Here is a 230,434-nt window from a genome sequence, read left to right on the forward strand (position 1 = left end):
CCCAGAAGGAGTGAGATCGGCTCGCGGATTGGTGCGGAGCGGAGAGTAACCATTCTATTACATTCTAAAGTTTAATACGAAGTGTTTTGTTTTTCATGAAACTATCGCAGGGGATAATTATCTAAAGCCTTTTACGTAAGCAAAACAGATAGTAGTATAAGTGCGTGAGTGAAACAACTGACTAGGCATCGATAATTTAATCTTACTGATCCCATAACACTTCATCTTTTCGATAGGTATACGATCTCCCCTAGTGCAGACCAAGATATACTTACGTACAATCGTCATAAGATAAGTGAAGAGAAAAACTAAGATGAAGTGATAACGTCAATCATTTATATGTAGATAATGTTGTGCTGAATGACATAAATGTTTCAAATTTAGTAGCTTGTCGAAGTTCAAACAGCTACTACAAAGGAGTGTTTCAAAAAAAAGTGAGTAGAACAAATTGTGATGTAACATAATATTACCTATATATTTTGTGTATTTTATTTATTTATTTATTTATTTAAAAAAGTACAACAACATCACACATATTGAGCTTATTCCATAACTTAACTAAGTATTCTGACTGATATGTGTAACAATAACGGTGTACATAGCACTCACAATGCATAAACTAATTTACAAATTTAACAGTAGCAGAAAGGTAATTAAACTTAATGAAACTAAACTAAATCAAAACATACAAATAAACTTTGGTGGTAGACTTAAAATATTAACTCAAAAAGTGTCGAATAATTTTAGACCTGAAACTGTGTAACTTGTCATGAAATATGTCCACATCAATTTATTTTGAAAACGAAGATGTTAATTTAATAAAAATATTTATAAACAACTCGTTGATCAATTGTTTTAATGTTTTACAATCATTAATTTTCATTTTTGTTCATTTTTCAAACAAGACATTAAATATAATACCGATTTTTATACCCCCATAGGTTGATTGAGGGGAGGCCTGTGCCCTGCAGTGGCTCGTATACAGGCTGTTTCTGTTACGTATTTTATAATTTATTTATTTCATCTTTCACAGACCAAAATATTATCATTACAGGCATCATTGTATCTTTCAATACAATAATATTCAAATGTCAATAAACAAAAAAAAAACTAGCTTATGTCAACTTAAGAATGAAAATAATATTCATAGCCCTTAACTTAAAATTTAAAGGAAAAGTTAAAACAATATAAAATAATTAATACTTACTTAACATGTCTACAAAATAAAAATTAAACGTTTAAAATAAAAATCAAAAATCATTAATAAATAACACATGTCCAAGAAACAAAATTAACCACTAATAAAAAATACAGATAATAATTTTTTTTAGACGTTACAAATTCTAATGCTGTTTTTGTGAATTTGGCCAAAGAACAATTAAAGACGTCAATTATTTTTGAGAGCTCGTTAAGCGTTGGTATCGGAGAATGTCGAAGTAAGTTTGTTCGACATGTCGGGACCACGAAAGTTTGCTTTCGCGGTTTGCGTCGCAACCGCGTATTTGCAACAAGACCAATTGACTCCAAGATCGATGGATTACTTACCCAGCCACGGAACACTTTGAAAGTGTAAATAATTGTGAATCATCGCGATACGGGATCAGCAGTATTTACACTACTTAATTAATTATTTATCTTAAGAGCATACACTTAAACACTGATATTATTATTGCATATTTACGACATTTTGTACATACTCTACAATGATTAGTCGGTAGGAGGTACAATATATATAACGAAGTATCGAGAAATTAACTTTAGACTTACTATATCAGCCCAAACGAATTTATAAAAATGTTAGATTATTTAGTAAAGAGATGGTACTTTATCTACTAGTAGATAAAATTGTTTTACTAGTACGAAATCTACCTGTAATAACTTAAAATAACTCAACAGCCTACTAAGTACACCAAAAAAATACTTATAAAAAAAGTTTGCAAATCCTTAAACAAACAGTACAGCAAAAACATAGATATAAGGAATAAGTATACTACGTATAGAACGGCAACTCTTCCACCAGGGGCTGAGTTACGTTTCCCCCAATCTTACTTTAGTCGTCAATCGTATGGACGTCAAATGTCACAGATTCAAATGCGCGTGTACGATAACATCAATATGTAATCTTTGTAAAACGAGGTGTTTTGTATGACGTGTCTGGGGTGTGGTATAACCAAATATTATATTTTGTGGGTGTTAGTTGTCCATGATAACGCTTCAAGGTTTCATTTTAGCACTATTCATACAACAATATCTATGAATACGAAGTCTAACCCATATTTTGTAAGGTTCTAAATTAATTTACTTAGGTATTTTAAAATATTAGTATACTTTATTTTATAAAAAAGCTTATTCTTATTTTATTATTCAGATTATATTGCATTAAGTAAATTTAAAAATCTGCTAGGATTACCTAAATTGGCAACATTAGAGTTGTTGAGTTTGAGAATTTAATCCAATTACATGATAGAAGTTATGTCGGACAAGATAGGAACTTCTTCTCTCTTGCTTGTTATGAGAGTTCATCAACCCTGGTGTTAGAGTTAAAAAGCCCTGATATGGTTCAAGTATTTCTTAAATAAATATTAGCCGGGACCGAATGCTTAACGTCCGCTCCTAAGCACGGATCATCTTACTTCCGGACGATCGGGTGATCAACCTGCAATGTCTTAACTAAAGAAGCGATCAAGAAGTGATTCTTGTGATTATGTCCCCACCGGAATTCCAACCAGGAACCTCCCAACGTTAAGTTACACGACCTCCCCCTTTTTCTATCGTATGAGTTATGAAGTGTCAGTGTCATTATTGAGCCGCCGAAGACCCCGTCATGGTTCATGTAACGACTACGTAATTTACATCATCCGCAGCACGGATCATCTTACTTTCAGACGATCGGTTGATCAACATGCAATGAGTAACCAAACAAGGGATCACAAAGGGATTTTTGTGATTGTGTTCCCACCGAGGTTCGGAGTAGAGACCTTCGTTGAGTCTAACGTTAGGTTAGACGAACACCCTACTGGTGATTGTCGATTCAGTGTACCCCAATGAGTGTTTTAAGCATAAGTCGTGGATGTAAACACAGGTGACGTAGATATGTCATCGTAGATACGTCGGTTCTACTCGTACCGTGTTGAGTAGTAGTTGAATGGCAGTGTCTTGAGTAGCTTCGCGGGTACAGGTTAGCGAGTAGATTTGTGACTATAATTTAGTCTACGTTTATATTCGAGTGCCTATACTGTGAACTGCGCAATACTTGGATGGACAAAACCAGCTAATTAGTAAGAATAAACAACAAAATAATACTTTAAACGATATTTATATTAATAAAAATAATATATATCAAAATATTTAAATATTATAATATATATTTATATGAACAAGACGCAACATCTTTCATACGAAGGGTTTATGTACCTTTATTAGAAAACTTATAAAAGTGGGAACAAATAGAAAAAAATTAAGTATATTTTTCATAACATATTATTATATTATATACAGGTTGTGAGAAGCTGCAGTAGTTTTAGGCGAATGAGACGTTCGTTATGTTAAAATTGACCATTCAAAGTGTAACTATGTTACCTACTGAATAAAGATATTTTTGAATTTGAATTTAATATAATAGAACTAATATTTTTGGGTTCCGAAGAGATATGTACAAACATGAAATTGCACTTTTACCCGACAGCGTTAAAGTTAGTTATAAAGAACTAAAATAAAAACATTGTTTGTTAATAAAATTACTCATAGGAAATTGCAAAACAGAAGTTACGATAATTGAGTGAATAACAAGCACCTAGTTGAAATTAACTCAAGGCAATGGTAGACTAAGGTTGCCTGGGAGAAATTGCAATTTAGCAATAGGGCCGTCGATTGTTCTTTTCCTCTCTAAATTGTCCTATTGGTTGTGTTTGTGTTCAATGAAGACTTTTGTATTGTACTGTATTGTAGTCGCCTGTCTTCGGTGACACGCAAAGTTAATAGATATCAAACGGAAACATCCTTATTACTGTGTTGCGTAGGCGTGTTACGTCAATCAACGAAGTTTCGAACTACCTTTAGCCATAGATTCTTTTGTTTTCTTGGCCCATTTGTATATAATAATTTACACAAAACTTTAAACACTCATTCGCTTACTAAACTAGAATATAAGTTAACCACACAAAAATGGCTTCAGAGTCTCTCTCACGATGACACTGAATCCCTTCTACACCAAATTGCTTAGATATGAACATCCACTGATAAACATCTATCACATACATCTCCTCTCTACCTGCCTAGTGACCTTAAAACCGATTTTTGTTCTAGGGCTAGCCAGAGAGCTGTTTCTACTTTACTTAGCACACACTCACTCACGCCTGACACACACACGCACCCACACACATACATACACTCACACACACATACACACACTCACTCACACACACATAATCTACCTTTCATATAAACCACTGGTCTCATATTATACTCATGTACACAAATATGTCATATTTATATTTTAATTTTAATTATGCTAAATTTCTGTTCTTTTATAAATTTTCTTTTCGCAGTCGAAATTTTGTCAAACATTAAGCTAAGCTTGTTTCACGAATCTGTGTCCACGATCTAATACTGTCTATATCTATAAAATATTGTAACACTAAGATGGTAGCTGATGCCTATAGCACAGGCTTGAGTCTATTTTAGACATCAGCTGAAATTATTATTCTGTAACTTGCTCCTTACTAATTTTGTAACTCTAAAATTGTTGTTAAATGGCTTTGTGTGGAAATAAATAAATTTTATTATTTATTATTATTATTATTTAATGAAAAACTTCCCAGGCTACGTTCCCTAAAAATATAGATGGCGCTGTTCATATTTAACGTCATAATTACTTTTTCGTCATAATTGCAAAGCTGAAGTGGCAGTGGGCAGGACACATAGCGAGGAGAACCGATGGCCGATGGGGCGGAAAGGTTCTGGAGTGGCGACCACGTGTCGGACGACGCTCAGTGGGTAGACTCGCTACAAGGTGGACCGACGATCTGGTGAAGGTCGCGGGAAGCCGCTGGATGCGGGCAGCGCAGGACCGATCGTCGTGGAGATCCTTGGGGGAGGCCTATGCCCAGCAGTGGGCGTCATACGGCTGATGATGATGAATTACTTTTTATCCCCGCACGCCACGGCACGTTAAGTCGTTGGTCCCGGTTACTTCTTACTGATGTAAGTGCGTAATCGTTACATGAGTCATGTCAGGGGCCTATGGCGGCTCAATAATAACCCTGACACCAGGGATGATGCGGTTAGTAATCACTTCACAACCCATACGATAGAAGAAGACCTTTTATCAAAAATATAATAATAATTACCTTTTTTCAGAAATATAATGTAATGGACGAGGCATATATAAAATTAATTGTTGCTTGGTATTTGGATCAGATACGAATAGAATTATGAATAGAATAGAATAGATGTTTATTGCAGTCACAATTTATACAAGGTGTTGTAGTAAATATGCGTACATGTGACGCTCTGCTAGGACACAGCAAACAATAGGGGCAACTACGTATAGTTGCCGATTACTTAAAAAAAAGGAATCTATAACTAACATATCTTAAACCTACTCTTTAGGAACTTTTACACTTAAATTAATAACCTTTAATACCTATTTATTTAGAGCTTTTGAAGCATAACTACCTACTACATCAGCCATACTCTCACGTTCATTTACACAAACACGCTAACTCACACACACATTCATACATACATATTCACGCACACATACATACACACAAATACGTTGAAATTTATTATTATACTTTCTTTAATTTTACTTTTTACTGTATTATTTACTAGTTACTCTGCAAATTTTTCATAATTGTAAATTTAACTGTTTAATATCTGGAGGTGGAGACCTGGTGGCCTATATGACAGGTTTTACCTAGTTTAGGCACCAGCCTCTTCTCAAAAATTGTATGCACAAACCAAATGTCTTTTGTTATGGATTCTTTTTTGTAGAGGAAATAAACTTTTTACTTACTTACTTACTTACATATATATTTATTTATATCATCATTAAAAAATCTGTTATATTGTAATAACATAATGAGGAATGTTTTTAGACTATTAGAGAATAAATAAACTTTTTCAGTACTTTTTATTTTATTCAGTAGATGGTTGTATATTTTTATTAGCGTGGGGACTATTAGATACTATTATGTTGCTACCTGCATTGCTTTAAGTACTTCATTTTAATCAGAATCTTGTTTTGTATCTTGTTATTGTATGAGCTATGGGCTTATCACAAGTCACCATACGACTCTTGGCAACAGGAAAATACTAATGATTAATATCTTCTGCATAATATCAAACGTGCCAAAAAATACGCAAAAATAAGAAGTTGTTAACAGGAAAAGTAGATTTTTTCTTTTAGAACATAAATTTTATAAAAACCCACACGTCACTACCTTCTCAACCAGTGATGTCATTATACGTTATGATAGTGGAATAAAACATTTTAATTTTTGTTTTTTTTTTCAATCCCGAAATGAAATTTAAAATCAGCATTAAAATAATGTGTTTGCTACCAGCTATAGACAGTTCGGTGAAGTGTGGGTACTTAGTTCATCATAATTCATAATTCATTTTCATTTTATTTTTTTTTAATCTTGGAATGGACGAACCTCTGACTACCCCAATTGGGATATGGTTAAGAGTTCACTACTAGCCCAGACAGCACTGGTTCCTTGCCGCACGCGTCGGGAATTATATCGAGGGTTTAGCCCAATAGACGCTGCGAGTACTAGACACAAATCCTGGAAATCACGTGATATCAAATATCTATGACCCAAACACGAATGAGAACTATCCCAATTAGGACATAGTCATGAGCTATATTCATATTCATAAAAATTTATTAATAATAGTTCGTATTACATGTCATATTTTTTTTTTTTTTGTGGTCACCCATCCTATGACCGGCCTCTGCGAAAGTTACTTTACTTCAACAATCGCAGATCGAGCGTGTTTTACCGCTGCGCCACCGAGCTCCTCACATGTGTCATATATCGTACATGTCATATATCGTATATAATCTAGGTTACATTCTACTAGTAGAACAGTTCATTAGGTATCATTACACATTAAAAAAAATATTATAAAATTAGTACAATCCAGTAATAAAGAAGTCATTCTAAAATATTAAAATAAAATTATGAAATAAATTCGTTATAACTATAGAACGTATGCTCAAGAAGCCACCAATCTAATGTTATGCCAACATAATTTTAAGTTACACGCCGTATTTCAAAAACACACAAAGAGATACAATGATGTAAATCACTGCCTTTTAAACGCTTATCACGAATTTTATTATTATTCGCTTCCAATTCAGTATAAACACTTTTTTAAACACAAACTATATAATAATTATAGCAAAACAATCAACTTCTCCGTCTATGTATTGTGACCTTACTCTAAGCGGAAGATAAGTCAATGAAAACTTCGTTGAAACACTTTTCCTGATTTACAATTAGTTACTTCGACACGGCACAAGCAGACAGTCTGTTCACAAAACAAATACCGATAATAAAAATGAAAAAATAACAAATATAAATATTTGTACAACAAAAGATTAAAATACAAAAGTTGTAAAGCTAATCAGTATAGTGTATACTTCAAATAACTTTATCAAGAGAAAACTACAAAAATGACAGTCAGTGAATTGGGATGGTAAAAAACTTATTTTTCCGAAATATTTTTTTGATCCGAAAATTTCAAATTAATATGACAATATTTCCTTTCACAAGTGTGGGTGGATTGTGGGACGAAGGATATGTGTGAGAAAAGTGTGAGTAAGGAGAATACGACTGACAGAGATGAATGGAAATGAGAATTTTTAGTTTTTCGAAATTGTAGATGTCGGCTTTCGCTGGAGATCAAATGAATCAATCATCTTATTGCCCTAAGGTGAAGAGATGATAAGGCTGTAGTGCCACATCTTTTGACACATTTGTAATTAATATTTCTTGGTGCTTTACGTGCAATAAAGACTATTGTATTAAGTAATAAGTGTTGTTTTTTGTTATAGGAATACAACAAACATGTTAACAGGATGGAGATTGGCACTCTCAAAATGTAAGTACCTGCATATTTTTTAAATCCAGAATTCACGGCTATATCCTATTTGAGTACATCCATCGCAAGATGACTAAGTACTCACGTCTCACCGAGCTATCTGTCTGACCAACATGATAGGTGGTGAGCCGTATTACCGTCCATAATGGTTGATCCCACTGCATTAGTGAAAACTCCACTTAAGATAAATTGAAAACTCATTTTTGCAAATCCGGTACCGAACCAGCACTTCCCGTTTGAGAAGCAAGCCGAAGAACCACAGGACGACAGTGTCCTAAGATATTTGACATTCTTAAACGAATTCTCACTAATGTTAAATAATTGGACGTTTTCTATGTCATAGGTAAATTATAAAATTCTGAATACTAAATAAAGACAGTACAGTATGAAGGTGACAAAAAACGTGTTCTTTTTTTTATATAACTTATTTATGAATTTCAATAAAAGAAAAATGTAATAATAAGTGCGACATTTTGTCACATCGTTTTTCTATGACGTCACATGTTGCTTTTTCGTACAAATTCCATAGTAATTTCGTGTTCTGACGTTTAGTAAAAAGTAACTGATTTGACTAGTTGGAAACTACCCTATTGCGCTAATGCGACAGAGTCTATTTTTAAACGTACCTATAATAACCATAAACGAATCTGTTCCAAATATTCATCTGTTCTCCGCAGACTATTTGAATTTGAATAGCGTATTGTAGGTCGTAATAATGAAACAAAAGAACGGTACAATTTCTATTACAAATTTTATTGAAACATTTCGTGGTCTGGCGACAAAGCTTAACCTTTTAACTGTACAGCATAAACAATTCGTTCAAACTACTCAAATAATACAATGCTTGTATAACTTAACTGAACTAGTAACTAAGTAATGGAATGTTTTAAGGTCGACATGGAACTTATCATAATTATTATTACATACATACACTAGTTAACACAAAACTTTTCCTGAAAGAAACGTGGTGACTGGCTTCAACCTATATATCGATATATCTATGATATATAATAATCATCAACATCATCACCAGCCCATTAACGTCCCCACTGCTGGGGCACGGGCCTTCTCTATGGATGGATAGGGAGATCGGCCTTAAACCACCACGTGGGCCCAGTGCGGATTGGTGGTTATTAACGACTGCTAATGCAGCCGGGACCAACGGCTTAACGTGCCTTCCGAAGCACGGAGGAGCTCAAGATGGAAACTTTTTTTTTTCTGTGGTCACCCATCCTGTGACCGGTCTTTGCGAAAGTTGCTTAACTTCAACAATCGCAGACCGAGCGAATTTACCGCTGCGCCACCGAGCTCCTCATATATAATATATGATATAACATTTGCAACCAGAAATTTCCAGCAGAGGATCATATTCTGTAGAACTCTCTATCGCATTGACATACTAATGACATTTAACGTGACTTTGTTTATTTTTTCAAATAAGCGACATGGTTCAAAAGTAATTTTTCATAGGGCAACACGGGCTTCCGACGACATTTGAAGACAAGACCGAATATTTTATTCTTTGGTTTCAGTATTCATAATACCACAGCGCTATGTCATGGCGACGATGGCGCTGTTCGCCATAGCCAACGCCTACACCATGAGGGTATGCCTCAACCTGGCAATCACCCAGATGGTGAGGAAGACCACAGCGTCGGAGGGTGACCCACATTATGATCCGGATGCGTGTCCAGACCTCTCACAACGATCCTTCGGGAATTCTTCTTTGAAAGCAGACCTTGATGATGACGTGAGTATTGGCAGACGTATTATTTTTAAATGTACGATAAGGTGCAAACTCCAATCAGGTTCTTGCTAAGTAATAAATTAACTGGTTGCACTTAAGACCTCCTGGGAGTCAAAATGGCCACATCGAAGCAATTCATCTACGAAAGCAATATTGCTATTTGACATTTGTTTGCGTTGCGCACTTACTTTTATATGCGCAAATGTCAAATTGCAACATTGCTTTCTTAGATGAATTGCTTCGATGTGGCCTTATTAATCCTTTACATGTCGTTTCTGTAATAGACCAAAAACACCTACAAACACATAATTTTTACAATTATGACAACTAAAGGTTCATAATGTCACCACTGTTTACAATTAATTCGCTGAGCTCACTGACTGCACTTTTGCTCTTTGATTGTACCTACCAATAACATCATAAGGCCCCAATTTCTAGACACAATAGTTAAACAATGGGGTTTGCATTTTCACACATAAACTCTTGCCCATAATCCCTAATGGGGTGGGCAGAGCCACAAGTTATCAAAGACAACTTGCAGCCACTATTAATAAGAAGGCCTGAAATGAATATGATGAGCCTCATAAGGTTGAGGAAAGATCAGCCTATCATCTAAACAATTGTGCACCATCTTAGGAAGGACACGATCCCTCTGTCGGATTTCTCGATATACTCGGGAAGACAAGCAGCAGAACGTAACCAATCGGAAATTACTTCACAAATTACCTGTGCTCAGCGCTCCCAATGTTGTTCAAATAAGTAATACATATCGTTCGAGCTACTGAAGTGTGAGCGAATAAATAACATTAGAAGATGTTTTTTGTTTTTTATAGCACTACTTACATCACTAAGTAGTAACCGGGACCAACGGCTTAACGTGCCTTCCGAAACACGGATCATCTTACTTTGGGACAATCAGGTGATCAGCCTGTAATATCCTAACCAAACAAGGGATTACAAAGTAATTTTTGTGATATTTTCCCACCGGGATTCGAACCCGGGACCTCCGGATCGTGAGCCTAACGCTCAACCACTGGACCACGGAGGCCGTTATAAAACCGGCCGCTAATAAAGTGCCTAATAATAATGTTTGTAATATGTTAACAATTTTTAAATTCATAAGTAATTAAAAGATCACAACAAATTTTGTACTAAAAGACAGCTAAGACATTGACCGTGAAATACTTCCTTTGTCCACATGATATGAAATTCAAGGCACATAAAGGAAATAACACCGTTTCAAATCTAAAAGGAAAATCTTAAATAAAATCTAAAGTTGGTCGACTTGTTAAACCATTCTTCGCAAACCTAAAGGTACAAATACAATAGGATAAATTCTGTTGTGCAAAAATGAAAGGCTTTTACAACACGACAGTGACTCTAGTCACTGCCACATTCCTGGCTTTAAGTGCATCAACCGGCATCAAGGCTTATTGTTCCTAATCTCTTCTTATTTCGTGTAGGTTTTATCAAAGAGTAACCTCAACAACTCTAATGTCAGGGTTATTCACACACTGATACAAAAATTGACGAATGAAAACTAACAGTGTATAAGACATAAATTGTTTGAAATCTTATTACTTTTGAAGAAATACATTATCACGTAACAATTATAATATATACGCAATTTTTTTTAACACATACATTATTACATAACAATATATATATATGCAAACTTGATGTAAATTTTAACTAGTCACTCTGAGAAGCATAATCATACCCGTGATAAACAGATATATAAACGTAATTATGTTTTATCTTAATTCTAGTTCAATAGAGTCTCTTGGGAGAGATACACTAGGTTAAAGTACAGTTTAATTCTGAAAGTAGATACAAATTCAGATAATTATCACAGAACAGATAAGGTCGAGTTTTGTTTAAAAGTATTCGGATACCACCCAGTGCGCGGTGTTCGACATAACGCGCTGATTTTTTTTTTTAAGAAAGCAATTTAAGTGAAAAGAGCAACATTAAAGCAATTCAGCCAAAAAAATATTATTCCTATTTGATATTTGTTTCCATTGCGCCCTTACTTTTATTATTGTAGTGGGCTGGTTTTCCCTTCGCGGGTTGGAAGGTCCGACAAACAGTCGCTTCTGTAAAAAACCGGACCTGTCAAATCTTTAGGTTAGGTAAGCGGATCCTGTTAAAAACGGGATATGAATTGCTTTGATCTGGTCTTTTAAACCCCCTGGGTGGAGTTCCAGGTCAACTATTGTTTCAAAAAATTTGGATTTCATCCAGTGTACGGAGTTTGACATATCGCTAAGTATTTTTTTTAAATAACGTACTTATCTGTTCTGTAATAGTGATATTAATTACATACAAAAACTAAAAATTCAGACAACGCTTAACGTACGGAAGAATCTTGATGCACCATAGTTTATCGCTCGTGTTTACCACACCCGACTTTTATCTTGGATAAATAGTTATGAAACAAAAAGAAACACTGAGGAATGTTTAATTTAAACAAACATACGCATACAAACTCACGCCTGAAATTACTAATGTAGTGGCCACATATTGTCAGAAGATAAAATATAGTAACTTTAGACAGAATGAATTTTATGTTGACATATAATGAACCTATTACCCGTAGATATATACGTACCTAATGGTTCATCAATGTAAAGTGCACTCAAGGCCTTTATCGGTATTACGACATTTACGACACGCACAAAGAAAGAAGAACATAAAAAAGAATAATATGAATACAGGGTGTCAGCGACATAACGAATACTGAGAGGGACGATTCAGGCCATGGTTCTGAGTTAATGTCAAGTGGAATTTTCCGTCGCAAAATTCATGGTCTTTTTAGATTTTTAAAAATATTTTCAGTTCCATACTTTTGCGACGGCAAATTCCACTTGAAATTAACTCAGAATAATAATTATGGTTTAAATCATCCCTCAAAGTTTTCGTTACGCTGTCACTAACACTCCGTATATAAATATTTGAATTCGAAACTTGAATAAATAATTTATACAGCCATTAGGATCAAATACTTATTTCATTAGCCGACTTCGGAAAGTAAATCAGGTTAAAGAAACCTTTATTCTCAAAAGAAATATACATTTCACTTCATGAGAACTTATAAAATAACTTAATGTACTTAAACAAAATATAAACGGTGAGCGTGCATGAGTTGTAATAGGTTACTTGACACTCAGTGAAACGATAAAAACACCTTGAGTAATTTAAATAAACTTATTTCGTAAATAAGTCAAATGTCGCACTTTGATACAAAGTAAGAAAACAAAGAGAAGAGGGCATTCACAAAAAACACTACAGTTCACACGTAATATGGAGGTGCATAGCAGTACGAATAGTGCGTAGCGTAATAAGTAGTTACTTCCTATATTTAACACTTTCACGGACATTGACTACGTTTCATTCTTAATAGTTACATATAACATAGCATTTTTTAAGTCATCTGTGGTAATAATTGACACTTGGATTCGGGACATCCGCTTGTAGACGTTGTCCTTGAAAGTGTTAATAACATAGAAGCATCCCATTGTTGCTTCTTTTAATCCAACATTAATTCTGTATAATATTTATATCTCTACACAATGAACGTTTAGTATACTCTGCTCATAATAAAACAGGGTGTTAGAAGATTTTATAGACCGAAGCGACCGTTCATTTAATATTTTCATATCACAGTGCCTACAGACTCGCTGGTAATGCCTAGATTGGAGGCAGAAAGCATATGTTGCGTCCGAAGGTCGAGTGAAATATAAAAAAAAAACGTAAATAGAAATTAGAGTACTCAAAAGTTCGTCTTTGAAAAGCTTGGCTTGAAAGCGGTTAAAGTTTCCGCTACCGGTACGAAATTACCGGTACCGATTTCCTATTAGTCCGTAGCGTAATTTTAACCGCTTTTATTTTATTTATTTTATTTTACATTGATTTTATTTATTTATTTGTTTCATCTTACACAGACCAAAATATTATCATTACAGGCATATCTCCCAATTCAATAATATTCAAATATCAATAAACAAAAACAAAAAAAAAACTAGCTTATTTCAACTTAAGAATAAAAATAACATTCATGGCCATTAACTTAAAATCTTAAGGAAAAGTTAAATTACATGGTACAATAAGTTAAATTACCTTAACTGCATTCAAGCCTTGCTGAAAAGTAATCCCATTACTTTTGACGTGACTTATTGTAGATTTGCTGCATATAGCATTGCTACTACTTGGCTGGACAAAGTATTTTCATTCCGTCCCATGTTTTCCTTCAAATAAGGTGTATCAATTCTCATCCATTCCATACCAATCTCTTCAGATGTGAATAGGTAACAGAATTATTATCATCATCATCAGCCCATTAACGTCCCCACTGCTGGAGCACGGGCCTTCCCTATGGATGGATAGGGAGATCGGGCCTTAAACCATCACGCGGGCCCAGTGCGGATTGAACAGAATTATTATAAATGATAATATTAGTATAGATTTAATTTGTTAGTTAGGGGCGGGCTTCTTAACAAGTGCAGTACGTAGAGAGCACAGTGTATGGAATCAGCTGTTTGGGAACTGATATTAGGCAGTAAAATTATTAAATTGTATAACAGTATTTTATGTTTTTTTTTTATTAGAGAGCGTCTAGGATGGATGGATGGATGTTTTTCTTGCAGCTACTTTTCCCCGGCTATACAGGTTGTGAAAAGCTGCTAGTTTTAGGCGGATGTAAAAAATGACGATTCAAAGTGTAAAAACTGAATCAAGATAATTTTGAATTTGAATTGAAAATATTTTCTCTTTAGCGACCTGTCATCATTAGTTACTGTTGACATATTATATTCATCAGCAAACAAGCAACATACGTTATTATATTTTTCTCTGTATTTCGCCTATTTACTTTTTAGTACAAATTAAAAAGATTATATTTATTATATCTATACTACATTATTACAGCGAAGGAACAGCTACTTTAATTTTGGCAATAATATCGCCCATAGTCCTTCCATTGTTCTATCTTGTAGATGCACTTTTTATTCAGTTCTTTATTTACTCCATAAAGAGTTATTGCAACACCAGTGGTGGCACTTCTCAAAAACTAGAAACTATCTCTGTCCACTCCACCTCAATATACGGAGCTTGGTGACAAGTGTACGTCGTTCACAAATTTTCTTACCTAAATTGATAATAAGTAATTTAGAATAGTTCGGCCTATGATGATAGTTCAAAATAGATACCTACTTATGTACCTATTCGTAACTTACTGACACAGTTGTTGTGAACGAAAATACAGTACTGTATTTTCAAGGTACCGAAGCAAATTTGAAGGAATGCTTACGTCGCCGTCGTCTACTTGTCTCTCACAGCTGGTTATACCAGCAAATAAAATCTACTTGAAATATATTTAAATAATGCTAGCAATTATTGAAGACTATAGAGAACCGGAGAGGAAATATGATTGGCCACCTGATACGACACGATTCATTTATAACAAACATTATAGAAGGAAAAATTGAAGGGAAGAGAGGAAGGGGTAGACCTAGGATAACATTTATGAAACAAATAAAAGAGAAGGTGCAGGTCGTGTCGTATCGGGAGGTGAAGGTTTTGGCGGGAAGAAGAGAGGAATGGCGATTACTCCACCGACAAGAGCGCAGCTCTTAAATAGAGAGAGAGAGAATGCTAGCAAATAAATTAGTTACTTTGTTACTCTATTGGTAACCACAAAATGGTTTTCGTGCTATTATGTTCGTTATACGTTTTTTAGTACAACATAACTTATTCTATTTTTATTCTATATATTACTTTTATTCTTCTCACGTTTTAGTCGTATTCCCATACAAAGTTGAGTAAAGTACTTGGCTACTTATTAATAAAGTACTTTTGACAAACTATAGTCAACAGAGGTAAATATTTCTGAACTTCAACAATTCTAAACAAACAAAAGAAGCAAATAATGCGTAAGGGTCTATCTGAATATGAATACAAAGACGTCACAAATACTCGTACCAATTAGTTACTTACCTAGTAAAAGTAGTAGTAGGTAAGTGTATAGTAATTTATTATAAGTAAATATACATCAATATTATTGCATCAATATATTTTTTTGACCCAGATAATCGAGTACAACACCTTGTATTGATCGTCCTATCTCGAGATAAGTCCTTGAATTTGATTTAAAATTTTCCTATAAGTTATCTTAAATTTTGATGAGTGTACATTTTTAATATTTTCGTGGACATAAATAAAAAATATATATTTGCTTTAAGTTACAATGACTCGTAAAAGGGTCAATAAAAAGCTTGTAAGCCTCTTATGAATCATAGTTTAGTATGTTAGGCTGCGGTGTACGGAAACACTTTTTGATTATTATTTTAACACTTTCACTGCTGTGACGTGCGTACGTAAATTCACACTATTTCCCAACGGGATAAGCAGATAATTCGGAATTCCTATACTTCGATGATATCAATTATATAAGATCGAAATATGAATTCAAATCCGGAATCGACCCCGTGACGCTACGATGTCAGTCACGCGTTTTGGGAATTAATTTTATTCTATTCTTTAGTTTACTTTTAGGTATTTATTTCTTGTTGCACCATCCCGCATCCAAGTTGTTTGTAAATGTTTGTTTCATGGTAGTGGTTGCCTGGAAGAAATTGCTCTAGGGCAATAAGGCAGCCCAAATTGTACTGTATTCATGTATTATGTATGATTATTGAAATTTAGTTCTGTACAATAAAGTACATTTGATTTGATTCTATTAACAATCGCACTCTCGTATACGTCCATTGAACGTTTATTAACCTCAACGACCATTCCTTACGTGTCTCCTGAACTGTCTTAAGAATAATAATAAATATCAAACATTGAGATTCTATTATTATTGGCTATTGTTGCTTTAATTTTGTTTTGATCTACGACCTGACGAATGTCTTTCTTAAACATCATCTGCTATTGTTATTTGGTATGGGAACAGTGGCGGATTTACAAATTTGCCGCCAGTAGGCTATTCAAATTTTGCCGCCCCTACTGACCTCTGAAATTCGATACTAATTATAGTCGAGTGCACAGCGCTACCAAAAACACGGCGCAAAGTTAGCAAAATATGTTCGGTTGAAGCCCGTACAAACGTAAGAATGTTCAGTATACTGTGCATTACTAAAATGTTATAACTCTTGTCACTTGTTTCTTTGTGTATAGGTATAATATCTATTATTTTACTTTTGTAAGACAAAAAAAAAATTTTGGGCCAAATTTGCCGCCCCCTAAAATCTGCCGCCCTAGGCTTCAGCCTACTCAGCCTACTGGTAAATCCGCCACTGTTGGGAAATACGCTTAGTCATAATGCATATAGGGCGTTTTGCCTTCCCAGAAGAATTGCCTTGTAATTCAAAGACTGCGGAACCGTAGGTTACCTGTTATAAAGCGACCTACTACAATATTAGGATTCTGATCAATATCACGAACGGGTCAAATGAAAACCTATTTTTTTGAAGTCATCAACTAAAACGCAATACCCCCTCCCGACCCGTGGTACAACTACGATGTCCAACTGGTTGTACTACGGAGAAGTAAATTACACATAGTTCAACTCTTTTTTTAATATTTATGATTATATGACCCGTGGTACAACGGTGGAATTATGTCCTACTGATTGAACCACGGGGATAAGATGATCATCGTGTAAAACAAATGAACATCTACAAAACAAGTGACTATCAAGCGATTGGTGCAATAAAGATGCAATATTTTTTTTAAGAAATATTATATAATCATCATCTTCATAGATATGTGCCTAACGCAATTAAAGAACAACCAGTTGAACTATGGGTAACTTTACTTCTCCGTAGTACAACCAGTTGGAAATCGCAGTTGTACCACGGGTCGGGAGGGGCAATACCTAATATTACCCACCGGAGTAGGCAGAGCAAGTAATCAGAAGACATCACAGTGCAAAGCAGGTGAAGTACTTTGCGTTTAACACATGTGTAAACATTTTATTGGTGGGGAAATAGTCACGCCACCATGATATCATAGTAAGATAAGGCCCTTTTGATGACAGGTAGTCAACCCCTCGCCCTTATAATGGCTCATCATATTCGAAAGGACGCAATCCCTCTATCAGGGTTAACGACAGAATTGTTCTTTTATTCGCCTCCAGTTCAGCGCAAAGTCAGGCTATAATTTACTACTATTTGTGTTTGACAGGGCTCGAACTGATGCAGATCGAATGGCCACTGCGACTTAGTGAGATCTATTGTGACCAAATCCCTACATACATTAAAAACTCCTCCTCTAGACCAATCCGTTCGATAAGATAGAGCTTCTTTTTGGGAGGAGGCTCCATGACCTCCTGGGGATCCATTATGTGGTCCCCGGTTATCGGCTTCTACTTTGTATGAGAGCCTCACAGCTGCATAGACACGCTATAATAAATTAATTACTAATTTTAATAATCTAATACCCGATTCTGTTAACACTGTGTTGGACGCTGAATATACCACCGGCCCTATTGACCTTTTGTTCAAAATAGTATGACATTTCTGGGATCAGGACTTTTGTATGTAAACGTAATGGGAGGTTAAAAAGTCCACATGGAAGCAATTCATCTAAAAAAGCAATATTGCAGTTTGACATTTGCGCATATACAAGTAAGTGCGCAATTCAAACAAATGTCAAATACCAATATTGCTTTTATTTTTTGATGAATTGCTTCGATTTTTCTTTTTTAAACCCCTAGGTTTTGAAAGTAATTTTTATGTAAGTTATTGTAGTATTGCCTCGGGTGTGTTAGCCGTTGGTCCCGGTTACTTCTTACTGATGTAAGTACGTAGTCGTTACATGAGTCATGTCAGGGGCCTATGGCGGCTCAATAATAACCCTGACACCAGGTTAGTAATCACCTCACAACCCATACGATAGAAGAAGATTGCCTCGGGTGGAATTCACTGCTAGTCCAGCTAAACGCGTGCTTGTATTTGTTCCAGACGGTATATTTCGAATGGAGCGAAGCAACGCAAGGGTTGCTTCTCAGTTCGTTCTACTACGGCTACGTCCTCACACATATCCCTGGTGGTATGTTATCGGAGCGGTATGGAGGCAAGTGGGTTGTAGGCCTCGGACTCCTGTCTACTGCCGTGTGTACCCTGGTGACACCTATGGTTGTGAGAGCCGGTGGTGCGCCAGCTTTGTTCGCCTTAAGAGTCATTGAAGGCTTGGGAGAGGTGAGTCTTTCAATCCAAACTACTATTATGAAGTCATCGCACACATATCTTCCTGCACGTGGTCTTATGTACCGAACCCAATGTATAAACAAAAAAGTATAAACAATGCATACATAAACTCACGCCTATTTCCCACCGGGGTAAGCAGAGACTATGGAAGTCCATATCCTTCGATTCTGACACACTTTTCTTGCTTCCCAATTAATCGTTTCGTACACCACCACGCCGGTTCAGAGTAGATCGTACTGAACCTTTTCTAAGGACATCTCAAATTTAGTCAATGTGGTCTTCCTCTGCCAGCTCTATCTTCTTGCCTGATTTCGTAATCCTATTATACTTCATCCGCTCTACGTCCTTGTTCTTGGTCCTTGTTAACTAATGTAAATATTCAACAATGTTTTCACACGAGAAATATTGTTACATAATTAAGTGGTGGGAAAATGGAAATTTTAATAACTATCTTCAGATAATTATTACGTTTCTCTAGTAAACAAAGGTTATCTTATCTTCAACACATAGGTAAATTACATAATTAAACTCACAACCGTAATTTTCTTTGGGACGGACCGACCTATAATTTTTTTTTTTCATTCATCATACGGAAAAAAAGGTTTTTTTTTATTAGGTACCTAGTTATATTTTTAAATAATTTACAGACAATGCCACACTGATATATTGACACTCAGAGTAACTAGTAACTACACTGTAGGTAAAAAAAATGCAAATATCTGTTGACTCATAGAGCCTTTTCTTTCCAGGGTCCCACAATGCCAGGTCTTATGACAATGGTGTCAAGGTGGGCACCAAAAACAGAAAGAGGAAGATTTGGTGCCATCGTGTTTGGAGGAGCACAAATAGGCAATATTGCTGGCACATACTTGTCTGGACTTGTCATGTATAATGGAATTTGGGACAACGTGTTCTACTTATTCGGTGGACTTGGTTTTGCCTGGTTCATAACTTGGGTACGTGCCATTGTTAAATCTTACTTCAAACACAGTATTAGGTGCACCTGAATCGAACGAAGTATAACAGCACTAAATTGGCGACGTTATTGTCACATCACTGCTTTTAATTTTGACAGTTCTGACGTTAGTTACGTTTAAGACGTTAGTAAATGCAATCATTAGATATAAATAAGTAACGCTGCAAGTTGCGAAACTGTGTTTTGTTTTATAATTATTTTGGTCGGTTGTCTTAATTTTTTTACCGGGACCCTCAGCGCTTTCCATTATCAGGCGAAGTAGTTAATGCCATTTGAGGTAAAACGAAGAACAACAATAATTTAGATCCAACCAATGTTATGTAGGTTTACAAAGTTACTAAAACTATCGTGCCATTCTAATAATAATTTTCTTTTCCAGTCGTTAATTTGCTACAGCACACCAAATACCCATCCATTCATATCTGACGCCGAGAAGAAGTTCTTGAATGAGAATGTCGACTCATTGATTCACGCTAGCAAACAAAAACTGGACCCCGTCCCTTGGAAGGCTCTGCTTCGCTCTGTTCCTCTGTGGGCTCTTATAATTGCTGCTGTAAGTAAAATTTTGTAGGATGAGGGCTTATCCACTGGGCACCCTCACGCCTGTTGTCTTAAATTTTGTACAGAGTGAGAGACCTCAGCACTCCCAATTTATCCGGCCAAGTAGTTAAAGCCATTTGCCGCAAATCTACAATAAGTTACGACAAAAAGAAAATAAGGCTGATTATGCAATAGATCTTGCTACTCCCGTATCGGACTATGCAGACACGCGGTCGAAATTACCTGGTCTGACGTTTGTGATCGACGATGAAGAGTCGTTTCCAATGTCAGTCAGCAGCTTAACTGGGTGCCTTCCACAAAATTTGATTTTAAAATTATTAAGTAACACCTCTAACTCTGACCTTGCCTTAACAACCTAAAAAATAAACATTTACGAAACTAACATACAACATGAAAACTTTACAAACTTCCAGGGTAGGTAATTTATTTCAGTCAATGTCTTTTTGCTTTGAAAACTTACTACAGAACTTTATTGCTCGGAGTTACCTAAATGTGGAACTACTCATAGACCCACAATAAGAAGAGCTATGCGCAAATACTGTGGCGAAATCAAAATCGACTTAATTACATTTGAAGAGTTCTGACCATACAGACTGACAATATTATTCATCTTCCAGATTGGTCACGATTGGGGTTACTTCACAATGGTGACAGACTTACCGAAGTACATGACTGACGTTCTCAAATTCAACATCAAATCTGCTGGTCTTCTCTCTGCCATGCCTTACGTCGCTATGTGGATCGCTTCGTTCTTCTTTGGTCTCCTCTGTGACTTCTGCATCAAGAAGGGCTACCACAACATCAAGAATGCTAGAAAGATTTATACTACTATTGGTATGTATTTATTACATTAATACACTACCTACCTATATGGCCGATTTAGAAAGTAGATAGGTGCCTAAACTGTAACTTGTAAAAAATCTAACTTGATTTCTTTGTCAATTTTTAATTTATGATGAAGCGCTATCAAAATAACTTAGATCTTTAGATATTTAAATGCACAATCTTGCATATATTTTTCTACGGTGTCATATTCAAATTCAAAAATATCTTTATTTAGTAGGTAACATAGTTACACTTTGAATCGTCAATTTTTACATAACGAACGTCTCATCCACCTAAAACTACTGCAGCTTCTTACAACCTGTATAGACGGGGAAAAGAAGCTGCAAGAAAAACCTGGGCACAGGGCCCTGGACGTTATAGCTCACAAGTTTCCTTGTTATATAAATTAATGGATTCAAATAATTATTTGCAGTTATATACAATTTAAACTCGATCAACATCTTCAATAGACATCATTATACTATATTGTGATATGTCACTTTAGGGTCAGAAACATCTAGTTTCAAATATATTTTTAACGTTCCAGCTGCAACGGGTCCTGGTATCTGCATCATATTGGCGTCCTACTCCGGTTGCGACACGACTCTCGCCGTCTTCTGGTTCATCGCAGCCATGACCCTCATGGGAGCCTACTATAGCGGCATGAAGATCAATGCCCTGGATATCACCCCCAACTATGCCGGCACCACCACCTCCCTAGTCAACGGTGTGGCTGCCATATCTGCCATCATCTCTCCGTATCTGATCGGTCTTCTTACTCCAGATGTAAGTACACGTAAACTTCAGATCACGTCTACTTCTAGTTGGGACGGTATCACGGAATTTCACTTAGGTACTGTACTTTGTAGTACACACACCATTTTTGCTTCTTCAACAAAGTTTATGCATTCTCGCCAGTTTTAAGTACTAACTCTTGACCTAGCATATCTTTTTTTATTTCTTCTTTTTTCAAAGGACAGCGTCCTAATATAAGTAACTACTTGCCCAATAAAATGTAAACAATGTCCTAATAAGTCGATTTACTTAAATATAAGTAAATCGACTTATTAGGACATTGTTGTTGTGCACTAATAAGTGCACTGACTGTCCACACCACCTCTTGTCAGCTCAATCATGAACGAAAATAATAGTAAGCAAATCAATCTGGATAAAACCGGAGAATCAACAAATTACTTTTGCCCACAGTCCACACTAAAACAATGGCGAATAGCGTTCTGGGTGTGCCTAGCCGTGTTGGTGATCACAAACATCATCTACATCATATTCGCACAAGGCGACCAGCTCTGGTGGGATGACGTCAAGAAACACGGGTACCCCAAGAACTGGCAACATGGACCTCTCAATCTCAGACCTGAAGATTCGGAATCACAAAACAAAACCGAAAAAACGAAAGAAAAGCAGTGAGAAGAAAAGACCTCAAAGTACTATGTATAGCCAAAGCTGTAAATAATGTATTTTAAGAATATTTTTAAGTTACCTAATAAATATTTATTTTAATAACCAATTTATTTGATCCTGTTATAAAATAATAAAAAAGTACTGACAAACTAAGAAATATTTTTATTCTATGCACATCAATAAGTACCTAATAATGAATCATAAACAAATAGGAAGTACTCGATCAACGTCTGTCTTTCCTTTGCTAGTCTCAAGAAGTATAAAACAAATTTCAAGTCGTTTTTCTGATAAAGATATGTCTTCAAATAGATGTGCTTGCTATCTTCCACTTACGTTTGATCCAATATTTACGGAAGTCGAAGGCATCGTGTAAATGCAATATGCGCCACTACCTGGGCAAAGGCTTCTAAATAATCAACTGGAGCAAGTAATCTAATATGCTATTATTTCCAAGCCATCTAAAATCTTAACGACTAATGACATGTATTGTGTCGATAGCTGGGAACGATGATTTTACTTACCAAGACACGGAGTAGCCTCAAATGAAGGTTTCTGATTGAGCATCACTCCAATGACTTACAACTGATATTTTTTTGCTTAATTTTGTTGATAGTCGGTAGTTGGCAATCAACAAGAGTCATATTATGTGACTTCCCTGAAATGAAACGTTAGATTATGCTTTTTAAAAAATAGTGACTACCTACACAGTTATGTGTTACTAATATCAAACAAACGGTTAAATTAAGAAGTAATAAACTTTAAAATATTACAAAAAGTTTTATGTTTATAGAAAGTTCAGTACCTAGTGGACAAAAATTTTGTTTAATAACATAAGATTATGTTGATTTTATATTTGATAACTTAAATCGAGAAAAGTCTGCCGCTTAAGCGGTCGCATGGATTACATCGTCTTATCCGTTAGAGCTATAAAGCGCAAAATTATATAAGAAATATTTTGTGTAAAATTATTATACCTTGATAATTTAGTCTACGAAATAGAAGAAAGAGATTAGAAAGGCCCTAAAGCGCTTTTGTATGGGAACCGCTATTACCTGTTCGACCCCACTCTCTTTTACTACTTCTGCAAACATATAACTAAACTACGATAGCTCTACTGCTTCTCAAATTCCATTGGCACTTTACCGGCAATATATATTTTATGTGACAGGCTGCAATTTTATCATTGCTTTAAGTAAGATACTGCAAAAAAAGTTTTTTTTATAAATAGCCGAACATACTAAGGTTTTAACTTTCCTGTGATAATTTTGCTTCATAGTCGATATTTGACTATTATTTCCCTAATAGGTTTTAATACACAAGACGACCTTTTAATATATTTTCGCGAAGCTCCGTGAGTCGTAAAGTTATACTAATAGGTATATTTGCTCATACATGTATGGCGCGCATTTCACGCTCTCTTGGCTCTTTCAATTTCTTTCTTTTATTCCTTGAATTTTTCCGTCTATCTCACCGGGTTTTATGCTATCGACTTGCAAGGTTCTCTCAACAGCAAGTTGACAAATTTGATATATAATTTCCTTGTTTTTTGAACCAACTTTTCAATAATTATAATAATTAATTGTATATTATGAAATAAATACTGTTATTAATATAAGGTAATTTAAGTCGCTGAGAAATTAGGCTCAACAAACTAGATGTTTTTTTTTTTTATGATGAATGTTGTGTTCACTTGTACTGTTCTACTTAGTTGAATTAGGCCTTAACTAAATGTTATAATGTACGGTTACGAGCACTAATATGTATACACTTTGGTACCATGTCACATTAACTTTTTTGACAAAATGAACTGTAAGTCTCACTAAATGTCAAATATGTTAGTGCGACAGAGTCCTAAAATGGGTACATTATATTGACTGTACATAGCTGTAAGTGATCGATTAAATAAATAAATATTTTATTGTTACCTAAGTTCATATATTCATATGTTCATATATTCTTATAGTTGCATTCTATTATATTTTTGCTATTGTGCGTCCTTTAAAATAAGCATTTCTTTTGTTATATAAATAAAAATGCTGAATTCCGATGGCACACGTCAGCTCAGTAATTTGCCATTATTTACTTATCTTAGGCATTGACAGGTGACAGTCGTTTTCATCACTTATCTCTTAGAGTGTAGATTCAGTTGTTATCACATTCAGACACGTTCAACTAGTGTTAAGATCAGATAATGTCATCTTTGTAATACAAAAACTCAATTGAACACTCTAACCTGTTTTGTTATTAGTGTTGGTGTGTTTGTAGGAAATAATGACGTTAACAGGATGGAGACGCTTTATGAACAGAAGTAAGTCAGTATATACACTACAGTAAGTTTATTGAGATGTGATATCGCTCGTCTATTTACTCAATGATAATCATAACGTTTGTTAGATAATTTTCGTGATAGTTTTTTTTTTAGTCCTTAGTCCATCTGTTGTCTTCCCATCTTGCCAAGTGGCCTGCCTATCTCCACTTAAGCCTAACCTAGCTTAAACCTCCCGATATACATAACATAAATAGCCTATACATATGTGTCCCACTACTGGGCACAGGCCTCCCTTCAATCAACTGAAGGGGATGTGGAGCATACTTCACCACGCTTCTCCATCACGCTAGTCCCTTCCGAAGTACGAAATCATCCTACTTTCCTAGCCAAACAAAGGTCTCACAACGTGATTTCGTTAATGTCCCCGTCGGGAATCGAACCCGAACCTGTAGATCGTGAGCTCAACGCTCTAACCTCTAGACTATAGAACTCCTGATCATCATCATTATCAGCCGTACGACGCCCACTGCTGGGCAAAGGCCTCCCCCAAGGATCTCCACGACGATCGGTCTTGCGCTGCCCGCATCCAGCGGCTTCCGCCCCAGCGGCTATCGGTCAACTCCTGATATAATAAGTCATATTTTTTTAGTTCTCTTCATACCGCAGCGCTATGTTCTGGGCGTCTTGGGCCTGTTTGCCCTGGGAAACTCCTTCACAATGCGGGTGTGCCTCAGTATGACGATCACGCAGATGGTGGTCCACAAGGCTAGCGAAGCACATATCGTTGGAGAAACATGCCCAGATCCAGCTGACATATCTACAGATACTACTTCTAATAATACAGTTGTTTATAATGTGAGTGTCTACAATCTTACTAATATTTACACCACAGCAAGTAAATGTGGTACGGTCACGAGCATTAATATGTATACACTTTGGTACCATGTCACATTAACTTTTTTGACAAATTGAACTGTAAGTCTCACTAAATGTCAAATATGTTAGTGCGACAGAGTCCTAAAGTGGGTACATTATATTGCTCATGACTGTACTGTGGTACAGCTGCTTGCTTCTCAAACAGGGAGCGCCGGTTCAAATCCCGATGCCGGACTTGCATCAAAGAGTGATTATTTTCACTGACACACTTAGCCCCACACACACAGGCCTCCCCTCAAACAACCGGAGAGGGTATTCTAAGCAAATGAGATTGTGTAATCGTATCTAGCTAGTTAAGGCGATATCGAGGACTATCACCCAAGAGTATGGTGTTGATTCCAGTACACATCATCTCATTTTATTTTACGTTATACTCGTCATTTTCTTATCCGCCGAAAAGGAAAGGGACTACGTAAAATAATAAAATAACATGAGGATGTGTCTGCAGGAATCGTGTAAGCTTAAAAATAACTAAAGTAACAATCTTAGTTCATAGTCCTTCAAAGTGTTTATTGTTCATAATATCATAAATAATCACATTTTAGGACTTAACGGATTTAAAACGTGTGCGGAAAACCCTGAAGTGGCATTTAGAAGAAGTGTTGATAATGGTGCTAATTCCTGTAAATACCATCTAATTTTATTTTAAGTTATATCTGTCATTTTCTTATCCGCCGAAAAGGAAAGGGACGGGTAATCGACAAGCATAAAATTTATGGAACACACGTCAATTTTAAGCACAAATCTAAACCAACCGTCTAAAAATTTTACATCAGTCAATAACCTGACACGTTCATTTACTCATTCTTCCTAAAATTAAGAGCTGTGAATCATCCGTCCCTTTCCTTTTCGACGGATATGAAAATGACGGATATAACTTAAAATAAAATTAGGCGGTGTCTGCAGGAATCGGGGCCAATGTCTTATCAACACTTCTTCTGTACTGTCGTGCAGCGCTAAGAAATCTTGTCGAGTATGTGAAGTCAGATAATAAAATATATGAGGGGATTGAGGGGGAGCTTATGCCCAGCAGACGATTGGACATTATATAGGCTATTTATGTATGTATGTTCTTTCCATTTTGTATTGTATTTTTTTCCATAAAGACACAAAATTACTTTTTAATTAATACAATACTGAAAATACTGTATTTATGGCATATTGTTTGCCATCAGTACAGGTGGGCCAGTTATAAATAGAATAACGATCGATTGAAGTAAGTTCTTATTATTATGTTTGACATTGACTTCACATTATTATTAATAGCCCTCAATGTCCCACTGCAGGGCAAAAGCCTCTGTTCCCTTCTTCTACTCCTCCCTGTCCCCAGCTTGTTCGTGCCACCGTTTCGAGAAGCGGTCTAACTCGTCGCGCCATCTTTTTCGTGGCCTTCCCCGACATCTGACAGCATTATTAAACTGCTCTAACCACCAGACCACGAAAGCAGTTACTTAGTTATTATATATATATATATATATATATATATATAGAACTTACTTCAATCGATCGTTATTCTATTTATAACTGGCCCACCTGTACTGATGGTAAACAATATGCCATAAATACAGTATTTTCAGTATTGTATTAATTAAAAAGTAATTTTGTGTCTTTATGGAAAAAAATACAATACAAAATGGAAAGAACATACATACATAAATAGCCTATATAATGTCCAATCGTCTGCTGGGCATAAGCTCCCCCTCAATCCCCTCAAAGTATGGAACATACTCCACCACGTTGCAATTGGGCCAGTAGCCCAGGACCAACGGCAAAACGTGCCATCCAAACTACGGAATCATCTTACTTTAGCGGACAACCAGGTGATTTAGTCTGCAATGTCCTTGCCAAGCAAATGACAGTCTCACGACGTGATTTTTGACGTCCCCATCGGGAGTCGAACCCGGACCTCTAGATCGTGAGCCCTAATGCTCTAACCACTAGACCATGGTGGCAGTTACTTACTTCATTATGAAAATAGCTCTGTGTGATTCTCTATTGTATTTCAACTATGTGTTTGAATTCGTGATAGGCCTGTTCAAGAACGCGTGACATAATAATATAGTCAGTAGTATATAGCTCGCGCCCCGCACGCTCGGCGTTCGGCAGCCAGCCAGCGCTAGCGTCGCGTCGCTGCAACATCGATGTCGCGTGGACGTTGCTCGAACGCTGACACAACGACGATCCTCGAAAGACGCTAGTGTGAGGGGTCACTAAACAAAACCACACATACTTATAAACGCACACATTCAATTGTACATTTTATTTTTCATGCACCTTTTAGGGTCACGAGCGATACGATTGGGATGAAGCGACGCAAGGACTACTCCTTAGTGCGTTCTACTACGGCTACGTTCTTACCCACTTGCCCGGTGGTCTACTGGCCGAGAGGTTTGGAGGAAAATGGACTTGTGGGTTAGGACTGCTTCTGACGTCAGTAGCTACCGCCTTGACTCCTTGGGCAGTGAGAGTTGGAGGAGCAGTAGGCTTATTTATCATCAGAGTTGTCGAAGGCATGGGAGAGGTTGGATTTGTTTTGTTTTTTTTTTTCAAAACTAACATATCTCAAGTTCCTATATTGCTATACGTAGACATCCGATGCCTTATAGTGCATAAAACGTAAGCGCCTTTTTTCAAAAATCACATTCTGTATAGGCATGAGCAATATCATGTACTCACTTTAGAACCCTGTCGCACTATCATATTTGACATTTAATGAGATGTGTATACACTCAGCGGGATCCCCTGTCTGGGAGACATAAGAGTGATGCAGAGAATTAGATCTGGATTTGTTCTACTGAATTATGCTGAAAACAGAATTTGTTCCGTTAAAAAAACGGAAATACAAAGTTTTCTAACCGACCTCCAGCCAGCGGGATATTTACCAAAGTTAAGTCTGATGAAGTATAAATTGGTATTAACTTTTAGATCTGTATTTATTCTGTTCAACAAAACAAAAAAAAATACTTCTGCCGTCCTTACTTCAGCTACAATCAAGCTGCAATGAAACCTCCAGTCAGCGGACCTTTTCTCTCAATGACATTCTTTTGTAACTTTTACACTAAAATAATAAAAATTAACCTATTTATTTAGACACATTCATTAAAGAGACTTACGGACTAATTTGTCAAAAAAGTTAATGTGACATGGTTTCAAAGAGTATACATATTAGTCGTGACCGTACCTAGTTGTTTTCTTCGAAATAAATATTTTTATACAGTAGTAAATATTAAAAAGGGTAATAATTTAGACCACATTTTTTGTGCGGAAACTATCTTGTCTATTCCAATGTATAGTTAACAAAAATCACATTCGGATGAGATGTTGTGATTAGATGAAAAGACGCACACGTGTTTTTTGCTTTAAGGGGCCTATATATAACATACATACACTGCCTATATACGTCCCACTGCTGGGCACAGGCCTCCCCTCAATCAACCGGAGGGGGTATGGAGCATACTCCACCACGCTGCTCCACTGCGGGTTGGTGGAGGTGTTTTTACGGCTAATAGCCGGGACCAACGGCTTAACGTGCCCTCCGAAGCACGGAATCATCTTACTTTTTCGGACAATCAGGTGATTCAAGCTTGAAACGTCCTTACCAAACAAAGGACAGTCTCACAAAGTGATTTCGACAATGTCCCCATCGGGAATTGAACCCGGACCTCCAGATTGTGAGCCTAACGCTCTAACCACTAGACCACGGAGGCTGTCGTGCCTATATATCTATTAAGCTTAATTTAACAGGTTTAGTTTAACACTTTTGATTTATTTATTTACAACATCAGTTAAGCTGGAACATTGCGAGGCATGTGCCCCGCTCGCCGTACGGGGCGCGCATTACTGTGTATTATTATTATACGTGCGCGTGCGTATGACATCCGTCGCCACGATTATGAAGGTACACACATTGCGAAGCGTGCGGCGTATGGCGTGTGAGGCACATGCCTCGCAATGTCTATAATTCGTCCCTTACAACTTCAACATACAAAAAGTCATATTTCGAAATAAACTTAAGTATGTGTATCTTCGCTTGTTTTTGTTCAATTTCTTTTTTTAACATTTCAGGGACCAGTTACTCCAGCTTTTGTGTTGCTACTGGCTCGTTGGGCACCTCCAACAGAACGCTCACGTTTTGGAGCTATGATATTCGGAGGGGCCCAAATAGGAAACATTTTTGGGCCCATTATTTCTGGGTACCTAATGGCAGATGGCGGTGATTGGGCCAATGTCTTCTATGTCTTTGGTATACTTGGAATCATTTGGTTTATATTTTGGGTAAGACAAAATTCCATTTTTGAAATAATACCAAGAAGTTGTAAGTTTGTATTAGTACCTGATATCAAATATCAGAGATATTATTTGGCGAGATCCTATTAGCTGCCTAGCAATAAGAAAAGAAGTTTATTATGTGAATTATGAATCCTAAAACTGAGTCGTTTCTTTTGTAGAGAATGGATGTATGCAAATAACTTGTCCTTCATTACATATAAAGAAAGAAAGAAACATCTATTACAAATGCTCGTATAAAGAATATTTATACGAAACACACAAAGGAAATGTGACATTAAATATTGAATTCGAATTCGTGTTTAGATCATAGATAATTGTGATATCACGTGATTTTTGTCTCCCATCAGCTGGCGAGGAGTGTTAGTAAAGAGTATTAGTAAAAAGTAAAGTTAGGTACTAACACATAAAGACATTATGTTTACATTCAGGATATATATAAATAATAAAAAAAATGTAAATGAATAATATAATACAGGGTGTTAGTGACATCGTAACGAATACTCAGGGGGATGATTCAGACCATGATTCTGAGTTAATATCAAGTGGAATTTTTCGTCGCAAAATGATTTTTTTAGTTTTTTTGAATTATTTTCAATTCTATACTTTTGCGATGGAAAATTTCACTTGATATCAACTCAGAATCATGGCCTCAATCACCCCTCAAAATTTTCGTTACGATGTCACTCACACCCTGTATATTACTATTTTCAGTCATTTTTGTGCTACAGCACACCGAATTGTCATCCATTTATTTCTGATGAGGAGAGAAACTTTTTGAACGCAAACGTGGCAGCGTCTGGTCTACACAAAAAGTTGGATCCTGTGCCCTTTAAAGCATTGCTGAGGTCTGGACCTCTGTGGGTGTTAATGTTAGCTGCTGTGAGTAACCTTTGAAATATTTAGCAGAATGATATAAAGTTTTAAATTCCTTACTTACTCAGAGCAAGTGAAGTATGTCAGAATCGAAGCAAATGGAATTCTATAGTATCTGTGTACTCCGGTGGGAAATAGGCGTGAGTTTATGTATGTGTGTACTAACTCAGATCTCGAAAACCTTATTCCTAAAAATAACCAGGGTGTAAATATATTCTGAGGATTGTCTTATGAATACCAGCATTTTTAACGTATATTTGCAATTTTGCATAATGTAATGTTATGTTACCTATACCGAATTACTTGTGGTAGCTTTTTATTAGCATTTGTTTGTATTTACAAGTATCCAAATAAGTTAAAATAAAAAAGTAAAATAATTAACAGGATACAAAATTATCATTCGTTTACTCTTGCTTTTTAATGATTTTTCTATATCACGTAAAGACCCGTTAAAAATTTAAGTAGATACCTGTATAAAATCTGCGCGAATCTTTAAAATCGACGCTTTATATTCAATATACAATTATAGCCATTAAGAAGACATTGACTACAAAAAATATAATATGATTTTTAATATCACTCTGAACCGGCGTGCGTGTATGGAACGATTGATGAATGTAGAGGAAGCCAGAGAAGTGTGTCAGGATCGTAGCAAATAGAATTGAATAGTCTCTGCTTATGTATGTGTAATATTTAAAATAATTACGTAAGTTTGTTCAATGTTTAAAAACGTAACGGAGGTAAATTTACATACACATAAATCAAAAAAAAGACATTAAAAACAAAAAAATATATTAATTTATTAAGACATTATGTATTATCCACAGGTTGGCCATGACACAGGGTACTTCGCGATGATTACAGACTTACCCAAGTACTTCTCTGACGTCCTCAAGTTTAACATTAAAGAGACTGGGTTGATCTCTGCCTTCCCATACATCGCTATGTATATCTTCTCCTTCGTATTCGCTGGACTATGTGACCTTTGCATCAGAAAGAAATGGCACAGCATCACGACGGGAAGGAAAATCTACACTACTTTATGTAAGTAGGTACATACATGATGGACCAGAGGTTCACGTTCAAAATGAAAAAAAATAGATAGAAGAGCTCATTAGCTATTAGAAACACCCCCATGTATGTTCTCTCAGAGATATGAACCATTTGTACCTTTTTCAAAATTTTGTACCTTTTGTATAAACTAGCGAAGCAACTGTTGGGCTATAAATCCTGTCTATAAAACTACTCTATGTCTTATCCCGTAGAAATTTAGAAAATACCGTTGTTTATGTCTTTATATAAATACAACTTTTCCTTAACACGCTCAACGTCACGCGGCCTTCGGGCGAGAAAGAATTTTCATTCAGGCTAAAGCAAAATCATGATTTCCGTATTTTTTTTTACAATTTGTATTATGGTCCTAATCGTTGAGAAATATGTTTATTTGCACAAATAATTAAAAAGTATGGTTTATTTGCGACAAAACAATCAAAATTGACAACATGGCACATGGGTATCCCCAATTTTAATTCAACAAAACATAGAGTTTAATTAAATTTGAATTTGGAACATTATAATTAATTAATTAATAGTATTTTATGCAACAGTTGTATAAGAAGGGTCAAAAAATGCGAGTGGCGTGAGTTGCGATGTGAGCCTTGGCGAACATCGCAATAAGAGACGCCACGAGCATTTTTTGACCTAGTTATACAACGTTGCATACAATACTTTTTCTACGACGACGTAATTTTAAACGAAACACAAAAATTTTCCAATTTACATATTTTCCATCGCGCGGGAAAATGGCGGCAAATGTATACTTTTTTTTATAGTATATCTATGGCACCAAACAAAGTAAAGGTGCCAGTTTCCAGGTCAAAAAAAAAAAAACAACAACAATGCTTTTTTGGCGACATTATAGTACAGTTACACTTTGTAAACAATGCTTTTATAGGCCATAGAGCGTACACTTTTTCAAAGAGTTTAATTATGTATGTACTTATATTAGACTTTTTGGTTATTTAAATGCCAGATTAAAGTAGAGGAGTAGAAAAAATTAATAATAGAGTAACAGCGATCCTGTGACACGCCGGCTTGCTTTTCAATAGGGGAGCGCCAGTACAAACCCCGGTACCAATCTTGCTCCAATGAGTTATCTAAATTATATAAAAGGAGAAACTGACTGACTGACATATCAACGCACAGCCTAAACGGCTAAACGTAGGCACTTGAAATTTGGAAGGGACGTAGCGTACGTACCGTAGAGGCGCACTAAGAAAGGAATTCCCGGAATTCCCATAGGAACGGGAATTAACGAGAAAATCCTTTTATATGAAAAATCTAAACCGCTTAAATTAGACGATTGAAATTTGGCATGCAGGTACCATAGTAAACTTAAATCTTAGCTGCAACAGGATATTGCAAAATTCCCACGGGAACGGAAGTAAGCGGGAAAAAACATTTGTATGAAAAAATCGAAACCGCGAAAGATATATGTTTTCAATCTAGCATGCATGCATACCTTAGTAAGTATAAAGTTAAGTTATGGCTGTATTTTGAAAAATGGGAGTTAGCGGGGAAAAAAAATTGTATGAAAAAATCTAAACTGCATAAGTTAGATGCTTGAAATTTAACATGCACTCCCCACACACACAAAGATCTCTCTTTTATAACACGCCACGCGGACGAAGTCGCGGGCAATAGCTAGTTAATTTATAAATCTGACTCGGCCATTGAAGACAACGTTACGGTTCACCTTATACGTTGGCCTATCTATCACGTTCGTCTAGCAGAAAGCTCGGTGAGGCGTGGGTACTTAGTTCATCTTAACTCTGACCACCCCAATTGGGACATAATCGTGAAATTAATAATTCAAAAGCTGCATTAGGTAAATCAATACGTATTTGAAATAACCTCATACTATATCTAAATAATACAGTCATCTATACTAATATTATAATTGTGAAAGTGTAAGTGTACGGCAAAACGGAGCGACGAATTGTGATTTAAGTGGAGATAGTTGACGTGATGGAGAGTGACATAAGCTACTTTTTGTCTCTTTCTTACTCCGCACTTCCCTAAAATGGAGTTGTAATTTAAGTTTGTATGGAGCATTCCGCAATTTTCAAGGTACAAAATTTGTAACTAACAAAGAAAATCGTGCATCATTTTTCTTCAAAGAGGGGGTGAATTCTTATATGGGAGTTTTCATTAGGAAACTTTTCATTAAGAAATAGGTACATTAAAAAAGGGAAACCGTGTTACATTGAATTTAACACGAGCGAAGCCGCGGGCATAAGCTAGTAGTTAGATAAACTGTAATTAGCATCCAATCGGAATAGCTACATTATTAACATTTAAGCTAGCCTGAATTTCAGTCTGCCTAATGCCTGAAACATTAATTGAGTTCTGATAGGTCGAACAGATTTTAGAAGCTGTTAGTAACATTAAAGAGATTCCTGTTGTTTTATTAGATTATTTTAAAAGCTTTTCTTTAAATAGAATTTCTTACATTTACTGTTTTACTACACATAAACTAATTTAAAATAGCGACGTTGTAACTTTGTCAAGTCTATACCTGTGCCCTATACATTGATAAATTAGATACAAGTACGTATGCTACATCATTCCCCTTATTTAAATCAGGAAGACACTGAACTTTAACAGGAAGAATCTGGAAAGATATTTATAACAAAGGCACGATATAGTGTTGTAGTATAACTATAAAAGTCACTTTCAATGGCCATATTACTGCCCCTTGCTAATGTTCATTAGATCTAGGTGACAGGCAACACTACACACAACGTACTTACCAAAATTATTTTACAATTGTAAAAAGTACTTTGTCTTCTAGAGGGCGCCACATTGAATTAAGCATGACGTCATACAGCTTATAAGCACCGAATAATCAAGACGCTTCTAGTGACACCTCATTTATTAAATTCTGAATTTCTGACATATAGTTTAGAAGTTAGGTTGGACGTGTTTACAAACCTACAGAGCGGTCAAACACTTAACACTTCAAATTAGTCTCCAAATCCTAATGTAGGTATATCTCTTTATGACATTCTCCCTCCTAATATTCCCCGCCCCGTGAACGTTAATTACCTCCTAAGTTTAGTCTATACCCCTTTTATTAATATATTATGCAAATTTATTAAACGTTATAACTTAAAATTATAAAAATGTAGGACAAGTAACCCTACTTTAAGTTTGCTTCTCCATAACCTCTTTACGTGTTACTAACCTATTTGTGACGTCATTTTAACATTGTGTTGTCCTACTTTTAGGTAACTTTTGCAACAGTGGACTACCCGCCGAGTATTCTCTTCGAAGAATCTATCTTACATAAAACAGGTTATTTACGTTTATAAACAGTTTTCTTCGGAACTTTGACATTGGCAGAATCATCGTTCAGTAATGATGCAGCCATAAACAACAAGAAAGAAGAAGTCTTCTAATCCACCAACACTATAAATACCTACGTTTTTTGTTTGCAGCGGCAACCATACCGGCGATACTCATCATTCTGGCTTCATATTCTGGATGCGATCGACTTGAAGCTGTTACCCTTTTCATAGTATCCATGGCATTTATGGCAGGATTCTACAGTAGCGTCAAGATAAACGCTATGGATATTGCTCCCAACTACGCTGGAACTTGTTCAGCGTTTGTGAATGGATTGGCTGCTGTTGCCGGGATCATAACGCCATATTTGATTGGTCTCTTGACGCCTGATGTAAGTTTACACATTACGTCCTTTCCGAATGCAAAAAGCAAAGATAGTAGCCCAGTTGGTAGAATGAATCCAGCACAAGCCTAAACCAATGATTGTCGAATTTGTTTTTGAATTCATGTTTAGATCATAAAAGATTATCACGTGCTCAGCGGTGAAGGAAAACATGGTGAGGAAACCCACATTTCCGAGAAATGCATTTTTGGAGGTGTGTGTTCTAACCTGTATTGGGCTGGTTTTCTCTTCGCGGTTTGGAAGGTCAAATAGTCGCTTCTGTCAAAAACCGGACCTGCCAAATGTTCAGGTTAGGTGAGCGGATCCTGTGAAAAACGAGATAATGCTAGGGAGATGGGTCTGTCCGAATGACGAGTAATTTAAGTACCTACTAAATTTATACATGATTTTTGCGAAGACGCCTTTATGGGTAAACCGCAAAGCATTTACTTTTTAAACATCATCTGAACAGCACGGGGGTAAAAAAGGCTAAATTGCAGAAATTCACCTCAGAAATCAATATTGCTATTTGACATTACAAAAGTGATAAGTGAGAATACCTACCTGGCGATAAGATGCATATTATATTTTTTTAAGTAATGTAGGCTCACGTTTGACCACAATCTCACCTGATGGTAAGTGACGATGTGATCTAGGTTAGATCACGCTTATCCAGCAAATGCCTATTCACTCTAGCCTTGAAGACTCCCAGATTATAACCAGTTGGAAAAACAGACCACGGTAGACAGTTCCAATCCTTCGCTGTTCGCATGAAATAGGAAGAGCCCACTGTTTAATGCGGATTGGTGGTATATCCACAACATAAGGATGAAACGCTGAGGCCTAGTCTATCGTAGATGGAATGGAGTGGGTATGGGATAATTAATTAAGCTCAAATAATAAAAGAACAGAATTTTTCTCTTCATTCACATTATATATCCGATCAAACAAACGTAACACGTTACGGTAAACAATGATCGGCTGATTAAACACTACAAAGAAGAAATCTAATTCCTACGCTCCAATGCACTTTTGACAAAAAGAACTAAGTATAAAAAACTCGACTGCCTTTAAAAGAAACTCGCACAAAAAGTTTTGGCACTTTTTGTAAAATCAGGCACTTTTTTGTAAGTAAAGAGGTATCGGATATTCAAGTAGAGCGGAGTTGCGATTAGTTGTGGTCAAAGGTTATAGAACTAAATATTGCAGATGCACTTCCTTTAGTTTCGTTCTGGTTGTTTTCGTCACTGTTTCGTCATTTATTTCCTGGACTGTCACTTGTTTTCTTTCAAGAAATAAAATTACTTTCCATACCGCGATTAGCTCCAGGATGTTATAAAGAAAGGTCAGGTCAAGAATACCCTTAACCGGCGAGCATGCATGTAGTCTTTGGTGAGAATGGAAGAAGCGAAAGTGGTGTGTCAGGATCATAGTAAGTGGAATTCTGTGGTCTCTGCCTGCTGCAATGGAAAATAGGCGAGATCTTATGTATATATGTAATTTATTTCCACTTCACGATCAAGATTATACAAATATTATGAAACAACCCAATGAATATTAGTTCATAATATCGAGCAATACAAAGCAATACGGGTTGCGCGAAATTCCGTGTTGGTCTAAGGTGAATAACGGTGCCGATTCTTGCGAACAAAACTTTTTAGAGTTGAGAGCTTTAAACATTGTGCTATCCTTTACATAAGTGCAAAACAGAGACAGATATACTTAATTTAAAAACTACATAAACATAAACAGCCTATATACGTCCCACTGCTGGGCACAGGCCTCCTCTCAATCAATTTAAAAACTGTTAAAGTAAATTAATATTAAGTTGACGTCTGCCAGAAAGTGTTACTCGAGTGACGTTTTCATATCAATGGAATCAGTACCCATATCAATATATCAATATTATTTTTATCTAGACAATCATAGTCTATACAACTATTTAGAATAATAAGGTTTCTTTTAAAAAGGTACTTAATGTAAGGCTTTTTTTTCGCAGCAAACCGTTCAACAGTGGCGTTATGCGTTCTGGTTTGTATTTGCGACTTTGGTCTTCACAAATTTACTCTACCTGATCTGGGGTTCGGGAGAGCAACAGTGGTGGGATGACGTCGACAAACATGGCTACCCTAAGGGCTGGAAACACGGTCCTTTCAAGAAAAACCAGCCAAATACTGAAAAGAAGGTCGTTTACCCAAAACATGACCACTCGCCCATTGCTGTTGATTTATAGAAATACGAGTAAAACGCTTTTTACTTGGAATTATTTCTTTTACTACTGTTGTTTGTTTAGCCGTGATAGCCCAGTTGCTAGAACGCTTGCCTTTCACTTTGGGATCGTAGGTTCGAATCCAGCACAGGCCTAAACCAATGATTGTCGAATTTGTTTTCGAAATCATATTTGGACCATAAATGATTATCACGTGCTCAGCGGTGAAGGAAAACATCGTGAGGAAACTCACATTCCATATACACAATGCATTTTCGGAGGATGTGACCTAACCTGTATTGTGCTGGTTTTCCCCTCGCGGGTTGGATGATCAGACAGGCAGTCGCTTCTGTAAAAACCGGACCTGTCAAATGTTCAGGTTTGGTATGCTCCATGCCCCCTCCGGATAATTGAAGGGAGGCCTGTGTCCAGCACGTATAGATATTATTTCTGATTCCTCTATTTATTATTACTGAGTACATACAAGGTGTTAGTGACATCGTAACAAATACTGAAGGGGATGATTCAGACCAAGATCCTGACTTAATCATCATCATCTCTCTATCATTATCCCGTTCCTCAAGGGTCCTATTAATAATATTAAGTGGAATTATCCGTCACAAAATTATGAAACTGAAAATATTTTTAAAACGACAATAAAATTTTCATGAATTTTCCGACAGCCAATTCCACTGGACATGAACTTCTTATCGTGTGGGTTGTGAGGTGGAACACCAGCCATTTCAAAATCATGGTCTAAATCGTCCACCTCAGCATTCGTTACGATGTCACTAACACCCTGTAGATAACCAGAATTTTACATGGGATTTTACTCGTGCTCAGTCTGACTTTCCGCTGCGTGATTATAAAAATGAGCGCTACATCTAACAAAGTATTCAGAGGAAATAAAACACAGTGATATTATGATAATAAGGTTTCTTGTTCGATTAATGCTAGTTTACAATAAGATTACTTTACCATTTCCTTACTTAATAAGTATATTAATTAGTTGTATGTTCACAATGTACAATATGTAAGTTTTGTCTTAGATTTAAATTCTGAGACCAGTCCGCCAGGCCGCCGGCCGCAAGGACACTTTGAAAACGACACTGTGGTGCAGTAAGTTACGAGCAGAAGAACAAGGAACTCAATGAACTTTCAATCCGAATCGAAATACATTTAGTAGACCAGTGGAAGTAACACCGCATCCGCATTTATCCACCAACAGGATTGATTAATCAACGTATAGCCCAAATAGAGTTGGTTTGACTACAGCCAAATTGCGTGAAAAGCTACAGCTCCGACACAAGATACATTCTGCTTGACGCGACAATTGTCCCCGGGCTTCGACCAATGTACACGTACACACGACATTTATCTACCTAGACTGAATTCACTGCGTCGTCTACTGGTCGAAGCCATACTGGCGGTATTTGTCGTCTGTCGCGCGATAGCGTAACCCATGCAACAGCTGTTTACACAAGGTACACATGGTAACAATTGAAATTAATTATCGTTTTTTAGTCTATTCAAAACTAATTCCTGGCGAAAATGATTAGATTTTCATTACAATCAAAATTGTTATTCCAATATAGATTCTCGATTATAACAGAATGAATTAAGTAGGAGGTGTAGAAGACAAAAATAATCAAATGTCTTCGACTCGAATTCACGATTTCAAAATTTAGATGCATGTGTGTAAAGTAAGATGTTTCTAAGTAAGTATAATAGTTTAGGTGAAGAAAACCTTCTATTGATACATGCTTTTCATATTATTATGCTGCATCTTATTGGTCAAAAAAGCCTGTGCTATTTGTCGCGCTACGTCAATATAGAGTTCTGTGCCGCAAATAATTTAAAATTATATTAGTATAAGGTTTTCTGAAATTAGAGTAATAAAAAAAACATTACACATGCATTTCAATAAGGAGTTCTTCTTCTTTCGTTAGAACGCAATCAAGGGCCAATAATTGATACATAACAACTGCACATTCACATAAGTACATAATAATACCTATATACTCCATTTAGCACAAACATTCTTAAAATTCAAAGGCAGTGATGATATTCACAAATTAAAAGCACATAAATCGCAATACGATGGATACACTGTCAAAAATTAACTAAACGGTATTCATCAATTAAATACTTAAATATTACATTTTTGTATTTATTGCTCTCTAATGGAATACGTTCATAAGAATGCTGAGGTAATCGTGTGTTTACTCACTGGGCAGTTATACCTCAAAGCTATATAGTAATCATTTATAACGTATTATTTTTAATAAATACAAGGACTATTTTAAAATACCAAAATATAAATATATTTCTTTTTTAAATAGAAAGGTTTTAGACAAAGAAACATTTAAATACCATAAAATGTGAATAAATTAAAAAATACAGTCATGATAAAAAAGATAATAATATAAAAAAATATGTGCCTACAGCCCTCGTAATCGTCACAGAAAGTATCCATCATCGCCCTAACCTGATTTGTAATAAAATAAATATATTCCTAACGATAAATGGTTATAGATATTTTACTAGCATATTATAAAATAACATATAAACCTACGCAGACTTCATCATATGACTATATAAATTGACAAAATCAAAATTCATTTATGTGATACTTAGAGATAAGAATTCGTTATAATTCTGTGAACATAATAGATGAAAATATCAAATGTATATATAACATGCTATTTACATATTTAGTAATATACTAAATTATGCATATTTTGACACTGTTTACGGGGCGCAGCGGATGCGACGATTTTAATGAAAGTGTTCCTTCACGACACTTCAACAAATTCAATACAAAACACAAACCGCCTTACCAATAAAAACTAAAGTAGCGTCGATCGTGTGCATAAGTATTTAACAGCCAAGCTAAATTGAATCCAATTATCAAAAAATTCGATTGAACTTGTGTTTACTATAATTTTTTATACGCGCATTCGTCGCTTGTTTAATTTTTATTGGTAAGGCGACAAGTAAGAAAGTTCTAAAAGGTATACTCGCCTTCAACAATACCTTACGCGAAAAGCATAGGAATGTATGTTACATATACAACAGTAGTATCGTGAAATGCCGACAACCCCGTAAATGTTGAAAGAACATAGTCACACGTAAACAAAGTTTGCTTACAACTATCTTATGTGTGTATATTTTACAGATATTTACATCAGCGTAGTCGCGACCGCGCGGGGAACCGCGGCTGGATATTTTATTATCACAATTAAAAGAATTCCCTTCCATTCATTGGCCAAAACAGCCAATAAATGAAAGCAACTCTACAACGTCGAATATGTCATAACTTGTTTGGAAACCATGACTTCTTTTACAAAATAATACACCAACGAACCTTAATACACAATAATAGGTCTATATTTAAACAAAGTCGATGAAGTTCGTATATATTTCGTAATAGTCTAGTCCGATTATAAATATTGATCGATCGCTTAGTTAGTACAAAACTAGAGCACGCCATTTCTTCAATATACACCACAATTTAAATTCCGTTTGAGCATCGACAGAGAGCAGCGACTGACTTTATGTTTTTTTTTTTATATAATACGATACAACACCATGTTTACCAGCAATACTAGAACGTCCGTTATGAACTCAATCGTAAGATCATAAACGTCAATCAAAAGGACTCGACGACTTAGTTCATAACACCCATATTTTAGGAAGTGAACTAAGTATACATAAAAAATAATTTTATAAGGTAAGGAAGGAAGTATAAGGAACATAAAAAAAGTTTTCCTATGATTTCCTATTACATTATAATCATAGCATTTCATCACTCAACCTTACTTTTCTATTGAACTGCATATTGTCTTAATTACATTATTCTTGTTGCGTTTCATGAGGTGTTTTCGAATCTCTATTTATTGTTTTGTGTCATTTTACTTTAGTGTAGTTCACTTCCTAAAATATCATGGTGGTACCATACTTGTAGAACAAAACAAGGTATACCGTTCCACTTTTGACGATTAAAAGATCCCTACATAATAACATTATGTAGGCAAATTCTGATTTGTCCAATACAGTATAAACTTCTGTGCACAAATACGACAAAATGTTTTTAAATACGCGGATCTTTGTAGCTTTTCAGGAGCCTTACTCAAGTTGCAAACGATTACAAAAAAAATAATAAATGTAAAACATTGACATGTCAATGATTACACTGCTTTTTTCGTAATTGTTTACAACTTGGTTAAGAACCCAAATAACTAAACAAAGATCCTAATATCTCCAAATATCTGCGCATACTTCCATTAAAGTCCAAGATATTTAAGTGTTTCTCAAGATGTTTTAGTACAATTAAAACCTTGACCAAACGCACAATTATGCTTATAAAACTTTCTTGAGATAAAAAAAAAACCATTATATCTCAATACCTTCCCATAAAGCAGGCTCTACCATCCCTACTTCAACTTCGGTTGATTCCATAAAACATTGCATCTGTTCTGTTCATGGGTTTTCATATAATTTGTGACTTTATATGACAGCGATGTATACCAATTGTAGTCCAAATGGCAGAAGGAAATAGAGTCGACTTTAAACATTTTGCCGTAAGTGTCCACAAGGTAGGGTATACTTTGTCCAGTCGTGTGTGCGGTATCGTGTGAGTATGTGCGCGGCAGCAGTGCGCGGCGGCGGCGGGGCGGGGACGCGGCGGCGGCGGGGGCGCCCGGGCCGCGCGCCGTCATACCCCGTCCAGCTGCCGCACGCGCACGTCCTGCGACGCACACATGTCCGGTGCGAACGGCAAACAAGTGAAATACGCACAAGCCGCACACTCGTACGCAGGCGCCGCGTAAAACAATGCCACCAACGCGCACAACATCCCGCCCGCCGACACTAAACACACCCACACTAGAACGATCTTGCGACGACGTTCGTACGGCCCGAATGTTATGAATGGCAACAACGCGTATGCTAGGAGGAATCCGAATACGAAACCGAATACGTGGGCAAAGTTGTCAATCCAGGGTAGAAGGCCCAGGAGGAAAAGGGCTACAGCGATGCCTATTAACTTGAGGATCGCGCGGCGAGGGTGTCGTAGGAGAGGCCACGCACCTATCACTTCCACTATCAGACACGCCAGTAAACCGAAGTGAGCTCCAGCCGGACCCACCTGTAATTAGAAATGATTTGATTAATGGGTGTGACCTAAGAGTATCTACTAGAAGCAGAAGGTAAATCTTTTTGCCACGCACTTTTATGGTTTATAATCACACACACAGCCGGCGCGACGGCAAGCACCCGTCGCGTGACGTTTCCCCTACATTTCAGCACATTACAGCAACTAACGCCAAGCTGGCTTCGTGCTAGCACCCTGTTACGCTGGTCGTGTGTCAAGAACTGCTATCATTTGTGTGTGCGTGGACTTTGTACGCGTTTTTATACGATTTTTTACGACCATAAATTAGCAATATCAACCTTCCAGGTATTATTGAAGCCTAATAGGTAATCGCAGAATACTAGTTCGTGAACGCCAGTCCAAACTACAATACCTAAACCGATCCACTCACCTCAGCTCTATACGGTTCAAAGATAGCCGATGCCATATTTCCCGCCACGCCACTGCCCAGGTATATAATAGCTATCCTCACAGGACCAGCCATTTTCTCAAGGTCCCTCATGAAGAGCCATTGCAATGCCAATGTCCCTGCCAGGTGTAGGAGACCAGCGTGTACAAATAACGACGTCCAAGCTCTATATAACTGGTCTGGTCGTCTTCGTCTCATGAAGGGCAACATCCCACAGACGTCGTCTAGACACGAAACCTGGAAATTGTGGAGAAACATTGGTTAATAATATAGATAAGGGTTTATATAGGTAAGTACAGAAACTAGTACTTAGCTAGAGCCTCAATACTGTTAGAAGACGTTGACCAATTCAGCTCAAAGCTTATCTTTTAGCTTTTCGGAACAGGTACCTACATTAAAAAAATACTTTAATGAAACTGTAATGTGACTACATACATAGAGTTTTGTGGATTACTACTCTGGAAGAAACAGCTTGTTAAACTTGGAAACTTCAAATGTATCAAATGCCATTTTCGGTACCTAATCTTAATTAAGATATTCATTTATTTCAGGGAACAAGACCCATGAGGACATGAGTCGATCCTAGGGCTAAACGCTCCCTGCATGACGCGGTTAAATCCAAAACTTCGTCTGAATCAAGATAAAAACTTTACCTGTGAGCATAACGACGCTTCTTCATGAAAGTAGCCTTTGACGAAGTCACAATGTTCTCTCGTGGTTATGACGCATTGTCCATGTACTCCTATGCAGCAGGGGTGGCCAATGACTTCACAGGCCATGTGTTCTGCCGCGTGCCCTGCTCTACCAGCTGCCGCAGATCCGTCTAGTACGGACTTCCGACATATCGGCCATTTCGTTATGTCATCTGGCCACTCGTGCGGCGCTATCGACCGAGGCGCTTCGCAAAACCTGGAATTCCGTAAGTGTTTTGTTGAGGAAAACAGAAAAGTCATGGAGTGCACTTTTGATATGTAGGTCTTAGATGGATATGATGAACAGTACAACAGAACCGTGAAACAGAAGTGATCAGACGATCATCATGGTTCACAGAAAACTACAACCACTCTGTCGGTTTTTACAACACGACCGGTAAAATCGCAGCTGAACGCGTTCTATGTTTGTTTTTATAATACGATAAAAATATATCCCTGTTCAGTATAAAATCTTAGTTTAGTGGTATTGTGATTATTTGGTATGGAGCATAACGAATGCCTGTCGGTGGTTTTTATAAGCAATCAACCCAGACAGAGTACCCCGGGGGGCGGAAGGCAAGATGGAAACCACTGCTCTATTTTTCCCTATGGAGGATGTTACACCGAAAATAACGTGGCTCTTAAACTTATGAATCAAGGCTGTAGTCAGAGTTTTCAAGCTGCTCAGACACTAGAAGACCTATATTTCCTTGCTAGTTGAGTGAAGGGAGGCCTGTACATAGAAGTAGGGTAGAGTATTAAGAATGTAATAGTCTATAAATAACAATAATATATGTACTCACTTGGGATCTAATCCGCAAACTGACCCTGATATCCGACCACCAGGCCCCGACTCGCCTGAAGACCACTTTTTCCACGTTGATATCGTATTCTGAAAGGCCCAAACATCGAACTTTTCAATGAGAGTGTCACGTTCTTTTCTGATAGGAATCAATTCAACACTAATTGAGATTAAATTTAAAGGTAGAAGCAAAGTAATGGAAACAGAATTACATGACTAGTGTGAACCGCATAATATCCCAGTGGTTCTGTTAACATAACTACTTCTTCTATCGTGTGGGTTGTGAGTTGGATGACCAACCTCATCAACCTTGGTGTCGGGGTTATTATTGAGTCGCCAAAGGCCGCTGACATGACTCATGTAACGACTACATACCTACATCATCAGTAAGTAGTGACCGGGACCAACGGCTTAACGTGCCTTCCGAATCACGGATCGTCTTACTTCAGACAATCAGGTGATCAGCCTGTAATGTCCTAACCAAACTAGGGATCACAAAGTGATTTTTGTGTCCACCGGAAATCGAGCCCGGGACCTCCGGATCGTGACCTCAACACTCAACCACTGGACCACGGAGGCCGTTAACATAACTACTGAACAACAGAAATAAAGGATATTATCAAAGTCCATAACAATAGAGAGAACATACCTATTATAATACTATTTAAGTAGGTACTAGTCTTTATTTATTAAATACTTACTTTTGGTAACAATCCTCTTATCTGTAGATTGCGTGTACAAAAATAATTGATTATGAGCAACATTAGTATAACATACACAAATAAATCACATGAAACATAGGGGTACATTATGTCACCTCAAAAAACATCCTAGAATGTTTTTGACTTTTTGCAAGTATACTTTTCAATGCCGAACTGACTTAAGATAACGAAATATAAAAATTGTATTGCAAAAAATAAAAACCTTTGAACTTTATATTTACAATAAAATACAATAGGTATTCTGGGATATTTTTCCGGTAATACGGATGAAGCCTGATGTCCATTAAGGTAACATTAGGGACGAGCAACATGGGTCCAACATTTATACCTAGAGACATCGTTTGACGACAAAAATTTCACTTGATATCAACTCAGAATCAAGGTCTGAATCATCCCTCAAAGTTTTCGTTACGATGTCACTAACACCTTGTATAAAGAAAGAAAGAAAGAAACATTTATTATGGACACCACAGACACAGACAGACAAGTACATTACATTCAACACAGGACAGAAACCACATGGAAATCAATACACAGAAAAAAAGGAAAAAACAAAACAAAAATAAAACCAAGATCAAAAATCATTAACAAAAAAAAGAAGCAAAATAAACCAAAATCATAAAAAAATAGTAATAATAAAACTAAGTAAGTACTTATTGTAAATGTAAGTAACGTAAGTATAAAGCCTCGACTCCATCCAAGTCTAAATAAATGAATAGATTAATTATATAATGAAATTAATTAAATAAATGAATAGATTAATTTATTAATTAGAATTAATTAGATACGCTACGCACCGAACAATCAGCCTTAGACGACTGTACACATCCCGAGTCATCGTTTCGTATGCAACATGCTGTGTCTCTTTCCCTCCTTGCCGATGCTGCGATAGCTCGTGCTATCCTTGCGTCCCTCCTCATGCAGGGCGCGAATTTTGCTCCTAAATGTATCAGGTCCGCCGCCCGAGGACCTAGCCAAAACGACGCTGGCTCCTCCCACTCCACCTGTAAATAAAAAAGACAACATTAATTGTGATTTTCAATGGAGATAGTATAAGTAATTATAAGGACATACTTTGACTATTTTATGAAAAATATTTACTATAACAGTAGTAGCCGTAGTAGCCCAGTTGGTAGAACGCGTGACTCTCAATTTGAGGTCTTAGGTTCATATCCCAGCATAGGCCAAAACCAATGATTTTCGAATTTGTTTTCGAATTTATGGCTGGATCATTATTGCTTATGTCTTGCTCAGCGGTGAAGGAACACATTGTGAAGAAACTCACATTCCCGAGAAATGTATTTCGGAGGTATAGGACCTAACCTATATCGGGCTAGTTTTCCCTTTGCGGGTTGGAAGGTCGGACAGACAGTCGCTTCTGTACAAAACCGGACCTGTCAAATCTTCAGGTTAGATAAGCAGACACCGTGAAAAACGGGATAACGCTAGGGAGATAATGATGGTGATTTATTATAACAGTAAGAGTATTCCAGAAATTGTGCTCGGTTAGAGGCAATAGGCTCGCATCCTATTACATTGGACTTAAACATAGCTGGCGAGGAGTGGGTGTATGCATTATATTATACACCTTTGGCTACCCCTTCCTGGATACAGGCGTGATGCTCCACAACAATGTAACATAACGATGTTAAAGTCACACATCCCTAATTGGGTGCGCTGAGTCGTTCCCCAATAATATTATACAGGGTGTTAGTGACATTGTAACGAAAACTTTGAGGGATGAGTCAGACCATGATTCTGAGTCGATATCAAGTGGATTTTTCCGTCGCAAAAATCATGTATTTTTTTTAGTTTTTTAAAATTATTTTCAATTCTATACTTTTGCGATGGAAAATTCCACTTGATATTAACTCAGAATAATCAGCTGAATCATCCCTCTCAGTATTCGTTACGATGTCACTTACACCCCTTACAAGTACATACGGTAGCCATACAAGTAGGTATGGGTGTTAGTGACACCGTAACGAATATTGAGGGGTATGATTCAGACCATGATTCTGAGTTGATATCAAGTGGAATTTCCTATCAAAAAATTCATGAATTTTTTTGTGTTTTTTTAAATTATTTTCCTATCCATACTTTTGCGACGGAAAATTCCACTTGATATCAACTCAGAATCATGGTCTGAATTATCCCTCAAAGTTTTCGTTACGATGTCACTAACACCCTGTATAATAAGTTCTCATAACCTATCTACTGCTCAAATTTTGATGTCTAGAAGCAATACTAGAAACAATACACTAGCATCTACCAAATGACCTAAAGAGACATTAGACATTTGGCAAAACAGACCTTTAAAATTCCTCTCACAAAAACTTTCCTGATCCGCGGTGTAAAACCGACTTTAGGACTTAACAAAACACGACACAGTGGCAAAACCCGCAAAAGGACTTTGACCCTAAATAATTAGCTATTACAATAAAGCCCTTTACAGTCATCGGTCTTTACGACAAGCAAAAAGCGGACAAAGGAACGGTAACAAAGCCTAGAACGACCTACATGAAAGGTCACTAATACTCTTGCTCTATTGCCACGACGAATAAAAAGTAAAAGTAACAGTAATAGGGTATTCTTGCTAGTAAAGTTAAGATATTTTTTACCAGAACGAACAAAGAAGGACGTTATGTAACTATGCTTAAAATTCAACGAGTCAACGAATCGAAAATGCTTTATTTTCTCAATAAATGTTTTATGAATAATTACTAACTATATACTTATTAATAGCCTATAGGTATACGTCGAACTGCTAGGAGGAGGCCTGTGTCTTCCCTCAACTAATCGATGAAGTTGTTTTGTTTTTTTTTTGTTTGTTTTTTGACGTGACTTATTGTAGATTTGCCGCAGATGGCATCAACTACTTGGCCGGACAAATAGGGAGCGCTGAAGGCTCTCACCCGGTACAACGTTTAAGACAACAGGCCTGAGGGTGCCCAGTTGGGCGCGAACCTCGGCTCAGGGCGTCGTCTGAGAGGAAAAATATTTAAAGGAATTAATCGACCCTAGTGGGTCGATAGCGATAAGCGCTGATTGAAGGAAGTCGTCGACCACGCCGGCGGGGTCGGTATCGGGGGCAATCGATGGAGGTGATATAGATTAGGAGTATTATATAGATGTTGGTGAGATGTTTGGGCTTTTAGTCCGGGACTAACGCAACGGCTTAACGTGCCTTCCGAACGAAATAATATTACGTTGTGATTTAAAATGTGTATATGGTAAATAAACCAAGTACTTTTCTTGTCACATTTTCATTTATCTCCATAATAAAAGCGGGTAAGTACATTTGAAAAATGCCCAAATGAACTTTTCGCGTCTGTTTTTATTACTGACATGGGTAATTAAGCGAATTATGAGTGAAAGGGTCACTGCGTACGTTTATTTATAAACAACTTTGAGGTAACGGACTTCGTAGTCCAGTGGTTTGAGCGTCGCGTTGGGCTCACGATCCGGAGGTCCCGGGTTCAAATCCCGGTCGGGTCAAATCACAAAAATCACTTTGTGATCCCTAGTTTGGTGAGGACATTACAGTATGATCACCTGATTGTCCGAAAGTAAGATGATCCGTGCTTCGGAAGGCACGTTAATCTGTTGGTCCCGGTTACTACTTGCTGATGTAAGTAAGTAGCCGTTACACGAGCCATGTCAGGGGTCTTTGGTGGCTCAATAGTAATCCTGACACCAAGGTTGAAGGGGTTGGTAATCCACCTCACAACCCACACGATAGAAGAAGGTAAATATATCCACTGCTCGAGGTGCGGTTCAGGCGAAAGTCCCAGCGTTCCCTCTATGTCCTGCTAAGTAGTGAATCCCATCTGAGCAAAATTTACACTTAGACTCATCCAAATTAGGGACGCAGGTTGGCAAAGAAATATACATCTTAAATAAAACATACATCATAACCTTCTTAAAAAACGTTTTACGATTTGATTCAGACTTATGGCCCTATCACATTATTCTTTATATTCTTTATTTGCATACTATGGTGTACAAGTTTGTAAGTTACATATATGAGTTAATATATGTGTTAGTGTGTCTAGATTAATATTTATGGAATATTTATCTGCGTTATCTGACAAAAATTATATACGTTCGGTTTTTAGATTGGGAGTAAATAGATTACATAATTGTGTTTAGACGTAGTGGTGTCTGGGTTTAGACGCAATGTCCTATTCATAACTTTGTCCTTTGTCCGGAAGGACATAAACACACATTTATGACATGACATATTTACATACGGACTTCTCATCACAAAAATCGCAACAATACACACATATACAAGAACCTAGACAGTTATTAAGACCCTTAAGTATACTTTATAAGTTATAAGAGTATATAAATCCTTCCGGACAAAGGACATACACACACACATTTATGACATGACGCATTTACATACGGACTTCTCATCACAAAAATCGCAACAATACACACATATACAAGAACCTAGACAGTTATTAAGACCCTTAGGTATACTTTATAAGTTATAAGAGTATATAAGTCCTTCCGGACAAAGGACATGCACACACACATATATGACATGACACATTTACATACGGACTTCTCATCACAAAAATCGCAACAATACACACATATACAAGAACCTAGACAGTTATTAAGTCCCTTGAGTATAGTTATAAGTCCTTCCGGACTTAGGACATACACACTTTTCATAACAAAAATCGCAACAATACACACATAGACAAGAACCTAGACAGTTATAAGTCCCTTGAGTAAATATTGTGCATTGTCTCTTAAGCGCTTTCTCAGACGTTAAATCTGGGTTAACACGTTGCTTCTAAAAGCTTTGTGTCATTAAACCACACTGTAATCCTGAGTACAAAGAAAATGAATTTAGGAGTTGAGTCGAGGAGGCAGTACCCTGTAGACTTGCATTTGTTTAAAAGTTACATAACATAACGCCTGTATCCTCAAAGGGGTAGGCAGAGGTCTAAAGTATACAAAATAAACCCACTCTTTGCCAGCTTAACCACTCATACCGTTTTTATCCCATGTAATAAGGGGCGAGCCTACAGCCATTTTAATAGTTAGCTTGGATTGTCCCACTACTGGGCAAAGGCCGCCCCCCCTGAGCTTCCATTTCTGCTTGTCCTGAGCGATCTCTTTCCAATCCGTCTGAAACTCGTCCAGGTCGTCTCTCCATCGCTTCCTGGGTCTGCCTCTGCCTTTGCGTCCAAGAGGTGTCCACTCCGTGACAACTTTACTATAGCCTTTAACCGGCATAAACCCTAGAGACCACATGATATCAATTATTTATGATCTAAACACGAATTTAAACTTGTAAAGTCGAATTCAGTGGCTTAGAGCCCGAACACGTTTGTCGGATGCATCCGGAGCGGTGGGCACGAGTCGTTACTCACTGGATACCTCAGGGCGGGCTTAGAAGTCGAGGCAGACCGCGTAAAAGATGGTGTGACGACCTCAATGTTTATCGCAAGGATTGGCCGGAGAAAGTCGAGAGGAGTGGAAAAATCAAGGGGAGGCCTTTGCCCAGCAGAGGGATCGTATAGGCTAAATAAGATAAGTTAAGAGCCCGAACTGGGATTCGAATATGTGATACTAAGATATCTAACGAAAGCGAAAGGCTAATTTGGTTGAAGAATTAATTGTCTTTTGGCCTTCTAACACAACGACAAATCAGTAGTATGTACATAAGCATGATAATGCTTATGTATCCTTCCAAAGTATTCTCTCCTACTTTCTTATCAATCTTACGTTCTGTTCTATTCCTTTCCTACACAATATACTTAATAGTAGATATACTATTAAGTATACATTGTTTTAAGTTTACGCGGTTATTATCATAATTAAAGCACATAATAACGGGTTCTTACCGCGTTAAAATGGGGATATGAGACTCCCGATATTTCGACACTGTTGCAAGTGCCATGATCACGGGATGACTGATGAGATTAATCCAATCCAAAAATCAATCCATTTGATTTTGATTCTGATTTTGACTCAGTATATTTGATATGTACCTATTCTTTTTACATTCCACGACATCATCATCAGCCCATTAACGTCCCCACTGCTGGGGCACGGGCCTTCCCTATGGATAGATAGGGAGATCCACGACAAATGTATAAATTGAATTATTTCTTTTTTTAGATGATTTGCAACAATGTGGCTTTTTTAGACATTCTAGTCTAAAAAAGTTGTGTATGCCATAGTTTCAGGCAAAGGAATCAATAAATCAGAAACATTATTATAAAAAATGTACCTATCGTTCCTTTAGAAAGAAGTGGATAATGCGAGAGGCCTACATCCAAGGCTGGATAAATGATGGACCACAATGATGATGAATAATCCCACCACCAGGGTTGATGAGGTCTGTCATTGGTCACAAACCACAAGAGAGAAGAAGAATAATGACAATGATTACAAAAAAAGTTTCACAACATCACGAATTGTATTTCAGTTTATAAATTTAATTTTCTGTGCTTCGGAAGGCACGTTAAGCCGTTGGTCCCGGTTACGCGCTTACTGATGTAAGTAAGTAGTCATTACACGAGTCATGTCAATAATAACCCTTTGGCGGCTCAATAATAACCCTGACACCAGGGTTGATGAGGTTGGTAATTCACCTCACAACCCACACGAGAGAAGAAAAATTTAATTTTCATGTGATTCCCAGGCGAAATTAAAAATTAAACAAACAACCTCTATATTTAAGTATAATCGGGCTTAAAAATAGCCGACTACAGTCAGGATTTCCAAGAAGCATTGCTACCAAATAAAATACGAATAAACGGGAGGACTTGAAACGGAAATACATTTTTAAAACCTGTTTTTGTGAGGCAATGACGTTATTATCATTGTTTATTCAGACAGACCGAAGTCAAAACTTCCAATTCTGATTACTGTGGCTGACTTGTTACAGGCTTTTGTCTCAAATAACGGTATTTTGTTTGTGTTTGGTTTTGTACGTTTCTGAATCTACATTCAAGCCTAAGAACACTACATACATAAATACATAAACTCATGCCTATTTCCCATCGGGACAACACCGGAAGAACATTACATTCGTTTTAATAAGAATCGTAAAAGATCTGTCCATCGATATCTAGATATTTGAATCTCCTGTACATATAAATCAATGTAAACCAATGTAGCAGATATAGTATAAACATCCTTTGCATCAACCAAAATAGATACTGAAAAGAAACTCACTCTAAAAAGAATCATAAAATATCTGTCCATCAATATCTAAATATTTGAATCTCCTGTATATGTAAATCAATGTGAACCTATATAACAGATACAATATAAACATCCTTTATATCAACCCAAACAGATACTGAAAAGAACTCTCTTTTCTACATTGAACCCCGAGAACATTACATTCATTCTAATAAGAATCATAAAAGATCTGTCCATCAATATCTAGATATTTGAATCTCCTATATATGTAAATCAATGTGAACCTATATAACAGATAGAAAATAAACATCCTTTATATCAACTCAAACAAACACTGAAAAGAACTCACTCTTTTTCATTGAACCCTGAGAACATTACATTCATACTAAAAAGACAGTCATGTATGCAGAGCCCAGTTAACTCACCTGCTGCAAACTCAAGCTCTTGACCAGCACCTGTCCAGAGTGCGTGTGGCGTCCGAAGCCCACAGGTCCAAACCCGTAACAGAGTAGAGACAGCAGCAGCACCAACGTCTGTACCGTGCTGACCCACCACGTGAAGTACGGTCTGTAGTCCGTCAGCTCATCCAACTGTCGAGCCACGTCTTCCTGATGAGTCACCGACTTGCGTAGCGAACGCCTGGAATGATTAAATGTACAGGTATTATCCACACTGTAATGTGTTTAACCAAAATTGTAATCCCCTAAATTATAAATACAGTTATCAACTATTGGTACTGATTCCAGTACACCCTATATCCCATTAAAAACATAAATGTGAAATGAGAGCCAAGTTCAATATTATGATATACCTATGCCTTGGTTGTGAACAAAAGAAGTGAGATCTTAGTGGGTGCCAAGTTCAATGGTCAGTCCTGAAGTTTATTTATAACAACATAAAATATAATTTCTTCTTATAACTAAAGATAGTACATTATAGCCTAAGGTCCAACTTGGCTTGTTTTTATGTACAAATATTATGTTCGGTGGCTAGTTACTACCATCAATTCAAATTTTCGGAATAATAAAGTAAGAATCGACAAGTTCTTGTCGATTTAGAAGTCCCGAAGGCTAAAATAATATAATTCATATATGAAAACTTGGCTTGACACGCTCCCGCGTGTCTAGATAATTTTATTCTAAGTTATACCTGTCTTTTTTTATCAGGTGAAATCTACGAATAAATAATTAATAGGTCGGTGAAATAGAAAAGGACGGTTCGGCAAGATTAAAAATTATGAGTCAATTTTAGGCAGAAATTAAAAAAAACCCTTTCAAAATTTTACATTGGCCAATAACTCGACAGAAATAAGTTGACAGCACACGTCAAACGGGTTGCAGATGAGCGAGATGCCTATTTTATTCGCCCGGGTTATTCATTAATTTTAAAATGAACAGTTGTCAATCATCCGTCCGTTTCCTTTTCCCTTTAGAGCCATTGTTACCCCGATAACGAAAATAAATACAAATATTTAAAATGCGAAAGTAACTCCGATGAGTTCACCTTTTTACTCTTAAATCACTGAATCAATCTACATGTGCTGTATTACATAGTTCCATTGAATTTAATTTATTGTAATTTGTTATTTTCGTTGTAATTTACATTTCGAGATCGAGAAGGTACCATAAGCATTGTTTATTTTCTCTTTACTTGTCATTTACCCTAGTTTACCCTAGATGTTTTTTCTAAATGTGGTAGAGTCACTTTACATAGACTAATAGCCAAACTACAATATACTTCAATACATGTTTTTGCTAATATAATTTCCATAGGATATCCGTAAATGTGTTGCTTTATATTATAGCTACAAGTATATTACTTAGGTGAAGTAATAGCCAAATAACGCGTAGGTAGTTAAGCGTCCAGACTGCCTGGAGAATGCGCCACGTTGCACATTCACCAAGATAAGCTCATGAAGCGTCTAGACTGCCTAGAGAATGCGCTACGTTGCATAAGATAAGCCGTGATGAGATCAGACGCTTGGTCCCTTCCCATTAGTTTTTAAAGTAGTCTTAAGCTGAACTTCTTTTAGACAATACGTGTGTCTTATTCTAAATAAATAGTTTTAAATTCAATTAAATTGTCTTTTTAAAAACAGTCCTCTCACCCCGGGTGATTTATCTGGCGCAGCCGGTAGGATATTTGCATTAAGGCTGCACCTGAGGACTAGAAAATCGGTCGTCGGGTCAAAAAGTCGCAGATATCCACGAACCAAATAAATAAGTTAAACACAAGTGAGTGAGCGGACAGAGTGAAAATCGTTTTCACATAATACGAGAGACACATAATTCTACGAAGTTCAGTGCAGCTTTATCGTGGAGGATATGGCAGTGAGCAGATTGTGAGTGACTAATTCGCATTCCACTTCTTATGCTTATCTATTCCTGTTAGTTGCGGGCTCAATTATTAATAAGTGAACTCTATAGCTCTATATAGTTTGTTTCGGTTAACTTCACTGAGATAAAGAATATCTGATTTTCACATATCGCACTAAAATAGGTGATAAGTGAACTTTTAAGTATTTTTATTACTTTTGTTTGTTACATTTATTTTATTTTGTGTGTGTTTCGTTATAAAACTAAATATGGCTCAAGTAACGTTAGTTCCCAAAGAAATGCTGTGTTTGATACCGAAGTTTAGTGGTCAACCTGAACAGCTTAATTTATTCTTATCTAAAGCTCAATATGTACTAGATAGTTACACGATACAGGGTAACCTTGCTCAGAGCACATACCTTTTCCATTGTATAAGTAGTAGGCTTGTAGATAGAGCAGCTACCCTTATCAGTGAGAGACAAGACATAACGTCCTGGGATGCATTGAAATCTGTGTTACTTCAGCATTTCGGTGACCCACGCTCAGAGGAGTGCATTAGTATTGAACTCGAGAGCATGAAAATAAAGTCGGGGGAGTCCTACAATGAGTTCTGTAACCGCATTCAACATGTTCGCAGCGCCTTATTTGCTAAAGTAAACCGGTTGACCGACGAAGGCGTAAAAGCAGCCAAAATGATCATTTACAATAACAGCGCGCTCAATGTTTTTCTATATAACCTTCCGGAAAACCTAATACGTATTGTTCGCCTAAAAGGTTGCTCCACTCTCGAAAATGCGTTAGGCATCGTAACTGAAGAGGTGAATTTCCAGCACCAATATAACTCTAAACACAAACAGTTAACTTCAACACATAATGTACAACCACAAAATTCTCAAAATGTTCAACCCCAGAATTTTAAATTTAATATTCCACAAAATACACCTGTCTTTCGACCAAGTGCTTTACAACAGTTCCGGATGCCATTACCTGGAAATCCTCAATTTAAATTTGGGATTCCACAGCAGATGGGCTATAAGCCAAACCTGACCCAAAACCAAAATAATTTTAAACCAAACCCTCAATTTAAATTCGGTATTCCCCAACCTCAAGGTTTTAGACCCAACTTCAATCAAAACACACAGGGTTTCAAATTCGGGATTCCCAATCAGTATCGGTTCGGGATTCCACCCCAGCCTCAGGGATACAGACCCCCTATAAACAACTCCAAACCATTGGACACTGATGTCTCTATGCGAACAGCAACAAGACAGTACATGTTAGATGAACCTGAAGGTAATAATAACCTTTTCTATAACTACGAACTTGCGGAAACTTACTGTCATCCAAATGAAGGAGATTATGAAGCATATTACGATCTGTATGAAGAGCCGACCAGCTCGGAAACAACCGAAACTACCCCGGATTTTCACGAGCCGGCCGCACCCAACAACCCGATATAGTAAATCTTAATTGTGATAGCTTATTAAAATTACCACATATTAACTTACCTGAGATAAATGCTCGTTTTATGATAGACACGGGAAGCACTCGATCGTTTATCAGCCCAAGGAAAGTTGACGAGTTCTTCGCCAACTATAAGTTCTTCGAACCCTTCGAGGTTGTAAGCACTCACGCTCGTAGCAGACACGACGAAGTCATCGTCATACCCCTTCTGAAAACTTTTAAGAGCATGTTACAACATAAGTTTTATGTTTATGACGTCGATAATCGCTACGATGGCTTGATCGGTTCCGACCTTCTAAAACAACTAGGCGCCACAATCGATATGCAGAATCAAGTTCTCCGAACGAAAAATGTAGAAATACCAATAATATATAACCCACCATACGAAGTGCAGCTTCAACCACGTACTGAAACACGCGTGACGATTCCTGCGGACCTGAAAGATGGAGAGGCGATTATTAATTTCGTAGATTTCGGTAAAGACGTGCGTATGCCGAGCGCAATAGTGACATGCAAAAATTATTTCGCGACAACTGTAATACAAAACGCCTCTAGAGATATCGTCACATTAACTTTTTCTAAACCGTTGCACGTCGAAAAATTCGAACGAAATGAATGCAACATCAACTTTACCACGACTAATATCGAGATTGACGAATTACTGAAAGACAATTTAAAACGACTCCGGCTTGATCACATGAACAAAGAAGAAAAGGATAAAATATTTAAATTATGCCATGAATTTCGCGACATCTTTTATTGTGAACAACTACCGCTAACTTTTACCAACGAAGTAAAGCATAACATTCGTACAAAAAATGAAGATCCCATCTATATTAAACCATTTAGACAACCACCAGCTCAAAATCTGGAAATAGAAAAGCAAGTGCAAAAACTCCTCAAGGACAATGTTATACAAGAATCCCATTCACCATGGAGTGCCCCAGTCCACCTCGTCCCAAAAAAAATGGATGCCTCAGGCGAGGTCAAATACCGAATGGTAATAGATTACCGTCGCCTGAATGACGTCACCACCGATGATAAATATCCACTGCCCAACATTACCGATCTATTCGATAAGCTGGGAAAGTCTACATATTTCAGCACAATAGACTTAGCAAGTGGATATCATCAAATAGAAGTTGCAGAGCAGGACAGACCGAAAACAGCCTTTTCTACACAATCGGGACATTACGAGTTCACTCGCATGCCGTTTGGACTCAAAACAGCTCCGGCCACGTTCCAGAGGGCCATGGATAGCATTTTAAGAGGATTGCAGGGTATACACTGTATGGTATATCTTGACGATATCATTGTATACTCATGTAGTCTTCAGGAACACATAGAAAAGCTCAGGAAAGTTTTCGAACGGCTCAGAGCAACTAACCTTAAAATAACCCTGGATAAATCCGAGTTCCTCAGGAAGGAAGTTCTCTACCTTGGCCATGTCATTACAAAGGATGGACTACAACCAAACAACGATAAGATAGAGGCTGTTCTCAATTTCCCATTGCCTAAAACACCTACCGAAATTAAGAGTTTCCTTGGCCTCGTGGGATATTACAGGAAATTCCTGAAAGATTTCGCCAAAATTACACGACCCCTAACAGTCTGTCTGAAAAAGAAAAACAAGGTTGAAATCACCGATGAGTTCAAAGCAGCTTTCGAAAGATGCAAAGAGCTCCTCGTAAGCGCCCCTCTACTTCAGTTTCCGGATTTTTCGAAACCATTTGTGTTAACCACCGATGCTTCCAACTTTGCCATCGGTGCAGTACTTTCACAGGGACCAATAGGAAGCGACAAACCCATTGCATACGCGAGCAGAACTCTCAATGACGCAGAAACTAAATATAGCACCATCGAAAAAGAGCTTTTGGCCATTGTATGGGCCGTAAAACACTTTCGTCCGTATCTGTACGGCAGAAAGTTTACAATATACACAGACCACCGACCCCTCGCATGGTTGAATTCCATGAAGGACCCAAATTCCAAATTAACAAGATGGAAGTTGCGACTTTCAGAATTCGATTTTGACATTATATACAAAAATGGCAAACAAAATAGCAACGCGGACGCGTTATCCCGTATAAGGCTAAATGCTTTAGGTAAAGACGATACTGAATCCATGCAGGTGAATGTAGACGAATCTGAAAGACGATTACATTCTTACTTGGATGATGTGGTTTCTGAAATTGAAAGGTTAAGTAACGCGCAACCAAATCGGGAAGACGAAGTAATATCAATAAGCAGTGGAGAGAAAGAAGAAACAACAAAGCATGAGTTAGAAACTGAGTACCCTATATTATCGCCTTCTGAAAGCACCATTACAATACCAGAAGGAACGATGAGTAACATGTCTCTATCACAAACTGTTCATTCGGCACCAGACATGGACACAAATGGCATACCTATTCTAAACGAAGCCATAGACTCTAAACCTAATCAGATGTTAATTTATACATGGAACAGAAACGAAACGGCTGTAAAGAATATCTCTAGTAACAATCAAAAGATATTAGAAGCACATTTACCAACAAATAGGCCAGATTTGGTCACTCAATTCCTAAAAGAATATGTAAAACCGAAAACTAAGCATTTCATATATTTTGAAAATGAAATTCACCGTAAACAGTTTACACAAGCGGCTATAAAACTTTTTAGAAAAGGGACAGTCAAACTATTTGAATGCACTAAAAGAGTTATACATGTAGAGGACGAAGAAGAGCAACGACAAATTGTTTTAAAATACCACGAGAGTAAGACATGTCATCGAGGAATCAACGAAACTCTCATGAAGCTGAAACGCGTATACTACTGGAACAATATGAACATAACAGTCAGTAGCGTGATAAACGCGTGTGAAATTTGTAAAGCAATGAAGTACGACCGCAAACCATACAAACCTGAATTGCAGTTGACACAGACGCAGACAAAACCTTTCCAAGAATTGTTTATGGATTTGTTCTCAATAGAAGGGAAATACTTCCTGACCATCATTGATGCGTTTAGTAAACTAGGACAGGCTTTCGAAATTCCTAATCGCTCTACACCGGAAGTAGTAAGAGCTCTGATAAAATACTTTTCATTCTACGGTGTCCCTGAGAAGATAAGCGCTGATCCCGGATCAGAGTTCAATAATACATTAATGAAAGAAACGTTAAAATTTTATAAAATAAACTTACACATAGGGACACCTCATAACCCGAATTCTATGGGCATGATCGAAAGATTTCACTCTACCATCCTAGAAATTTATCGCCTTGCGAAATACGAGCAGAAAATTACGGACGCAACTTCGATCATGACATACGCAATAATGGCGTACAATCACACCATACATTCGACAACAGGACTTACACCTTTTGAAGTCGTATTTGGACATACCGACTGTACTAATGCTTTTAACGTCGAGTTTGACAAATATTACACGCAAAAACTGGTAGCCGAACACGCGAGACGAACCAAATATCTGTATAAATATATGACGGAGGAAATGCTAGAAAAAAAGGAAAAGGTTAAAGAAAGACGGGGAGGAGAGACAGGGTTTAATCTAGCAGAAGGAGACACGATATTTATAAAAGGGGTAAACACAAGACGCGGTAAAGATAAGCCCCGGTTTCAAAAAGCAGAAGTGGTTGGAGAGATAAGTAGGAATGTAGTACCTGTCGATGTTAGGAACCGTAATACCAATGTACCTATTAAGGACATTCGTCGTCCTCCACAGGGTCGTGCTCCTGCTGGTGGTCCAGTTGAGCCAGAGCCAGGAGGAGGCCAAGCTACAACGGATTGAACACAATCCCGGGATACTTCCTGTAAAAGAGGGAACTGCTATTATAAGTTACGATAAGTGGATAATAATTAAGAATCTAGATTTAAGTTTAGTATACGATGATATAGAGTTTAATTTCAACCGCTATGCGAACCTCAACAAACACGTCCTAAACCATTTTGGCAAGAATGTTTTTAATTTCGAACTCGCGAATGTCAAAAGTCAAACTGATCACCTAAAACACATAACTTTCACTAAACTCAGACAATTAAATCCATCAAAAAGAATAAAACGTGGACTACTAAACCCTTTAGGGTCACTTATAAAAGTAATAACTGGCAACTTGGACAATGAGGATGCTGTGAAGTATGATAAAATGTTAAATGAACTCAAAACTCGACAAATTTCAGAATTAAAGAAAATGAGTCTGGTCACTGAAATGTTGGGGACATTTACGAATAACAGCAATGTAACAAAAAATAATTTCATCCAATTGGATAGGGAAATTTGGGACATTAGAAAAATACTGAATGAGTCAATGACAAATTTTACAAACAATAGATTAATTCATATTTACAATTTATTTTTACATAACTTCCAAATGTTGTATATCAGATTGGATGAAATAGAAACAGCAATAGCATTTAGCAAAATGGGAACTCTCCACCAGTCAATATTAGACACTGACGAATTTGTAACTGTTTTAGGAAAAATTGAACGTAAAGAGAGCCTTGCATATCCCGTAAATTATGTAAATTTAATTAAAATAGAGCAGTGTGTAGAGATTAAGGCATATATCAAAGAAAATCAGATAGTCTTTATCATCGAAGTTCCCTTGGTCAAAAAGGGAATATACGATTATTATCACGTCTTTCCTCTACCTATTACAAACAACCTAAATCAATCCGTCCTAATTATCCCAAAACAACCTTACCTTATTGCGAATGGTTCGAACACATTCTCACTCACCAAACGCTGCAAAGAGTTGGAGAGAGGCTTCTTTATTTGCTACGAAGAACACATTCCCCCAAGATCCATGGAGGATACCTGTGTGGCGGACTTAATGAAGTTTACTATGAATATTACCACCTGTTATCCTATCCTGGTGGAAGTGAAGACAATTAAAGTAGAGCCCATACAACCTAATCGATGGATTCTCTACTCTAAAGCCAACATCCTTTTGAAGACACGCTGTGGAAGTGAGATGAGCAGAATCTACATCAGAGGTACTTACCTGGCTGTGATCGATGATAACTGCGAACTAAAAATCGATGACGTCACACTGAGGCATCATAGTTCCGAAGCATCTCCAATACTATATCCCAAGTTACCTCTTATAAATTTTCCGGAAATCCCAACTTCAGCAGCAGCATCGCCCTGGAAGCCTATCAACTTGGATGAGGTCGACCTGCGACATCTCCAAGTGTTGTCGTACGCCCTAAAAAAAGCTGACAGTGTTGTGCTAAGTGAAAGTGATAAAAGTGTAAGTGCGGTAAATATAAATAGCATTAGTATAGGAACTCTATTTTTATATATAATCTTAGTTTTAACAATTTTTATCGGTATCTTCATAACTTTAAGAAGACGTCGAAATTCTCAGTCTCAAAAATCATCCCCTGAGAATTTCGAAGTTATGGAGGGAGGAGTTAAGCGTCCAGACTGCCTGGAGAATGCGCCACGTTGCACATTCACCAAGATAAGCTCATGAAGCGTCTAGACTGCCTAGAGAATGCGCTACGTTGCATAAGATAAGCCGTGATGAGATCAGACGCTTGGTCCCTTCCCATTAGTTTTTAAAGTAGTCTTAAGCTGAACTTCTTTTAGACAATACGTGTGTCTTATTCTAAATAAATAGTTTTAAATTCAATTAAATTGTCTTTTTAAAAACAGTCCTCTCACCCCGGGTGATTTATCTAGGTAATCCCATAAATAAAACTCGGCGTCATATCCATGGAGTTAATACTCCATGAATTAATATTCAAAAACCCATTACGTAAGTTTTAAATGGAAGCTTAATGCAGTAAACAAAGTGATATATTGGGACTCAAGTCGTACCGTATAATGTCTTGTTGGATAATACTATTAGGAACTTGGTCTTATTAAATAATTTATTTTGATTACGGTGACTTATGGAAGTCTTTTTGATTAACACATAGCACAATAAACCCACACTCTCGAGATATACGTTTCTTATTGACCTATCCTGTATTGGGCTGGTTTTCCCTTCGCGTTTTGAAAGGTCAAACAGGCAGTCGCTTTTGTTAAAAATAGGACCTGTCCAATCTTCAGATTAGGTAAGAGGACTCTGTGAAAACAAGATAAAGTGCTAGGAAAATGATGATGATAACATAATTAAAAGAACACCCTCGTATATTTTTATGTTCGTACTACTCTCAAGAACCACTCTATATTATGGATCGGCGAGCGGTAGTTACTAAACTCTAAAAACAATAAATAACAATAAAAGTCCTAAAGAAAATAGCAAAAGACTTGGAAGGTCTTTACAAAAAAATCTTAGGGTCATTAGACCGCTCGTAGGAACCTGGTCACGACAGCAAAATGTTTCCACATTTCTTTTCATAAAGTTCAACATTTCAGGCAAGCAGCGGAACGTGTAAATTCACGTCATTATCGCGGCAAAACTCGCCGTAATGTGGCCGAGGCTTTAGTATTCTACTGGAAACGTACACCCATTCCCTTAACGACCTGTCGCGTGAACACCCGAATGTGATACATAGTCGAGCAAGCGCTTTGATTCTCTCTAATTTCTCACGCAACTAAAGCCGTTAAAATGCGGTAACAATCTTCTTTGGTTTACTTTACATAGGACAAAATGCAAGACCGTTTAGAAGACAAAGGGGGTGAATTATGTCCCAAACATTTGCATGTTGTAACATAAAGTGGGCTAAGTTTTACGAGGAAACTTCACATTTTTTAAGGCTCCGAACCTCATAAGGGAGAATGGAATCTTTATAGGATCATTTTGTTGGCTATCGCTAGTTACATTTCTAAGGGGAAACAAAAACTATAGGGTACTTTCCATAGACGTAGAATCATAAAATTTGGCAGAAAGGAAAAACTTACAGGACAAGGATATCGTAAATTCACTTTACAGCTTTCGAGACACAAATAGAAGCGAGGCAGTTTATTCATCATTCTTTGCGTTTGCTCAGATGGTTTCTGTTATTATAAAAGGAACTCTTGTAGGAGTACTGTCGCATCGTTATTCTATGACACGTTCTTAGTTAAGAGACTTTTTGTAATTATTTCTTTTTATTTTGGTGCAATAAAGTGTATTTGTATTGTATTGTATTGTTCTATATAAGAAATAGATCGCGCCTCACAGTCAGATACCAAGAAGGTCGCGCGTGTATTTTTCATTTCAAGCTCTTAAAGAATTTCAACTTTCTCTTAACATGGTTGTAATTAAATACATAATCTGTACAAAGAGACGGTAAAATATGGAGGTAAGCTTCGTCCCGCCCCTGCTTTGTGAGCCTCTTTAATAATAACGCGCCGGATCGATACGTGCCGACGGCCGCTGGCTAGCGGGAATTTTTCGCAACGTGACAATGTTTAGCCTCGTTTTCCTTATCTGATCTATCCCTGGGACAGACGGACTTTATAAAGACCTAGTTTTCTATTAACATAATAAATTAGATTTAAAAAAGCGTGAGAATAAAAATTAAAAAAGCCGGTCAAGTGCCGACTCGCGTACCAAGGGTTCTGAATTGAAAACTATGGCCTCCATACATAGGAATAGCTCGTGATTAGTTTACCAACTGCAAATTAGTTTGTAATCGAAACAACATATATTATATTTTTGCTGTTTCAAATTGTTGCATCTATACATGGACATACATCGCGATTAGTTTACCAACTGCAAATAAGTTTGTAATCACATAAATGTATTTATTTTTGCAATTGAACAAAACAAGATACAATTTTCGGAGTTTTTCCTTCTTGTCAAATTTCATGATGCTAGGTCTACAATAAGGTAATCCTATAAGAGTTCCGTTTTTCCTCTTGAGGTTTTGAACCTTAAATAGAACAGCAGTCTGTTAATTACGAACGTGCTGTCTACGTTCTGATATCTTTCTTAAGAAAATTAATGGCCATATCTTACATTCCAATTGTATCACACCGATTGTATCTTTCATCAAATTTTTGTTTATAAGTACACTTTTATGTACATGTTTGCGTACAAAGGAACGTAAAATCTTAGTATTAAACATATGAAATTGCGTAATCAAATTACAAGACAAATAAACGCCCGCACAAAACGAAGGCACGGTAAATTTCATGACGTATTTTTAGATAACATTCCCGAGATACAGTACTAAATATAATATTACACAAAAATATACATATCTACATAAGACCCGTCGCTGAGCACAGGCTTCACCTCAATCAAATGTAGCGGAAGAGGTCTGGCGCATACTCTACCCTGCTCCACTGCGGGTTGGTGGAGGTGTTTTACGGTAATAGCCGGCACCACAAGGTTACCATGCCCTCGAAGCATTGATTTATCTTACTTTTTTCGTACAATCATGTGATTCAAGCATGCAATGTCTTTACCGAACAAAGGACATGCAGTAATTTCGACAAAATCCCCATCGGATTCGAACCCGGAACTCCATACCGTGAGCCCAACGTTGTAATCACTAGACTACAGAGGCTGTGTTAAAAATAACATACCATATACCTACACAATAATAATTATGTACCTGCAAAAAAAGTTGGCGACTTCTCATTTACTTTTGATAAGTAATACGGATTGCTTCTGAGCTCGCGTGGGAACAAATAACAAAAAAACTTTGTGAAATTTTCCTCAGTTTGGTTTAGGATTTGTACGTTGAATAACTGTCCAATAATTGTCCGAAAATAAAGAGACTGTGCTTCGAAGGCATGCTAGGCCGTTGGTCCCGTCGCGTCTTCTATTTACTTAAGTGAGTGCGTAGACGTAACGTGAGCCATGACAAGATTAAGGTGCTTTTGTGGCTAAATAATAACCCTGATAGGTAAAGTCAGGGCAATGATCGACCTTAGAACATCGCACACAACAGAATAATAACTAGTTACAGAGCATCTACTTGTAAGTGTATCTTTGTATCTTATTTTACATATGTGCAAGTATTTCTATACTGCACTCATCACTAATTTAAGAGCCACGCTCTTGTCGGTGTAGCTATTCTCCATGCTACTTTTTAGGGAATAATAGGGCAGTGTTTTCCCTCTGGCCTTCCGCACCGCAGTACTCTGTCTGACACTTCACTATCCTGGAAGGGATTGCTACTTAGCAATAAGGCCGTCTATTGTACTGTTTCTATTTCTCTTTTGTTTTGTATTTTGTATTTCGTGCTTGTATTTGTTATGTTTTTATGTAACTCCAAGAAGGCCAGTTCTAGAGTACTCTGAACCGGCGAGAAAACATGAAGTCATTGATGAGAGTGGAAGAAACGAAGATGATGTATCAGGATCGTAGTAAGGAGAATTCTAAGTGTCTACCTACCCCATCGGGAGCTAGGCGTGATCTTAGCTATGTGTGTATGAGGTAACTCACCGCCCATTGTACTTCTTTTGTCGATTTGTGATTGTTCAATTTTATGAGCAAAAACGAGTGGTGATGAGTGAGTCGTGTAAAATGCATGAGCCAAGAGTGTTGGCACACCCCTAACACTTCATACAAACAACCTCGTTTTACACAGACATAACACATTGACGTTATCGTACACGCGCATCTGTGTGTGTGACGTCTGACGCCATACGATTCAAGTCTAAACTATGTTCGAGCGGGGGTGAGGTAAACCTAGCACAGACGCTGGCGGGGAGCGGAAAGTTGTCGTTCTATTATTCCTATACCATATTAGTGTGGTACTCCTGTGCAGTGGACATATTAAATATCGTTCAATATCGAAGGAAAGAAGAAGTAAGAAAAAATTCTAATCTAGAAAATGAGGTAGACATTGAAATTGATAACGAGACGAACTCGATGTTTACCACACAGATTGGTGTCAGTTTGCTGAAGACCGTGAAGGAGAACGTGAAAAGAAGACCTAGTCATAAAGATGATAGTCACTGTGGCCCTGTGGTTCGAAACCCGATACCGGACTTGCACCAATGAGTTACTAATTTATCATAAGTGCAGTTTTCGCTAACACAGTTGGCTCGACCATTATAGACGACGATACGGCTCACCACTTATCACGTTAGTCTAACAGAAAGCTCTATGAGGTATTACTAAGTTCATCTTGAAATAGATGTACCTCTCATCATTATCATCTCCCTAGCACTATCCCTTTTTTCACAGGGTCCACTTACCTAATCAAGATTTGACAGGTCCGGTTTTTTACAGTTCTATCCTAATTGATATGTTATGTGATAATGAGGATTTGTATAGTGACTGTGAGTGACTCACCTAAAGAACCGTCCGACGACGCCCATGCCGAACTGCCTCCGGTTGGAGTTATCAGCTAGAGGCTCCAGCATGGGCGTATGGATCCGCGCACCCCCCGCGCCCCACGACACACTCCGCTCCGGCCTTCGGTACTGCACCTCACTCGAACCCACCGGAGACCGGGCGCTGGAAATTAGACAAAAACAGGTTACTTTAAAAAAATACAAACATCATTGAAGGGCATCAAGAAGAGCTTACACTACGACATTAGAGTGGCTCTTAAGTTAAAGGGCAGAGGAGAGGATATTATAACAATCTACTTAAATAAGGAAGAGCCAGGCGAACATACCGCGGTCAAATTCAGGATGGTTTTGAGCAAGGCCAACGTCAAAAGTAATTTAAACAGGCGATGAGCATAACGAAAGCGAAAATGAAATCTTAGTAACTTTTGAAAATTGAAAATTGACAACATCTGATAATTATGTTAATGAAAAACAAAAGACAGAGACGAAATCTGGTGATTTGCCTTTCAGACAACTTATGAACAGACTTCTCCTAGTGTATAGTGTGCCCTATATAAAAAATGGTCATGTATTTTGTTATAAAATCTCGCTCAAATTCTCAATATGCTAATACTGCGTAGTTAGATAAAACTACAAGTCTATTCCAGTGATGCTAGTCGACCGGAAGATTTAATCTGCGAGTCCATGGGACCCATGTCACAAAGATTTTGGGTAAAGTGATGTCTCTGTCAGATAAGCGAGCACCAAATGTGATCATTGTAGGCCTATTTATTTGCCTAGTTTTCTTACTCGATCTGTCCTTTTCTTTCTTTCTCTAAAAGAAGGAGAAAACACTATTCTATCTCCATTTTTTCTCATCTAGAGCAATGAGCAGGTAACCTATCAACACGTAAGTCGTTTCATCTTATGACTAAAGCGATTCTCACACGACTGTGCGCACCGACGCGATTAGCGGTGAAGCAGTCGGCAGTCGCATTCTTCTTCTATTGCGTGAACTGTGAGGTGGATTACCAACCCCATCAACCCGGGTGTCAGGGTTATAACCCTGTTATAACCCTAAACATTCAATCCTGTTCGGATTTACTGGCATAATTTGTCGTTCTATCTGACATAAACATCCTAAATAAATTCATGATGCAGAGGTAATTGTACTAAAGTTGGTAGCATAAAACTCTCGATTAAGCGCAACTTGTGCAGAACTTGACTAACTCAGTCGCTCACATCCGAAGACGAACCGCATCATATCTTATTAACTGTTCCCAAACTTAGTTCGCAAGTTTGCATAATTTACCTGTCCGTATTTCGGTAGACTGGATAGACTGCATGAATTTTATTATGTATATTACCTACAAGATTTTCACACCCGTCCCGACGAGCTCTGACCTGGGCGGTTAAAATTGCCACATCGAAGCAATTCATCTAAGAAAGCAATATTGCAATTTGACATTTGCGCATATAAAAGTAAGTGCGCAATGCAAACAAATGTCAAAAAGCAATATTACTTTCTTAGACGAATTGCTTCGATGTGGCCGTGCGCGTGGAAAACGCAAAAGTGGGGCCAAAGAGACCTGGCGACGTTCGGTTGACCGTGAGTTAAAAACTCTCGGCTTGTCATGGGAGCAAGCTACAGAGACTGCAATAGATCGCGAGGAGTGGAAATCTGTTATTCGAACCCTACATCCCAACACGGGATAAAAAAGGATTAGAAGAAGAAGATTACCTTCAAGACAAAGAAGAATAAAATATGGAGTGAATAGGCATTTACGCAGTTATTATAATCACTAAAACACATACCTAATATCAGTTTTTTCATCTTAAGTTTATCTTACATACAAACTTAATTTACCTTCAAATAGTATAGAAATTGTACAGAAGAGTATTGTTTTGTATTTCGCATTAAAACGTATCCAATGCGATAACCATGTATGTAATTTGTACCTAAAAGTAAACCTTATACAAAATACATTTTTAATATTGAAGTAAAACTTCAACTTATTTTGTATAAATCATGGCGATTTTAAGGGCGACTATTGCTTTTGACAATATCTTTATTTGATAAGTAATTTAGATTGAAGATTCTGTTCTGTACTCAACGAAATAAACCTCTAGCATGTGAAAGAATAGGATCATGTTGGATCGTCTAGTTGAAATAACCTTAAAATTAATCCTTTTAGGGAGCAATGAACTCTCATTGCAAATAATGAAATTCAAACTAAATGGTCCATTATAATTTCGACCGTAATGTGTTTGCTTACATTATTAATTTAATTATGAGAGTGGTTCTTTGTGCAGTACCAATTGGAGAATTAATAACAAATATAAATACATAGATACATACTAGGTAGGTCATTTCAGGCTGAATCGTTTTATTGTCTGGGGTCTCTTCAAGGTGAGAGTCAATAGGCACTTTCTAGGTAAGAATGTCCCATGCTCGACAAATTAATATTGAGTGACTTACCCTTTATCCCCGCCAGGATCGGCGTCGTCGTGGTGGGTGATCGGTGTGGAGGAGGTGGGTGCAGAGAAGAACACGTCGTCAACATCGGCGTCGTCGACGGGCGTGCTCGGGCTGCCTCGAAAGGAGCGCGACCACTGCGCAGACGTCGACTGCCGCGAGCGACGCGTCACCGCCTGTTGGTACAAAAATAATATATAGGTGTTAGTGACATCGTAACGAATACTGAGGGTATGATTCAGACCATGATTCTGAGTTAATATCAAGTGGAATTCTCCGTCGCATAATTCATGTATTTTTTAAAATTATTTTCAATTCTATTTCGCTTGATATTAACCCTTAGTACCTATTTGTTATGATGTTACTTACACCCTGTACAAGTACATACAAGTAGCCATACAAAATGCATGATGAAGAAGAATACCTACTTAGGGGTTACAGGCGTGAAAGAGTAGGCTTATACTATCAGAAACGTTAACACATTAATGTTACAATAAATGATGATAGTAGCATAATATAATATATAATAATGATATAGCATAGTCGCGTTCATTTACCTTTTTATTTTCTTTTTTGAGTTTACAAGTTAATTTTTACAAAACTCAAACAATTTTTCCTCATATTAAAAAGGCACTTTCCAGGCTACGTTCGCAAAAAAAAAACACAGATGCCTTCGTTTACCCTTCTAATTTCATGGCTAACAGACATGCATTTTTTATCTTTGTTTTAGGTATAAATGATGACCCTTGTCATTACGCTCAGGCACAACACATCTTCCTGCCATTATTATTTTGATCTAAATAAAAAGCAACATAATTCTATACGTACATAACATAACATACATAAACTGCCTATATACGTCCCACTGCTGGGCACAGGCCTCCCCTCAATCAACCGGAGGGGGTATGGAGCATACTCCACCACGCTGCTCCACTGCGGGTTGGTGGAGGTGTTTTTACGGCTAATAGCCGGGACCAACGGCTTAACGTGCCTTCCAAAGCACGGAATCATCTTACTTTTTCGGACAATCAGGTGATTCAAGCCTGAAAAGTCCTTACCAAACAGAGGACAGTCTCACAAAGTGATTTCGACAATGTCCCCATCGGGAATCGAACCCGGACCTCCAGATCTTGAGCCTAACGCTCTAACCACTGGAGGTGGTTAAAACCGGGTTAAAACATTTGATTTTGATTTGATTTTGTCGAAAATGCCACCCGTAAACTAATAAAAAATAATAATAAAACAATTTTTATTTCCAAACTACAAAAAAATCATTACAAAGAAACTTAACTTACTTATCTAATAGCTACAAGCTATTTTTTGTGGATGGCTGATGCCTAAACTAAGTAAACTTGTAATATAGGACATCAGGCCCCTCTACTAAGCCTCTAAGCCGCTTTTCCCATTCTTAATAGGCCCTTTTCATAAGGTTTGTTGGTTGCGGAAGCAGTTGTAGTCGAACGCTAGTTCCTTCCCGGAATTTTGGCAGGGGTCGACGACGCCATAATTTATTACTCCATAACGCCCTTGCCGATCCTAAAAGACATCGCTTTCATAATTTATCGTTCGGATATAGCAGCCTAATTCGTTGGCCGTATATTTAAAGCCCACTAAGAAATTATTAGAGGCCCGACAAATAGTGTTAAGGGAAAAAAAGTGGATAGAAAAATGGGTAAGGGTACACGCGAGATTCTTTACAGAAATTATGTTAGATAAAGGTTTTAATAATGGGTTACTTATAAAAATATGGGTAAGGAGATAAAAAAGTGTTTATTCCGTTTTTTTTATGTAGTAGAAATAATGATGTAAGTTTTAGTAAACTCAATTTAATAAAAAGTAGATTTAAACATAAATCCGTAGAGACTATGTCTTTTTAGTAATGTTTTAAGAATTTAACTCGTTAAGACTGCGCTGAGATAAAATTTTCTAGCCTGCAGACTTAGTTGTTTAACAAAAACTTTTTTCAGTTATAAAACTTTTTGTATACCACTTCGTAGGGGTCCACTACGTATGTGCTACGCCGTAGCAACGTAGCAACAATAGCTATAACGCGATAGGATGTCAGTCTTGTAATCCCTATTCAATTTGCACTAGAATTTCGGCACAAATTCCTAATGCCTACATTTAGTTCAGATTTTCTTCGTCCTTCAGACGTCCCAGTGACCTACAGTAAACAATTTAAAAGAACCAAATGTAGACGATATAGTTTTGTGTTAAACACCTTTTGAATGTCGAGATCGATTAGTCCTTTTCATATAATGAAGAAAATATCATATGTAGTAGAATTGTTTCTAGGTACAGATTCCACTAACGGACTTAATGTGTTGAAACGAAGAATTGATATGATAGTCGGGATCGTTTCAGGCACCGTTAACACCGCGATCACGTTTTCAAGTAACTATCATCTACATTCAATAACGTTATCGGAATCTTTATAATGTGCGAATATACTGCAAGTCGTGTGGGAACACCTCTAAGCATTAAAGAATTGAATTGCTCTTTAGAAACGTTACAATTGAGTGTGGGTAGTTTGCACACATTCGAGAGTTCAGCGATCCAGCGGAAAGCATAAAATGGGTTTAGATCGCACAGTTGGAATCCTTTCGTAATATAGTTACAGAATATTTGCCAAGAATGCTCAACCACGGTCGTTCGACGCAGACTCCTATATCGAAGCTTTCCGAAGCAACGTTATTGGGAGAAATAAGGAATAGGTAGTTTAAAACAGGCAGAGATGAAAGAATTTTGAAAATAGAATGTTTGTTTATTTTTCTTGAATGGACTAGTACATAACTTATGTAATAAAATTTACAAATTCAAACATTTTGATAAAACCGTGTATAAATTGTTTAAGTACAAAACCTAATGTTGTTGTCACTGGCAATACTTTATAAGGTTATTAACTTTGACATTGCTTTTTATAGAAACTTCTAAGCATTTCTCGTGTTCTTCATTGCTTGTACAAAAAACAAGTGCTTAACTTAAAAGAAGAAGATAAATAAATTAGATAATTAATGAATTTTATTTTGTTTAACTATTTGCATGTTATAATTTGAATAACTAAAAATGTAGACCAAATGTTAAATGCTGACCAACTGCAAACTGTAATACCATTTTTATTGCAAATAAATGATTATGATTATGATTATGATAAAAAATAATAAGAAATTAAATGTGAATGTCAAATCTGATATTTAATGTTTCTGAAATATATAATATCCTCAAATAGTTCATTACACAGCTCTTATAACACCATAAAGACTACAAAATGGTACACAAGGGAGAGTTTCGGATTTCACAAGATAGGCTAATGCTTTCAGTCTAGTTCAGGGGTACCCAAACTTTTTCGTGTCGCGACAAACTTGCAGATTTAGTATTTTGTATCTTAGGACCTTGCTGAACTAGCGATACACTCATCTCCCCAGCGTTATCAAGTTTCCACAGGGTCCGCTTACCTAACCTGAAGATTTGACAGGTCCGGTTTTTTACAGAAGCGACTGCCTTGACTTTACAATACGCGAAGGGAAAACCAGCCCAATACAGGTTAAGTAAGTCACATACATACCTCCGAAAATGCGTTTCTCAGGAATGTGCGTTTCTTCACGATGTTTTCCTTCACCGCTAAGCACGTGATAATCATTTATGATCCAAACATGAATTCGAAAAACGATTTCGAAAATCATAGCGGCCCGTGATGGATTCGAACCTGTGACCTTATAGTGAGAGTCCAGCATGCATCCAACTGAGCTACTACGGCTCACGGACGGCCATTTTTACTTTAGTCCCGCCCATCAAGCATCGTATTATAAATAACAAAGTTAAAAGAACAAAATATCTGTACTTTAACGTGTTCATCAAGTTTCTTATTAATTTAGAACTCTATTGACAGAGCTAATTGCCCTAATTCATTAGTCACTTGCTAGTTTAGTAAAAACACTGTGCTCCAATAAATCCATAACGTTAGGTTCATTTATATGCATTTATTTTTTTAGATTCCGAGGAAGAGTAAACAGGATCACGTCACAACGCCGAACACAAAAGTGGCAAATGTTTCTATTTCTATATTCGCTTACATTATAACCCTTCCGAATTAAATAAACGCCTTGCATCAAGGACTATGCATTGGGAACAGTCTTCTTCTATCGTCAGAGTTCTTTTGGTGTCAGGGTTACTATTGAGCTGCCAAAGACTTCTGACATGGCTCATGTAACGACTACTTACTTACATCACTAAGCAGTAACCGGGACCAACGGCTTAACGTGCCTTCCGAAGCACCACCACCCCATTTTACTTTCGGACAATCTGGTGATCAGCCAATAATGTCCTAACCAAACTAGGGACCACAAAGTAATTTTTGTGATATGTCTTCAGCGGGAATCGAACCCGGTACCTCCGGATCGTGAGCCCAACGCTCAACCACGGAGATCGTTAATTGGGAACAGTGATGTGCCGTTTTTAGGAATGTTCCCAAAGTGATAATGTAATAACTCTTTAATATTAAGAACATTGGCTGCTTTTCTTTTTCAAATTGTTCTTTCTTGTACAGTCATGAGAAATATAATGTACCCACTTTAGGACTCTGTCGCACTAACGTATTTGACATTTAGTGACACTTACAGTTCAATTTGTCAAAAAAGTTAATGTGACATGGTACCAAAGTGTATACATATTAGTGCTCGTGACCGTACTCTGATCTTATTTACCTAAAGGTTAAGTAATAAAGCTCTTTATAGATAACTTTTGCGCCAATTCCTGCGCGGCACTTAACCGCACGTCACTGGTTGGGACGCGACTAGATTCACGCTAGTTATACATTAGCAATTGCAGAAATAGAAGAAGGTAGACGCTTTGAGAACCTCTGGACTAGTTAAAGCATCTAGCTAGTGGGGCAAGCAACTTGGCCATCGGTGTAAGCTTAACTTTTAAATGGTTGGAACTAGGTTACTGAACGCCACCTGTGGCGGTGACCGTCCGCCATAGTTACACTAACCGGGAGCCACTTAATCCTTACGGAACGGTGGTTTATTTATGCACATAGCCTTAAAACCAGTGGTTACAAAAAGGGTTCTATTATTAAAACTACTTGGATATGAATAAGAGTATAATTGTAGCTTTTCTTTACTTATAAAGTATTTAAAATTCCAACTTTTCGGCTCGAAGACATTTTTTTTTATTTATTTGTGTGGATATTTGTTACACACATAAGACATTTGTATGAGGATATAAGCATCTTGGAGGCCTACGAACAAAGAATCATATTTAATTTATGCTTTCATTCATCATCATCATCATCACCAGCCCATTAACGTCCCCACTGCTGGGGCACGGGCCTTCCCTATGGATGGATAGGGAGATCGGGCCTTAAACCACCACGCGGGCCCAATGCGGATTGGTGGTTATTAACGACTGCTAATGCAGCCGGGACCAACGGCTTAACGTGCCTTCCGAAGCACGGAGGAGCTCGTGATGAAAACATTTTTTTTTGTGGTCACCCATCCTATGACCGGCCTTTGCGAAAGTTGCTTAACTTCAACAATCGCAGACCGAGCGCGTTTACCGCTGCGCCACCGAGCTCCTCATGCAATGCTTTCATTCATGATATAACAAAACAAGGTATGCTCAAAAGTGACGTCATCTCACCATCCGTCGCCATTTTGTAAAAAATAAATTACCCACAACTAATGTTTAAAAGTTTACTTTGCAAGGCAAGCTTGAACTTGTAGTAAAAGATTTAGTAACAGTTTTAATGTTTTTTATATATGTGACAAGTCATAGTAATAAGTAAGTACGTTAGTCACTAATTCGCCTAATTTTCAAATATAAATTTGATTTCCTTGGACCATACATCACGCTGCTCCACTGCGGGTTGGTGGAGGTGTCTTTCGGCTTAACATGACCTCCGAAGCACGGAATCATTAGGTATACTTTTTCGGACAATCAGGTGATTCAAGCCTGCATTTTCCTTACCAAATATAGGGAAGTCGCACAAAGTGATTTCGATAATGCACCCATCGGGAATAGAACCCGAACCTTCAGATTGTGAGCCCAACGCTTTACCACTAGACCACGGAGGCTGTTGTGTTTGAGACAAATAAATGTTCAGATTCTGTCAGTCATTGACCTTAAGTATACTTACAGTAACAACATAAGAGAGGCCGGTGAGCGTGAGCCGCGCGACGCTGTCCTTGCCGGTGCGCGGGGTGGGGAGCGGCGCGTCCTCCAGCGACGCAGGCGCCGGTAACACGTCGGGCCGCTCGCGCACGCGCCCCCGCGCCTCTCTCGGGGCGGCGCCTGATGCTCCGTACATACTGAAAAGAAAGTACATGCTTTTATTATTTAAGTAAAGGATTGAGCGTGTCAAGATCGAATTTAGTCGCAGTGACATACTTAGATAATGACAACATTGTACAACCGATATTGTTCTTTGTTTTAACAATCCCAATTTAAGGGCGCGGACTTAAACTATTTATATAACCTAATTTATACCACTATACAAATTACTTAAATACATCTACCTACCCGCGCAAATTCGAAATTATTAAACAATGATGAAAGATGAAAACTAAATGAAAACATAAACGTTTTCAAAATACAAGAACCAGTTTCAAAAACTTTCGATTTTAAAATTTTTAATCTAGCCCTGCTCGCGACGAAAATATATTTTAATCAAAAGAAAGTACCGTCGGTACAGTGGGATGTTTTTATTCAAGTAAGAGGCGGCGCAAACGCGCGCATAATTTAAGAAAGCTGTCAAATAAATATCCACTAGTATTCCTTGGCACGGCGAGGGCCGGAAAACATCATGAGTCCTGACTTTGGGACCGTACATTTTCGTGAATATGTAAAATTAAAGAAAATACTTAAGTACATTTATGTTTTTATTTGAAGTTTGTTTGCGTCTATAAATTTTTTAGTTATTCTAAGTCTATGGTATTTACAGAGAGTGTAGTACGCAGTAGACCTTGCCGCTCTCACACTGACTTAATATTCATGAAAAAAGTACCTCCTAAACACTATTTAAATCATTTTGAAAAATGTATGAGGCCTCATGATGATACTTAGTAGCAGAATCGTTTCGTTTAGTACATTTTAATTTGCTACGCTTTCACTTATACGTTAGTATATTGAACCCATAATTAGCAGATATTTATTTTATTTATTTATTTTGAGGGAGACTTACGGCCATATACATTTTCTAAAATAATTAGCAGACATTAACTAAAAGCAAATTACAAGTCTCCACCTAACAGTGGCTAAGTTATTTACCCTTTTACAGTCATAAAAAATAAGTAAAGTACAAACATTTGACATTCATGAACTAGGGCTAATAAGTCACTTGCGTCACAAAGAAAGTTTTCGCAAGTTTTTGTCGTATCCTGGAAACTTTAGAACAAAACAAGTCCAGATCGTACTCAGGTGGTAACCTGTTAAAACTGTCAACAGATCGTATCAACTAAGTATTATGCCTATAGTTATTTCTCGCAAAAGGTGCCCTTAAAATAGGACGTTGCCTCAAACTGATATTTGCGCGCAGATCACAACAGTAATAATCGTACAAAACCGAATATAAGAGAATGTATTTAGTTTTAGGTATAAGTATATTCAATTCAGAAAATTTTGGTAAAGACTAGAAACAAATATTCAACAACAGCGAGCCTGAAAGTGAAATTTTCCAAGAAAACTTGCTATTTCTATGATAACTATACAAGCAAAGTTATTTACTTTTCATTTTGCAAAACACTACCCGCTAGGGGTTCCAAATTGGTTCTAATTTTATTGGATGAGCAGGTATAGAGCGATATATATATATAAATCCAACGAAAAATGAATACCTAAGTATATTTTGTGAACGCACATTGAAAAGCTTTATTTTATTGACATTTAAAACTTTTTTTCGAAATTGTAGGTATCAATAGATAAGACTTGACTTTAATCATATTATGCTTTTATCAGCTCAAATTATAGACTAATTATATGCAATAAATTAATAAGTAAGTAAATAAAATCAAAAACTGCTTACATACATTTTAAGTTGAAGTCTTATAGGTTTAATAGCAGGTTTAATTTTAAATAAACAGTCTCAGAAGCAACGAGCATTGTTAAAAATAATAATATTATTATATTTATAACGCGCACGGGCACGGGTTGTCATGCATTGGGTGCCTAATGATGGGTTCAGGCGTCGTGGTAGACCTTGAAAGAGATGGCGTGACGATTTGGACGCCGGGACTAGCCGGAATACGCACAGGACTGCCAAAAATGAAAAGACAAAGGGGAGGCCTTAGCCCAGCAGTGGAATCTTGTAAGCTAGATTGGTTTGTATTTGATTTATAATCTAAAACTACACGTCACACCAGTTAGACAGCGTTAGCAAGTCACAGACTAAACAGCCCCGGAACTTGGTCAATTAGTTCCACGCACTGTATCTCTCGAGTCTAAAACAAACATTACGAAATCCTTTAACAAGTTCAGGGCTGTCCAAAGTTGGTATTCAGTGGAGCGTGCGAGTTAGCGGCTCGCAGTCAAGAATTAACTAGGACATTAATAAGGTTGCTCCGTGGCTGTCCCAGAGGGTACAGAACAACAGGAGTAGTTTGGTTACTGTGCGCGATAGTGGATCCTTAGTCTAAAAGGCTCTAACCACTGGGTCAACTCCCAACAAACCTTAAAAAAAGCAGCTAAGAATCACTAAACTTAACATTGGTGTCGGTTCGATCAGAAACCTTCTAATTTTATTTTAAGAATCAGAATCAGAATCATTTATTCAACGTAATTATCATGGATAAACTTGTTGAAGGTCAATGTAACATTTTGAATTTACGTCATTTCGCAAGGTGTTATGGCTGAGGAGAAGAAATGACAAGAAACTGCAACAGCAACACATCTTTTAAATCAATGAGGGTACATTACAAGTTATTTAATAACTAGAGGAACACATTTAATACCAGACATGTTTATCATTTAGGTAATCATTAATCTTATAATAAGCTTTTTTACATAAAGTAAGCTTCACGTGAGCTTTAAATTCATTCTCTGACAAATTTAAAATATTATCTGGTATTTTATTGCAAAAAAAGTTAAGTTATAAGTACCTGTCAATTTTATATCCGCTGAAAAGGAAACAAACCGACACGATTAGATCCGATGTATTTATATGATAAATCAAGGGAAATCGTTTGAAACTTACAATTCTAATATTGCATGCGCATGTGACAGCCTTAGTTCTCAATACAATAGTCCTTTGTGTGACAATTGCAAACAGAAAACAATGGATCGGTTGGGAATACTAAGTAGGGAATATGGATCGATACAAAATCATCATCATCTCTCTAGGGAGACTAACGCTATATTATTGTTCCATTTTTTCACAGAGTCCACTTACTTAACCTGAAGATTGGACAGGTCCGGTATTTTATAGAAACGACTATTGACCTTCCAACCCGAAGGATCGATACAAAGAGAATGAAATTGATACAAAATAGTGAATGAAACTTGTATTACAGAGGTAAAAAGCGCTCTCACATTTAAGTAGACCGCCGTCCATTTATGTTGCTTGTGTGGTAACTAAATACTAGAGTAGGTAAACCACGAGAGATACAGCAAAACATTTGAGACGCACTGAAGCATTTAAACTACATACGAGCCTACGGTAGGCAGCACTGCTATATCAAAAACTAAAATCAAGTAGACAAAGTTTCAGCGCCGTACTAGCTACACGCTGAGCGGTTTGACGTCATAAAATTCGTTAATAAGAAATTATCACGTCTTAAATAGATTTGACAAACGGAAATAAATAGTAGGTACTTATTTACTCTGTGCCAATTAAATTAAATGATGTTAAATGCCAGCAGCTGGGCTGGTTTTCCCTTCGCAGGTTGGAAGGACAGACAAGCAGTCGCTTCTGTAAAAACCGGACCTGTTAAATCTTCAAGTTAGGTAAGCGTACCATGTGAAAAACGGGATAATGCTAGGGAGGTAGTGATGATGATAAATGTTAGTGTACTATAAAGAATGTTATTCATCATCATCAATTTAAGAGCCACGCTCTTGTCGGTGCAGCATTTTCCATGCTACTTTTTTTGGGAAAAATAGGGCAATGGTTTCCCTCTTGCCTTCCGCCCCGCAGTACTCTATCTGGCGCAAGTGAGATGGCGCCCAGAGTAGTCTTTTACAAAGCCATACTAGGACTCCTGTCCTCCGCCTCTGAATAGTACTGACAGTTACTGCTGCCCTCTTTCAGGTTCCAGGATACAGTCCCTGTGACTTGCCCCTTCCGTCCTGCATTGCCATACCAATGGCTCCCATCTTCGCCTCTGCAACCGTCGAGGTCTTCACCAGTATCCCTGGGCAAGAGTTTTACGTTATACCCCGTAGGTCTGAGTCCCTATTCGAACTCAGCCACCATCTTACCAAAGAATGTTATTACTAGGTTAAAATTTGCAAAAGTACCAAAGAGACCAACAACAAGACAACGATTGCGTCCATAGAGACGATTATGTGTGCATCATCTCAAACAACATTGTTCCTTAATACACAATTCCAAAGTTTAGCAAACTAATGTATTACAACGGTAAACTACAGACACTAGTATTGGTTACAGTATAACACCACACTAAATCATCAGCCAAACTAACAGGGAAGATGTTTGTAATTCTACTATTAATTATAAGGAAACACGACTCGACGTAAAGCTAACAATACTTCAAAGAACATTATAGTATCTAACAAGCGTGATTACAAATGATTCGAGAGTATCAATTCGAAATTCGAGCAAGAGATTTAGTTACTCGAATTCAGTTTTCTTAACTCAATGAACTAAGTGCTTCGACAAATCTTAAACTGGAACCACAGAATAAATAGTAATAGAAGGGACACTCCGCCCCGCAACCGATTGGAGACTCATGCTTGATTTTCCCCTCCAACTGAGTTTTTTTGTATGAAGAGTCTGGAACTAAAACTTTCATACAGACGTATTATTAAAGGTGTTTTATTTTTAAACTCATAAAAAGAAAATTAAATCGATAAAATGTAACTCGGACGGACTTGAACCCGCAGCTCGTGTCAAGCCGGGGCTAACGTGCACAACGTGATAAAATAATCGATTTATACAATCAATTTTGTCCAAATCGATAAGTTTGTTTTTCCTTAACATGCGTACCACGTGATTTTGTTCGTATGTTTACAAAACGACATGACTTATTTGGATTCACATATTAGCGACGAAACGACATAATTATGTCGTCAGAATCGATAAAATCGACTAAATTTTGTCACGATGCGCATGTTACAGGTAATTATCCTGTCCATGCGAAATTTTCGAACTATATCGTCCAATGACAATAATAATGATAATGTTGGCATAATTGCCAACGTCGCTGGTGCCATCTATCCGAATCTTTCTAATATTTAAGTCTACAGTTACCAACATTTAGATATCAACTTATCGTAAGGAGGACCTTCGCCTTCATGTATTATTTTTTAATATTTTTAGCAAGAGCTGTTCTAATTACAGTCAAACTCGTTTATTAAAAAGTTTAGGAATTCGAATTAAAGAGTTGCTCAACTCAAGTAATGCTTCGTTGTCACGTCACTAGAAATAAATTCCCCTTAGCGCTTCTCTACTTTCAAAAACAGTGCTCTATCCTCATTTCTGTGCAGAGCAAAAGTTTAAATGTGATAATGGACTGCAATTTACACGAACGAGTGAAATTCTATGAAGTGTTAAGCGTTTAATGAACCATGACGGAAATTACGTTTATCACCCAATTTTCCGACGAAATAACTGCATAATTGAAAACGTACGATTTTTCGTATTCATCATTCATTATTATTGAACACTTTAAAATATTCGTAATTGTGGTCGTGTTTGCTCATAATTGTGTCCCGGTGGTGTTACTTCGCGCAATCGTGAAGGATATTTTAATGTCTTTACAGTAACGACGGCATATTTTCTTCGGAAAGTATTTCTTTCTCAACTGTGCAAATTTTGTTTCCCATTAAGTATAGTCAATTAATTAACAGTGTGTTGCTAAAATGATTTTTATTATATAAGTAAGTAATTATTAAAAAATGAGACAAAAATGTTAAGTACATTAAATGTTTATAAAAATGAAGAGAACTTTTAGAACTTTTATTTCCATTTTAAACGTAATTCTTTCTTCTTATTATCTTGTACATGCAAAAGGAACTAAGTAGGCATCTTATTTTAGTTTCTTTCATACCGTTGCTCTATACATTTTTGTAAGACTACACATACAAACACCTACGCCTAACGCCACCGGAGTAAACAGAGACTATGGAATTCTATTTGCTTCGATCCTGACATACTTATATTGCTTCCTCCACATTCATCAATCGTTTCATACACGCACGCCGGTTCAGAGTAGATTGTACTGAACCTTTTCTAAGGAAACCTCCAATTTGATCAATATACGTCGTTCTCTGTCTTCCACTACCAGCCCTGCCACCAACCTTCGCTTTATACAATGCTTTCATAATCCTATTATCCTTCATCCGCTCTATGTGTCCAAACCAACTTAACATTCCCTTCTCAATCTTAGTCACTGTATCTTCTTTCATACCACATCTCTCTCTTATCACACTGTTTCTCACTCTATCACTTAATTTAATACCGCAGACGCTACGCAACGACCTCATTTCTACGGCATTAATCCTACTTTCAAGCTTCTTCTGCTATACCCAAAATCAGAAACGGATGTCACTAATAAGTCATAAAAGCTGTCTAATATCACTCTATCCTGCATGGCGTGCCTCTCCATTCCTGGAGGTTGGCGATGATGAGAGCCCATTAACGTCCCCACTGCTGGGGCACGGGCCTTCCCTATGGATGGATAGGGAGATCGGGCCTTAAACCATCAGGCGGGCCCAGTGCGGATTGCGGATTCCCTTCTCAATCTTAGTCACTGTATCTTCTTTCTTACCACATCTCTCTCTTATCACACTTGTGTAATATTCATAGAGAAAACAAAGTATTGTATGTTTAAGTAGTGTTCTATAACCGTCGAAATATAATTTTATTGCAGCGTGTGCATATATCTTTATTGCTGTAGTTGGAAATATTGATGGCTGCTAGTGTTCGTAATTCCATCGCGTCAGTTATAGGTCATCATTCGATTACATTTTTGTTTTGGAATATCTATTGTACTGGACACATCACAATATCTATTGTACAAAACATGACCAAAGTTTATTAACGAGCAGACTAAATAGTTTCGCTTTGTTAATTCAAGTTAAAAACGAAACCACTTATTACACGTATAGTTCAATAATTATTGGCTCAATAGTAACCCTGACACCAGGGTCGATGAGGTCAGTCGTTGAACTCACAGCACACAATAGAAAAGAATATCAATAGATAACATAGTCTCGGTATAAAAATCAAACTGTTTATACTCTGAATTAAGGCTCATTTGATTACTTATTGTAGATTGCAGATTAAGGCAACGCTGGAAATTAAATTACCTACCCTACTAAATCGTGATTATCAACCTGGTTTCTATAAACCTGCTTTCTACTTACTGTAATAAGTAATAAGCAAGAAAAAAGTAAGTAAGTATAATAATATCTTTGTGCCATTCGCAGTGGAGACGATGGGCCCTTAGGCGAAATTATTTTTGAGTGACATTTTGGCGCGTTTCATTTAGGCAACTGGCGATCCGAGAGCTGGCAGCTATTTTACGCAGAGGATAGGCCTGGCAGTTTAGAGGGGAAATGTTGCCAGCGTTTTGGGCACTCTGCCTCAGTGTGGCGCGCTGGAGGAGATATTTTATTTATAATTAGCTGGTATTGTTATTATTAGATCATATTTTAGAAAATAAATACGATAAGCAAGATAATTCCTGAACAACTCACCTAACATCATCATCGTCAGGATGGTGGTCCGGTGGGAGGTCCAGCCGGAGGTCGCCGAGCGCCCGCGCCGCGTGCCGCCTCCGCCTCTCATACCACAGCCTCCTTTGTTCCCTTTCATTGTCCCTTTGAACCCCAAAAAACGTCTGAGTTTCCCTCTTGAGGTAGTCTCTGACAGCAATGGTATGCGCCCTGCGTAATCTGACGCCATCTTCTTGCGCGGGTTGCGGGACAGTATCCGGGGGTGATTGATTAGGTTGGTGGGTTTGATGGGGGTGGGGTTGGTGGGTTGGTGGGGCGGAGGTGACGCGCGGGGGCGACGCAGGCGCGGGCAGCGGCGGCGCGGACGCAGCGGTCGGCGGGGATGAACTCTGGCACGTGAGCTGTGGTGCAAGTAGCCCCGCGCTTGATCGCCTGAAACAATATACATTGACTTTAGTGTCTATTTACACTAAGCATACAATAATACCAATTTAAATATAGATATTCTTAGCGACGCAATTTAAATGTGCACAATACCAGATTTAAAAATAAAGTGGCTACGTATTTCGTGCAGGCAACCGAGTCTCGACACCAGATGGCGTTCGCCGCGCTTGTGCGTCACTTCGATTGCCCACACGCAAAACCGTTTTTGAGAAACGATCGAGTTTTTATGTTATCCCGTCACTTATATAACAGATAATATAATTTTTATAAATAAACAGTTCCACTCCTGGACACAGACCAAACCTTAATCAACTGGAGGGTATAGAGCACACTCCACCACGCTACTCCACACTTGATAATTTTCATATTAACATTTCATTGTTTTACTAAGTAGGTAACTACGACATAGTTTTAGAAATTTTCGCCAAAGAAAAAAGTTTTATGCATACCTCCCACTCACAGTGGAGTATACCTACTATAGAGCAAAACGGACCACCCTCCGTTCAAACCTAAGAAAAGTGTATTAAACTCTCCTTTTTCTCCGCGGGTGTCGTTATTATTATGTAAATTGGCGGATATTTTCTCTTGATCGACAGGGAGCAGAACAAAACATCAAAAGGTAAAAGAATCCGGATTATTCGTAGGGCACCGAATAAAGTATCCACGGAATTCGTTATTCCGGGGAACCGTCGTCATCGTCAAATTGGCCGAATTGATTCGGTATTTCCGATTGCAATTCCGTCGCAAATCAATTTTCAATTACAGTCGATACACAACCATCGACTGTACGGGACACGCGCAAATTGGACTGGATCAGAATTTCCCAATTACTCTTAAATACCTTAATAAATTATTATCACGTGCTCCGCGGTGACGAAAAACATCGTGAGGAAACCCACATTCCCGAGAAATGCATTTTCGGAGGTATGTGATCTAATCTAGGCTCGTTTTCTATTGGCGGGTTGGAAGGTCAGATAAGCAGATAAGTAACTGAACTTATGATGATTATTTAATTTAATTGGTTGGTTGCCTGGAAGAAATTGCTCTAGAGCAATAAGGCCGCCCAAATTGTACTGTATTCATGTGTTTTGTCTGATTGTTGAAATTTTAGTTCTGCGCAATAAAGTATTTTTGATTTGATTTGATTAATGTTTGTTTTGAGCGCAATATAGAGTTTTGTGTTTATCTTTGTATATTTAGAAGATATATCTAGGGGGGAAACCGTGGTAGTAGGTATAAATATACCTAACATACGTAACATAAATCAATACTTCCATCAAAATATTGCAAGCTATAATATTTTATGTTAAAAAGGCTTACTATCTGTCTCTCTTACTTACGAGACTTATTATGTTGCGTCATATGAAAGCCCTATTCAAATTCAAAACCTTATAGTTAAAGCTGATGAGTATTATGTAAGTTACGTCGTTTTTAAATGAAAGGCTGGGATAACATTTTACTTGTATTCAAATTAGGTTACTTTGAATTGAAACTAGGCCAAGCAAACTAAGTTATAAAGGTTTGGGAAATAGTGTAAAAAATGTGGGTTATGTGATATGTGCGTTTGTGGGATGGTGTTCCGACGCTTCAGGGAAGCGGGAACTTATTGGTCTAGTATTTATGCATGGTGTTCACGATGTAGAGGTTCGAAGTTTAAATCCCGGGCTGACACGATTGTCCGAAAGTAAGATGATTTTGTTTCGGGAGGCAAGTTAAACAGTCGGTCTCGTTTTTACCTAAATAAATATATGGTCGTTACATGAGCCATGTCAGAGGCCTATGGCTGCTCAATATCACTCTGACACCAGGGTTCAGAGGCACGACCCACCCGAGAGAAGAAGAGAAATGCAGACGAACAATCAATTCACTAAATAGTTTAAGCTGTAATATTTTTATTTTAACATTGTATATAACATAACAAAGCATGATTCAGACTATAATTCTGAGTAGTTAACAAGTGGAATTTTCCGTCGCAAAAGTATAAAATTAAAAATAATTATAAAAATCATTAAAATTTTGCATGTCTTTTCCGACAAGAAATTCTACGTGATATCAACTCAGAATCATGGCTAAACTAATCTCAGTATTCGCAACGATGGCACTAACTCCCGGTATAAAACGTTTTTAGAAGCCGGGTTCGAATCCCGGGTTGCGCTCTAACATATATGCATATATACATAAACTCATTTGCCCATTTCCCACCGGGGCAAACAGAGACTATAGAATTCTATTTGCTTCGATCCTGACACACTTGTCTTGCTTCCTCCACATTCATCAATCGCTTCATACACGCACGCCGATTCTGAGTAGATCGTACTAAGCCTTTTCTAAGGACATCTCCAATTTGGTCAATTTAGGTCTGCCTCTGCCAGCCCTACCATTAACTTCCGCTTTATATACCGCTTTCGCAATTTTGTTATCCTTCATCCCCTCTACGTGTCTAAACAAACCTAAACCTTGTGCTCTAAACCTTAACATAGCTGGCAAAATCACCTTTACCCCTTCGGAGACATAGGCGTGATGCAACGTTTTATTTTGTTATAAGTTAGTAGCTAAATTATTACACGTAATATTCCTAATCCGTTATTCTGTACACGTCTGCCACGCGACACAATAATAACGAGTATTTATCAAAGGCATTGCTTAAGGTAGCTTCTGAGGATACCTCGCAACGTTACCGTTTGCTGTGCAAATTATTACCAGCTAAGGAACACCTGTGACGGGTTTAATACACTCCCACTGCCTTCGAAATAAGTACACTCATAAATACTGAAATACGAAAAGTTAGATAAATATTAAACGTACGTTGAAAGTGTTTCTTGTAATGCACTTAAATGCCGTACCTATTCGTGGAATATACTTATTGAGGAAACGGATTTATTTTTGCAAAAGCTCCAGAAAATCTTAAATCAAAAGTAATCCGAGCATAATATATGTTTCCGTTTTACAGTTTCTTTGACGGGGATATGTTGAAATTTATGGTGACAACGGATCAGCCTATCGCCCTAAGAAGCTGTAGCTGCTGCTGCTGCTGTGTGTGCTGTGTATGTGTGCTGTGTGTGTGTAGTATTTTATCTATCTATCTATCTATCTGTCAAGAAGATGATTTATTCTTATTCTTATTCTTATTCTTCTTAAATAAAATGGATTCTAGGGTGGTCATGGGCAGATCCAGAGCCCCCCTAAGCGAAAGGTTGGGTCATGGGTGCTCACGACAATTGTATACTTGTGACAATAGTGTAATTGTAGTCTCTACGGAGATTGACTGTCTGCGACCTGGTGACATAAAAGTTAGATTTGCTCCCGAGGGTGGTATTAATAAACTAATCTCAGCTGAGACTGTCCTCAAGATCATGCTCAAGTCCCTGTACTTATATAAGAACTATCACATTGTCATGATCGTGCGGGTAGTCTCAAAACTTAAATTGAGGGGGTCCGATATGCGTGCGGGCTCTTTCTTGGTGCAAAGGTTGTCCATCACCATACAACGTGGTAATGCGGCGAGTGTAATGGGGACCTTTGCGCCTGGAATAACTCGGGGGGGATTGTTTGACGATTAGACACGTAAGGTCTTGAATTGTTAATTTATAATTGTATAATACAGACTTTTTTGTGATTTTTGTTTGACATTGTTTTGTAAAGTAATTATTAATTTAATTTTATTGTATTTTAATTTTAATTTTGAATTTGACAGTTATGAAACTAACGCTATCTCTCATGGACTAAGGAAAGACGAAACTAATTTTAGAGCTAAAATACCTTACGTACACATAGAAATAAAACTAACATAGATTAAGGATACGTACTAACAAATTATGAGTTCTGTAGTTTGAAACTTAAATTAGTTTATTAATACCACCCATAATATTATTTATTTGGGCAACGGATTCGTTGTTGTATAATATAATATTATTATGCTTCACGTTACGGCACGTTAATCCGTTGGTCCCGGTTACTATACTGATATAAGTTAGTAGATGTTACATGAGCCATAGACCTTTGGCGGCTCAATAGTAACCCTGACACCAGAGTTGATAAGGTTGGTAAACTACCTCACAACTCACACGATAGAAGAAGATTATACTAACATTCATGTATAATATTATTATACATTGCGAAGTATCTCACGTAGTTCTACCCACTCCTACGCTACACGTTATGATTGCTAATATGATACACTATTTATAACTCTATTTACAAACTATCATCTCCACATGCTACCGCAACAGATAACGTCGACAGGAATTCCCGCATAGCAAAATAAATCAGCAAATTCTTCACTACCTGTGCTATGCTTTGTGTAAATGAACAAAGAAATTTAGCATTCCATTACGCGGTGTATTCTAGGGGCAAAAGGCGGCATTAATTACTTGGCGTTCTTTTAATATATCCTCGACCGTAGCCTCCACTTGCGTCCGCGCTGAGTTATTGCCTTCGTGCTTCGCATTACAAATTATCTACGGTAGCTTTCGTAGCGGCGTAGCAGCGTAGTAGACGTCTACGGGCTACGACAAATACTCGTACCCAGACTTGGCAAACTTCCTAGCTCTCTCATAGTTTAAACTTGCCAATTCTCTTTAGAATATTGAATTACTGTAGTCACTGTTTTTAGTTGGTTTAGTATTTTAAACTGGCTTCAAAAAGGAGGAAGTTTTCAATTCGAAGCGAAGCGTGTTCTTTATACAATTTGCTTTGTTACGATATGAAATATGAATATCAAAGATTTTTTATTTTGTTTGTAGTTTGCATATCTATATCAACGTAGAGTTCATATTAATTAGGTATATCAAATAAACCTCCTTACTTTACATTTTGAAATTATACAATGATACAGTGGCGTTGAAATGCACACAAAACTTAAAAAAAAAACACGTTTAAAATATTTAATTGAAAAAAAAAGGTTTTACAAAAGCTAGCTGTGGGTTAGAGAAATTGTCAATACTTCCATACATAAACTTACGTTATTCATAATGAGATAGACATAGCCATAAGTAATCAAAAACAACTTGCATCTACTGTTGATACTAAGTTCTAAAATACAATAACGTAAGGACTTTTTTTTATTTTATCTTTGTTAAGAAAATCGTCATCGGTACGGCAATGCAGGACGCAAGAGGCGAGTCACAGGGACTGTAACCTAGAACCCGACAGAGAGCAGCAGTAACTGACAGTACTATTCAGAGGTGGAGGACAGGAGTAGGCTTTGAAATAGACTACTCTGGGCACCATCCCACTCGCGTCAGACAGAATACTGCGGCAAGAGTGAAAGGCAAGAGGGAAACCACTGCCCTATTTTTCCCTAAAAAGTAGCATGGAGAATGCTTCACCGACAAGAGCGTGGCTCTTAAATAGTGATGGTCTCTTAAGAAGATATCACGTTGGCTTAAATGATCATTGAACGCTTGCCACTCACTTTGAGGTCGCAGGTTCGAATCGAGCATAAGCCTAAACCAATGATTGTCGAATTTGTTTTCGAATTCATATTTGGATCATAAATGATTATCACGTGCTCAGTGGTGAAGGAAAACATCGTGAGGAAACCCACATTCCCGAGAAATACATTGGACCTCCTAAACGTCACATACCTATGTGACTTAACCTGTATTGGGCTGGTTTTCCCTTCGCGGGTTGGAAGGTCAGACAGACAGTCGCTTCTGTAAAAAACTGGACCTGTAAAATCTTCAGGCTAAGTGAGCGGACCCTGTGTAAAATGGGATAATGCTAGGAAGATGATGATGATACTTGATCAATACTATTATGCTCAGTAAATGACGAAATAGTTTTCAGCTAGGCAGTTAGTAGTTTTAGTTTATTAGCGGTTTTCCGGCACGTCTTGGCCATCGAGTGCATATGTCGTTGTTGCTTTAACTAAATTAAACTTCGCTTACATCACACAAGTTTCGCCCGTCAGGGTCCAATTAGTTCGGACTAACTAATCCCAGTTTGATAGCCTAAAGCCTTACTAACTGGTAATGTCATGTAGCTGGAATATTCTTTGTTTATACATTGTTTTAAGTTTACGCGGTTATTATCATAATTAAAACACATAATAACGGGTTCTTACTGCGTTCAAAATAGGGATGTGAGACTCCCGATATTTCGACACTGTTGCAAGTGCCATGATATATCCCTATTTTGAACGCGGTAAGAACCCGTTATTATGTATTTTAATTATTCTTTGTTTGTTTGCATGGAAAAATAGTGGAATTGTCATTTGACACATTTGGTTTGATCATAATAGACAGCGATACGTATGGACACCTATCACGTCGGTTTAACAGAAGGCTTAATAAAGCGTCGGTACTATTTAGATCTATATTAGATAATGATTCGGAGTTGATAACAAGTGGAATTTTCCGTCGCAAAAGTATGAAACTGAAAATAATTAAAAATATCACTAAAATTTTCATGAATTTTCCGACAGGAACTTCCATGGTTTGAATCACCCCCTCAGTATTTGAATTTGTCAGAAAATAAATTTAAAGCTCACTAGAAATGTGAAGCATTATGTAAAAATGCTTATTATAAGATTAATGATTACCTAAATGATAAAAATGTCTGGTATTAAATGTGTTCCCCTAGTTATTAAATAACTTGTAACGTATACCTACATTGATTTAAAAGAACTGTTGGTTGATGTTGCAGATTTTTTTCCTTTCTTTTCAAAATGTTGTATTGACCTTCAATAAGTTTATCCATGATGATTACGTTGAATAAATGATTCTGATTCTGATTCTAAGCGTGATCCACCCTTGACCACATCATCACTTACCATCATGTGATATTCTGGTCAAACGCGAGCCTTTATTATAAAAAAATAAAAGACAATAATATGACGACTAAAATGACCGTAATAAAGTACAGCCACACTCTACAAAAACGACTTCAAATTACAATTAAAAATCAACTCTTAAATCAATGCATAACATCCCACCCGAACACAATTCATAATTTTCCAAAACGAGCAATATGATGGCACAAGAAACTTTTACGATAACCCGTCGGCGATAAACTACGCTAAACGTGAACGGTTAAATAATAAATGTCGCCATAACTTGTGTACGTTGAATAAACCTAGGAAAGTAGTTGGAATTCTTCGATAGCGTGTGCCGAAGCTATTTAATGGGTGAGTTTCTACTCCACAGATGATATCTCTTAGTAACGCGTGTTGTCGTATGTTTACTAACAACTCCTTCTATTCTTAAGCCCAATGTACGTATTGATTATGAGGGTGCGTTGCCACTGAAGCGGAACAGAGACGGGCGAAATTATCACAACGGTTTCCGTGGTCTAGTGTGTGCATAATCCGGAGGTCCCGGATATAGAATAAGGAATAATACCTACGTATAGAACGGCAACTCTCCGCTCCCCACCAGCGTTTGCGCTAGGTTTACCTCACCCAAGGACATAGTTTAGGCTTGAATCGTAAGGCGTCAAACGTCCCACACACAGATGCGCGTGTACGATAACGTAAATGTGTAGTGTCTGTGTAAAACGGGGTTGTTTGTATGAAGTGTCCGAGGTGTGTCCCGGATTAGTTAGTTTGGTTAGGACAATTCGGGCCGAAAGTAAAATGATCCGTGCTTCGGAAGGCATGTCAAACAGTACTAGTCCCGGCTACTATTTATATAAGTATGAACATAGTGTCTTGAAGAGACTAAATTGTTGGAAGACAAAGTAATAAGAACTTTATGAATTATACATAAGACATGGATCAGTTCACTAGACTAATCCAAATTGGACGACAATCTGCTTAAGTGACGGAGTTGCTAAGTAATGCAGATAGTCTAAACAGAGCAGCCGAATTGATGCTTTAACTTGATACTTAGTACTTGTTTTGATTGAATATCGACCGATTCATAATAGTTATGTAACCACACTAAAATCAAATTTGATTCAGTAATAACTTTGCTATAAAGCTCAGATAGATATATAAGATAAGCTAACGTGTCAATTCGCAGTCAATTTATTTTGCAGTAAGTAAATACCATCACGTTGGTATAACAGAACGCTCGGTGAGGTGTGGGTACTTAGTTTATCTTGTGATGGATATTCCTCTGACTATCCCAATTAGAATATACCTAGTCGTTGGTTTATGTCACATTGTAAATATTAGAAATCCCTACATTTACTATAGTGGCACTAAAAACATAGATACCCTACGACAATTACCATTCCTGTCAATGGCACGAATCCTACTTACTTGAGTCTCTTTACTCAAGTTCACCTGAAACAGGCACTGACCTATTCTCCTTTATAGAGGTCGCAGGTAGACACATTTATACGAACATTCGCCTCGCAACATTTACATCACTCATATGTTATTTAAGTGAAAATAAAACATTATGTCCTATTATTCTTGCCAAAAAAAACATATATGGACATTTTGTGTCGATTTAAAATACGTTACTGTGCGGTTTTAAATGGATCAGTTTTCACGATTGCCATTTGTTATTGTATTGCAGTAGTTATACATTTGTTGCGGGGCGTGCCGATGTGGAAAGTATCATGTCTCCACTGAAAGAACATTAATAATTCAGCAGGAACAGAGCGAGAGCCGCGACACTATTACAGTATGAGAGACGTCGGAAAAGTGTTTCCCGTTTTCCGAGAAAACGTAGGAAATTTGTGTCGATCGAGGAAACACTCCCGTTAAGGAGTCCCGGATAGACGCCACCCGTACACTCCCCTGAATATTTTAGCGGAGCATCTTTTTACCCGTCGTTTTTCACCCGATACCAAAGCATGGCATGTGAACATTTCAATTTATATGTCGAGAAAAAACACCTACTTAAGTGAAATGTAAAAGCCTTTGAAAAAAATTATAAATCTTATTTAATGGAAGCCTTATTATATCTGATGGCGTCAAATGAATTGAACCGGCTCCTTTGTCATGTCTTAGCGATTATGTTTGCAAGAATATTATGAATGGCAGCTACTTGAAATTTATAACAAAGTGCTCCGACTTCACGTCGGTATTAAATTTAAAATCGCAACACATTTACTCCAAACTTGGGATTTGTTGGAATGAGACGCGAGTGTTACGCTTCCATGCACTGGAGAATCAACGAGGACGCGACAAAAGTGTTTCTATGTTTCTTTAAAAGCGACACATTTCTTTGACAACTCTGCATTCTTGAAACCGCCTGGAGATATAAATTTTGTGCAGATAATTTTCAGTTTCCGAGCGTCTGTACGTCATTTGTAGGCTCCACACAGTGCTGGGAAACTTGGGCAGTTCTAACTTGGAAACAAGCGGAGTCACTAACAAAATATCCACTACAATAAATTCCAGCATAAACTTTGTGAGCTACTGCCAGCCTTTGCCCCAGTAGCATACAATTTATGCATACTTATGAGCGCGTATATTTCAACGGATCTAATAAAAGTGGACAGGTACGATATTGGAAAACTGAGTTGAAAAGGATTAACTAGTAATTCGGATCGTATATTAGTTTTTCGTACTACTTACTAACTTTGGACGTAGTATATTGACCTTTAGGGGATTTTCACAGAAAAGCAACACGATTTTCTGACATAGTCATAAATAATGTGTTTTTTTTTTAAAGAATTGGCTCAATTCTGGTTACCAAAAGACGATTGATCATGCCATGGCAGGGTACAAGCACACCGTCCATCGACAGTACCAAATTAGAGAGGAAATAGACATAGAATTTGCGATTTCTACATCATGCCAAAGAGGATAGACGGGTAAATATCGATTTTGTAGGTAAGCGATTCTAATTGCGATGGCAATTTATGTGTAGGCGTTTATAACCAGGACAAATCTACGGAAATACGACGAAAATACGGCGTCGGTGGACCAATGTAGTTTGTTGTTTGTTTGTTAGTTATGAGTTTAAATTCATGTTTGGAATCACATGGTTTCCAGGATTTGTGTCCGGTTAATGGGTATGGCTCGGTCCCTATTACATGGGACTTAAACATAATCGGACTAGAGCGAGAAGTGGGTGTAATGCAATATAGGTACACAGGCATGATGCAATGAAAGTATGTATAATTAAACAAAAATAATACTCAAGTTGAAACAAAACCGAACGAAACCCAGCGTTCATTACGAGATACCAGTAGCCGTTAGTATATGAACTATGTAGGTTATGTAGGTTTATGAACCTGCCGCTGAATTTTGAAAGAGAAATGCGGGTAACGACCTCAAGTACTGTTCAGTAATGTATAGAGGTACCTACTTCATATAGTTATATAGCAACCGCTCAAACAGGATTTAGAGGATATAACTCTTAGTGAAAGTGCTTTTAAGCTTAACCGCCAAATTATTTCGGAGAGCAAAAATCTACCAACAGCTCTAGAGATTAAGGATTAGAGGTAGTTGTGTGAAATTTTCTCGATTATGTATTTGCAGCCATATATGGTACGTTAAGGCATACAATAAAGAATAATACTGCGTGCAGAACGGTAAATCTCCGCCCCGCACCATTTCAAATCTGGCGCCGATCTCACCCCCTCTGAGAGTTTCTTTAGTCTTAAATGGCCGTGAGCAGCTAAGGAGTAAGAGAAGAGCGCTCGGTATGTATATTGTATACATACATAAAAGGCTAAGAGTTAGCAAGGAAATATAACTGTGTAGTACACACAAAAAAATATTTTATATTATGGCAACATCGCATTCTAATCTTTCTTCTACCCTTTGAACATCATGGCGATGGGTGTTGCTTTTTCCACCTTTTATTATTATTTATTTATTAATTAAAAAATAAATTAATTAAATAATTAATAATAATAAATAATAATAATAATTAATTATTTTTTGTTAATTTTTAATAATACAGTCTATTTCTAAATGTGAAGTATGTTTTTATTTATATTTAACACCAGCGACACACAAGCTGTGTGACTTAATTCTTAATTCAAATTCGAAAATATGTCAACGAAATTACTCGTATTCTTGATCATATTAGACTGTCTTCTGTTTCTGGATTCGAATTTTAAAATTTATCTTTAAGCCAGTCGAATATCCCATTCTGAAATTGAAATGCCGTTAAAACAGCCTGAACATGTTGATGGTACTAGTTACAAATTAGTTACGTCACTAGCCTTTAACTAAAAGCTCGTTAAAACCAGCCGAATCCCTCGTGAAACGTTACACTACATCAGTTCCCAGCTCTAATTAGATTAGTGACCGCTACTACAATTTACTATGTAGTACGCAAACAGTGCATCCAATAAAGCACAATGTAGGTATAATGTTTAATGTTTGTACTTTACACGGAAAACGTTTGAACCAAAACTATTTGTTTCCTATATGGATGACAGCTGACAGAATAGTGCATTTACTAAGTTCCTTTGCACTAGGCTGTATATGCGATGAGAGATGTGGTGTAAAAGACGATATAGTAACTAAGTTTGAGAAGGGGATGTCAAGTTAGTTTGGACACGTAGAGCGGATGAAGGATAATAGGATTTCGCATTTTCCACTCTTGTTTTTACCAAAGGCCAATTTTAAAAAAAGAAGCTCCTGTATAGCTTAATTATTTCTATCTTATAATGTACAGCGCACATACAAAACTCACGCCTATTTCCCACCGGGGTAAGCAGAGACTATAGAATTCCATTTGCTCCGATCCTGACATATTTCTCTTGCTTCCTCCACATTCATCAATCGTTTCATACACGCCCGCCGGTTCAGAGTAGATCGTACTAAACATTTTCTAAGGACATCGATGGTTTATGATTTCCATGATTTTTAATGGAACTATTTGACATGTTTGATAACAATAGTTGTCTTTTTTTGTTATAAATATGACACGTGTCATTCTTTGTTATTTTTTCTTTTCTTTTCTTTGTGGGTTGAATGACCTGCGCTTTATTCTAGCAAAAACAGAAGCGTTTAGAATAATAATGAACTTAATGCAGACGCTTGCTTCTTTATTCGCGTCCACCCTTTATCGCTCCCTTGTGATATGAATTTTGAAAATCTCTTCTTAGGCATTCAATGTTTTAAAGAAAACCAGGGTAAGTACTTAAACTTAAATTAAGTAAATTAAATTCATCTTTCTGGGGTTATGTATACGTATTTACAATAAAATACCAGATAATATTTTGAATTTGTCGTAATTGGAATATTATCGTGAGCTTATGTTATGTTATAGTCTCATGATCGTAGAAAACAGAATTGTGTGATCGAACTGCAACTTCAACCTTCGTTACGTGACCTAGGTACGGTCAATAAACTAAGTCAAACACGAAAGATGAGCTGAAATGAAGTGTAAATAAACTTTCAACAAGATTAAAACGTTATGTTGACAACTTAAATATAAAGTAAGTATCTATACGTGATCAACATATTCATGTAGAAATCAATAATCTAGTGACACCGTACCGAATACTGGGGGGATGATTCAGACCATCTTCTTCTTCTATCGTGTGGAATGTGAGGTGAAGTACCAACCTCATCAACCCTGGTGTCAGGGTTACTATTGAGCCGCCAGAGGCCCCTGACATGGCTCATGTAACGACTACTTACTTACATCAGAAAGTAGTAACCGGGACCAACGGCTTAACGTGCCTTCCGAGGCACGGATCATCTTACTTTTTGGACAATCAGGTGATCAGCCTGTAATGTCCTAACCAAACTAGGGATCACAAAATGATTTTTGTGATATGTCCCCACCGGGATTCGAACCCGGGACCTCCGCCTCAGGGGGATTCAGACCATGATTCTGAGTCAATATTATGTGGGCTTTTTCGTCGTAAAAGTATGGAACTGAATCGAAGTTACAGGGTTGAACCGGCACTCCCCGTCCGAGAAGCATTTTATTGTCTTAAGATAACATAACAAATACTTTATTGCACACACAGGTAAATGCAAAATACAAAACAAAAGGGAAGGAGAAAGAGTACAATAGCTGGCCTTATTGCTAAGTAGCAATCTCTACTAGGCAACCTTTGAGTATAGGTGATATTTAAAACTATATAATGTAGCGGGATAGTGCAGCAAAGGGATACTTGTACATACATAACATTACAAACTTCAACAGCCGTTACAACAGCTGTTACGTCCCACTGTTGGGCACAGGCCTCCCCTCAATCAACCGGAGGGGGTATGGATCATACTCCACCACGCTACTCCACATAAAAACATACAAATAAAAACAAAATACAAAGATAGATAGATACACTTACGAGTACATAAATACACTTATAATTGTTATAATAAATAAATATCAATCCTTCAACTACTACATATATTTACTATGGAAGAAATGGTGTAGATAGATTATAAAGAAGAGGGAATAGAACTAAGTAAATACGCCTTGACTTGCCCTTTAACCTCGTAACGCCCGGATTTCCAGACACAATAGTTAAAACAATGGGATTTGGATTTTAAAAGGCATCTGGGCCTTACGACCTTAAAGCACTCCAATAATATTGGACATACTGGGTGGTGCTTGTTTACTTTTTATTTTAAAAAAATGTGATAAACACAGTATAAACCATTAGTGGCTGTGTAGTTGTAAAAATATAAATAGGTGAAGCGCCGACTAGTTTGCATTCTATCTTGCGATGCTGCCTACTCCATAGATATTATGGGTATGCTTATGATTGGATGCACAGATGCTTGCCTTGTATGTTGCTAATGACAAGGACGTCATATTACGGCCACAGATTGGCTAAACCATCCGACAATATGGAGCAAAACCAGTCAAGCGTATCAATCTCATGACTATTCAATGACTTAAGTTATCCGTAATAATAGGTACTACAAATACGAAAGTAGCGTTGTTTGTCTGTTAATATTTTTCATGCCTAAACTACTGGAGCAATTTGGATGAAGATTGGCACACAGATTAATCGAACCCAAGGACATGCGTTTGGTTCTCTATCTTCGTGAGTAATTACCGCGATTATACCATAATTCACGAAGATGACAAATATGTACAGACTGTTAGTGACGGGACGGAAAATTCCACTTGATATTAACTCAGAATCGAATCCAAGTGTTCGAATCCCGGTGGGGACATATCACAAAAATCACTTTGCGATCCCTAGTTTAGTTAGGACATTACATGCTGATCACCTGATTGTCCATAAGTAAGATGATCCGTGCTTGGGAAGGCACGTTAAGCCGTTGGTCCCGGTTACTACTTACTGATGTACTAAGTCGTTACATGAACCATGTCAGGGGCCTTTGGCGGCTCAATAATAACCCAGACACCAGGGTTGATGAGGGTGGTAATTCACCTCACAACCCACACGATAGAAGAGAGATGAAGAACTCAGAATCATAGACTGAATTATCCCCCTTAGTACGGTGTCATTAACACTGTATAGATTATTGATTTCTACACGAAAAATGTTGATCACGTCCAGATACTTAATTACTTTACTTATATTTAAGTTGTGAACATAAAGTTTTAATCTTGTTATATAATCTGGTAACGTTTGATTTGCAGAAATTGTATGAAACAAACCAAAAGGGTATTTTAAAATTAAAAAAAACTCGAAATCTATAAAACATCTACTGAGGTAAGACTCTTATATTTAGTAGTAAGACATAACGTGGGCTATCTGCTGGTAAGGGTTATCCATGACTCACGGGACACCCTCTATATTTATGCCCAAGCATGCATAAATACCTTAGCATGTCCTTATACCTGTTAGTGCTACTATTAAGTGCAAGTTGGCTCTCAACGTCACTGGTCAACCCATATGTGCATAAGCCATTAGCTGGAGTGTTGTCCGACCCAAATTAGGTACATACCATAGATATACAAATACTAGCTCGTAGTTGTAGGTCCTACTACATTATTGATACACACTGTTGAAGCTTGTAGAGGTAAATTGCTATCAGTAAAGTTAAACACGTGTTATTCTGACAACTGTCAAATTAATCAAACTGTAAGCATTGCGAAGCATGTGCTCCGCACGCCATGCGCCGCATGCTTCGAAATGTGTGTACAGTCATAAGCAATATAATGTACCCACTTTCGGACTCTGTCGCACTAACATATTTGACATTTAGTGAGACTTACACTTCAATTTATCAAAAAAGTCAATGTAATGTAACATGGTACCAAAGTGTATACATATGAATGCTCGTGACCGTACCTTCATATTCGTGGCGAGGCGTGCGGCGTACGGCGTGCGAGGCACATGCCTCCCAATGTTTGCATCAGTCTCTAATAAACGTGCTTAATTATGTTCCGATTTTGTTTACCTTTGAGAGGATTTCATTTGATATAGCAAAACAATTTGATTTTATCAAAAAATAATCCGATAAGTACATAAATTTTCCTAATAAAACATCACTTTGCCTTTGACATTTTAAAGTTAAATCGATTTATAAAACGGTTTAATATTTTATTTTTAATATCATCACTAATTTAAGAGCCACGCTCTTTGCGGTGTAGAGTTCTCCGTGCTACTTTTTTAGGGAAAAATAGGGCAGTGGGTTCCCTTTTGCCTTCTGCCTCACAGTACTCTGTCTGGCGTGAATAATGGTGCCCAGTGTAGTACAAGGAAGTACGGCTTTCAAATAGACTAAATAGACTCCTGTCCTCCACCTCTGAATAGTATTGACAATTACTGCTGCTCTCTGCCAGGTCCCAGATTACAATCCCTATGACAATACTAACAACTTGAAGCCACTTTTGATACCAATAAGACATCATGAACCGTATGGTACTATGTCATCTACGGGGTAAGTAGCATCATTTAGGCAGACAAAATTTTAAACTCTGCTCTAAAATCTCAACTGAATTATTAACATAATCCTGATCTATATAATTGAATGAGGAATTTTCCAGGCTACGTTCACCAAAACCAATATACATAATTATTCCAAAATACAATGTAATGGCAGAAGCAAATATGTAAAAATAATTGTAGCTTGATATTTAGATCACGTTATGTATAGAATTTTGTTGCTACCTGTTTTGCTATTACCTATTTTAACAATAAAGATGGCGTTGTACAGATTTTTCTTTGTTCAACAATTTTGCTTTTGAGGAACGTCGCCTGGAAAGTCCTTTATTGGTCCGACACAATAATATTTATATTTTAGATGATAACAAAACTACGTATAAAATCAAATAGCCACTTTAGATGCAAATCATAGAATATTTTATTATCATATCGGGAGTATATCTCTAATAGTTGCTAGTTTCTCAAAGCTTTCTAAGCCCTATTATAGACTCAAAGTGCCTATCTAACTAAAATATACGCAAGTGCTATCAAACCTCGCAAAATCTTCCATCTCTATCGCTCTTATCGGGGAAACGCGTTGCGGAAAAGAGATAACCCAAACTTAATTGGCTGAGTTCCGTATGTCATTGCAGTCTGATCTAGCAAACGACCTACTTCGTGAGTGGAGGTCGTAACTACTTGACTTATTGCCTTGTCATATTAAAACTACCCTATACAGCACCATAAATTCACCCTACATAAATATTATATTATGAGATTACCCTAGTTGTGACCTGTGATTGGATACTATGTCTCTTCTTCTTCTTCTTTGTTCACCCCTTTTCCCAGTTTAAGGGTTCGGGTCTCCTTGCACGTCTTCGCCAGAGAGCTCTGATGAGATTTTCCAACCGAATCTCTTTCTGCATATTTGACCACCAGGTAGAAGTCGGTCCGCCTCTTCCACGCGGTCGATCGGGTTTGTTTACGGCTTTCTTTACGGGGTGGTCGTCTTCGCGTCTCTTGGATTGGAAACTATGTTTGTACGTATAAGTTAATAACCGAATGAACAGTAGATTTATAAGAGCTGTAAATCGATTAATCCTTCAGTGGATGACGTTTCAAGATAAGCTTTTTTTATTAGATTTGCCGCAGATGGCGTTAACTACTTGGCCGGACAAATGGGGAGCGCTGAAGGCTTGAGAGGTATAAAGTTTAAGACAACAGGCCTGAGGGTGTATCGGGGTATCAAGATAAGCAAGCTCAATAACTCAACATAAGCTCAAGACTATATTCACAATTGGGCTAGTCAGAGGTACATCTATCGCAATATGAAATAAGTATCCACGCGCCGCGCCGCTGAGATTTCTATTAGACCAACTTGAGTGAGGTGTGTTTTAAACGCATAGACAATCTTGCCCAGTTTTACCTTGCCGAGTGATATTTCGATGTATGCGTAAGTAAATAGTCAATTTTCTCTCGCTCATGTGGGTTGTAAGTCAATGTTGTCAACCAGGGTTGATGAGGTCAAAGGCCCCTGGTTCATGTAAGAACTACATACTTAATTAAGTAAATTGTAGCCGGAACCGAAAGTTTAACATGCCCTCCGAAGCACGACCTTGTCCTTCGGACAATTGGGTGATCAGCCTGCAATGTCCTATCCAAACCAGGAATCACTAACCGATTTTTGTGATATATCCCCACCGGAATTCGAAGTCAGGACTCCCGGATGAGAGCCCAGCGTTCAACCACTGTACCACAGAAGCCGTTAAGTACCGTTTAGTTTTTATACATTTGTTCATAATCTCACCTGATTTGTGACGATTAGATCCAAAATGGTACACAGTTTTACCTTAAAAAGCTTATTCCCTGTAACCTTAGTTGCATCTATGACTTCTATAGGTAGAACACATTCTATACAAAATATTAAAAAAAAAAAAAAATACCTATGTAATATAAAATATAATTATTTCCCCTTTTTTTTCAATTTTCGGAAATCCCGGTCATCGATCTAAAGGTCCGTGCCTACCATACCGTATCATACTAGGACAGTATCCGTCCCGGCACAGGCAAAATAATATTCTTTGTATGAATTTGTATGGCGCAATGCCCACTAAACCGTTCCGTCACCGACCAACACTGTGGCATACACGGACCGGCCAGAATTCCCGGTAAGTATATACGGGAATAGGATGGGATTACTCCGTTGCAGTGGGCATAGTAGCACCGTCCTAGCATGATACGGTGTACTAGACACAGTCCTTAAGCATTAAGTATTCAAAGGTGGAAATACCATGTCGATTATAAGTACGTTTCATGACATAGATAAGTAGTTGGATTACCGTTTTATGTTACTAATTTATAGCTTCCTGGGTTTAGTTCAGGAATAGATTTGATAGAGTTGTTATCCTCTAGTAATGTCTATTTATTCTTTTTTGAGATTATAAATCATCTATTCATTGAATCGTTTACTTTGACTATGAACGAAAACATTGTAAATAAATATTGGATTTACTATTTTGAAGAATATTTTAAACACGTGGAATTTACATACTTACGAAGTTATTTTCAGTTAGAAATGTTTAATATAGAATATGGTTAGTTTGATGACTCACCACTTTATATGATGACATACTTTCTTACTTATTGAACGAATCACTAATAAAGTTGATTACATACCTGAAACAATAATAATTATAATAATAATATTAATTATACTTATTTTAATAATTGAATGAAACAAAGGTAACTTTAAATAGAAAAGTAATTTCTATTTTTACACGTAAAGCAATATTTGTCAGTCTTTGACAATTGCTTCCTTTCGAATTCCAGTACCTAACGTGCAAACAAAATGTCCGTCACCCATTTTGTCTACTCAGGAATCCTTCTCGCAATTTCTGTTCAGTGATACAAATGAACTGTTTGTGAAATTAATGTCTACATAAGCACTAGTGGACGTTGAATTATATAGTAATGGATAACGAGTTCTATCGGCGAGTATTGGCTATCGACCCTGCTGCCAGCGACAGCTCGCGTCGCCATAATTGGAAACCAGCTAAGCCGCATTTGCATATCCAATCCAGGATCAAATTCGGATCATTTTATATGTCAGGATTTATATATTATATTTATGTTTAATCTCTGTAGCTGTAAAAATACCTAAACCATTAATTATGACCAGAATGCGTGTATGAATCGATTGATGAATGCGGAGGAAGAGAAGTGTGTCAGGATCGAAGCAAATGGAATTCCATAATCTCTGCTTACCTCGGTGGGAAATAGGCGCGAGTTTTTGTATGTATGCATATACGTAAATTATGAAGGATACTAAACTTTAAGCCGTTACTAAAAGTGGTTGATAAAGTCTCGAGTTAAGTATTTTCTTATTACTAAAATTGTAACTCGTGCGTCTACACAGTTCCGTAACTGAATTATTATTATGACTATACATTTTGGCGGAACAAGAATAAACCTAACTAATGTTACGGGCGATAGGCTGATCCCTTATCACCATAAGGTTCATCATATCCATCTTTGGACTTCGTATCAACAGTGGCTGCAAGTTGTCTTTGATTACTTGTGGCTCTGCCCACCCCATTAGGGATTACGGGCGTGAGTTTATGTATCTATGTATGTGTAAGAATAAACCTATCGATGTAAGTAGGTACACGACTTGGCATAAATAAATAAGATTAATATTATGTAACAGTACACAAACATTAAACCTGATTTCTGAGAAATAAATAATATCATCATCCCCCTAGCATTGTCCCCTTACCTAACCTGAACATTTAATAGGTGCGATTTTTTACAGAAGCGACTGCCTGTCTGACCTTCCAACCCGCCAAGGGAAAATCAGCCCAACACAGGTTAGGTCACATACCTCCGTATGTCCATACGAAAATGCGTTTTTCGGGAATGTGGGTTTCCTCACGATATTTTCCTTCACCGCTGAGCACATGATAATCATTTATGATCCAAACATGAACAAATTCGACAACCATTGGTTTAGGCCTGTGCTGGATTCGAACCTGCGACCCCAATGTGAGAAGCAATCGTTCTATCGATTACTATAATCGAATATAAATAGTACACAGTACAGTACAAAGTAGTACTTGTGTAATAGTACAGTCTTATATACAGTAGTATAGGAGTAGTATTATTCAGGGGTGGAGGACAGAAGTCTAGGACTCGGCTTTGAAATAGACTACCCTGGGCGCCATCCCACTCGCGTCGGACACAGTACTACGGAGCTGAAGAATCGAAATGGTATTACGCAAATAGCACACCAATTTTGCCCTGGCTGAAAACTTTCCGTCAAGATACACGTAATAAGACTCATAATAAATTCGGGGTTCATTTGAAAATTTTATGGGCACCAAAGGTTCCAGAGTGGAAGTCGAAAGTTGGCTGCAAATTATAAATTAATTAACAGAGAAAGGCTTGTCGGAGTAGAACAATTACTTTAAGATTGCGTCTCTGATTCCGTCCGGGCGCCATGCCAACGGGCCGAGTTACTACTTCAATAATTACTTATGCCGTTATTTTCTGAATGCAGTTTGAGTTGGCGCTTGATTTATTCACATTGGCATCGTTAATTTTGTTATTGTTCTATTGGAGAAACAAAAAATAATGAATAAACAAAATGTGTGTCGTTTAATCACTTTTTTCCTGCGCGGAGCCAATAGGAAGGTTCTGTATGATACTGAATGCATGTATGTTCATCAGTTTTCACATGTCGTTTTCACATGTTCATCAGTTTTCACATGTCTTCCGAACTAGGTTCACTGGGTCATACATTCATAGAAGCCAGTCTAAGATAATCGAAACCAATCACATTGTTTTTTACTTTTTCCGAATTTAAATTAAAACCTTCATTTATTTATTTATTCTCATTAAAGTACAAAAACAACAACACGAGCTAATTATAATTATATTTTATTATTTATATTTTATATTTACCAATTAAGTAACAATGAGTATGATGATTGACCGCTTTTATTGATGATGACAATCGGATAGTATTTCGAAAGAAGTTTCTTTTTGAAGTTTCTTAAAAAGTATCTCATTTGACTTAGTTAAAAAATAGCCTATTTTACAAAATTAACGGATCTTTAAAATGTATTTGCTGAAATTCTAAATAACTAATCTAATTCTATTAATATAATTTGGTATATATTATAATGTATATTTTGGAATTGAATTTGAATAATATATATACACCATTAACACATGTTTATGAAATACGATGTTCGTGCGTCACCCAACAGGGTCCACATAATATCAGCGTCGTGGTTCACGCCGCGACTTGTGCTGAGTGAGGCCCTTTTATCTCAGGACGTCCACCACCACCTTATGGTCATTTCGACAAACATCCGTCTTGCTTTTTTGTAATTGTTTTAGTGGAAATTTGATATGATGTTGTCTTTTTTTGTGTGTGGCCTCCTTTTATAATAAACTTTTTCTATTCTATTTCTATTCTATTATATTCTATTCTATTCTATTCTAAATTGAATCCTCGACCTACCATAATCGCCTTCCATGCACAGTTTTAAAAGTCTCGTAATTATTATGTTGTCACGCTTAAGTCTCGAGAACTTAGAGAATAATATGTAGAAGAGAATCGGTGCCCTACCTATATTTATTATATTTTTAATCGCTTCGTTCTTTATGCTTTTCGAGCTAATACACCGATAAAGTATCATGAAACCTGCAATTCTCACGCGAGATTTCATATCAGTAATTTACGAGGGAAAAGGTTTAACTATCAAATAAAGTTGAATATTATAAACAATTTCATTAAATAACTTAATCCACTGATTTTTTTATTTATATAAAATTAAATAATTTACATTTAAACGAAAATAAATAAATGATCGTGGTTATTTACTATCATCTACAGGGATAGCCCTTTTTCTTTGAATACAAAATCTGCAAATTGTCAACCTATTTGTTTATGAATATAGCTATTTAAGTAATATTAGTAGGTGATCAGCTCGCCGCCCATACGCTTAATAGCTAAAGGACATAATCCCTCTGTAGGTGCTTTGAATATGTAATAAGCGGATTATTCTAACACCACAGAAAAAAACTATGTCACTAAAAGCGCAAATTTAATACCGGCTTGCTTCTCAAATCGGGAGCACCTGGCATCCCTAAGATTTTTTTTTAAGAGCTGTTTTCACAAGTGGGCTTGGCCATTACTAGACGACGAGACGACTCATGACCTATCACATTGGTCCAATGGAGTAGTTTATCTTCTGATGGATGAAGTACCTCTGAGTAGCCCTATACGGTAGTAGACACGGAAGTATCAAAAAATATTGTTTTTCTATGGTTTTTCATCATAGTCATCATCATCATCAGCCCATTAACGTCCCTACTGCTGGGGCACGGGCCTTCCTTATGGATGGATAGGGAGATCGGGCCTTAAACCATCACGCGGGCGCATTGCGGATTGATGGTTATTAACGACTGCTAATGCAACCGGGACCAACGGCTTAACATGCCTCCGAAGCACGGAGGAGCTCGAGATGAAAACTTTTTTTTTTTGTCGTCACCTATCCTATGACCGGCTTTTGCGAAAGTTGCTTAACATCACCAGTCGCAGACCGAGCGCGTTTACCGCTGCGCCACCGAGCTCCTTCATTATAGTATAAAGAGAAAATAAGAATCGAAAAAAAATCTGACTCGGGCGGGATTTGATCCCGCAGCTCTTGTCAAGCCGGGACGAGCGTGTTAACCATTACACTACCGGGTCCTCCTCCTCAAAAAATCTTTCGATCTATGTATCTATGTACCGATTGTAGTTCCAAAATAGGCATAAATAGCCAAACGCAAAAATAGAATCGAAATTCGTAGCAAAATGAAATATGTAGTCATGAGCAATTTAATGTACCCACTTTAGGACTCTGTCGCACTAACATATTATTTGACATTTACTGCGACTTACAGTTCAACTTGTCAAAAAAGTTAATGTGACATGGTACCAAAGTGTATACATATTAATGCTCGTGATCGTACCTACTAACTTAAACGGAATTAGACGCGATATTGGAAAACAAGTTTATGAGATTAGTAGATTAATCTTAGTATGTTTACGTGAGTATAATCATTAAAAGAGTAATGCTTAATGCTTATGTATGTTATATAATATGAAGGCGTGTGTTCGTGCAGAATATTTCTCCCGAGGCGAAACGTTCCGGTGTAGATAAGGCAGACTAATTGCAATTAATTAAGGTAGAAAGCCTTTATATAAAGAAGCTTCTACGCAGGCACTCGGTCCTTGCAAAAATCTTTTGCCGAGGACACTATTTTCAGTCTAGACTAATTACATTGAATAAGACTGAAAGCCATAATTAGCTGGAATATTTAGGCTATTCAGTATTAAGTACCCAATAATTTATAATAAATATCTTGCGAATGAAAATTTTTTATAATTGTTTTATTTACTTATTATTAAATAATAATTATGAATACATATTTCTGGGCAATGTAAAGGTGCTTTTTTGCACTATCTTTTTGATAGCGTCACCCAACTAATAATTTTTAAAGTTATTTAATTCATTTGAAATCTACCTACGTATACGTAGCGTTCCAGACTTATATACTCTTCTTGGCGGGCGCACTCCCATACCCATAGATTCTGAATACCTCCTTCAATATCACGTTACGATAAGGTTACATTTAAAAAATCACATTCGGATGTGATTTTTAGTAACTAAACCTCGCAGTAGACAGTTTAGACACGCTAGTTTCAATCTAGGTATTATTGTGATCTTAATTTTTACCGAAATTGAAATTAATTGAAAAAATCGAGATTTCGATAAAGAAATTCACACTAGAATTTGATTTGAGAAAAAAAATGTTAACGACGGCTTCCTTGGTTTTATTAAGTTTTATATGAATAATAAAAACACTTTATTGCACACAAATTTACAAAACAAAATATAATGTGTCATTTTTATTTTTATTACGTTCTATTGTTATTTTTTTTTTTTGTTATTGTCATACTTTTAATAAATAATCAACACGTAATGATTTTTCTTTCGACATACATACATAACATAAACAGCCTATTTTTTTATTGCCATGTTTTGCCATTTGCAATTGCCAATTGATTCAAGATTCCGCGAAATTTAAATTTAAATTTAAAGAAACTACTGTGAGGTACTACAAACTAAATAACAATTTAGAAAAGCTGAAAGTTAAAGCGGTTTACATCGTGGAAGGTGTTAAACAAAGTGTTTTATTTTATACCGTGTAGAGGTGGCATTTTACTGTTGCTGGATTTCGCCCATTTCAGTGCGGGAAACGATCTATTTTAGTATGAAGAGGAGTGGTCCGACGAGTGTTTTGAAGCTGACAACTTGACCAGATTAACAGTGAACAGTGATTGTTAACTCAAAAGACTGTTTTTAGAAAAAAATCAAACAAATAAAACAACCGTTAAATGTTTTTGAAAAATGCGCGTCGTGTGAATTAAGCGCCATCTACTTACAACAATTCGATACGACCATAGACTCTGACATAGAGTGATACTGAAAAGAGTGCCTAGTTAACTACTATAGTAAGAAGATACAACGAGTCAACGACACCAGATGGCGCTTCGTTTAAATGCGTGGCGTGTTGTCAGAAAATTCTATCATGTATTCGGCATCAACGACGTAGGCAGCTTCATCACAGTGGGTTCCTGATAAAGCGAAGTTTATTATTATTATTTTTTCACTATTGTGCCTTTTTTTATATTTAAGTTTTTATTATTATTATTTTTTTTTTTTTTTTACTTTGTATATAGAGCACCCTGCCCACCGCTAGATACCTATCTAGTATTGTAAGATAATTGTACGATGGATGTTGACACGGGTGCCGCCACTTTCACTTGTCCGCATTGCCCGTCCACCTCACCGGAGTCGCTACGTCTTTTTACCAGACGTGGGCTCTCATGTCATATCACCCGTAAGCACGGCGGGAGGCCGCAGCAGCCACCACGCCGTTTACCATCACCGCAGCGATCTTTGTTGAGCGAGCCCGCATCAGAGGTCACAGGTAGCGTGTCTTCAGCACCCCCTACACTTCTTGAGAATCTAGGTAATTACAGAGCCAACATCCGAGTGTTGAAGCACATACCTAAGGGTGCTAGGAACTTGGCCGCAGGGAAATTGAGAGTTCTTATTGAGAAATGTCTTCGTGATAACACAGTCGACGATTGGTACGGCCTTTTATCATTTGCGTATTCAGCGTTTAGGGTTCCCGAAACAAATAGTAGTAGTGACTCACTTACCAGCAGGGTAAAAAGAAACATAGAAACCAATTTTGAATATTTCCCCAGCGATTCTCCTCAAAGATCCTCATCCATTTACAAAACGATTGAAGCCAAAGTTTATGATGGAGATTTGAGGGGCGCGGTTAGGCTTCTTACATCCGACTGTAGCTTGGCTCCAGCAAACTCCAACACACTTAATAGCTTGCGGGAGAAACACCCAGCCCCTCTTTATCCGATTGTGGCCTCTATACAGCCAGAGGGTACAAGTGTTCGACTCACCAATTTTGCCATCACCACAAGAGATGTAGCTGATGCTTTGAATTCATTTCACGCCAGTTCAGCGGCCGGATTAGATGGCTTACGACCGCAACATTTAAAAGAGTTGGTGTCAGTCTCTGCTGGAGACAATGGACCGCGTTTGCTGGAGTCATTAACTGGTTTATGCATTTTTCTTATTGAAGGCAGGTTGTGTCAGGAGGTGTGTCCCTTCCTTTACGGAGCATCGCTCTGTGCGTTACAAAAAAAGGATGGGGGTATAAGGCCGATAGCCGTAGGCAGCGTGATACGTCGGTTGGTGGCGAAGCTAGGATGTCGCTTTATTCGGGATGAGATGGCAAGCCTATTACGGCCGCATCAATTGGGTTTTGGCACCCCGCTGGGGTGCGAGGCGGCAATACACGCAACTCGTGCCTTCGCAATGGATCAGGAACGTACCGGCGATGTTGTCCTAAAGCTAGACATTAAAAATGCTTTTAATAGTGTTGAAAGAGGTGTGATGTTGGCCGAGGCAAGGGATAAAATCCCCTTATTATGTCCCTTTCTTGATCAATGTTACGGCTCTCCAAGCAATCTGTATTATGATGGCCAAAGGATTGCATCGCAGGTGGGTGCCCAGCAGGGCGACCCACTTGGACCCCTGTTATTCAGCCTTGCAATCAATGACATCGTGACTTCTTTGGGGGCGCCACTTAATGTGTGGTATCTTGATGATGGCACAATTGGTGGCGATCCTGAAATTGTTGCCAACGATTTGAGGTCGCTGATTCCCAGGTTGAAAGACATTGGGCTTGTTGTTAATAGCGCCAAATGTGAACTGTACCCATGCGGACATACGGCTAGAGATTCCATCCCAGATTTCTTAAACATTCTGCCGGACATGAAAATTTTAGACCAACAGTCATTTTCACTGTTGGGTTCGCCAATATTCCAGGATGCGATACCGGCTTCTTTACAAAACAAGCGGAAGATTCTTGCTCAAGCGCGTCAGCATCTGCGCCATTTACCAGCCCACGTTTCTCTCACACTCTTCCGAAGCTGTTTATCTATGCCCAAACTGGTGTATTTAATGAGAACCTCTCCAACGTGGCTTTTTCCAGAAGAGGTTACTCAGATAGACAATGACATTAAGGACACGCTGGAGACCATCCTCAATGTACACCTTGACGAGGCACAATGGTTGCAAGCGTCACTGCCTGTTCGACATGGGGGACTGGGTGTTAGGCGTGTACGGGATACAGGTGTTTCGGCTTTCTTGGCTTCTTCTCATGGGGTTGTCGAATTAGTTACTAAATTACTTAACGTGCAGGGTGACAGTTTCGACATTCCATATGTAGGGGAAGCTTTGGACGCCTGGTCTCTTGTGAGCCCGGCCACTGATCGCCCGGAGAACCCGAGTATGCAGCGATGGTGGGATGAGCAGCTTTGCGAAATCCGAGTTGCTGAGCTACTAGAAGTAGCCTCTGGAGTGGACATCGCTCGCCTTAAGGCGGCATCTTGCCGGGAGTCAGGTGCATGGCTTCTTGCTCTCCCCTCGCCTCATTTAGGTACTGCCCTCGATGATGGATCACTTAGGGTCGCTGTGGCACTCAGACTCGGATGCAGCGTTTGTGAACCGCACAACTGCATCTGTGGAGCACCGGTAGATGCCAGAGGCTATCACGGTTTGAGCTGTGGCAAGTCAGCGGGTCGTTTTCCTCGACACCACATGCTCAATGATATTATCCGCCGCGCCTTGGTGTCGGCCGGCATACCGAGCTCACTCGAGCCCCCTGGTTTGTGTCGCTCTGACGGCAAGCGACCAGATGGGCTAACTCTTACACCTTGGGAGAAGGGTCGCTGTTTAGTGTGGGACGCCACATGCGTCAGCACTTACGCGGCCTCTCACTTGCCCCGAACAACCCGGATGGCTGGTTCTGCTGCCGAATGGGCCGCTTTACAAAAACGGGCTAAGTATAAGGCTCTTGAAGGGCCATATATTTTCATTCCCTTCGCGGTGGAGGTGAGTGGGGTATGGTGCGCTGAAGCCAGGAGCTTTGTGCGCGAGTTGGGGCGGCGCCTCAGAAATAGTGGAGCGGATCCCCGCTCAGAATCGTATCTGGTGCAACGCATATCGCTGGCTGTTCAACGCGGAAACGCAGCCAGCATTATGGGTACATTTGCACCAGGTACGATTCGAGGCGGGCTTCTTAATTAATATAGTTTAGTTTAAGTGTACATAATTTATTTTATTTTCTGTTTATTTGTTTTAGTTTTATTTTAATTTTATTTGTTTTGTTTCATATTTTTCTAATATTTTTGTTATATAACTGTTTTGTTTATGGTGTAAATAAAAGTTTAACAGCCTATATACGTCCCACTGCTGGGCACAGGCCTCCCCTCAATCAACCGGAGGGGGTATGGAGCATACTCCACCACGCTGCTCCAATGCGGGTTGGTGGGTGTGTTTCTTTCGACAATGGATCATTAAATGTATGCACTCTAAACAGTCAAAAAGATTCTTACGTGCTTATACACCATAAGGTGACGACATTTGACCAAATTACAAACTGATATCTAAGTATAAAGCCTAGAGCATTTGGGTCAGAGTGACATCCCTTTGCGTTTGATTACGTCCATATTTCACGCGGGTATTTTTTTGCCCGGACGGCTCATGGCCCCACTTCGCTAAATTTGTAACGCTCCACTCTTTATGGCCGCATGTGGCCGGTTTCAACACAGTATTCATTTCATTTTTCTGCGTCGTTTTTCATAAATCCGTTTTTGAGTTGGAGCTTTTATTTTTATTTAGACACACAACGTGTTAGTAGTCGAAACATACCACCACGCTGCTCTAGTATGAGTAGATGGACGTATTTGGGCGATAAAACATTATATAAATCACTTTGTTACACTATCCTTTGTTTGGCTAGGTCATTGCAGGTTGAATCACCTGATTGTCCAAAGAAGTAAGATGATACCGTGCTTGGGAAGACACGTTAAACCGTTGGTCCCGGCTACTAATAGTCCTAAGAAAACCATCCCACACTAGAGCAGCGTGGTGGAGTAATAACTACTCCAAAAATATCCCCTCCATTTGATTGGGGTGGCTTGTATCGAGCAGTGAGACGTGCGTAGGCTATTAAATTTATGTTATGTACTCATATGTATGCAGGAAGAGCTTACATGGAACAGATTAAAGAGAAGGCGAACGTCGTTTCTTATAAGGAAATGAAATAATTGGGCTTTGATAGACAAGAATGGAGAGTGCTACACCGGCAAAAGCGTGGCTCTTAAATTACTGATGATATGATGCTATATTAGGTCATCATAAATAATTTAAGAGCCACGCTCTTATCGGTGTAGCACTCTCCATTCTTGTTTATCAAAGGCTAATTCCTTCACTTCCTTATAAGACAAGACGTTCACCTTCTCTATATTAGGTACTTACCCTTTTTTAGATTGCAGCGACTTGATAGTCAGAGAGATGAGACATAACAAGAACCTATCTACTTCTGTATGCGTAACAAAATCGTATTCAAACATTAAAGTAGGTAGAAAGTTTGCCACGGAAATTATTAAACAACCTCATCATGAATAAATCAATCACCTAGTTCGGTAAACAGTAACTGTTCGTGTATTTATAGTTATTTTGGTGCTCTTGATATTAATATAAATATCACTGACCATCACAATTCAATTGTAATTCATATTTGTTTGCTCAACGGTGAAGGAAAACATCGTGAGCAACCGAAACTGTCAAATCTTTAGGTTAGGTAAGCGGACCCTGTAAAAAACAGAATAGCGCTAGGGAGATGATGATGGCTGACCAGAACAATAAAGTTTACACCGATCACACACACTAAACAAAACTGCGTCGTACGCAAACAAACTACACAAAAATAAGCGTTTTATCAAATTCAAATTCAAAATTATCTTTATTCAGTAGGTAACATAGTTACACTTTGAATCGTCATTTTTTACATAACGAACGTCTCATCCGCCTAAAACTACTGCAGCTTCTCACAACCTGCATAGCCGGGGACAAGAAGCTGCAACAAAAACCTCGGCACAGGGCCCTATCATCAAGTAGGTTATTGTTCCACTACGTAGAAGCACATGTATGAAGTCAAGGCACTAGGTGGAGCGCAATAATTGAGAACCGTTTCAACTTAAAATCATCATCATCAATTAAGAGCCACGCTCTTGACGGTGTAGCACTATTTGTTCTGGTCTATCAAAGACCAATTCCTTCACTTCTTTATAAAACACGACGTTCACCTTCCTAAAATACGCCGACAAAATACGAGTGACCAACGATTCTACCCGACACAGTCATTAAATTGTAATGTAATAAGACGTTATAATGTTATATGTATGTTGTTAATGAAGCATATTCTTTTCCAAATATATCCAGTCTTAAACGAGCATCTGGTTGTTTCACTCCTCTCCCGAACCTCACATGGCGACCCTTGCCATACTTGGTACCAGAAACCAATACCAGAGCTGTAATATTTGGTGTAATATTTTGCGACACTCATGACCACACCTGGTTTAACACACTGGCGAACAGGACAATGAAACGCCATCAAACGGACAACAATCTACCAGTCGAAGACTTCTCCTGCAGAGTGTGCGGTAGAGTTTGCCGCTCTAGGACTGGCTTGCACAGCCATGTGAGAAAGTGCATTTCTTCGATGCAATGACGTCATAAATCGTCTGAATAGACGTATAAGGCCAATGATGATGAATATTTGGGTCGAAACTCAAACTTATGATTAGCACACTAGATTGACCACAGAATAGCAAATAATAATATCTCAAATTCTTGTTACTCTACAACTCTACGAATACGGAAAAACTCGATACAAACGATATCAAAATCGTAATTCGTTTTATCAGTGCTGTGCAATTCTGTCCTATTGCCTTGGAATAAAAATCACATCATGGCTCCCCTCGGTGAGATTTTATCAGTTAGTGTGAGTCTATTTACAAAATATTTGCTGGTACTTACACTATATTTGTGTATTCTCTGTGTAGAAAAAGTAACTGTGGTCTTGTGCTTTACCGGCTTCTTAAACAGGGAGCGTCAGTTCGAAACCCGGTACCGGACTTGCACAAATGGGTCGTTAATTTATCTTAAGTGCAGTTTTCACAAGCACAGTTGGCTCGATCATTACGGACCCTACTGTGAGCAGACTGAAAGCGCGCAAAAGACGTACGTAAATGATACTCCAATATTTAGCAAGTTCTTTCACCCTAAGGTTGCCTGGAAGAAATTGCTATTTAGCAATTAGGGGTCGATTATGCTTCTCTTGTCTATAATATATTGTAATTGTTTTTAATGTGGTGTTTTTATGTGCAATAAAACGTTTTTGTACTGTATTGTTTTGATATTTCGTATGTTTCTAACTCAAAAGACTTACTTACTTACCTAAGTAATCAGCCCAAACAACCTCTACGAAAATACAGACTATTTCAGCTGATTAACCTTTTGTTGGTAGCGCAACTGTAAGTTAGGGCCCCTATGGAAAACTTATCCGATATTTATGGGACAATAATGATTTAAGTGTAGGTATTTTCTGTGAATGTATTGTATTAAATACCTCTATATAACTAAACGTAAATAACCGTTACTTACTGTCACTTCCTGTCCTGCTTTTATCAAATCACTTACAACATTCAATACACAGTGACATGATTACATTCTATTATGTTATTGAATATTTAATTTAAGTATTATTCATTTATAACCATAAACCGAATAAAGAAGGGCAGTAAAAGCCAACTAATGTAGCCAGAAATATTACGCGTGAGACATGTAATCGTGTAGGTATTTATTTTTATCATTTTGTTAATATTTAAAAAACACTGTTGTGTATTCTGTTTATGTATACAGGGCGTTAGTGACATCGTAACGAATACAGAGGGGGATGATTCAGACCATGATTTTGAGTTGCTGTCAAGTGGAATTTTCCGTCGCAAAATTTATGATTTCTTTGTGCTTTTTTACATTATTTTCAAGTCTGGAAAAGTTTACTTGATATTAACTCAGAATAATGAACTGAATCATCCCCCTCAGTATTTATTACGATGTAACTTACGTATAGGTAGCCACACAAGTACGTATGGGTATTGTTAACACCGTAACGAATACTGAGGGGGACGATTTAGACCATGATTCTGAGTTGATATCAAGTGGAAATTACTGAAAATTTTAGTGTATTTTTTAAACTATTTTCAGTTCAGAACTTTTGCGACGGAAAATTCCACTTGATGTAAACTCAGAATCATGGTCTGAATCATGCCTCGAAGTTTTCGTTACTATGTCACTAACACCCTGTATTAAACCACCATGCCACGCGCAACTTCATCCGCGTGAATTTCGATTATCGCGCGCATGTATTACCCCCATAAAATAATATTAAAACTACCCTATCTTCTTTCCCAAGGTCTAATATATCACTGTACCAAATAGTTTCGGCGTGAAAGCGTAACAGACAGCCAAACCTATATTCGCATTTATAATACGAGTATTAGTAAGAATTTGTCATAGTTTAATCCTCGTCGTAAGTTGTTTGACCAACTGTTTTAGATATGACATTGTCAGATATTATTTATGAGTCTTCGGACCCATTACAATAGATAAGAATAAATATCACACTTGATATAATCTCTCAATCTGTCTCGCTCTCTTTATTTAAGAGCTGCGCTCTTATCAGTGGAGTAATCGCCTTCAGTACTCCATAGATAGGGCGTGTAGAACGATGGTTGCCTCAATTGCCTTCCGTTCCGCAGCATACCGACCATTAGACTTGATATAATAAAGGCTACAAAATACAAAATCGAGAAGAGTGGAAAAAAACCTGCCTACTTAATTCGGTGGGAAATAGGCGTGTGTTTATATAAAATATGTATGTAAGTTGTATTAGTAACTTGGCACCGGATACCTATATCTTGCAAAGTTCTCAAGTCGGTGTAAATTAGATCCGTTAGATTTAATTATGGAGTTATTGCTTAAGGCCACACGTGTAAGTCAAGGACAGAATCCTGTCACGACAATATTAGTAAAATAAACAGGAAATTAAATCAGGAATCTCCTTGAATGATATGAAGTCCGACGGATCGATTGTCCTTAGGCTACGGTCACATGCCATTATAATTCCCGTATGATGTGAAAAAATAATAAAAGAAAAAAATAGAATAGTATGGTGGAGAAGTGTGTCAGGATCGAAGCAAATGGAATTCTATAGTCTCTGCTTACCCAGGTGGGAAATATGCGTGAGTTTATGTATGTATGTATGTATGAAGTATAATGATATTTTATTGAACTAAGCAGTGGCAATATAAAGACGTTTATGTTCTCACGGAGTATAATTACTTGTAGCAATGCGGGAAAATCAATCGTTCGACATATGGTATAAATAAATAAAATAAATATCTAAGTAGAAAAAAATAATTGAATAGTCACCGTGTAAACGTAGTTTAAAGCTCGGCGCACACAGAGTCAGCACATTTTTTGTAATGTTCGAATTTCAAGATTTACTCACATAGAAATTCATGCAAAAACATACAAACTCCCGCTCCCTGGCCTGCAAAATTCACGGTACTTTAAGCTATAGGTTTATAGGTTTTAAGATTACTTTACAGTACTCAGAACTGTTATTTATTTAACAACATAAGTACGAATTGCATTGATCAATAAAAACTCACCAAACTTGGAGCGAGTTTGTTGGCGAAGTCATGCCGAATAAGCAATAAACTTAATAAAAGTATAATGATTCAAGTCTGGTTAAGAATGTGATGTTTAAAAGCCACCGATTCCCTTTTGTACTGAGCTAGGTTTTTTTTATTAAGGTACATACAACATTACAGTATGGCCCAATGTATGACGAGAAAACAATATACAAACTAATACAACAAAAATAAAAATAATAATAGAAAAAACAAAACATTAAATCATTAATAAATCGTCTCGCAAAAAGCCAAACACTGTCTGCATACACTCCACCATCTATCAGCGAACACATCACATTGTGGTGTCGCTTCCAACATCGCGGAGAGGAGACGCAAAGCACGCATAAGTGATGAATTCGCGTGAGAGACAGTGCGCGCACGCGGCACAGCCAACATTTAGTTTATCTCACCCCCTCTCGGTCTTACTTTAGTTTCAATCGTATGGGCGTCTGACGTCACACACGCAGATGCGCGTGTACGATAACGTCAATGCGTAGTGGGTGTGTAAAACGAGGTGTTACGTATAAAGTGTCCCGTAGCAAATTTAAGTTACTTTTACTTTGTTTTATAATATAAAAATAATGAGAATGAACTTCTCTTCCAGCGTCATTGTTCCCCGATACTTACATTATAATTTGAGGATTTTCAGGGCAAGAGTAAATAGGTGCTATTTGAGTTTGCGTGCTCAATCTTAGACCACATAGCTGCTTTATACCAGGCTGGATCGTGGTCAAACGCACTCAAATATTTTTATAAAAAGAAGTTATCTTATTGGTGGTTTTATGATATATTTAAACACTCCTATTCTACTCTGGGCGCCATCCCACTCGCGTCAGACAGAGTATTGCGGGGCGAAAGGCAAGAGGGAAACCACTGCCTATTTTTCCCTAAAAAAGTAGCATGGAAAATGTTGCACCGACAAGAGCGTGGCTTTTAAATTGAAGACGATGATATTGAAATATAATAACATTAATTTACTGAATGTTGGCTCTCGTGCCTCTGTCTTACATAGATAACATAACACGTCTCGTCACGCCTGTATACCCAAAGGGGTAAGCTGAGGTATATTAGTATATGCACCAACTCCTCGCCAGCTATGTTTAAGTCTCATGTAATAGGAGGCAGAGGGCAGCAGTAACTGTCAGTACTATTCAGAGGCGGAGGATAGGAGTCCTAGTACGGCTTTGAAATTGACTACTCTGGGCGCCATCCCACTCGCGTTAGACAGAGGACTGCGGGGCGGAAGGCAAGAGGGAAACCACTACCCTATTTTTCCATAAAAACTAGCACGGAGAATGTTGCACCGACAAGAACGTGGCTCTTGAATTAGTGATGAATAGGAGGCGAGCCTATTACCATTAACCGGACACAAATACTGGAAACAACGTAATATTAATTAACTATGATCGAAACATGAATTAAAACTCATAAGCTCGACCACAGTGGTCTAGAGCCCCGGGATTCTAACTCTATAATGTAATCTACGCGTTCCAAACAGAGCTATCAGGGATTCTGATAATAACATTAATTCACTGAATATCGATTGTAGTGCCTTTGTCTTACAGAGATAAACAAGGAGGAACTCGATAGAGCTCTATCAAGTCTGTTTGAGAGCACCGGCTCTAAACGCCGTTTCCGCCTTTGTAGCACTGCATACCCCTACCCCGCAATCTGTTCTCGTTTCGCATAATGTGGGCAAAAGTGGGTCACCGCAATTATGCCGCAAAACCCGCTTGACACGACATAATTTATTTTACATATTAATTCACTTAGCCGCATATGTGTTGCTAATTGTGTTTTCTTTAAACTTCCGCTGCAATGCTGTGAAACTGTTGTCAGAGACTACAATTAAGTAATTCATTTATTTGAAGAACATAAGCTCATGACTACATCCCAATTGGGGTAGTCAAAGGTACATCAATCGCAAAAGGAACTAAGTAACCACGGTTCGTCATAGGTGGTGAGCCGTATCGCCGACTATAATGGTCGAGCCAACTGTGATAGTGTAAACTATACCTAAGATCAATTAATAAGTCATTGGTGAAGAAAACTCTTCAATATGCAGTTAGAATTAGCTTGACGGGTTCGAATCCCGGTGGGGGTAAATCACAAAAAATCACTTTGTGATCCCTAGTTTGGTTAGGACATTACAGGCTGATCACCTGATTGTCCAAAAGTAAGATGATCCCTGCTTCAGAACGCACGTTAAGCTGTTGGTCCTGGTTATTACTTACTGATGTAAGTACGTAGACGTTACATGTGCCATGTCAGCGGCTATGGCGGCTCAATAATAACCCTGACACCAGGGTTGATGAGGTTGGTAATCCACCTCACAACCCACACGATAGAAGAGAAGATTAGCTTGACACTTCACTGGAATACGACCAGGAGCGGATCCAGCTTTTATGTCAGGGGGGTCACCAGGTCGCAGACAACCTATCTCCGTAGAGAATTAGATAAAATTGCAGTGGCCACCCATGACACGACCTGTTGCCCAGGGGGGGTCATGACCCCCGTGACTCCCCCCTGGACCCGCCCATGAATGCAACCCCCTTCCCGCTTCCCCGCGCAACGCCCCTCTTTCGCCCTGTGAGCAGTTATGCTGTGTACGTCATCAGCTAGAGGTATCTAGTTATTTCTCGAGTCTCAAGTTGTAAGTTCGATGACCGCACCAGTACTTGGCGAAGTATTGTTCTTTCTATGATCTAGCGTTAGTTGTTGTTTTAAAACAAACGAGTGTTGCCACGTTGCAAGACATCATATTTTACTCTTAATTAAATAGAAACTGCGAAATGTGTAAAAAGTACAAGAAATAAGAAAGTGATAAATTTTGCTGCTAGTAATTTTGCTTCACAATTTTCTTTCAAAAGTACATCCTGATTCGACCTATATTTTAAGAGCTTTTAATGTTCCTTTGCTTGATTCAATTGAATCAGGATTTATAGATATACCTCTATATATCATAAGTATTGACGAAAGTACTTTGTGTTAATAACGTTTAAAAGTCCCAACTTACCGAATTTTTGATATTTAAAAGGTCGTTACAAACCTACCATCATATCATAATCATGCCTAGAATTGGACAAAAAAAACTATGCTGACTAAAAATAAACCCAATCGCTTTGATAAACAATGAAAATTGATAAGTATTCTATTGCGCTCTTTTTTTATAAATTCCTAATTCCCAATTTATTTTACCGAACTGCATGAAAAGATGTGTGCTTAGATAATAAGATAAAATAACACATTGGCAGAATATGTCATTCAATGTTAGAATCATTTTTAACCAATACCATTTAACCACGTCATCATCTCCCTAGCATTATCCCTAACCTGAAGATTTGACTGGTCCGGTTTTTACAGAAGCGACTGCCTGTCTGACCTTCCAACCCGCGAAGGGAACGCCAGCCCAATACAAGCAAAAGGTCACATACCTCTGAAACGCATTTCTCGGATACGTGGGTTTCCTCATGATGTTTCGTTTCACCGCTGAGCACGTGATAAAAAGCATTACCATATCATTATCCAGCTGTTGTATAATAAAAGTTTACTTATTCCAACATAATTACAGCCTTATCCTACCCTATTCAGGACTAAGATTTTGCTTACCTATCTTAAGATTCGTATTCACTAGGCAATAATTAACACCCAATAGGTAACGCTAAACGTTGCATTACAGCACGCGACGTTGCCAGCTAAAGCGCAACATATTGCGCGGTTTGTTTAGAAAATATCGTTAGTTTAAGCATCAATTGTTGTCGAGTGTAGACGTGACACGCAACAACACTAGTTTCACTAATATTAAGTATGTATTTTAAATCCGAACAAGCTGTTATAACACTGGTACTGTACTGTTATCTCGCATGCACCGATCACTGCTCCTTAAGATACAGGCTAACCTAGTTTAAGGAGCAGGGTTCATGTTTTGAAGCTTATGTTTTTAGTTTTTAATCTATTGTCCTAAGTTTGTTGTTTTTATGGTCAAATAAATATTTTTATTATTATTTTATTATCTGGCGACATGTTGTCGATGACGGGCGTATATTAGATGCGTAGACAGACAACGTTGTTAAACAAAAGTTCCGCGCTGACTTTCAACATATTGGGCAATATATTGTGCAACATGTCGCGCAACAAATGTTGCCGAGTGGAAACACGGTTTTAGTTTATTCTTGGTATTTATAATAATTTATGTATATTTCAGTTTTTATATATTATTTATTGAGATAAGTATTTTATGTTGCTATTTCCAGGAATAATAAAAACGATATCTCGTGACACGTGTCGGTAGGTAGAAAGACTTGAAACATTTATGTTTCCCTGTTTATTTCAGGAGTATGAACAGAAACCGTAAAAACAAATTACCGATCTTTATTAAACGTGGCCCTGGGGTTGAGCTACTATGCGCGCTTTTCCACTACCTTCGACATTTTACTGACTCTCTCCATTGCATTATTCCCACATGATGGTGTCTGTGTCTGAAGTATCGTCGAAAACACTGTTTCAGGTCAGGAACTCTGTTTTTTCTTGATGACGCCCATTTCGTTTTTGGTCTTACTCGTCTTCTAGACCTTCGATATTACAATAAAATAAAAATACACTTTATTGCACCAAAATAAAAAGAAATAATTACAAAAAATCTCTTAACTAAGTACATGGCAAATGGCGGCCTTATCGCTTAAAGCCATTTCTTCCAGACAACCATAACGTGAGGAAAAATGTAAAAAAATATTGAATTGATTGTGATATTATAGGTACGCAAAAAACAAATTATAAACCTCAAGGTTACCTCTCATGTACTATTTACATAGACTCAAAAAGTCCTAAAGTATTTTATTTTTACCTGATGCTAAAATTTCCCTTAACATTGAAATCTATATATTATTTATTTATTTATTTTATTAAAGTACATACAACATTACAGTATGGCCCAATGCGTTGTATGACAAAAAAAAACAATATACAAACTAATACAATAAAAATAAACATTGAATGAAAAAATAAACTAAAAGAAAAATAAGACTATAAATAACATGAAAAACAATAAAAGAAATTACAATTTTAAAATTAAAAAGTAAACTATATATGGACATATCATCAATACGTTGTCCATGTAGATACAGGTACAAGAAATAACACCTTATATACATGTTTGTATAATAATATAATGGATTAGTATACCAAAATAGCACCAGAACTTAGGTAATTATTGTTCTTGTGTACCTACTTGATAACCGTATGTAATTGTATTACTATTTTCATCTCCATTGTACGTATACACGCGTAAAGTACATTGTTTTACTAATAAAGTTACGTATATTGTGTTACAAGAATTCAAATATTGAGTTTGGAAATTATCTAAATATCGCGAACGAAAGAATACACAAGTTATGCGAGACATGTTTTAATAAAATATTTAATAATTGAATTTGGAAGTGTATGAAAAATTGTTATCCATTTCTTATATTACATTCACATTCTTCAAATCCTGTCGTGTGCGCAGTCACTTCCAATAACAATAATAATTCGTTTACTAGTGAATGTGTCGTGCTAACTCCTTAACCCCAATGGAAAACGCCTTCGAGACTCTAAAAGCATATTTTTTTCCTTTACATCACTCTCCTCCCAGTTTTATTCGTACATTGTTCGTTTATGTGATGCGTAAAATATTACAGGCTGGCGCAGTTGTGCCGATATGACTGAATTATCGAGTGACTATATCTCGAATCTCAATGCGTAAACGTATTTATGTAAATTCTACGCCATATTTTTCACTTAAGAATTCATTGTGCTTACGCTGTTTGTATTTCTATTCCATGTTGCAATACTAAAATCTTATTCTTAATCATTACCTATTTGAGAATATCGATTTTACTATCGTTATATTGAATATCTTTCTACAATCTCACCCTTATAGATCATCTATCACCTACAGCAAAAATGACAATTCAAATTTTAAACTTTGTAAATTCTCTTTAAGATAGTTGCTACAATAATAAACTCTTATGCTTAATTGCTTAATCATTATATAAGAATATTGATTTTACTATCGTTATTCGTTCAATATAACTGTACACAATCGGACTCTTATAGATCATCTATCTCCTACAGCAAAGATGTATATTCAAATTTTAAACTTCATAAATTCGCTTTCCAAGATTCGTGCGTCGGCCAAAACGGCTCAAAATCTTATCAAAATCATAAATGCTATTCTGATAAACGCATTAACAAGCAATTAAAAGAGCTTTTATCTCTTCCATCTCCTCTTTAAGTCCTCCATTTAGCGGTGAAAAAGTTTTAAGACAGCTATAATTACTTTCGACCTATCTGATGTTAGTCGAGTCATTGTTTAGCAAGATCTCTTGATAAATGCTTGCGCTTGATCCGAGGAAGGTTTGTAATCTCTCCTTAATATTGGAACGGCTAATATTAACTACCAAGTACATTGAAATGGAATCTTATGTCATTTCAAGATTATTTTTATCTACAAGATTAACAACTAACAATGAATATTAACCGCCAACTTAATCTGATCTATGACTGCCTATTTAAGATTTATAAGTAAGTATTAGTTGAGATTTTTGCCGTGTAAAACTGTGTCTTCTTCTTTTCCTGGTTTTATATCTTATAGAGTGTATTAATAGTGTTCCAAATTTGATTATTTTCATCGCTACAAAATTTTGTATACTCGATTGCTCTAAATTGCAAAATAATTGATTCGTTTATTGAAAAACTAGCGCTTAGCCTTTAAACATATTGAAAAAGAAAACGTTTAACTCGAAAATTTAAACATTCGAATATCTGTTCGGCTCCCGAAGTGTTCGATCCAAGCCGAACTCGAACAGCAATAAAACTTTAAATGCAATGACACATTAAAAAGTCAAAACTGGTGGCGAACTCGGGAACGTTGAAGAAACAGATTTAAACAATTCCGTAGTTTTAAGTGGAGAGGAGTCAACTACCGCTGATCTAAATCACAAAGACGAAGTTGGGGTAAAGTTGGTGTGATCCACTGACCTAGAAACAGAGAGGTCCCGCCAAGTTTTTCAATAAGACTCCCCTCACGAATAGAAGAAAAGTTTGCATCACAAGCTACGCGTAAATGACATTAGCAACAATTTGAATGTACTTACATGATATATTCTACATACACATATGTAGGTGACTATGCATATGCATACATAATTACGTCTTTCTTTACCGAAATCACCTTATATTTCGGAGAATCAGGTGAATTCAGCTGCAATATACCGGCCAAGTAGGGACTGTCTCACAAAGTATAAGATAATATTAAATTAAGACTTTATGTAATCAATTAAAGAAGGTGAAAGACTTTTTACTAAGCATTACTTTCCTTTGTTTAAAAAAATATTTGATTTCAATTAAGAGCAACTTAATGGAAAAAAATAACTTACATTTAGTTTTAAATTTGAGTACTTATTCAAAACACTTTGTTACAAAATATTGTTTCAACGAGGTCGATTGTAATGAAAATTTCACAATGTTTTCTTTTCCAATAATTAGGCTTCTTTCTATTTTCTGAACAACAACGTTTATAAGTTTCTATTGAATAAAATTGAGATTAACTTTTAAACTGCGGAATACGCAAAAGTACCTAAAATATAATAGGTTGTTACCGATTATGTAAACCATACTTAGTTTATATAATTTGAACCCAATAAAAAATGTTTTTTCAACTTTAGCAGATTTTTTTTGCCGTAACCGTAACCTCATCAACCCTGGTGTCAGGGTTACTATTGGGCCGCCAAAGGCTCCTGACATGGCTCATGAAACGTCTACTTACTTACATCACTAAGTAATAACCGGGACCAACGGCTTATCGTGCCTTCCGAAGCACGGATCATCTTGCTTTCGGACAATCAGGTGATTAGCCTGTAATGTCCTAACCAAACTAGGAACCACAAAGTAATCTTTCTGATATGTCCCCACCGGGAATCGAATTCAGGACCTCTCACCAGGAACGTTCAACCACTGGACCATGGAGGTCGTTGGTTGCTTTAAGTAGACATAATAATGTAGCGCTACGTAGCCACAACGCTTCGTGTGGCGTCATTCTATTATTAAAAATACGTGGGTTTAAATAATGAAAATAATTCTGACATCAGGAGATTACAGAAACTAGTTTCTTACCCTTATCTGATTTTAGACGTTAATAACTTCACTAACAAACTCCCACTGGTTTTGATGTTAATAATAATATTTTCAATCAGATTGTAACATTTCCGTTAAAGTTGACACTGGTAAAAATATTGTTGACCTTTGATAATAATAAGCGGTTGGTATTTTCGTTGGCGGTTATTTATTTATTTTATTATGTTATTACAAATTACTATTTGCTATTGCTAGAGAGTTCCACAGCCTTCGGGCATCACGGTAAGTAAGCTCTAAAACTCCTATCTCACTAGAACACCATGGTTGCGCTACCAGCGGGAAATTATTCGGGATTCGGTTGCTGGTTGCGCAACCAGTTGATGTACTCTTTACATAACTGCATACATTTTTTGTGACGCCACCACGGTTGCGCGGTATCATAATGAGATAGGGCTTTAACTCCACCACTGAGTTTCAATCTGTCTATATGCGATTTTTTATCTAAATTAATCCAGATAGCGTTAACCGCGAGCATAAAAGTGGAACGGGTTGCTGGCTCAGGTGTTCCCTCCTTACAACATGGAGTCCTTTAAACGAGAACCTAGTAGGCCAGTGTGGTAGTCGCAACTGATTCGAAACTGACTCATTGCGTTGCTTTTCAGTTGCTGCTGAAATTAGGGCTTCCCTATGTTTACCATCACGAATAGGTGAGCCAACATACTTGACCAATATAAAAAAAACGTATAAAACCTAAGAACGTTATTATTCCTAGATTTATCTCATATTATATCTTTGTTAATTAGGTAAAGTAGGAGCCCACATTCTTATTGTCCCCGAGGCATTTCTGACCTACCTACTCACTACGTAACTGCCTTATTACACATATATATTTTCTTCTGTCTTATTTACTACTTATCAACCTATTCGAGGCTCTCGAATTTTTCCACGCCTACACGAGGGAGTTATTACAGCTTGTTTACTACTTATAATATCCATCTGGTTATCGAGGATAAAGATATACGCTTTAATTGGATGTTAATTGGTCTGTGTAACAGATATCGAGCCCCACATACGGCGTCGCGTGTTTACCATAACATCGGCATACCTATGAGTATGATACACATTAGTCGATTCTCACACTGCCCCGCATGATTCAGCGTAGCGCGTGGATGCGTGTTTTTACGTTGCTTGTAAGTATCTGCGTTTGTATAGAAAACACGCACGGTCTAACACACAGAAAATGCATCCACGCGCGTTCATGCGGATGTATTTTCTGTGTGTTAGACCGTGCGTGTTTTCTATATAAACGGAGATACTTACAAGCAACAGAAGAACACGCATACACGCGGTACGCTGCATCATGCGGGGCAGTGTGAGACAAACCTGGAACCTGACAGAGGACAGCAGTAACTGTCAGTATTATTCAGATGCGGAGGACAGGAGTCAGGTGCCATCCACTCGCGTCAGACAGAGTACTGCGGGGCAGAAGGCAAGAGGGAAACCACTGCCCTATTTTTCCCCAAAAAGTACCATGAAGAGGAATGCTTCACTAACAAGAGCGTGGCTCTTAAATAAGTGATGAACCAAACGATTATATTCCTAATTGGCGTAGTCATAAGTGCAATCATCTCATAATGAACTAATACCCACCCATTGAGCTTTCTTTACTTCCAATTCAAGAAAATATCAATATACCTACCTAACTAAATTATTTCCTTTAACTTATATACTTGTATTTTAGACACCGAGGAAACAAAAACCGAACATCTTTCACTGTCATTGGCCAGACCATCAAATTGATTGACAGGAAAGTTTGGGATCCTAAAGAAAAACAAAACAAGTGTGCTTTTGGCCTCCTTTTGGCCAATTTACTGAACTGTTTAAGGATAAGGGACGTTCATGTAATTTATCTTTGGAGACAAAATTAGTGAAGTTGTAAAAAGTAATTGGTATTGCATGCAAATGACGCCTCCGGGGGGCGTTGAGACACGGACGCTTCACGTAAACTATCCTTAGATGTAAATGAGTCGCTGAAAAGTTTATGTTTTGTCCGTGGGGGTTTTGCTGTCTCTTTTTTTCATGGCGTTATTTTACGCACTTTCATGATATTTCCCTGTAATTTTTTTGACAATGTAAAAAAAAATTTTTTTAGATAATTTATTTTATCGTTATTAATACTCGTAGAGAAGTTCAAGAAGCTTAAAAGCGTAGATCTTTTATTATGAACTTAGTATGTAGCAGTTCAGAATTGTTTTTATTATTATGAAACTGTTTTATTTACATTTAATATTTTATTTTTATAAGAATGTACTTGTATTATACCATAATAATATTTAATATCTCCTATAAGCACCCAAAGGTTGCCTGCTAGAGACTCTTACCCTGTAATAAGGCCGTCTATTGTTGTATTTTAAACACATGTACGTGTGGTTTGTTCGAAATTTTAACTTACTGTACTGGTATACGGTCATTTCCGTTGCATTTTGTGTCTTTGTATTTTTTATGTACATACCGATGGTGTGTCTTAAATAAATAAATATTTTTGATTTCAATGTGTGCAAAAAAGTATATAATATGTTACAGTTAACCATTTTTTTAATAATAAAAACTCAGCCTTAAAAAAGAGCCATAAAACATGAATATCCATAAAAGATAACTTTTATCTGTAATTTAAAAAATAAATCTACTAAAAGCCCACAAACTACAACATATAAACATTATTTAATGCGTAAATAAATATTATTCGATTAATACTGAACCTACGGTAGAAATTGTCATATCAAATAATATCAAAGCTTTTACATTCTGTGCATAATGGGTAGGTAAAGGAAAATTGCTATCGACAAGCTTACTACTCGTATGATTATGAGCAGTCATTGAACTCAATCATAATAGGAAAAGTAACATGGTTGTTTGTCGGCTATTGACGACTGACGAGTCGACAAGACATTAAGAATTGATAGTCTAGTAGACCTCATCAAATTATAACAATTGGACATTTGGTGGCAGCCAATTAGCTCGCGACACCAAACACTTCAGGACCCCGATAGTCCAATACCGAACCCGTCGGCGTGGTCGACGATTTCCCTAAATCAGCGCAGCGCTTGGGCTATCTAACCCTCTAGGGTCGATTAATTCTATCAAACCACCCTCAGGCCTGTTGTCTTAAACGTTGTACCGGGTGAGAGCCTTCAGCGCTCCCCATTTGTCCGGCCAAGTAGTTAATGCCATCTGCGGCAAATCTACAATATGTCACGTCAAAAACAGACATTTGGTAGAACATAATAGAAATATAACTACAGCCTATATACGTCCTATGCTAAGCACAGGCCTTCCCTCTATGAACCAGAGGGGGTATGGAACATACTCCACCACGCTGCTCCACTGCGGGCTGATGGAGGTGTTTTACGGCTAATAGCCGAGACCGACGGCTTAACTTGCCCACAACGGAATCATTTATCCTGATTGTCCGAAAGTAAGATGATCGAGCTTCGGAAGGCACGTTAGGCTGTTATTCCCGGTTACTACTTACATCAGTATGTAGTCGTTACATGAACCATGTCAGGGGCCTTTGGCGGCTCAGTAATAAACCTGACACCACACGATAAGAAGAAGAAGACGGAATCTTCTTATAAGGTTATTCAAGCCTGCTATAATGCTTACCAAACAAAGGACAGTCTCACAAAGTGATTTCGACAATGTGCCAACGCTACAACATAACATATTTTAACAAAGATTTTATCTATTTATCTATCTAATAATATACTCACATATGTGTCTAGTTTTCTGTAATGATAACTTTCAAAGTTCAAAGTGCTTTATTTGTAAGAATATAGGTAAGTACAAAATGATCTAGCTAGGATGTCCGCCATAATAACGTCGATGTTTAATTTTCATAATTATGTGTAAGCGATGAACTACTTTTATTATGTATTTGTAACACTTCATGTTGGTTTACGAACATCGCTAAACCTAAACAGGTTTGTCTCAATGCCTTCTTCTTCGTCGTAGGTCACTTTTATAGCACGTTTTCTCATTATCACGTTTTTAGATCATGTTTGGATCATAAATGATTATCACGTACTCAGCGGTGAAGGAAAACATCGTCAGGAAACCCAGATTCCCGAGAAATGCATTTTCGGAGGTATGTGACCTAACCTGTATCATTGAGCTGGTTTTCCCTTCGCAGGTTGGAATGCCAGGCAGGCAGTCGCTTCTGTAAAAAACCGGACCTGTCAAATTTTCAGGTTAGGTAAGCGGACCCTGTGAAAAACGGGATAATGCTAGGGAGATGATATTTAGATATATCTAATTTTAAAATGTTCAACCTTCTTCTTGCATTGTAAATTTTTAGCAACAAAATTGACCTAAGTGATAAGTAAATAAGGTAAATGAATAAGTGTAATTCATATACAGTACCTAAGAGGCAAATAAATTGTGTTATTTTGTAATAATATAGGAGGGTACTTCTATCGGCGGGGAGCCCGGAATTGGTATAAATAATGCAGGAGTGCTCTCTGCCTTCATTGCGAGTATGTTCGTCATGAGGAACACTCACACACACCCACTCACTTTACCCACACTCGTTCACTTTACACACTCGCACTCACGCTTATTACACACACTCAGTTCACACACATTCAATAAAGTCAAACAAACATTTTGCTATATTATTGATATTTAATCAACGTGATTGAACACTAATTGAAAGGCTTTACCTCTTTCAAGGTGAATGTAAGATCATAAAATCTACTTTTTTATTAGTTATATATTATTATTTAGTTGATTTTTAATTGGAGATGTCCTTAGAAAAGGTTTAGTGTACTGGGTCTATCTCAATCGGCGTACGAGTATAAAATGATTATTAATTAATGTGGAGGAAGCATGAGAAGTTTGTCAAGATCGAAGCAAATGGAATGTCATAGTGTCTGCTTACCCCAGTGGGAAATAGTCGTGACTTTATGGATGATTTTTGATATAACAAGTGAATTACTATAACCTGAATTATTTTAAACATTTTACAAAACAATTTACGTTAAATGTCAAACGCAAAATAATATTATTTTTGAATGTACTTACGTGTGAATCGGATTAACTTTTGATGAAAATAAATTGATCCGTTGTATCAGACGTAATCCTCTCAAAAACGATTAATTTTTAACTTACCTTTACCAGCTAATAGACTAAATCTTTTGATGTAAATAATGCATACAATAACTGTAACAGTAACAGTACAGTAACTGTTGATCTGCTAAATAAATAAATAAATACCAGCAGTGTCTGTATGGCAATTATATCGAGGCATTCGACCGATAGCCGTACGTCGGCTATCTATGTAGATAGCATTCGCTAAGTTTATTGGTCGAAGCCATAACGGTCGAAGACATAAATCGCGCTGCGCGGTTGTCCTGCAGGCCCTGTAGGTAAATCCATTTCGACATGAAGCAGTGTCTCTTTCTCAAAGAGATACGAGTAGCAGTTTTTGTTCTTATAGTATTCTCATATACATAGTGTTCTTATAGTAAGCTAAATTTCATAATAGGTGTGATGCCTCGTTCAAACGTTTTATCACTGTCGAGTCCCAATCCCGCAGCCGATCCGTATTTTTGCTGAAAGTAAATTGAAAAATGACACGAATTTTTGAACAAGTTTGAATTCAATTAAAAGTTCACAATTCTAAACGTGTTTTCTGCAAATTGGTTGTAAATTGCCTGTCGAAACGCACAAAGTTTTGATAATTTTAATTTGAAACATTAATATTTGTTTCAAAATAGTCCATATAATGTTATGTTCAAAATAAATTAGTGTAGTTCATAAAAAAGCTATTCTTATTTCATTCAATTATTTTGTCTAAAATGAATTCTAAAATGTTATTTATCGTGCATAATAATAAATTACCAAAACTTTTAAAGATAATTACGATCTCTACCAAATTAATATAAAGTTTACTTTTATAATTCATACAATGTATTCTCCATAGTACACGACAACGCACTAACCTAACCCAACTTTGTCATAAGCATAGTGCGCGACCGAAACAATCTCACAAATTGATATTACTACTATGCAAATGAGGTAGTGTCGAGAACGAGGCATCGCGACCGAGGGTCGGAGTCATTTCCGAAACCAGTCTGTTATATGAGCTGCCGGGGAACTTAAATCGCGACAATTTCCATTTATATGACCGTCATAAGCCGTGTCTTTGTCTAGGAGATATTTTACTACAATAGTTTCCACGCCATCTTATGTCGCCGAGAACTTTGTCTGTTGCCGTATCAAGTTGTTCCGCTTTATCACCGGCGCATGAGTACACAGAACCCTTTTTATGACGGAACGAAATTGAAAATGTGACACCACGTGTTTGAAGTGAAACAGTTCAATCATCCTAGTTTAAATAACTTTGAAGGAGTCTGCGAACATCGAGTAACGTAGAAAATTAACAAGCGTGTCATGATTGAAAACATTCTTACACAGTAAAAGTACTTAACTACAATTTAGAGATAAGTATAAAAAGTTTACACTCCTTGTAAAGAAAAAATCCACCAGTCTCATACTCGCAGTCATACAGTATTAACGACTATCGCCAGTTCTAATAGTAATTTCTAATAGCTCAAAGATGCGTCATAACATAAAATATAAAGCAATATGTAAGCACAAGTATATCTTGCCGTTTCTGAAGAGTTGCCAACTACTTGAATACTAGCTAGGACAGTAGCAGAATAGAAAAGTTAAATAAAGAAATGTAGAAAATCCTTTAGTAACTTGGGAGGAGATTAAAAACATTGCAAGAGCTTGGTAAAAAACATTATCTAAGAGTAAATTATAGTAACAAATCTGGCTTTTATCTCTTAAGTTTATTTTCCGGCTAACTTTTCCTCTGACCTTTTAGAGAATACCCCTATGACCTACTTGTTTAGATAAACAATCCCATTGACACAGGTACACAACCAACGTCGTTTCATCCAATGCGGTCTATTGCTAGAAACGCAATTGAATTAAACAATAAAAAACAAAGACACACATAAGCAAGTCGGGTTTAATCGAGCTAAAAGCCAGCCATACATGCCTACAGTACATCACAGGACCCTCGGAAGCCGTTTATATGTTAATTCCTTTGTAAATAAAAATGCCATGTTTTAAGGAAATTGTTTTGAAAGAGTTTGTAAGCCCACAACGTTGTTAGCAAAGAGAATAATGTACGTATTTATTTTATTCAATGTCAAAGGGAAGTTTTATATTGTTTCGCCCATGCGGTCCTGAATACAGTGTAATAATGTTTCTTCTTGAGTGGACTATAAAAATCGAGCCACAGATTCGTGGTAAGTATTTTAAATAGAAATAGAAATGTTTTATTGCGACCATGTGTTCGTACAAATTGTGGTGTTCTAAAAATACAGAACTAAATATTATAGTATCGACATGGACCCGGTAAGGGCACTGCAACTGGTAGAGAAGACAACATACTTAATTATTAGTCAGCGATACAATTTGCATTTATCATACTTACTATATTTTAACAATATTATTGCACTCATATTTTAAGTATTGTTTTATATGTTTATTATGATTTAATTTATATAATGTTATTAAAAATTATTCATTTTAATTTGTCATTTATATATTCATTATTCCTCCCACACACAGCCTCCGTGGTCTAGTGGTTAGAGCGTTAGGCTCACGATCTGGTGGTCCGGGTTCGATTCCCGATGGGGACATTGTCGAAATCACTTTGTGAGACTGTCCTTTGTTTGGTAAGGACTTTTCAGGCTTGAATCACCTGATTGTCCGAAAAATTAAGATGATTCCGTGCTTCGGAGGGCATGTTAAGCCGTTGGTCCCGGCTATTAGCCGTAAAAACACCTCCACCAACCCGCAGTGGAGCAGCGTGGTGGAGTATGCTCCATACCCCTTCCGGTTGATTGAGGGGAGGCCTGTGCCCAGCAGTGGGACGTATATAGGCAGTTTATGTTATGTTATATTCATTATCTGTGTTAGAGTACGAATATTATACTCTGATCCCAAGGTAACAGTGACCTTTGTGGAGGACGCATAGCGCCAGTTAAACAATGGCTCACTGTCACGGATTACTTTTATTGGATGTTCTCTGTACGGAGTTCGACACAAGAATGGTACAACTCGTGCGGCTCGCCGTCTTATAAGGGTTGTCCCCACTACCGTACCTTGCACGTGTGTCGTAAACAAGTGCAGGTGTTGTTTGTTTGCTAGCCGCACGTGTTGTTTACAGTTAACATAATATTTAGATTTTCAATATTTCGCTGTCGCGCTATCATCTGTGTACTAGCTTTTAGTGATAAGTAGTAGCTTTAGTTGTTTTATAAAAAAATTTACGTTGGTTTCATATTTAATTGTATCAAAACATTGGTTGTTGCTGGAATCATAGAAACATAACATAAGCTCGCAATTATATGCCAGTGGTAGTCAGAGGTACATCCATCGTAAGATGAACTAAGTGCCCACACCCCACCGACCTTTCTGTTAGACCAACGTGATGAGCCGTATCACCGTCTATAATGGTCGGTCAACTGTGATAATGAAAAAATCACTAACCCTTGCTTGATTCACTGTTTAATTAATTATTTACACAATTGCGACAGTCAAGCGACACACATTCAGAGGATAGAAGAGAAGAGGACAAGTTAATGCTCTTATTCTTTTTATTATCTTATTCTTCTGTTACTTAATCCAGCAGGGGCGCTGGGATGAATTGCTCGAATAACAGAGAGAGACCTGGACAACTTTTGACCTTATATAAAGCACAAGTCCGTTCTTGCATGGAGTACTGTTCTCACCTTTGGGATGGCTCAGCTAAGTACCAACTTGCTGCGTTGGATTCTGTTGAGCGACGTGCTAAGAGGTTGATCGGCGACAGGAAGCTGGTGGAAGCCAAACTGCATAGCCTAGACCACCGCCGTAAAGTCGCCTGTCTGTCGGTTTTTTACAGATTGTACTTCGGGGAGTGTGCACAGGAGCTCCATCGGCTCATTCCACCAAGTCCATTCCATCTGAGGACATCCAGACGTACGGCGGGTTACCATCCTTACTTGGTTGACATACCACTAATCCGCACCAAGCGCTTCGCTTCATCCTTCATAATGCGCACAGCCAAGGAATGGAATGGGCTGCCGGCGTCGGTGTTCCCTGACTCTTATAACCTGGGGTCCTTTAAATCACGGGTGAATAGGCATTTTCTGGGTAAGCTCGTTCCAACGTCGATCTCTTCTTCTTGTAGAAGAACGAAGTCAAGAGCAAACCCATCTTAATTAAAAAAAAAAAAAAAAAAAATCCACTCTTCGCGATCAAAAATAATTATGATAAAACACAATCCCTATTTTGGTTGGCCAAGATAAAAAAAATGAAATGAAAATCTTCTACAATAAATGAAAATGAATACCTACAATAAACAGTAGGTATAGGTATCAAGGAAGACATCTTTATAGCAAGGTTCTTACGTAAACTATATTCAAGATACGTAAATCATGTTTACGGCTGGAAACACTGACTTATAAAATACAATGTATCCGGTTCGAAAGCTATCTGATATAAGGTGGATATAAGACTTCTACACGAGGCAAGTAACTGGCATATCCATTCAGACAGATTAACTTGATATCTCGCCTGAATGCATACGCAACTAACCAACCAAACGCATGAGTTAAACGAAAAAAATTGCCTGAAGGGAATTTTAAACACTGTTACTCTAGCCACAGAGGCGACATTAGCTCGCATAAGTTCACGATCCTGATACCTATTCCGTCAGCATTGTAGTGGATTTACCTCTTACAACCTTTATCGCTATCTGCCAACTCGGAGTCATTTCTTCCAATCATCGTCTTAGCAATCGTCTTAACGTTTCTAGTAGTAGTCGAGCGTTATTTGAGTGCATACTCTTGGACACAGCGCCCGCATTTTATGCACAGTCACATTAATGTTGTATACATTTTAGTACCATAATATCATATTATTTACTTTATTGTCAAATTGAACTGTAACATTCACTAAATGCGACAGGGTTCTAAAGTTGGCAGGTATTACATGATATTGCTCATAACTTTACTATGACTGTACTACGTTGTGCAATTGACTAACAAGTAACTTTGCACGTGTTACTTGCATAGTGTACAGTTACATAGGTAAATGGCACCGTTTTGACACTGCAGTAAATCTTGCTACGTTTAGGACGTTATCTTTGTATTTAAATTACTTCCTTCTCTACTTTATGGCAGTCATGCAATTTTACAGTGAACAGTGTCACTTCAGTCGAAATGTCGATATCAAGTTCATCTGATTTTATAGAGATCTTGTTGGTATTGATTAATATTGCTTTTGAGATATATTTTGATGACCCCGACGTTACGTTAGTCGGGCGCGGGCGCAGTGATTTGGGGTACCCGGAAATATTCCCAAAGTGGAAATGTTCCTGTTGTAACATCTCTTTAATAGTAAGGACACTGCTGCTTTACTTTTTCAAATGGATCTTTCTTGAACTCTGACTTTGTCTGCCTAAAGGTTAGGTAATAAAGCTCTTTTTACATAAATTTTGCACCTTTTTACTGCTGGAAACATTTCCAAAGTAACCAAACCTAAATTTATTTTAAGTTTTACATGTCATTTTCTTATCCGCCGAAAAGGAAAGGCATAAAATTTATGGAACACACGACAATTTTAGGCAAAAATTTAAAAAAGTCCCTTCCAAAATTTTATATTGGCCAATAATTATTAACCATAATTAAGTTGACAGCACACGTCCAATGGATTGCATATGAGCGAGATGTCAATTTTATTCGCCGGGTTATCCATTCATTTTAAAATTAACAGTAGTCAAACATCTATCCCTTTCTTTTTCGGCGAATAAGAAAATCACGGGTATAACTTAAAATAAAATTAGGTGTCTGCGGAATCGAGGCCATTATTATTATTAGAATAAAATGCTACCCCCTCCGGTTGATGTTGACATATAAAAGAATATAATAGGATTGGCAATATAAAAGAATTATAATAATAGATATTATTTTATTTTATGTCTATTCTATTTATGTTCGTCGACATCAAAAGTCACGTCAAATGTATTTTGGTTTCGCTATTTTCCCTTTCAAACAAAATCTCAACTTCTCAAGGCCCCTTCATGAATAGATATAATAAACACTTTGTTTAAGAAAGCATCATAAAGCAAAATCTTTCAGGCCCGGTACTACATATTTTATTAGAAACTTTTCTCTCGAAGGCGGTTCGCGAACTTGGTTACCTTACCTAAACTCATCTAGTTAAAAGTTAGGAACGCTGGAAAGAAAGATCGTTTTAAAGTTTGATTGTCTATTACGAAGCTGTCAAGTTACTTTTAATGAGACTGCTATCATCTTTAAGATCGAGACTTATTGATATTTAAGAAAGTATCGCGGTTTGATCACGACGTATCACCTTTTATATGGATAAGATTATGAGTAGAGAATCTACAAATAAAAACTTAGGTTATTATTCCAACTTTTTACTTATTCGAAATACAAAAAGTTTAACAAATTTAGCTTATTCTTCAATTGTTTTAGGTACGACCACGAGTACTAATATGTATACACTTTGAAACTATGTCACATTAACTTTTTTGTATGGGTGAGAATCTACAAATAAAAACTTAGGTTCTTATTCGAACTTTGTACTTATTCGAAATTCAAAAAGTTTAGGAATTTAGCTTATTCTTCATTTGTTTTAGGTACGGTCACGAGTACTAATATGTATACACTTTGAAACCATGTCACATTAACTTTTTTGACAAATGAAACCGTAAGTCTCATTAAATGTCAAATATGATAGTGGGAAAGGGTTTTAAAGTGGGTACATGATATTGCCAAAACTGTACATCATATTTGTTATTTTGGTAGATATAGGTACTTGGAGTAGCGTAAGTCTGTCTCTCTCATAATCTTAAACTCAGCATTAAGAGGAAGAATTCAACGCTATTCTTTTTAATGAATCCACGCTTACATAGGTACATTCCTTTGACATCGGGGAAATCTCGAACTCGTAAAATAAGTTCGAGACGAACAAGGTCTAAACACGCTAGTTGCAATAAGAGTTAAGCTTTAAGAGTTATATACTAGCTAAGTACATAATTTGTTAGAGTTTGAAGGACTTATATATACGTTAATATATACGTCTGATATAAATGGGTATATGTATGTATGTATTTATATTTATATATTTCTATTTTATTTTTTTATTTATTTATTTTACTTTTATTTGTTTTTTTTTTTATTTATAGTATTTATTATTTTATACTAGATGTTGCACTGTCCCGCACCAAATTGTAATAATGTTTCCTATCCACTGTATAAGGATAGGAAACATTATTACATAAGGCATAAATAATAAGGCCGCCAGATTGTACTGTATCTATCATCATCTGTGTGAATTTGTTTTGTATGTTGTGTGCAATAAAGTATATTTGATTGATTGACTTTAAAAGATAAAGAACTATTACCTATAATAAATAATATAAAATAAAATATACTTTATTTCAGTTATTTTATATCCATATTCATTTCATATCGTATGATTGATAATATGACTTACTTCGTATCAATAATGGCTGCAAATTGTTTTTCATTACTTGTGGCTCTGCCAACCCCGTTAGCGATTACGGGCGTGACTTTATGTATATTATTATGATAAACCGCAAGACAACAGGTTAGGTAGTCCATCATTTTCTAAAGAACATCATAATTTTGCGGCCACACTTGCGTCATAGTATCCATACAAATATTATACGTAAATGGGAAAGTGTATGTGTTTGTCTGTCTGTATGTTTGTCCGTTTTTCACGACAAAACGGAGCGACGAAATGACGTGATTTGTTAAGTGGAGATAGTTGAAGGGATGGCGAGTGACATAGGCTACTTTTTCTCTCTTTCTAACCCCCCACTTCCCTATAATGGGTAAAGATAAGAGTGACAGTTTGTATTCCGCAATTTGAAGGTAGAAAGCTAAAAATTGGTATATATTTTTTTTAAATCTGCCACCAACCCGTTCAAGAAGAAGGTGAAATTTTATATGAGACTTCGCAGTTTTTATGGTAGGAAGCTAAAAATTGGTACATTAGGAAAGAGGAACCGTGTTACCCCGAATTCAACGCGGGCGCCTACCTTACCCCCAGACCCAGTAATACCCAGAGGTCTTAAGCCGGGTTTCCACTGACGCAGAGATGGGCGAAGAAGAGCGGAGATGTGCGGATTTGACCAATCACAGCGTTCGAGAGAGCGAAAAACGAAGACGCTGCGGCACGATGGGTGGTGAGCATGGTATCCCGACGTGTCGGCAGAGTAGAAGAATGATTGGTGATAACGATGATAAATTACAGGCAAGCAGCAAGCAGGAATATATATAGTTTATTAATAACACTTCACAAACAAATCCAGAATTAGAGGGCACGGCTAGAGCTAAACAGTATTTATGTTGATCTTATGAAGGTCGGGGATGCAATGAGTCAGTGTAAAATGAAAGAATAAGAATTTCGTAATTTAAAATGATTAACGGTCAGAACGAAAGGCCAGTATGTGCAGAGTTTATAATACTCCGCTACAACGCTCTGTCACTCTCTCCCTCGCGGTGATTGGTCGATTCCTGCACATCTCCGCCCTTATCCGCACAGCTCCGCGTCAATGGAAACGCAGCCTTACTTTATTCTAAATAGCCGTAAGCCGCTAAGGAGTAAGAGGAAGCGCGCGGGCTGTCTATCTCGCTCATACTTACGCTATAAGCGAAAGGTTGATGAAGAATGAGGTCCCCGATACCGACCCCGCCGGCGTGGTCGACGATTTCCCTCATTCAGAGCTTATCACTATCGACCCACTAGGGTCGATTAATTCTTTCAAAATATTTTTCCTCTCTGACGACGCCCTGAGCCGAGGTTCGCGCCCAACTGGGCACCCTCAGGTCTGTTGTCTTAAACGTTGTACCGGGTGAGAGCCTTCAGCGCTCCCCATTTGTCCGGCCAAGTAGTTAATGCCATCTGCGGCAAATCTACAATAAGTCACGTCAAAAAAAAAAAGCTTGCGTTGCAGTCCTAAGTTGGATAATAACTTAGCCCATAACTAGTACAAAATTTTAAAATGAAATTTGCAGTCATACTTGTTAATAGATAAGAAACAGGTTACAGTAACAGGCTAAAATAGAACACAGTCTATCACGCCAACTATAAAACTAACAATAATATGCCTACGTACTTTGGCTTCAGAGGCTTACTCTAATCTAAAAGTCGGCCGCTATCACAAGAGCTTATCTTCTCCGTTTTATGAATAAATAATAGCAATTACGCCAAACCTGTCCTTTTTTGTCCTTTATCCCATTCGGCCAGGTATTGCCCCGCCGGAAAACTTGTAAATGGCTTTCGTATAACCTCCACTGTTCCCAATATTCCTGAATAGACTACTAGTTAGTTTGATATCGAATTTAGTTCTAAACTACGCTTAAGAAGACCTGTCCTTTTTTGTTCTTTATCCCATTCGACCAGGTATTGCCCCGCTGGAGAATTTGTAAATGGCATTCATATAACCTCCACTGTTCCAAATATTCCTAAATACGCTTCTAGTTAGTTTGATATCGAATTTAGTCCTAAACTACGCTCAAGAAAAACGTGCACGAGTTGTGACTCGTGAGATATCTTGTGAGATATAAAAATATTTCCATGTGTAGTATTTTTAATATTACATCTGAACAACCTCATTGAATTTTAGCAATTAGTAGATCATAAACAAGTAAGAAAGTCTTATTTTAACTAAGACAAAGTTATTGTACATAAGCTACATACATCCCATGATGAACAAACAAAGATTGACAAATTACGTATTTGCGTAGATGCTGTGACTTAATATTAGGTAAGGCTACTAACATCTAAAATAAGTTTACTAACACATATCAGTCATATTTCTTAAATAAATAAATTATTATTGACAAAAACAAAGTTATATCCAGCTTTAAAACAAAAATAGATGGATTATTTCTTTTTTCAGATAGACTCAGAATCCAATGAATATAAACAAATTTCGTAACATATTTTTCTTTCTCAGATGGAGTTATAATCTAATGACTATAAACAGATTTGACCTGTGCATTGATACGTACTCGTATAAATACGATCCGCGTAACAGAACTCCAAGTAACCCTTTCATTGATGCTCGAGCTCTAAAACAATAGAAGCCTGGACCGAGATAATATCTGGATAATGAAAACATGCTAACAATCTAGATCGCTATGTTCTTCATAAACTAGGTCAGGAAGTTGCAGTTTATACTCGTAGATTCCGTTGGCAACACAACAAACATGTTTCTTTCAAAATTTGTAATGGCTATCAGTAAAATAATTTTTTGTAGTTGTTTTCATTTGCAGGCAAAATCTGAGGACCATACAGCCTTGATTTCAGTAATGTAATCTTCGAAATATACGATAAAAATAGGTTTACCCATGACAACCGTAAATCGGTAATCGTTTGCACGGTCTTTGAACTTCTATCATTGGGATTCATTAGTAAAATTTATTTAGAAATAGAACTAGATTACATAATAATTAAATTGCGAAGAAATTTTGTTTAGCCCTAGTCGGTCTGCTCGGCAACTCTCTCCATTTTCCACAATTCTCTCTCTCTGCAGTGCAACCTTTGAGCAGAAGTAAAAAAACATCGGCTTATGCAGAGATGTGTGCTTTAGCTGGCACGAAAAAGCAATTTTGTTTTAAAAATATCCGGCATTTATGCTCGTGATAGCACAGTATTATGTACGTACTGTTAGATAAAACAAAATCAATCGACCTAATCTCTAATGAAACATTGCTATTCACTATGCTAATGAACGTCACAATACTGGTTTTTGTACCTTGACAGATCTAACTCGTACTGTGCATTGAAGCTATTGTAAATCCATATAGAACAAGAGCGGATCATAGCAAACTCTGCGTCATCGACTACCACGATGGGATCAGTTTATAGTTGTCACGGCTTGAATAGGCCCTCTAATAATATAGGTTTTGTGTAGAAGGAAATCATACGTGTCATTGTTTCGCGCTTGTAAAACATTATATAAATTAAAATACACTAATTGTACTGAACGTGAAGTTCTGTTTAATAGTACCTGTGACTGTTTTGAAGGGTCATTATTAATACAAAAACAAAGTTTTATAGCATAATAACTTGACAGAACTTGATTAACAAAGTTACGTTTCTACGTGGAAACGTTCCGGAATGTTATTAGATATTGATTCTATACAGCCACAACAGAATAGCAGCGGAGACGAAAGCGAGCATAGATGGGAGAAATCAAACTCTGCCGCTAAGAACATCGCTTCTTTTTATTTTGAATTTTACATGGACGCTTGTAGAGCCGTAGTAGCCCAGTTGGTAGAACGCTTGCCTCTCATTTTGAGGTCGCAGGTTTGAATCCAGTACAAGCCTAAACCAATGATTGTTGAATTTGTTTTCGAATTTATGTTTGGATCATAAATGATTATCAAGTGGTCAGCGGTGAAGGAAGACATCGTGAGGAAACCCACATTCCCGAGAAATGCATTTTCAGAGGTATGTGACCTAACCTGTATTGGGCTGGTTTTTTCCTTCGCGGGTTGGAAGGTCAGACAGGCAGTCGGTGCTGTAAAAAACTCTTCAGGTTAGGTGAACGGACCCTGTGAAAAACGGAATAATGCTAGGCAGATAGACATGGACTCATGTGCTTCACCCACTCCTACGTCCTCACCCCCTCTGGGTCTCGATTTAGTCCTAAACGGCAGTAATGTCTCGATCGCATTTATGCGTTAGGCGTCATATGGTAAGAATTATATGATTGTATGGACTGTCCAGGATGGCTACCGCGTAATAAGAAGCATCGGCTTCTTAGCAAAACACACTCCGTTCCGTTCGGGACTGAAGGGTTTTATATAAAACTGACTAAAATAGTCAAAAGCACACTGTGACGTCATTGAAAAACATGATAAATGAACTGACTTATTATTAGGGTTTTCTTGATTAAAATATTTTTCATTAGTTTATGATCTGTCTTTTAGTACACGACCCAATTACATATATTTGTCTCTTTCCTTCTAAGCCGTATGCCTATGCTCTATCTCTCATCGTGTTACATTATTTGGACCACAGAATTGTGTTTCACTACAATAACGTCTGTTAAGTAACAAACGTAGGCGGGTCAGACTTGCTTAGTAAAAGAAATACCCGCGCACGCGCCCGCTTCCTCTTAATAATGTGAATATAGCCGAACTCTAGCGATGATTGCGAGTCGAGTACAATGCGGGAGAATCTATTGTGTCAAATATCGAGTGAAGACTGTCAAAACGCTCGACGCCATTTTCAATTGGAAACCATTGTATAACGTACTTGACAAGTACCCCCTTTGAAAATACAGGCTGAACCAATAACGTGTGCAATATCTGTTATATGGTACTAACTGATATGAAAGAGGACATTTTGATTCCAGACTATAACAACACCCTGGACACTTCATAAAAGACACCTTGTTTACCCAGACACACACATTGACGTTATCGTACACGCGCGTCTGTGTGTATGACGTCTGACGCCCATACGACTGAAGACTAAAGTAAGACCGAGGGGGTGAGGTAAACCTAGCTCAGCCGCTGGTGGGGAGCGGAGAGTTGTCGTTCTATACGTAGTATTACTCCTTATTCTATGCTATAAATTAACATAAGAGGTACATAGATGAACTACGAAGATCAGATACCCTACTCACACCTCACCAAGTCTGCACTATAATTAGGGTTAAATTACTAAAACTAATTTCAAGTATTTCTTCAAAATTAATGACCGTAAGCGGTACAAATTTAAATATGGGGGCGTTATTTGGCGTGACCCCATTTCTTCCAACTGGTTTATTCAAAGGATCGTCCTTGACGTGAAAATACTCGTAACGAGATTTGTATAACCCTTCTTACCAAGCATCCCTTTTAACGTGACGTACATTTTTATAGACATTTTAGTTTAAGAACGAATCAAATTGTATATATTTGGCATAGCTTTCCGCTCGCATCATATCCCGCTATGAGTTCTACGCCCGATCTATCTATGTGCCAATTCTCATTTAACAATGTAGAAATGGCTCGGGCTCTAAACCACTGAATTCGTATATTGTGAGTTTGAATTCATGATTATATGTATGTATGCTCCTCTGCCTACCCCTTCGAGGATATAGGTTTGATGGTATGTTATGTTATGTTAACTATTATTTTACTAGTGATAAAACTGGTTTGTACTATTTTATCAAAGTTTGTGACTAGTGAACTTAACAGTTTTGCTTGGAATAACCAAACATTTTTCAATGAAATCGGTCCAGCGCTTAATAAGAGATAGGCAATTGCGTTCGCATTGATGATATACTTGTTTTTTATAGATTTTGTTTCTTTTCTTTTACGGTGAATGCTGTGTACGGTCACGAGCATTAATATGCACTTTGGTACCATGTCACATTAACTTTTTTGACAAATTGAACTGTAAGTCTCACTAAATGTCAAATATGTTAGTGCGACAGAATCCTAAAGTGGGTACATTATAATGCTCATGGCTGTACGCATGTAATTGGCAAGCATATATATCAAGTATTTCTATTTATAATGCTGTCTGTAAAAGTTCCACATGTATTGCTGTATGTGTACCTAAATAAATAAATAAATAAATAACTACTTGGCCGGACGAATAGGGAGCGCTGAAGGCTCTCACCCGGGTGATATGCTTAAGTATGAAATATTACGAAGAAATAATAATAAAATAAAAATAATAAAAATATTTATTTGACCATAAGAACAACAAACTTAGGACAATAGATTAAAAACTAAAAACATAAGCTTCAAAACATGAACCCTGCTCCTTAAACTAGGTTAGCCTGTATCTTAAGGAGCAGTAAATACTTACTTACTTTTCATAGTTAAAGTAAATATTATAGGATGTATTCATTGTCGATGTTGTATTTGTCGGAGACACGATTTCCGTGCCTCACTTAGCAGGGTCCACAGAATACCTGCTCGCGCCGCGGCTTATGCTGAGTGAGGCCCTTTTATAAAGGACACCACCACCATTGTTGACCAGTCCATACACAAAATTACAATTTGCCTTAATGTTTAATGTCTATTTATTTGTACTCTCTCGTGTAAGTTGTTTTATTACGTGTTTTAATTGTAAATTATGTGTTATTCTGTGTTTTGTTTTTATTTGTTACTGAGGTGTTTCTATATAATAAACGTCTCTTTCTGTAAATAAACAGATAAAATCTGCGTATTACCCAAGGTTCTTTCAATTACTAATACATAACAGATCTTACCTCAGTAGGTGCTTACATAAAGATTGCCTTCGCAAACACGTGGAACATTATTACAGACAAGGAATATGAAATTTACTCATAGGAGAAAAAGCGTTCCTAAAATTGCTAGATCAAAATCCTTAATAAATATGTATGCAGACTGTACCACCCTTACAGTTCGCATGAAAAGATGGAACCATGAATGATTGATGTGCTCTCGGTTCGAGTCGTCGTAGGGTAGCAATAATTATTAGAAGTGTTTATAATATACGCACCAATGTTCGACCCACTGTTGGGTCATAAAATCAAAATAAAAAATCCGGTATTTTCAATGTAGGAACGACCAACGCGGTCTAGTGGTTGAGCGTTGGGCTCACAAGGCATGCCCGCCCATCGTTGGGATGCCTTCAAGTAGTTTATTGTAAATTGCTACAAGTTGTCCCAATTATAGGATCTCTTCAGGTGATTTTTCTTTAGTGGCTCACTTAAGACTTGGGCAAGTTGGTTTTGGTGATGATTCCGTCTCTGTGGGTTGCGGTCATCGCTTTTATCTCCTCTCGTACTATGTTTGTTTGTATAAGTACTGGCAAATGTCACCTTTGAACTCCAAACGAAAACGAGCCCAACTATATGTTAGATCAGACGACTACGCATAGTTTTGTGACTACGTAAGTAAATAATATCAACTCATACATACTTTATCTATCGAGTTAATAATCTAGAGTGGACGCTAGGAAAACGTATATTATGTACTCAAACATAAAGTACTTAGTATTTGTTTTTCGTGTAAGAAATACACGAGACACGATAAGATATTGACAGTCTACAAAGCACTCATACGCATTACTTCCATTGAAGTGAACAATATATTAAAAAAATTTTTGTTCTTGTATATTTTTTCAATCCAAGGTGGTCGGTCTGATGAGAAATTCGATTCGGAAATTTTAATTCGTGGAATTGAATATTTCGTCTTTATTTTTGAATGTTATAAACGTGAAAATAATAATATAAAATCAATTCAGGTAATATTATAAAAATAAATAGAGTGTCATTATCTATTCAGATAAGTATACCAGGCAACAGGGTGCAGGTGGTAAGTAGTTTAATAATAATAAACCCAATAACCCAGCTCCCTTTGTCCCCATAATATATGCAATAGTCTTACACGAACCAGGGATTGTCTTTGGGTGCACTCCCATAGTGCATACAGAGATAATCGCCGGTTGGTGTCACACAACATTTAGAATTGTCTTAAGGGTGTTGGCTTCGGCCTCACCCACGCCTTCCTAAAGTCCGGGACTCCATAGGCCCGACACATCGAAACAACATGTAACATAATAACGTAGTAAAAAAATATTTCCACAAATGCCCTTTTACAACATTTAGGAGAAAAGAAAAAAAAATAATGACGATGATGATGATGAAATAATAATGCCAGTATTTATTATCATGGTAACTTTCTTCATTCTAACTACAAACTGCGGCGTGGTATTCCGAAAACGATCACGATTCCATATTCAAAAGCTAACCAAATGAGTCCCGCACACATAGTTCGTTGCTCTACAAACTTGAAACTGTATACGAATTCAATCTCGACTTTACATAACCGTAGCAAACCTGATTTCGAGGCAGCAATATAAAATTTCTCCAACTTTAATCTCAGTATCTCCACTACAGAACAAAGTTTTAAAACAAAAGGTATATTGTAGAATCAAAACAACAAATTGCAGTGCAAACCGCAACCGTACGCTTTCCCCTTTGCAATACAACTTGGTCACATTCCAACGTTCTGCATAAAATAACTTAAACATACCGGCGAAACGCTTCGTCACTGTTATTTAAAGCTTTTTTGCCCGACTGCGGCGAAGCAAAAGGGAGGGTTATGTGTTTTTACTATTTGCACAGTTGATTGATACTAATTTCTGAGTTCTGTGGTTGTATGCAGTCGTACTTGCTCATGTTTAGGTTTCTTGTTCTATGACATGTTTTATTTAAAAATGAACAACTTGCGAAATGACGTAGATTCAACAATATTAAATTGACCTTTAATGAGTGTATCCAAGTTAATTACGTTGAACAAATTATTGTCATTTCTGAACTAAACTGAACTAGGTAAGTAATCTATTTCTATGAATCTAAGTGATGGCCCAAAATATAATAATTGTTATTCATATCATAACATAATAATTGTATTTATCTGTCATTATTATGTCAGAAATTTAAAAAAAAACCCTTCTATAATTTTATATTGGCCAATAACCCGACAGAATTAAGTTGACAGCACACGTCAAACGGATTTCATATTATTCGCCCGGGTTATTCATTCATTTTAAAATTATCAGTTGTCAATCAACCGTCTCTTTTCGGCGGATAAGAAAATGACGGGGATAACTTAAAATTAGGAAATGTCTGTAGGAATCGGGGCGATAAACTTGCTAAAACTAATAGCCTTACCAAGGCGAAAATTACACATCAGTGGCACGGCATTATTGCCAAGACGAAGTTTAAGCTGACACTCTGAGTGGCACACAACATGCTTCAAAAACATGCGTCTAGTGATGTGACTTCATTTTCAAGCTTGTAACAGTCGTCGAGTAACTAGTACAGCAGAATTAAGCTGTAGAAAGTATTTGTTTTATTCGCGACTTAAGGAAATTGTTCCAACATTTTAGCACTGATTAAAAATATATAAAAGTACCACAACAATGACACAATGATTTTCCCATTCATTTAACTCTTAGTCAACAGGTGTACTTATAATTAATTATATTAAAACACTACGTAGTACTTACGCCTATTTCCCACCGAATTAAAGAAATTATTTTTGTTCTGACATTATTTTCTTACCTTCTCAGATTAATTGTTTCATTCACACGAGCCGCTTCGTCTTAGATCGTACTAAGCCTTTTTTAAGGATCTTCTTCTGCCAGCCTAACCCACATTCACCGTATATACTGCTTTCTTAATCCTACTATTATTCATCCGCTCCACGTGTCCAAACCATCTTAACATTTCCTTCTCAAACTAAAACACTTCAGAACAAAAAAATACAAGTAAAATCTAGTACTAGGGGAGTGTTAACGACGGACTTCTTGGTATTATTAAGAAGTCTTTTTATATGTCTCTATATATATTCTGTTGTCTTTTTTTTTCTATTGTCAAGTCTTCAATAAATTGGTTTTGCTTGCGATATTCGATGTATGCACTTACAACGAGGGCTCGAGCCTTTGATAAGACAATAAAAGCACTTCACATACTTAACTACCTACCACAGAGACCATTCACTACTTACAGCGATTAATGTTACAGACATCGAGTACTGCAATCTGCTACATAACAGCTACCGACTAGTACTTGGTAGGCCACATTTCGCAACACTAAACCCTCCACTTGTTCGCCTCCATTAACTACGTGGTCCCGTTTAATAACGCAACTTGCCACTGTACTTAATAACTTATGCAGCAACTCTCAACTTGGAAGCTCACCAACCAAAACAATCAACAAGCATTTAGTCAATTTTCCTCCGAGGTTTTGAGATTTATAACACTAACGGCCAGTTCCGGCCTCACGCAGATAATAGTTACATTAGATTCACATTACATCGTCGTAATAACTCTACATATATAAAAAATAATAATGTTAAAAAATAGATTAGATTAGATTCATTTATTTATTTCCCATTTAGCTGTACAACACATTTTAGACACAATATAAAACGGTAACAACATAAATATGATCATCGAGAATGATAACAAAAGAATGTCAACATAAGATAATAAATTAAAATAAAATGTCACAAAATAATAAATCAATATAATGTCATGGCTAATATGAGTAAAAAAATAATTATGTATAAAATAAAATGACATTCAAGTAATTACAGTAAATTACAACGTCAATTTTTCATAAAACCATCAACAGAATATAGCTCCATAATCGAAAAGGTTTTTTAGACTAATAGTAAGTAGTTCTTTATATTTTTGTAGAAATCGAGTCAAATTCTTTATAGTTTAGAAGAATTAAGCAGAACAACGTAAATAGACGCGGAAGGAACTTGGTTCTGTACAATTTAACGATAATGATTAAAGTAAGTAAGTAGTAGAAGACAGCGTCAGACTCATAATAATCAGAGTCAATATGAAAAATTAAACCTTAACGGTTAAAGAAACGTGTGATCTATTAAACTATGCTTTGTCAATTATTGTAAATGATGATGATTCGTTTGAAAGCCACCATGAGAGCTCGCTGTAATGCAACCGATTAGGTGTAAGCCTTGATGTATTATCTGTTACTAAAGCTCTGTACAAAAAGCACGAATGTGTACCTATTGCGTCATTAGAGCGAGGAATCATGTTGACTCACACAAATTATGATGACAGATGACGAATCGAAAGTGGTGTATTAAGATTTCTGTGGTCACTGTCTGTCCCAGTGTGAAGTGGGCCGATGCTTATTGTTGTATATATAAATGTATATGTAATGGTAGTTCACAGTAGAACAAAAATCTGTGAAATTTCTACGCTAGTGGTGTCAGTAGGTCAGAAGTGCTAATCCCCAACTAGTGAAAAATTCGAGGGAATATTTCCAGTTGCTAGAATCTTCTAGCTAGCTTGAACTAGACAGGTAAGCCAAAGCACGTACGTAAGACCGCAAATACGAAGGTGAGGTTCTGACTTTATATTATTTTACGACGACAGAACTAGCTCTACAGGGAGTACTCACAAATCCTGAATCTGGAAACTAACGGTTTTACAGTACCTATTTTTGAAATTAGTACCTTATGTTATACTAGATTTTCATACGTGAATGCCAATTTTGATTATAACATGCTAAGAGATTTAGAAGAACTTCTCTCTCCTTATTTAAGAACTGCCCTCTTGTCGGTGGAGTAATCGTCATTCCTCTCATCTTCCCGCCAAATCCTTCACCTCTTGATGCGACAAGACCTGCTTTTTTATTGTAGGGAAGAGAGGGGTAGACCTAGGAGAACATTTAGAAGAACTTACGTGGGACAAATTAAAGAGAAGGCGAACGTTGCGTCTTTTAAGGAAGTCAAAGCCTTTGGTAAACAAGAATGGAGAATGCTACACCGAAAAGAACGTGACTCTTTAATTAATGATGATCTTTACAAAGAGACCTTTACAAGACCTTTACAAAGCAATGGAGTAGATATTTTTGAAGCCTAGGAATGGTCCTTGGCTTCAAAAATATCTACCAATTTCCCAATAGAGTAGTTTCCGTCAAAACAAAAAAAAATGACTATGGAATTTGTATGAATAAGCAACCTATGACGTCATAGAAACATTTTATTCATACACATGTACATTTTTCCTTTTTCTTTATTAAAATTCATAAATAGAAGTAAGTTAATTGTGCCTGGGTGTAATAAAAAAGGTCATCATTTATACCCAAAAACAAAGATAAAACATGCATATGTCTGCTACCCATGAAATTAGAAGGGAAAATGAAGAACAATCTGTACAGCGCCATCTATATTGATTTTGAAGAACGTAACCTGGACAGTCCCTCATTGTATTTTTATAAGTGATTCTATTAAATCCATGGCAAGTGGGTACCTTTAAAAAGCGTTTATATCGTCCGCTTGCTTTGCGTTTACTGTAACTTTCTCGCGCGTCATTATCTTCATGTAACTAAGCTAAGCGACCACCCTGTAATGGCTCCTTTATGGATCCGCCTGGCCACTTCTAACATGCGTTATAGCCGGAACCAATTGTTTTATGTTTCCTCCAAAGCACAAGTTTGAAATTAATGCCACTAAGGTCAGTTACCCACTGACTCGCGACAGCGTAAGTAACTTAACTATCTATAGGTATATTGTTTCTCTACTGCCACAAGGCCACATGCGGCTTAAATTATTACGTCTTTTTCATTTACGTCTACAATCTTTTTATACTCATATTTATATTAGTACTTAAGCAGAAACTATGGAATTCCATTTGCTTCGATCCTGACACACTTCTCTTGCTTCCTCCACATTCATCAATCGTTTCATACACGCACGCCGGTTGAGAGTAGATAGTACCTTTTCTAAGGACATCTCCAATTTGGTCAATATACGTCCTTCTAGGTCTTCTTCTGCCAGCCCTACCATCAACCTTCGCTTTATATTCGTAATCCTATTATCGTTCATCTTCAACTTAACATTCCCTTCTTAATCTTAGTCACTATATTCAATATTCTTTATTTGCATACTATGATGACGTACAAATTTGTAAGTTACACATGAGTTTCACATCACAGATCCTTTCGGGCACAACAAAATAGAAGTACGTATATCGTCTTTTACAACACATCTCTCTCTTATCACACTATTTCCATTCCACAGTTTCTGCTTACCCGCCTTGGGAAATAGGCGTGAGTTTATTTATGTGTGTATATATTATATTAGTGTTGGAGCAGGAAAAGAATTACCTACATCAATAAAAATACATTTAAAGTGACGCATTTTTTCATGTGTATATAAAGCGTTATATGTAGCACGATGATGATGATGATGATGATGATAATGATATTTGTAGTTTGAATACGAAACCATTCGATTCGATCGACAAAAATATATTTTATTGCAAAATTGATATTGCACTATCATTCAAATTAACCATGTGCTACGAAAATTCCGTACGCATAGCGCTCTCGGGTAAAGAGCGTATTCCTTGATATAGAGGCACTTTCCAAATTCTCCCAAATATAGTCCTTATAACACAATGATACAAGGATGTTGATAACCAACAATGAAAGCTCGTAAAACAATAGAAATCAGCCCTGCGTAGCAAGCGGTAAAGCTCAAAATGTCGTAGCGACCGCACAGACTGAAAAACCCGGTTCACGCGACGTTGCCAGCTTCCCAACCTAGAGTCATACGGCGTTGCCAAACCGTGCTACAGAACCAGACAAGTGGTTTCACTTGAAAGTTAAATGGGTGATGGCTTGTTTTCTGTAAATAACAACTACAAATAGGTTTTATATATAGTTACACCGGTAGATAGAATAAACTAGAAAAGGTATTTTAGGAAATAATTGTTCGGTATAAAAAAAGCTTCAGCTGATAACTCGTCACTCCAATGTTCATCTTCATCACATCCATCTCTTGGCTGCGGCTCAATATAAATTTAGATTTACGTATTAAAACATCAGACTAGATAACAAGACATAAAATATTAAACTACGTAAAATCGAAAAATCTTTATGCAAATGGTCTGTGATTTTCCCTTTTATATACGAGATAACATAAAAATATATTATTTCAAAATGACACATTTCAATTCCAAAAACAAATTAATATTAAGAACAAATTTAACAGATTAACGGATGGTTCTCATTTTCAATCGGCCGCAGCAAAGTGAAATGTATTTTGAATTTCAATCAAGAGATCGCGATAATTGGATCCACCTCGATCAGACGAGAGACCTATTTACCTACTCGTTCTATTAATTAAAATATTATAGGTGTTTTTTCAATAATTATTCAAATTTCTCTCATAACTCATTCGTGATACAGGCAAATACTTATTCTCGTACAATAACAATTATCATGCTAGTTATAAAGTGAATATTTCTTATGAATACCGTCGTCTGTTTTTCCAACTCGTTATAACCTAGGTAAGCGTGATCCACCCTAGACCATATGGTCACTTACAGGTGAGATTGAGGTGAAACGCGAGCATATTGTATTTTAAAAAAGTAAAGAAAAATTAAAAGCAAAGGAGATGAGATCATCAATAACCGATAAAGAATTGTGATTCTATGTCCGCTCCGCTCAATTTCGATGGAAAAATTCCAAAGAGAGACAAAAAAGATACAGGATAATGAACGAGAAACGATCTATATAAACGCAACCACACGCATCTCCACTAGTCTCCTCTCCTCTTCACCCGTCTCCACTTTAGCGGGAAAAAAACATACTTTAAATATAACAACAACAAAAAAAACACATTGTACACTTTATACAAGACATTTACAAGAAAACATTTTTACTAATACTACTTCCCTTACTACGCACCTTTTTTTCTTTATAATATTAGTCTTAAGTCCTTGAATCAGGATGCGTCCCGAGGTTCAAGCCAAATTCTTCATTAGAGAAGATTTCCGATTAATTGAATGTCCTTAGCAGAGTCTGTTAATTAAGCTTGCCCTACTTTCCAATTTTGAATTCGCAGAAGATATTTTAAAAAGAATGTTCATTTAAAATTGTCCTTTAACCAAATTATGTTATTCTACTTCGTTACAGAAACAGGATGAAATTTCTGTTGATTATCAACCGAATCTTTTCCTTATTTACTTGCTATTACATTTTTAAATATAATGAACAAGTTAGCATGATATGAGGACGTGTAATGCAGGTGCGTAATGAGAACTAATGAAAGGCATATTACGAGGAAAGTAATGAGTATCAAAATGGGTAGAAGATGACCCAAGAAAGTGTGGATGGATTGTTTAAAGAAGGATATTAGTGTGGAAGTTGTAAGTACTGAGATGACAACTGACAGGAATGAATGGAAAAGGAATTCGTGTTGTGCCGACCCCACCTAGATTGAAATAAAGACAGGAGGAATAAAATCATCAAAAATGTCATCACATATATTATGTCGAGTAATAGTGCAAAGACCTCCATCAACATGTACTGCGGCAATCCAGCGTATTGGAGTATGCTCCATATCCCCCCTGGTTGATCGAGGGAACGCCTGTGCCCAGCATAGGGGTGTATATGTATATGTAGGTTTAAAACTATTGCGACACCCACTAAAATTAACAAATACTGGTGAAGCATTCACTATGTTCATGAATAATACATTATCAACATCTCTAGCTTTTGAAATAGACTTATTAGAACTGGGCTTTAAAAAGGCCACATCAAAGCGATTCATCTAAAAAAGGAATATTGCTATTTGACAAACTTTGATTTAAAACCTCCATAAACAAACATGCTGAGTTCTATAACAGCGCTATAAGCTCGCCTCGGTAATATCTGAATAATGCGTTTAATTTACCGCCCATTATGATTCAGTCACGGCTTAAGCCATATTAATTCCCTGTATACAGGATCGCCAAATCGTCGAGCGAACGATGCTCTTAATAACACTGTTGCTATGGGCCTAAATTGCATATCGTCGCCTTAATAGTGAAACCCACGTCAGCGCCTTTATAAAAAACTACGTATATATTCGGCTGTGATTGATTGATTGATTGAGGTTTATTGTGATTAATTAATTAAAGAACTATTACATTATAACACATTATAACACAACAACATGTAAGTATGATAAGTAATGTGAACTAGATACAGAAGTAAAGGTAAGACGTATCTTAGAAGCTCATATTTTATTAATACCTTGAGTAGCGTTGCGTAGCACTTTCGTAGAAACCGTAACAATCTCGTAGCAATTGCGTAGCGGTAAATAAAATGAAACATTTCGGTTACATTAAATTGTCGTAAGGCATAAAGTAAAACTGTAGTCTGTTATATTATACTACTAAACTGAGAATATTATATTAATAAATACATATATAAAGTAATGATTTATATTCCTCTAACAATAATAACCTTCAACGAATTTTTATTCAGTTATTAAAACACCTATTGTTAAAGCAAGATATCTATTCGGTGGTATATCCTCAAACGCGAGTTTGGAGATATACCACTGAAATTCAAGTTATTAACCATTCCCTTTTTGTACCCTTCCCCCTTATTAAGGGCACATCACAAAATAACTTGCCTTGACGAAGATTCGCCTATTAACATTATACACGATTCCGTTACTTTTTCCTAACATCAATCACCATAATCGATCTTACAGAGTTTCCCAACTAAAAACTCATCAAGCCATACTTTCCCTGGAGACGAGGCGATAAACAAGTTACGTCCACTAGCAAACATTAGTCACAAACGAAATGTAATATTTAGAGAAGCGTGGTCGACGATTTCCCTCAGGAGTAAGTCCGAGATATAGTCGTGTCGGACCTTAATTGCCGTCTAAACAGTATCGCTCACAAAGCATGCAAATATATGGGTCAAAACCATATTCTATCAAAGAACAATCTTCATCAACGTCTAGTCTATTTTTTTAATACAGATCATTATAAAAATAACTTCCTAACTGCTTGCTGCCAAAAAAAAAACCTCGGTACTTAACTGAGTACTAAAACGCCCACTAATATCGAATTCTTATAAAGGAACACGCAGATATGGTCTTGGATGCCAGTCTTTAAAAGAACTACCTTCATCACGAACAGCTATTCTTTATTCAAAAATGTTGACTTTAATCTTTTGTTCTAAAAAGTCTTGTTATAAAATTCGCTTCGAAAACGCCATATTTTTAAAAAGAAAATAGACATGTTCTAATTTGGCGTAAAGGATAGATTTACTTCCTGCTCGCTCATCAAGTAGGTACTAAAACGACAGGTTTATAGTAGCACCTCTCTGTATCTTTGCAATTTTAGCGTAAACATAAAGGATTAAATATGCTTTACATCTAATTAGCTAAAAATAGATTCAAACAGATGCAGAAACACTCTAATATTGCGATGGGATATACACTATACACGTTGAGGACAAAGGATAATTAATAATATTACGTTTACATAGAACTGTAACTATCCGTCACGCGCAGAGCTCCCCGTCCCTCTTCGTCACCCCCTCTGGGTCTTAGTGTAAATAAGCCTCTAAGGAGAAAGAGAGAGCGTGCGCGAACTGCCTGTCTCGTTTACGCTTACGCACGTCGCACTTACGCGTTAGGCGGTACATGTTTTTAAAATGAGATTTTTATATGGAGTGTCCAAGGTGTGAAAGTCGGATATTAAACTGCTTGTGAAAGGAAATTGTACAGGTAGATTTTCGATTCTGGCATTAAAATATTACGCAGCGCACCAAGGTGAGACACGTGTAGCGTCAAGTGACTTACAGACATTTTTTTCCTTAAAGACTTTACAGGTAATATTTCTTGTGTTTTTTCGACAAAAGTAAATCGGTTATCAATTGTGTTTATTCCGAGGTCATCTTTATTTACTTAACCCAATTAAATTGGAGCGTACAGAGATTTAGTCTATTTCATCTCCAAATTAAAACCTACTTATTAAACTACTTACACTTCAAATGATGTACTTAACGCTAAATCGAACAGACGATAATGGATACTTACAAGTTCAATTATGTTCAGGTGAAATCGTTGTCAAAGTCAAACCCACTTCTTCAAGATTAGTGAAATAAGACACAGACAGATCATTTAATAGGATCTACATTTTTTAGATTCTATAAAATACCTAGCGCTTGTCACACACAGGCACACACGGACTACTCGTGTTCTGATTATTCATTACAGTGGTAAGACGTTATCGCAAGGGTGCGAGCGAAACAAACAGTCTACGCGGGCTCTCCCTTACTCCTTACCGCCAGTTAGTTAAAAAAAAAGAAGAAAAAAATAAAAATAAAAAAATAAATTATCGAACAACTAGATCCATTTGGTTAGTAACAGCTTAAGAACTATGTTAGTCTCTCTCTCTTAGTCGGTCCCTCATATCTGAGGATCGTGGTCAGCATCAGGGTTGCACCTGGAGCGTACGATCTGCCTCCACCGGTTCCTGTCCAGCGCTTCCCTTACTACTGTGTCGAACTTGGATGACGACGAGTCTATGTTAGAAAATAATCTTAAATACCGATAAACTTTACTGATCATACAGCCGATCAGTGGACAATCCCCACTGTCGGCTACCGCCCTCAGGACGCTGTTGCTGCTGCCGTGCAGTCTGCGCATCAATGAATCAAAGTAAAACCAAGAGGTGGTGAGGTAAATCTAGTTCGGCGTCTGATACTAATTGGTGCGGGGCGGAGAATTACCGTTCTATTATTCTTTATTCTATAACACAGCGCCGTGAAAAACTGTAACACCTAAAGACGATAAACAAAACTGCGATAATCATCAGTGCGAATGTTCATCACTACTATGCACGTTACAGCGAAGAAACAAATCATCGATACACTATGCTTCGATATATCTTCTTGCGATGTGTTAACATCACGAAAATACTAAATTGCGATGCAGGACACAGCGAAGAAATAATTCATCGATACAATATGCTTCAAGATATCTTCTTGCGAAGTGTTAACATCGCGCAAATACTAAATTGCGATGAAGGATACTGCGATAGACTAATTTACTTACATAGTAGCTTAATTTGGTTTCATACAAAATTCTGCGTCCCAACCCGCTTATTTTACTTTCCCGGCTGTGTGCCTGCTCCACAGGCATGAAAGTTGTGCCAATTAATTGAAATTAAAGTTTCACCGAAATTCGATTTTCCTTAAGATACTGCGTAGTTACAAGTTCATTAAAATCTTGTAAAGCCAACAGTGAAATTCTAAGTTCAACATTAACATAAGCTCGATATTCCCAATTAAGATAGTTAGAAGTACATGTATCGATGAATTGAATACCAACGTTTCATCGAGTTTTCTGTTAGTGGTCTAACAGGAAACGTGATAGGTGGAGAGCCGAACCGCGGTCTACTAGGACCGAGCTGTATAAGTATAATCAAATACTCACACAAACATCGTAACTCTGGTGTAGTTTTAATTATGTAGTTACACACATGGTACTATACAATTCATAACAACTATTGTAGCCAATGATATACAGGGTGTAAGTGACATCGTAACGAAAACTTTGAGGGATGACTCTGAGTTGATATTAAGTGGAATTTTCTGTCGCAAAAGTACAAAACTGAAAATTTTCCGACAGGAAATTCCACTTGGTATCAACTCATAATCATGGTCTGAATGTTTTCGTTACGAAATAACTAACACATGGGCGTATGTATGGACATACCCGTATGGCTACCTGTAAATACTTGTACGGTCACGAATACTAATATGTATATACTTTGAAACCATGTCACATTAACTTTTTTGACAAATTAAACCGTAAGTCCCATTAAACGTAAAATATGATAGTGCGACAGGGTCCTAAAGTGGGTACATGATATTGCTCATGACTGTACATGGTGTAAGTGACATCATAGCGAATACTGAGGGGGATGATTCGACTAATGATTCTGAGTTAATATCAAGTGGATTATTTTACGTCACAGTGAGAGACAAGCGTTCTCCCAACTGGGCTATCACGGCTTCCCCACACCACCACTGGTGTGGCGACCACATTCCTGACATGAATACACTTACAACAATAGTGTGTGTAACGCTTAATAGTTCCTCAAAGATGGAAAATTAAAATGGCGGAAAGTAAGTATTTAGCGGCACCCAGGTGTTCAGGTATAAAGCTAGCATGAGATGGGATTACCGACCCGCCCTAAATATTGAATAAACACGGATACCTCCATAAACACGCAAGTTTCAAACACACCCTGTGATAAGGGTGATTTTTAAATATGCATAACAAATATTGCGTAGGCAATCTACACGCTAGGCTGACGACTGTCGTATAAAGCTACTGAAATATTACGAAATAGTGTAGAAATTAATTGGAACAATAAAATATAAGCATAAAATTTCTCTTCAAGCGGTTTTATGTTTATATAAAATGGTATCTACTTAGTACTTTTCCTTCTGGGTTAAATTGACTCTAAATATTGTATTGAGTTCACAAAAACTATGAATGCTAAACGATAAAAACAGGCATAAAAACAGCTACGTCAAGCGACATTTTAAGTAACCACGGATGAGTACAATAAATGCTAATATCTGACAATTTTTATGGTGTGTCGCCCCGAGTCAAGTTTATCCCATGAAAAAATGCCTTTAGAATTGATGGCCTAGAAAAGTCGAATCTTAATCCGTGATACGATGGTTTCATAAATATTCAATGTCGTTATTTCACCTCGACGGATGTCGATCCGTGGAGTGACGCGGGCGGGCCGCGGGAGCCTGTGTTTATGTTTACAGGGGTAGGGGGGTCGACCAGCTGAGATCCCTCCCCCTCTCCACCACCCCGCACTCCCCTCTCACTGCGGAAAATCGATACCGTCGAGCGCCGCAGAATTCTGTGCGGATGCTTAAAAGAGTAACGTCTCTAAACTTACGGAAGCGTAATTCTTACCTTAATAAAGGTAGGTAGGTAAAAGGCTACTTTGATAAGTAAATATTGTATAGTTAAGGATGGGTTTAATATAGACCAAGGCTTTATTAGGGCTAAACTAGAAGCCTCAAAGGGTATGTTTACCATTTTGGCCTGCCGCGTCTATTTTACCTTTTAGGGTGCCCCAAACTTATGCTTACACGAATTTCTCTACAGGTACATAACCGTAGCCATAAAAATGATAGCTTAATTAGAGGAAATAATGTATGAAGATACACCCCCATTATTAATTTACTTACTTACTTAGAATGTATAAAAGCAGATGTTCGTACTTTAATTTCAATACAAGAGACTTTAACTGAAGTTCAGCATTAAAAAGTAGCTTTTAACTTCTTCTTATCGTGTGTGTTGTGAGGTGGAATACCAGCCTCATCAACTCTGGTGTCAGGGTTTGAGGGTTTAACTTAAATTCAAACTCAAAAATATCTGTATTCTCTTCTCTTCTTCTTCTATCGAGTGGATTGTGACGTGAATTACCAACCTCATCAACCCTGGTGTCAGGGTTATTATTGAGCCGCCGAAGGCCCCTGACGTGGCTCAACCGCACAATATCTGTATTACATTTTGAATTTTATCTTTTTACATATTTATATATAGATACACAATTCTAAACAATGTTCGTTATAAATCCCGCATAACCTTTAATGTATAAATGATGTCAAAAATATGTTTTCCCAAAATATTCTACTAACCCACGTCGTTGTGCATAATTCTAAAAGGTTTTCAACAAAATGATTTCGCTCCACAAACTTTGCAACATCTATCAAATTATTACAAAGATTTTCTGAGTCCGTAATAACATTTTCGCTTAACTGAATTAAGCGTTATGCAAAAAACAGTTTGTCCAAGTTTTCGTGTTTTCAGAAGCTTATTATCCTATTCTGGGATCAAGTTAGTAGTTGGGAATTGGTTCATTAGTGGATAAACTAGCCAAGGGAGGTACATGAAGCTAGCTAAGTGTGGCGAAACGGCTCTGCCGGTATTAAGAAAATAGGTCACGCGAATTTCATAATTTTGCAGACTTTTAGCTCAAACGCAATGGCAAGGCTGTTTCAAAGACGCTTGGAATTAACACAATTTAAATGTCTTTTACAGTACCTGTGTGTTTCTTCGTCAAAATAAATCTCGCTTTACAGCTCGTAAAAATACTTCATCATCATCATTAACGTCCCTACTGCTGAGGCGCGGGCCTTCCCTATGGATGGATAGGGAGATCGGGCCTTAAACCACCACGCGGGCCCAGTGCGGATTGTTGGTTATTAACGACTGCTAATGCAGCCGGGACCAACGGCTTAACGTGCCTTCCGAAGCACGGAGGAGCTCGAGAAGAAAATTTTTTTTGTGGTCACCCATCCTATGACCGGCCTTTGCGAAAGTTGCTTAACTTCAACAATCGCAGACCGAGCGCGTTTACCGCTGCGCCACCGAGCTCCTCAAAAATATCTAAAATAAAATTACTTATTAGTTTATAACATAGTTACGTACTTTTTTATAGGTAAAGCTTTTATAAGTAGTCTAGGAGATTCTAGGTCATTCTCCACAGTTCACACAAATAACGACCTAAAAACCTTCCCGAGGTCAATGACATATCGGGGAATTACTGGAGCGAGTTTATTGTGTTCTCGTAGATGTTGGCGGTGCAAACCTCACTATAAGTAGATGAATAAAATCAAAGGCAGCTGAACGCCATACAGTCGTAAAATTGGTAAATTAATGCGCCATACAGGGTGTTAGTGACATCGTAATGAAAACTTTGGAAAATTCCACTTGATACTAACTTAGAATCATAGTCTGAATCATCCCCTTCAGTATTTTAACGATGTCTTTACACCCCGTACAAGTACGTACAGGTAGCCATACAAGTACACACGGGTGTTAGTGACACCGTAACGAATACTGAGAGGGATGATCCAGACTATGATTCTGAGTTAGTATCAAGTCGAATTTCCTGTCATTATTTTCAGTTCCATACTTTTGCAATGGAAAACTCTACTTGATATCAACACAGAATCGTGGTCTAAAACATCCCTTAAAGTTTTCGTTTCTATGTCACTAACATCCTGTATAAGTATAGTTGTAAGTGTTGTAACAATCTCATTTAGCTCGTGCGAGCGAGGTTCGTAATAGACGACTTGCCTCAAAGCCCCCGAGATAACTTCTACTGGCTTAGCAACTGTTCAGTCGCTTATTGACTTACGTGTATATTCATTGAAACATACGAATATTGAAACGAAATTATACTACGAAGTGGACGAAAAAAGTCTGTCTTAGCACAACAAACAAAGCCAACAAATACCTGTCAGTCGACTAGTTGATAACTTGAGTTGTCAGAAACCAACGTAACAATAATAATTATTATTGTAGGTACTAATTTCGAGAGATAGTATTTTTCTCCATATTATAAATAACAGTACGTGGTTTATAAGGTTAGGTACTTATATGATTTACAATACGGTAGTTTCTAACTAGTCAAATCAGTAACTTTTTACTAAACGTCAAAACACGAAATTACTATGGAATTTGTATGAAAAAGCAACCTGTGACGTCATAGCAAAACGTGACAAAAAGTCGCACTTATTATTATATTTTTCTTTAAAAAAAGTCATAAATAATATATTAATATAAAAATACGTTTTTTTGTCACCTTAAGATCTGTCTTTATGTAGTAATTAGTATTTAATCATGTCTTTGACCTAAGAAACTACCTTTATAACCATAGTGAAGATTGTTTCATGTTTATTAGTTTTTTGACCTCGTGATGTAGAATATCGAATTTCTGATGTAATTAAAATATACCACGCATTTGTTAGGATTCTCAATTTTGATTTGTCATTTACCAACGCCGTAAAAAATAATAAGGTAATTATGACATAAAAATGCGATCACAAAAAGTATCTACACAATTAAAACACAGTTTTTCCAAAAGAATTTTCCATAGTTAAGTCAACCGAGGGAGAACTAAAATAAAATGCTCATTAGTAAAATGGAACAGTTTACCTATACCAAACACGCGAACGCCTGCCGCCAGTGCATAGCAAAAAATGCAACTAGTTTACCGACGTTATTTCTATATCTTTATTTATGTTGCTAACTCAACAAACGTACGTAGCTGAACTAACGTCGGCAAACCTTACTTGTGGGCAAGTGTGTTCTACTTGAGTGGCAAGAACAAGTCGTTTAAAGACAAATTGCAACTACACTCGGTATTTGAATCATAAAACAAATGTATAAAGAGAAAAATTACATGTTATCATGGTTCTTCTTCTCTCGTGTGCTGAGATCAATGACCGAGCTCAACATGGTTTACGTAACGACTACATGCTTACTTAAGTAAACAGTAGACGAGACCTCCGACACACCAATTACCTTACTTTCGGACTATTGGATGATCAACCAAACTACTTATCACAAAGCGATTTTTGTGATATGTCCTCATCGGAATTCGACCCCAAGACTTCCAGCTCATGAGCCCACAGCTTAACCACTGAACCACACACCTGAACATAATCTTTTTGTTTGTACTGGGGATGATAAGCAGCTGAACCCATTTTATTAATCATCTCCCTAGCATTATCCCGTTTCTCACAGGGTCCGCTTAACTAACCTGAAGATTTGAGAGGACCGATTTTTTACAGAAGCGACTGCCTGTTTGACCTTCCAACCCGTGAAGGGAAAACCAGCCCAATACAGGTTAGGCCACATACCTCCGATAACGTATGTCTCGGGAATGTGGGTTTCTTCACGATGTTTTCCTATGCCGCATTATTATTGTATCTTATTAATATTGGTCGAGCAGGCGCCATAGTTCCCCATAGCCGCAGTATCCCGGTCCACTAACCCCCAACCCAATAGCCCAGTTCCCTTTGTTCTCATAATCTGCAATAGTCCTACACGAACCGGGGATTGTCTTTGGGTGCACTTCCATAGTTCATACAGGGATAATCGCCGGCTGGTGTCATAACACATTTGGATTATATTGTCTTAAGGGGCCTCTACGTGTTGGCTTCGGCCCCACGCACGCTTTCCAAAAGTCCGAGACTCCATAGGCCCGAGATATGGAAATGACATACATAATAATAATATAATTTAATATATGTTCTTTATTCCGTCCTAATATTGGCTTTACCCAGAAGCAGAACGCAATATAAAAGGCCCTTCCTAGTTACCTACTCGGAATGTAAGTGTGAGGTTTCTTTACCGGAAGCGTTGCGCAACTGGGAACATACTTGTCTTTATATTTTTGTACCCTTAGAATATCTTCAGCAAAGATAGAGAACGATAGAGTAAGAGAGGTTGTTTTCCCAACCAAAAATCGAATCTAGAATATTCTAGAACCCATATTGTAGGCGTACTAGCAACTCTAATCGCTTGGAAATATCGGCACATTTAAATCGTGGTCGTAAACTGGAGATTTCGCCGATATAAATCTTTCAAGTGGAGATGAATCCCCGGCGTTGCGAAATGATATATAAAATATTCACCGTCCTGAGAAATGCAAGCATCTGTTTTTCACTCCGCTGAATATTTCGATTCTAATTCAACTTTTTGGACGAACCACTGATTTAAAATTCTGAAGACCGTCCCTTCTTTTATTTATCTTCGTTCTTTCTATTTTGAAAAATGTTTAAGATTGAGTACCTAAGTAATACGGGTGGCTTCGGCTATTCGAATTCGATGAATGTAATTGTAGGTAGATGTCTATATTTTTTACAAATCACAATGAGATTGCGTGTTTTTAAATAAAATATAAATTGTCTTTCTACTATACTTAGGTATATTTTGATATAAACATGTTTCCTCCCGCTTTGTTATAATTATCTTACCGCTTTTTATATTTTTAGGAAGGCGTTGATTACATACCTGAAACAATAAACATAATAAATTAGTATATTACAATAACATTATAGTTCAAGTGAAAAAAAATCTAATGTACCTGTCCACAGCTTGCAATAGATACATCAATAACCAATTTTAATCAAAAAACTTATTCTTTAGGCGTGTAACCGAATATTCAATAATTAATTCATTACATAAATACATAATATCACGCCTACTTCCCTTAGGGGTAGGCAGAGACCACGGAATTCAGTTACTACGATCCTGACACACCACTTTCGGTTATTCCACACAATCAATCAAATAATTGTTATAATTTTGTCAAAATATATTTACTCTGAAAATCAATCATAGCTTTATCTATAAAAAGTAAAAAGCAAGTTAAAATAAAAACATTATAAAAAGAATATAAATAATATTTATATTTTGTAGAGTTCATTCAAAATTGGAATTAATAATTATTGTCTAAGAACATAATATAATCGCTTTAAAGATATAGATACATAACTATTCCATAATTTGATCAAATGCTTATTGTATATCGCAGATGTACGACTAAGGCCTATCGGGGCGAATGACCCCATTCGGGCCGTGAATTTATAGCTCTATCAATATAGAGGTAGGCATCTATCTTCATAACCAAATAATTTATTACAGCACAGTCCAAAGACAAAGATAAAGACGTGTTTGCTGACTTGAGTGAGATTGTTTTATAAATAAACTCTAGTTAGCATTTTTTTAATGTCGTCGATAAGGCTGACTGTCATTTAGTGTTTAGGAAAATCTTAGCGAACTTCCTCACGATGCAATTCGGGCGACATCGGAACCAGAGGCAAACAACCTTCGTGGTGTAGTGGTTGAGAGTTGGACTCACGATCCGGAGGACCCGAATTCGAATCCTGCTGGGGACATATCACAAAAATCACTTTGTGATCCCTAGTTTGGTTAGGACATTACAGGCTGATCACCTGATTGTCCGAAAGTAAGATGATCCGTGCTTCGGAAGGCACGTTAAGCCGTTTGGTCTCGGTTACTACTTACTGATGTAAGTATGTAGTCGTTAAAAGAGCCATGTCAGGGGCCTTTGGCGGCTCAGTATTAACCCTGACACCAGGGTTGATGAGGTTGGTATTCCACGTCACAATCCACACGCTAAGAAGAAGAGGGCGTTTTGAGTACCTACAGGGTAAATAACAACCTAGGTATACTTTTTACAAATTGTCAAAACGTGTCTATGATTTTTTTATGAAAATAATGAGTTATGACGTCGACAAACATTCTCTTTGCGTGTGGTCTTATACTGGCAGACTTATCGTAACATGGCACATCCATGCGATATCCAATCTTCGAACCTCGTGGGGAAGGTCCCTAAGCTGACGACGCGTATTGCTCATTTCGCTGCACGAACAAGAAATAAATGGACATCGACATTTTTAGTGTAAACGAAGCACAATAACAGCAATGCGAAATTGCATTGTGTCTTTCGAAACCTATTGAAAATTAAATAAAACATATAAACTATCTAAACATCTAATAGCAAACTTGGCAAGATTTGATAACAAATATCGTAACCTTATTTTCAGTTTGTTTACGATTTTGGCAACGTTATCATTTGAAGCAATAAATGATCCTAAAAGTTTTATTTCGCAGAGGAAAACAAGAAAAACTATCGGATACTGGTAAAAGATGAAAAAAACTTCCAAAAATTATTATAAAAAATGTATTTTCAGACAAAATTATAATAGAACAAGAAAAACTATATCTTAACGAAATTCATTTATAATTTAAAAAAATAATCCATACCAACTACTTATTTCAAAACCTTTCGTCAATATTTTTTTGCTATAATCAGTGTAACATTAGTACCTAAGTACGTACACATGCATAGACCAAAAAAATATAATACAATAAGGTAATCATATATAATATACTATGTACGCCCAATAAAAAATGGTGCGTGGTATAGAGTTACCATTCTATACGTAGTAAGTATTTTTCTTTATTCTATATTAATAGTATCAACTATTAAACGTTTAACACAACAAAACGTTACCCTAAGGAACGCCAGTATTTCTAACAATCTTTCTACGCACACGCACGTAACTAAATCATCCAATTTATTTTGTAATTGACCCTAATAGACGGGGGAAGATTTTCCGCAAAATGGCCGTTTGATACTAAAGACAGGGTGGAAAGTTTTAATAATAAGTGAGCCGCCAGGACTTGTGACGTAATCTGACTCATTTCAATACACGTGCGTAGTCTGACCTCGGAGTAATAACGGCAGAGCCCCCTGCGCTCCCTATTTTGTCCGGCAAGTAGTTATTCGTAATACTAAATGCGGCAAATCTCCAATAAGTCACGTCCAAAAAATTAAGTCCGAATAATGACTTTGAACAGACGCTCAGTGGGTAGGCCCGCTACAAGGTGGACCGACGATCTGGTGAAGGTCGCGGGAAGACGCTGGATGCGGGCAGCGCAGGACCGATCGTCGTGGAGATCCTTGGGGGAGAGGCCTATGCCCAGCAGTGGGCGACGTACGTCTAATAATGATGATGAATAACTTTGAATTGAGTTTATAGCTCTGAAAAGCACGTCAGGATTCTTCCGAATGGTATGCGAAGTCAGAATTTTCAGTTATATATCGATTTATCGTCACTATTTCGGAATATATAAGATCGATTTTTGTTTAAAAGAATTCAGGCTGTTATTCAAGTAACTAAAAGTATAATCTAATTTTGATCACTTCACACTGAAACATAATATAGATCTTAACTTTTTAAAAGCCATTCAAAGCAGTGGGTGTATATATAACAAATAAGTGTGTTTCGAAGAATGAAAACTGAAAGTTATTAAAGCGATTAAACTCAATACATTAGAGTACTTATACGCAAAATCTGTAAAAGTTTTGAAACTGGCAATTACTGTGGGTGGGCAGTGTCGCCCGAAGATGGATTACACACATTACCGGCGCATCCGTGGCTCTGCGTATAGGCATGTAGCTACAACGGAAATATATGACTACCAGGCCCGGCTGCGGACTTGTACCGAGGGGTACAATAGACCCATTTTATATACAAAGTTGAAAGTATAACTATGTTATCAACTGAATAAAGTCATTTTTGAGTTTGAGGCCACTAATTTACAATGATCCTGACAAATAAAATGATAGCTGATTTACTTTACTCCTTCTTCTTCTATCGTGTGGGGTGTGAGGTAGAGTACCAACCTCATCAACCCTGGTGTCAGGGTTACTATTGAGCCGCCAAAGGCCCCTGACATGGCTCATGTAACGACTACTTACTTACATCAGTAGTAACCGGGACCAACGGCTTAACGTGCCTTCCGAAGCACGGATAATCTTACTTTTTGGACAATCAGGTGACAAACTAGGGATCACAAAGTGATTTTTGTGATATTTCCCCACCGGGATTTGAACCCGGGACCTCCGGATCGTGAGCCCAACGCTCAACCATTATACCACGGAAAACCAGTGCATTAAAAAACCACCTCCCCCTACATCACTTCACTGCAAAAGGGAGGAATATTACAGTTTCAACTGAACTGTGAGCCGTATTTTATAATAATAAAATCCATGCGTACTAATCTAGATCCGTCCCTGCCGCGTACCCGTGCCGTATCTTGCGCAGCGTTGTAAATCACACGGCACAAAATGTGGGACCCTTTCAATCGCGCCGTCGCATATTAATCTTTTGTATTGAATTCCCACTCCGTACAGGCAAAACGCGGATTTACAAGTTACCGTTAAGGCATGGTATCAAAAGGAAATTCAAATTCAAATAAATTTATTTAAAGCCACAACTTAAATCCGTGTCTGTGGTGTCCTAAATAATAAATGTTTCTGTATCTGTACAACATGTTGCCGGTCGACATACGTCAGGAGTGCAATATAAATAAATTTAGTAAATCTTTATTTAAACATTTTATGAAAAATATCTCTTAGCTTTAAGTTAACTGTAAGTATTTTAAGACATAATAACTAAGCGAACTCTACTCCCACAGACAAACCGAGGAATTGGTTTTGTGGGGTTTTTATTGTAACAAAGTTTTCTGTATTTTTTTATGAAAAATAAATATTTTACTTACTTACTTACTTTCTAAATATTAGACAATGTGTGGCTGTTTCAATTTTTCACCTCTGAACTCCCAAACTAGAGTGAATCTGTATTATGGGAGTCAGTGTTTTTCCGTACAAGTATAATAATATACAACCATTTACAATGACTCTGTCGTAACTGAGAGTAATTGGCTACAGGATCAGCAATTTGAATAAATGAAAGAGATAATTAAAATTAACAAAAAGGGTGTATGGTGAGCGAGTAAGTGTATGTATGTATGTGTGTGTGTGTGTGTGTGTATGCACTTGCGTATGTGTGTGTGGTGTATGTGTATAATATGTGTGTGTGTATGCATGCACGAGTGTGTGTGTGTACATGCATGAAATGTACATATATGAAATAGCTAAGGTATGTATTTTTAAAACACACTGGCATTTATATACTTATACTTAATACGAAAATTTATGTAAAAAAGACACCAACATAACTCACGCCTATTTCCCACCTAGATAAGTAGAGACTAGGAAATTCAATTTGCTTCGATCCAATCCTGACAAACCTCAGGAAAAATGATATATAGATACTTGAATTGAGACTCTATTTTTGGAAACCATTTAATTATAATATCGTGTACCACACCTATCATGTTTTCAAAAAAAAACCTAAATATATGAGTTGGAGAACTATGGTTTTAGTAAGCGCCCAAATAGTATAGCAGCACTTATTATTATGAAGACTAAGTTTAATATAAGTTCGTGGAAAATACAACATTTCATTGACACTTATATCTACAGTAGATTTGAGTAGGCACTATTTATTATTCCTATTTTATATTAACGCAAAAATATTGTTTTCTCATCTAGACGTAATAATAATTACTGACTATTGGTATCATTAGTCTACTATAAGTTAGACAAAGTAATAAAATACGAGAGAAAATCACTAATCAAAAATTCCTAGCTGACGAAATTACTTCTTTTAGATTTTTCCTAATAACAAATGTTTTCATGTGATAAATAAACGTATAATCCATACTAGTATTATAAATGCGAAAGTGTATGTGTGTGTCCGTCTGTTTGTTTGTCCGTCTTTCACGGCAAAACGGAGCGACGAATTGACGTGATTTTTTAATTGAAGATAGTTGAAGGGACGGAGAGTGACATAAGCAATTTTTTGTCTCTTTCTAACCCCCCACTTCCGAAAAAAGGGGATTGAAGTATGTATGGAGCATTTCGCGATTTTCAAGGTAGAAAGCAAAAATTGGTATGCGGACTATTTGTAACTAACCAAAAAAAATCGTGCATCTTTTCTTGGAAATCTGCCTCTAACCCCTTCAAAGGGAGGCTGAAATTTTATATGGGAGTTTTCAGGGTAGGAAGCTAAAAATTGGTATATTGGGAAAGGGGAATCGTGGTACCCCGAATTAAATGCGAGCGAAGCCGCGGGCTAAAGCTAGTTAAATATAAAAAGGTACTAACGAGGCCATTGACTTAAAAAGAGCAAGGTCTGCCCTGAACGTAAAATTAATATAATTTCCAGGAGTAGGTAATCAAATTATATTTGTACAATTAAGCGTAACTAACAATACAAGTATTTCAAAAGATATACGTATAAATTCAAAATAATTTACCTATTTATATAACATGGCCATATAAAAAAAACAGTCTATCTACATCTCACTGCTGAGAACAGGCCCCTCAAACAACCGGAGGTGTGGAGCATACTCCACCTAAATTCGTAGTGGCAAAACCACATACCTAAACATAAAATAGAGAGACATAAAACCCTAGCGCCATCCCGTTTCTCACGGGGGCCTACCTAACCTGAAGATCTGACAGGTCCGGTTTTTTACAGAAGCGACTGCCTGTCTGACCTTCCAACCCGCAAAGGGTAAACCAACTGAAACGGTATCGGTTTTGAAGTTATAAAGTTTTATAACTGATAAGTATTTTGATTTTATTTTTCAAGCACCCGCAGTGTGGTAGCGTGATTGGTAGAGAATGTGGCATACCCCATCCGATTGCTTGAGGGCAGTATATATATAGTATAACACAGAGGTAAGTAAGTATGTGTTAAAAACACAGTAGGTACAATTTCATAATATCCTTTGTTTAATACATAATTGGGTAGTCAGTTGAAAAACCTTTTGTACAAAATAGGTACCCTGTGTGAGGTCACGCATCGGTTGGGTCACTTGAAAATGAGGCCTAATTTAAAGGTCGTTATGCTGCCGAGCTAATACCTTAAAATATACCTTTTAAACGGTTCCAACCCCTTGTTACACCCTATAAACATGACATGCAAACACCATAATATTAATATCATAAAAGCGAAAGTAACTCTGTCCATTTATTACCTGTTTATGTCTAAACTGCTGGGTTTATCTACCACCATGCTGTTACATACCATAAAACAGAATTACGCATGTATGCAGATGCTTATACGTCTGTTTGAAGGAGTATGCAGAGGTATATAGTATACATACATATATACATAAACAGCCTATATACGTCCCACTGCTGGGCACAGGCCTCCCCTCAATCAACCGGAGGGGATATACCAAGTATATTGTATTAGGACGCGAGCAATTTGCCATTAATCGCGCACAAGTCCGGAAATCCTCATCATATCTATGATCCAAATATGTCGAATTAAATGAAGTCGAATTTAGTGGCTTAAGCCCCGAGATTCGAACCCGTGACACTACGGTGTAAATCACGCGTTTTCAGAACAGGGAATTAAGGATTTTCCTACTACGCTGTTCGTCATAGGTATTCATTCCTATCAAGTTATCTTGTGATAACTTGTGGCTCTGCCCTCTCCATCAGGGATCACTGGCATGAGTTTATGAATGTAGGATCATCATCATCAGCCGTATGACGCCCACTGCTGGGCATAGGCCTCCCCCAAGGATCTCCACGACGATCGGTCCTGCGCTGCCCGCATCCAGCGGCTTCCCGCGACCTTCACCAGATCGTCGGTCCACCTTGTAGCGGGCCTACCCACTGAGCGTCGTCCGATACGTGGTCGCCACTCCAGAACCTTTCCGCCCCATCGGCCATCGGTTCTCCTCGCTATGTGTCCTGCCCACTGCCACTTCAGCTTTGCAATTCTTCGAGCTATGTCGGTGACTTTAGTTCTCCTGCGGATCTCCTCATTTCTGATTCGATCGAGCAGGGAAATACCGAGCATAGCTCTCTCCATTGCCCGCTGAGCGACACCGAGCCTCCTCACGAGACCCATAGTAAGCGGCCACGTCTCACTGCCAATGTAGGATATTCATCCCAAATCCATAAACTTATTTTTCGCTATACCTTTACGCTCCCCCCATCCCCTCCCTATCAGGTCCCGGTTACTATTTACTAATGTAACTACGTAGTCGTTACATGAGCCCTGCCGCCTTTGACAGCTCAATAATACCTTGACGCTAGGGTTGCAAGGTTGAGAATCAAATTCAAATTCAAAAATATCTTTATTCAGTAGGTAACATAGTTACACTTTGAATCGTCAATTTTTACATAACGAACGTCTCATCCACCTAAAACTACTGCAGCTTCTCACAACCTGTATAGCCGGGGAAAAGAAGCTGCAAGTAAACCCTCGGCATAGGGCCCTAGACGTTCTTTAAAAAAATAAAAACAACCTACCTACTAAAACAACAAAATCCACCTTACAACCCAATCATAGAGAACTATTCTTTAAACTTGATGCACACAGCGTTATAGCGGACCGGGCCTCGATTTTTTTTTGTATTTGATTCGAACAAACATTCACCTTCACAATACACTTTTACGACACGCCCGGGATGATAAACAGCTGAATTCACATCGATTTTATTTAAGTCGCTTTAGACGAGCGCATAATTAATGACAGGACACTCATCCCAGTTTCATGAACTAAACTTGCAGCTATCTATCGCACTTATCTATTCAGCTCTTAGCCGCGATAAACTTAACTGTGCTCGGTAATAATATCAATATGTAAATGTTGGAAGTGAGGACTGAAGCACGTCTCCAAATAAATTGAAACTGATCTAGAGTCAGCTCACGGAGATCGCAATCATGCGCAGAAGAGGCAGCCTTCTTTTATTTTAAATAAAACCACTTTTTAATATCTGCATGACGTACATCTTTCTTTATTCAATGTCTCAGTATTTGCGGCCCTCGAGTTGATAAAAAATGACGCAATTTTGGGGGAAAACGAAACAATCTATTTATTCATTAGGTATATACGATAACAATTGTTACTAGCGTTGTGAAGTATGCTCCATCCCCCGTTGATTAAGGAAAGGTCTTTGCCAAGGAGTGGGACGTATATAGCCTATTTATGTTTATAAGATTAGCCACAATACCGTATAATACTTAGGTTATTCTTACTTACATTATACTTTTTTGCGACGCTTATAGCGGCGTTGAAATAATACAGGACCATCGTCTTTTGCGTTCAATTTAACCCACCCTGTACTTACCATTAAATATAAAAAGTGTTTGAAGCTATAAGCCTACTATCCTATGATGAAAATTAAACCCCTGATAATATTCTCAAAATAATTGAGTTTACCTATTTCACTTTGTTCCATTTATAAACACATAAAATATTAACATAACTTTAAACGAGTTGAATATGCAATATGAACATCTAAATTAACAGCACCGCAAAATGTATATGGTTAGCATGGTTCGTATGCTGCATCGCTGCAATAATTTAAACTAATTAGAACAACTGCTACAATGTGTTTGTACCACAAAGGTACCAACACACATTTATACATATTTAATGTGAGTGAGATTGACTGTTCAAATAACAACAAATTAACCGTTCTGTTTGTCAGAGAAAGTACCGTAAGTTGTCTTTTGGCAACTTGTATTGCTGCTTCTTGTTTGAGTCATAGATAATTAATACTCGCTCCCTATTAGGTATATACCACTAAAGGATAAACAGAGGTTTATACTATACACCTGTCACATAATATACTATAATAGCGTGTTGTTGCTGTGTTAAAGTAGTAACACACTGCTGGCGAAATCTTTTGACATGTCCTTAAGGCGTCCACACATTAAAGCTGCTGACCCGGAAAGTTTACCCGGATTATTCTGAGAAGTCTAAGGCCGGAAACTGGACGACGGCAACTGGAGCGCTCGAGTGGCAGCGGCGGTTGCTACCCGTACTACCCGCTCCCCACGACGCTGTTATCGAGAACACTTCGATACAAATCTATGCATTTGATTGCATCGCATCCCTCGCCACTGTCGCCGCCGCGCGCCGTCCCGCTGCGCGCTGCCGTTGTCACGTTTACACATTCATATAGGTACGCAGCGGTTAAATTACGTAGGTAATTGCGGTCTTAGAATCTACCTATAGTACGTGGTGATTCGTAACGCGGTTAGACTATACAAAACCACATGTTGCCAGTTCGTCACCTAATCGCGTTATGCAGAATGTCAGAGCATGCGTCGCAATTTCTGCTCTAACTTATTGTCCCATTTTTTCAGCGCTCTTGTTCAATCTACGATACTTATATATCAGTACATTTACGGCCTAACCTGCCGAGTCAAGCCGTCACTTAAGTGCTCAGAGGCCTTATAGATACCTCCCGCGCAGGGGTGATCACAACTACCATAAAGTCAAGTAATTGAACAAAGTAAAGTAACATCGAACTTGTTTACCCCGTGTAAGCAATAACCGGGCGGCAACCCCGGGTAATGCAAGTTGTAGACGGATTACAACAGGATCAAACCTCTTAATGTTACCCTGACAAGCTATCAGGGCAGATAGATTAGTCGCGATGACAACGTCTACGAACAAAGACTTTTTTTGTAATCTCGTAAGATGAGACAGATGCTGCGACGTTGATAGCGAGGACAAAACGGTTGGGTACGTACCTACTAGCTTTGGTATATGATTTCAAAGGTCAATGTGCTGAGTGGGAGTATAGCAGGATGGTTTAATCCTTTTATGGAGTGGAATAATAAAAAATGTACAGAATATAATACATCACACTCGGTCGCTGAAGAGTCTTAACATTTTAATACCATTCCCTTAAAACCAATTTTGTTTACTTGGCTTATAGGATAACAGAACTAAGATCGGTATCTCTTTATGTAGGTTTTTTTTTTGTGTTCCTATGAGGCAAAAAAACAAAATTGGTTTTAAGGGCGAATAATATTATAATATAATATTAGTTCGAATTTGAAAGTTTCACTTTGCGTCGCTTGGACTGTATAGTACAGTAAATAAAATATGTATGTAACAATTATATACCTCCGGTTCGCCGTTTTCTCTGGTCCCGCCATCTTGACGTCAAGATTTGAATGAGAAAGGTACTTACTAGAATTTTTAGTTTACGTGTCAAATAGTAGTGGATAGGTAGTATTATCTAACATTTTCAAATTATGCAATTGGTCCCGTCATTTTAACGTTAATAAACACTGTTTTAATACAATAGCTCTCTATAAAATTACTATTCTTGAATACATATCGTCACCTTACTCGGAACACCACGTAAGCGATTTTTGGAAAAATGACATTCGGTTGTGATTTTGTTTACAAAGCCTCTCAATAGACAAGCTTATTTCATACCTTCATAAACTCAAGCATATTTACTATAAATGCCTATTTCCTTCACGCCTAGTCTATTATAAGCAGAGACTATTGAATTCCATTTACTTCGATCCTGACACACTTCTTTTGCTTCATCTACATACCTCAATCGTTTCATATACGCACGCCAGCTCAGAGTAAATGGTAATGAACCTTTTCTAAGCACATCTCCAATTTGGTCAATGTTCTTCTAGGCGCAACAAGCTAATTTTAATTTGTGGTCTCAATATTCACTCAGATTTAAATTAATTGAACGAAATCGAGGTTTTGTCAAAGAAAATCACGCTAGAAAGTGATTTTACGAAAAGGCGCTTACGAGGACTTCACTATAAGGCAGCGATACACAAAGACGCCAAAGTAATACATGCTTTTCGCATTACAAGTTCATAAGCGTCAAAACGACGCTACGAAGTTTGTGACTGCAAAGATCTTCCGTCGAAGCGAAAATGGAAAACTTTCCCGGTGCACTACCCTAATGTACCGTGCTACTTATGTAATTAGGACCTCATCTCGCTCCGAAGTCGTTCACAAACTTGTATTGTCCCAGTTTGTCTGTTTACGAACGACGAGACCAACGAACGAATGGTTGCCGGCGACTCGAGTTAATTTGCTGTTTGTTTGCGACAAGTTTCAGGGTACCACTGCGCATAGTAAGTAAAGGCAGGTACTAAATTATGATCGAAAACAATGTAAGGTTCAGCTTTAGTAAGTAACTCAAAAATTAAAAATAAACAACCCTTCTTGTACAGGAAAGAAAAAGCCAATTTATTTGTCAAATAAGTTCTAAACTGTGAAAGTAACTAAATACATATTGAATACATTATGTATTGAATCAAATTATTCTTGGAATTTTCCGCTCCATTTCTTTGATGGGAAATATTCAAGACAAAGAAGAAATGACTCGTACAAATGTCTCAAAGCGGGGCAGCTTTCTCTTTCTTGAAATACTGAATAATATATCTGGATTTCAACTAGCCCTAGACATTGCGTTCCTTTTCACTCTTGCCTTCACTTCTAACAAATTACACTGACCTAGAATACCATACCGAAAGGTACAAAGAAGGTATGCTTTAAGTTAAGAACAGCCAAAGTCTAGCATTTCACCAACGCAATATAGGACTAAATACAATTCTATTAAGGATAGAAATACCGACGAAAATTCACGAAATGCTGTAATAATTAGTGTTCATTCGTGTCACGAAGCTAATTATAATAATTAATTAGAATCATTGAATTCAGACAATTACTGTATTGTTTACGCAGACATAATATTTCTCGTCCTATTTCTTATTCTTCTTAGCCAAGGAAAAACGCCTATACGTCTGCAGACAAGACAACAGCGTCACGACAAACGGACTGCAAACAATGAATGTTTCCGAAAAAAAATCGGAAAGACAACATTTCTCCCGTCCATTTTCCAGAAGCGAGCACACGGAGCTTCGCATCACATTGAGGACAGGGCAACGCCCTCCCATCTCCCAGGATATTTGCCCCCAGAGAGGCGGTCTCTGGGATCAAGGTAGAAACTGTTAGGTTAGGTATGCCAACCGTATCTAATTTGGTATTTTTCCCGTTGTAGGTAAGAATACATTGACTCCGAACTCATGAGTAGTATCTTGACCTGAGTAGTATGAAGTCGCAAGTTGTAGAAAAATAGTTTTAGCTTTTAGGAAAGTATGTATAACTTCTATTCTGGACTGGGAACGAATAAAAAATAGAACACGTTTAGCTGATTGTCTCTCTGATGTATTTATACGTACAATACAAGAAAAATAAATTTATTCGAGGAATTTTGAAATGGAATTTTACTTTGTCAATTTTTGTGGCGAGATATTACTTGTCATGTACATAGATCACATATATTTGTAAATGTACTTCTATGAATGTATTTGTATGCTTACTTTCCTTGCAGATTCTGTACATTCATATTATGAGTGAGGTTTTCGCGCACAATTTGAAAGGATCTTCGAGGGAGCCATGTGAAAATTGACAACGAATTTTGTAGTGTTTTCCGCATCTTGCCGTCTAGTAGGTATAAGTATAAGTACATGCATAAACAACGTATCAATCGCATTTAGGGTGTGATTAATAAACTAATCTCAGCTGAGACTGCCCTCAACACCATGCTCAAGTCCCTGTTTTTATATAAGAACTGTCACATTGACATGATCTTGAGAGCAGTCTCGAAACTGAGATTAATTTATTAATACCAGACTTAGTAAACATATCTATGTATTATTCCAAAACAATAATATTCGTCCTTTGTTTTGCATATTAATAAAATTCTTTTGTATATGTATGTATACTAATGTACTGAAATCTGAAATATTCTTCTTCTATCGTGTGGGTTGAGAGGTGGAGTATCAACTCTGGTGTCAGGGGTACTATTAAGCCGCCAAAGGCCCCTGACATTGCTCATGTAACGACTACTTACTTACATCAGTAAGTAGTAACCGGGCCAACGGCTTCACGTGCCTTCCGAAGCACGGATCATCTTACTTTCGGACAATCTGGTAATCAGCCAGTAATGTCCTAACCGAACTAGGAACCACAAAGTAATCTTTGTGATATGTCCCGGGAATCGAACCCAGAACCTCCGTATTGTGGGCCCAACGCTCAACCACTGGACCACGGAGGTCGTTATCTAAAATCTGAAGTATTAAAAATTGGTTTCATTGCAACATTTTAGGGATACTGCGCGAATTTATTCATACATGTATGTATGCAAAATGCTAGCGATAGGTACATACGGATCGTGCCATCGCTTTGTTTTAACAAACAGACAAAAACACTCCCATTTCTATTGTCGAATACATCACAAAACCAGTTAGAGTAACAAATCTGGATGCGCAACATCACATTTCGTTCTCTCAGATTGGATTTACCGCGAATAGATAATGTTATCTGCTCCAAACTCGGAACATTTGAAGCTTTTATTGCCATAGTTCGGAAGATAGAACGGCGGTAACAAAATAAAAGCACGATAAAAACAGGAACGTTCACATGTTAGTTTCAAATTTTTGTACCAATTTTATGTAAAGCGCTCGGAGGTTACGCTTCCTATGAATATGTATGCGGTAAAAATTAGAGAAAGCCAAAGAAAAATATGCCGCGTATAGAACATTTGTGGCCACCATCGAAAACATGCTTCGCCAATGGAAGTGCAGAAAGATCAACATCGCGTACACAGTCGATCACACGCAAATTGAATTTCTTTTTTGCGTTTGCCGAAAAAAATGCCATCAACCCTATGAAAAAGAGAAACCGTTCCATTCCACAATCATAAAGGATAATACATGCTATGGCGGCACGTTTTACCTTAAAACTTGAAGCACGTTAATTATACTAACAATCAGGTACCTATGTACCTAATACGACGGTTCTGTTAAATTCCTATTTCTGCTCGCAACACTTGACACTTCACTTAGTTACCAACTTTCGCAGTTTTCATTTCCGAATGCGTTTCAATTCCGTTTCCAGGACACTTTTACAATTATTTGAAGCCACAAGGAAAATGTATTGTCACTTGCGAACACATTTCCAATAAAAGATAAGTTTTCCTTTACGTTGATATTTTAAAATTCATTTATGAGCACTTCCTGTATCGTAATTAAATTATATTTTACTCGTCTGCGTCCGAAGGAGTGTTGTTATTCGAATGAATGTGTATTTCCTTACCATGCTAGAGAGATAGCGGCAGTTTAGTACGGAAATTATCTACAATATTTACAATCAGTATAATAGACATTGCCTAGTCGTAAGAAGAAATATATTAGAAAAAAAAGTAAAGCAGGCACTACACACGCAAGATAATCAATTTGAATAAATGCGATAGCAACAAGCCACAAACGCGATAAAATCCATAAAGTTGCGATAAGCAGTCCCTGTAGGTAGGTACCGTTAAAATAGATGTTAAAGATGAAAAAGACACATATTAAAAAAAAGAGAAGTTAGTGTAATGAAAATTGACAATAAAATTATATGAAAGCATTTGATGTGTTTACAAAGTCAGCAGTACTTTCAAAATTGAAAAGTAGACAAATATCACAATGAATTGTAAATAGAGATAAAACATAATCATCAAAACCGTTTTGTCTGTACATAGTTTAATTATCTTCAAATGTCGTCTTTTAACGTGTTGGAACAAAAACTCATTATACAGGGGGCTGTTTTGTTAGTTGGAGAATAGGTACCTACACAAAAACGTATCTCGTCCCATTTTCCCGGCCCTCCCCCGCCCCAGGCTCCTACATACTCACCATTATGTTTGTGCATAGTTCATTGAATTTGCGACACATTTTTTGCTTGACTCGTTAGTGGCTGTATATAAAGTTTTCTTTGAACCGGCCAAATGATACGTTAACAGCGAACGAGCCATCGTTTACCTTCGAGTCACGACGGTCACTTGATGGGATATTCCATCTGACATCAAGTGACATCATAGCATAGGTACAAGATATCCAGCCATAAAAGCGGTTATCGCATACACCGCTCGCTGAATAAAAAGAGCTTTAGGTGTCGTAAAACGAGATGGCTCCTAGTTAAAAAGTCATATTACAGTACGTTTTAAAATGCAGGTAAGTATCTGAATAAAATATCAATAAAACAGACGCAAAGTGCTATCATTTATAAACCTACAGTTCCTTTTACTTATTCAACGTAGGAATCTACTCTTCACCTACCGACCTAGAAGGACGTAGATTGGCCAATTTGGAGATGTCCTTTGAAAAGGTTCAGTAAGATCTACTCTAAATCGGCGTGCGTGTATGAAATGATTGATGAATAAGGAAAGCAAGTGAAGTATGTCAGGATCGAAGCAAAGGGAATTTCATGATCTCTGTTTACCCCAGTGGGAAATAGGCGTGAGTTTATGTATGTATATATGAATATAATAAATAGCTCAGATAATACGCAGCTGTATTATCTGACACGAAGTTTCTGTAACAGCTCAAGTCTTCCTTCTATAATTTCAATATCTAATAGATCTGAAGTAATTCTGATGTTAAGAGCAATCCTATCAGATGTTACAAACGGGAAGAGATCTTCATTTGAGCTCGAGGATCACATTACAATTCAGTTGAGAGACGCGGAATTAATTAGGGACTCAAAATGCCATAAATTAAGTGGTGCCGGGTGACAAAAAATTACGGTGACATGTGAAGGTCTGGCACGTACAGTATCTGCAATTACTGCAAACATGATCCTCTGTACTCCGCTATTATTGTCAAAAACGAGTTTTCTGTTTTCGTACTTGAAAAGGCCATATTCTGATGTATATTATCATCATCATCAATTTAAGAGCCACGCTCTTGCCGGTGCAGCATTTTCCATCCTACAGCATGATGCATGTTATGAGGTATATTATAATCCTACTATTTTATAATAATCCTTTTACTGAATGCTTCTGTTGTCCATAGAAAAGAGCAACCATCTTTTGATCTCGAGGACCCGAGATCGATTCCCGGTAGGAACATAATCACGAAAAAACACTTTGTGATCAATAGTTTGGTTACATTACATTATAGGTTGATTACCCCTATTGATCAGTGCTTCGAAGAGTATGTTAAGCTATCACTACTTAAGTAGATAATAATATGTAGTCGTTACTGGAGCTATGGCGGGGGCGTATGGCAGCTCAATAGTAACCCTGACACCAGGGTTTATGGAGTCGTACATTGACCTCACAACCCAACAAGAGAAGAAGATGATTTTACTTGTGGTTGAATTATTTCTAACTACAGTTGGGTAAAAATTTAAAAGTAACATTAGGAGACAAACAGAATAAAACACAGTTGAATTTGAAGAACTTAAGACTTTAGGGACGAAAAATGGACTTAAATTGTAGCTGCGAGTAAAACCTACATTTTCAGCTAAGGAAATGCGTTTATTTTTTTGTTTTAACGACTGAAGAAACAAAATATAACGACTATTTCAGCCAGGTGTACTTTTTAGTAGGCCAGTCGTCACTTCTCCTTATCTCTCGTTATGTCGCCGAGTTTGTCAGTTACGGCTCCCCGGAATCCACCGGCCGTTGTCCTCAATTCCTTAATGAAATTTTACTCTTTTACTACCTCCTTTGTCTAATTTGTGTCAAGGACTTTGTTACCAAATATATCTACGTACTTACTGTAAATTTTACATGTGAGTTACTTTCAACACTCACAAAACTGGGTCAAAGTATCTAAGTGTTAATCTAGAAGGACGTACATTGACCAAATTGGAGATGTCCTTAGAAAAGGTTCAGTACGATCTACTCTGAACCGGCGTGCGTGTATGAAACGATTGATTAATGTGGAGGAAGCAAGAGAAGTGAAATGCAAATGCAATTCCATAGTCTCTGCTATTCCGGTTGGAAATAGGCGTGAGTTTATATATGTATGTGGAATCACCATCTCCCTAGCACTATCCCGTTTTTCACAGGGTCCGCTTACCTAACCTGAAGATTTTGACATTTTTTTACATAAGCGACTGCCTGTCTGACCTTCCAACCCGCGAAGGGAAAACCATCCCAAAACAGGTTAGTTCACATACCTCCGAAAATTGCATTTCTCAGGAAACCTCACAATGTTTTCCTTCACCGCTGAGCACGTGATAATCATTTATGATCCAAACGTGAATTCGAAAACAAATTCGACAATCATTAGTTTATACCTGTGCTGTATTCCAACCTGCATCCTCAAAGTGAGATGCAAGCGTTCTTCTACCAACTGGGCTAACACGGCTCTATGTAGGATATAGAATAAAAAGGGATATTTCATTTATCTTCACTTTTCTTCTTCTCTTATTTTCTTCTTTTTACAAAAATCAAATGCACCATACATACCGACCCCCATGGTAAAGTAGACAACAGCTTTGTACTTTTTAAAAACTTCCTTCCATCCCATTCATTAACCATCCTAAATTCACGCCATAAACAACCAAATCCCCGTTCATTGTCCTTCCGTAGTAACCTCTCGTACTTTCATCAATCTTACGTTCCATTCTACTCACTTTCCTACATGTATGTACCTATTTGTTATTGTTAGTATTGATGGGCACGTAACATCGTCGGTTGGTAGGTATGCATATCAGTTAGGCTAAGTTGAAGGCCTCCGAACCGGGCGGCTTGAAAACTCGAGCGAATGAGTTGAACTAACCCACAATAAAGCGTGGTACACCCAAGCTGTTTATTTGTGCTTATAAGGTCTAAATAGGTTCGAAAATTCAAAACGTTTGAAGCTAGTTTTCTGACATGGATTAAAATAGCAGAGGGATGATTCTTGCGTTCTGTAAATATCTGCGACTGTGTGTTGCTTGAGGTCCTTAGCCCCACCTAGTCTTCTAAAATAGAATACCGAAAATATGTTGCATTTATTTTTAGATAAAGGAATTTAATTGAGCTTTATACTCTAGGGATTTATTTTGTGGCAGCCGCTCTATCAACTTGTGATAAATATGTTTGAAATTGATCGTCGAAAATAACTTTCGAAATTCGAAAACAACATGCCCAAATACCAGGAAAACGTCAACTTATAAATAACTTGCGAGTTTAAAAGTAGGTATTGGTAAACTACCGAAGAATATCTGAGCGAGGATCTTAATTAAAAACGCAATAAGTAATTTGTTTTCGTTGTCAATATTGACGTTTTGAATTCCACTTACTTATGTCATAACTTAGAGATAAGGTTTACTTTTTTTTCACCGCTCTATGCTGTGCGCTTACTTATTTCTGAATAAATTATTTTTATTTCTTTTTAATGTAATTTCTCTAATCTTACAAGAAAAATATACCTACTACAAGTATTTTAAAGTATAAAAGTAAAACTCTTACTTCCACACACATTAGAATTATTTTTCTGTTCACTTTTTAACCATAAAACAAAACGGTCCTTAAAACCTTCAGTACAAGATTATAATTATGTAAAGCTAAATACATCTATACTTATAATAAATCTGTAGAGAGGTCAATTCTGTACATTAAATATTTTTTCAAAATAACTATCAGGGGGTGATAAGTGGTCGATACTGATGCCAAAAATGCAATCAGTAAAATTTTTGTCTGTCTGTCTGTCTGTCTGTCTTTCTGTCTGTCTGTCTGTCTGTCTGTCTGTCTGTATGTTCCTTATAGAAACAAAAACTACTGGACGGATTTTAATGAAACTTGGTACAATTATTCTTCACACTCCTGGACAGGTTATAGTATACTTTTCATCACGCTACAATCAATAGGAGCAGAGTAGTGAAGGGAAATTCTTTTGTATGAAAAATCTAAACCACTCAAGTTAGACGTTTGAAATTTGGCATGCAGGTACCTTAGTTACCGTAGAGGTGCACTAAGAAAGGAATTCCCGAAATTCCTACGGGAACGGGAATTAGCGGGAAAATCCTTTTGTATGAAAAATCTAAACCACTCAAGTTAGACGTTTGAAATTTGGCATGCAGATACCTTAGATACCGTAGAGGTGTACTAAGAAAGGAATTTCCGAAATTCCCACGGGAACGGGAATTAGCGGGAAAATCCTTTGGTATGAAAAATCTAAACCACTCAAGTTAGACGTTTGAAATTTGGCATGCAGGTACCATAGGAACCGTAAAGGTGCACTAAGAAAGGAATTCCCAAAATTCTCACGGGAACGGGAATTAGCGGGAAAATCCTTTTGTATGAAAAATCTAAACCACTCAAGTTAGTCGTTTGAAATTTGGCATGCAGATACCTTAAGTACCGTAGAGGTGCACTAAGAAAGGAATTCCCGAAATTCCCACGAGAACGGGAATTAGCGGGAAAATCCTTTTGTATGAAAAATCTAAACCACTCAAGTTAGACGTTTGAAATTTGTCATGCAGGTACCTTAGGTACCGTAGAGGTGTATTAAGAAAGGAATTCCCGAAATTCTCACGGGAACGGGAATTAACGGGAAAATCCTTTTGTATGAAAAATCTAAACCATTCAAGTTAGATGTTTGAAATTTGGCTCGCAGGTACCTTAGATACCGTAGAGGTGCACTAAGAAAGGAATTCCCGAAATTCCCACGGGAACGGGAATTAGCGGGAAAATCCTTTTGTATGAAAAATCTAAACCACTCAAGTTAGACGTTTGAAATTTGTCATGCAGGTACCTTAGGTACCGTAGAGGTGTATTAAGAAAGGAATTCCCGAAATTCTCACGGGAACGGGAATTAACGGGAAAATCCTTTTGTATGAAAAATCTAAACCACTCAAGTTAGACGTTTGAAATTTGGCATGCAGATACCTTAGATACCGTAGAGGTGTACTAAGAAAGGAATTTCCGAAATTCCCACGGGAACGGGAATTAGCGGGAAAATCCTTTGGTATGAAAAATCTAAACCACTCAAGTTAGACATTTGAAATTTGGCATGCAGGTACCATAGGAACCGTAGAGGTGCACTAAGAAAGGAATTCCCAAAATTCTCACGGGAACGGGAATTAGCGGGAAAATCCTTTTGTATGAAAAATCTAAACCACTTAAGTTAGACGTTTGAAATTTGGCATGCAGATACCTTAGGTACCGTAGAGGTGCACTAAGAAAGGAATTCCTGAAATTCCCACGAGAACGGGAATTAGCGGGAAAATCCTTTTGTATGAAAAATCTAAACCGCTTAAGTTAGACGCTTGAAATTTGGCTTAAGGTACCTTAGTTAACTTAAAGCTTAGTTGCAACAGGATATTGCAAAATTTCCACGGAAACGGGAGTTAGTGGGAAAAAAACATTTGTATGAAAAAATCGAAACTGCGTAAGATAGATGTTTTCAATTAAATTAAATTATTTATTGCATTCCATGTAGTACAATGGGGTGTTACATAGTTAACTTAAAGCTTAGTTGCAACTGGATATTGCAAAATTCCCACGGGAACGGGAGTTAGCGGGAAAAAACATTTGTATGATAAAATCTAAACAGCGTAAGATAGATGTTTTCAATCTAGCATGCATGCTACGAATAAAAGCATGCATGCATACCTTAGTAAATATAAATTTTAGTTATGGCTGTATTTTGAAAAATGGGAATTGGCGGGTAAAAAAATTGTATGAAAAAATCTAAACTGCATAAGTTAGATGCTTGAAATTTGACATGCATATATTATATACCTTAGTGAATGCAAAGTTAAAAATTTCCCTGGGAACGGGAAGCGAGTTAGAGGCTTGAAATTTATAGCTCGCGGTAGTGGCAACCAAGAAACGTCGCGGCCGCGGCGGCGTTTGTGGGGCGGCGACAGCGGTGACGAGGCGCGGAGGGGGGGCAGATACCCGAGTGAGCAACCGGAACGCGGCAGACGCGTGAGGGCAGACGTCGTTGATGGTCGTGTCAAATATTGAATTTTGCGGGCGAACTTTTCACTATTCTTGGATGGTTCAAATCTTTCGTGGTAGTTTTCTATTGAATTTTCCAGGCGGACGTTTCACGGCGTATTTCTGTTGTAATTTTTAAATTTTGTTTAAATTTTCGAAACTGATCGTATTTTCCTAAAATATCAAACCAAATCATAAACTAATAATCTAGAAATTAATAACAATTCATTATTTAACTGAGCTACTTATACTGTAACCTCATTTAAAAATAATAAAATTAAGCATTTTTTAACCTTTCTCCTTTTATAACACGCCACGCGGACGGAGTCGCGGGCAAAAGCTAGTAATAGTTAAAATTATGAATACTGCCAAGTGATTGACCTCCTTGCACGTGATCAAATTAGAATTTATCCTTTATTGCACTTAACAACTAGTTACATCACAAACATGAAATGGACGTTAACAAGGGAGGACTTATCTCTAAGAGAGATCTCTTCCAGCCAACATAGAGGTAGTCTTCTTTTTTGCGAGTTGATGTCAATCGATATTAAATTTTTGCTGACCAGTAATTGGCCACTCTTACGGCATAGTCAGTGGCTTCGTGAAGTTCTTTAATAGTGCAGGTGTTAGGGCATTTAGGACAGCACAAAAGGTGAGCCATTGTTTGTGGTGATACTCCACACTCGCACTCATCGCAACCATCAACCAGGTATCCCCACCTGCAGGGATTATCCTTGCAGCGGCCAACCTGTGTCCGGAGTCTGTTTAAGGACATCCATGTCGACCACGCTAGATTGCTTCCAGGCGGGAGGCTTAGAGGTAGTACAAGAATAGCATAGAATCTTGTTTTATGCGCATTAGCCTTGTTTTTGGTGTAAAAGACGATATAGTGACTAGGATTGAGAAGGGAATGTTAGGTTGGTTTGGACACGTTGAGCGGATGAAGGATAATAGAATTGCAAAAGCGGTATATAAAGCGAAAGTTGATGGTAGGGCTGGCAGAGGAAGACCGAGAAGGACTTACGATGATCAAATTGGAGATGTCCTTAGAAAAGGTTCAATACGATCTACTCTGAACCGGCGTGCGTGTATAAAGCGATTGATGAATGTGGAGGAAGCAAGAGAAGTGTGTCAGGATCGAAGCAAATGGAATTCTATAGTCTCTGCTTATCCCGGTGGGAAATAGGCGTGAGTTTATAATAATAAATAATAATAAGCCTTGTTTTTTTTGCCTCAGTCTCACACAGCTTAGTAAAATATGTCTCTTTCCTTCCCGTAGAAGTCCGGAGGCATTTGCCCAGTAGATAACTGAAATAAGCCTGTTTTTTTTTGTTTAAATTTATGAGGAAAGTCGTTACAAAGTTATATGAGCTATAGAACAGTCGTAGCCTTTCTAAATTTAATAGCTCTCTGCAGTCATGTAAAAGGAAACACATTTCATTTTTAACGGCGACGATGTTCATTATAGCAGCGAGCGAGCGCAGCGCAGACAGTTCGATTGCATGTTCGAAATTTGATATTTCTTATAAACTATAAATTGTCATTACGAAAAGATCGACCACAGACTTTGTCAATTATTAAATTATAAACAGTCAATCTTCTTCTATCGCATTTCAATAAAAAAATTATAAAAAAAATCTTCGTTGCCTCATCATCATCATCACCAGCCCATTAACGTCCCCACTGCTGGGGCACGGGCCTTCCCTATGGATGGATAGGGAGATCGGGCCTTAAACCACCACGCGGGCCCAGTGCGGATTGGTGGTTATTAACGACTGCTAATGCAGCCGGGACCAACGGCTTAACGTGCCTTCCGAAGCACGGAGGAGCTCGAGATGAAAACTTTTTTTTTTTTTTGTGGTCACCCATCCTATGACCGGCCTCTGCGAAAGTTGCTTTACGTCAACAATCGCAGACCGAGCGCGTTTACCGCTGCGCCACCGAGCTCCTCCTTCGTTGCCTACACTATAGTTTTTCGACGGACACGGCAGAGTTGGTTGAGCCTAAAGTGGATATTATAATATAACCTACGCAGGATATTTTTTGGCCAAGGGCAATATTAATAACATATTTTGGCCAGTATACCGTATTCGGTGGACACATGCCATTAGAATTTAAACTCATACATAAATAGACTTTGGACTGCTTGTACGATACAGATTAAGGTTCATTGTTTAGGTATATGCTATACGTACGATAAATAACTAGCACACAAGACTTTTCCTAATTTAAGACAAGTAATAATTATAATCTTTATTGCACAAACTTTCTACAAGAGAATGACAATAGTTAGACATAATAAAAACATGTACACTTACAAAAGTACAGATAGCAATAATGGTCCAACTTTTTTATTCTTTGTTCATTATAAAAAGGTTAGTTTTTTGTCAATAATTACCCTGACCACGGTTGGGGCCCCCCTCTCCAGGGGGGCGGGGGTTGAGGACCTCAAAATCTACACGAAAAGAAGAATGTTTATGTGTATGTGACGGCCTCCGTGGTCCAATGATTGAGCGTTGTGCTCACGATCCGGAGGTCCCGGATATAGTTTGATTAGGCATTACAAGCTGATCACCTGTATGTCCGAAAGTAAGATGATCCGTGCTTCGGAAGGCATGTTAAGCCGTTGGTCCCTGTGACTACTTACTAATTTAATAAACACGTCAGGGGCCTTTGGCGGCTCAGTAATAACCCTGACACCAGGGTTGATGAGGTTGATAATCCACCGCACAACCCATACGAAAGAAGAAGATTGTGTATGTACAAGAAAGTATGTGATAAACTTTTAATTACAATTTTAGGCAGGCAAAGTTTTTATGATTAAAAAGCGGGACTTTTTGTCACTAAATACTTTCACAAAGGAGTTAACTAAGTACTTAAAAAGTCTTTGCAATTTAAAACAATACCATTGTGAATGAGTCTTTTTGTTAAGTGTACTTAAAAAGTCAATGTCCGTCTATTACTGTCGTTTACGTTGTATATTATTGTTATTGTATAGGTATACTCCATATAGCTTTAAACTTTTAAGATTAGAAAATGCGATAAGTGTGGGACGTAATGATTCCAATTTCTAAATATAAAACCAATTACTCGAAAATAAAACTAGAAATGTACTTTTTGTCCATTATATAAACATTACAACCCACAGGCTGTTCCTGGAAACCATGATGACCAGTCTTCACACATCGTCTGATGGACATAAACCAACTGTCACGGTCTACTGTCTTTGTCTTTATAAATAAATAGATAGTCTATATACGTCACACGGCTAGCCACAGGCCTCCCCTCAATCAACCGGAGGGGGTATGGAGCATACTCCACCACGCTGCTCCACTGTGGGTTGGGTAGCTAGTAGAATAACTTAAATTATTTTTCACGTTCATGCTAAAACTGTAAACTACGCTACTTCTGCACATATACAGGGTGTTAGTAACATCGTAACGAGTACTTAGGGGGATGATTCAGATCATGATTCTGAGTTAATATCAAGTGCATATATGTATACAATTTTAATTTATTTTCCGTTCCATAGTTTTGCGACCTAAAATTCCACTTGATATCAACTAAGAATCGTGGCCTGAATCATCCCTCAAAGTTTTCGTTACGATTTCACTAACATCCTGTATAAAGTAACATTTATGCAAAATAACTCTAGAAATTCGCTAACAATTCCACGTGTGAGTTAGTTTTGTCGCTGACAAAGGACGCATTAACCCATTTTGTTAGCGATGCAACATATTTCGTTAAAACCTGCGTTTTTGTTGCACCATTCTGCAACAATGAATCACTGTCGCTGACAACATTTATAAAAAAAAGCAGTCATAAATTTGCTTGGAAAGTATGGAGCAACTAATTTCTGGGGTTCCGTTGTTAATCTGATAAAACTTGGTCAATTATTTACATTTCATAGTTTGCGTGAGCAATAGAAGTTAGTACTACTCGGGTTTCGTTCGAGAGGTCCTACTTACTACATAAACATAACATAACATAGGCTCACGACTTCGTATATCCCAATTGTAGTAGTCACATGTACGTAAACTAAGTACCCACACCTCACCGGGCTTTCTGTTAGACCAGGGTGATAGGTGAGCCGTATAGCCGTCTATAATGGTCGAGCCAACTGTGTTAGTATAAACTATACACATACACACACTCTCTCTCTTTCTCTCTCTCACACATACATACGCTCACACACACACACACACACATCCATACACAAAAATGACTTGTGTTAATTTAAGTGGGTATTTCTCTCTTTATTTTTCTCTTTTTTTTCCATTTTTCATTTTGTCAAACCTGGTATTAAATATTGTCTGTTGGAAGAGCGGATACTCTTACTACAGGTATATTTTTTAAAAAAAAGGAGTACTTAACCAAAAAAATATTTGTTAAAGTGTAACAGGTTAAGAAATAAACTATTTTTATTTACTTATTTATTTAAACTGCACTTAAGATAAATTAATAACTTATTGGTGCAAGTTCGGTACCCGGGGTTCGTACCGACACTCCCCTTGGGAATCAAGCCGGTGAACCGCAGGATTTTACTAGTTGCTAGTAAACTGTCTGATCTAATAGCACAGAATTACAAAAGTGCTCGTACAGACAAGACACTCACCTACCCGCACCGAAATCATGATACCCCAACAGTCCCCACAAGCTAAGGTACCAAAGCCCAAAGCCCAAAGCCCGGGTGGGCTCAAGACCCCCTCTATTAAAGGTAAGTAAATTGTATTTGTCGTGTTTACAAACAAATGACAATAAGTTAAGTAAGACTCTAAATAGGCTCATTATGGTAGCATAAATTTACGCATATTTTGGACCAGAAAACTTATTTTAAAGTCAAAAAAAGCGTGCGATGAATGTATCTCTGACTACACCATTGGGATAATCAGAATCATTTATTCAACGCAACTATTATGGATAATCTTGTTGAATATAGTCGTGAGCGTACGTATGTTTATATAAAGTCAAAAATGTAGCTTTTAACCGAAGTTTTCTACAGCTGACGTAATATTCCGAGATCCCCAAAATAATACGTAGAACCTCTCACTGAGAGGCTCTCAGTTTAACCCCCAGTTTCTTTCGAATTATTTAGTCGTTACAGCTTAATTGAGCGAGAAATATTTTATATTCCCCCGAAGGACCTTAACTACACAATATGGTTAGCGTTTATATACGGTTATTCAAACAAAAGACGGCTTTATTACAAACCTCAATATATTGGGCGACTGTATGGATGCAGCTTGGAATATGCTCCATACAGTGGGACGTGTATAGGCTATTTATTTTTTTGTTATTTTATATCGATCACACAGCCATAGATCGAATACACAAAAAAAAGTAAATCATAAAAGTCAGTCATTATTAAAACAAAATTGAGAATCTAAAAATAGAATATAAAATAATCGTATTAAAAATTGTAGTGTTTAGACTTTTTGTAATTTACACCAATTTCTGTAAATATCTAAAGTTTTGTCGAACCTTAACTAATATTCCACCCACATTCGACGCTACCAATTCAACTTTGCTTTTGACAGCTAAATTAGTCTCCTTACCCTATTTTACCGGCCGAGAGTGAGAGTTCTTAGCGCCCTATTTGTCCGGTCAAGTAGCTATTACCATTCGAGGCAATAACAAGTCACGTCAAAAAAGGAATTACTCGGGTAATTTTTTTATCAAATGAACGGCTAAGGAAAGACACGATCGAACGCTACGCAATAAAATTAGGTTTTATCCCAAGCGGACGCAGTGAAAGCGACAACACGGGGCGGGGTAGCCCCCGACCTACTTTCTGTTCCCTCGCCTCACCCTAACCACTCCGCAAAGGGACGCCACGTCACGGGAACTCACTATTGCCGCGTTTATACTGAGCCCGACAGCTGTGCACGAATTCGCACTCCAATGTAAAGCGAAGTGAGAAGAAAAGCCGCCCGCCGCGATAGTGGAAGCGAGAGCGATCGATAGCAGAGAACGAATGCCGATACCCGCTTCCTTGGAACGGGAGCACAATTAGCGGCGACGTAACGCGGTTACCGCCGGGTGATTGATGCCCCGGGCTGGCACAGAGCCGTTTCCAAGGAGTTTCCAAGGTGAGTAATCCTGCCTTTGAACGCACATCGAACATTATCCACGTGGGTGGCGAAAATACACGCTTTAAGTTTCTGACTTAACGGCGAGAATGAAAAGTGAGAAAAGTGTGGTAGGTATTCAATCTCTATTCAGTTTCCCTTGGGTTTCGAGTCATACCAGGAAAGGAACTTATCTTTATCTCGGGTTTCAATAACCGTCCTTCAATCGTAGCGGGATGTACGAGTATCATGTTTATATTTGAATCGTTATTATTATGTAAAAAGAAGCACACTCATGTACTTACCTACCTATATAATATATATAGAACTTTGAGTGCAAAGTAATGACTTCTACACGAGAAAATGAAGTTAAATTAGGTGGTAATATAATAACCCCTCCAAATTCGTCCCTGCCACACACAGTTGAACGTAGAGCAGAATTTAAAAGACATTACATTAGAGGCTTTTCTCACAATTTAGTTAGGCTAAAAGGGAACATTGAGACTCTTCCCCACGGCGCCATTCACAAGCTTAACCTACACAATAATACATGATTGGATTATCGTCCTCTTCAAAATTCTATTCGAAAATGAATTTAGTAAACGACAGGCAATTACGCCGTCAAAGCCTTTCGGCAAAGATTGGTTGTTAAATGAAAAATAAATACCGTAAGGATCGAAATGGTGATTTTAAATTTAATATTTAAATAGTTATTAGCGGGATTACTGCATTTTGACTGAGCTAAAACATTTTTTTTTATATAATTAAGTGTCCCACTCGAAAGCAGCTTGGTGAAGTATGCTCCATATCCGGGGCTCCGCTTAACTCAGGAGAGTCATGCGCCCAGTTATGTTTATCTTCCATAATTATTAATTATAATTTATGCATATGCAATTGTTTCAATGATCTAATATGTTACTATGTATCTAGCTTATCATATACGATGTTTTGCATGTTAAATGATGTCTGCATATATCAGATACAACGATTTATCTGTGATAGATTAGCTGTAATATATTTAAGATAGGGCGTAAATTGTTTTATCACCTTTGTCAAATTAGGTTTAGCGAAATTCAAAATTCAAATCTTTAGATGTAAGTTACATATTAGTTATTGATTTATTTATTTAACTTACTGTCACATGGTATACATTAATCTTTCGAACGCCGGAACGCGGATCTCGACCAGACACAAGTAAAATCTATTGTGTCTGGTATCTCGGCATATGAGAGGTTAAGCATTTACTTATCTCTAATCTTAAAATTATAAAAGGGTCTGATGTAGACCACAGTAACGGCGTACATAGCTCTATCCATAAGTTTAACAAAAACTTTGTAACAATTAAGAGTATGAAAAATGTATATTTATATACCTAACATAAATGTTCTAAAAGCTTTTTCATTCTACTTACAGAAACAAAGAACTATTGCAAAATGTTGTATTAAAAGTAATAAAAACACAATTTCGTACTTACCTTTGTTATTTGTACGTGTATATTATTGTAAGTTATGGTCAGGTTTAACCTTGACCGTTTCTTTCTAGAGCACTCGTCCTTGATGAATAATAATTTAATGGCTTAATTAGAATTAATCGACCCACGGAGTGCCACATAACTTTCGCTGCATTTATTTTTCGTTAAACAAGACCGCTGCAAAAGAAGTACCTACGTCAGGATCGAAGCAAATGGAATTCCATATTCTCCGCTTACTGAAATAGGCGTGAGTTTATGTATGTAGGTATGTATGTACTTTTCGTTCCTGATCATCTCGAATAGAAAAAAACATCGATGCTCCTAAATTAATTTATCCGAAAATTTATATACCTACCTGAAATATGTTTTCAAAAACAGCCGCTAAATATAACTGTCACATATTATAACATAACATAAGCTCACGACTATAAGCCAATGAGGTAGTCAGAGGTACATGCGTCGCCAGATGAACTAAGTACCCACACCTCACTGAGCTTACTGTTAAACCAACGTAATTTAAGATAAGAATAAAATAAATTTATTGCCAGTAACAATTTGTGGTGAGACGTATCGCCGCAACGAAACTATGGAATAAGGAATAATACTGCGTATAGAACGGAAACTCCGCTCCCCACCAGCGGCTGAGCTAGGTTTACCTCACCCCCCTCGGTCTTATTTAAGCTTTCAATCGTATGGGCGTCAAACGTCAGTGTAGTATCTGTCTAAAACGAGGTTTACTGAAGTAACGGCTTCCGTGGTCCAGTGGTTGAGCATTGGTTATTACCACAGATCATAATAGGTTATTACTTACTGGTGTAAGTACGTACCTAGTCGTTACATGAGTCATGTCAGGAGCCTTTGGCAGCTCAAAAATAACCCTTACACCAGGGTTGATGAGGTTGGTAATCCACCATACAACCCACACGGCAGAAGAAGAAGATATTAAGTGCCCGGGGTGTGACGAAACAACGAAAAATAACTCATAAAAATAGCTGCAGATTCTTGTCACGAAACTCTCTGTTCGTATCTTGAGATAGCAAAATTCTTCGTAAGCTAGAATTCCATCATATTACGAGAAAGTGAAGGCGCAAGCTTTAATAACATCGGGGATAACGTCTCGATGCGACACGTCAGAAGAGTGAACTTTTCTCGAACAAAGACAAAGGAACGATCGCCCGGGGCTATTCGGTTAGAGACGTCATAGCTGTCGGTGTAAGCGATTTATCGATAGAAGGAAAATGTATTCTAGTTTATTCGAGAGAATGTGGGAAGGCATAATGTTTGGTTACGGTTGACTTATATTTTGTATGACCACTACCCTATGGGTGGCTACATTTTTCAATAAAACGGTAAGTACCTAGTTGCCTCTGTATTCGTTACAATGTCACTAACATCCTGAATATTTGATAACCGATTGTTACTTTCGTCTTAGGTCAAAATTTTCACGAGGAATTACAAATTTCGTACGGCCAAAGTTGACAAAAAAATCGAACATTAAGTAGGTCTGGAAACTCCGTGGCAAATGAAGTTCTTTTCGCATTACTTCGCCGAGTCATATACTTGTGAACTTAGTTTTGTAGGTCTAATCGACATTCTCGAATTCTCGGCACTATCCCGACTATTCCCGACGCAAAACTCGCAAAACTCCGAGATTGAACGGCGAACAGCTCACGAGAACCCGTTTAGATTTTACTCGATCGCACTTTGTACGTGACCGAAACTTTGACGATATGTAAGTAATACAAGTTGCCAAACTGCTATGTTAATCTTTACTTCTCTACTTGCTCCGTGGAATATAGAAATATGCCGTTCTCTTGCTCAACAGACTTAATATGGAATTGATATTTTAATATTAAACACGTACGGGTCAAATTGATAACCTCTTTCTTCTTTTAAAGTCGGTTAAAATGAAAGTACCGATACTGTCACAGTGTGCAGACATTTGTGGTGTTTTTAGTGACTCTACGGCTATTGATAAGCTGCGTGCAGTTTGACTAACAACTAATGTCATCTAAGGCAACATGCAATGACCTGCATGCATGGTATGCATATCTTATGGCAAAATAGACAGAATATCACATCTTCTTCTTCTATCGTGTGGGTTGTGAGGTGGATTACCAACCCCATCAACCCTGGTGTCAGGGTTATTATTGAGCCGCCATAGGCCCCTGACATGACTCATGTAACGACTACGTACTTACATCAGTAAGTAATAACCGCGACCAACGGCTTAACGTGCCTTCCGCAGAATGGATCATCTTACTTTTGGACAATCAGGTGTTCAGCCTGTAATGTCCTAACCAAACCAAGCCTGATTTGTCCCCACCGGGTTTCGAACCAGGGACCTCCGGATCGTGAGCACAATGCTCAACTACTGGGTTGTCCAGTGGTAACATAATACCACACACACACACACACACAGTAACCAAAAGCTTGTGTCGGCCATATTACTTGTAACAAGAAACCTTGTTAATCATAACTCAATTTAGTCGTCTTCAGCCCGAGAAACAAGCCCTTTTAAGCAACTTTGTGTCTTCAACATTAATTATCAGTTGAAATTAGACTGGCACGCGCACGGCGTTTGATCTTGTTTGCGGATTACAAGTTATATTGGATTTTTAGTAAAGCTATAGCTATATGCTGTCGGTATTCAGATATAACAAGTTTCCTTGACAGATTTCAGAGGTATGAGCTTGCAAAGATAAACACTGAAAGGTAATTAACTTAGAACGTTTTATTGTTTTAATGTACATACACGTACCCTTCCCAGGGATACGGATGAAGACCTCAACGGTTGCAGAGGCGATGGGAGCCATCGGTACGGCAATGCAGGACGGAAGGGGCAAGTCACAGGGACTGTAACCTAGAACCTGACAGAGGGCAGCAGTAACTGTCGGTACTATTCAGAGGCGGAGGACAGGAGTCCTAGTATGGCTTTGTAATAGACTACTCTGGGCGCTATCCCACTTGCGTCAGACAGAGTACTGCGGGGCGGAAGGCAAGAGGGAAACCACTGCCCTATTTTTCCCTAAAAAAGTAGCATGGAAAATGCTGCACCGACAAGAGCGTAGCTCTTAAATTGATGAAGAAGGTACATACACGTGATGCATAAAGTCACCCACGTAATTTCATTCACGATGGGGTGGACATAGACAGCTCATAGTCACTATTGATACAAAGTCTTAAGACTATCTATCTATCGCCCATAACAGTGCCTGACACAGCAGTAACAATCAGGTATGGTACCTACTGTGGTTTTCCTTGCGCTGAACGCAGATACAAACTTGCTTTTGAAAAACTCATTAATGTACGTAAGTACTCGAAATATCTACGTCGTTGGCTTCAAAGTTACGAAGGCAATATATGTAATTAAACAACTGAAAATCGGATACCTGTGGCATGACGAAGTTTGAACGTGTTCTGAAATTTCCTGAAATGTTGTTCATTTGTTTTTTTAACGTTGGATTGTTCTGGAATGGAGTAAATTGTTTTACGGATTTTATAAGGCTCGGAAAGAAAGTTTGGTGCTAGTTTGGTCGGGTTTTAGTATTCACCTTTAAAATTACCGTCGAAATGTACTCTTGACTCACTTATCAGATTCATATCAAATTTTAATAAAGACATTATTTTTCAATTCTCTGTTCTCCGATTTCTAAATCTACCTACATACTAAAAATCTTACGAATGTAATAAACAACTAAAGAGTGCTATAACTTATCCAATAGTAGTAGTGGATAATCTGCAATATTATCTTTGATTTAATATATAAGTAGACCGCAGATTTGAAGGTGCTTTTATATATTATATGTTCCAATAACGCTGCGAGCGTGATGGGCACATTCGGTCGAGAGGTGGTAAAAGGGAGCATTTTAATTGAGATTTTTAATAGTTACTTGCGTGTACTTTTGTTTCGTTTTGGTTTTAATTTTAGTAGTCTAGTTTTACATAACATAACATACATAAACAGCCTATATACGTCCCACTGCTGAGCACAGGCCTCCCCTCTATCAACCGGAGGGGGTATATGGAGCATACTCTACCACGCTGCTCCAATGCGGGTTGGTGGAGGTGTTTTTACGGCTAATAGCCGGGACCAACGGCTTAACGTGCCCTCCGAAGCACGGAATCAACTTACTTTTTCGGACAATCAGGTGATTCAAGCCTGAAAAGTCTCACAAAGTGATTTCGACAATGTCCCCATCAATTATTTGTAATTTTAAGATTAACAATATTTACTTGTTAAGTTTGTAATATTGAAGTGTTTTAAAAATGATGTTATGTTTATTATATTATATTTATATTACCAAGATTTTAAGAGCATCTTAAATTCGCTTAAGTCTATCTAGTATAATGCAGTAATTAGTATCAAGTCTAACGAAAAGCTTCAAGAATTAAAACATGTTCATAAAACTTATCTAATAACGCTCTCAGAGTCTCAGATTTATTTTTAAATTTAAAATTTTCGAGATTTCTTCTGAACTTTCCAGCTTTTTTAATTTAGGTACTCCTTTTAAATTTATTCGTAGATTTACACTGTGGAATTACTGCGTAATTGGAAAGTGAATAGTTTTATTAAAAAATATATTGGTTTAAAGTTTATCGACTGAAGTTAGAGGAGTACTGAAAGTCAATGATAACAAATGCTGTAATAATCTTAAATGTGAGTAATCTCAAAAGTGAGTTGTCTACAATGTGCCCGGCTAAGTAATAAATCATACGTACATCGTACGCTAGATCAACAATAAATCAAGTCAAAAAATACATAGCCTATTTGTAAAAAAATACAATAATAAATACACATTTCGTAAACGTTACAATTATTTAATAAATACGTATATCAGCTATATTCCTTTATTTTATAAATTACAAAAAGTCAAATAACCTAACTTAAAATTACTTAACCTAGAACCCACTCCGTGTCAAACCCGGCCCAAAAGTGCCCATGACACTAGCAGCGTTACCGCGCTGGATTGCCACGGACAACCTCTGAGCCAAGTAAGACCCGGAGCGGGGGTCAAACGTTACAATTATAAATTATATTGTCACTTCGGTGTACATTTTGGAAAATTTGTTTAGAAATATTGTACTAAATTAGTCGCTAACATAACTACAGAGAACCCCAACAAACCGTGTGGTGTGGGTGCGTGGTGTGTGCGTGTTTCCGTGTGATTTCTGTCCTGCGTTGAATGTAATGTACATGTCTGTCTGTGTCTGTGGTGTCCGGAAGGATAAATGTTTCTTACTTTCTTTCAAAATGCATCAGATCATACGTACATAACATCACGTCCACTTCCTGTTGAGCTAGGCAGAGACCACGAAACTCCACTTGCTACTGTCCTGACACACCACTCGCACCACTTTTACTTTTCCAATAGATCTTTTTTTTTGACGTGACTTATTGTAGATATTTGCCGCAGATGGCATTAACTACTTGGCCGGACAAAAGGGGAGCGCTGAAGGCTCTCACCCGGTTTCCAATAGATCACTCATCCCGTAATTGTTTAATTTTACAACTAATTCCAATCGACAAGAACAACACTGCAGAACTCTCGATAATCTTACGCCAAACCGAAGAACACAGTTGCCAACAGCAGTTCATGCGTTAAAAATAAAAAGTATTTCTATAAAGGGGGCTTACTTTAACATTTTTGCCAAAAGGCCTATCTGGGCCGCATTTGGCTGCCAAGATTTCTGGGTGGGAGCCAAGAGGCGACCGAGTTTGAACGCGGCCTATCTCGATGGTAGCTGAGATAGTACACCGCTTCTCAGACACACTTGAGTGATTTTAAATTGGCCCCCATTTTAGAGCTTAGATATTTCGGTGCAAGACTTGCATTGCTAAGTAGTGTAGATAGCCCAGTCGGAGGTAATATTTGTAGTGTAGAAGTAGCGGTGTTAACTGAGAATAGTGATATTTAGACAATTTAAAACTACCTTTTATTTGAGTTAAAAGTTTATAAAATGCCTGTGTAAACAGACCTTACACGTTTGTCTAACAGAAAGCTCGGTAAGGTGTAGGAACTTATATCATGTTACGATGGATGTACTCTGACTTCCCATGCTGTAGGGCTCCCCAAGTGTTCCGGGCAGCCTTCGGCGGAGGGGGAGGCGCTTCACGCGCTCCCATGGGTGCTGCGCTGGGCCCCAAAGGGCATCCGCCGGCGGGGACGCGGTTGTGTGCAATTGCGTTCCCGTATCCCCGCCACACGGCGGCAAGGAGGAACACCGTTGGGTTTTATTGGGTATACCGGGTGGCGACACCCGGGGAGTCTCACATAACCACGTCGCCCCCAACGTTAAAACAAAAGGATGTACTCTGACTACCCCAATTGGGATATAGTCGTGAGCTTGTTGGTGTTGCTGTGGTGTAAATGAAATTAATGTTGCGAGCGCTCTGTATTTAGGTTTAGATCCTGTCATCATACGATAAAGAAATATAATTTAGTTGTTCATATTGTCTTACAAACCACAAAATAACCGCATTACGGAAGCAATTTCAATGAAGGCTTCTTAAGTGAATTATAATGATGATGTATCAACTACTTCCAAGGTTACATACTCATCACATTAGTTCGGAAAGTAGAGAATAGATATAACGTCATCATTGACATACTTAAATGAAATTGAAACATAAGCCCGTACATAGAGTAACTACATAATATAACTAGGACTCTTCTTCTTCCATCGTGTGGGTTGTGAGGCGGATTACCAACCCCATCAACCCTGGTGTCAGGGTTACTATTGAGCCGCCAAATGCCCCTGATAAGACTCATGTAACGACTACATACTTACTTCAGTAAGTAGTAACCGGGACCAACGGCTTAACGTACCTTATGAGACCTAATGACTCCTACATCTCCCCTAAACAAATACGACACTAAAGCGTAGGGTTTAGAGGTGTACTATTGTTACCATATAATTACTTGTGTCTCTACCTACCCCCTTACAAATGACAAGCGTGAGTGAAAGTCTTGTATTATTATATAAATTGTATACAAGAACGTACTGCGCATGAAAATGTGCGTATGAAAGTTTTATGAGAGAACGGACACGTTGAATAGTGGCTCATAGTGAGATATAAATTATTAAATATGAGAAGTTCCACGGAAAATGGGACCTTGCCGTTGGCATTTACGACCTTTACTTGTTAAGCTCCCAAGCTTTATTCATACAGAGCCGGGAAAGCGGGACACGCGGACCAGGCCGTGGGATTTTGGTCTGCCGTTTCCACACTCCATGCAAAAATCTTATTCTCACCGTGTACCGCCTTGCCGCGCAAGTGCGAGTGAGACAAACAGTATACACCCGCTCCTGCTTACTCCTTAGCGCCTTACGGCCATTTTGACTAAAGTAAGACCCCAGAGGGGGTGAGGAAAAACTACCTCGGCGCCGACATGAATTGGTGCGGGGCGAAGAGTTACCGTTCTATAAGCCGTATTTTTCTTTGCCGTTTCAAAAACCATCCTGCTTTCCCGGCTGTGTATGCAGCAAGCATTATACATTATAGTTACACTCAGAATGCAATTCGCTTTTTATCCGTGTATAAACAATAGTCGGAAACTGAAAAGGATTAACCGTCGCCAGAATGGTGTATTTAAAAAGTAAAAACAATTAACAGTGAGGCGAATCACCCTTCGTAACTCATACACAAACACAAAAATAATCCCTCTCACAATAATAGCCTTTATATTTTACCGACTTAAAAATGGAGAAGGTTCTCAATTCGGCTGATTTTTTCAAAATATAACTACGTATTTTGTCAGTTTTCACTAACACAGTTGACTCGACCATTTACAGACGGCGATACGGCTCACCACCTATCACGTTTTTCTAACAGAATGCTCGGTGAGGTACTTAGTTCACCTTGCGATGAATGTACTGACTACCCCAAATGGGGATATAGTCGTGAGCTAATGTTATGTTATTTTGTCTTTTTTTGTACTAAAATCGTAACAGTCATAATTCCGGGAAGAACGATCCGTAAACTGCGGTAAGTAAAATATATATAAATGTTTTGCGTTAATATTACGGTGGCGGTCTCAAATGGAATAATGTAATTTTCTTTTTTTTTTGTCCTCCTGCTAAACAGCATAAAATGGGATCCTAATGGGACCTCTTTGTGGGTCACGTGCTACTTAGAGTTTTATTTTCTTTCCTTTACGCACAGACCTTGAGACTTTTATATTGCTTTTAGTTTTTAATGACCTGTAAGTATGTATCTAGCTGCTACACGATAAAACTACTTATTAAAAATAGACATTATTATAACATTGGTCTATACTCGGCTATAGAGCTTGACAAGCTACAATATACATAACAATTAACGAATTAATATGTAAGTAATTGTTATATTACCAACTGAATACAGACACTTTTGAGTTCAAGTAGCTTTGTAGAGAATTTAAGTGACAAAGACCACATGTTGAACAACACTAAAATACCTAATAAGAAGTTTACAATATTAAGGAAAAACTTTCAAAGAATTATGACCCGTACAACATTATTGTTGGAAAGCAAGCAAGGGCCGCGACAAAGCTTGTTGTAACTTTAAAGTCTTCACGTATAGAGTGTGTGACGTTAAATCCAAAGCTTTGAAGCCAACTAGGTCACAACTCTCGACCCGGCTTCGCGTTTATGTCAATGAATTCGGCACGTGACTCTGGCAATTCTTTAAACGAGAAAAGTTAGAATGTATGACAAGCAGTGTCTCAGTAGACATAGTATCGTCAATGAGGTGACAGGACATAGACACAAAACAAAAGTTACGTAACACAAGCACCGGTTCGTATGTAGCTGCTAGCAATGTTTGTTATACAAAAAAGCCAGAGACGCGATAAAAGCGCACACTATCCGCAAACAAAACAGCACACCCTTACTCTCGACTGCAATAGCAATAATAAGAGCCAGGATCAAAAAGTAATCATCATTGTCGTCAGGTTAATATACCTTTCATAATAAGTAGATAGCTAGAAATGTTTAACACTTCAACACAAAAAATCTTTGCGGCTTCTTACTAATATTTCAGTTCGAATCAGTCAATCAGTGAGAATGTATAACAAAGTGGAGTTACTCGTCACGTATCGACATCAAGCACTTTTAGTTATATAAGTAAATGAAACTGTTTAGACCTTGAGCTAAACTGAATATTAGTGTGACATACCTAAGTAAGTAGATGCATAGTTCAAATAACAACCTTTGTGTTACAGACCCGTTTACATTTCAATCGCAGGACATACCAACTTGTACATTGTAACATAACATTAGTGACTGAATGTAATTGTCTTCTTACTAGATACATAAATGTGTGGTGATGAATTTATATTTTAATAAATATAAAAAACTATAAATGATAAATTCAATAAAGCTTTTTCTTCAATGCATTACAAATTAGCATTTAAATAAAGTTTAAAAGCAAAAACATTTCCAACGAATCGCAATTTTATACATTGATTATTTTAATATTTAAATTTTATTTGAATTCCACTCTTGAGTATACAATGTTTGCATAATTTTTTTGGATTTGTTTTTTTTTTATTTAATATAATATTTTCTTTGCATTAAAGAACCAATAAGGATTTTTATTTCATTTCTATTTTCTTTTTATTGAATTATTTGAAACTTGCAAAGTAGTTAATGCCATCTGCGGCAAATCAACAATAAGTCATGTCAAATAAAAAAATACTTAAAAGCTTTGAGCGCTAATGGTATGTCTCATACACCGGCCAATCTGATGTCAGGACCGCAAGTGTATTTCTATATCTCGTTAACGGCTACAACTATCATTCTAAAACCTATGCCAATGTTTAGTACGCATTTGAGCTTCAGATTGGACGCAATATCCGATAAAAATATCATCGGGGTACACGGCAAAATAACAAAACACACTTTGTATGGGCAAAATTATGACACCTCCAACACCTCTGAGCCGTACGTCATTTGAAAGGTTTTTAGTCAGCAAATACCCAAATGAAATTATGGCGTTGACAGCGACTCCCCGAACGTCATTTCCCTCTGCGACTAGAGGCTCTACGTCGCGTCTGTCATAATTTGTAGAGTTCAAGCACATTTACAGTCACAATATATACACAAAAAATACTTTGAATATTTCACCAATCATCAAACACAACTGCCCTAAGGGTTACGGGCTACGTTTAAAGTAAACGAATAAAAAAAGTATCCGGGTCCTTAATTACTCGTAAATTTATAGCAGACTTCAAAGCAATAAAGTCACGGAATGCAAACTAAACTTGAGCACTCAAACAAATTGGTTGCGCTCATTACTATAGCGAACATTTAAACTGAAAATTACTTAATATCAAGTAAGTAATGTCAGTTTCTTATTATTAAAACTCCGAAGTTATTTTACAAACTTCCGCCGTTTATTTCAATATTCCACTTAGCTGTACCGACCGAAGCCTACAAGACTGAACTTTTCATGCGGTTTTCAATGTTAGGTGGGTCATTCTTCTTTTTTATCGACAATAAGAAGTCATTTTCTCGTTATATCGGATTTAACATCTTTCATTATAACGGCAATAAATATTCAAAAAACATCATATAGAGATGTGTCTGTAGAGGAGTATTTAGTGTTTCTCTTTATCTTGGTAATATACTGTTCCTTGCAGGCGCATTGCAAAATATATTGTGACAGAGTGGCCCTTTTCATCGGAGACAGCATTTCGATTTACCACTCTGTCACAGAATTTTGTGAAAAACAACCAAGCTGCGTTAATCACTAATCGAGGAATCGATTAGTATTTCGCTAGTATTTTAAGTATAATAAGATAACTATATTTTTGGACAATGGAAAGAATAAATAAAATTCTAAAACATATAACATATCAGAGCGAAGGACAGATCATTGTCGATAAAAAAGAAGAACGACCCAGGTACCTAACTATCTGATGAGTTAAGAATGAGGAACTTTCCAGGCTACGTTCACCAAAAACAATATAGATGGCGTTGTACAGCTTTAACATGATTACCTATTTTCTCATTACTCGAGTCATCATCATCATCAGCCCATTAACGTCCCCACTGCTGGGGCACGGGCCTTCCCTATGGATGGATAGGGAGATCGGGCCTTAAACCATCACGCGGGCCCAGTACGGATTGATGGTTATTAACGACTGCTAATGCAACCGGGACCAACGGCTTAACGTGCCTTCCGAAGCACGGAGGAGCTCGAGATGAAAACTTTTTTTTGTGGTCACCCATCCTATGACCGGCCTTTGCGAAAGTTGCTTAACTTCAACAATCGCAGACCGAGCGCGTATACCGCTGCGCCACCGAGCTCCACCATTACTCGACACATAAACTCACGCCCGTAATCCCTAATGGGGTGGGCAGAGCCACAAGTAATCAAAGACAACTTGCAGCCACTGTTGATACCATTACTCGAGTACATGATTATTTCAAAATACAATGTAAATAATGGAAGTTTATATAAAAATAATTGTCGCTTCATATTTGGTTCACATTATGTACATATATAATTATGTTGCTCCCTATATTACTTCTCTTTATTTTGATCAGAATAATAATGGGTGGAAGATGCAACTGTGCCTGGGTGTAATTAAAAGGATCATCATTTATACCCAAAAAAAAGATAAAAGAAGCATACGTATGTCTGTTATCCATGAAATTAGAAGGTTAAACGAAGGATAATCTGTACAGCGCAATCAGTAATTCCACTCCGACCAACTAAACGGATCCATATATTTTTTTAGGAATATAGCGCTCCCTTCGTCCTTCATTAAGAGTATAGGGTAAAAAATACATTTAGGAAAAGTCAATAGATTTTATCATAAAAATGTAAAAAAACTGTTCCCAATATTCTATTAATTCTTACTAAATAAGCCAATTTTATGAGGAGATTATCTATACGAATAGGATATTACGTCTCAAGGCAAATACGAAAACTAACTGCAGACTTGCCTAGTAGCCCTGCCAAGTTTTATGACCATAATTTAGTAATAATAATGTTAACATTTTTGGACAATTTGCAGAAAAAGGAGTCACTTGTCGCTTTCATACTTAATCCTACCCAGCTCTGGCTGGGGTCCAAATTGTTCTAGCAACCGCTTCATAATAATTTCTCCTTAACCCGAGAATCATTATTCCTTAATGAATGTATAATTCAAGACGTTATTGACGCCATCTTAGATTCTACTCAGATCGTGTGGGTTGTGAGGTGGATTACTAACCTCATCAACCCTGGTGTCAGGGTTACTATTGAACCGCCAAATGCCCCTGACATGACTCATGTAATAACTACTTACTTACATCAGTAAGCAGTAACCGGGACCAACGGCTTAACGTGCCTTCCGAAGCACGGATCATCTTACTTTCGGACAATCTGGTGATCAGCCAGTAATGTCCTAACCAAACTAGGGACCACAAAGAAATTTTTGTGATATGTCTCCACCGAGAACCGAACCCGGGACCTCCGGATGGTGAGCCCTACGCTCAACCACTGGACCACGGCGGCCGTTATGATGATGATGATGACACAACTTCATTCAATTTACCCATCTATTTCCAGTAATTATCTCTTTTTTTTTTCGGTAAAACTTTTTGAGTTTGTGAAGTACTGTACTAAACATGATAATGTACTTTGTAATTGTTTATAATACATAATAAAAAAAGAAAAGGTAATATTTTTACGTACCTATACCTACTGCTGGTATTGTATGTTCTATTATATATCAAGTGGGTAGATATATAGGTATATTAATATGTATGTAGACGTATTTATAAGTATATAATATTACTTGTATTGATAGAAAATCCTTCTAATGTGTTTACCAAAAGGGTCACTGCCCTTTGAAGAGCATAAGGTTGTTGTGACTATTATGTAAATTAAGTATCACATGTTGAAAGATATACGGATAATCCAAATGTTAAATTGTGTATCTCATTATTGATCTTTATTGGTAAAACGTAAACAGATGTACCTATATATTTACTGGCAATATGTATTTTAAAGCTATGCTGAAAGCTTTTGCCGTAATTATAGCTATTGTAGCTCCACAATTTGACTGATTAATATTATTTACAGTTTAACGGCCTTAAAAATTACAACTTAATAGGAATAGTCAAACCTAGTAAAAGCCGAGAGTAAAGACAGAATATCTTACAGACATACATAAACAGCCTATATACGTCCCACTGCTGGGCACAGGCCTCCCCTCAATCAACCAGAGGGGGTATGGAGCATACTCCACTATGCTGCTCCACTGCGGGTTGGTGGAGGTTATTTTACGGCTAATAGCCGGGACCAACGACTTAACGTGCCCTCCGAAGCACGGAATCATCTTACTTTTTCGGTCAATCAGGTGATTCAAGCCTGAAAAGTCCTTTCCAAACAAAGGACAGTCTCACAAAGTGATTTCGACAATGTCCCCATCGGGAATCGAACCCGGACCTCCAGATCGTGAGCCTGACGCTCTAACCACTAGACCACGGAGGCTGTTACTAGACCACGGAGGCTGTTCTGAGAATATCTTACTACAAATAAACTCAGTATAACATTGCTTTTACTATTCCTCAATATGTCTAAGTATATGTATCTATATCTATGTATGTTTGTTTAAATGTTTGTGATGGAAGCAAGAACGGCATGTGACGTTAAAAGCTAAAGTATTCCCAGCAGCCTATAATAGCATTATATACAGGGTGTTAGTGACATCGTAACGAATACTAAGGGGGTGATTCATACCATGATTCTGAGTTAATATCAAATGGAATTTTCCGTCGCAAAATTCATATTTTGTTTAGTTTTTTTTATTATTTTCAATTCTTTACTTTTGCGATCGAAAATTCCATTTGATATTACAGAATCAGCCGCCTTTCGTTATGATATCACTTACATCCCGTACCAGTACATACAAGTAGGTATGAGTGTTAGTGACACCGTAACGAATGCTGAGGGGAATGGTTCAGACCATGATTCAGAGTAGATATCAAGTGGAGATTCCTGTCGGAAAATTCATGATTTTTTTGTGTTTTTTATTAATCATTTTCCGTTTCATACTTTTGCGACGGAAAATTCCTCTTGATATCAACTCAGAATCATGGTCTGAATCATCTCTCAAAGTTTTCGTTACGATGTCACAACACCCTGTAAGTATGTCTCACTGCTGGGCATTGCGTCGGCCGATATCAAGGTTAGCCAAATAGAAATCAGCCTAGGCATTTTGTAAAACGACGCCTTTTTCGTTTCCACAGAATTACACCGGCGGCGCCCCTGCGTCTACCGCGCTCGCCGCAGCGCGATGGACGCCAAGAAGACAACACCCAGAGGCTAAGAAAAATACTGCTGACGTCATCAGAAGAATTCGGCGTGTAATGTCAATGGATGGTCTCCAAACTTTTCAAATTAACACAATGTTCAATGATAGTCATTACAGCTCCATTTAAAAATAAAATTTTGGTAACGTGTACGATGCGACAGAATTTTGGTCTGCTCTCATCGTTAGAATCTATTTACTACGGTGGTGCGGCTTGGTATACAAATGCATGTATGTATTGAACAACATTACGAAAAACGGAATGCCTGAATGACCTTCTCGTTTCGTGAAATAAACGTGTTATCTCATGCGAAATTCACGACTTTTTGATTAATGAACTCCTGAAATAAACGACAAAGTAGCGACCGATTCACCGAAACCAAACCAGGTCTATGTTTATCAAGTTTAATTTCATATCTAACATCTGTCAGAAGTAAGGGTTGATTTGTCCTGTCATTTATTATCTAGAAAATGAAGGGAGGCGTCCCCATTCCATGAGTTAGTCCCTTTTAAGCCCCTTCCACCCTTTCCTTTGAAGTTCGCTGACAACACGACGCGTTAAAAGAACACTGATTATTTTTTTTTCATTCGAGTTTCTCGTTTGCCATTTAATTTTACAGTCTTAAGATATGGGTTACTTAATTTTTTAATTTTTTTATTATTGTTTATTGAGAAAAATGTCTTGTACGATGCCTAGGCACGTTAAATGTTATTTTGGAGAGTAGGCATGCACTGTCCATGCGTCCGTTAATGATGTCATGAAGAAATAATTGGTCAAGAACTCGACTTGAGCATTCACTTGAGCGTTGTTTTATATTAGTCGAACTGAACAATGAGCCGAGCCAAGCATAGAGCCAAATATTGCTATGAACGTTTTCATGAGCAAGAACGCTCGATAAAATGCTCGCTAAAATGTTTTCGTATTTTTCACGTATTGTAACATTCTCACAAATGCTCATTACAAGTTTGTCAGCACCTTAAGACACCTCGTGACCCACAAACGTGTTTTACCTTAGTATGGCTATTTTATCCGTTGATTCATGAATATTCGATCGATATATTTACAATCATACTCCTTATATTACATGTCTATTATTGAATTACAATATCACATTCAATTTCGTTTGGAGGTCACGGAAGCGGAATCTCATCATATAAGGGGATAATGTAAAATAAAAACATTATTAATGATGGTGAAACTCTACGACAGCACAGCTCCACCAACACCCTTCCATATCCCTTCGGATAGATTGAGGGGTAAACTTCGACCAATAGATGGACATAAATGTTCACATTTTGTCAGTAGGTACTTAGTAGCTCCTTAGTTGTTAGACCAAAACCTAGAATAAAGAGATTAGGTCACCCAATCTCTATCCATCCTATCCCTTGTCCCAAAAACGACGTAATATCCCTGATTTTTATTTCACTTATCGTTGATTTGCCGCTAATGGCATTAACTACTTGGCCGGGGAGTGTGAGCCCCTGATGAGCAAGCGCTGTGTCAGATTTGGAGAATACCTAATGACTCCAGAGGAGCTTAAACATCTCAGCCCTTAAAAATACTGCACTATAACGTAGGGCTAAGAGATGAGTATAGTATACATATTTAGACACCAATTTCTTTAATATCATAACATAGCACCGTTGAATACTTGATAGGTAATCGTTTATGATCCAAGCATGTATTCGAAACAAAAAACTAAAATCAGGTTTAGGCCCGTGCGCGAAGATAGTCAAGCATTCTTCCACCTATAACCATAAGATTTATTATAATTCTTAAAACTTTGTGGAAAAGACCTAATCTTCTTATCGTGTGGGTTGTGAGGACTGAGGTAGAATACCAACGTCATCAACCCTGGTGTCAGGGTTATTATTGAGCCGCCAAAGGCCCCTGACATGACTCATGTAACGACTACATACTTACATCAGTAAATATTAACCAGAACCAACGGTTTAACGTGCCTTATGAGACCTAATGACTCTTGAGGTGCTTAAACATCTCCCCTAAACAAATACGACACTAAAGCGTAGGGTTTAGAGGTGTAAGATAAGATAAGATAAGATTCTTTATTTGCCATAAATGCAGTGTGACAGATGTTACAAAAAATATAGTTTACCGTGCATTTAGATTACATAAATCATGCAAAATTTATAAATATAAAAGTGTCATACTGTGCATAAATAGCGATCACAATAGATCTTACATGATACGGCGCATGAAATAACGCTTGCACAGCCCAGCTAAAAAAAGCTATTGAATCATAATATTGTATAACGTTTGTCTCAGCAATTGGTACAAAACGTTCTCCCAGGGAGGATGTCAACAAAAGAATAGATCTTTTTATTTCATAGCTGCACTGTCGTTTGAGAGCAAATCAAAACAATGGAATGAGACCCGCCCTCGCGATCGCAATATCGTGATGTGCCGTGCGGACTGAGACAAAGAAGAGTATTTGTTTAATTTCATCTCCGATATTGATCTGGACACTAGCTTTCATATTTTTAAAATGTAGTAAAGTTATGCTTTTGTTTTGTACATTGAGCAGATTGTTTTCAGAGTCATGCGACCTAAGCTGTAATTGAACTTTTCATTATGGCAGTCGCTTTTATAAACCTAATCCTTTATCCTAGCATGAAGTGTTTCACGGCTAGGCAAAGGCTTTCCCGTACTTTTTTATCCTTCTCTTTCGCGTTCTGTAGGCTAAAAACGCCACATTGAAGCAATTCACGAAGAAAAGCAATATTGCTATTTGATATTTGTTAACATTGCACGCTTACTTTCGTATGCGTAAATGTCAAATTGCAATATTGCTTTGATATGACCTTTATGAGGAGCTCGGTGGCGCAGCGGTTAACGCGCTCGGTCTGCGATTGTTGAAGTAAAGCAACGCAAAGGCCGGTCATAGGATGGGTGACCACAAAAAAAAGTTTTCATCTCGAGCTCCTCCGTGCTTCGGAAGGCACGTTAAGTGCATTAGCAGTCGTTAATAACCACCAATCCGCACTGGGCCCGCGTGGTGGTTTAAGGCCCGATCTCCCTATCCATCCATAGGGAAGGCCCGTGCCCCAGCAGTGGGGACGTTAATGGGCTGACGATGATGATGGCCTTTATAGACCCCCTCCTCTTCTCCCTTCCTCAAAAACGTCCAGGTCATCATGCCAACAGACCTGCCTCTATCTCTATGTCCAGGAGGTGTCCGTTTTGTGACCGATTTCGCCTACCAAACTGGATATATTAAATAGATACATATATAAGTACTTAGAATAATTCTAAATCTGTGTATAAGCATACCAATGTAAAAAGAAGGCGTAGTAACTATTTAGTAATCTGTGTAGGAGGTAACAACTCTAAAATTTCAAAGCTAAAATACTTGAATAATTAAAGTAATGAGTTCGCCTTAATGACAAAATGTGTCATTCAACTCTCGCCGGGTCTGCAAAACCCTTTATTTTCTAAGTTACATAACAAAAAAGTTGGTGTTCATTTTCATCACATCCAAAAGGCTTTTAGCTTTTTGGCAGAGGGCGGACACTCCATACAATGGACTCGACTTGCGCATTTACACGCGCGAATGTATAACCGACCTACTAGGGTCTATACAAAATGCGCGCGATTAATCTATCTATCAAATCAAATACCTATACTTTATTGCACAGAACTAAATTGGCCTACCAATTAAGTAAATTAATTAACGTCTAAGAAGGCAGAAATATGAAGAAACACGTCTGTAGCCTTTATTATTGTCACATTTAGACACCAAATCTTCTTATAACTATTACTAATATTGCGCATGGCAAAAAAAAAAACCTGTGTGGATCGTATAATCACTCACAACTCTCAACTACTCAACTCGACTCTACTCTCAACTTTCTTATAACTATTAATATCATCTCATCGCACCGCTGAATACATTGTGTATTCATTTATGATCCAAACATCAATTCGAAAGAAAAATCATTGGTTCAGGCCCATGTACAACGAGAGTCAAGCCATCTGGGCTACCACAACAATATCACATGCCACCATGTCATAAATAATTATGACGTCATCATCTCCCTAGCATTATCCCGTTTTTCACAGGGTCCGCTTACCTAACCTGAAGATTTGACAGGTCTGGTTTTTTACAGAAGCGACTGCCTGTCTGACCTTCCAACCCACGAAGGGAAAACCGAAAATGCATTTCTCGGGAATGTGGGTTTCCTCACGATGTTTCCCTTCACCGCTAAGCACGTGATAATCATTTGTGATCCAAACATGAATTCGAAAACACGACAATCATTGGTTTAGGCCTGTGCTAGATTCGAACCTGCGACCTCAAAGTGAGAGACAAGCGTTCTACCAACTGGGCTACCTCGGCTTAGATAAATAATTATGACGTATACATCTTAAAATTGTGTCTATATTGACACAAGTTTGTGGTTCTGCCACATTAGTGCGTAAGTTAATGACATCATAATATGAAAGGAAGTGGATTGGACACGTAAAGCAGGAAGTCACACCATGGTAAGGTCAGGATGGTATTTCATAATACCATAATAATTAATATGAATACGAGTATACCGAAACAATTATAAAGTAGTAACCTATGTTTTGTGTTGCGTAATATAAGGGAACAAGGAGCGGAGTATCAAATGTAAATACATTTTTACATACTTTTAAACTACAAACTTTTCTACAGAAAGAATATAATCCAAATCCGGTCCAACTCTGTATAGTGTTATACATTTGTAAACTCTACCTTTAAAACATATCTTATTTTATACATTCGAGATCTTTCCCAAAGGGTTCGAGTAACACAGACCTATATCAAGAAGAAATAATTAAGACTATTACAGTCAATCCTATAGCTGAGACCGAAATCTACCCTATTAAGCTTCAACGTGGATATATTCTAAAACTCATCCAGTATGAGAAGACCTGTGACAAACCTAACGAAAGCTTTATACGCTTTCTACAAGGAAACGGTAGGGTTCTTTCAATAGTCGTTACTTAGTACCTGATAGGCACTACCCCAAATAAATTTAATTGGAGTTCGTTGGCCACGTCGAATCAATGGATAGGTAATTGGAAATTGAAACAATTCCAATTTGCAGTAAATAAAATTAAGAGCTAGGTACAATCAGTTGTTTTGGAAGTTGTTATCAACCTTTTAATTACTGAACTCTTTAATCTATAGTATATTGTACTTCTCTTCAATATAGGCAACATGAGATTGCAAACATATCTGCGAGTACCATCCTTAGAATACTTACAAACAAATCACATTGATGAATGAATCTCCGACCAACGATGTCAAGTTAAAGTTTTGAAAGCATTAAAAAATAAAATATATATTTAATAATTATATTAATTAAATAAAAAACTTAAATAATAATAATTACTAATATTCATTTACTTAAATAAATATTTAAATTACATGCCACTACCTTGCTTCACGTGAGACCTAATATAAAAACTCTTTAGTAAGTACATAATATAACATAATAATCTAAAACTTTGAGGGATGATTCAGATGATGATTCTGAGTTGATACCAAGTGGAATTTTCGTCGCAATAGTATGGAACTGAAAATAATTTATAAAAAAAACACTAAAATATTCATGAATTTTCCAACAGGAAATTCCACTTGTTATCGACTCAGAATCATGGCCTGAATCATCCCCTCAGGATTTGTTACGGTGTCACTAACTTCCTGTATAGCCTATTTATGTTAAGAACGATTAATAAAAATAACCTATAAAATCAGTCACTTTATTTTCAGAACTAGTACATACTAATTTTAGTTTTATTTAGGGAAATTATTCGAATGGTTTAGTATTTACGAGTATTTTCCTAAAACAACAGCCCGTCTATTATTAAAACTCTTTTTTGTTGTCACTCTGTACGAATCTATTCTAAGCGAATAAATGAATTCTGAGTACTGAATTATTTTTTAGATAATATACAGGGAGTTAGTGATATCGTAACGAATGCTCATCTAATAAAACATCGTAAACATCTTCTACATCGAAATAAAATAGGTAGGTACATCAAACTATCCTAGAATCTAGAATCCAGACCATAATTGCATTTTCTAAATAGAATAGAAAGTGACAAAATCCATGTTTTAAATTATAAACTTTTAAACCTTTTCTAGCTATAAATTCAGATTAATTCATTAAGGTTTTATAGGGGTAGATGACACTTCAATCCATTGTGAAAAACTATGATTTTGTTTCTAGTGTTTTGTTTCAGTGGTTTAATGTTTATCGACCTCACAACCCACTCGACAGAAGAATTTTTTTAAATAAAGATACGCTTTTTGAGCCCTAGACAGTCGAATAATTGTCCAATTCGCTTGTCTAAATACCGCTTTTTCGGGTATTGATTTAGTTGCTAACTTACTTTATCTCTTTAAGTCTTTTTTTATCAGCAACCAAATAAAACTTATAAGGCTACATACACTTTGTTTAAACCATTTCAGGCATGAATTACATGATTTAAAATCATCTAGAACAGAAGTAAGGAGACGCTACAAAGTTGAAGTACTTAACTCAATGTGAAGTTTAAGCCTTTTGAAGCCATTAATGGACTTAATGTCATATTACAACGTTGTTCTGAAAACGCGCTTAACCCTTTCACGGATAGAGACCATGGATCATTGGTGGTTCATAATAGGTAGTATGAGAGTATGACAACTTGGAATCGGAACGTCATTAGACGTTCTGTCCTTAAAAGTGTTAAAGGGGTATATACACAGACGCACACAGACTTGACGAATAAGATCATCTACTTATTTATTTCAACTCGAAGATATGTTTCATTATGTATGGACGATGTTCGACTCTCAATTTAAAGGTCATGGTTAAAATCACTGTGAGTATATCCTTTGTTTGGTTTGAGTCACCTGTTTGACATAAAAGTATCATAAGCCATTGGCCCCGGTTACTAGGTATTACTTTGTAAGTACATTCGTTACATGAGCCATGAACCTCGACAATAACCCTGACACTAGGTTAGTGGGGTCAGTAATCGATCTTATAACGCATACGAAAGAAGAAGTGTGCGATGCTCAATCGTAGTACACCACACTTATGCGACAAGACTTATTGTGTTTCACGAATCGCAACAAATTAGTTCGTATGTGTGAAAACGCCTTAAGGGATTGACCGCACCTATAAGAATAGCAACGTAAGTTGATTTCTTGGAAAATTGTCTAAAAGAAATATATTATTAACGGTCCAAAAAGTTGATGTCCTATTTAAAAAAAAAATCTATTTTGTAATTTTTCTGTCTACAAATCGTCTTTTGATGACTCCGCTACGGATCACTAGAGACAGGCGTGATGCTGCGTGATACTAGACTCTGTAACTATAGACATAAACCTACGAATAAATATTATTATTTATTATTATTAATATAATAAATATTATTTATTCGTAGATATTATTTATTCATAGACATAACCAAAACACTCAAGTTATCCCATTTCTTTTACGCTCTTTTACAGAAGCGACTGCCTGCCTGACCTTCCCATCCGCGAAGGACAAACTGCCCCATACTAGGTTAGATCACATTATCTCCGAATATGGGTTTCCTCACGATGATATTTTCCTGCACCGCTGAGCACGTGATAATCATTAATGATTATGATCCAAACAGGAATGAAAACAAATCCAAAAATCATTGGTTTGGACGTGGTTGGATTGGAATCTGCGACCTCACAGTAAGATTGAAGCATTCTTCCAACTGGCCTACCACGGCTCTACCAAGGCACGTGCCTTGTCGAAATATTTTTCACTTTACGAGCGTACAAATGGATCCGCTCAAGTTGTAGGTAATTCATTTATCTTCCTTACTCGCTTGTTTTGCACTGTTCCAGAGGGCACTACTATCAATAAATCAAGCACCACACCTTACTTAGGATAATTTTCCCCTTACCCCACCTTTTCGCAGAGAGGGCAATTTGTATCTATTTTTACGTGAAACAGCAGAATAGCTTGAAAAAATATCTTTGTAATGTACTTACTTTTTTTATTGTCCAAAAAGTAAAAAGATCCGTCCTTCGGAAGGCACGTTAAGCCCTTGGTCCCGGCTATTACTTACTGATGTAAGTACGTAGTCGTTACATGAGTCATGTCAACGGCCTATGGCGGCTCAGTAATAACCCTGACACCAGGGTTGATAACCAAGCTAATTCACCTCACAATCCACACGATAGAAGAAGAAGACTTATTTTCCTATATAATATGACTCTACATTATTATAGTCTAATTTTGAAGGTATTAGTTATTAAGTTTATAGATGGCGTTGTTAAGTTTTTGTTCATTTAAACTTCTAATTTCATAGATTAAAAACATAATGCATCTCTTGTCTTTGTTTTTAGGTGTCAATGATGACCCTTTTTATTACAACAAGGTACAATTATAACTCCCACCGATTATTATTCTGATGAAAATAGAGAGATGCAATATAGGTAGCAACATCATTCTAATTAAAACACATAGTAACGGGTTCTTACCGCGTAAAACAATGTAAGATCATTCTATACATAATGTGTGATATGAAGCAACTATAAGTTCTATACCTGCTTCTGCATTACATTACATTTTTTATTAATTATGTACCCCAGCAATGAGAAAATAGGTAATTATCACGTTAAAAGGGAACAACGCCATCTATCACGTGTTAGGAGAACGTCAATTTTTCTATATACCAACAACTTTAAGCTAAAATCAGATCACAATTCGTCTGTCCGAATTTTCATTTTACGAATTTATAAAACATGATAAGATGACGTTATCAAAAAAAATCGACGCGTAATGCAGTATGTTCACTAGTGCACATACTGATGACTTCTACGCCATCAGAAGGAAGAAAGTAGCCTCTTTATTGAATAGAGTGAGGTCTAGCCACAATGGCATCCTGAGGGGTATTGGTGACAGGTATGAGTGTCCTATAATTAGGCAATGGGTGTCTGTTCTGGTTGGACCTAATAAGGATTCAACTAGAATAAACTATAAATATGTATACTTTTACCATAACATAACATAACAAATACTTTATTGCACAAACAGGAAAAAACAAAATACAAAACAAAAAAGAAATAGAATTAGTACAATAGGCGGCCTTATTGCTAAGTAGCAATCTCTTACTTTTAATGATTTAATTTAAATTTGATACTAACTTATTTTTAAGGTTTTCTACTAACACATGTATGGATGAAAGTCTGAAATAAAAATGTTTTTTTTTAATGCCATTGAATGCATCCATTTTTTTTAATTAACAAAACAATCATTGACCTCATGTGTTCTGTAATAGTGATTAAACTTTGCCCTAAAACTATTTTATTATGGAAGTACTTAGTTCTTAGATAAAAATGCTCCTCTCCTCCTCTATCCTGTGGGTTGTAAGGTGAATTACCAACCTCATCAACCCTGGTGTCAGGGTATAAAAATGCTAAAAAATATCTAGTCGAGTATTTTCATTAGAGCGAGTTAACCCTAAGAAGTATTTCCCAGGGGTGGTCCTATGAGGATACTAACGTGTTTCCTGTTCATGAAATACTCGTGTAGGTATTTATAGAAAAATAGAACACATGAAGAAGCGGCGTCGGCTTGTGGCGGTGGTTGCCCAGTTGGTAGAAAGCTTGCCTCTCACTTTGAGGTCGCAGGTTCGAATCCAGCACAGGCCTTAACCAACGATTGTCGAAATTCTTTTCGAATTCATGTTTGGATCATAAATGGTTAGTTATCACGTGCTCAGCGGTGAAGGAAAACATCGTGAAGAAACCCACGTTCCCGAGAAATGCGTTTTCGAAAGTAGGTGACCTAACCTCTATTGGGCTGGTATTCCCTTCGCGGGTTGGAAGGTCGCATAGGCAGTCGGTGCTGTAAAAAGCTGGATCTGACAAATCTTCAGGTAAGATAAGCGGACCCTGTGAAAAACGGGATAATACTAGGGAGGTGATGATATTTTTATGTAAGTATGCCTTTCACATTTTCACGGAAGGAGAGAAACATTTTTACGCACATAGGTACATGTTTTCATAAGTATATTGACTTGTATAGGAGACAAGTTAACTACGATAATGTCGTAACAGTTGGCCATAAGTATATCCCTCGTCATAATATGTATAACGTAGCTCGCACAACCAGTGCATCCCAGCTAGAACCCTTGTCACACTTATTGGATTTGGGACACGACCCCACCAGAGGGCATGGCGACTGTTTTTGTTATTTCCTTATCCTTCGTCCGGCTGAACACTGTTAAATATTTAGTGTGTTAGTATTTCTTTATTTGGTGCCTGTTTTTATAATTTTTATTTTAGTTTTAATTTTATAGCCTGAAACATTTAAACGATCCGCTATTTTCGATCATCATCAGCCGTACGGCGCCCACTGCTGGGCATAGGCCTCCCCCAAGGATCTCCACGACGATCGGTCTTGCGCTGCCCGCATCCAGCGGCTTCCCGCGACCTTCACCAGATCGTCGGTCCACCTTATAGCGGGCCTACCCACTGAGCGTGAGCTATTTTCGGGTAACATAACATAACTAATACTAACACACACAGGAAATAAAAGACAAATAGAAAGAGTATATTAGGCGGCCTTATTGCTAAGTAGCAATCTCTTCCAAAAAGTAAGTGTAAGGCGAAGGTCGTTTGTAGGGACGGCAGAAACAGAAGGACGTCCAGTTATAAATATAAAAAAATGCTAATCGAGAAAAAGAAACCAGTCTAAGATGTTTAAAATCAAACTCATTTTTTCTTTTTCACTACGATTTCTAATAAAAAATTGGCTATTTGACAGTTGTAACAATAAAATATGAAATATGTCGGATATGGTAGTTTATCATTTAACGATAATTATCCAAATTTAAATATTTTATTTTTACAAAATAAGAACTTATGTGTTTTTTATCTGTGTATAACAGGACCCACGGGCGTAAAACACGGGCGGCCATGACTGAGCTTCGTGTGACGTCACATTTCACAAAATAAACAAAAACTATCTGACAGGTTTCTAGTTATACTGTTTGACAGGTCCTTCGTTTATTGAAATGTGACGTCATTAGCCGAAATGTCACGTGACCAACCGTTTTCGCGCGACATGTGAAAATCATTGAAGAAAAACATGTGTTTTTTTTTCTATTATTTAAAGCTTTTTCGAGGAAATAAAATATTTTATGAGGTATAAAATAAGCGTCTGTAATTTTTAAAATACTTCTCCGAAAACTGTCTAGTAGCCAAGGACATAAGGTAGCCGTGGTAGCCCACGGAAAAACGCTTGACTCTCACTGTAAGGTCGCAGATTCGAGTCCAGGACCGGCCTAAACCTATGAGTTTTTAAATCATTTTTCGAATTGTTGTTTGGATCATAAATTATTATCACGTGCTAAAATAAACACCTATGATATACTGTACACTACAGAGGCAGATATACACTACACTACACTGGCACTAGCTTAGATATAATCCCAATCACTTGTGTACTAAGCAAACTTAACGCCATGAAACATCTGCATAGACAGTGTATTTAGTAACATAATTATACATAAATGGTATATTATTACTATTGTATGGCCTAAGCTATATTGGGCTGGTTTTCCCTTCGCAGGTTGAAAAGTCAGACAGGCAGTCGCATCTGTAAAAACTCGGACTTGTCAAATCTTCAGGTTAAGGCAAGCGGACCCTGTGAAGAACGGGATATCGCTAGGGATATGATGGTCTATAAGTGAAGCCGTGGTAGTCCAGTTGGAGGAATGCTTGACTCTCATTGTGAGGTCTCAGGTTCGAATACACCCAGGTTACAAGTTAGGTTGGCCTGTGTGAACACAAAACAAACCAATGATTTTAGTTTTGGAATTCATTATTCTCTTGTGCTCAGTGATAAAGGAAAACATCGTGAGGAAACTCACGTACCCGAGAAATGCATTTCGGAGGTATGTGAATTAACCTGTATAGAGCTGGTTTTCCATTTGACTAGGTTGTCCTTGTACTTGTGAAACGATTGATGAATGTGGAAGAAGCAAGACGAATATGCCAAAATCGAAGCAAATTGAATTAAATAGACTCTGCCTACACCGGTGGAAAATAGGCAAGGGTTTGTTTATAAGGGGTTGTTTATTCATGTACTATTTTTATATATTTCTGTCACGGACTCGCAGACAACAATGCTAAATCTAATTTCCTTAGTGTAATGAGAATGTCAGAAATAAAGAAAACGGACTTAAAAAGAAAACGCTCAAAAATACATTTCCTTAAATATGGTGTTATATTAAAATGCACCCATGTATACTGACTGACCCACCCACGCGACAAGTCTGTCAGTACCTAAATAATTTAAATTATCTAACAATTTAAGATACATAAATCGATATACATGGAACCGGTAAACTACCTATACATATACATATATAACATATTATAACTATTACAATATAATGACGTCACCGTACAGTACAAGAAAAACTATAAATATCTTTATTTTTGACCTGACTTATTGTAGATTTGCCGCAAATGGCATTAACTACTTGGTCGGACACATCTATAGCTATCACACAACATCTTTTGGTACTTATTTAGTTATGAACCATTCACCAAACATAAATTAATCAAGAACTTACTTATCTTCCGCCATAACCTCAAAATTTCACTTCAGCGCATTCAAACACAGCTATTTAATAACAACAATATTTTGTTTATGAAAAAATATCACTGTGACTTCTTTTCTAAATCACTGATCACTGTTCAAGGTAACACTGTCACTGTATAAGACATAAATGTAGAAAAAAAAAATAAGTGTTTTAGTTGTGAAAATATCAAAGGACACATATCGCGAACGGCCGCGACTGAATCTCGACACACCCAGCGTTATCAAGGTAATAGGAACTGGATAGATAAGAGGTTATCGCGGTTGGTTAAGTGTTTTCCTTTTAACTATTGACTCATAATTTAAGGTCGACCTTATATAGACCGACCTTACGAGTAAAAGGACCCATCAGCTCCCTAGCATTATACCGTTTTTCACAGGGTCCGCTTACCTGACCTGAAGATTTGACAGGTAGGTAGGTATTTGCGAAACAAAACTGATGCACGAAACAACTATAGACCTAAGATTTATTTGTTAACTAAGTTCACATAAGTCAGAAAATAAAACGTTTTCATGATACAGATACCTGCATATTCGAAAGTTCAAAAACGCACATCCATAATTCTTATTAGGGGTGGACAGAGCCTTAAATCGTAATAAAGTGTACGGTCACGAGTACTAATATGTATATACACTTTGAAACCATGTCACATTAACTTTTTTGACAAATTAAACCGTAAGTCTCATTAAATGTCAAATGTCATAGTGCGACAGGGTTCTAAAGTGGGTACATGTTATTGCTCACGACTGTACACCAGGTTTAATGCCTCGACCTTAAAAGACTTTTACGACATCGCGAGATAAGCAGTATGGTACAATAGTTCTTTGGCGTTGAAAATGACTCCAGTAACACGCAAATACACCAGTATCTCGTGATGACGTTTTCCTGTGATCTTTTTATTTGTTACTTTTGTGGCGAAAAGCTTTTATATCAATAACATTATTTTAATAATGCATATTCAGAAGGCGAAAATGTGTTTTGGTGGAAAAAAAATAAGGTAAGTAGTACTATTTTGGACCGTTTTGTTAATTACTAAAAAAATATTGCAGTTAATCTACAATTTTCTCTAGGACGCATTCGCTTAGTACATACTTCAGAAAGGTAACATAATATGCCGAGATATACAGGGTGTTAGTGACATCGTAACGAAAACTTTGAGGGATGATTCAGGCCATGATTCTGAGTTGATATCAAGTGGAATTTTCCGTCGCAAAAGTATGGAACGGAAAATAATTTAAATAAGCTCTAAAATTTTCATGACTTCTCCGACAGGAAATTCCACTTGATATCAACTCAGAATCATGGTCTGAATCATCCCCTTCAGTATTCGTTACAGTGTCACTAACACCCATACCTACTTGTATGGCTACTGTATGTACTTGTATGGGGTGTAAGTGACATCGTAACGAATACTGAGAGGGATGATTCAGCTGATTATTCTGAGTTAATATCAAGTGGAATTTTTCATCGCAAAAGTATAAAATTGAAAATAATTTAAAAAAAACTAAAAAAATATCATGAATTTTGCGACGGAAAATTCCACTTGATAGTAACTCAGAATCATGGTCTGAATCATCCCTCTGAGTATTCGTTACGATGTCACTAACACCCTGTATATTTTATTGAATGATAGATAACGTAAATTGAACACATTTCACAGCCAGCGGCAAAATTATAATGCGAGTTTGTTTTCGCGAACGAAGCTCTGATCGTTAAATGACTGTCATCAATCACACGTTATCAATCCGCGCCGAAATATTTACCAATTATAACCCGGCTCCCAACATCCGACGTCGTCGTAAATCATTAAAAACCCTTTCAGCACCCCGCATTACATTTACACACGATTTTTGTGAGCTACGCCTATTTGCCCGGACCTTTGTCCCGAAATTGCTGATCAATGATTTATAAGTAATAGAGAATTGTTTTGCAAACCTACTCGAGCGAGGTGACGCTCCAAGCAAATAGAAATAATTAGGTATATTAGCAGATGAGCGTTGCGAATCGATAAACATTCCACAGCTGACCTGCGTTTACAGATGTGACGCAATACGCAATCGGACACAAACTCGGGGGATAGTAACAATGTTTGGGGATCGTGGGAAGCCTAAGGGTACTCACCAATCATGCGGAGGCTGCGGACGCCTGCGAGCCTGTACGCAGCAGGGTGGCTCCTGGGGCTCGCAGGGCAGCTGCAGCGCTGGCGGCGGCGGCGGCGGCGGCGTGCAGGCCAGCCGGCGCGCCGCCGCCGCCCCCACGTACTCCACATAGCGCGACGGCGGGGGTGAGCCCCCGATGTCCTCGCGGCACGCGGGCCCGCAACACTTGCGCGCCGCTGGCGGGGGCGGCCGGCACGCTAGCGAACAGTAGACCGGCGGCGGCGGGCGCAGCGGTGCTGGCGGCCGCGGCACGTAACGCTCCACCGGCACGTGCGCCGCTGGCGGCACGTAGCGCGGCCGCCGCGCGCGCTCGGCCTCCGCGCACCGGCGCACCCGCCGCGGCGACGCCGAAAACCGGTCCGGTAGCGGCGCGGGCGGCGGCGGGCTGAGCCGCTCCGGCGGGGCCACGCTGAACGCGCCCGCCGCCGGGAAGCGCTCGCAAGGGGAGCGCGCGTACTCCTCGCCCATGGCGCGCGGTCAGCCGCCGCCGCCCGCGCGCCCTCCCGACGCCGGCACGCCGACTCACATGCCGCGCGACCACTCTACCACTAGCACTGGCCGGGCGCTCCGCTCGCTTGCGGGGGCTGCGGCACGGTCCCGATGTCCGCATTCACTCGAGCGCCATGGCGCTCCGCCCGATCGATACCGACGCGGTGCAGACTCAGAGAGCGCCCGCCGCACACCCTCGACCGCGACACATCTTCTCGCGAGCTTTCGACGGGTTCCAAGCTAGCCTCGGAGACTGGGGCGAGGCGAAAGTGCGTCCTCGGCCAAGATGGCCGCTTTCGTCATGATCACGGACGTCGCGCCTGCGCGAATATCTGCGTTATGTTTGTTTTCACACCGAATTGACATAGATCTTCTTGCACTGAACGGTTCCAACGGTACGGTGTCGGGCAGTTTCACTATGGGTCGCAGAACAGTCACTATTTGTGTGATGACGCGCCTCGGGCGGGCTCGCGTGCTGCGTCGCCGAGGGTGACGATCTGACGTGCTAGTGCGGCGCAGGGCGCCTGCGCGCGGCTCGCGGCGACGTCACTCCGGTGCGCGTATCGACGCGGTCACCCGCCGTCACCCGCCGTCACCCGCCAGCACCATCCGCGCCTGCCTTCACGTCGCAAACATACAAAACACCCCACTGCGAAACGTACCTCGTCCAAACCCAACGTTTATTTTCTCCATTCTGTTCACAGGAAACCTTAATTCGAACCCATCTTGTGAACTATTCTCACAGATCCAATACAATTCGTAGGTCCAAGAGACTAAAATCTGTTTGTCAGAGATACGAGAAATTATCATAGTTAGTTATTTATTATTATTGATTTCTGTAACAACAGGGATCATATTAATTTATTATTAAGGCCACATAGATAATACGGCTACAGATAGAAAATGTCTACATGTGAAGTGACGAATTGCTGTATAACAACTATGTTTCACTAACACAGTTGGATCATCATCTATCACGTTGGTCTAACAGAAAGCTCGGTGAAGTGTGTACTTAGTTCATCTTGCGATGGATGTACCTCTGACTACCCTAATGAGGATATTGTCGTGAGCTTATGTATGTAACAAATTCCTTAAAAGCTGTGACATAAAACTTCGTAGTTAATAATGTAAAGCCAAAAGATGCTTACCTTCGATATGAAGCTAAAATTTCAGACAAAGAGCTAATTAACATTCAACACCTACAATTGGACCGGATCGAAGAAACTAAATAGAAAATGGAAAATTTCCACAGTTTGCCCTCGGTCTATTTAGTTAACTATATCAATAGATATTGAAAACTTGTAATATTTATTTTCTATTTTCATAATAAGTTCTTGAGAATAAGAGAAACGAAAGAGAAGAAAAGGGTATATTTTTAATGAAAGTTTCTTGAATATAATGAATACATTATGCCTGCCTTACTTAGTAACATATTATACATCAGCCTAACCAATGAGTAACGTTCTGTATCTGTTGTCCTTATTTCTCTGTCTTGTGTCCATTGGACTCAATAAACTATTTTATTTAACATACTTATATACATTCATGAACCTAACATAAAGTGTTACTGATATGAATCTGTGCTCGTTTTTCGAATGTACAAAATAAACTTAATACACACACCACACCCATACAAACCACATGGAATGCATTCCGGTGGCACAGGAGTGGCCCCGCTAATACGAGCAAAGCGAAGCGCAAGAGCAGGCACTACCTACCTTTTCTCGAAATGTTTCATCAATATTTTGAACCCTCATAACGCAGGTTTGGATTACACCAGATAAACCAAATTCCCAGTGGATGTTGTCAGCAGTGGACTTATTAATTATATTGAATTGCATAGCTCTTATAATTTAGATTGTATTGATATGTAAAAAACCCCGATTGTGGCACTCACTAACGATCGTCATAATTACAAGGTACTTCCAGATGTCTTAGAAGGCTGACATTTGGGATTTAAACTAGAATTACGCAAACAAAAAAAACGGAACTTTCACCCGAAACAGAGACAAATTTATGAATGCGGTCGAATTGTATAGCAATGACATTGAACAAAGTAAAAAGATAATTTTGTGATGGCGTAGCTTGGTTGACTTGACAGCGCTTCGCAGTACTACATATCGTTGAGTTAAACGTTGAAGTCGAACCTTCTTTTGGTAAATTGCAGACTTACTTCCAGGACGTTAAGAGGGTGCGCAGTTGAACAAAATAAGCCCCATATTTTATCTAACCTGTAAAGTTTATGAACTTAGGGTCCCGGTTATTAATTACTGATGTAAGTGCGTAGTCGCTATATGAGACATGTCAGCGGTCTTTGGCGACTCAATAATAACTCTGACACCAGGGATGTTGATGATGGTAATGCACCTCATCACCCACACGATAGAAGAAGAACTTTCTAAAAACTAAATTGATGAGGAAATAATACCCCGCTTACAAAGTATTGATTTTCATTTATTTTTTTTAAGAACTCATGTTCTGCTCTCTGTGAACTCTGTGAGGCTCGTTCTTCTGCTCGTTCGTCTGCTCTCTGTGAACTCTGTGAAACGAGTTAAGCCGGTAACAACGAACCATTTACGGCTCCTGAAATAAATTATGATCAGGGGGGTTAAAAAGGTCACATCAAAGCAATTCATCTGCGCAATCAATTGCTAATTGAGATTTGTTTGCATTGCGCACTTACATATTATGCGCAAATGTCAAATTGCAATATTGCTTAGTCTAAATGAATTGCTTCGATAAGGCCTTTTTAACCCCTATCATAACTTATTTGAGGAGCCGTAAATGGCCCGTTGTTAACGGCTTAACGATCTCCTATAATATGTATTGTTGTATTTTCATTATCAGTAACGGAAAAATCAACTTCACCATCCCTGTTCTGTGGTAGTGGACACAAAATTGAATTTAAAATCACAAATGTGGCATCTGAACAATACCCTCCAACCTCCAACGAGCCTCACAGACATCACAGACACACCTCTCATGATTGCTATGTGCCACTCTCAGAGCACTAACTACTAAATCTCTAAGCTCTATGTGATGGACAGACAGACAGCATTGTGCGAAACCAGCAAAACGCAGATTTGGCACGAAATGTGCAAACATAAGTACTAACCGAAAATTGGCAAAATTATGTGATGTTTATTACCTAAGAACGTAATCGTCATGATAATATAATCATAGTAAAACCAGGTATGCTCAAAAGTGACAGCTAACATTTCAAGCGTAGCCCAGCAGACGTCATCTAACCCTGCATTGCCATTTCGTAAAAAATAAATTACCCACGGCCAATGTTTTATATTTACTTTGCAAGTAAATTTTGAACTTTTAGTAAAAGATTTACTTACTTACTTAGTTTTAATGCTTTTTTTATGTGACAAGTAATAGTAATTAAATACATTAATCAGTAATTCACTTAATTTTCAATAATAAAATTTACATCCTTGGAATGTTGGAGATATCAATTCAATGGTAACACTTACGTCATCAATGGGCTAGCAATGGCGGCTTGTCATAGGATTGAGCATACCTTGTCTTCTTATACCATGGTAGGTACAGTCATCATATAGGTAACTATTTTAAAATTTATCATGTCATCGTGACAGTAAAAACCACATACTTACTTAAACGTGTTTTTGGAAAATCACGCACTGGTGTTATTGTCGGTAACAAAACGTTTCACAAGAACAAACAACAGAAATCAGTTAGTTTCAATTCAGGTCAAAATTGTGCTCTCAATTTGTCATCACCATCAATTTAAGAGCCACGATCTTGTCGGTGTAGCATTTTCCATTCCACTCTATCAAAGGCCAATTCCTTGACTTCCCTTTAAGACACGACGTTAACCTTTTCTTTAATCTGTTCCATGTAAGCTCTTCTTGGTCTTCCCCTTCCTCTCTTTCCTTCTAGCTTTCCTTCTATGATGTTTTTAATAAATTCGTCGTGTCTTATTAGGTGTCCAATCATCTTGCCTCTTCTGTCCTCAATAATTCCCAGTATTTGTCTCAATTTGTACCCGGGTTGAAATTAATTAAATATAACTGGCGATTGGGTGTACACTATACACCTCTGACTACCCCTTTGGCATGGTGCTATGTTATGCTATGATGAAATTAATTGAAAGAACTCAATTTTGTTGCAGAATCACGTCAAAATGTCATTTTTCCAAAAGGCGCCCCCGTGGTTTTTACTATACTCGTAAGGCAGCGATTTAGTGAGACTTACATACATACATAAACTCATGCCTATTCCCACCGGGGTAAGCAGAGACTATGGAATCCCATTTGCTTCGATCCGAACGTCAGCTTCTCTTGCTTGCTCCACATTCAACAATCGCTTCACACACGCACGCCGGTTCAGAGTAGATCTTACTGAACCTTTTCTAAGGACATCTCCAACTTGGCCAGTGTACGTCCTAGGTCTTTCTCTACGAGCCCTACCACCAACCTTCGCTTTATATACTGCGTTCGTAATCCTATTATCCTTCATCCGCTCTATGTGTCTAAACCAACTTAACATTCCCTTCTCAATCGAAAAAACAAGCAAGCAAGCGATCTGTGTGACTTACAAATATTTTTTTGTCAAAAAGTTAATGTGACATGGTGCTTAAGTGTATCACATTAATGATCGTAACTGTATACTACAGACAGAAAAAAGAAGTACTTTGTTTCAAGTTAGGCTTCATGCGTCGCACTGTTGTGTGAAATCATAAACAAAACCCTGGGCCCCGACCAGCTTGTCCCGTTTTCCCGACTCTGTCTGACCAAGACCATAGGGGGATGAGGTCGGCACACGGTAGGCATCGGAGCAGTGCGGAGAGTTACCATTCCATACGTACTGTTCTCTGTACTCTGTGGTATTTATTCTATGGCATTATTTTGCACGTTATAACGCTTTTATCCCAGAAGATATTTCACAAATGAGTTCATATTCGCACGTTCGCGTCATACCGGTACACATTTAATAAATAGTCATACCTTTACAAGCCATTTTAAAATTCATTAATCGTACAGTGCCCGAGAAGCATATCACTTGACGTGTTCGCTTGTCATGCAAACTGGCTATGTATTATTCAACAGATGTTAAGGATAACACGGATCGTAGCATTGACATGTGAAATGAGAAATGTTAGCTATGACGGCACTCGCGAAACTAGGTTAATCCACAGAGTAGAAGCGGGGGCGTCTGAGGGTAATCGCGTCGGAGCGATAACACCTTTATTGCTAGGCTAGGCGAGGTATTGGGACGGTTGAAGGTATATTAGTGAAGTGCCGAGAAATCCGTCCGCTTTTATCCCAACCGTTCTTTCATAGTCCTGAAGCAATGAGATTTTATAAATTGACGTATATAAAGTGCTTCTTTTTTTTAACGTCCCCTGATCATCGCATTTCCAAATAAAAACTATTAGCACTAGCTTTTTTTTTCGTGTATCAAAATTTTAATTCAGATATAAGTATAGTATTGTTTTGTTTCGACGGGAACTAAAACATGGCATTCGCTTGTATTCAGAAATACGATGACTGCCAACAGACAAAGAGACCATAGTACATTTTTATTATATTATTTTACTATTTATAACTACTGATAACATATTCAAGAATTATATTTTCTCCTCTTTCATAAAGTATTCAGTCATACAAAACCATAATAAATTCAGGTTTTATTGTAGTCATAATTAGAACGACGCATCATAGTATGTTTCATCATCAAAATAACTGGCCCAAACTGTCAAAATTAAATATGCATAAAACAAAAGAAAGTCGGAATTTTCCGCGCATATTTTTCGCTGGCTTCATGTTGCGTGGAATTACAGAATTCGGGCAGAAACACGTTCGACGTTTATGTATAAGTACATCCAGTTTTCAACAGAACGGCATGAAACATTGCCTATAACAGTACATAGGTTAAATAGCTAGGGAAACTTTCCCTTCCATCTAATCTCACGTAGTAAGTAATGCATTATTGATAGGGAATCATTGGGTGAACCGACCGTCCTTAGGGCCGCGCGCCCTAATACGGTTCGATCACGCACGCACCTTATACAGCGACATTTTCCCAAATTGAATGGAAGCGCCTTTTTCAATGCTCGAACTAATTATTTTCTTATTGTAATTAGCTCATCTGCTTGAATAGTTACAGGAGCGGATTTGGTTACTCGTGGGAATGATTCGAATATTGGAAGTATGTAGGATAAGTTCTTGGAATCTAGTTGAGTATGTTATGATTACTTGGGGCATTTGAATTTATCAGTCTTTAACGACCGATTTAATAGGTATGTACGTAGGTAGATTATGAAAAAAAAATGCAATTTCGAATATAAAACGAAAATAAATAGAAGAGAGCCGTAGTAGCCCAGTTGGTAGAACTCTTGCCTCTCACTTTGAGGTCGCAAGTTCGAATCCAGAAAAGGCCTAAACCAATGATTGTCATATTTGTTTTCGAATTCATGTTTGTATCATTGGAAGGTCACACAGGCAATCGGTTCTGTAAAAAACCGAACCTGTCAAATCTTCAGGTTAGGTAAGCGAACCCTGTGAGATGCGGGATAATACTAGGGAAATGATGATGAACGAAAATAAAAAGAAAATACATAAGAAAAGAATAGAAATCGAAAACAAATTCCGTAAATAGGGAACTATGTAATTTGCGTCAGTCTATACAATGTCGCTCACCTTTCCTTTGCCTTCTTAAAAAAAAAATTGTGATTTAAAATAATTAGGTGATAAAAAATACTTTCCCAGTCGATATCAAATATAAACTCAACAAGAACGTTGCTTTGTTAGATAAGTATATCGACTTATCGCAAGAACATTACAACTTTTTGCCGATTCAACAATCCGAGCACTTACTCAAGCGTAAATACAATAAAATATCACTTACCAATAGAACTACTCAACGCAGCAAAAAATATAGTACCTGAATGTAATAAAAATAAGTTGCCTCCTCATACGAACTTGAACTAACAGCTCTAACACAAATCTCCAAGTTTTCTCCACAATTGCACAATGCTGAGATAAAATTCGCAAACTTGACGTAATCTTGTAACTGAATCAAGACGGGTGTACGTTTAGTTAAAATATGGTTTTAGTTATGATTTATTAACACATAAGTTCACATAGCATCACGCCTGTACCCCCAAAGGGGTAGGCAGAGATGTATAGTATATACACATATACAGCAATTGTCGCCAGCTATGTTTAAGTTACACGTAATGGGTGGCGAGCTTATTGCGATTAACTGGGCTCAAATACGATCTAGAAACCACGTTATATCAATTATCATGGATTTAATAGTTAAATATATACCTATATATAAACTATATATGTATATTAACAACGGTTATTTCTCAACGGTTGCAGAGGCGAAGATAGGAGCCATCGGTACGGCAATGCAGGACGGAAGGGGCAAGTCACAGAGACTGTAACCTGGAACCTGACAGAGGGCAGCAGTAACTGTCAGTACTATTCAGAGGCGGAGGACAGGAGTCCTAGTATGGCTTTGTAATAGACTACTCTGGGCGCCATACCACTTGCGTCAGACAGAGTACTGCGGGGCAGAAGGCAAGAGGGAAACCACTGCCCTATTTTTTAATTGATGATGATGATGATGTATATTAAAAATAGTTTAATATACTCATTTCATGTAGGTAGTTCTTTTTAATTATTTATCATATTAGAATACCCGCTACTATTATATTTGTGCAAAATTTTCCTGTACCCAAAGGTTGTCTGGAAGAAATTGCTGTATAAGTATTAAGACCGCCTGTTGTGTTTTTGTGTATAATATGTAGTCCTTATCTCTGTATTTTGTGTCCATTGTGCTCAGTAAAGTATTTTATCTATCTATAAGCAGCTGCACAAGTTCTGTTTTTGTTCACTTCCAATCCAGCAAATAACTAACTTTTAATAGCGGAGGTGTACAGGTTTCAGGATAAATTATATATTATTTTACGAAAGAGTCACAAAAGCTAGTAAAAACATTTTCGAGTGAGATTCTGAATTTTCACAAAATGCAGCAAACACGAAAGGGTCTGCCCTCGTCAGCTCTTTGTATATGGATGTGGCGACAAAAGTAACGGTCGCGTAACCTAACCTAATTGTTCGACAGGTCAGTGACCTCCTGACTGTTTCATGCGTGATGTAAAGGGTCACAGCAGAATTTACAAGAACGACAATTTGCTCTCAGCAATGTTACCTAACCGTCAATCTTTTGAAAAATACGTCGAAAAAAAATTTCTTCCGTAGTCACTGAACCAACATAGCAGGCGAAGAGGAAATTAAACCAAATCAACTAGGTATTACGTTTTACTATAAATATAGATAAAATAAAAATATACATATATCTCACACTTATTCAATTACAGACAATCATATCAGTCTCTTCTGTCGTGTGGGTTTGTGAGATGGATTACCAACCCCATCAAACCTGGTATCAGGATTATTATTATAATAATATAATAATAATAAGTCATTTATTTCAGGCATAAAAAACCCATATACAAAAATAAAAGAAAAATACAAATACAATAAAATAAAATTATACAATAAAATAATATAAAATATGAAATAAAATATGAAATAAAATATGTAATATTTATGTAATTATTGAGCCGCCTAAAGCCCCAGACATGACTCATGTAAAAATTAGGTACTAACTTACATCACTAAGTAGTAACCGGGACCAACGGCTTGACGGACAATTAGGTGATCAGCCTGTAATGTCCTAACCAAACTAGGGATCACAAAGTGATTACACATCAGTGAAATATTATTACGTTATTTTGAACTAATATTGTTCTTCGATATTAATGTTCGCCTCCATTTCAAGAGTAAATCACATAAATTTTCATGAATTTTCCGAAAAAATATCCACTTAATATCGACTCAGAGTCATCTGAATCATCCCCCTCAGTGTTTGTTCCATCGCAAAAATATAGAATTTAAAATAATTGAAAAAAGAACACAAAAAGAATATTTTGCGACGGAAAATTCCACTTGATATTGACTCAGAATCATGGTCTGAATCATCCCATTCAGTATTTGGCATGTCATTAACTCCCTGTACGGTCACGAGTACTAATATGTCATACACTTTGAAACCATGTCACATTAACTTTTTTGACAAATTAAACCATAAGTCTCATTAAATGTCAAATATGATAGTGCGACAGGGTTCTAAAGTGGGTACATGATATTGCTCATGACTGTACACTATACAGCCTACTCCTTTAGATAAAGGCG

General features: G+C 37.5%; 4 protein-coding genes across 7 annotated transcripts; 2 read left to right on the forward strand and 2 right to left on the reverse strand.

Annotated features, from left to right (window-relative positions):
- Positions 1-392: 392 nt before the first annotated feature.
- Positions 393-23,003, forward strand: LOC126368901 (putative inorganic phosphate cotransporter). 3 transcript variants are annotated; one of them, XM_050013131.1, is made up of 9 exons: positions 393-434; positions 8,069-8,115; positions 9,648-9,865; positions 18,826-19,062; positions 19,821-20,027; positions 20,427-20,600; positions 21,226-21,442; positions 21,981-22,219; positions 22,640-23,003. In XM_050013131.1, the coding sequence occupies exons 2-9, from the start codon at positions 8,082-8,084 to the stop codon at positions 22,856-22,858; spliced, it is 1,545 nt and encodes a 514-aa protein (XP_049869088.1). In that variant the 5' UTR covers positions 393-434; positions 8,069-8,081; the 3' UTR covers positions 22,859-23,003. The 3 variants fall into 3 exon arrangements, with proteins under 3 accessions (XP_049869088.1, XP_049869087.1, XP_049869086.1); XM_050013130.1 differs by lacking the exon at positions 393-434 and adding an exon at positions 3,140-3,278; XM_050013129.1 differs by lacking the exon at positions 393-434 and adding an exon at positions 7,522-7,710.
- A 1,965-nt stretch (positions 23,004-24,968) lies between these two features.
- On the forward strand, positions 24,969-38,206 carry LOC126368903 (putative inorganic phosphate cotransporter). The gene is made up of 8 exons (XM_050013135.1): positions 24,969-25,160; positions 25,771-25,976; positions 28,339-28,578; positions 30,123-30,332; positions 31,059-31,226; positions 32,048-32,264; positions 35,720-35,958; positions 37,949-38,206. The coding sequence occupies exons 1-8, from the start codon at positions 25,124-25,126 to the stop codon at positions 38,180-38,182; spliced, it is 1,551 nt and encodes a 516-aa protein (XP_049869092.1). The 5' UTR covers positions 24,969-25,123; the 3' UTR covers positions 38,183-38,206.
- A 4,669-nt stretch (positions 38,207-42,875) lies between these two features.
- Positions 42,876-220,715, reverse strand: LOC126368867 (inactive rhomboid protein 1). Of its 2 annotated transcripts, none has more exons than XM_050013064.1 (11): positions 220,669-220,715; positions 83,410-83,820; positions 75,674-75,845; positions 69,541-69,713; positions 67,081-67,245; positions 53,540-53,753; positions 46,736-46,942; positions 45,218-45,306; positions 44,376-44,631; positions 43,705-43,959; positions 42,876-43,307 (listed from the first exon to the last, which is right to left on the reverse strand). In XM_050013064.1, exons 3-11 carry the CDS (start codon positions 75,842-75,844, stop codon positions 42,876-42,878), a joined length of 1,962 nt encoding a protein of 653 aa, XP_049869021.1. In that variant the 5' UTR covers position 75,845; positions 83,410-83,820; positions 220,669-220,715. The 2 variants fall into 2 exon arrangements, with proteins under 2 accessions (XP_049869021.1, XP_049869020.1); XM_050013063.1 differs by lacking the exon at positions 220,669-220,715 and adding an exon at positions 218,521-218,730.
- On the reverse strand, positions 220,665-221,174 carry LOC126368992 (uncharacterized). The gene has a single exon (XM_050013272.1). It carries the CDS (start codon positions 221,172-221,174, stop codon positions 220,665-220,667), a length of 510 nt encoding a protein of 169 aa, XP_049869229.1.
- Positions 221,175-230,434: the final 9,260 nt, after the last annotated feature.

Source organism: Pectinophora gossypiella, chromosome 8 (genome assembly GCF_024362695.1).
Source record: "Pectinophora gossypiella chromosome 8, ilPecGoss1.1, whole genome shotgun sequence".
Lineage (NCBI taxonomy): Eukaryota > Metazoa > Arthropoda > Insecta > Lepidoptera > Gelechiidae > Pectinophora > Pectinophora gossypiella.

Bases quoted from the DNA above. Each gene is read 5' to 3' on its own strand.
- LOC126368992 (XM_050013272.1), bottom strand. From the start codon at position 221,174: ATGGGCGAGGAGTACGCGCGCTCCCCTTGCGAGCGCTTCCCGGCGGCG.
- LOC126368903 (XM_050013135.1), top strand. From the start codon at position 25,124: ATGACGTTAACAGGATGGAGACGCTTTATGAACAGAA. The intron at 25,977-28,338 runs GTGAGTGTCTAC...TGCACCTTTTAG, and splicing joins ATAATACAGTTGTTTATAAT to GGTCACGAGCGATACGATTG. The intron at 28,579-30,122 runs GTTGGATTTGTT...TTAACATTTCAG, and splicing joins TTGTCGAAGGCATGGGAGAG to GGACCAGTTACTCCAGCTTT.
- LOC126368901 (XM_050013129.1), top strand. From the start codon at position 7,688: ATGACAGTCAGTGAATTGGGATG. The intron at 7,711-8,068 runs GTAAAAAACTTA...TTTTTGTTATAG, and splicing joins ACAGTCAGTGAATTGGGATG to GAATACAACAAACATGTTAA. The intron at 21,443-21,980 runs GTATGTATTTAT...TTAACGTTCCAG, and splicing joins AAAGATTTATACTACTATTG to CTGCAACGGGTCCTGGTATC.
- LOC126368867 (XM_050013063.1), bottom strand. The intron at 45,307-46,735 runs GTGCGTAGCGTA...TGGGCCTTTCAG, and splicing joins CGTCTAAGGCTGATTGTTCG to AATACGATATCAACGTGGAA. The intron at 43,308-43,704 runs GTGAGTGGATCG...TTCTAATTACAG, and splicing joins TTGAACCGTATAGAGCTGAG to GTGGGTCCGGCTGGAGCTCA.